The sequence below is a fragment of the Uranotaenia lowii genome, chromosome 1 (genome assembly GCF_029784155.1).
Source record: "Uranotaenia lowii strain MFRU-FL chromosome 1, ASM2978415v1, whole genome shotgun sequence".
NCBI classification, from domain to species: Eukaryota; Metazoa; Arthropoda; class Insecta; order Diptera; family Culicidae; genus Uranotaenia; species Uranotaenia lowii.
Window position 1 is genome coordinate 45,174,756 of NC_073691.1, and position 282,156 is coordinate 45,456,911.

Below are 282,156 nucleotides of genomic sequence, written 5' to 3' on the forward strand. Positions count from 1 at the left end.
CATCGTATTATTGTCTAGAAGAAGCAAAGTCGATAGGCTGACTTTGCATTGATCTATACAATGATACATGGATGGATCGAAGCACGTGTTTTTCGTACCCCGATCGGACAATAGTACGATGTGGGACAAATGGTCTTGTGCGGCAAGAAGTTTTCTCAAATCACGCTCTTGGCTCATTTTCAACACCTTTCATGCTTCCTAATCTAATCTATCCGTCTATAATTTTCATTACTTTCATTTGAAATTCTTCCTATTAGAATGTATAATTCACCGAAATGCCATTAATCATTAAATTAAAAATCATAAACCAGCGGTGATAAACTGTTAACACACAAATCTCGTTTTCATCTCTTCGCAGCGTGTGCCCAATCCATCTCCACTTACGTTCCCGAATCTCGATTTCTAGCGCCTTTTGATGACACCGGCGATGAAGTTCAACGTTTGAGATCCAGTTGCCAGGCCACCAAGCGCGGATGATGTTCCGCAGGCAGCGATTCACAAAAACTTGCAGTTTTCGCGTCGTCACCGCATATGTGCACCAAGTTTCACACTCATACAGCAATACGGATTTGACGTTTGAGTTGAAGATTCGGATCTTAGTTCGTAGAGAGATCTGGCGTGAGCACCAGATGTTTCCGAGACTCGCAAACGCAAATCGGGCTTTTCTGATCCGGGTTTCGATGTCCTTCTTGGTACCACCATCAGGCGTTATCTGGCAACCAAGATACTGGAAGCATTTCACTGTCTCAACCTGTTGTCCAGCTACCACGAAATTGGAACGATTTTCTGTGTTGGTTTCCATCGAAAAAAATGTTGTACTGTTTGTAATTTTTTTAAAAAATATTTCAAATTTTCATAATTTACAAAATTTTTGTCTTACTACCATTTTTCCATTTTGGTAATCTTTATTTATTGTTATATATTTTGTAATTTTTATTACTATTGTCATGAGGCTACCTTTTGGATCAAAACTAGCTCCAGCATTTTTCCAGTGGGTGATGAATGACTTTCGGGATGGATAAGTAAGAATAACTACAGATGAAAATAGCTGGTATGTGAAATGGCTTTTTCGTATTCCGAAACCGATAAGAAATTCATTGTCAATTGGTTTTTTAATTTTTTATAATTTATGCCACTTTTAATATTTTCGTTATTTTCGTGATCTTTTGTATATATTTTTTCGTTAAGATTATAGTCGTTTTAACATTTTTATGTCATTCGCGCCTATAGTTTTAATAATTTAAGTCATTTTAGCTGTATTTTTGTCCTTTGAAAGTTTTACGATTTCAATGAAGAATCCAGTTCAAAGTGCCTAGAAAATATTGTAAATGGTTACATTTATGTGATTTGAAGCGAGTTGTCGTTTAAGACGCTTATTCTAAAAAAATTCATGTAGATAACAAAGTTTTGGGTTGACTAAAAACTGCTTAGTTCTAGAAAGATGAATTTTGACTAGTTAAGTTCCAGATTATCAACGTTTTATTCCCCTCTTAAATTACTTAAATATTTAAAATCAACGAACGAAATGTACACGATCGAGTTTTGAAAATTGGCATGAAATCGTCATTGCCAAACATTTAGTCAAGTTGGACTATTGGAAGCATTTCTTTCACAAACTTAACTCAACTAAACTAGTTAAAATATACATTTTATTCCAATCTACTAGAAACGGTTGATTGTGCATCCACATTACGATTAAAAGTTAGGAATCAGCTAACGTCATGCAGTTATTTCAGGTTTCTTCTTTTAGAAAAGTTTCGTCTAACAAATTCCTACTTTGTTTTGGATATATTACCATAGGATTCCACAGTTATGAATAAGTGATCTATAACCACTTTCCGTCCACCAAAAGTTCCAAATTAGTTCTAGAGGATATCAAAAATATATGATCTGTTGCTGTTGCTGCTGCTGCCGATCAGCAGTGTTGTCGGTCGGCTTCGGAAGTTTGATGGTAATACTTTTGAACTTGCAGTCGCAAGACTCGGAAAGGGTGCTGATCGAACACTCGGACAAACTTTCCTCGCTGATCATCGTTTTGGCGTATTTGTTGAACATCGTTGTTGATTGTTTGGCACAGGTTCCGGCATTGTTACCACCAATGAGATAGACAGATCCCCCGGTGTTGTTGGTCAGCGGCAGGTCTTGTTGATGGCTGATGTTGGACATCGTCGTTGTCGTCGTCAGATCGTCGATGAGATCGTACCGATAGCGTACCGAATCTAGCTGAGAGCAGTGATAGCAGGTCTCTCGTATGGTGGTGGTTTTCTCGATCAGGTCTGTCGAGCCTTTTCTTTGAAAATCGGACGTCTGGAGACCATTTTCGATGATGAATGTGTTATTGTTGTTGAGTAGATCACCTTCCGGAACTAGCAGGTGCTTGTCGATGTTGGTGTTGCGCTTCATAGCTGACTTCATGGGTGACAGACTGTAGCGGACTTGTTTGAGCGTAGCGGAGATGTTCCTCTGGCGTGGCTTCGGAGTCGATGCTTCCGAAGATTTTGTCTCTTCGTAGAGATGAATCTCTAGCAGTTTGTTCAGGAGCTCCAACGAAGTTTGACAAGAAGCCGATCGGATGATGGGTTTCGGGGCATCGAAGCTGTAGTCCCCACCAAGTTCTTCCAGCGGAGGACCCGGTCCGCTCGAGTAGGATGATGAGGTTTTGTGGGAAATGGCCGAAGCCACTCTTGATCCAATGTGACACCGGATGGATTTGGAGGTGGTGAACAGGGCACGAATATTTTTCTCTGGCCTGATTAGGATAATATACAACTTGGGAAGAAATAGAAACACCAGGGTCACCATGGCCGACAGAGAGATGCAGATACACATGGTGATGATCTTCGACTCCGACCCGAAGTAGATTGGCACGAAGGCTACCCAGATGACGCATGTCGTGTACATGGCGAAGCCGATGAATTTCGCCTCGTTGAAGTTCTCCGGAACGTTTCTGTTGAGGAAAGGTCATTGAAACCCTTTATCAAACCCATATCAAACATTTCTTACCTCGTTTTCCAGGCGTAGAGAGTGCAAAGAATGATCAGCAGAAATATAAACGCTAAGGGGACCAAAATTCCTTGCCGGGTGGTGTTGCAGGCCAGCACCGTACGCTGTCGAATCGGATACTGATGTTCGGTATTGGGAGCCTCCAAAATGAGCATGAAAACGGAAATGGTAATTTCTACCGAAATGAGCAATCCGGTGATAACAAGCTGGGCAGCGGCCGACATGAACTTGGGCTTCTTGGTTGGAAAGCGCTTCTTGGAACCGGCCAGAATCCGCGCTATCCGATTCGTCTTCACTAGCAACGAGGCATAGATCATGGCAAACGATATCCCCGGGAGAGCTCGACTTAACAGGCAGGAAATGGCCGACGGTTTCGCCAAGATGGCGAAGATTGAGCTGTGCGATATGATCATTCCCACGAGGATCAGGTAGCAGAGCTCCCGGGTTGATGATTTTACAACCGGAGTATCGTTGTGTCTAAGGAAGACTCCAAACACCAGTCCTGTGGTGATGAACCCGAGTACGGAGAAAGATATGGCGACAATGGACTCGGTGTCACCCCATTGCATGTACTCGATGGGTATCTGTAAGCATTCTGGAATGAATAGAAAAAAAAGGAATGCTTGAGATTTTTTATACAGCAAAATTGAAAAATATCAATTGAAATGAGGAACTTATGGTATTATAAAAATACCACAATAATAATGAAGTTACATTTCAAGTGAGGAAAACACTTCTCTTGAAACGGGCTTGTGATATAGCTCAGTTGGCAAGTCTGTTGTCTCCTGAGCCGATGTCCGCGAGTTCGAGCCCAAGAGTAAACATCGAACACAGTTGTACCGGATAGTTTTTCAATAACGATCCGCCAACTGTAACGTTGATAAAGTCGCGAATGCCATAAAGATGGTAAAACGACTATAATCGAAACAAAAAAAAAAAAAACTCTCTTGAAACCATCGTTCTTTGAAAACTATCATGGACCATTTCCAAACCCAAAAGGTAGTCGTTAAAATTAATAGCGTCGTATAGAGACGAAAAAATAGTGAACCTACATGTAAGAAAAGTGACGTCTGAAATTCCAATCGATACAAAAGAGCTGTTAAAATCGATTTCAATCGATTCGAGCTTTTGTCGTAATCTTTTTAGCTTTCCAATTGAAAACTCATCCAAGGTGAGTATTGTGGCCCTGGTGGTTCGTGTTGGTTGTTAGAAAACTATCTGAATGTTTACAAAATTAAAGTCATTTAGGCCGTTTATCGAGATCCATAAAATTCAGTATTGTATTGTTGAATTTACTGAGCGTTCGCTTTAGAGCTTAAACATTGAGCCAGAAAATAGTGCTGAGGAGTTTTTTGTCCAAACTTGTGGCCAGATATTTTATTTTAAAAGGAATCAGACGTCGCTTCTCTTACCTGAGTTTTATGGTCATTTCAACTAAATTTATGAGTCGGATACAGGTAACCATTTTTCTGACTGTATCCACGCGAAGCACAATTACGAATTACAAATTTTAAATTATGTTTGCATATATCTTTCTCAGAGAAACGCCATCGTATAGAGTATAGACTGAGAGAAAATATATTTCTTTTTTAAAATGTTGATAGTTGGAACACGTTGAAATTTCATTGGCTTTTTGTTGACATTTTCGTTTTAGGAAACGAGATATGACGTAGTTATGTTTATGAATTCCACTCAAAAATGTGATTCCTAAGTGTTAACAAAATATGTGATTTTTAAGACAAACCTGCCCAGATGTTTTAATCAAAATTTGGGAAAGATCCGGTCCAAATTTCTACGCCTTGTAGTTTGAAAATAATTTTAAAATATAGAAAAGTCATTCTACTAAAAAGCTTTCCCTATGTTCCGATACAAAGTTCAAAATTGAAATTGAGTTGAAGTCCAAAATGAATTCAAACAAAATTTTATGAGAATTTTATATACGTTTTCATTAACAAATTTGAAGCAAAAAAGACAACTCAACCTAATTTAAGTTCATATTTTTGCAAAATGTACATCAATTAATCTGAATATTTCTAGACTATAATAAAATTAACAAATTTTCCACTAGCACAGTGGCCGGCAATTTTTTGAGTCAGCTGAGCCAAAAACTAATAGTTTTCAAAATTTCAAAGTTGTTTGTTTTGTTGTTTTTTTTTGACAAAACTAACTGTTTCCTGGCTTGATCATAGGTATACCCTTGAATATTTTTTTATTTAAATTTGTTCATTTTTTTGCATGAAGAAACATGCATAAATTCCTGAATCCTTAACATTTCTAATTTGGTTTGGTCTAACATAAATTTCAAATACTTGAATCAAAACATCGAATCAAGAAAGTTCAAATTAAATCTCAAACCCAAATTAATGCCCTGCATCATTTTAAAGTGAACGATATAAACATATTAACATAAGTAGAACTATAGAAAAGAAAACTTCTTTTAAAATTACATAAACTTGATGAAATTCAAATGAGATTTTTAAAACAGTGAAGACTAAATAAAACCATTTTTTTCTATGATGGTACTTAAGAAACGTTTACGAATGCTAATTGTTTTCAAATTTTAAGCAGTTTTTTCCCTAACGATGTACCTGTTTAAAGTGATTAACATATAATATCTCTCAGTTTCAATAAATTGTTTGATTTGATTTTTCAAAAAATGATGATCTAGACCTAAACAAACAATTGTAAATGTACGAGTTTGGCTTGATAATGTCTCAAGTTAAAATGAGCCGTTTCAACTAAAAAAATCATAAATTTTTTTTATATGTATGGCTTCAAGCAAACGTGCTTTTAAAATTTTATGCATTTCAAAATTTAAAGATCTAATTTTATGTCATCAATTTATGCATCCAATTTAATAAAGAATGAAATTAAATACATTGTAGACTGTTCCTTCATTATTGCTAAAGCTAAGATTACTGGAAAATAATCTGGGGTATAACATGTATAAATCTGTAATTCTAAGATTCCGTAGACCACTTTGAAAATTTGGTAATAAAGAACCAGTGCATTTTAGGATTTTTTAAATATCATTATAAGGATATTTTTATAAATTAAGATTCAAGATAAAAGTAAAAGAAAAGGTTCAAAATAGACTCACAACAAAAAGGTGAAAAAATAGTAAATAGTTTGTTATCTCTGTAACTGAAGCTTTGTTCAAAATTTTCAAAGCACAAAAATCCATCCAGAAAGCCGCAGGTTGCCGACCACTGTACTAGTACAATATTTCTGAGCATTGGACGATTTGCTCCTAGCAATCTGTCAGTATTGATAGATGTTTTTTTCATCTCTACTTTTCCATTTTTTTTTTAAATTTCTACTTTTCCAGTCCATATATCTTGTTTTTTTTTCTATTACAAGATAAGAATATATTTTGAAAAAACTAATAAAACAACTTTTGAAATTTTTTTTGTCTTTTCCATATAAATCTTCAAATAAACAAACCGGGTACCTTAACCTGATTTAAAAAATCTGCAATAATTTTATCTGTCGAACAAAAATGAAATATTTTTGACTACACAATGTGAAGGTTTGATAAAACCTACCCAACATTTTTGTTGGTATATTTCGCAACAAACTTTGTTATACGTTTCATATACATTATAGAATCATCGTATAAAACTCGAAAAAACAGCATTTATTTACCAAAGTGGAGGCAATATACATACATATTTATAACTTCTGGCTTAAGCGATAAGAATTATACAAATTGGATGAATGCATGCAAACTGCTGCCAGCAACGACATTTGCTGCTTCTCTCATTGAACAATTTTTCCAAATGAACTATCTGATTTTTAGCAATCTGGTTGCACTGCTTATCGTAGAGAGAAAAACAAGGTTGTTTTCTCACTTGTATTCCGCGCGGGAAGATAAATTAGCAAACATGGCGGATTTTTTATCATATCCGATTTATACCTACTTTGAGTAACGTTTTTTACGATCGTTCACTCATTTGGTAGGAAATGCGATTCGAATTAACATTGTTAACGATTTGAGCTATCATTTCTAATGCGATTTTATGTTTGCTGGGAACTTGTCATAAGACACACCCTGCTGGTCATTATCCCCTGGAAGCTTTCAAGGCTTATTTTTAACCCAAATGGTAGTCTAAAAAGTTTAGAGTTGTCTCTCAGACTGAGATAAAATATACGTCAACTAGAGTGTCAATTTCCCGAACATTTTAGCGTTTCCGGGAATCGGGATATCTGACGATCCTTTTCCCGGGAATTCTCGGGATCCCGGGAAAAATTTAAAATGAAGATTTTAACACTCTACTGCATACAAAACCTTATATATATATATATCGCTTTTTTTTTTAATTTTTGCTAGTATGTATTGCAAACATTTCACACTTTTTTAATGCCTCAAAAATTCAATTAGCAATTATTAAACCCAAGACCCAAAACTAAGAACACCAATAAACAAGACTGATTTTTGCTGTGAAAAGTTAAAATAAATGAGAAAGATTTTTAACTATCGATAGAATTTGGTTAGACTTCCTGTTATTCACCAAATCTCGTAAATTTTCAGATAACTATCATTTCATTTCAAAATATGTCTTTTTTCCGATGGAAATGCTAAATGATGAGTGTTGCAACTTGCAAATGGAACATTAAGAATCTTTTCGTAGCGTTCCTTTTTTGGAATTGTATGGTTTTAAAGAATCTTTGTCGTTTTTCCTATTTTTTTCACTGAGTTTTCGAACGAAAAACATTTTTTATTGAATTCAATGTATCAATCAGTTTCTAGAATTTTTGTTTTGAAGTCTTAGCCATACATCAAGGTAAAACTATCATTTTCTTTGCTCAATGAACAAACCTAACATCTACTCCACAAAAGATATTCGATGTTATAGAATTTTCAAAATAGATTTTTTAAACTTTAGCGATTTTGACTGCTTATTTGAAAGCTGTGTAACTGTTGGGTGAGAGTAAAAAATCTTTAAAAAACTGCTTTTTATAGCCAGAATAATACATTCCATGAAATTATTAAAAGCTCTTGTAAGCAAAGACAGCCATTTTTAAATGCTTTTGAATGGATTCAGATTTTTTATTCTGAAATGGTTATAACTTGTATCATGAAATGCTGCTTGACATTTTAGCAAAAAAAAAAGAAGCTTATGAATAGTCAAAACCAAAAATCAAAGACCAACTTAATTTCGAGCTTATTTGAATTTTCTGGATGATTTAATGTGCAAAAATATCTTCTATACAATTTTTCATACAAAATTGAAACGCGTTGCGCTAACTCAGAAATCAACCAAATCATTTAAAATTTTACACTGTGCTTGGTGAACCAAAAGGCATCGAAAATCATATGGGAGCAAAAAGTCATTTTTTGAAGCGGTCTAATGTACATTCAGCCCGCCCGGTTTTGGAATGCGGGTAAAATACTTTTATTATAAAATCATTTTCTCAAAACTGTGAGAGATTTTCAAAAAAATTTAAAAAATTTATCAGAAAAATTTGTCTAATGTATATAAAACAGAGTCTGCTCATGTACACGTATAGTTTTCAGAGTCCTATTTATTGCAATATGGGAGAAACTGAGTATTCCCCTTAATATGCGCATTTAGCCCGCCTTTCCCTTACGATTGCTAGAAAATTGATAAAGGCGACATTTCAAATATGTTTGATTCAAAGAATCGATTACTTACTTGTGTTTGAGTTTGAGCTTGCTACTTGTCTAGATTGTAATGATTTTCTTACACGAAGAAAACAGACGAAAGTTGTTCCAATTATTTTCGCTAATTATACCAATCATCAAGGTATTGTTGATTCAACCATAAATATAATAGATTTAACTACAAACTGCTGATTGTTCTTACGCAATCAGCTATGAATAAAGTAGATTCAACTGTAAAGGTATAATTGGTTCAATTGTAAATGTGATAGATAGAGAGGTTTTAGACATTCAACTAAAAATATTATAGATTCAACAATACATTTCTGATTAACCTCTCACATTGATGTACATTGATCTTTAAATATGATAGATTTTACTTTAAATTTCTGATTGTTTCATCTGTAAATATGATTCATTCAACTACAATTTTATGATTGATTCTAGACATTCTTCTATAAGAATAGTAAATTCTATTATGTTGTTATGGTTGGTTGTGTAAAACTTGAATAAATACATACACATACAAGATTTAACCAACATTTGAGCACAGACAAACAGACGGGACACTCTGTTTTCATTCTTCGTAAAACTGCATCAAATTTGATGAAGCTATAGGCAATGTCGACACCAAAGGCGATGGTATCATTAAAATGAAAAATCCCAATTTTTCATCATGGTAGCTGTGTATTTTTGCATCTCCGTGGTGCTTATATTATGGTTATCGTTTGTTTTGATTCAGTTCTAATTCGGGAAGCTTTGTATTCATGATTTTGGTCAATAGTTCCAAAGATCTGGCCCTATTGGAAAACAAACTAACCGAAACAAGCAACAGGAGCTGTTCGAACCAGTGTATGTAAGGCATTCCTTTGAATCTTTCCGTTATTTCCGGACAATGTACTGACAATGTTCAGAGGTAGCAAGCTAGACCAATGATCCTATTTTAATTGTACACCCGCCACATGGCATCTTAAAAACCGACCGACATCATTGTCCTTCTGTTTTGTTACTCGACAAGGCTTCAGACGACCAAATAGACGCAGCTCACACTCATGGACAGAACTTAGGCTTCGTGCACTGTGATATCGATCGTGTGGCAGAACTGTTGACGGAAACACACTGGCCTTCAGCATTTGAAAATTCGTCAATCCACGATGCACTTTTTGTTATCTATGACCATCTTTGGGGAATATTACATCAGCACACTCCTCCTAGACGATTACACCTTCACCAGTCGTTCAAACTCCTTTGGTGCTTGGTCCTGTGAGCTACGTAGAAGTCGTAATGCAGTACAAAAAGCCCGAAAACGTTACTTCAAAGAGAAATCTGATGAGAAAAAATCTATTTTATCTAGATTGGAGATCGAGTACGCTGCTTTACGAGACTCTGCATTTAAACGATATATCTCGAACATTCAGCGAGAAGCTAAACAAAATCCATCGAAGTTTTGGAAATATATCCACAGCCGACGCCATTCGAATACTATTCCATCGTCTGTATCATTCCAAAGACGCACGTCAAGTTGTGTCAAAGAATCAGCCGATTTATTTGCCGAATTCTTCAGCAGTGCATATAGACTGCTCCGATTCCTATTTTGGAACTCTGCCCAAATATGACAAGTGTTCTGGGTACTCTCGATCCATCAAAAGGTCCAGGGCCGGATGGTATTCCTCCGTCATTGATCTCGAGATGTGCAGTTTCCCTCACCAAGCCGCTTTGTCTGTTATTTAACCAATCAATCTCAGAAGGAGCTTTTCCGAGCCTTTGGAAAACCGCGTCAATTGCATCGATCCATAAGTCTGGAAATGCACATCGGGTGGAGATCTACCGACCGATTTCAATTCTCTGCTGTTTTTCCAAAGTGCTAGAAGTCCTAATGTACGAAAGGTTTTATGAGGTAGCTACTCCGTTGCTAACCTAGGTACAGCACGGTATTAGGAAAAGATCAACTTGATGTGCTATGCCAGTGATTTACATGCCGCAATTAGTAAAAAAATGCAAGTGGATTCTATAAACATCGACTTTGCCAAAGCCTTCGACAAAGTTCCCCACATTCTCGTGCAAGAAAAATTGAGGCGCTTTGGATTTCCAGAGTGGGCAACTAAATGGTTATTTTCGTATCTATTAAATCGTCAAGGCTATATAAATATTCGTGGCACACACTCCACTGTGTTCGAAATACCGTCCGGAGTTCCACAAGGCAGTCATTTAGGACCTCTAATCTTCGTGCTCTTCATAAACGACCTGACTACTTTCCTTCAATCCCCTATGCTTATGTTTGTAGACGACCTTAAAATCTATCGAACCATCGACTCCAGAGTGGATTGCGTAGCGCTTCAAGAAGACATGAATAGAGTAATCGCATGGTGTGAGAAACACGGAATGGAAGTTAACGCTGAAAAATGCAAATGTATCAGCTTCTTCAAAACCAGAACCACAGTCTTTTTTTTTCAAACGAACACAAACACGAACAGGATCTCAATGAAACTTAATGTTTCCTCGAAGAGATTCCTTTCACTTAACTCTAAGCGTACATCTTTCGAGGATATGATGGCTACCATCTTACAAATGCTAAAACTACCAACCTACAGAAAGTGTACTATGTATGCCGTGACCGGGATTTGATCTCATGACCGTTGGCTTAGAAGACTGGAAGACTATCCTCTACGCCACGTGCTGCGGCGTCAGTTGTCTTTGACTACGCTCTAGATGATACTCCACTTGAAAGAGTAACTAGCATAAAAGACCTGGGAGTAACCTTCGACCAAAAGCTCTGGTTTACCCAGCATATCGCCACTACAACCAGTGATGTCAACTGTTTTTCAGAAATGTCTGGAAGATTTTGAAAAAAAGTCTGAAAAAGTGTGGAAAAGTCTGGATGGCAAACTTTGTAGGTGATGACCTTTTTTTTTGTTCGCCAGCTAGCAATATTGCAGTCTAGGGAATACCACTTATTACTTCATCATATTCATACTATTCTATTCTATTTTGTTTATTTATAGAGGATTTTAACCACCTTGGTCATTCTTCCTCTTAAGAAAGTGTGTACATTTGGTCTTAATACTACAGTTTATCTAACAATTTTGCACTTTTCAGGAATACCATTAGTTTGTTCTCGTTCGTAATGTTTAAAGCTGCCGATGATCATATTCATACATTCTACACTATCAATGCCTGAGACTATTATGGTGATGTCGGCGGTACTACGTTTTATGCTTTACTTCCTGTTTTACTACCATCTTCGAGGCATCCTCACTCTTCAATTACAAGTCTAGAAGTCTGGAAACCTAAAAAAATGTCTGGCAATAGACCCAAAAGTCTGGAAGATACAGAAAAAATCTGGAAGGTTGACATCACTGACTACAACAGCAAAAGCTTTTGCTTTGCTTGGATTTCTCCGACGAAACACTTTGAGCTTTGAGGACCCGTACACAGTAAAAGAAAATTACCGAGTTCGGTAATTTTTTTACCGAAATCCTAACATGTGTAAATCGTTAAACTGTTCGGTAATTTTTTCGGTAAAAAATAAACGAACATCGGTAAATCGATTCTTCATTTACCGATGTTCGTTTATTTTTTACCGAAAAAATTACCGAACAGTTTAACGATTTACACATGTTAGGATTTCGGTAAAAAAATAATGAAATCGGTAATTTTCGTTTACTGTGTAAATCTATGAACTGTTCGGTAATTTTTTCGGTAAAAAATAAACGAACATCGGTAAATGAAGAATCGATTTACCGATGTTCGTTTATTTTTTACCGCCTAAATTACCGAACAGTTTAACGATTTACACAGTAAACGAAAATTACCGATTTCATTATTTTTTTACCGAAATCCTAACATGTGTAAATCGTTAAACTGTTCGGTAATTTTTTCGGTAAAAAATAAACGAACTCGGTAATTTTCGTTTACAGTGTACGCTTTTAGTCCGCAGTGTCTTGGAGTATGCGTCACCAGTTTGGGCGCCTTACCACTCCGTTCATGTTGAAAGAGTTGAAAAAGTTTCTTCGCTATGCGTTGCGCCGACTGCCGTGACCCGTAAGGCAGGCATCGTTGAGTCAAAGAAGAGTGTTCATACAAAGAATGTTTGTCTACGATATCCTGTCAAATAATATAGACTGCCCACAACTGCTTCAAAGTCTAAGTTTAAGCGCTCCAGCTCGCTGACTGCGTCACTAAACCGCCACGGTGCGCCTCTGGACCGTTATTATAAAAAAAAAATTGTCCATCAAATCCAAGTACGGGGCTCGATTCCTTAGGTCATTCTGCACCTCTGGGTAAATTTAAAAAAAAAATCCCTAGCAGAAAATCCGAGAAATCTTGATTTTAAGGTTTTTGTTGAGAAATTTCAAAATAATTCATATTCAAATTATTCAATATCATCAAAAAACCTCCAAAAACGTCAAAAAAGTGGTCCAAGTCATTTCCAACCAGTATGTATTTGTTGCCGTTGATAAAATTATGATTATTTACAACTGACTTAACTCTCCAAACATGGCTTAAGTGTATTATAAGTATGGTTTATTAGGGGTTTAAGTTTAGTTTAAATTATTGTTTCCGTGAAGTTATGGGGGAAAATGAATTTCAAATCAGTGGTGCTTTTATTGGTTAGTAGGAAAAGGAAACAGTGAAATAGTAAAAAGTAAAAGTAAACTATAAAACAGCAATACAACTAAAAATAATGAATGGAACATATTAAAAACTCAAAACTAACACATATGGTTGCTGTTGTAATCAATCAAAGAGTTTAACAAACGGTCGTTATAAACCTTTGATGATTTGGGAGCTTTATATCGCTGCCAAATCACATCAAAATCAGCATGTAAGGATTCGGAGGCTTGCTCATTGTGAAGCCCAAGTCCTCTTCCGGCTTCTCGACAGAAATCCGCCACATGGTACTTTGTAATGTGATATTTAGATGTGAATGGAAGATTCAGCTTCTCCCAGCTGCTGGCAAAATCTGCAATAGCCTCCTCAAACCCATGCTCGAGTTTAAAGGAAAAGCATTTTGCATACACGATTTTGAAGTTATTCAGAACCTGAAAATCGTAATATTTATTAAAAACTTGGTAAAGTTTATTTAGTAGAACAACCAACCGTAACGTAATCTGAAAGTTCAGGGTTGTCTGCCAAACAATTGGTAGCATCCAATAGCGCGTGGCAAACTCTTCCGGTGAAACCGTACGTCATCTGTTGGTGTCTCACCTGTGCTTGTTCCACCCATAAGTCTACCCAGTCTGGTGCTTTCTTCTCAAGTGACTTAAAAATTGTATTAATAATTCCAAGCGTTATATGTAACGGTGGAGGCGGGCAAAGGTTCACGATTTTGTCTTCATCACTACCCGAGACCAACGGGGCATTCACGCAGCTTGCGAAGTTCTTTCCATTCAATTTCTTTTTTCTTGTGCAATTTTCGTTTATACTTCCTTTGGTTCTCGCGGTTCCGTTTGCTACACCGAGCTCGCTCTTTAAAGCCTCACAGTATGGACATGGATTCTTCGAAGAGTGGGCCATTATGCCAATTATAATATTTATAATCTTGAGGTCCCCAGCAACCAAGTATTCGAGCTCGTGTAATTTGAGAAGTTTCGTCCAAACGGGGGAAATATTGTCATACTTTTCAGCGAGATTTGATGAAAGTGCAATGATGAAAAGCTTCTTCACGCCGCCATCCTTGAAGCCAGCCAGATGTTCCATTTGCGGAGAGATCACAGATAACGTTATCTTGAAGAAGCTCCTACCCCCATCAATTCCTATTTTCACCACAAAATCATCAACAGGTGGTCTTGAACGTTTGATACGGTTAATGAGTTCCGGTACATCAGTGCAATATGCAACAACATGATCTGACGAAGGTGCTACATTTCCTGTGATGCTGGACAACTGAACTACATCAAACAAGTCTTTAAGCTGCCGGTTCATTTCAATCAATTTCAACCGCACTCCAGATTCTATATCGACTCCAGAAGCTCGAATACTTTTAATCACACCTAGATAATAGATAGATTATATAAAACAACCATTGTTATGAATAAAATACTAATTACCCATTGTTTTCCTCATGCTTAGATTGTTTTCGCCTTTAACCTTAAACAAATCATCTGCACGTAGTTTTTTGGGAGGTTCTGGACAAGTTGAAACTTTCTCGAATACAGACGGTCTTCCACGAAGATTTCGCAGAACACATTTTCCATCTTGATGGATAAAATATTTTTTTTTTTTTTGATTTTTTAAATCAGGTGATCAGTGATGGTTTGAATCATTTGACTTAATTTTGAATCATTTGCTTATAACTTCTTTTGAAAACATTTTTCCCAGAAATGATGTTCTAAACTTTAGTAGAACTAGATCTTAGCTGCAACTTTTGTGACCAACACAAACCTGTATCTCTTATGCCTTATGAATGAGAAATCGAAAAGTTTAAATTTTTGAGCAATGATCGTAATCACAATCATTTGGATTAGCGGGTTGGATTAAATCCTACAATTCATACCACATTGAAGATACATATTTATGACATACAAGAAAGTTGTAGCTTAGATCTGTATCTACTAAAGTTTAGAACATCATTTCATGGAAAAATGTTTTCAAAAGAAGTTATAACCAAATGATTCAAAAATAAGTCAAATGATTCAAACCATCACTGCAGGTGATTATTTTAAAATATAGTTTTACCTGGTGAATCTGGCTTTGAACGCATATAGTCAGCTACTGCCGCATCCGCTGAGCTTGACGAGGGCTCTCCATTATTCAAAATTAAAATGATTTTCAAATTCGACGCTCGGGTGGATTGAGTGCAATGGTGCCTTTTTCCTCTTCCGTATTCACTGTAGCAAGTTTTACAAATTACCACCGCTTTACACCCATCAATGTCTTCTGTGTCTGGACTGGACCTGGGTCTTCCGCGCTTGAGTTTCTTGGGTTCAAAACCAGGCAGGTTGCTTCTGCCCTCATGTATACCGGCAGCAACACAAATCTCACATTTGCACATTCCTTGAGATCGCGTGATGATTGAATTTTCGAGCTTGTAACTTCGAATCCTGGGGACCCTTGTACCTCCCTTGCTGAACTCTCCACACGACGCGCGACATGTTCCGCAAATGACCGAAGGATACAAATTTTCTCTGGATTCAAAATCTTGGAGAAATTTTCGAATAACAACTCTTATACCTGCACTTATCGGTCGAAGCGACGATGTCTTAGAAAGGCAGAGTACGCAAACCAAATTTCTGTTCTTTTCGTGAACATCCATTTTGAGGACAAAAATTGACGTTGAGAATTTGAAGTTGAATCCTTTTGATTTTTCAAAGCCCACTTGTGTCCCCGCTTTTGTGCCGGTCGACTGTTTCGCTGGTCATTCGCTTGTAGGTAGTTTCAAGCCAATGATGATTACAAGATTTATTTAACCTTAAACCACTAATAAACCATACTTATAATACACTTAAGCCATGTTTGGAGAGTTAAGTCAGTTGTAAATAATCATAATTTTATCAACGGCAACAAATACATACTGGTTGGAAATGACTTGGACCACTTTTTTGACGTTTTTGGAGGTTTTTTGATGATATTGAATAATTTGAATATGAATTATTTTGAAATTTCTCAACAAAAACCTTAAAATCAAGATTTCTCGGATTTTCTGCTAGGGATTTTTTTTAAAATTTACCCAGAGGTGCAGAATGACCTAAGGAATCGAGCCCCGTACTTGGATTTGATGGACAATTTTTTTTTAATAATAACGGTCCAGAGGCGCACCGTGCCGCCTTTTGGATACCAAGAAGCAGAACAGTATTTGGTTAAAATCAACCGCTGAATCGATGCTGTCAAGTTTTCAACGAGGTATCGCACTTGTTCGACTTTAATGTTTCAAAATCTGTGTTCAAATGTGCAATCTGTGACGTTACCTAGTTTTATTTATTTTGTTATCTAATTTTAATATTGGGTCTGTATGACAGCAGTCAAAGACTTCAAAAAAAAATCAGGAATTACTACACGCGATGGTTATGATGCGGATAAGTTGGTCACATCTCGTTTTAAAAGGATGGAGATTTGGAAATAATGGGAAAGTTTGAAGGACAAAATTAAAGGTAAATAGTGCGAGGGCCTAGAAGATTAAATGAACAGCGGTGTTTAAACTCGCCTCGGAAAGAATCATTCGGCTGATTTTTTCCGAGTTTAACTTGTTGTGTGCAGATTGATTTTATCTTCGTTCCAATCATGACGTGATTGCACACAAAACGAAGAGAACAGTTCCGAGTTGATGTTTTCCCCTCCTCGCAGGAATAAAATCACACCAATGAAACAACAGAACGAAGCTTACCGTACACGAATGCTCACGAGCGATCGTTGCCCGACGGACCGAGTTAACATTCCTCGCACCCTTCTCTCGCTCGTTTCCCGTTCCCTTGTATCTATCACTTTTAGCCACGCCCCCATGCGTTGTCCGATTGATGTGTTCGGCTGCCTAACGAAAACGATTTTTTCTTTAATTCGCTGAACTGTTCGTTTGCTTCGCTGATGTTTCTCCCCCGATTGCTGTTTACTCCTGCCGAGTTTACCCGAAGCTTACTTCCTGATGCTTTCCGAGTTGAACTTTAGATAGCATCATTGCAGATTGAGTTTAACGAAATAAAATCGTTCTGCAAAGAAGGGCAAAGTGCGAGTATGTAGACTCGCGATTTTAACATCTCTGTAAATGAAGGCAAAATTTCATTTTGTTTGTTGTGGAAATTTTATAAGTAATGTTATGAAATTAAGCCCCTTAATTTATGCAGCATCATTGTTCATCGTTCGATTTTGATTGTTGTTCGCCCTTGACACACGAACTGTCTTAGTTTATCAATTACTAGCATTTGTAAATATTATGAAGGTGTTTTGTATTCTTTATGATCAAGAAAATTCGTTAAAACTTTCAAAATAGAGACTGATCAATGTTACCCCAAAGCATCAAATTCTAAACAAAGAAGGAATCGTTTCTTCAATCTATTTTGCAATAGTCTAATAAATTTCTGCAACCATTGTTTACGTTCATAGAAGTGACTGGTTTTAAAAATATGAAACATGCCACATTCCCCTTAACAAAAAAAAATAATCGAAAAATATTAAAAAAAAATTGATTAATCTTACCCGTTTTACGGTATATAGAATAACTCTGGGTCTCACGGAGTGTATTAAAATGGCCTCATGCTGGTGCTAGTCGTCTAGATAGAAAACGACAGTACTCTTCTATGGAACGTAGTATGGCTAATCTAAAACCAACGCACAACCAGTTCAAAACTCATTTGACAAAGTTTTGACGGTCGCCATGGACGAAAAAATGTATTTTGTACAGCGTCGGAACGATCATTATTACACTTTCAAACGCTTTTGAAATAGGCTTTGAACCCACTAAATCTTAAGTTTTGAAATCAATTAAAGTTCACGTGTACAAATTTCAGATCATTTTCTTTTGCTGCTGTATCACCCCAATTCAATGTCGCGACAAACCAAATTCAACTCACCCGTCTTGGAGGAGTCCGGCCAAAAGCCGAGGTCACAGTTTTGGCAGTGTGTTTCGTTGTACAGGAACTGGTGCCGCTCACAGGGCACACAAACCCAACAGCATTGCTTCTCCTGGCCACCGGTTTGCAGATTCTATAAAGAGAAGACAAGAGGAAGAAGACACAATAAAATAGAAAGTACTCTTAAATTACCCAGGCTCAACTCGACAAAGCTCTGGCTGCTTCCGGTCGCTTCTTGGTTTACAATTCTTATTGCAAACAGGATCTGTTAATTAAAGAAAGTAAAAAAAATGCTTGCCAAGACTTGGTCCAGCTAACTAAATAAGGGCCATTGTACCTAGTAAGATATCTTCGTTACACTTTATCAGTCACCGCATGAATAAGTGTTGTAGGACTACCTCCTAGCATTTCAGCGAATGTTCTCAACTAACAACTGAGCCCAGGATGGACGTCTCTCATGTCTCATTAATTATATGTGCGACATTCTCGTGTACCTACCACCGGCTGTTGCTTTTCAGAAGTGGTGGTGACAGGAAAAGTGAAATAAAATCAGAAACACCATAATTCTGTTCATGTAACTGTAACGGTCGTTCCTTAAACTAGGAGCAAAAGTGAATTGTCATTTGAAGCGATCCCCGGGGAAATAGGAGGGAGGGAAAAATTTCGTTTCTTTTCCGATTTTCGTTCACCGTAAATCTTAACATAAAAAAAAACAGAATAAGAATTGAAAATTCTGAATACTGAAATCTAAAGTCTGATTTTTTTATTTGAAATACAAAATCTGCGATTTAATTTTGGATCTGAATTCCGAATTCGGAATGAAGATTTCAGACTTTAGAACAGTATGCAGTTCCTGATTCCGCTTTTTTGGCCAGAAAGAAGGCTAAAGTCGACCCAAATCAGTGTATATGAAGTTGAGGATTACAACTTTTAGTGTCGGTAATCCTCTGTTCCCTGGGCTCAGTTGAAAATGTCCTCCGCGGTGCCGTCTTCCTCATTAAATTATTTTTATCAGTCAGTTCCGATGGGATGCGAGAAGCTAGGAAAAGTAGGACAGGAAAATACAGTCAATCCACAATTTTCATGTGAAAAATGCGTCATACAACTGTTAGAATATACTTCTGACATATACATATTATGTGTGAATTAACAAATTTCTTAGTCCATTAGTAGTATTGACAAAATTCCGATTACCTATTGCTTTCCACATTGCCTAAATTTGATTTGTGCTACCAGGTCTATTTTTTTTCTTTTACTTTCTAAATTCCGTTTATTTTGATTTTGATTATTTCTACCTTTTCTGAACCTTTTTTTATGTTTTAGAAATTCGAAAAGTCAGATTAAACCAAAAAAATTGACTCTCAAATTTCTCTGGTTGTTTATCGTTAGCGTTTTTATTTTCAGGAGAGTTTTACCCCTGGATTTATGCAACACCTAGAAGCTTACTTTAAGCGTGGATGACTTGAAATGAATTCACTTTTTTTCTAACCTGGTGAACAACTTGGATATTTTAAAATTGTTAATACAAAACTCCTCTTATGCATAATTGAAATGATTGATTTTCGAATTCGTCGTACCAGAGCTGTTTTTCTGACTTTGGTACCCTAAAATGTTTTACCTGGAATATTTAGCTTCGAACATTTGTATAAGTTAAGAAGAATTTTAAAACATATTTCAAAATTTTATTTTTATTTGGTCCAAATTACAGATTTTGAATTGAAATTTTCATGTTTTTGTGATTGAATCCAATCTGAAACTATTTCTAAAAAACATGAAGAAAAATTGAGCACCCCTAGAAACTTTTAAAAACAAATATGATTATGATAATTTTGATTCATACCTTTTTCAGCATTTGAAAAATACATGTAAAAAAATGAAGAGAAATCTTCAGTTTTAAATCTTAAACTTTAAAGGATTTAAATTTTTTTTTATCAGGGATGATTTTTAAAATTTGTGTGTTTTGGCTGATTTTAAAGTATATTACTTGCTCTCTCGGAAGGAGGTCGCCAATAGCCCCTAGTTGCTGGTCAAGCCACGGCAACCGTCTGGGGTGGGCTACATACGCCTCTTTTGCTGGGCCAGCTAGAGTTTGGGAACACTGAGCTCAAGGTCGGCTCTCGCTATAAGGGAACTGGTCGGATATCCAAGAAGAACACACAAATGATTTTAAAAAGCAAAATGTTGTCATGTATTATAAACTTACTTTTTTTGTGTAGTGTGGGTGTGTAAGGTGTGCTCTGCTTCTGCTGCTGCTGCTGGTACCGGCCGGCCGTAACGGGTCTACTTCGCTGCGCTTCTAATCTTGGTCATCAACTGATCATTCGAAGCAATGAAACCGGAGGGTAGTTGAATGAATTTTTACGAACCCGTTTGAAGGGATCAAACAACACCCTCTGGAACCAGTTCGTGCTGCGTCGGTTTGGCGGTTATTGTTGTCCTTGTGGTGGATGCCAAATCCCAGCTGGTGCTCTGGATGGTGCCCGCAGCGCTTACGCTCCGCAGGCTCCTCGACAGAACAACGAAACCCAATCGATTACTGTAGGCTCTGGGTTGCTGGGGATTTTCCGCTGTAGTTGCCCACTGTTTTCGTTGGATCCTTTGCCTCTTGGGACGGCAACTTGGTGGACCCAACTAGCGGATGGACAAGGGATGGTCGGGACCTTCTGGCCAGTGTTTCTGCTCACCTGCCCAGTTGCCACGTGTAACGGGAGTTGGTTGAGTCGCCTTGGTAGGATTCGTTGCCTGGAATCCTCCTGACTCAGGATGACAATGGCAGAGTAGCGGATTGAAGAGAGGCAATTCACTGGCCCGTTCGCCTCGTGCGAACGGAAGCTCTGTGGAACCCACTTGGCGGGATTCTATGGTCAGATTCCTTAGCCAGAATCTTAAGGCCAAATCTTAAAGAAGAATCTTAAGGGTCCTGGATGGGAATATGGGATAATATAGGGAGGGTTTCTTGACAAATTGTTGCTCAACTCACTTGACTCGATTTCTTACTCGATTTCTTACAGCTCACTATTTTTTCTTTTGTACTTTCCACTTAGTTATTTATAACTGATAACTACTGTTACTAACTATTAGTATTCGCTCTGTAACGGTGTTTTCGCTTGCGTGGCTACAGGTGGAAAGGAAGTTTTAATTTTCTTTTGTCAATGAGTTGGCAACCCCCTGACCCAACATCCGTTCCATTTTCCACTGACGTTTAGTTTGCTGTCATTCCCGTTTCGTTGAGTTTGAGCTTTGTGTGTGTTTTTGTATTTTAAATTTAAATCTGCTGAATGTTTTCCCTCGTATCATTTTAATTTGGAGTGTCTAATTTATTTATATTTTTAACTAACTGAACCTTTCTAATCTAACCTTTTACAAATTTTGTCCCTGTGAAGCTGAGTTCCATCGGAAAATTGTCGATTAACAGCTTGAACGCTTTGAGTGATCGGAAGGACCACTCTAAAATGGCTTGCTCTGTGGGGGTTTAACGGGGCAAGACAACCTAAAGGTTAATAGTATGATTTTTGAAAAATTTGGTTTTCTGTTCTCAGAATTCAAATTCTCGTTTGTCTTAGTTTTCGTTCAAAACGTTCAAATAAAATCATTAAATTATCATTTATTTATGAGAATTTAGCACAGCAATTTGAAAAGCAATATTTTAATCCAAAATTTGATTAGTGTATACTTCGCTTTCTCAAAACTCCCAAACACTTATTCACATTTCATTTATTTATGTTTGTAAATCTTCATTCAAGATCATTTTTAATTTGATGAAATTTGATATTCTGGACTTAATTCACCATTAATAAATTTCATTTCAAACTAACCTCAATGAAATTTTAAGTTTAAGCTTCAATTGTTTCCTGTTTATTTTGTTGTTTATTTTAGTTATCACTTTAAAACCCTCGTCAATTTCAGCTTGAAATTCAAGTTGAAAAAACTCTGGAAGTGACTTGAAAATGCTTTTCACTGAAAATACTTTAATTTCATTTCTTTTGTTACAGTTTAACATATTTATACTTTAAAAGGCATAGGATACCCTTTCCAATTTGGATGATTGAAATTTTTAAGCTAGGATTTGTAATTTCCTGGTCTTATCAGATTTAGCAAGAATTTATCACATTCGTGAAGTGAAAAAAACCTCTGGAGGTTCTCAATTCTTATTTAAGACACTGCTGGCATTGAAGAATATCGAATTCAATCCAGAAAAACTGAAAAGCTTAAACTCAAGAAACTGATATTTTATCTAGACTAAAATCTAAAAACTAGAATTGAAACCCCACTTTTTTGTTTACCTATGAATATCTCTTTTTATTTTGATTTTATTGTTTCAAATTCGGACGTTTCTCCTCTTCAATTCGAACTTTTGAAAAATTGAAAACCATTTTTGTAAAAAAAAAAAAAGTCTGAAGTTTGTTCACCATTTCGTGTTCATTTCTTGTGATTGGATTTTTTTCCAGAGACTTTGATATCAGTGATAATTTAAAAAGTACTGATACAATTAACAAAATCCTGATTTCTTTTTTTTCCTTTTTTTATGAAATAAAATTTAAAGTAGTTTTGGATTTTGAGAAATTTTTTTTTTGTGAAAAGGTAGAGAAATAAATCCTTGAATACTAAAGATTTAAACGAAAGATTTACTAAAGATTACTACAGATTTTATTAAATTAATATTCAAATAGTTGTGGATTTTGGAAGTTCTTTTTTGCGAAAGAAATTTTTTGAAATTCCTTGAAAACTTAAGATTCAGAAAAGAGCGTAACTGTCATGGCAGAAAAATCATTTGCATTTTAATAAACCTGAAGAATTATGTTTCCTCAATCAATTTTATCTCTAAAACAAGAAATTCAACGTAAAATGTGGAGTCTGAATTAAATTCATAATATGTAATTTTTTGTTCTTATAAGTAAGAAAGTCAGTTAGAAAGTCAGTTAGAAAGTCAGTTAGAAAGTCAGTTAGAAAGTCAGTTAGAAAGTCAGTAAGTCAGTAAATCAGTAAGTCAGTAAGTCAGTAAGTCAGTAAATCAGTAAGTTAGTAAGTCAGTAGGTCAGTAAGTCAGTAAGTCAGTAAGTCAGTAAGTCAGTAAGTCACTAAGTCAGTAAGTCAGTAAGTCAGTAAGTCAGTAAGTCAGTAAGTCAGTAAGTCAGTAAGTCAGTAAGTCAGTAAGTCCGTAAGTCCGTTAGTCCGTAAATCAGTAAGTCCGTAAGTCCGTAAATCAGTAAGTCAGTAAATCAGTAAGTCAGTTAGTCAGTAAGTCAGTAAATCAGTAAGTTAGTAAGTCAGTAAGTCAGTAAGTCAGTAAGTAAGTAAGTAAGTAAGTAAGTAAGTAAGTAAGTAAGTAAGTAAGTAAGTAAGTAAGTAAGTAAGTAAGTAAGTAAGTAAGTAAGTAAGTAAGTAAGTAAGTAAGTAAGTAAGTAAGTAAGTAAGTAAGAAAGTAAGTAAGTAAGTAAGTAAGTAAGTAAGTAAGTAAGTAAGTAAGTAAGTAAGTAAGTAAGTAAGTAAGTAAGTAAGTAAGTAAGTAAGTAAGTAAGTAAGTAAGTAAGTAAGTAAGTAAGTAAGTAAGTAAGTAAGTAAGTAAGTAAGTAAGTAAGTAAGTAAGTAAGTAAGTAAGTAAGTAAGTAAGTAAGTAAGTAAGTAAGTAAGTAAGTAAGTAAGTAAGTAAGTAAGTAAGTAAGTAAGTAAGTAAGTAAGTAAGTAAGTAAGTAAGTAAGTAAGTAAGTAAGTAAGTAAGTAAGTAAGTAAGTAAGTAAGTAAGTAAGTAAGTAAGTAAGTAAGTAAGTAAGTAAGTAAGTAAGTAAGTAAGTAAGTAAGTAAGTAAGTAAGTAAGTAAGTAAGTAAGTAAGTAAGTAAGTAAGTAAGTAAGTAAGTAAGTAAGTAAGTAAGTAAGTAAGTAAGTAAGTAAGTAAGTAAGTAAGTAAGTAAGTCCGGCCCGGTTGCCCGAATTTTGATGAGAAATGCTCGGATTTTGTCCGGATTTATTCACTTTATTTTTAAAATCTATAAAAAAAAAACTCAAATTGGGTTAATATAAGTTTTCATTTTTACGTTCAAAAAAGATTTTTTTATGACAAATAATCATCACCGTCGTTTTGGAAGCCTAAAACACGATTTATAATCTGCTGATGTGTTCTGATGAAACAAAAAAAAAATATCTCAAGTGTTTACTTTATGATTTTTACTGATTAATTCCGTGATTTAGATTAAATTTGCTCAGATATTGCTCGACCCGGATACATGCGAGAAAAAATCTGTCAACCTTAAATTAGGCATTTTCAACTGATCCGTTGTATAAAATTTATGAATATCAATAAAACACTTATTTTGAGTTTTTTCAAACAATTTCGGTACTTCACAGAAACCCAAAAGGTGGAACGACTGTAAAATTGTGCCATTGCCGCAAGCCGGATGCTGTTGGGATGGCGTGGAGGAAAAACTGTCAGCTTATTCACGCCCGCAGAAAGTTAAACATTGCAAATCACGGGGAGGAAATTGAATCAATGGAATAAGTAAATCGCAACAGTTGGAAACGGGCAGATACATAGATAAGTTGGTGGCTTTCAAAAGCCTCTTTGGTTGGAGCCCCCCTGGAAATTTCTTTGGCCGTTTTGAGAGCTTCTTGAGTAGCGGAAATCAATCGAGAGCTATTGAACTCTGGGTAGATGTATTATTTAACACGTGAACTTTCGAAATCTGATTGTTATTCGAGGAAAAGGCAACAGTCGAGAAAAACAGAGCACGGGAAAGGCTCTACAGAGAAGTGAAAATGTTAATAAATGATGTCTCCATATTGTCGGGACATTTTCGTCGAACATTTTGAAACAAATAAAATTAGTACATAATTTCTTTAATTTTATTTTTCTTTTTTTAATTTTTTTAAAGTATGACTTCTTTGGAGAAATAAAAACTTTTGTCTATCAGTGACAAAGTAAAATAACGCCGGAATAAATTTGACTGAATGACACCTTCGGATAAATCTCCAACTAAAAAAGTGAATGAATAGAAAGAAACATAATTAAAACGGAGCAAGTAGATAACATCCAGCTACCCCACATCACCATACACAACAACGACAAAAAAACGGGGATACACGTTATAAGTCGCTTTTAAAAATTACTTCCCCCCTCTCCCACGATGCGACTTCATCATTAACGATCCTGTTGCTTTCGCCCATTATTCTTTTGATAGTGACGATGATGAATAACCCAGGTAGGTAGGAAGATATTCATATTATAAGACCTGAACAACACACGGGCGTATGCTGATGATTTAATTATCTATGCACGTTACTTTCGCACCTGAGCAGCTGGCTGCCATAGAAAATATTCTTTTGAGGAAGGGACCACATTCGGGTGAATACTGTTTTTGTGAACTGAATAGTTTCGGTGGTGTTAATAGAATTTTTAACTGCCTCTACTGAATTGAATTATCTTTTTTGTCCATTATTTGACGAGGGTTAACGACATACCTTGTCAATAGAAAAAAAAATGTCAATAGAGTAAATTTCCTATCTTGCAGATAGTATTAGCTTTTTCGATAATTTTGAGGATTATTTTCCAATTAAACGTGAGAATCTTGCCTAATGGCGTGTTCTCCGATACATTTATTATGTTTTGGGTGAGTAAATTGTCTAAGAAAACATATCGGTGCAGTCCAAAATAACACTTTGGATAGCTGCATAGATGTCGACCTATTGAATCGTCAAGCGGCTTAATCCTTTTAGGTTCGTACAATATTTGGAGGCCACTCTGAGACCCTAATGGACCACAACTTGCTGGATATGACCCTCTTGCTTCTTCGCTGCATAGCTGACTGACGCTCATGATCAGGGAGGGATACGCAGGTCTTGTAATGATAAACCCCGCCCTCATAAGTAAACAACCTTATAATTCCCTGAGTATAGAATTGTTATTGCAATTTTTTTCATGCCAATATTCGTAAACGGATCCATCTTCCATATCGGCTACACCAGTGGTCGGCAACCTTTTGAGGCAGAAGAGCCAAAAATTGCAAATTATGGAAATGTCCAAGTTCCAAAGAGCCGCAATTTATTTTATCCTTACTAAAAATAATGGTGATCGCTAAGATACATTGCATCCTGATGTTAACTCAGTTTTATTATCCTTTTTCACAACGCCACAGATTTTCGTTGTTTTATTGGCAAACGGAATCAATTTTCTTTCTTCTGAATCAATACATTTTCATAACGGGTACAGCTTAGTAACATTGAAATGTTGACGATTTACATTTCTGACCTGATAAAATTAATCATTTTAAACTTTGGTGCAATTCTTTTCTAACACCTATTCCCAAATAAAAAAGACTTTCGATGTGTTCTGTTGAAATATTAAAAAGAAGCTTTAAAAACTTTATATCATAAAAATGCATACTAAATGATGTAAATGATTATAAAAAAAAACTATACGAGGGTTTGTCACCATTGTTTTTTCTTCAAATTCTACAAATAAGCCTTAAATTTATTTTGGTTTTGAACATCCGTTAAAATCCTTTGAGGTTCATTTGTTTGTTATGCGCGTAAAACTATCATTTTAAATGGGTAAATATTTTCCGGGTCTTAGAATAAATAAACCAACAAATTTTAATTCATAAATGCTCATTTTACGGATTGAAAACAATTAGTCAAAATTTGACAAAATTGACCAATTGGTCGCGAGATGTGGTCTATAAAATTTGGTTATAAAATTTCTTTTAATTTTTTGCATTACAAGCATTCCGATTCAGCTCTCTAGTTCTCATTTTAATTTCTGATAAAATTTAAAAAAATATATATTTTTCGATAACGAAAATTTAAGTTTAAATTCTAAATTCTGTTCAAAATCGTAACCCTTCCAAGTTGTTTCTTCACCATACTAATGAAATCTTAAAAATAATGTCTAAACCTCTGAGTCTCAAATATATCATAGATTCAAATTGATCCTTCTGTCAAAGTTTCTATGAATTTTTAAGCCCAAATTTATATTTTAAATTTTTATACAAATAGTGATTCGGAATTGAATCTATATGATTTTTTAAAAAAAGATATTTTTATTTTTTGAATGAATTCTCCGTTTTCACTAGCAAATTTGTAATGTTAAACATTATAGTAGTTTGTTGGCGGTTCCCTGGTCGAAAATGTTAACCAATTTTAATGATATAAGATTCGTTGTGTGACTAATTTATTCTTATTTTTCAATATTTCAAAACAAAACAATTTCAAATATTTCAAACAGTCAAAAAATATTTTTAAAATACTTGTAATTCTTGACAGATTTGCTGTATTTCAGTGTATCTTGGATTTTTGAAATCGTCAAGAATAGATCCAACCGACGATGTTGAAATATGCTGGGGTCCAATGTGAGTTTTGATAGCTATCTCGGATCTTCCATAACAATTATAAATCTTACATAATAATAGACATCTAACTTTGGCTTTGCTTCGCTGTATTTAATTTTTCTTCGAACCGATTTTTAAGCTCAAATTTTAGTTTTTTGACGTTATTTTGATAATCACTTCATAGAACAAACCAAAACCAAAATTCTGATAAAGACTAAGAAATCAAAATTAACTTTTAGAACAGCCATGACGTTTTAAAAATAACTGCAGAATTAGGAATTAGGTTTAGAATTTAAAAAAACAGATGTAAAAGTTGTTCGAAGATATATTTAAGTTTATGGAAGAAAATTACCAAATAAAGTTTCTCCTTCGAATTAATACCTGAAAATATTCATATTATACATGAAATTCTTAAATTCGACCAGCACTCAGCTCCCGGTTTAAAAAAAATATTTTTTAACAAACTTGAAAATTTTGTTTACTTGAACTCATGTTCAAAATAAGAACGAAGGATTTGATTTTTTTCATTTATTTGGAAAGGAACACTGAGAGATGGAGTTCAATATTTGAAAAATTTGATAACAAAATGTTTTAAGAAGGAAATTTAAATGCAAAAAACAATTATTATCAGTATTCAAAGCATTATTAAAATCATCATCAGATGTGCTCATATTTGATCAGAACGGTGGTAAAGCAAATTTATTTTTTAGATATTCAATTCAAGAAAAAAAACTCAATTCCATAATCTTAACAGTGAGGACTTTATTTAACGATTAAAAAATGCTCGGTTTTTATCCGATTAAATCAGAAAATCAAAATCAACGGAAAACCCCCCTTGCCAGCGAAAAAATTCTTCAGGCTTCCAAATGCTATATCAGACTTTTACGAAGGACATTAACTACTAAATCTCAACTTGATTGCAAACTGACAAGATGCTGTTAATTTGTTCTTTAGTAGTTTTTGGTTTCTTTTTGAATCCTGGGAAATATTATCTGAACTGAAGGAACATTTGTTACGTCCGTTAACTCTAGAAAATTTCGAGGATTTTCAAAATTTTCACACATTGAGCCAAAGAGCCGCAGTTATTCATCCAAAGAGCCGCATGCAGCTCGCGAGACGCAGGTTGCCGACCTATGGGCTACACTAGTAATTTTTAACGCCACACAACTCTCTTGTTTCCCGCCCAAAACTTCTTACGAATGGGATACTTACGTGTTGCATGCAATATCCCTGGATAAACTGAACTAAGGCTGAGCTCAACGCATATTGTTAAGTCTTATTTTAGACTGCACCGATAAGTTTACTTTGACAATTTAACTTTAATACAATCGGCAAGGTGGGAAACTTCCTCTGTAATCGGTTGGTTACAAATCGTTTGATTTTTGTTTTCATTTTGTATTTTTGTATGTTTAGAGCATCAGTACCGGTAAGTGCTATCTCAGGTGTTAACCCAGGACACATTCTAGGTCTTGTTTTAGCTTTAGCAGCTCATTTGCGCACCGATAAGTTCTAAACTAGTTTCCATTTTTGCCACTGGTGGTGCACCGATAGGTTTTGTTGTTGTTTGTTGCTATTTTCTTTTGTAAATTTTCCCTAGACACTTTAGCACCTGTCAAATCAGGAGCTGTTCGGTATTCATATTTGACTCCTGGCTCGCTTTTTTAACAACCAGGAGCTAGATAACACCTGGTTTGAAACCTTGCGGTGCGCCGTCGAAGTGTCAAAATGGAGTGTTATTATAGCTTTAGCACCTGACCGCTGCTGATACTCTTAGCTTCAGAAAATTCATGTTCCTTGTCTAGTCTCACAACAAGATAGCACCACAGTAGCCTACATTTTAATGCTGGTTGCTGTCAATTCACAGAGGAGAAAAAGGAGGAAATAAAAGAGAAACTGGAAAGCGAAAAGGAAGCTTGCTTCCGGAAAATTTGCTCTCTTGTATATCAAGCGTCTGTGTGCGAAGTCTAGTCCTCGTTTAGTGTTCGTGAAGTTCCAAGGCCCGCAAACGCTGCTTGGCTTCCTCACGGCTCGGCCCGCAGATCCTTGTGATCTCGCGCCTAATCGTAATAGGATCATCATCTTCGTCCTCGGGTTCTGCGGATCCTTAATTATCAAGAAGGACTTCTCTTCTCGGCCTGTTCGAATACGGGGCACTCTCGTGGGCAGGCTGATTAAAAGCCAAAGAAGGAAGACGCCTGCAACGACCGAGTCCAGCCACACCCGCTGGCGCCGATGGTTTTGGCACCCTGTCAATACGCCCTTACATCGACGGCACTCCTGCTTCCGGAACTAGATTTCCGGAACTGCGATGTCGTGAAGCAACAGCAGCAGCACACGGTTAGTGAGCTCTTTTACACGCCACATTACAGACAGAATATTGTTTTATACACACAGACAACACGCCACACAAAAACATCAATAAAATCACAATAAACATGAAATTTCCGTTTTCTCTGTTTTATCCGTAAAGTCCTTGGTTACCCAGTTGCTAGTCGGCTCTGAGGTTCCGTACTCTTGGCCTTGGCTGGTCTAGCCGCTGCTTTTCTATATGTAGGTAACAACTCTATTGATATTTTTTTTTCTTCGGCTCTGCGAAGTAGTGGAAACGAGTCTGCAGACTCGTCACCTGTAGGCGTACGGCCAAGAGAACTTCACGTCACACTTGGTGCAGGGGATTTTTTTTATTATCTGACAATTTGCGCCGGGGGTCTTCAGATTTGCCCCAAAATTGAAAATTTGGTTCATTTTTGCGACCTAAAAACACATGTATTTTTTCAGATTTCTAACATTTTTATTTTTTGAGTTAGCTTCGGTTAGATTTTTTTGTAAATAAAAAATAACCATTTTTCAAAGCTACATAACTCTGTTGTTTCTCAACGGAAATTATAAAATAGCACATCAAAATGCATTGAAATTTTATCAGCTTTCCAAATAGAATAGTTGAAAAAAATTAAATAATGACCTTCAACTTGAAAAGTTGTAAATAAACTTTAAATGGCGTCTAAAAGTACCGTCTGCACCACCAAATATTTTGCAAAAAATACCATTGTGTAGCTCAATTCATGATGCAACTTTCATCTGAAGACACCAAAGTAGGTCATTAACACCTTGAAGAGTTATGAAATAAATAATGACAATAAATCTCTTTTTTTGCATAGAAAACAAAAAATGGTCGAACAACTGCACTCACTTATGGAGATAGCAAGCACTTCTAACAACATGGAAACAAAAGAACTTACCAAAGCAGGTAAAAAACACTACTTTTTCGTGCTTTGTAGAGTGTTTGCAGCATAACTGACTTTAAATATAACCAAATATCTGAGTATCGTATTGTTTAAGTGATATAACTAATAATGGGAAAGTTGCTTTTACAACCTGGTCATATACTATATAACTTATTAATTTTTCGATCAAAGATCATTGTGAAGCATAATCAATGCCAATAGTAGAAGGTTCAGTCCCTGTGTTTGGGATCACAAAAATGTGATTAAAAATATGACGTAATTTACATAGTTTTTATATCGGGAGCTATGCACTGGACACCAAAATCCTTTCCCATTGATCAAAAAAGTATGAGAAAGTGGCACAAATGTTGTAGAAATAATCAAAGAGCTCAGTATGGCCAGCCCAGGCTGTAAAATGATGAAAATATGATGCTTTTACCGCATTCGTTTTCTACATTCGCCCAGTTTTGAGGTTTACCACACTAGAACGAACATAATTCGTCGTCAGTGTTTTGCTACCTCGATCGCTCACACACGAATCTTCAGTGTTTCACCGTCCATTTTAAATCAAATCTGGGGAATTACGGATGCAAACTTAGCGCATAAACTTCTAAAAATGACAGTAAAATGTGCATAACTTGTTGTGACCTGTTGCAAAACTAGGTATAAACGAACACGTTATTAGATTTTTGGATATAACATGAAGTCAGTTAAGCTGCAACAATCTACCGCCCCTTCTTTCATAACAGTCCCATATACAAAAATAAGCAAGCGAGACAATCAGCTTTTTCTGTTTTGGAATATATTTTTAAATTGTGACCACCACTTTCAGCATAAACGAAAATCATTTCTAGGTTGTCATAATAAATCGTTAGGCCTGAAATTTTCGAAATTGGGTTATTGGTAAGGTCGAGAGCACCATTTTTATTCATTATGGGACTGTTAATCGACCATATTTGAAACCTTTTTCGAATCTACTAGCATAACAGTCCCATACAAAATATATTGTTCTCACCAAACTACTTTCTAAGACTTAAATTTGATCATTTTTAAACTTCTAAATGCAATTGTCAAAAAAAGAAACATACTTTTGCAAAAAAAATATCATGAATTCCACATTGTAAGTTGAATCTTTTTACAATTTATATTGCATCCGATAGTTTTTCGCTCAGGAAGTCATTCCTAAGAAAGTCAGACCTGCCTTCGAAAACTAGTGTGCATCATTCGACATCAAGTGAGTTAAAAAAATGTTTAAATGATTCAAAGCAATAAACCAAAGACTATTTCGCCGAAAGAAACATTGAAAAGTAACCAAATCCGTGGTATTTCACATATGGGACTGTTATCCAGGAATGTTTCATATAGGACAGCCACGAATTGATATTTTTTTTCGAAATTTCTAGAACAAAACCTCTTTTTTTAGTCCTTTATGTCAAAGCCTTATGTTGACCTAAAATGACGAAAATTCATATGGGACTGTTATGCGAGTGAGGGCAGTCTGAAAAGGACGACAAAATAATGTTTTTTACCAGCTTTGATAAGTTCTTTTGTTTCCATGTTGTTAGAAGTGCTTGCTATCTCCATATGTGAGTGCAGTTGTTCGACCATTGTTTGTTTTCGATGCAAAAAAAGAGATTTATTGTCATTATTTATTTCATAACTCTTCAAGGTGTTAATGGCCCACTTTGGTGTCTTCAGATGAAAGTTGCATCATGAATTGAGCTACACAATGGTACTTTTTGCAAAATATTCGGTGGTGCAGACGGTACTTTTAGACGCCATTTAAAGTTTATTTACAATTTTTCATGTTGAAGGTCATTATTTAATTTTTTTCAACTATTCTATTTGGAAAGCTGATAAAATTTCAATGCATTTTGATGTGCTATTTTATAATTTCCGTTGAGAAACAACAGAGTTATGTAGCTTTGAAAAATGGTTATTTTTTATTTACAAAAAAATCTAACCGAAGCTAACTCAAAAAATAAAAATGTTAGAAATCTGAAAAAATACATGTGTTTTTAGGTCGCAAAAATGAACCAAATTTTCAATTTTGGGGAAAATCTGAAGACCCCCGGCGCAAACCCGTCAGATAATAAAAAAAAATCCCCTGCAGCCAACCTGCCGACAGCTGGGTGCCGAGTGTGGCACAAACGTGGTGCGACTGGGTGCTTCGGTACCAGTGCTCAGTCGCTAGAGGGAGGGGCGCCACGCGACCAAGTGTTCAAGCGGGTGTTGATCGAATTCGCACTTCGGGAGGCGTTAGCCCCGATTCGCGGATATGATTGACTCACCACGGACAGGATGGCCTTGTTCCGTAAACATGTGGCGCCCAGTGGTTGGGCCTCAGACTGAGTCTCGAAGAGTCGAGACGGAGAAAATTTTAGGCGAGGTGGGTACCTCCAGACTCGAGAAAAGGCGAGTTGCTGCTCGCCTCGAATTTGGTCAGGAGATGGAATGAAAGAGGGCCTCTAAGACACGAGGAGAGACGAGTTGTTCTCGTCTCGAATTGGGTCAAGAGGGCGGAGCGTAAGAGAGTCTCGAGTCACGAATGGAGGTGCCGGCCCTTGTGCCTTAAATTGTAACAAGAGGCCGAATGTGGGCCTCGAGTCACGAGTAGCGGTGAACGGATTGTCTACCCGTGAGTCGCGAATCGTGACAGTAGAGGGGGACAACTTTGCTGGAGTAGTACGAATAAATGGGTATTGCCGTGGAGCGCTTTGCGGGCCTTGGAGTGCAATCCGTAAGAAGTTTTTACCACCTGGGTGATCAACTAATAAAAAAAAATGGTCGAAGATGCTCGCTGGCATTTTTTCCGAATGTGTGGTTAGTCCCTACCAAGGCCATTTTTAGGTCATCTCCGGTACTATGCCATAAAGATGAGAGTTTTTTCTCAACAAGATGGATTACTTGGGATGTGCCTTTAGGTATTGACCTGTGAGTTTGGTAGGCTAGTATTCTTAACCCTAGAGCTCCAAAAGCAAAAAAAAACCGTTTTTTACAATGACATTTTGGGTCGATTTTGAGAAATTCATCAATCTCCAAGCCTACTGAATCTGTGAGTCCATCTAAATCACAGCGCTGAGTTGTACACGGCTTCAGCACATTACAGAGGATCCGTGCAGCATTGTTCTTAACGTTACGCTTAAAAAACAACACAGGGGTCCTTCCAGGGACACAGGTCTGATCTTTTCCACGGAATATGGCGGAAAATTATTGAAAATTTTTTCGTCTGTAGAATGCTTCTACTGATTCCCCTTGAGCAATTGGTGATAGTGAAGTGGCTCAGTTGTGAAAATTTTGTCGTTGGTGAAGAAAACACTGCGAAGAGTTGTAGTAGCGAGCAGCGTCGAGGGCATTTTCACTATAACTGAAAAAACGCATGGAAATCTACAGAAGGGTATTCTGAGCTATTCTTGTATTTTTTTCGGTTCAACCTGATAGCCAATATTCCAAATGTTACTGTTGTTTAGTTGATTCCATTTGATTGTATTTAAAAACAACTTTGAAATAACGATTCATTGCTAATATTAATACTTCGTAACATTTCGCGACATATTTATAGCCTAAAATCAAGTTTGTTGAGAAAATAATTTGGCCATATGTTTCTATTATGGACCAACTTGGGGCATATTTTGGACCACCCGTGAACTATAAAAGTTTTCTTCAGATTTTGCTGTAGTTTCGACTTTGGCAACTCGAGTTTGGTTCACGTTTGTTGGTTTTAATCAAGTCAGTCGATGAAATATTTGCCATCATTAAACGTTTTTGAAAAGCATTTTGTACGACTGCTTTAAATCTAAAGTTATTTTTGAATTTCAGAAATCATTCTGTGGATTTACCACTGGGTTTACAGGCTGTCTAGCTATAACTATCTATACGGGAAAAAGCAACACTACAGAATATTATTGTTGTGTTTAGGTACTGAAGTATTTCAGTTTAACAATTTCAAATCAATATTCATTGGTTCGTTGTGTCTTGGGATACAATCCGTAAGCCAGGATTTACCACCTGTGGTTACCAACTGAAAAAGACTGAGTCGGTTTGGGGTCATTTTCGAATATCTCAAACTACTACATACATCTAAGTAGCTTCATTTTAGTTAAAAACTCATCTATAATTTTGTGCAGAATTTTGAAGTAACGTTGATATGAGTAAACTTTCAGGTTTGTATAAATTCTCCAAAGAAAGTTTTCTGCTGAACAACATTGAGAACAGTTCAATCAAACCTTCAACGAAAAGAAATGCCTTCATCCACATCCAACAGGATATGTGTAGCTCGGTTATCTGAAGAAATAATACGGTCTTAGACAAAGTTGTTCAGCAGAATATGTCCTATGGAGAATTTATATATTGGTACCCAACAAAAATATCGAAAGGCACGATTTGCGTTTGCAAATCTCCGAAACATCTGGTGGTTACGCCAGATCTATCTTCGAACCAAAATACGAAACTTTAAGCGTCAAATTCGTGCAAAAAAAACGTATTGTAAAATGTATTGTTGTACACGTGTAAAATTTGGTGCGCATATGCAGTGTTGACCCGAATTTTTTTTGTGAATCGCTGCTCGCAAAACATTATCCGCCCTTTGTTGCTTGACAACTGGATCTCAAATGTGGAACTTCATCGCCGATGTCATCAATGGCGCTGGAAATCAAGATTCGGAAAACATAAGTGGAAATGAGAACGAGATTTGAAGAGAGGCTCAGAAGCTCGTGGTGGCGTAGTCTAGCCGCTGAAATAAGCACAGTTGAACCTTGGCTGGCAGCAAGAAGACGCTGGCTCCAGATCGCCAGTAGTCTTGCAAAGCGTAGGACAATCGGTGTCCTTAGGTAGGAAGGTAGATACAAAAACAATCAGATGACTCGGTTCCGGTGTTCCCCAGGGCAGCCACATAGGACCACTAATCTTTATCCTTTTTGTTAACGATCTTGCTTATTCATTGCAATCCTCTAAATTGATGTACGCAGATGACCTTAAGATTTACCGGAAAATCGAATCACCAGTGGACTGTGCAGCACTTCAAGCCGACATCTCGACACTTTTGGACTGGTGCAAGTCTCATGGGATGGAAGCTAATGCCAGTAAATACCGATATATAACTTTCTGCAGAGTTAGAACTTCACTCCGTTTTGCCTACAAAATGGACACAGGAGAAATGGAACGAGTAGTTTCGATTAAAGATCTCGGAGTTATTTTTGATAAGAAACTAAGTTTTTCAGAACACATAGCCGCCACAACCGCAAAAGTCTTTGCAATTTTTGGCTTTATTCGTAGAAACACTGTTGAGTTTGAGGATGTATATTGTCTTAAAATGGTTTACTGCGCCTTGGTGCGCAGCGTTCTGGAATACGCCGTGGTAGTTTGGACGCCGCATCAAACAGTACACACTGAAAGACTAGAAGGGGTAAATTCGTATAATATTCGTGGTCTTACAACTTAACTAATGTATAGTTTAAGATATGTCTGTACGGTTTATATCAAAGACATTAAATAAAAATTAAAAATAGATCATAAAAGTAAAATATTGTTGGTCTTTCTGAAAAAAAATTGCATTTTTCCAATACAAACCTAGAAGTTAAAATTTAATCAATCAACGTTGTTTGAATATGCTGCAAAAAATCATTAATAAATTTTGAACTAAAACGTTTTAGACCTGAGGGTGTGAGAAATACGAAAATGACCCCAAATCGTCTTAGTCTAAAGTATCTACATGTTTTTGAACACTTTCGAACTGAATCACTAAAGCGTTTTTTTTTAATTTGGCTATAATCAATTTATACCTTATAGTATCCCGGTAGGCACGGCTTGGAGCAGACCGATTCGACCGGTCCCGTGTCCGGTTCCTGGAGTTCTCGGAAAAAGTTCAACGATCCGTTGTTCCACTCGCCGACCTGCACATAATCGTACGTCCCGTTCGGCATCTGCTGATAGTTCATAATGTCGTATCTGAAAGAGAAAAGAGACATCGAAGTGCATTAAGGTTGGTTTTAAACTTTCCAATCAAGAGCTTTTCATTTAGAGACGAGAATTGTGTTTTTACTTTTTATTTTGAGAGCATTCAAAGATAACCACAATTGTAATCAAGCGATTCGTGACAGGGGAACAATGAAAAGTCGGACCTTCTAATAAGAACAGGTCAATCTCACAAAGTTTAATTTTTGATTTTTTTTAAGAACATCGTTTTCTAGAGCCAGCATTTTAAATTCACATGCAGTATAAAAATTCAAATTTAAAAATTTAGGAAAGAGCCTGTGAGGTTTGGGTTTTTTAAAGAAAATCACAAATGTTGGTCCTTCGAGCCGGATTGTTCAATAAATTTCGAATCAGACACGTCCTCATCCACCGGAAAGATACAAATTATTCCAATAACCGGATCGGAATCGATTTCGTCTGATTGTGATGGCCATTCCGTGGTATCCTCCGATCATTCGTTTGTTTGTTTTCATCAATCGGCGGAAGCCCCCGAAAAACCCTTAAACCGTCACAATGATTGGAAAGCGATCACAGGAGGATGTCGGCAATTTTCAACCCCGCCAAAATCAGAAAACGATAAAACGAGTAAGAAGCTTTGATGGGATTGCAATGCTCATCATTCATATGTCGATGAATATGACTGCTTTCGAACTCTGTGTAACCGAATGGCATAATGCTCCGGTAGTCGTCATCACACAAAGAGAAACGATTGCATCCGACCAGAAGTGGTTCTAGCTTCCTTTTTTTCCATTCTTCTCTTCCGATAAACAAAACGTGAACAACACGTTGAGATTCAATTCATCCGAATCCTCCTCCCACAACAAATCCAGAGGAAAAAAATATCGTGGGATTAGGTTGGAAGCTTTGTAAAAAAGGGGTAAAGATATTTACGTGCACCCAACGAAAGAACGAACGAATGAACGGTGTAAACTCATTGAAACAGCTCCGGTCGAAGGAAGAGCGTTATGAATGTTGTTCGTTCCTCTTTCCGCCGCAATTCAACTCTACTTCCGGGGGGAATGCCAGGTTGGAGCATATGTCTTGTTTTGAACCACTTCTCCTTTTTGCATTGCGCATTACGTTACGATGGGTTTAGCGAGGATGGGGTAAGAGTAGTCGATGGTAAGGCACTCTTAAGAATCCAGTTACCTATTCGATACATTCAAATCGTTTGTTTGCACTGCTTTTTGGTAAAGATTTTTCGGAATAATCATTGTCAGAGGTGGAATGAGTGTTGAGTTTAGAAGCTTAGAATCCGAATTGAAGGTAAGAATCATGAATTGAGGATGGAGATTCTGCCATCAAATGTTCACTTTCCTCCAGCACCAAAAGGAAAGGTAGGTTTCTCATTCCTGTAATTTTGGATATTTATAATACCAAAAACTGAAGCAATTTTAATTATGCCAAAATATGCTATTTGGCACATACACATTTCTTTCTTCAACGTATTTGATTTAACTACAACACATATTGAAAGCATCCGTATGTTTAAGAATCTGAATTTAAATTTGATAAATTTTTTGACAGGGTATTATTGAAAGCAGAATGAGAAGCGTATGTTTTTAAACATAAAAGGATCTGTTGTTATTATTACAAAAAATGCATCATAGTAGTTTTTCAATAATACTTAAATTAAAACCACGTTGAAGCATTTCGGACTCAATGATTAAAGGTGGATGTGAGTAGTCAATTAAGCTAAGCTAAGCTAAGCTAATAGTCAAAATGAAACTACATTCCTTGTTCATGAGTTTTGATAATTTGGTCTCCAATTGTTGTTCAATACAGACACGACAATCGAAAACGAAATTGTTTTACGCACATGATGAAAATATGTTTTTTTTTCATACAAAAAGTTAAGGAAAAAGTTTATCTCACCAGATGTTGAAGAATCTACTATGTTGAATATATGAAATAATGTTACCCAATGAGTTAACGTATTCTATATAAAACTTTTTTAGGGGTTTTTTTTTGTAAAACAAGAGCTGACTGTAGCAGTCAATTTTTTTATCAAAATCATTGGAGAAATTTTGACAATGCAGTATATAATTCAGTCTTAAATCTTAACGATATGGTTTTGTTGAAAAAAAAAAAATACAAAGTTTTTGTTATGTTTTGTTATAATATTAATGTTAAAAGAAGAAACCTCTTCAATTTTGTTTACAAAAGTATGAATGTGCTCAATTAATTTTTAGAAAAGAGGACTGGAACATATGAAGCAATAAATTATGAATAATATCGCTTCATTAGAAGATTTCTACAGACTTAGTGTATTATTTAAACGTTCCTAGCCTTTGAGGAACGTCACTCATTCAAGGCATATCTAATATATCTCGCGTGAGCTTTTATTACGTCGTATGAAAAATCTTTAGAATTAACAGAAAACTGCTGCAAAAGCTATCAAAACAACTTTAAAGTTTGTTTTTCACATATATTTTGTCCCGGCTAAAAATATTCTAAATGGAAAGAAGTTGCGGCTAGTTTAGATCAGTTTTTGTATTTTTTTCGTAATAAAACTCTTTGATTACATTTTATTTCATACGACATAATGAAAGCTCACGCGAGATATAAAGATGATTTAGACTATGTGGTAACCACACACGTTGAATTTCTCAAACCGACCATATACATTTTTTAGATTGGCCCAAAAAACGGACTTGTGCAAAATTTCAGCTTGAAGCGCTCGAAGTTTCGGTTTTTTACCCACAAAAATCACTGAAAAGGGGACCGAAGGAAATCGAAAAATTCAATTATTGACCAAAACATTTTTTTCTATTTGAAAGTCATTTTTTATTAAAATTAAAATTTCGATTTTTCAGATTTCCCTTTGTTCCTCTCTGATGTGATTTTTTAAATTTTACAGTCAATTTTTGACAAAATTTTTTTTCCGAGGTAACACCAGATTTCTACGTTTTATACATTTTTAAGTCATCCGCCATCCATATTAAAATTTCGATTGTCCCGATTTCTCTTGATTTCCCCTTTTGTGATTTTTGAGGATAAAAAAAATCCAAAACTTTAGGCGCTTTGAGACATCCCTAAATCAAGCCCGATTTAGCTAAAATTTCGTACAGCTAAGTTTTTTGGGCCAATCTATAAAAAAAGATCGGTTTTCAAAATTCGACTATGAAAATTTTCTCATACAACCATTGTCACCCTATTACATGTCTGTATGTTTGTCGGTTTGTTTGTATGCACTTTATACAAATCCATCTCTTAAACGATCAGCATGAAATTTGGTGCGATGATGTTTTTGGACCTGATTAAGCTTTCAGTAATAGATTTGAGCCTCTGTCACCTAAGAAAAGAGATTCTCCCATACAACTTTCGTTTTTATTCCCACTTTGGTTTTTATTTCCACGAACCGAAAGTCATGGCACCCATTTTCCAACCGATATTTTTCCCCTTGGCGGGGTTGTTTTCACCATCACCATGGGACTGGAAATCAAATCAAAGCCTGCTAATCATTGAAAATTTGATAGCGAACATTTTCGGCGGGCTTTTTTTTTCTAAGTAAAAAATAAATACAACTTAAGGTGATTTTAGAATAAGAAAATAAGCAGAGAACAGATGTCTTATTTTAGAAAATCTGATTTATAACTTCAAAAATGACGTTCAATGTCCAAAAGTATTAAAGAAAGATGCCAATTTTAGTGTCAAGTGTGTTAAATCAGTTTTTAAGTTTGGTCGTTGAAACATATAATTTTCCGCAATAGTACTGACATCAGGAAAGATCAGGCTTATTTCAAAATATCGAGGGAAAAAGAAGATCTATTGAATAAATCATACTAAGAAGAGAGATCATCCATCTTGAAAAGTGGAATTGTCTTCAAAAGAGGTCGTGCGCATATGTTTGCAAGCTTATGGTACCACAGAGAATTGTTAAAAAAATATGACACTTATAGGGGAAAAGTTCATATAACGCCCCATGTGGCTAATACGCGCCACCTTTGTTTTGAATAATCTGAAACATTTGAAGCCTGCAAAATATTACCAATTTGTTCTAAATGCTGTGATTGGTCATGGCAAGTATGAATTTTTCCTTAAAATGCCCCTGTGTCGTGATAATTTCACAATTTAAGTTTTTCGTTATTTTGATCTAAATTTTAAAACACTTTCAATAAGGTGTCACCAAGCAGAGAAAAACGAATAAGACAATATTTTCTGACACATCGATAGAGGAGATTCAAAACTATGATTTTATGCTCAAAAATCACACTGAACTCGCAAAGGTATGCTTTTTATGGGTATGTTCTATCACGGCCCATGTGCTCGTTATAACGCGCCAATCGTAGTAGGCTGAAAATAGCATTAATTTTTCAAAAAGGCAAATTTTCATTAAAAATGAACAAAAGTCTATTTTGATTTTCTTTTCAGTCAAAGTGTCTGTAAGTATTGGTGTGTTTTTGGTCTTCGGCTGCTTTCGGGTGTGTTCGGCTGCTAGGCGCGCATTGAATACACAGCGGCGCGTATTTGCAGCACAGTTTTGTTCTGTGGCTTTGAATATGGTTTTTAAAAATCAAGTTTTTGAAGCAACTATAGCAATTTGAGTAATAAAATATCATATGCATTTGTAGAAAACACTTTTCTTCGACGATTGCACCCATTTTCAACACAATTTGTACGTGGAATACATAGAAAATCAGCGATTCGCTTAGGTGGCGCATAATAGGGCATGTTACCCTACCGTGTTTTTTAACCTGGTGGCAAACCAGAGGCAACCTAGGTTCGCTCTAACTGGAGTCGCCCTGAGAAGAAAGTCAGTTTTGGGAGAAGTTCACCAATACTCTCAATGTTGTTATCAAAACAATATACAGCTGTTTGTGGCTGAATGCAAATGAGAGGGAAAATGATCATTGCCGCGATTTTGAATCTCTCACCAGGTTTCTATTTTGGACCACACTTTGGACCTATTTTGGACCACCCTTAAACTAAATAAGTGTTTATTTTAAATTTTGCTTTATTTATGACAACAATTGAGGCGCAACTATGAGAATAATTCAGTTAATCTTTTCCTTTCTTATCCTTCCCATGCCGTTCGCAAAATATCTGTTAAAATTTTTTCGGGTCTATTCAACCTGCAGTTTGTTATCGTTCCCCTGGCCATGAATAATAACCGATTTTGATGATATTTTATTCGTTGTTTAGGTAATTTAATCTAGTTTCTCAACATTATGAAATAAAGTCAATATGTTCTAGGAAATTACCAGCGGTCGTTTCCGAATGAAAAAAGTCAAAAAAAAGAGCTCTTTTTGAAATGCTTATAACTTCTGAATGATCTATTGTTTTGCTCTAACTTAACGATTTTCGAAATTGTTAAGAATTTACCTTTCTATAGATGTACAAATATGTAGGGGTCCAGTGGAAGGTTTGGTCGCTATCCCGGAACTTCCGGTAGAAAAAATTCTTACTTGAAAAAAGTCACCCAATTTTGGCTTTGCATTGCTGTATCTCGCTTACCAATGGATCGATTCTCTAATTTCAAATTTTAGTTTTTTTTCGATACTTTTTTAATTATATTCATAGGACAAACTTTGTTTCTAGAACAATTTAGTTTTTCAGTATCTCTGAATGAAACTAACAACTTTTTTGCCATTTTTCAACTCTCCCTTGGGTTGATGGGTTCTCGGGGTTTTGTCATCGTGATTTCTCGGATATTTTCACTAAAACTGTCCACTTTTTATATACCCAGAGATTCATTGAAATCTGCCCTTCCGATTGGTATACTTTTTGTGAAGTTTTTCAAAAATTTGTAGCAACGTTTTTCCAATATACTGAAAGCTGTCAGATTTCAACCAGTCCAGCACACATTTTCAGACGGTTGGCGTACTAAATTAGCACCCCTCCGTGTAGTCCCAAGAGAAACAAAATCCTTTAGCTCTCCTGTCGCTCACCAAACCTACCTCCCAGCAGCAAACAGGAGAAATCGCCGTGCCGCGTGGTTGGTAGATTGAATTTTGTTTGATTTTGCTCATGCTGATACTTATGTAATGAATGTTTTATTGTTGGAAGGTCAATGATTTGCTAATAAATATTTATCATAACTAATGTAGTTCTTTAATCTTTCTTTCAGTTGTATCATCTACTTGTCTTATTTGAATATATTTGAAAAGTTTCATTTATTTCACTCAATTCCTCTAGAATCTAAAATACAAGTGGTACTTGAAAATTAGGGAAGATCATATCTTATACCTATTATATATATTTTTTTAGAATTTAGAACTCTGAACTCATAATTCAAAGTCCAGAATACATAACCCTTGCTTCACAAGACAGTATTCAGAACTGAAAATTTCGTATTATATTATACATTCATATGTTTCTGAATTCTGTATCAGAAATCAAAATGCAGAATTCAGCATTCCGAATCCCAAAATTCAGAATCTGAAATCTCAATCAAAATGAATTGAGATTAATAATTCAGAATCTTGAATTTAGAATTTAGAACTCAAATTTTAAAATTTAAAATCTGGAATTAATAATTGAAAATTTTTAGTTCATAATAAAGAATTTAATTGAGGGATTAGGCGCTTAGAACAAAAAATTATGAAGAAAAAAAATGAAATTTTTAAGATTTTCGACAATTTTTGTAAAAGTTCTGTATTTTCATTCAAAAATTTCTAAATTTCACGTTTTAAATTCTTAATTTGACATTTCAAAATCTCATTTCTGTATTCTAAATTTTTAACTCAAAGTTCTAAATACGAATTCTAAATTCTAAACCTTAATCAGAAACCCTAAACAAAAATCTGAGTCTGAAATCTGAATCTAAAATCTGAATCTGAAATCAAAAATCTGAAATCTGAATCTGAAATTTTATACTGAAATCTGAATTTGAAATCTGAATAGGAAGTCTGAATCTGAAACCTGAATCTGGAATCTGAATCTGAAATATGAATCTGAAATCTGAAATCTGAATCTGAAATCTGAATCTAAAATCTGAATCTGAAATCTGAATCTGAAATCTCAATGTGAATCCTGAATCTGAAATTTGAATCTGGAATCTGAAATCTGAAATTTGAATCTGAAATCTGAACCTGGAATCTGAATCTGAAATCTGAAATCTTAAATCCGTGAGTTTGAGCTCAAGAGTAAACATCGAGCCCAGTTGTACCTGATAAGTTTTTCCATGACTGTTTGCAAACTGCATCGTTTATATAAGTCGCGAATCACATAAAGATGTTAAAACGACTTTAATCGAAACAATTTTTATTTATAAAAATAAAAGATTTCACAGTTGCAGAAAATTGTGCTTGAATATAATGGAATAATGTATAATACCATCCGTAAACATATAGGTACATATACAATATAAAATATCAAAAAAGATTCAAACAATACCTACAATAATATAACATACATTACGTTATCAGCATCCTCCTCCAGCTGGGTTGGGTGGTAGATTTGGTGAGCGACAAAAAGAGAGCTAAAGGATTTGTTTCTCCCGCGGCTACGTGAGGGGTGCGAGATTTGTACATCAACCTGCTGAAAACGTGGGCCAAACTGGTTGAAATCTGGCAGCTTTCAGTAAATTCGAAAAACGTTGCTACAAATTTTCAAAACACCATATAAAAAGTATGTCAATCGAAAGAGGAGATTCTCATGAATCTTTTGGTATATAAAAAGTGACCACTTTGAGTTCAAATTTTAGAGAAATCACGCTGAAAAAATACCGTTAACCCACCGACACGAGGGGGATTTTGAAAAATGACAAAAAAGATGTCAGTTTCATTACCATATACTGAACAACTGAGATTTTTGAGGAACCAAATTTGAATTTAGAGAATCGATCCATTGGTAAGCAAGATACAGCAATGCAAAGCCAAAATTGGGTGACTTTTTTCAAGTGAGAATTTTTTCTACCGGAAGTTCCGGGATAGCGGCCAAACCTTCCACTGGACCCCTACATATTTGTACATCTATAGAAAGGTAAATTCTTAACAATTTCGAAAATCGTTAAGTTAGATCAAAACAATAGATCATTCAGAAGTTATAAGCATTTCAAAAAGAGCTCTTTTTCTGGACTTTTTTCATTCGGAATCGATTACCGGTAAAATCCTAAAACATATTGACTTTATTTCATAATGTTGAGAAACTAGACTAAATTACCTAAACAACGAATATAATATCATCAAAATCGGATATTATTTGTGGCCAGGGGAACAAGCGCAAGAGCTCGGGTCAATATGACCCGAACGGCATATTATCGGTTTTTTTCATGGGGCCATTTCCGGTGATCACCGGAAGTTATCTGGTACTACAGATTGTGTCTTCGGCGGCTTTGCATAATTGTTTCAAATTTCAGATTTTTCCGATTTTTTTGTTACGAGTTATGATGAATTGAATGTACGCTTTGGGTCATATTGACCCGAACGGCGCGGGAAGGTTAAACTTGTAGACAAGTTTTGGTTGTTCACATTAATAAATTCTTGGACTAACTTTCTTTAATTTTCCCCCAATTTCTATTTAGGTACCTTTGTTTATTAAATATTCCCTACTTCAACCATCTGTTTTTCTACTACTTCTTGTGCTTTAAAACAGTAATTTTCGATAAGAATATAGTAAGAACAGAAAAACTCCTCCGTTTTATAATGTGTTTTAAATGTTTTGAAAATTCCGACAGCACACTGAATTCTCGACGAAATTCGTTTTTTGAATCTTTAGGACCAATTTTTGGAACGCAAATCTCCTTCAGGCGACCCAACGATACGTTAGTAATGTCTGACATCAACAACTCCGCGACATCAATTGATGCATTTTGACTTCCAAAACCTTAGTGGATTTGGTTTGGCTTCAGTTCTGTAGAATACATAGATTCAAAAATGATAAAAATATGCGAGAACTATCTTTTTAACCATCTTCAACCAGATTTTGGTTGTGGAAAAATTCGCAAAAGTTCAGTTTTATCTTTGAAAAACCTTTGGTCCAACGAATATAAATAATTGTTGGAGTAAATTCTTCAACAGTTTTTTTTTTCATGGATTGCATAACCACAGGGGCTGAAAAATAGCTATTCTCGTGTTCTTAAGCTGTAGCTTTCGACAACTGCTTATCAAACAGTTGCCATTAATGTAGATTGTAAGATTAACTTGGTTTGAAGAAAAGTGCACAAAAAGTAAGTAAAAACAATGATTGACTTGGTTTTATGCCAATTGGGATTGGACCTGCTAAAAAGAATAAAGCCTGCTCTTTACTCCTACACAGATTTCCATAAGAATGACAGCTAATCGGAGTGAAATTGGAGTGAAGGCTATTTCTCTCTCTGTTTAACACACGAGAAATCGTATACCGGGACTGCGAGCGCGCCCATCGCCCATTGAAGTGAACCCCTTCTAAAGGCGGGTTTGGGCTTTAGCGAGTTGATTAAATAATATAATGCCAAAAAGACCAAATTTTATTTAAAATAAGCGATTATAATAGTGTGCATAATTCTTTTCATATCACCGTACAACGTTTTATTACGTTCATGAACATTTAACAGCGAGTTAAATACTCAGGTTATGTTGGGTGGTCCAAAATAATTCCCTAAGGAATTAAGTTGGACCTATTTTAGACATGAGTCAAATTGCGATAAAAACAAGTATTTCTGGTTTTTCAAGCTTGCTAACTAGTTTTCATGTGTTTTATCATAGCTGTGAACATGTTTTTAGTTGTTAAATTCATCACAGCTAGATAGAAAACTTCTTCAAAGTTGACTCCAATAATGGCACGTCCTCTTGAAACGGGCTTGATTTGGTCCAACTTTCAGGAATCAAAACTTTGTTTTCAATTTTCTATCACTTATCAGTTTATTTAAATGGAAACTTAGATGTGATTGGAATCATAAGAAATAGCTTTAACTATATTTGTTCAAAATTTTCATGATAAGCATGATTTATGAGAGTGTTCCAGCGTATACCAATACGCTTGAAGAATACTCCAGAAGATTCTATGTTCAGCAAGCTTAGTTACTAGCATGTTCCATTATAAAAAGTTCCAGAATATTCCATTACTATTTAGCATGTTCTACCATAGAAGATTCCAGAATGTTCCATTCCTATATCATTGTATTTCCGATGTTTCTATACGTAATATTCTATACGTAATTTATTGGTATAATTCCGTCGTTTCCAGAACATTCCATTAGCATATAAATACAGAGTCGAGTAATTTGTGAGTAAGTATTATTCTGCATTTGAGTGAGTATAGTTCCAACTTTCAGTTACTACAAGTGCATCCTCAAGTTTGTGTCCTAAGTAAAAATAAAGTGCTCCCAAATACAAAAAGTGGTTTTGTGAATCCAAGTACCAAGAAAGTTATCCCTATCGACGTCAGTGAAGTTATCGAAACTTTGGACTGTTGTCGATGTTAGAGTTACCAGTACTCTAATCAAGATTTCATATCAACGTTCGAGCTTTCCGTTTCCTGCAACGGAACAGAGAGAAAGATTGGAAAAAAGCTGCACGGTGGTCCAAAATATGTACCCGGTCCAAAATAAGTCCGTTAAGTCCGAACCGAGTGCAGAAATCTAGAAGGGAAAACAAAATCACAGCTGCATGTAAACATTGCGCTCGTTGTCACGCACACCTACTTATGGAATAGCTCGAAAACCGAAATTCATTTTTTTATTCGGACGGATCCAGAGGCAAATCCGGAATAAAAAAAAACACGCCATAGATCAATTCAAGCTTTCTAACAAAATGGTGGGTTTAAAATGTGTTTCGTGATAGGATGAATAAACATTTACTTTAAAACGGGTGGTCAGACTGTCGTGAAATTTGCTTCCTACTCGTAGGTTTTTTTTTTTACCAAGGTTTGATTTTTAGTTTCAAGATCCTCACATTTCATAGAAGAGGGGACTCCTTTACAAATTCAGCTTAAAATATGACATAACTAAAAATATGACATAATTGGTGTTTTTCAGGAGCAAATTTGACAGGAGAAGTTGGTTAGTTCGTAGATAAATCGATATAACTTATATAATTATCATGCGCTATTCTCGAAATCTTGTACTCATGCAATTTCTGACATGACCGGATGATTCATCGTATTGAGTGACCTTTCCCACTTTCAAAACCGTGCGATCCCATACAAAATCAACATCAAAGTCAATGCGTATAGATTTGAGCGATTTTCATAGATTTTCAAACAAGTTTTAACAAAAAATGACGAATAATTGTACCAAGTTTTAAAAAAAAAGCAAGATTCAGTTCATCTGAACGACCAATAGTATCAGAAAAACACTTCCATATAAAATATTATTTATTTTGTATCACTATCAGTTGATAACGGGTGATCCGTTTGACATGAATTTTTGTATCAAGCCTTATCGGGGCTAGAAATGGTTCGTATAGTAGATAACAGCCCAGCAAACATTTATGTAGCTATATTCTTACCCGAGCAGACTTTTATGGCAAAATTATACCTAATTTTGCTATCATGCCTTGAAAGTAAAATGAGGTATCATTTTGCCCGAATAAAGGTGGTACAATGCCAAAATTTGGGTCTCACTTTTCATATGCGGATACCTCGATTATACCAAGTGTAGGTTTCATTGAAACCTCAATGATGCCTCTTTGAGCCAACATTTTAAAATGAGTTTTGAGGGCATAATGATGCCACTTTAAGGTATAATGTAATGCCAAAATGTGGCATCGTCATGCTTTCAATATTTTATGAATAGAGGATGGCTTAACGAGGTATTAAAATACATTCAGTGAAACCAAAATTAGGTATAATCGTGCTATCCCGAGCCATGGCAAAATCCCATTTTTTGGCATCGAGTTCATCCAAAATTAGGCTTCGTTGTGTTTTCAAATTTCCTTTCAAAAAGCTGGCAAAACGAGATGTCAATCAGCTTTCAATACAATAATTTAGGGTTTCATTGAAAACTTATTTAGTTGTTATCTCCTGAATTATTTCCCTATATGTGTTTCCTTTCATAAAACTAGTTAGTTTGCGTTTGTGCGATTATTCTGGATTCGATCCCCAAGATTTCATGATGGATCCCACTGTGCAAGCGCTGAACCATAGGGCAATCGGAAGCAGGTACCAATGACAACATGGTAAAGGCGGTAAAGGTGGTGCCGACTGACATTTTGGAAAAAAAACCTTAAACATAAGAAATAAGTTTGAAATTGTATTACAACACTTTTAAAAATCCCTAATGATGGGAGAAAAACAACAACTATTTGTACACCCCTTCAAGAAGGAATTGGTTCGGTCTTAGGGACTTTCCCTTAAAAGGATGTATAATCGTCACTCGGCTCTTTAGGCCGAGTCGAGCCTTTAAATGAAAAACAAATATAGTTTATTAAAAAAAATGATACCTTGTTTTGTAACCGTCTAAAAATTGTTTTTGATAGCAAAAGGAATTCGTAGGCATCTCTTAGAGTCAAGTCCACAAAAGGCGATGGATTAAGAATTTCTATAGTTGCAACCCCTTTTTTTGAATCTTTGAATGAATAAAATCATGTAATAATGTTCGATGGTATTCTAATAAGAAGTTTTTAAGAAGAAATATTTAACTAATAATATAGAATCCTGGTACACAGAACCCACAACGTGTGATGTAAACTTTCAAAGACGAACACCTATCGGCATTTTTCGAGATTCAAAATTTTAATTTCGTTTTTTTTGTACAGTACAATGCAGATATAAAACAACATTTGAAATTATTGATAAATGGGCTTGCTTCTAAAATAGATCTAATACTGAACTCGTTTTAACTTGGTGGCTAAACACATTAAGGATCGCTAACAAATCTAATTGGCAAAATACCGAAATTCGAAATTTTTCACTGAATTAAATTCTACAAATTTCTTGTCTTCTATATTTGTTGAACATAGTTTCATGACTAATTTACACCTTAAGAGTAATTCTACTAAGTGAATAGGACCCTCACAAAACGCGAGCTATGAGATATCTCGTTTTTAGTCCGCAATTTATTGATAATAATAAATAAATTTGGTTCGTGGTGCGGTGCATAATCGAATCAAAAAATTATAATAAATTATTCGAAAACTAATTAATCTAAACATGTATATAGTTTTTTACTAGGCTCTATAATAAATATTGTTTCCTTGCATTATTTAACATTTTTCTTTTTTGATCTATATTCATTTACGTTTCCAAATAGTGCCGAAGCAAATGATTTCATTGAATTTGCGCCAATCGGTTTGTTTTATCCAGTAGACGAATCTGGAAGTAAAATAAAAAGAATCAACATAAATAATTTTTAACTTTGTTAAAGGTGACAACATTTGAAACCAATGCATCACAGTTTGGATAATCGTTATTGTAAAAAATAAATAAACAGAATAAATAATCCAATCCATAATAGATTCTTCTCAACTGACGATTTGAAAATACGCTCCTCTTTGGCGAAGGGTCAAAACAGTAGAAACGTCTATAACACGGGCGCGTTGTAGCTTATAGTTTGTCATATATTCTCCCCTGAGAGCTTATCTAACTATAGAATGGTGAATAATCTAGGGTTGCTAATAACTAATGTAATTTACTTTGAGTTAAAAATAAAGAGAAAAAATTGTTTGAGTGTTTAGAGGCCCTAATTGTGATGCTTGTTATTTACCTAAGGCTAATGTCGTTTTCAAAATAATCGTGTGACTCGGCACCAAGAAAAATATTTAGTTAAAGGTCTATTTCAACTATTTCTTAAAATAAGGGTTTCACAAATAATTGCGGTTCACAATCGGGGTTCCTAAATAATTGTTTCGGAAAGAACGGTTAAATAGAATCGAGTTACCATATCTGAATTAAAATGTCAAACGACACTAACTCATCCGCCTTCCCAGGAACATCTGCGTTAACGCCTGATAAAAAACAAACACAGAATCAAATTAATACCACTACTCACGTTGGTGATGACTTTGAGCTGGATGCAAACGATGACATAGATCTAGCGGACTTCTTGTTGAATAATTGACTTGGATCTCCCATGTTATCTACTTTCTTGTTTGGTTTCTGAGATTGAGCAGACAAGTACCGGAACGTGGATTTCACAAGCAGAAGTTGTGAATAGGCAGTCCCAAAGACGAAAAAACGTACTCTCACTACTAAGGTGGATGTTGCCTAAATATTGTAACTTGGTATGTTTTGAAATCCTCCTGTATAGTTCGTTCAGCTGGATTGATAAAAGATATCTATAATGATGAGAGCAAACGTGGCAAAGAGATCTTACCTGTAAGTACACTCCAGTTGGTGGTACTGGATGGCATCTTCTTCTTCTGCTCGCAACGAACGCAACGAATCGGAATCCCTTTCCTCTGGTACATTGAGAAAGAAATATCTACCCATCTTACGAACAGCCAGCTTATGGTGTAGGTTAATTCCGGCCGACGACGATAGGTTGTTGTTCGACTGCGAATGGTTCTCGGACGAGAATTTTATGTTGTTCAATTCCGCCTCGGTCGGTTGCTGGATGTAGTTGGCGTTGATGTACTCGGCATCAAGGAGCGAGCTGTCCATGCCTTTCAGCTCCACCCGGGTGTGATCAAATGACTATACATTCTTGTACCGGTTTTCGTTCCACTGCTTTCCTGACTTAGGCATCGATTCCGGTCGCGATTATGCGCATTGCCAGATGCAGCACCGTCCCGACTTCGACTATCGGATCCTGTTTGTAGTGCTTTCCGATAGGTAGCAAATTGCTGTTCTCCACCGAAATGGCACTAATTTTCCAGCAACCGGATCATCACATGCGTCACTTTGTAGTCAGTCCGTACCGAGAGCACATAGTCTTCCGGTTTGCTCTGGGATTGGCGGACAAATTCTGGTTGGTTCGAAGAAACACTATAAAACTGCGCGACACACGTACACACAAAATAAACAAGAAAAATGTTTATTTACTTTTTCGTTCTCTCCACGGGTGGATCAGTAACCTTGTGTATGTGTCCAGTAGTATTTTTGTTTAATTCGAAATTATGATGGTAAAAAAATATTTTATTTCTTTTTTTTATTCTTTCCTCTTCAGTATGGTGTTCGAAATTGTTAATTCTTATACATAGAGAAGAGTGGGGTAACGTGGGCCACTCTAAATATCTCAGCTGCGTGTTGAGATAAAAATCTCAATCCAACTGTCATCGTCGTCGCTTTGCGTAAGCATGTTTTTCTAAAGGTTGTTGAGTTATGTACGTATCATATGCTTAATTTGCCTAGAAAAATGTACTTACACAATTAAAAAAGTAACCGCAAATTTCATCCGTCAGAGACCTTAAGTACATAACAAAAAATATGCTCATACGCGTATGATCTTATTTATGTCATGTTCTTTAACATTCGAAAGGAATTTTTGATAAAACATCAATAAGTCACACAAACGCAACCAATATGTAAATTATAGCTCGTGGGGAATCGTGGGTCACGTTTTGCGGGGTTTCTTGGGCCACCTATATTTTGGTATTTTTTACTTACACATTATGAACTTAAAATACGTTTTTCCTATCTGCAAAGTTTGCTTATGCAAAATAAAGAGTTGTGAAAAATATTTTGTCCATTTTTTCCAATGCGATAGACACGAACAAAAATCCTGTATAAGGAATTTTTCAGAAACGTTCACGAGCCAGGAATTGGAAACTTTTTGATGATACACAACTCTCTTTTTCATTTCCTCTTCTGAAATTGCTTTAAAATAACTAAATGAATTATGAAATTTCAGTTTTGGCTCAATTCATAGACTTTATACGTTATCTTGTCAATTTGGATTTGGTTGCCCACGTTTCCCCACGGTTTTTCAAAATTGAAAAAAAAAATCTTTTTTAAAAATATTCAAAGATCGGGAAATATTCAAAAAAATGTAAAGTTTGTAAAATGTATTCAAAAAAATAAACAAAAATGCCTAATGATACATTAAAAATGTAGAAATGCTCCAATTATTTTTTACTTTTCATCTTTTAAATTAAAAAACAAAAAATACCCCACTCTCCCCTTTTAAAACCAATGAAATTTTAAAATCTTATTTAAGGAATAAATCAGTTTGGAAATGTCCGTTTCAACGTATCAACATTTTTTGGGATATTCAACACTTATTTTTGTATCAAATAATATTGAAATGTAAAGTTGAACCAGTTATTTAATTTACTTTAATCTGAATTTTAATAAAAATTAATTTATTTGTAATTCATAATTTTTTATTCATTCTAACCACTATGTCAAATAAGTTTTTTTTTTGCCATCGGAACCAAATCGTACCTTATTTTGCCATTGGAAAATTTGATACTAAATTCTGCTATCATTTTGGAATAGATAGCTTATTTTGGTATGCTATCGATTCAGGCATCAAAGTCTGCTCAGGGGCCGTAACAGTTCCAACGACTCAACTGTTAGAAATATTTTTAAAGAAGCAAGGTGGTTTCTCTATTTAAATTAATGATACTTTAATGATGCCTATTTTTGCCATTACTGAAAAATCAACATTTGCAATGCGTACACTATGCCGGTAACGAACAAATTGGATGTTTGTGTCCAGTTCTATTTAATTTTGAACACCTAAATAAATCTGATTTTTCATCACAAAAATTGTATACCAAATCATGCTATTTTTTTTATCTCACTTTTCTGCTCTATAGTAATAGATGAAACCTTAATGATGCCTCGTTTTGTTATCTTAGAAAAAAACACTACCAAATAGTGCTTTCATTTTGGTATCAATACCTTATTTAGGTATTGATTTGGTAGCACATTTCAACATATTGATGCTTCAATGAGACCTAATTTTGCAATCGGGAAAAATGCGATACTAAATTATGCTATCATTATGGCATTGACAGCTCATTTTGGTTTCTGTTTGCTATCGATTTAGGCATCAAAGTCTGCTCGGGTAGGCTTATTCTTATGGAACGTATATCAAGTTCCATATAGCTCCATTAAAAATAGATCGTTTATTTTATTTATTTATTTTAATTACATAGTATTCCGTCTCACGACATAACTTGACGAACATAATTCCTAAAATTCACTCGGTCCATGGCAGCCGTTCTCCAATTTCTCGGGCACCCACATTCGCCAGATCACGCTCCACTTGGTCTATCCACCTCGCTAGTTGCACCCCCGCTCGTCTTGTTCCTACTGGATTCGTAGCGAAGATTTTGCTCTTTGCGACTATATTTTCAAGATCTCTCATTAGTCAATATTACTTTATTCCCATCTGATTTTTAGCCATCTGGATGCACTGCTGGTTGCAGAGAAAACATGGCGCTCACTTGTAGCCAGCGCGAGAGCAAAATTTTTTTAAAATTTACAAACATGGCGGACTTTCTATCATATTCGATTTCAACTGACTTCAGGCAACATTTATTCGATCTTTTCACTATGTAGTTGAAATTGCGATTCGTAACAGCATTGTAAACGACTTAACTTATCATTTCTGATACGGCTTTATGTTTGCTGGGAGATCCTCCCAGTGAGGGTGGGGAGGGTTCCCATATAAAATCGACGTACAACAGGAGACAACTTGAACAGTTATGAACTGATTTGGTTGAATATAGCCTCAAAAATCGGGGTTTCGTTCAGCAATAATTTGGAACCAGAATAATGTTCGCATAATAAAAGAATCGATGCAAACATCGATCTACTTTTTAACGGAAGTGCCTCTTGTACGAAATGAAATAGACTGCCATACATTATCAATGTGAAACACAACACAAATCAAACATTTTTCATCATTTCCCATCTACTTCACAAAAAACCTTTAACTTTTTTCGTAAAATTTTCATAAAATTCCTAACAAAAGCCCTTGAACTTCGATGTGATCCAATATACTCCATAGATATTTTTAATGAACTTTTTTCTTATGTTGATCTTCTAAAATGAAATCAAAGCAATTGACACCATATTTACAATAAATTTAACTTTAATTTGTTGGTTTCAATGAAAAAAAATCTTCTGGAAATCAGATTTGGTTTAGTGACACAGAAGTATGATAACAATTCTTCGAGGCAAGGGGATACATTTAAATGCTGCCCTTCAGAATATAAATACATAGTGTAATTAAAGTAGATATGAATAAAATAACATATGATGTTTAGAGGTCAAGGATTCGTTTTGTTTTTTTTAAATTTTGTCATTTATACCCCTTTGTATCCAAGGGCCTGATATTAACAATTTCTTGAAATCAATGTAAAATACGACACAATGCTAACAATGTTCAGGATACTTTGATGAAAATTTCAATTTTCTAATATGTCAAAATTGTAAATTGTAAAAAAAACTTCCTGGATGTTGCTAAAGTTAATGAAAATTTTCTCAGCCTTGTGATTCTGTGCCGATGCTTTCCTGGTAAAACTTGTTCTTTTTCGACGAAAACTTAAATGTGACGGCTCTGGTTTTTCAAACATCCACCTGGGGAAAGCAGTAACCAAAGATTGACAAAAATTGCCCGCAAAAATTCTAAGAAATTATTTTTTCCCCTATTCTTTACCAGCCTTCCCACGTGCATTCGCCGGTGCCCTTTTTCAATCTTCGGAAAATGTTTCTGTTATGATTCAAAACTTTAACACTATCGAAAGTCAATCCCGTTGGAAAAAAGTTGCCTTTTTCGCTACAAAGAACGATAAACTTTGTGCCGGAACTTATAACACGACGGCAAAATAAACCCGTCACAATCTTTTGTACTGTTTTAAATGTAAATTTTTTCTTAAATGTTGAGAAAAAAAAAGAAAAATCGTTTCAATTGGTACGTACCTCCCAGGGGGATCGCCTCGGCTGTCAAACTCCACCGTATCGCCCGGCTCGTAGGTGAAGGAAACGTTCATTAGGTAGTTCTGTAACGGAAGATGGAAGATGGGTAAAGATTGGTTATTCACAGAACACAAACTCAAAAGCGAAACTTGGTCAGGCGAATTATCCAACATCTATTGGCCAGACAGGGGAAAGAACATTTGTAAGCTTGACAAGTTGTTCTTATTCAAGTCGGGGCTAAGTTACATGATTGTCACTTTCATGTAGCCAATTGTAGTTTCTGATGAAGTTTTAGTTTTTTTTGTGTGACAAAGCAGGCAAGAGAAAATTAAAGGAACACATTCAAGGGTAACTAGATTGGTGCACAGTTATTCTGATTATATAAAAACGTTTGTAGAAATTTCAAACTTACAAAAAACTGGGTCCCATTGAAGGGGAACATGGCCGCACAGATCCCGGGCCAGTTACGGCCACAAGCGTCCTGCTGCAGGGCATGCAAAGCGTACGCCATCGTGTAGATTGCCTTGATGACGAAACTCATTTTCGGTTCCTGCTTGTAGCGCTCCGACAGTTGCTCCTTACCTGTAAATTTTGAAATGAAACGATTTACACCACATACAAACAAGCATAAGTAGATTATATAGTTTAAGGTAAGTTTGTAGAATTTCTTGATTTCGTATCATTATTAATATCTACAATATTCTGATATCTCATAAAAGCATACCAAGTTACAATACAGAGGAAAATCTTTTAGGTTTAGAAAAGGCATTTTCTGGATGATTGACACACTTTTATAACTACCTGGATGACCATGCTTGTTTACCTTAGAAAACCTTTGATTCAACAGTTGTAAAGCATGTAGGTAGTTCATTTATCTCAATATCAATTAAATGGCCCTTGGCTAAACAAGATGGTAAGAAAAACTACCGGTAATGGTGAACTATGGTAGTATCATTAATTTGTGATCCTTTAGTTCAGATTTCAAGTCGGAACAAACTAACACTTTTTATGTTTAAAATCTTTTGAAATTTTATCCATTACAGTAATTTACTTAAAAATATATTTCACTAGCTGATTCGGTGTGCTTTGCTACACCTTCTTAAAAAAATTTTGTGAAAATAATTTTATTATAAATAAATTTTCGATATAATTACAATGAAAGCTTTCAAATCAAATTTGATTGGAATACAAAAATTAGTAGAATCTCTGAAATGGTTTTTTATAAAACTTGTTCTGAAATTGTTTTTTCATAATTGTTTCAAATTGGATATTAAGAACTCGTTTTTATTTGCCTTTCTCTCCTGCAAAGTGAGAAAGGTACACGAACTGCCGCGATAAAACCTCCCCCTTTCCCGGCTCTGTACTGTATGGAATCTTTCTAAAAAAAATAGAATTATTTTTTGTACTCGAACACTTTTTCTTTCAATTTTGCTCTATTTATTGGATAAGTTCTCAAGTTAAACAAAAATTGTGCGGATTTGATTTTCCCCTCACTTATCCTGGAAGGTGAAAATGTTTTTTTTTTATTAACCATAGAATCATTTTTCGTACCCTTGTACTCTCCCTGTAAAATTTGTTTAAATTTATTTGATGAGCTCTTGAATTTATCAAAACAAACGTATGGCACCTCCTTCCTCTTTCGTATGCCGTGAGGGGAATAAAGTCATCTTAGCAATATTTCTAGTATTCAAATACTCTTCCCAATTTGTTACCATCTGATAGATTAACAAAAAAAATGTATAGGTGCGAAAGGAAGAAGAAGTCTTAAACAATCATAGAATTTTTTTTACTGAAATACCCTCTTCTGTTAAATTTCAATAATACGTTCTCGAGTGATCCAAAAATATTTTATGAAAACTTCCCTCCTCCTTCCCCTCGTTCCGTTGGAGAGAGAGAAGGGTCTCAAAACATAAAAAAAAACGTTTCTGGTACTCGAATACACTTCCATGATAAATTTGGTTTTTTGTTCGATTAGTTCTCGAGAAATGCTAAAAACTGATTAGGAAACCCCCTCCCCCTTTCTTCTCCCCCCAAAAATAGTAAAAACTTGATCCGTAGCATTTTACCTTCCTACGTGAAATTTGGATTCATTTGCATGATTAGTCATCAAATTGTAAGTAAGACCCCCTCCCCCCCTTTATATCTCCCCAATCGAAGAGGGTGAAATCCCAAATAATCATAGACACATTTCTCGTACCCAAATAATCACCTATGTCAAATAAGGTTCCATTCGCTTGATTAGCTCTCGAATTTGCAAAAAAAATGTATGGGAGCACCCTTCCCCCCCCTCGTTTCTATCTTCACACTGGAAGGAGGAAAGAGTCATCTTTAAAATATTATCCCTACCCATGTACCCTCGCTTGCCAAATTTGGTTCCATTTCTTGATTTATTCTAGAAGTGTGCGAAAAATTGTATGGGAGCCCCCCTTCTTGCTTCCTATTTCCCCATTGGAAGAAGGAAGGGGTAAGAAACCATTTCAGAAACCAACATCTCTCGTAACCAAATACACTCCCATTCCAAATTTGATTCCATTTGCATGATCGGTTCTCAAGTTATTCAAACATGTTTCTATTGTTTAAGAGGCCCCCTCTCCGCTTCCAGGGATAGGGAGGGTTCTCAAACCATAATAGGAACCTTCCCCGGCCTCCAATACCCCTACATGTCAAGTTTCACACAAATCGGTTAAGTAGTTTCCAATTCTATAGGGAACCGACAGACAGACAGACAGAAATTCATTTCTATATATCTGTATATATAAAAATGGATTTCTGTCTGTCTGTCTTTCTGTCTGTTCTCTATAGACTCGAAAACTACTGAACTGATTTGCTTGAAATTTGGTAGATGGGGGTATTGGAGACCGGGAAAGGTTTCTATAATGGTTTGAGACACCTCCCTATCCCTGGAAGGGGGGAGGGGGTTTCTTATACAAAAGTAATAAGTCTTCATAACTCGAGAACTGATTAACCAAATCGAATCAAACTTGGCATGGATGGGTACTTAGGTACGAGAAATATTTCTAAGAACATTTGGTACTCCTCCCTCCTTTCAGTGGGGAGATAGGAAAGGTGCCTTCCTTACAATTTTTTACATAACTGGAGAACTAATCAAGCAAATGGATCCAAATTTGGCATGAGCAGTTATTTGGTTACGAGAATTGTGTTTATGATATTTTGAGAACCCTTTGTTCTTCCAGTCAGAAAATCTTAAGGGAGGAGGATGCTCCCACACAATTTTTTACATCACTCGGGAACTTACCCAGCAAATGGAACGAAATTTAGCTAGGTATTTGAGCACAAGGAGTGTTTTTGTGAATATTTCGTACTACTGCCTCCTTCCAGTGGGGTAATAGGAAGGAGAGAGGGGGGCTTCTTTACAATTTTTCACAAAATTCGAGAACTTTTAAAGCAAATGGATACAATTTTGTCATGGGAAACCATTTGGGAAACCACCAATGGTTATTTGCTTATTGGAAACTTCTTTTTCCTTCAATTGGGGATACAGTTAAGGAAGACGGCAGCTCACATACAATTGTTTTGTATAAAACAAGTACTTATCTAACAATTGAAACCAAATATTACATGGGAACAATCATACAATCGAGCAAATGGAGCAGAATTTGGCATGGGAGTCTATATCAATTCACGGAATGCTTGATCTTGATCCCCTCCTTCCAGGTAGGGGATAGGTAGGAAGAGGGGTTCCGATATATAGCATAACTGGACAACTTATAAAGCAAACGAAACCAAATTTGGCATGAGAGGGTATTCGAGCTCAAGAACACTGGTTTTCGAAAGATGCTAAAAAATTCAATTTAATTTAAAAAACCATGCCAAGCAAAAATTTTAAAAATCGTAGCAAGAAGGCAAATACAACACAAAAAGATCTCAAAGAAAAAATGGCTCGAACAAATATCAATTTCCTCTTTTGTCACCCGGGGGGGGGGGGGGGCTCCCCCTCTCTCTACGAAATTTCCAAAACGCCGATGGAGGAATAAATTTTGAAGTATTTTATGTAAATTTCGAAAAAAAAAAATAAACCGAAAGATTTCAAGATCAAAAAACAAATTGTGGAAGATGGGGGTTGTTTCACCTTTTGTATTTTCATTTTATTCAATTTTGTAATAGAAAAAAAAACTTGATTTTCTAGGTATTGTGCAAATGAAATTTAGTTGAATACAAGCTCTCGAGCAATTAATTACAATTTATTTGTTTTTCGCATTATTTTTTTCTACCCGCCCCCCCTTCGTGATGTTTCAACTCCGAGCGACAAAAGAAGGATATGGAATTTGTTCTGGCCTAAGAGATTCAATATAAAACTGTCGATCGCTATTGACAACAATCCCGATTAAATTGTCAGCCTCACAATAAAATTTCAGTTGAGAAAGTGAATGCCAAAACTGACAATCAAAATTCATTATAAGAAGTTTACTTTTGAGCCACTTTTCAGAAATCAAATTTCAAATCATCGTAATGACTTAAAATTTTGAAATTCGAAATTTGTATTAGAAAAGCCAAAAATTCCAAAAACGAATAAAAAAATAAGTTCTAATAAGATTTAATTTGAAATAAATTCTTGAAATAGTATCAATATCCCTTGGAAAAATTCAGAATCTGAAAGCAGAATCACAATTAAGATATGAAAGAATTTTTTTAATTGCAAATTTATGTATGGTTTGTTGACTTGAAATGTACTGCAAGAATCAAGGAATTGACAATCCTTCACCCGATAAAAGTATCGAAATGAGATATGTTTAAATATCGCCTAAATTTATAGCTCTCTGGAGCCACCTCGTATACATGGAATGGTTATTGCTATCCGAAAATTTCAGGGCGAAACGAACAAGTAAATGAGAACATTAATATCTAATGTTCATCAAATTGAATTTTATATACTTTTACGTTTACTTTCGAAAATAATCTAAAAATATATTGTTTGTTTGTTCATTTTTGAAAATAGTACAAATCAAGCAAAATAAATACACATTCCCAACATTTCAAATTGTTATCTTTTTAAGTTGATATTTTTCGGTGATTGTCGAATCAAATAATAACAATTCTTTTACGTTTCGGCCTACTGGATAATTTCAGCCATCTTCAGAAAAACGGTATTTAGATAAAAATATAAAAACTTTAAATTAACACACTTTATGACTTGAAATTTATTCCACTTTTTCGCATTTACAAATTGTGTCGCCGCGTGCTCCATCAACTTTTCAAAGCAATAATAAAAACCTTCACGCCAGCACGTCACAGCAAAAATTAACTTACGAAATATCAGATGTATTTTTCAAAACATTTTCCGTTATATCGCGAAGTATTTCTCAAATAAAACCTAAATACATATGCGTTCCTTTTAGACCAGCGCGATCGGTTTGAATCGTAAATGAATCGTTAATTCAAAACGTTGATTTTGTTTGAAATATTTTATCAACAATTTGAAAACAAAAGCATTAATTTTAATTTTCTGGTTTGTTTAGGAGATAAAGGGCCATTGACATCCAAAGTAACTTATACTTAACCCATACAAATAGAGATACTGCAAAGACATTTTGCGCTTGTTCTATCACAAATATATTGTTTAGCGCAATCGAGTTAATAGACTTAAAATTTTCATTAAGTTTTCGATTATGTTAGGCATTGGAGACGCAATCGATAAAAAATTGATTAGTTTGGGAGAAGAAAATTCAAATGTACGAATTTTCACTCTCTGGAGCCACCACATATCCAAACAAATTGGTATTTCTTCTTTAGAGGCCCTATTTATGTAGTTTTTAATCATAGATTTTGTATTTTTTTTACATTTCACTCTCACTTTCGAGGTGCGTGAACAGTAAAAATATTTTTTCAATTTAAGAAGAAACAACCGTTAAAACTCATGTTCGGTAACGGTCAGCAAAGTTTGATGTTTGTTGGGAAGCTTTTGTCCTACAAATATGCAAACAAGTGTGCGTGAGAACTGTCTTAACTCTAAACCAAGCAGGAAACTTTGTGGAAATTTACGAAAAACTGTGATCACATTTTCAATATCCTTTTTTATTTCGATTAAAAATAAATTTTACCAAATATAAATATAATATGAAAACCCCAACAATAAAATACCCTAAGCATAAAAGTTTTTGGGTAAAAAAAATCAGAATAAAACCCATCACCCTAAAACAGACAATTTATCTCCGTTTGTCGGATGAATGGAAGCCATAGTTCATTCTACTCTTCTCTCTGTGTACTAGCTATGATAGCAGGTTGCATTTTTCGTTGTGATTTTTCATACCTACTCCACGACTGATGTTTGAGAGTCCTACAAAAGTGAACCTGTTAGCCTAGAAGCCGGAAGCTAGAGAAGCTAATGGAATGTTGACATATTTTCATTCACACTGTGGATCCGGTGTAAAGTCCACGGCGATTCTCAAAACCCGGAAATCCCTTGGTAGTAAATTCTAGCGATTATATTTTAAACCAGTCTTAAGTTCAAATGGTTTTAAATATTCCAAGTGCGCTTTGAACTGCGTGCAAGTTATGTCTTCACACAGCAGTTTACACGGAAATTCAAAAGACACAGCTTTTACGGAAAATCGCCCAAACACCCAACATCTCCTGACCACCACCGTTTCGTCCGGAATTCAATCCTCATAAAATCTGTAAAATTGTGGCCACAACCTTGCCCATCCATCCTCAACCAACCAACAACTTCGGCGGCTTGAATTTGATAGGTATTCCCGCACTCTCCAATATGAATGTTTCTGCCTATAGACGGCAGCATCGTAATCATGAATGAATGGCTCTGACCCCGAAATTCCAACATTCCCGAGCAGGCAGGCAGGCAAAGCAAAAGAAGAAAACACCTTCTACACAACAACCAGCACCAGCAGCAGTTGGTTGTAAAAATCCGAAAGTGGCCCCGGGATGTTTGTGGCCGTTTTATTCCGTCCTAGAGAGTCTGTTTTGTAACCGGCGACCGTCAAATGTTTCCATGGTTGTCCGGCGAATGGATGGGAGGGAGGGGATTTTTCCACCCGAGAGTGTGAGGGCTGACAGTGTCCAGCCGTTAATGTGCAAATATTAATGGCGATTTGATAATTTGACGCTTTATGTCTCTTTTCAAATGGGGCCAAACAACATACATGTACGACATTGATAGGTGCAGTTAATTTTATTTTGACGAGCAATATCCGAGGATGTCTGCTGGTTTTATGTGTTATTGTTTGATGGATTTGATCTTTTATGGCAAGGGGCATTTAATTTTGTAATATTTTCAAATAATTATGTGAAGTTTTGAGCGATTTAGTTGAACACGACAAATTTTCTGAAGATTACAAGCAATGGGAAGAGTGTCAATATGACACTATTGGAAGTCTGGTGACTTCAATTTGGTAACTTTATTCGGGTGCATTCAAATAAAAAAAAATTCTCGAGAGACCCTCAATGGATTCTTGAAATCATTAATTTTGCATCATAACTTTTTAAGCACGCACTCTGAAAGCCCAAGAAAAAAAACTCCCTAATCAGACCTTGAGTGTGAATTTGACACTCCTCGCTTAAATGCGCTATAGCTCTCTTGTTTCTAAACCGATTTTTACAAAACTTATAGTTTTGGCAACCTTGTAGTGTAACTCAAATCTCGCTTGAGCTTTCATTACGTCGTATGAAACAAAATGTAAAAAACAGTTTTATTTCCAAAAAAAAAAAAAATACAAAATCTGACATAAACTAGTCGTAACTTCTTTCAATTTAGAATATTTATAGCCTGGAAAACATATTCTATATGTGAAATACAAATTTTAAAGTTGTTTGATAACTTTTGCAGCAGTTTTCTGTGAATTCTTAAGATATTTCATACGACGTAATGAAAGCTCACACAAGAAATATGTTTCTCAGGCATTATTCCCCTACAATACTTCAGCTTTCCGTTATTCAAAGTCTAAGAAAAAAATCTGAATAAAATTCGTCATAAAAAAAAGACTGTAGATCAGCTACGGAATGAACGAAAAAAATCACTTAGTGTCCAAGAAAACTGAAATCAAAAGCTATACGTTGCACACAATGATATATCTTTTTTGATTTCTTTTAAGATCATGACCACATTTAAAAAAAAAAAGTGTTGTAAAACCGTGGATTGGAAAGTTGACGTGATTGGGTAGATTTTTTCCTCTTTAGATTTTCACAAAACGCTGTTTTTTGAAAATTTTTGTCAATTTAAAATTTCTCTGACTTTCTTGAACTTAAATTAAAAAACCCGATTTAATACACTTATCAGTGGATTGGAGGCTTTCTTACAGAGTGTCAATTATCTTTGGAAATAAATGACACAATAATGGATTCCTTATTTCTGAATTATTTATTATTAATCTATAAAAAAGATTATGATTAAAGAAAATCGATAGCAAAAATTACTAAACTCAATATAAAAAAAAGGTGCCCAGTACGTTTTTTGGAGGATAAACGAACTTATATTCAACGAGTTCATTTATAATCCAAATAATTCAAACTGTTAAAGTTTGAGAGCCACATATCTCGACGCTCACTAGTGGTCAAGGGGTTAACCTCCTAAACTCTCATGCTAGATGGCTTGGGATCGATTCTCTGCTGTTTTATGAAATTTTTGTCAAAATTTTTGATCGCCTTTGTAATTAATTTAGCGATTGCTGGCTACTGCTGCTGAGCAAATGGCTACCTTTTTTGGAGCCAACGTAAGTATGATATGTTCTATGGAATAGAAAATTTTTAAACAATTTTGTTTTTTTTTGGTTTTGAAATAAGTCCTACAGGAAAAAAAATGCAATTTTTTGATACTAAATTCATCAAAATCGTGAAACCTAGAATAGGAGTTAATGTGTTAAGAACGTTTTTATGAAACATACAAATTCCCGGACATCATCGTAACTCGTCGAGCTGAGTCGATTGGTACCTATAAAGTGGGGTCTTGGACCCTTAATTAATGATATCCCCAACTGACCGTTCCCTATGCCTTTCTGTAAGAAAGCCAAAAACACGCTGGTGAATGTTGCCTTTCGTCGTACCCACCTTTGCAAGGGAATCTGCCCTCTCATTGCTTAATATCGAGCAATTTGAGGGGACCCAGACAATGAATGGACAATGATGGAAAAGCAACGTCTTGATAAAGTGGTCAATATATCTCGTATTTTTTGGGGATATTTAGTACATTTACGGTGTTGTATAATAGAACTTCTTGTTTTCTAAGGATTATACGGAGGAAAAGGAATTAAAAATTTGAGATTTTATTTGATTTAGCAAAAAATTTGAATAAAGCCGAGCGTCCCGGCCATATTTGACTTATTTAGAATTCTTTATTGGATTTATGAGCAAGGAAATCTGAGAAAATCTGGAATAAACAATAACCAAAATTTAAAGCGATACTTGTCAGCATTCTCCTGTACGATCTACAGTGAAAGATACACGGACACGCCTATAATGTTCACCCAGGGCCGGATTATGCCGTCGAGGGGCCCGGGGCAATGTTTCAAGGGGGGGCCCTAATTATTTTAATCATTTTAATTAAAAATGTATCTAGTTAATTTATTCTTAAAACATGCTTAATCAAATGAAGAATAAATATGCAAATCGTTTATTTAAACTCGAGTGATCAACTTGCTTAAATATTCATCCTCACAATTAGAGATGTACCGAATATTTGGTCGGCCGAATACCGCCCAAAAACCGTTAGGCCGAATATTCGGCTCACTTAATAGTTGAGCTAGGTATTCAACTGAATAGGCCGTATATTTATTTTCAAAATTTTTGCAATTATATTATTGTAAAATTTTTCAAATAATTTTGTATAATTTATAAAATATCTAAAAATAATATAGGAAAAGCTACACAATCATCAAAAACTTATGGTTTCCAGTATAATATCGACGAAATCATTTTATCACGAGATCACGACAACGAAAAAATCATTAGATCACGAAGTTCTCGTGTAAGATTTTTCATAATTCCGCGTCATCATACCGAGTCATATGGACGTACCATATTTGTCAAGGGTTTAGGTATTTAGATTAAGCTTCCAAATAACCTACGAAACTGTAATTCTCTTTCAAGTTTTAGGCGAGACTATAGAAACTTCCTTAATGTAAGAAACCAGTATTTTTTTGTTGATTTTTGAGATTTGATAATGTTTTAGAATTGTTAGTTGACCAGAACACAAATCAGAGAATTATACTAAGAGTAATTCATAAGGAATTCAATTACCTTAAATTACATGCTGATCAATAAAATAAATAAATAAACATTTTAGCCTTAGATTCTTGGGTGTATCCATGCATCTTTCACTGTAGATAGCTTTAAGTATACTTGGATTATAGTTCATGGATGTCCAGATATTATTCAAATCTTCTCGGCTTTTGCCCGGGTACCGTAATCCGGGGTAATATTGATCTTTTTCTTTCAATATATTTTCAATTCGATTATTTTTTCTGTTAAGGGGAATGTGGCATGTTTTATATTTGTAATGAACCGGTCTAGCGATATTCTAACTGACAGCTTTTTTTAACCAAAGCGCCACCTGTTGCACAATAGCGTACTTATTCTTGTCTTGGGAGAAAAAAACTTACAGCACGCACTCAGCTAATTATTCAAGTGTTAGTCGTTAGATGCCAGTATAAGTTCTACCCACCGATAAATTCCTGGATACCTATGACCGCGAAAAAAAGTTGAAGAGGTTGTAATCATGCTTCAACCGTGTAGTGAGCGTAGAATTACGATAACTCTCTATGGTTAACTTATTTCTGTATTGATTACATAAACAAAAAAATTGCAGTATAATGAAATGCTTAGAACTAATGTCAAAATGACATCATCATTGCATGTCATTTCAAACCGTGATGGCAGCAAGCATGAATGTCATTTCAAAATGTCACGAAAACATGTCCTTTCAAAATTTCATGACATGTTCTGTCAAAATTTCATGACAAAATGTTATGTCAAATTGTCTTGCCAAAATGTCATGTCAAATTTCAATGTCATGTCTACATTTAATGTCATGTCGACATGCAATGCCATGTCAAAATTGTATGTCATAATATCATGTCAACATGTCATTTAAACTTGGCATGTCATGTGAAGATCTCATGAAGATATCATGCCAACATCTCATATCAAAATGTTATGTCAAAATGTCATGTCAAAATGTCATGTCAAAATGTCATGTCAAAATGTCATGTCAAAATGTCATGTCAAAATGTCATGTCAAAATGTCATGTCAAAATGTCATGCCAACATGTCATGCCAACATGTCATGCCAACATGTCATGTCAAAATGTCATGTCAAAATATCATGTCAAAATGTCATGTCAAAATGTCATGTCAAAATGTCATGTCATACCCATCTCATATCAAAATGTTATGTCAAAATGTCATGTCAAAATGTCATGTCAAAATGTCATGTCAAAATGTCATGTCAAAATGTCATGTCAAAATGTCATGTCAAAATGTTATGTCAAAATGTCATGTCAAAATGTCATGTCAAAATGTCATGCCAACATGTCATGTCAAAATGTCATATCAAAATGTCATGTCAAAATGTCATGTCATACCCATCTCATATCAAAATGTTATGTCAAAATGTCATGTCAAAATGTCATGTCAAAATGTCATGTTAAAATGTCATGTTAAAATGTCATGTTAAAATGTCATGTCAAAATGTCATGTCAAAATGTTATGTCAAAATGTCATGTCAAAATGTCATGTCAAAATGTCATGTCAAAATGTCATGTCAAAATGTCATGTCAAAATGTCATGTCAAAATGTCATGTCAAAATGTCATGTCAAAATGTCATGTCAAAATGTCATGTCAAAATGTCATGTCATACCCATCTCATATCAAAATGTTATGTCAAAATGTCATGTCAAAATGTCATGTCAAAATGTCATGTCAAAATATCATGTCAAAATGTCATGTCAAAATATCATGTCAAAATGTCATGTCAAAATGTCATGTCAAAATGTCATGTCAAAATGTCATGTCAAAATGTCATGTCAAAATGTCATGTCGAAATGTCATGTTAAAATGTCATGTCAAAATGTCATGTTAAAATGTCATGTCAAAATGTCATGTCAAAATGTCATGTCAAAATGTCATATCAAAATGTCATGTCAAAATGTCATGTTAAAATGTCATGTTAAAATGTCATGTCAAAATGTCATGTCATGTCAAAATGTCATGTCAAAATGCCATGTCATACCCATCTCATATCAAAATGTTATGTCAAAATGTCATGTCAAAATGTCATGTCAAAATGTCATGTCATACCCATCTCATATCAAAATGTTATGTCAAAATGTCATGTCAAAATGTCATGTCAAAATGTCATGTCAAAATGTCATGTCAAAATGTCATGTCAAAATGTCATGTCAAAATGTCATGTCAAAATGTCATGTCAAAATGTCATGTCATACCCATCTCATATCAAAATGTTATGTCAAAATGTCATGTCAAAATGTCATGACAAAATGTCAAAATGTCATGTCAAAATGTCATGTCAAAATGTCGTGTCAAAATGTCATGCCAACATGTCATGTCAAAATGTCATGTTAAAATGTCATGTTAAAATGTCATGTTAAAATGTCATGTCAAAATGTCATGTCCTGTCAAAATGTCATATCAAAATGTCATATCAAAATGTCATGTCAAAATGCCATGTCATACCCATCTCATATCAAAATGTTATGTCAAAATGTCATGTCAAAATGTCATGTCAAAATGTCATGTCAAAATGTCGTGTCATACCCATCTCATATCAAAATGTTATGTCAAAATGTCATGTCAAAATGTCATGTCAAAATGTCATGTCAAAATGTCATGTCAAAATGTCATGTCAAAATGTCATGTCAAAATGTCATGTCAAAATGTCATGTCAAAATGTCATGTCAAAATGTCATGTCAAAATGTCATGTCATACCCATCTCATATCAAAATGTCATGTCAAAATGTCATGTCAAAATGTCATGTCAAAATGTCATGTCAAAATGTCATGCCAAAATGTCATGTCAAAATGTCATGTCAAAATGTCATGTCAAAATGTCATGTCAAAATGTCATGTCAAAATGTCATGTCAAAATGTCATGTCATACCCATCTCATATCAAAATGTCATGTCAAAATGTCATGTCAAAATGTCATGTCAAAATGTCATGTCAAAATGTCATGTCAAAATGTCATGTCAAAATGTCATGTCAAAATGTCATGCCAACATGTCATTAACTCCGCTGGTTATCCTCCGCTGCTAGTCGCCACCACCGCTGCTAGTCGCCAGCACCGCTAAATCGTCATGTCTGCTGCTGAACCATCCTTCTGCTTCGCTGGCTTCCACTAAACTAACTGCAAAACGATATCTGCGTTGGATTACCACTGGTGGGGTCCAAACGCAGATCGAATTGCAGGAGAACTGTACACGACGACGAGCAAAAAGAAACTGAAACCGAGCCGCTGGCGCCCCGTTGTTTTTATACTTTTCGTATACATGGAAAATCAAAACTCATCAAGAGGCGGGGCATCCGTGTTTTCTTTCTTTTTCTCTTTTTTTGTGTTGGCTTGGTGATGACGTCATAATCCTTTAGATAGGATGTCTTTGAAAGAGGCGTTTTTCGTGACGCGAGATTCGATCGCAAATTTCAATTTGCCCCCCTATAGTGTTGCCGTAAGACGTAATTCTACGTCAAAACAGATTCTTTTGTCCTCGGGAGCTTTTAGTGCCACCGTGGCTTGGCTTGGCCTCTGAAACAATGAGGTTTTCACTTCTAAAGGGAACACCGAGTAGTTCAGGCGGGTTGTATCGCCAGTGTCCTCGATTGAAAACGTGCTCACGATAGTGTTCACGAATAGTGACATCACTCGGTGCGATCGTTGCTAGTGCGTTTTGGCACGATCACTAAACGTGAGTTTATCAAAAGCTATAAGTTAGGTAGATAGATTTTAATGTTATATTCTCTCGTTTGTTACATATAGTGGTTGGCTAGGACTTAACAGCTAAAAATCAAAGTCCCCAACGTGAGGATAGAACTTTTCAGTTGAGGTAAGACGTTTTGAAGCTCAATATAAGACCTATTTGATAAAAAAAACCACCACGTTGTCCAGGTTCTAAAACCCACACAATCGTGGGTCCAAGTGTGGGCCCAGCCGAGACGAGGTGCACTTGGCCTAAGCATTTCCGGCCGCCACGTGCCTCGTGGATCGCTTGCAGATCGGTAAGGTCGTCCGTAGCAGACAACTGGTGAGCTCAGAAGAAACCAAAAAAATTAACCATCTACCTGAAACATTGTAAAGTCATTATGGGGCCCCTAAGAAGAAGAAGACGCAATAACATGTACATGACCACTAAGATGTGACTTCGTCTTTTTCTATGAGGTGTTCTCATTCGAAGTTATCGCGATAGTTTTTCCTTCTCGTTATGTTGTTTTCTTAGCAGGTCTTGTTCCTATCCTTTACCTTATTTCCCTGAACTTTAACTTGGCAAACGACAGTTGGGTTGGCAAGATTGGCGAAGTGATTGAGCCACTATTTGAAACCCGCCGTGGGAGGGAGTCTTTAGCCGGTCAGTGACCTTGTGTCAGCAGCCTTCCATTTTGGGAGTGGCGACTTTAAGTTGTTGACATTGCTGGAACAACTACTTCCGTTACATATTTTTAAAACCAGTACTGGACTCCTATGAACGTAAAACATGGATGCAAAAATTTACTAGACCCCTTTTAATATGATTTAAAAATCGTTTTCGTCTCTGTTCAGAATTTGATGCTTTGGGGTGACATCAATCAGTCTCTATTCTGACGAGTTTTCTTGATCATCAAGGATACAAAAACCTTCATAAAAATATTTATAATCGAAAAAAGAACTTTTATGCTGCCTAAATACATTTAAGGACAAAAATATTTTGATAAATAGTTTGAACTTCAAAATACAAATGAAATTTTACCTTCATACATTCCCCTAGGCCCTCCCACTATTTCCACTTTCATTTATTCTTCAATGTTAACGATTTGATTGGAACTATTCATTTGTCCAATACGGGCTTACTAAATGTCCTTATTTTTTAAATATCAAAAATTTATCATTAAATGCCTATAAAAATAGCATTATTATTCATATACAAAGAAAAAAAAGTTATTCTTTCACATTAAATTTGTTTTGTTCAAATGTTCTTTCGCATAAAAACATTAAATAACCCGTTTGCTTCTAAATGCTTTTTGGTATCATCAGGAGAGCTGTATGTTTGCAAGCCTAGGAAAAATAGATTTTTTATTATCAGAAAAAAAATTCAAATACAAACCAAACTTTGCCTATTTGATACTCAATTAATAGGCTTTCAAACATAGAAAACAGTTTTCAAAAATTTAAACTATAGACTGAGTTATTGATGATAATGTGGAAAAGTTTTTTTTTGGTTAAATTTACCCCGGTGATCAAAGTTACCCCGTTTTAGGGTACATTCAGTTGCTGAATCAAATAAAAAAACTGAATAATTTTAGGAAAAATATCAGATTTTTTATTTCAAAATAAACATTATCATTCTTTATAACAACTATTTTGTCACCTGTTTTGACGTATTTTATCCCAGATTCTACAGGAACCCATTATCTTTGATGATAAATGCCCTAGCAGCGACAAGTCACCTAATATCCTTCTATTATTGGTGATATTCTGAAAATCAGAGACCCCTGCTTGTAAAGGATCATCTGATAATATCATCTGATTGTAAATAATTGACTCAAAAACATGAGGAGCATTAAGATGGAAGAAATAGAAGAAAATTGAAATAATAGCTTTTGTATTTTTATTAAAAACCACTATTCGGTTCATCTCTACTCACAATAAAGTCTCAGTTGAAAAATTATTGTGCTGAGTAAAAATTTAGATGAGGAAGTGGCTTCAGCATTTAAAATTCAAAATTTTAATCAGAAAATGTCAGTTATAATTCCGAAATCGAATTAAAAATTTGTTCTGATAAAAATTCAAAAAGCTAAAAGAATACCATAAATTGATTTAAGTTTTATTAAACAAAAATTAGTATTGAAGAGAAAAATCTCAACTCAAAGTACAAATTAATTCTAAAGAATTTGAACAATCGACAAAATTATAGAGCAATGCATTTTTTTACTCCTCGAAATCAAATAAGGATAAAGAACATGATTCTTATATAAGAATTCAAATCAATTTCAGTTAAACGATAAAATAGGAATGTAAATAAAACAGAATTCAACAATAAAGAATTTCAAATAAAATCCAGTGCCAGAACTTGATTTAGTCAGTCATATCCAGATAAGGACTCAAATTCAGTCTATTATTAAAAAAACTTAAATCAAAACTCACTTTGAAAAATGAATGAATAGTTTGAATAAAGAGCAGTTTTCGTTTTCTATTGGAAACGGCTCAAACTTAAGGAAAAATAATGAGCATTGTAATATTCAATCAAATCATTGATTGTATCGCTGAAAAAAACAAGCAGAACCATACTTGAAAATTCAGATATCGAATATTTTACAGATATGAATTTAAAAATTGAAGAATAAAAGACCGTATTCGTTGTTTTTTTTTTATCAGATTTTAAAAATTTCTGTATCAAGCTCCATACTTGATTTTTAACAAAAATATGAATTAAGATTATTTTTAAAATGCAGTATTCAATTATGAAATTTGAAATTAATCACTTAATAGTGAAAAAATTTCTTTTCAAAATCAAAGGATTTTTTATAAGTGCCTCATAAAAATTATGATTTGTTAATATTTGTCGAAAGTTTGAAGGTATCAAACGATACTTTACCATTTTACCGTTTGATAAACCTATATGAGGCCTTCAGAACCAAAGGGATAAAAGTGCAAAATTATCTGTTTTGAGTTGCGTAACGATTTTTCATGTTCCATATTATTTCCGGTGATATTTTCAGATTTATAAAAATTTCATTCTAACATTTCCGATCGAACGAACGTTACAACTTTTTGAAAAATGTATGAAAACCGAGAACGAGAAGAACGAGCGTACTATCTAATGTGAATTTAATTGTTATTCTCGTTGTTTTCTCGCTTAATATTTTAGAACTTTTGAAAATTTGCATATGTTTCTTCAGCAAGGCATCTGAGGAAAATGTTATTGAAAATTGATGTTATATCATCGAGTCTAGGACCATACGATGAATTACAAATCCTGGATACGTTCACATTTTTGGGGGCCTCCCGTTCTAGTTGAAGGTTTCATAAACTTTAACCTTTTAATATAGTTTTCTAGTTTTGATAACTGTCTAGAGAGCAAAACTTTAAGATTTTTTCTCCTCGGGTGCCTTTGCCTCATCCGCGCTTGGTGTCCTGGCAACTGGATCTCAAATGAGGAACTACATCGCCGGTGTCATCAAAGAGCGCTAGAAATCGAGATTCGGGAACGTAAGTGGAGATGGATTGGGCACACGCTGCGGAAAGCTGAAAACGAGATTTGCAGAGACGCGAGATTGGAATCCAGAAGGTCATCGAAGAAGAGGCAGGCCCAGAAACTCGTGGCGGCGAACCCAAGCCGCTGAAATCCGAACTGTCGACGAGAATCTTGACTGGGACCAAGTGAAGACGCTGGCTCCGGATCGTCAACAGTGGAGGTTTTTACCACGGCCCTATGCACCGGAGGATCGGCGCGGGATCATTAAGTAAGTTAAGGGTGCCTTTGAGTCGGGTGGAGGCGGGGCAATTGCCCCCATCAAACCCTCCCCTAATCCGGCCTTGTGTTCAACTGAAACCATAAGTTTTTGATGATTATGTTTAGCGTTTTCAACATCACTTTTAGATATTTTATAAATTATCAAAAAAAAAAAAAAAAATAGTCGGCAGATCATCTGCGGCGGTAAAGGAGATCTAGCGCAAACTGAAACGCGAAGCAGGAAGGATTGGGTTATGTTAGTAGCGCCACGAAATCAGCAAGCCCCATTTCTCCTACATCGGTCTGTCAAAGTATCGACATCTATCTATACATAAGCGGGAAAATAAGAAGAGACAACGAAAATGAACTCGGTTGAGGAAAGCGATCTAGGTTGAAGTTTATTTATTCTCCTTCAAATTTAGGTGGCATCTGCAACCCTATAATATAGTCCAGGAACACAACGAATGTTTATCCCGATCAACTAGAGTATGTCACAAAGTAAAGCATAATTTAGCTACAGTTTGCTAATCCAGTATTTTATAGATCTTTCATCCTAGTTATATATTTACCGTTTGTTGGCCATCGCTCCCGAGAACTAAAACCATCGATATCTCAGGTGAGCCGCTTAGAAGAAATTTCATAGTCACTGTACTTACCTAACCTTAAAAACTAAACATTTTAGGTTTGGGTATCATACTACCAGCCTATCTATAAAGTAATTTGTGTAAGGCTGGAAATCACTAAAAGTAAGATGTATGTAGATATTTCTTCCAAATTCTTACGTTTAATAACCTTACTCTATTGTATGAGCTTTGTAATAAACAAACATGTGGTTTATTCACAAACTCGTCGATTTTTTACTTCCTCGCAACAGGTTAATTAATAATACGTCCAAAATTAAGTAGCCCGCTTGTCCAGTAATAACAAGGTCACGATCGACGGCGACGAACTGGACATAGTCTAAGATTTTGTCTATCTCAGCTCACTGGTGATCGCAGACAATGACACCAGCCGTGAGATCCGACACCAAATGATCGGCTGAAATCGTGCCTACTATGGACTCCTCAAGCATCTGCGGTCGAGAAGACTTAGCCCTCGCACGAAGTGTAACCTGTATATGACGCTCAGTTTACCGGTTGTTCTCTACGGGCACGAGACATGGACATTGCTCGAGGAGGACCTGCGTACACTGGGAGTTTTCGAGCGACGAGTGTTAAGAACCTTCTTTGGCGGCGTGCAGGAGAACGGAATGAGGAAACGAGGGATGAACCACGAGCTCGCGCGACTCTACGGAGAACCCAGTATCCAGAAAGTGGATACGCTGGGCAGGACAAGTTGCGAGAATGCCGGACGAGCAGGGGCGCAACGAGCAAGGTGGTTAGACCAAGTGGAACGTGATCTGGCGAATGTGGGATCTCCGAAAAGTTGGAGAACGGTTGCCATGAATCGAGTGAATTGGAGGAATATTGTTCATCAGGTTATGTCGTGAGACGGAACACCAAACAAATAAATAAATTCAGGTCAATAATCTGCAGATACCTTCATTCCATGATTGGAGGTGATTCTATCAGATCATCTAAAAATATCAAGCAATATAATTTTCAACATTTTTCAATAGAACACTCGAACAAGCTAAGATTTTTTTTAAGAATTTTCATCCGTTTATGATGATTCTCCCTCCCTAAACAAGAACTAGCTAAGAAAATTTAAATTGAGAGGGGCCTTTGCATTAAATCCAGGATCGCACCTCATCGCTTTTTGTTCTTTTATGCGTACGTTTCAACAATTAAACCTTAGAATGTTTCAATTGATTATGACACCAAATGATCAAATTGAGGACTGTAAAACATATTTTAGGAAGAGAAAACTGCATATTTACAAATTACCGGTCAAATGGCTCACTTGTTCTTCCGTAGAATCATGTCGACGCCGTTTAGCAATACATCTTCTGCTTCTCAACGAGCAAACCTCTTGAAAAGAAAAAGATTTTTTTTTTTTCCAATTCATGGCAGCTTCCTGTAGGGCATAAATTCTCGGCCTCCCTGCTTGCTTTTTGCAACGGCAGCGGCATGTTGATATTCATTTGAAAAGAAGAAAACTTTTCAACCAGTTTTCAAGCCCAGTTCACCAGAAGCGGAAGCGTCCTGAGAGAGCATCACTATAGTGTGGTACAAGCTGGTAGGTGTATGGAGGTTATTTGAGGGCTTCTGGTTTCGAGGGATCGGATCAAAAATCCAAGAGGCGAGGCCCATCAGCACACACAAATGCGGTGGTAATTTTACAGGTTTTCTGGAAACAAGTAATGATTCCGTTCGTGTTCTGGAGTTATCTTGAAGCCGGAACTACTAGTTTTCCAGTGGGCCAGAAGTTGGTAAACAACAATACGGGCTCGTTTATGTTATTCTCCAAGAATGTCTACTGTGAGATGTACTCACAAAAGTCATCAACAATTATTGAGGTAAAGAGATAGTTCATGTTATTACTATTGTTGTAATTTTTGGGAAAATTTTCATTCCATCTAAATTTGTTGATTTGATTTTATGTAGCGTACTTCCTATAGCATTTGAGTTTTTTTTTTGAAAACCGGATGAATTAGTTAAAAAACATTACCATTGAAATTATCATTGATTTTTTTAAGTAAATGTATAGATTTATTTTTCTTACCTGTGCATAAAGGTTTTCGGTCTGAAAGCAACGAGAATTTCCTTTCTTCGATGGTTGGCAAGCTGCAGTTGAATTTCATCTGTAGGAAAAAAACGTATAAAAAATTAAATCTTATTATTTATGACCTGATTGAAAACTGAAATCTGAATATGAAATCTAAATCTGAAATCTGAATCTGAAATCTGAATCTGAAATCTGAATCTGAAATCTGAATCTGAAATCTGAAATCTGAATCTGAAATCTGAATCTGAAATCTGAATCTGAAATCTGAATCTGAAATCTGAATCTGAAATCTGAATCTGAAATCTGTATCTGAAATCTGAATCTGAAATCTGAATCTGAAATCTGAATCTGAAATCTGAATCTGAAATCTGAAATCTGAATCTGAAATCTGAATCTGAAATCTGAATCTGAAATCTGAATCTGAAATCTGAATCTGAAATCTGAATCTGAAATCTGAATCTGAAATCTGAATCTGAAATCTGAATCTGAAATCTGAATCTGAAATCTGAATCTGAAATCTGAATCTGAAATCTGAATCTGAAATCTGAATCTGAAATCTGAATCTGAAATCTGAATCTGAAATCTGAATCTGAAATCTGAATCTGAAATCTGAATCTGAAATCTGAATCTGAAATCTGAATCTGAAATCTGAATCTGAAATCTGAATCTGAAATCTGAATCTGAAATCTGAATCTGAAATCTGAATCTGAAATCTGAATCTAAAATCTGAATCTGAAATCTGAATCTGAAATCTTGAATCTGAAATCTTGAATCTGAAATCTGAATCTGAAATCTGAATCTGAAATCTGAATCTGAAATCTGAATCTGAAATCTGAATCTGAAATCTGAATCTGAAATCTGAATCTGAAATCTGAATCTGAAATCTGAATCTGAAATCTGAATCTGAAATTTCGTAAAAAAAATACGAAAAATAAAAAAAAAACTTTACAAAAAATTACAAAAAATCCAAAAAATAACAAAACATAACAAAAAATTGCAAAAAATAACAAAAAAAATTACAAAATACACAAAAAATTACAAAAAATACCAAAAGAATACAAAAAAAAAGAATTAATAAAATATTACAAAAAATGACCAAAAATGGTCAAAAATTACAAAAAACGACATGAAATAAAAAAAAAAGACGAAAAATGAAAAAGGCAATTACAAAAAAATTCAAAAAAAAAATAAAAATTGACAAAATATGACCAAACATTACAAAAAAATGGAAAAAAATGACACAAATGACAAAAAATACAGAAAAAAATGACAAAATTTGACAAAAACTTACAAAAAATTACTTATAATAATCAAAAAAACAAAAAAAAATTGCAGAATTTACAAAAAAACAAAAAAGAATTGCAAAAAAATTACAAAAAATTAGAAAAATATCAAAAAATAACAAAAAAACGAAAAAATAACATAAACGACAAAAAAATAACCAAAAATTACAAAAAATAACAATGAACTACAAAAATAAACCAAAAACAACCCAAAACGACAACAAAGACAAAAAATTACCAAAACATTACGTAAAATGACAAAAAGTTACAAAAAATTATAAAAAATGTCAAAAAATTTACAAAAAATTACAAAAATTAACAAAAAAACGACAAAAAATAAACAAAAAAATAATCAAAATCTGAAAGAAATAAACAAAAAATTACATAAAAATACCAAAAAAATCATTACATCTCACAACAAACTGATAAAAATAATCACAAATAATGTCAAAGAAAAGACAAACAAAGTGTTCTAAAATATGTGGACAAAAGGACAGAAAATGAAAAAAAAAATACAAAAATGACAAAAAACGATAAAAACTAAATAAAGACCAAAACGACTAAAATTTGAAAAACTATGACAAAAAATTACAAAAAAAAAACAAACGAAAAAATGACGTACGATGAAATGATTAAAAATGACAGGATAAAGAACAAAAACTGACAAAAAAAGGACAAAAAAATGACAAAAAATATCAAAAAATGCCAAAAAAAAAGACAAAAAATTACAAAAAATGATAAAAAAAAAAGACAAAAAATTACAAAAAATGACAAAAAAAGATGACAGAAAAAGACAAAAATTACCAAAAATGACAAAACATAAAAAAAGGAAAACAAAGACAAAAAATGAAAAATTAAAAAAAAGTACAAAAATTTTAAACGACAAAATACAAAAGAAATAAAAAGTTACAAAAAAAACTTAAAATTACAAAAAATAACAAAAAATTATAGAATATTACAAAAAACAACAATATTACAACAAATTGCAAAAAAATACAAAAATAACAAAAAATTATAAAAAAATGACATAACGTTACAAAAAATCTCAAAATATTTTAAAAAACTTCAAAAAAAAAACAAAATTAAAATCCAAAATAAATAACAAAAATTTCAAAAACTTTCAAAGAATTTCAAAGTGTTACAAAAAATTACAAAAAAAGATAAAAAATTAAACAAAAATCCCAAAAACTTGCAAAATATTTCCGAAAAATACAAAAAATTACAAAAAATTATAAAATATAACGAAAAATACAAAAAATATGAAAAACAAAAAATTACAAAAACTTAAATAAAATGACATAAAAATACATAAATTGACCAAAAACATTACAAAATATGGAAAAAAATTTAAACGACAAAATACAAAAAAAAATAAAAAGTTACAAAAACAAATTCCAAAAAATAACAAAAAATACAAAAATTACAAAATATAACAAAAAAAAATACAACAAATTGCAAAAAATACAAATATTAAAAAAAATTATTAAAAAAATAGACAACGTAACAAAATATTTCAAAAATTTTTAGAAAACTTCAAAAAATTTCAATTTTTTTTTTAATCCAAAATGAATTACAAAAATAACAAAAAAATTCAAAGAATTTCAAAGTGTTACAAAAAATTACAAAAAGAGACAAAAAATTGCAAAAAAAAATCACAAAAACTTGCAAAATATTTCAAAAAATTCAAAAAGTTACAATAAATTACAAAAAATTATAAAAAAAACGAAAAATACAAAAAAAATATAAAAACAAAAAATTTAAAAAAATTTCAAAAAAATACACAAAATGACCAAAACATGACAAAATAAGAAAAAATACAATAAAAATGATAAAAAAATACCAGAAACGCAATAGATAATTGAAAATAAAACATAAAATAAAACAAAAAAAAATGTGAAATAACAAAAAGCTTCTTGAAAGACAAAAAAACGTCAAAAGTTAAAAAAAACAAAAGTACAAAATATTTCTAAACATCATAAAAAATTACAAAATTACAAAATTATTGTTAAAACTACAATAGATACCAAAAATTACGAAATATGACAAAAAATTACTAAAAAAACATAATTAAAAAAAATTAAAAAATTATAAGCCAATAACAAAAATTGACAAATTAAAAATCAAAAAAGGTAAATAAAAAAGACAATAAATAACAAATAATTATAAAATTGACAATAAATGAGAATTTTTAAAAAAAAAATACAAGAAATCTCAATAAATAATCCATTACAAAAAAATACATAATATGACAAAAATGACAATGAATGACAGCAAAAAATTGAATCCAGAATCAGGTATCAGAAAAGGGTTAGTGAAATCAAAAATTAAATCTGATTTGATATGAAGAGCTTCCATTATTGGCCATGTTTATTGCCTGCTCTTCAGAAGACTATACACCAAATAAAGTACATCGTTATCTATTTTGAGTCATAAATTATTTCCTATGGATAAAAGAGATGAACGGCTTTTTTTGGTAAGCCAACCACTAATCATTAGACCTAGAGTAAGCTAAGCTTTCTTTGTCAGGCAGGCAGTTTTCAGACTTTAAGGTTAGGTTTCCTCAAACTGAGCTTTATGTGGAAGTTGGTCCTCTTCACAGGAATGTTTGGTTCAAAAGTTTAGCACGCTAAAATTCAGTGCCATTCTTTGTTTGAGGTATCGTTTCTCAACCGAAAGCCCATATTGTTATTAGCTCCTCAATACCCTTCTCTTAATCCCGACAAGCACAAAGAACACTTTCCCAAACCAAGCCATTCATTGTTCCGACGAGGATTTTCGCTCAACTGAGCAACAAGTATTTTCGGACCACTTTTTTCCCGCCAGCGCTAAAGTAAGTCTCGTGCCAGAGTCGGGAAAAATTGATGATGGAAGAAGGAAAAACCACGCGACCCGGTTTGTGGTTTTCCCTATATCAAAAAGACAGGCCACTGCCGACCAGATTAATGTCTCACCGGACCGATTAAAATAATCGCCTTTCTATTCATCCGGTTGTTCCTATGAAGAAGGGAAGGCTCTTGAATGGATTTCGCTGCTTCTGATGAGTCGTCCCCCCGGGGCCCAAGATGGCTTTCGTCATCCATAAATAGGTAATGAGCTCGGTGTGTTTTGGTCCTCCAAATGATGGGAGCCGAAGATTTTTGGCCGCACAAAAGAATTGTGCTAGTTGGAGAACTTTTCTCGTTTTTAAAGAGGAGAAAAAATTACTCCGGAGATGGGAAAACATCCATTCATTATGGGCACAATACAATCGCGACCCCGAACACAATGATGTTCGTGAAAAGTGGAAGTGTATTTTCCTTTCTTTTCCTGGTCTTTGGAAAAACCAATACACTACAATACCTACTCATTCAACTTTCAGCCTGACGTAACACGACACGACAGATGTAATTGGCCTTCATTGACCGAATTCTACTCACCTCCCAAAACTCCCGAAACCATGGGTTTCGTTTATTAGTGAAGGGGCTCAACCCGAAGTAGTAATCGTCGAAAGATTTCACGTACGGGCTGTGGATGCGGATCGAGATCGATCCGAGGGCGGCACGTTCGTAGTTCTGGACGACGTCGGCTCGATCGGCCCAGCCATCGCTCCCAATCAGCAGGAACCGATCGGACATGTTCAGGCGCTGGATGGCCCTCAGAAGTCCCCGAACGGTCATTCCCTCGCAGAAGCAGACCACCACGTTGGCGTTCGGGTCCTGTTCGATGTTGCGCAGCACATCGGCGAACGATTCGTCGTCAGCGTTGCTAAGGACCTGCGGGAGAAGAGGTTTTTGGAAATGACCCAAATCGTTTAGGAATGATTATTTCCAAAAACATGCGTATACTTACAGAATCTTCTCTTGCAATGCAAACTCCATACTTTTCCGCTAACTCCCTGAATGCCTGGATGCCGGATTGACCATAGTTTTCTGTTAAAATAGTGGAAGAAAGAAATCAGAACGCTTTTTGATGACGACGAGTGGCGATTTTCACCCGATACCGTTGCCCACAGAAGTTAAAGAAAGTCTTACAACTGGATACTAAGATAAGTATATTTTTTTTTTTTTTTTTTCATTTCAAATCGAACCATATTATTAATTAATTGCTTAAAATGTGTGAATCTGGCAGATTAAATTTTCTTGCTACGATTTTGAGAGATATTAAGTTCGGCAGTTAGTTGTTAGAAGTGAATTGTTAGGTACGTAGGACGCCTACCCGCCGTGAAATCAAAGGCTTGTACAGCGTTCGATGATGGATAATTTTTCCGCGTTTTATTTCGTACGTACATTGCAAAGCCGCGTTTGGACATGTTTTCTCGTGGTTTACAGCGCGCGATAAAAGTGTTTTGTACGTGTATGATGATTTCAATATAAAAAATTTCCAATGCGGTTAAATTCCGTTCGTTTTTTTATTTCTCTTCTTCTCCCCGTTTGCATAATGCGTTAGAACGTTTTTACTCGTGATAAAATTCGGTGTTCATCGGTGCTAAATGTGTATGCCAATGCCACGTTAGGATGTTTTGCTCTTCTCGTTATAAGCGCGGTAAAATTCGGTGAGTTGCACCGGTGCTAAGAACATTGTACGGGTATGACAATGCCACGTTAGGACGTAATTGCTCTAAAAAAACGCGATGTACTCGATAGTGTGCGACGCGACGATTTTTAACTTTGCTTTGATCACATCCCTTCCCAAAGGGAATCCAGATCTTATTTACCCTCCCCACTAACAAACCACCCTCCCTGTGACGACCGTGGAGATTTAGAGGTGTATTCGGTCTCTAGTAGCAACGGAAGTCGAACTAACAATCCTTCCCTTTCCCCGATGAACCGTAAGGACGTGGCCGGCGCCGTTATTGACCATATAAGATAAGGAACCTTCGAAACGTGCACACAGAAAATGGTAAGCTAATCCCAAGCCCCATTTATTTGGATCTATGTGCAATTTTGATGGTTCTCGTCAATCACGGAGTAGCAACTACTGAAATGTACGGTTTATCCAAGCTCAAGCTCAAGCTCAAGCTGGAAGAAAGAAATCAGAACGCGTTTGGTTTAATATTCCTCTTCGATTAAAATTTGTTGAGTAAATGGGGTAAAGAATAATCGTGCTGTTACAGAAATATAATGTTCTGAGTAATAAACTTATCAATTTAAAACTTCAGTATATGTACCAGGATTAGATTTTACCAGGAAAATTGCTACTTCTTTAACGCATTACAAAATATAAATACTGTGGCCATAAGTAGTCATCCGACTGCACTGGGCAGGACAGAAGTGGCATATGCTGGCGCTGCAGCGGAACCGGCCACAAGTCAGCTATCTGCAAGAAGCTTGCTAAACGCCCTGTCTGCGCTGGACACCACGTTGCTGGCAACCCTAGGTGCGCAGGTGGAACCACCCCGGGCGCCAAGAGCATAGAGGTTGTCCAACTTAACCTCAACCACAGCTATACTGCACACCAGCTGTTGCGGCCGATGACAGTTAAGGAAAGGTTGGACTTCGCGCTATGGACAGACCCATATCGTAGAGCTTCAAATGGCATTACATAATCGGGTTACAGATGATGCCAAACTGGCCGCGATATGGGTAACATACATACAAGAGGTGGTGGTGACTGACGAAGGCATGGTGATAGCCAAAGTTATCGGAATCTACTTCTGTAGCTGCTATGCTCTCCAAGAAGGTCCTTGGAGAGGTTCGGCACTATGGTTGACAAGATTGTAGAGTGTAGAGGTGCTTACGGGAAGAAGCCCCATCGTTATAGCTGGCGACTTTAACGCGTGGGTCGATGAATAGAGTAGCCGTCTCACAAATGGACCTGGCAAACTTAAGTAACACCAGAACCTACCACAGGAACGGGAGCGAGTTAACCATAGATGTCACCTACGGTAGCCCGGGGTTGGTGTGCGATTGGATGGTGAGCGAGGCCTACAAAAATAGCGATCACTTCGCGATCCGCTATCGGTTAGGCTCAAGTACGCGGACAGGCTGACGTGAGTCTAGGACAGATGAACGCCTCTGGAAGACAACACATTTCAACCAAAACGCCTTTGTCGAAGTGTTGCACAGAGGACAGAGAGAGAGAGCCTCTCGCGGGTCTGCGTACCGACTGCCATGGGGTAAGGCGCAAGATGTAGAACACAAGGACCCAAGAAGGGAGAGCGGAGCTTAGGCTACTCTTCACAAGCGCGAGATCGGCCCTCTGCTGGGCCATCAACGCAAGCAAAAGGGCACGTTTCAAACAACTATGCCGTGACGCCAATGACTGTCCAAGGGGCGATGCCTATCGGATAGCCATGACCAAAACTAAAAGTGGGGGTGCGCCACCTGAAACGTGCCCAGAAAAATTGAGAGTCATCATCAACGAGCTGTTCCCACAGCACGATGTTACCCGCTGGCCATTTGTTCGGTACGACTGAGACACCAGCATAGAAGAGAGGATTACGGTGGAAGAACTTCGCGAAATCTCTAAGTCTCTCCAACCAAGGAAGGTCCCCGTACCGGACGGCATTCCGAACATCGCAGTGAAGGCTGCGACCAGGAAGTGCCCCGAAATGTTCCCGACATCGTTGCAACGATATGTGACGGAACAAGTGTTCCCCGCCCGACACGTGGAAGCGGCAGAAACTCGTCCTTCTGCCTAAACCGGGTTAGCCTCCAGGGGACCCATCAGCATACCGGCCGATCTATCTACTGTACACAGCGGGTAAGGTCCTCGAGAAGGTGATACAGAACCGACTCCAGAGGTACACTGAAAGTGAGGGCGGATTCTCGGAGAAACAATTTCGTTTCCGTAGAGGACGCAGCTCCGTAGATGCCATCCGTTCTGTCATTGAGGTAGCGGACAGAGCCAGGCTAACAAAGGGTAGAGGGCTCTGCTTTTGGGCGGTGGTCACTCTGGACTTGAAAAACGCCTTCAACAGCGTCAGTTGGACAGCGATTGTGTCCTCGCTCATCCAAACGAGGGTGCCGGCATAACTGTACAGGCTTGTTAAAAGTTAATTCCACAAACGCCAACTACAGTATATGACCGGTGAGGGCTTACGAACACAAGAGGTTTCGGCGGGTGTTCCACAGGGGTCAATACTCGGCCCGGTCCTGTGGAACATCACGTACGACGAGCTCCTACGAATGAGACTCCAACCTGATCTCACCCCAAACAGTTGGACTGTGCAACATCATGTCCAATGTGCAATTAAGTAAAGTGGATGATGATAGACGGCATACTCAGTTTTACGTCAGTCATGTTGACTACGTGTGTAAGAGAGCGTCAATGGCCACGGTCGCACACACACGGATGATGTCGAACTCCTTGGCAATCCGCAATATTAAGAGGAGGATACTGGTAAGCGTGATCACATCAATCTTGCGGTACGGAACAGCGGCCTGGAGGCAGCCCCTGTGAAGACAATGTAACCTGCAGACACTTAGCAGCGTGGCGTGCTAAAGTCGACGAAATCTCGCAAATCATGCGCGATCTAATAAGAATCAGGAAAGATGATGAACGGAGAGAGCGAGATAGTCAACCAAATTTGACAAGCTAACGGAAGGTCTTGGGCCTCGTATGACACTACAATTCAAAAGCAGAGCGATCTTAGGGGTCGGTATAACCCTAATCTGGACTCATACGTGTGGTGGGACTTAAAAAGTCTCACGTACTCAGCTACGATCTTTCCTGCAGCAAAGGGAAGTGGAGATACCATTCGGGGTGGTCGTGACGGGATTCTAGCTTGGTAGTTTCTCAAACGGCCATGCCTTGGTGGTAAGAAATCCTGCGGAAGTGGATGCTGTGACGGGCGTGAGTTACTCTGAAAGCGTTACCTAACCGGCACACGTCTCGGGGTCTTCCGTACCAGTCGCGATAGAGGAAAAGAAAAAGGAGGAAAAAGGAGAAAGACGAAAATTGAGAAAGAGGAAAACGGTGAGATATCCTACCCCTTGATGTAGTATCATAGAGTGAAACCAAGGGGCACATCTGGCATACGAAGCCCAAGATGGTTTTAGTGGGAGAAACCCACTCACGGCAGCAAACACCCGGCTGTTATGGTTTGATTTCCATCTTGTAAAAAAAAGAACCTGCGAGTTATACCGGACCATATCGTCCGAAGCCGCCTGCGTAGTGGCGGGCGTCATGCCCATCTCGGTTTTTCTAGAGGACGATGTCTGTTGCTGGAATTCCATATGACGCAATTCCTGACTGGTCATGGATGCTTCATGAAGTACCACTACCGGTTTTGACGTGTGTTTTTGCCTGTCCGAGGATTGGGACGGTACGTACCACCATACTTGCCGTCTGCGGGCCCGACACGACAGCAGACAACGTGGTGCAGAGGATGTGTACGGATTCCAACACTTAGCATGCGGTTAGCGATGCGTTCACTCGGATCATGACTGCCCTGCAGAGGAGCTGGAGTCAACGCAGTAGGATAACTCCTTCAATGGGGAGCATCTGAGTAGTGTGCGTCCGATCTCTTGATCGAATCTACAAAGATAAGGCATCATCTTCTGCGTAGCGGAAGTCATGGGTGCTCCGGAAGAGGGTTAACTACTTCGCGGGATACCCACGGATAGAGAGGCTCTGAATGCTGGGCGAGCCTCTCGAGTCGGTGTAGGATGTCGCCCTTGTCGGGAAACATTCGAGTCGTAGCGTTTAAATCCCAAGGCAACATCTTCTGCTTAGCGAATACCGTGGGTACGCCGCGTTCATGCGTAGGATGGTCCTCCTTCGGGAAGTATCTGAGTAGTGCGGTTCCCATCGATCGAAACTTAACTTTCTTCACAGTGGAAATCGCTGGGAAAGGGTTATTCCACGATCGAGAAATACCCACAGGTAAAGCGGCCTTCGACCTGGTGTAGGATCATGTCTGCATCGAGAATCATCCGAGTAGTTGCATTAAGTCCCGCGCGTGTGCTATGACAGGCACGAGTCTAGGATAAACTGCTCTCGTTCGGCACACGACGGGCATAAAGGTGGCGAACCTTGAATCCTGGGGATAAGAGGTACGGCATCAAGTCGTTAGAGGAGAGGTCAGGCATCAATTCTTCAGGAGGAGAGGTTTGTGTGGTCAATCTCAAGTCTCTACGATAAGAGGACGGATCTCGAGTCGCAAGAGGAGAGATCAGGCCTTTAATCAACAAGAGGAGAGGTAAGGAGTGTTTTTTTATTTTTTTTTTTTATTTTTTTTTTAAATATGTCTTTATTTGTATCAAATCATGATTACACTTATATTACATTATTGCATTAAACTAGGTGTTCAGCTCAATAATGAACTGTTCATAGCCCTATAAGTAACTAGATTATAAAAATTTATTTATAAGATTTAAATTTGCTGAGCGCAATCAAGTTTTTAATGTAGGAGAACATCCTGTAATAGCAAAAATATTTTATACTTAAAACTAAACACTATCTTAAAATTAAACTAAACATAAAGAGAACGAATCTCTGCGATGGAAGACTGCATCGATTTGCCTCTGAAGTTGGAGATGATTTTGTTGGCCATCTCTTCGATAGATTCAATGCCTGCAATCCGATGAAGATCTTCGGTGCTGTGCCAAGGTGGAAGCCGCAAAATCATTTTCAGAACTTTGTTCTGAATCCTCTGGATGACTTTCTTCCTCGTCGCGCAGCAGCTAGACCAAATCGGAACTGCATACATGATCGCTGGTCGGAAAACTTGTTTGTAGATGAGCATCTTATTTCGCAGACACAACCGGGATTTCCTGTTGATGAGAGAATAAAGAGATTTAGTGTATTTATTACATTTAGATTGAATATCTTCAATGTGATTTTTAAAAGTAAGATTCCGATCAAGTGTAAGTCCCAAGTACTTCACGTGATCAGACCATTCTAATGAAACCCCATTAAAAGTTATGGAATGATTTTCATTAGGTTTTAAAAAATTTGCTCTTGGCTTATGGGGAAATAAAATAAGTTGAGTTTTGGAAGCGTTAGGAGAAATTTTCCACATTTTCAAGTAATTCAAAAAGGAATTTAAATTTTGTTGCAATCTACTGCGTACCACCCGTAAATTTCGACCTTTTGCTGAAAGCAAAGTATCATCAGCAAATAATCTTCTATCTTTTCCTTCTGGTACATCAGGAAGATCAGAAGTAAAAATATTGTATAAAATTGGCCCAAGTATACTGCCTTGAGGGACACCAGCTCTAATGGGTGTCCTTTCAGAGCATGAATTTTGATAGCTTACTTGTAAGGTTCGGCTAGTCAAATAATTTTGAATAATTTTGGTGAGATATACAGGAAAATCAAATCGAGCTAATTTAGCTACTAAACCTTTGTGCCAAACACTGTCAAAAGCTTTTTCAATATCAAGAAGAGCAACACCAGTTGAATAACCTTCAGATTTGCTAGCGTTAATCATATTAGTTACACTCAAAAGTTGATGTGTAATAGAATGTCCATGACGAAAACCAAATTGTTCATCAGGGAAAATGGAATTCTGATTAATGTGAATCATCATTCTATTCAAAATAACTCTCTCAAATAGTTTACTTAAAGATGGAAGCAAACTAATTGGTCGATAACTTGAAGGCTCTGAAGCACTTTTTCCAGGTTTCAAAATTGGAGTTACTTTGGCATTTTTCCATTTATTGGGAAAATAGGCCAAGTGAAAACATTTGTTGAAAATTTTAACTAAAAAATTTAAAGTGCTTTCAGGCAACTTTTTAAGAAGAATATAGAAAATCCCATCTTCCCCTGGAGCTTTCATATTTTTAAATTTTTTGAAAATCAATTTAAGTTCATCAATATTTGTCTCACAAGAACTTTCAAACACATTTTGCTTAGAAAGAATATCATCAAATTCTAGGGAAATTTGAGCATCAATTGGACTTACAACGTTTAAATTAAAATCATGAGCAGACTCAAATTGTTGGGCTAATTTTTGAGCCTTTTCTGAATTAGTTAAAAGAAGTTTATCCCCATCTTTCAAAGTAGGAATTGGCTTCTGGGGCTTTTTCAAAATTTTAGTTAATTTCCAAAATGGCTTTGAGTAGGGTTTTATGTCCTCTACTGCTTTAGCAAAATTTTCATTACGAATGAAATTTAAACGACGTTTGATCTCTTTTTGAAGGTCGCAATAAATTAATTTCAAATAAGGATCTCTAGTACGTTGATATTGGCGTCGACGAATGTTTTTCAGTCGTATCAAAAACTGAAGATCATCATCAATTAAAGGTTGATTGAATTTATGTTTAACTTTAGGTATTGAAGCGGCTTTAGCATTGACTATTGCAGTTGTCAAATTTTCTACAGCCAAATCAATATCTTCTATTGAATTCAATGGAACGTTTACATCTAAATTACGTTCAATAAAATTCATATATCGCTCCCAGTTAGCCTTTTGAAAGTTAAAAGTTGATTTTAAAGGGTTTTCAATGGGACTTTGGGATAAAGAAAATGTTACTGGAAGGTGGTCTGAATCGAGGTCCGCATGAGTAACTAATTGACTACAATGCTCGCCTAAATCCGTTAGAACCAAATCAATTGTGGAGGGATTTCTAATTGAAGAAAAACAAGTATGCCCATTAGGGTATTCAACAGTATAATAACCTGCAGAGCAGTCATTAAACAAAATATTCCCATTTGAATTTGATGAAATATTATTCCAAGATCGGTGTTTTGCATTAAAGTCACCAATAATAAAAAATTTAGATTTATTTCTGGTGAGTTTTTGTAAATCTCCCTTCAAAAAATTTTTCTGTTCACCGCTGCATTGAAAAGGCAAGTATGCGGCAACAATTATAATTTTCCCCATAGAAGTTTCTAATTCAATTCCAATTGTTTCTAAGACTTTTGTATTGAAAGAAGGAAGAAGTCTAAATTTGAGACGACTATTGATGACAATAGCTACACCCCCACCTTGTCGATCAAGTCGATCATTTCGTAAAATTTTAAAGAAAGCATTGCTTTTCAAGTTATTGTCTGGCTTTAAAAAAGTTTCAGTGATGGCAGCAATATGTATGTTTTGAGTTTTCAAAAATAAAAAGAATTCATCTTGGTTAGCCAGCAAAGATCTAGCGTTCCAATTCATAATATTTAAACATCTATTTGGATCCATGAGGGAATCGCAAAGTCATAATAATTTTGTTAGCATAATTAAAAGAAGTTTGGAAAGCTTCAAACATTGAATTTGCTTTCAACATAAGTTGCATCATTTCCATTAAATTTTGATGCAAAAATTTTAATTTTTCCTCAGTAATCTCACCCAAATCAACAAAATTGTTAGAATCAGAAAATGAAGGAGAAGAAAAAGTATTTGAATTTCGGGGATTTTCCCAAGCCTTCGCATGAACGTTGAGACTTGGTTTTTTCCCATTTTTATTAGTTAAACCTGAAGAGGGCAACCCATTTTCAACCACCTCTGAGAACGATAAACAACGAGTCTGGGGCGCAGAATCAGCCCAGGTAACACTAAAATCACTTCGGGTATTACCCAGCCGTGATTCCAATGTAGACCGAGGCTGAATGCGAACAGGCAGGTTGTTTGCCGGCCCGACGTGTGAAGACGAAAAAGAGGAAGGAGGAGAGGAAACTTTTCTGGAAACTTTGGGATTTTTCTTAGAAGCAATAATTTTTGCCCTGATGGGACAGTCTAGCGAATTCGAGGAATGATTACCTGCGCAATTTGCACACTTAAAAAATTCTGTTTTTGGCTTATCACCACCAAAAAGGCATTTAGATTTTTCATGATCGAATGAGCCGCAAAACATGCATCTGGCATTCATTCTACAATTTTTAGTGCCATGACAAAAAGCTTGACAACGACGACATTGCGTAATATTTTGAAGAAAATTGGTAGAAGATTTACGAAAAGGTTCGAATTTGACTCGACAATGAAACATAAGACGAGCCTTTTCAAGAATTTGCAAATTATTAACCTGATCCTTTTTAAAATGGATCAAATAAAGTTCAGGAGCAAAACCAACACTACTGATATTCACCCTTATTCTCGTTTTCGATCGAATGACATACGTTCGGAAGTTTTGCAATTTTGAATTCTTGTTTTCGTTCGAACGAATGAGAACAGTTCGATCTTTCGAACATCGTTCGAACGAACGAAACATTGCATTCCCGTTTTCGTTCGAACGTATTTCTTCTATGGGCCGACAAACGCGACTCTGATACTGCGAATCATGACCGTTTAAAGCAATCAATGAAATTTATTTCCGATTGGGGTGTTCCTAATAACGAAACTTTTGCGAGTTTAAACCACGAAACTGAAAGTTCTTTAAAATAACAAAATTTTAAAGACCAAAGAAATTTTTATTCCAAGTTTTAAATTTCTTTTTAATCTAAATCCTCGGTTGTCATTCTTTCACTGGACTGTCAAATGCGAATCTGATGCTGCAAATCCTGGGCATTTGAGGTAAAAGTTTGTGAAATTGGACGGTTATGGAATTGATGTGGTTCGAAATAGTTGTTTTTTAAAGTTAGGTGAATAAATATTTTTTTTATTAAACAATTTGAAGCACACTTTTATTTGAAAGTTCATTATCGTCCAAATCTTCTCTCTTCCTCTCGGCGGGTGAGATTTCAAACCGCAGCAGCATTTGGTATCACAACCATCACCGGCGGGCATTTCGAACAGCTTCTTGCGTCCAGATTCAACCAGCTTCTGGAAGGGCATCTAGGAAATAGCATTGTTGTCCACTGCACCTGGAGATTGAAATGTTTTTAGGATCCAGCTTGCTGCTGTTAACGATGATGAAAACGAATCAGCTACATCGGCTCCTCTTTTCTGACACCCTCCACCCTGACACTCGTGGATCTCGACATAAAAAAAACCGCGCACATAGGAAAATTACAAAAAACACACGAAAATTCTGTTTTCCGTTACGACCGATTAAGATCGATAACATTTTACAATAACCAAAACAATTGTTTACAATATATTTTCTGACGAGAAACGTCATTTTGTCCAATCCGGGTGCTTCGATTTTTCGAACATGATCTGGTAACACCAACTCAAAACGTATCGCGTTCGAACGAAAACAAGAATAGCTATTTCGAATTCGATCGGAAGTATCCGTTCGAACGAAAGTCAGATACGCCGTAAACCAGAATAAGGGTGATTATTCGTGTTGGTTCTTTTCCTCATTTGAATTACTTGAATTGGAGAAAAACCTAACAAAGAATTTAATTCAGCTGTGATCTCATCCGGTGTCTGATCGCCAGTGAGACCACGAAGTACAACTTTAAATGGACGATCACTTCTAGTGTCGTACGTAAAAAATTGGTGTTTTTTATTATTCAAATAATTTAAAACCTTTTGAAAATCATTAAAAGATTCCGCCAATATACGAGCAGTTCCCCTTCGACCGATCTGAAAAGAAATCTTCACATCCTTGACGGAAGTGACGAAGCAAAACCAACACTACTGATATTATTCGTGTTGGTTCTTTTCCTCATTTGAATTACTTGAATTGGAGAAAAACCTAACAAAGAATTTAATTCAGCTGTGATCTCATCCGGTGTCTGATCGCCAGTGAGACCACGAAGTACAACTTTAAATGGACGATCACTTCTAGTGTCGTACGTAAAAAATTGGTGTTTTTTATTATTCAAATAATTTAAAACCTTTTGAAAATCATTAAAAGATTCCGCCAATATACGAGCAGTTCCCCTTCGACCGATCTGAAAAGAAATCTTCAAATCCTTGACGGAAGTGACGAATTCTTTTAGAAAGGCATTGAAGTCAGGAATCGTGACCGTTATTGATGGAATCTTTTCGTTTTTAACCCTTTCCTTCCCATGGTAGCACAGGTGATCCACAACTTCGCATAGCTCACATTTGAACTGGGCGCTTTGGATCAACACCATTTTCTCATCGAATGTGCAGGTATGAATGAAGAATCATTGCACAAAATTTGAAGAAAATCGATTCACTAGTTTTTGCTCGGCAGATCAAAAGCTGCGCAAAAGTTGGATATTTTTTAAATTTAAATCAAGTCATCATTTGATGTTCAATAATTTCACAAGTTTTCATAATTATCCTCAAATAAAAATACTGACGTTCAGAAAATTGCTTGTGTAAGCAAAATCAAATGATGGTTTGCTTAGATTCCTACTAAAACATGTAAATTTTCGAATAAGTAAAGTGGAGCACAGGTGATACAATGGGAACAAAAGGTACTTTTCATCTTGCTAAGTTTTTTATCAATACTCATGAAATCCTTCCGTCAAAAGTTTTTTCCCTTCAGGAGAGGTATTTCATTCACTAAAATGACCACATGTTTCAAAATATTTGCAAAAGCTCATGATTTTTTCGAAAAAACGGCATGTTTTGTTTCTCTGGCGAAAAGTGTCATGGCCGCCATTGTTCAAGGCAAACTGAAAATTTCGAAAATTTCAATAGTTTGACTTTTGAGGGCTGGATATACCCAAGAAATATTTCACAAAATAGGATCGTTTTAGTTTGTGATCAATGAGGTGATGAAATTTCAAGTATTTTTTCCGTTATTTCTTATTTTTCATTTGCACCCTCTGTGTTGTTATCTTCCCAATGGAGCATATATGATCCACCTCAAAACCCAAATTTATCAACAGGATCATGAAAATAGACTAAAATAATGCATCTTTTGTTCTAGAACTTCAGTTGAAAATCAATATTTCTATTTTTAAAACGTGAAAAACCTCGTGGGAAGGAAAGGGTTAAGAGTATAAGAAGAAGAAGAAGGTTTCTTAGTACTCTTATCAGAATTAAATATGAATATTTCCTCATCACCGATGTTATGAAGGACATCGAATGAATTGGAAATTTCAACTTTTTTGGCAGATGGCCCTGGATTAGGTTCAGCAATCCGTTTTCTTCCGGCCCTTGAGCCGGCCGAAGACTTCCCCATGCTGGAAAGAAAAGAGAAAATATGAATAAAAGAAAATGAAAATAATTTTAGCACTGAAAAGTGCTGATTGAAATACAGGTAAGGAAAAAATAAATAATGTAAAATGTTCCTGCAGGTACACAGCAACGATACGATGCTCCGGCGTACGTGTTGACGGCTCAACGGTACAGATGGAAGTGAGGTAAGGAGTGTTCGTTTATTTTATAAAACGGACACTTTGTTTTAACGATATCTTATTCATTTATTGACCAAATTACGTAGAGTTTTCTGTACAACATTACAAAACTAATCCAGAACAAGAAGAAAGTGAGAAATTTAACCAAAAGTTTTCAACAATAAAATTGGTGCACTTTTCCTCGAACTCCCCTCATAAGCCACTTTACAGTTTCCGGCTTGATTTTTGGCTGGCTTTTGTCCACATTTTCTTGAACTCGTTGATGGACTGTGCTTCTCTATCATCCTCCCGAAGATTGCGCTTTTTGATTGTCCAGTAACGCTCTACCGGGCGCAGCTCAGGACATTTGGCGGATTGTCCTCTTTCTCAACAAAACATATCTTGAAGGATTTCAGTAGTTTGAGAGTACCTGAAGCGTAGTAAGCGGGAGCAAAGTCAGGCCAGAACAATGGTGGGCTTGTATGATGACGATAAAGAGGAACAAGGCGTTTTTCGATGCATCCTTTATGATAATTTTTACCATTGATGGTACCTGTTGTGGAATATGGCGAACTTCTTTCTCCGCAAGAGCAGATGCCAAACATTTTCATCGTCCATCAAAATGCAACGGTTACTTTGCTTCTTCAAAATCGTATCCAGTCTCCGACATCTCTGCTTCGCTCGTTCGTGCTGTTCCGCGCTCCGTTTGGGATGTCTCTGCTTCCTGTAGGTCTTAATGTGGTTCTTTCGTTTTTTGTTTTCGACGGAACGGAAATTTTCAGTTTCTTGGCAATTCTTCGAACAGGGTTGTGTTCATGTCACAACAAAAGCTCAACACATTTCTTCTCGATTTGTGGATTCACTGTGCCTCTTCTGGTTTCGGATCTTGGCAAATTTTCAAGAGTAAAGTGCTCTCGAAACTTCCAGATGATTTGATAAACCATAGACTTCGATCGTTTCACAAGCTTTGCAATATTTATACACAATAGTCCATCTGAGCAGTACTTTTGAATTATAAAAACATGGGTTTATTTATAAATTCGACCCATTTTACGAAATCCAGTCGCTTTCTCACAAAAAAAAATATGTCAGTGCTTTGTCAACTAACTTTTATACACGATGAAACCAGTTTCATCAAATTTGAGTTAAACGTCAACTTTTTATCGTAACATCTAGGTGTCCGTTTTATGAAATGAACACTCTTTAGGGGAACATGCACTATTATGCGCCACCTAAGCGAATCGCTGATTTTCTATGTATTCCACGTACAAATTTTGTTAAAAATGGGTGTAATCGTTGGAGAACATTTTTTTCTACAAATGCCTATGATTTTTTATTACTCAAATTGCTATTAGGATATATTGACAGTTCTACACGAACACCACCTTAGCAGGAGGCCTCAGCCCTAACCTCAAACCATGAGAGAACAGAATCGATTTTTGAGAAGGGCGCACGATAAACGCGATTTCCAGGTGCTAATATCGACAAATTCGCCCTGTGGAAAAGCGATACACAGATGTTCGTGTTCTGATTTTTTAAGTGTTCAGGGGTGCCAAGTGCATTGATATTTGGAAAATGATTTTATTTTTTCAATTGCATTGTTATTGCTTTTCATGAGTACTGAGAATTTGGAACTTTCACGTAGATTTCTATTCGAATGTGAAATTAAACGCATCATTTATCTTAACGAACTGTATCGCACACTTAAATTATGTAGCGAGTTATGTGGATATGTTTAAAATAATCAGAGCATGTAGGCGATTATTTCCAAAGTCAATATAAACAGGGCTTTCCTAAATTTACTTGTTTGCAACACTGAATGATTTTGCATTCGTTTAGAAGTTATTAACAACTTTTTTTCAATCTTCCAAGCAGTACATGTAAATATATTTCAGATGTTTTGAATTTCCCTTAAAAATTCATTAGCAAAAGATGGCTTATCTTCATCCCTTTAGGGACGCTTCGTAATGAATTTTACGTTTAGCTTTCGAAAGTTAAACAAATTGAATCAATTCTCAAATATTATAATTAGTTTAAAACAAGCAAATGCTGATTTTAGTAACGCACCTAGCATCACTTGTGAGGCCAATTTTTCGCCAATACTATCTTCCGTATATACCCTTATAGTTGCTTCAAAAATTTATTTTTATAAACCATATTCAAAACCAAAGAACAAAACTGTGTTGCAAATACGCGCCGCTGTCTATTCAATAAGCGCCTAGCAGCCGAATACACCCGAGAGCAGCCGAAGACCGAAAACACACCAATACTTACAGACACTTTGACTGAAATGAAAATCGAAATGGACTAATCAAAATTTAAAAAAAATGGAAAATAGATTTTTTGGGCTGAATTAACGCTCAAAATATGGTTTTAGACTTTTCGTTCATTACAATGAAAATTGGCCTTATTGAAAAATTAATGCTATTTTCAGCCTACTACGATTGGAGCGTTATAACGAGCGCATGGGCCGTGATAGAACATAACCATACAAAGCATACCTTAGTGAGTTCAGTATGATTTTTTAGCATAAAATCATAGTTTAGATTCTCCTCTATCGATGTGTTAGAAAATATTGTCTTATTCGTTTTTCTCTGCTTAGTGACACCTTATTGAAAGTGTTTTAAAATTTAGATCGAAATAAAGAAAAACCTAAATTGCGAAATTAGCACGACACAGGGGCTTTTTAAGGAAAAATTTATACTTGCCATGACCAATCACAGCATTTAAAACAAATTGGTAATATTTTGCAGGCAAAAAATGTTTCAGATTCTTCAAAACAAGGGTGGCGCGTATTAGCCACATGGGGCGTTATATGAAATTTTCCCCTATAAGTGGTAAGCTCGAGTCATTATGAGGAGAGGTCAGATCTCGAGTAGCCAGAGCAAAGATCGGGCATTGGGTCGTGCAGAGGAGAGTTCAGACTTCGAATTGTAATGATGAGAAGTACCGTGAAAGCACCAATGGCCGCGCAGTACCAATGGCCGCGCACTTTCAACTTTAATCTTTATTTTCTCCAAAACTCAACAACGAAAATTTCTATGTTTCGCATTTTCGGATACCTCCGCTAGATATCTTTCACTTGCCATACTAGAAATAAATTTATTCTGCTTTTTGAGGTCAGGAAAAAATAAAAACAAACATCGTTTTTGTCGGATGCCATTTTTTCTGTTGTCCTTAGCAAGTGAGCTAAACGGGTCCCTTTTTGAAATTCAGTTTTTTGTGTTTAGTTCGAGCACCTTGGCAAAAATTTTCGAACGTAAGTTATTTGTGGCTGTATAACGAATCAATTGTGAAGAAAAGTGAACAGTTTGAAGGTTCTGTTGCGGAAAAAATGACAATATTGTTGTGCACGGCCATTGGTACACTTGATTTTTGAATGTTTCTATTGCCGCGCACGGAAAGTATTCTAGTATTTATAAAGTCTGCTTCATTTAATATTGGAACACAAACAATTGCGTGTAGTTCAGTCATTTATTAACGAATTCATAATTTGTTTTTCATACAAATGTAGCATTTTCTTTACTCTTTCATAAAAAAAATTAAAAAAATTATTCATTGCTGTTTCGAAGAAATTCTCGTACTTTTCCCGTAATACGGCACATTAGGCGGCGCACACCCTTTTCGTCCACCGTTTTGGCGATTTGATTCCACCAGTTCTTCATTTGAGTCATGTTCCTAACAAGTTTTCCCTTTGCCTTAAGCCTCCGCTTCGTGATTGCCCAGTATTTCTCTATCGGCCGGAACTGGGGGCAGTTTGGGGGGTTGAGGTCCTTCGGTATTACGCTGACCCCGTTCTTTGCGTACCATTCCATAACCGTTTTGCTGTAATGGCAGCTTGCGAGGTCCGGCCAAAACATTACTGGACGGTCGTGGGCACGAATAAACGGCAGAATCCGTTTCTGTAGGCACTCTTTTTTGTAGACTTCTGATGTCATTGTCTTGTCAGTGAGAAAGACTTTGGTTTTCTGTCCACAACTGCATATCCCCTGCCAAATCATGTACTTACGGGCGAATTTATCCGCAAACACGAACTTAAATTTTGCAGGTACATCCCCCCGAGCCGTCGCCAAATAAAATTTTTGACCTGGGATTTGCCCAAAGTCCGCCTTCACGTAGGTCTCATCGTCCATCAGAATACATCCGTCGAACTTGGTCAGCACTTGGTCGTACAGCTTTCGAGCACGGATTCTGGCCACATTGTTCTGCTTCAGCGTCCGATTTGGCTGTTTGCTGGCTCGGAATGACCTTATTCCTTCCCGGAGACGAATTCGTCGCACCGTACTGTGAGCGGCCTGGAACTTATTGGCCAAATCGCGGTCTGAAAGATTGGGATTCCTCTTGACGGCCTTGATGACTTTCCCACGCAGTTTCCGGTCGACAGTTCCACACCGACGCTTCGAATGCGGCTTCCGAGCCGTCGTCAATGTTTCCTTGTACTGCTTGATTACACGCCATACGGTATTTTTGGGCATTTAAAGCTGTTTAGCTAGCTTCGATGCCGACAACAATGGATTTTCAAGAAAACTGTGCACAATTTGATCTCTCCGTTCGGCTTCCATGACGGTTGTTTACAAAATGCTATCGTTTGGTGTTATGACATAAATACATGGTGAAAGGTAATGAATTTCCCGACACGTGGGTGAAAAAAGTTTCCAAATCCGTCCACTAGGAGCGCCACAATGAGCAAAAGAATTTGTTCCAATATTAAATGAAGCAGACTTTAAGCAGTAATCTTAGAGAACTTCTTCGGAAATTCGCATAGGTTATATAAGATTCACAGGCATGTTTTCTAATCAATGTTTTTCTTCATAAAACCGGCTGAAAAAACACATTTTTTTGAAACAGTGTCAGAAGAAACGATTATTCAATAAAAATTGCTACAAAGTGTTGGAAATTTGAGGTTAGATAGCAATTCGGATCTGTTTACGTTTTAGTTGGTCAGTTTCCTCGTGGATTTTCAGACAGTTAGCCGAATTTGTGATGATTCACCGAAATCGGGACCAAAAACATTGTTCCAATATATCTTCCGGCAAAATAATGCTTAGTAAAAATGGCGCCTCATTCTAATTTTGCACTAGACTTGTATCACAAAACAATGACGACAAATCAGTATTTGATGTGTGAATCTTGAAAATCCTTACCTGAGAATAATCGCAATGAGCCTGAGCCTGAACTGCCAATAGGCTCATGAAGAACTAAGCTCACAATATATGTATGCATGGATCCAAACCAGTTTACCGTTGCTCTTTCAGAATGGATTGAATGATTTTCGACCAAATGAAATGGTGTGTAAAGATGCGAAACCTAGAAATCAATAACAAAGTGTTTGCAGAAAAATAAGAATTTATGGGCCAATTCAAACCAACTTAAACCGAATCTGCATAGAATCTGACCTTTACTGCGTGCGAACGCTCATTGGGTCGCAACTTTAGAATTCTCGACTTTTGAGAAAAAAATAAACTGAATAAATTTCTTATTTCCGGTAAAATAAAGTTATTTTCACTGATAAAAATTGTCATAACTCATTAAAATTCATAATTTATGTTTGAATTGAGAATTTGAACCATTGCAGTATGAATGGATTAAAAAAAATTAATGAAGGGACAATCTTCTTACCATCCGTATTGATGGCCGACACGTAGGTCCAGTTGAACTGCCGCACGATGTCCACCATGACCTGGGCCTGGTAGTAGTCGGACGGCACCACCCTCATGAAGGTACTATATCGGGCCTTATCCGAGAGATCCTTCGAAGTGGTTGAGTAACCGATCTGCGGTATGGCGAACAGTTGCAGCAGATTTTGTACCTGTCGAATGTAATCGTATAGGAAAATTATATAAATTTATGTGTTTCCTTTTTTAAGGGTAATATCCAGGATTTACCTGTAACGCAACCGAACTGGACCCTGGCCCAATAACACCAATTAAAGTTTGGCGGTATTTGCTGGGTCGACTCGATACTCCATATTTGGCTGATGCGTTTTGGTACGAAATCTAACAAAGTTTTGAAAAATTGAAGAAATATAATAGTTAAGAACAGGACAGACGAAAAAGCCGTTTGAGGAGTTACTGGACAGTTTTCCTCCGGTGGGAACCCATTTCCGGGCTCTGATTTTCGGGAGTTCCCGGAGTGACCCGTATTGGTGGTTGGAGGCGATATGGAGTCACGAATGAGTTCGATGCTCTGTTGCAGCGCTACAGGAGCGTACCAACAGGAGTCCCGGATTTCCACTCCCAGAGTGATGTTTGGAAGCAGCGATGGATTGTTGTTGATTTCGTCGATCGTTTTGAAAGTGACCTCCGACCGTTGGATGCCATAGTGCTCTCGAACCTGTAGAAAAGAAAGGGGAATGTAAAAACCTGCTCGTATTTGTGGAAAAATAATCATGAAAAGTTTTTTGAAAGCTGAAAATACGATTTAGCAACTGCTGATGAAAAATAAAAATGTTCAAGTTTTTTTTTATTTGTGTAGAGTAATTTCTGGGTTTTGACCAAATTTGGCCGGATATTGCCCAGATTTTTAGTCAAAATTTTGTAATCAAATGCCCGGGTTTAGCCAGATTTTAGAAAAAATAGCCTGGATTTGTCGGGCCCGTCTACGTGCTGGAAAAATTCTGGCAACCTTACTATAAGATATAAACAACTTAACGTTTAATTGTCTTTTGATATAGGTACTTAGATAATACTTCGAAGTTATCGACGTTTTTCGGTGAGTTTTAAGGATAATCAAAACAAATTACCAGTTTTCCATACGTTTCGAGCTACTATGGCATTCGTTCCTCTTCAGTGGACACTAAAATTATATTTTACGTTTTAAATTTACACTTTAAATCTAAATTTCAATTTAAACTTACAATTGACTGGCCATAGTCTAAACTATTTTGGTTTTGGACGGTTTGTTTTGTTTTGCGTTTACACTTGTTTGTCAATATCTTTGTTAACTTGGATATTATTGGGTCATCCAAGTTATCCAAGTTAACACAGAGACTGGCAAACAAGTGTAAACGCAAAACAAAACAAACTGTCCAAAACCAAAATAGTTTAGACGATGGCCAGTCAATTGTAAGTTTAAATTAAAATTTAGATTTAAAGTGTAATTTTAAAACGTAAAATATAATTTTAGTGTCCACTGAAGAGGAGCGAATGCCATAGTAGCTCGAAACGTATGGACAGCTGGTAATTTGTTTTGATTATTTTTAGAACTCACCGAAAAACGTCGATAACTTCGAAGCATAAACAATCGCGGTGATAAAATCAAAAATCCAACTATACTTGGATTAGTATGCTCATATAATATTTATAATATCTAAATGTATTACATAACTTTATTTGAACGTATTGATGGGCTTTTCTCCGCCAAATAGAACCTATTGACTCGAAAACCATAAATCAGCACCTACGGAAACAGGGAAAAAATACAGGAAGTCAAAAAGCGTGAAAATCCTTTCTCCGAAGTCAAACGCTAACGAAACTGACGAATTCAATTTGTCATCATTTTACGAATAATAATTGAATCTAGCCCACCACACATTCATACTCGCTCAGACTCAGCCACACACCCATTGACTAAAAGAGCAAAAATAAACGGCTGCTAAGCGATTGTATTCTGCGTTCACCTGCGTCCGGTATCCCGACATCCGAACGTGCCCCAGGAGAGGTTCAGTTTTTTTTTTCATTCATTCATCTTTTCCGAATCTAGGTTGGGGGTGTGCCGAAAAAAAAGGCTGCTCACGATTTTTTTTTCAATTTTCCTCACCGAAAGGAACCCCACTTAGTTTGAGAACCAGGTTCGAAGTTTTGCTTTCGGGGCACGGAAACAATCATAAGACGCGACTGGAGAAGAAACGCTTTGATGTCTTCTGACTACCTATTCGGTAGATGTGAAAAGTGAGAACACATATTATAGCAGGGATATAATGGAAAAACGTATCATCGCACAAGGAACCGATACGGCAAATTTAAACCAAAAATTGCCAGCTTCAGCTGGTTGAGGGGAAGGAAGAATTCAGCTGCCTTTAAAATAAATGTTGGGGAACGGGTTTGAGAAACGATACAATTTTCCGGAGAAGGTAGATTTATGATTGTAATGGGGAATATAAAATTATGATAGAACTTAGATTTTATTCAGATGAAATTAAATAACCCAGAGGCTATTGGAAACAAATTTAGCTTTTCAGAACAAGATAGTTTCCAACATTCAAAGATTGTCAAAGTTCTTCAAATTGTGTAACAAACATATTTCAAGACAAAAAACTTAAATAAAAGTAGAAACTTGTCAAAATCCACATCGGACAGAATGAACTATATTTTGTAACATGTATTGTATTGTGTATTGCAAGTCTATACATATATAGTGAAGGTTGCCAGATTGCCCGGTTTTATCCGGGTTTGCCCGGATATTTAATACTTAACTTGAGAAAAGTCCGGCCCGGCCCGGTTGCCCGAATTCCATTGAGAAATGCCCGGATTTTGCCCGGATTTATTTACTTTATTTGGCAAATTTAACAAAAAAAAAACAACAATCTCCTCCAAAACGAAATATTTTCAGCAAGTTTCATAAAAATAACCACGAAAGGTTTTTTTTGGATGCATGAAATACGGCTCGATAAAATTTGATGAAAAAAAAATTTGTTTTTATTTTTTTTTTCTTGATTTTTGTTGAGGAATTTCTAAGGTCTAAGGTCTAAGATGTCAACTAGAGAGAAAAAATCCAAATGGCTAATAAAAAATAACAATCTTTATGTTGCTCAAAATAAAAGTTGATAGTATTACGTTTTTTTCATTTAAAAAACAGCAACTTTACTTTTAAACGTTTTCTGTAAATTCTTGCTATTCAACATATCATAAGATACCTACAAGTACAAAAGTAAAAAAACAATATTATCATTCATTCCGGAAACTTTTCGAATATTCAAGTATCTGTATCAAGTAACCATGATAAGGTAAACGGTTAAGTTTAGATCAGGTAACAACTAAATCAATAATTGAATTACTATGCGCACAAATAGTTCAAGAATAGAATAACCTTATTATCAGTAGCGTTATAAAATTTTTGCTTAATTAAACGGATTCTAAAGCATATCCCTTTGAGACTGTTTTAAGATTTATTTACATTTTGTCATATTTATAATCACGCAAAATATGATTAGGTCAAATATAAAAAGCAATAATTTAGTAGCCCTATTGGCATATGATAGAAACTGATTAGATAAGATTTAATCTTATAATACCTTAACTTTTCCGGGTAAAATTGATTGAAATGAATAATTTTGTATTGTTAATATTCTTCGATGTTTGATATAAGTATCTTCAATCTAAAGGATCGTTTTTGAAGCATATTAGTTTATCAGGAAAAAGAATTAAAAAAACAAGTTAGTTAAAAGAAAATTGAAACACATTTTTGAATTACTTTTAAACTTTTATCACTGCATCAAATATAGAGTTAGGAGATAGGAGTTTCCTTTAAAAAAATCTAGAAGTATAGGAGGTGTAGGAAACTTGATCGCACCATTCACCAAAATGGATCCTGATCTATATCCCTTCCCCTACTAACACAACCCTTTCCTTGGATATTGAAATATAGATTCGCAGACGTATAGACGGTTTCTATAGTTGGAGATATTGACGAAACTTTGTTTCTGAATTTTTCAAAACTAATCTTTGGAATATAATAGGACAAAAGGTTGTTAATTGATCCTATGAAGTATCCTACTAACAATCCTTCCTTCATTCCTCATTGACTGCTAGGACGTGGCCGGCGCCGTTATTGATCATTTTCAAAGGGAGAGCATGAGTTTTGTGCATTGTGAATGAACTGCTAGTCCCAAGCACCATTCTTTTGGACCTTGCACAAAATTGATGGCCTCGATCAATCACGGAGTAGCAACCATTGGCGAGGTAGAACTTGTTCTGTTTAGCCACGCCAGCGATCATGGAATTTGAAGTGCGTAAGTTGAACAAAGTCTAATCAAATATGTTATCTGAAACTTTAAATGAATGGTCATATCTAAGCACTTCAAGTTCAATGATTTAAGGTGGATATGAGTAGTCAACTAAGCTAAGCTAAGCTAAGCTTTTTGTTGAGGAATTTCTAAGATTTGAGAAAATTTGCCCGGATTTGTGGTCGTCAATTTGAAATCGAATGCCCGGATTTTGCAAGCTTTTTATAAAACGAGTGCCCGGTTTGTTCGGCCCGAATACGTGCTGAAAAAATACTGGGAACCTTATATAATAAAAGTAAAATAATCTTAAATAGCAAAGATCGTTAAATATCAAGATAGTTGGGCTGTTTTGCTCTCGAACAAACTGTTGGCGACGGCAGCACAATTTTTATGGTGCTGTCTCTCTGTGAGATGAGATCTAAGCTTTGAAGCTTTCCATTCAAGCTCTGAGTAAAAGAATATCATCGCAATAAAACATTGAAAATCAAACTTCACTTCACTCACACAATGATTTTGTTTATATTGTTTACGATAATGTAAATTGCACGAGTATGTCTGAAATGTGTTTAAACTAGAGTTTTAACCAAATCCCGTAATCTCATAAAAAATTCCTTTAAAAAATATAAAAAATAGTTTTGTTTAATGGGAAAGGGGGATATTTTTTATTATCTGACAATTTGCACTGGGGGTCTTCAGATCTTCTCTAAAATTGAAAATTTGGTTAATTTTTACGACTTAAAATTTCATGTATTTTTTTCAGATTTCTAACATTTTTATTTTTCGAGTTAGCCTCGGTTAGATTTTTTTGTAAATAAAAAAAACAGATTTCAAAGCTTCATAACTGTATTATTTTTTACGGAAATTTTAAAATAGCACATCAGAAAAATAACAGAGCTATGTAGCTTTGAAATATGGTTATTTTTTATTTACAAAAAAAAATCTAACCGAGGCTAACTCGAAAAATAAAAATGATAGAAATCTGAAAAAATACATGTGTTTCTAAGTCGTAAAAATGAACCAAATTTTCATTTTTGGGGAAAATCTGAATACCCCCGGCGCAAACCTGTCAGATAATAAAGAAAAATTCTCAGAGGCAACCTAGTTCTTCACGAGCACTCCCCTGCAATGCTACAGAATCCGTGTGGGGCACATCTATCAGATTTAAGGTTTTTTCCTCAGATTTGAGCTTCTTTTCTCAAATTTGAGCTTTCGTCTCCTTTGCTCTCAAGGCAAAAAAAAGCTTAAATCTGTGCTTAAACTAGATTCACTAACACTAAGCAATAATATGTTGGTCACACGATACATATTTAGACAAATCCTATATCATTGTAGGGGTATGATGATAACAAATAGGACTAGATTTTATGTATGTATGTTTGCATGTAGTTAAACCACTGCACTTGGCTACAATTCTCTATTTGCTATTTAAGTGTTAGTGAATCTCGTTTTTAAGCTTTTTTTTTGCTCAGATTTAAGCTTTTTTTTGCCTTGAGAGCATTAGAGATCGAAAGCTCGAATGTAAGCATAAATCTGAGGAAATAAGCTTAAATCCGAGGGATGTGCTCCACTTGGATTGAATAGAACTACATTCCTCTGGTTTTATCAACTATTATTAATATATTTGCTGTTTTCCTGCAATATTTATTATAATTTGGGACTCCATTTTTGTTGACTTTTGTTTTAAGCAAAAGACCTTCATTTACCAAGGTATTACAAGATTGACAAGAGTGAATACTTTTTTCACAACTTTCAGGGTGTACTGAAAATTAATCATAAATTTTCTGCTTTCACTTGAATATCCGTCCCAAACAAGCACCTTTCAGCGAAAAAGTGGATTTGAATGCCCTTTTTTGAAGCCAAAATATGCAAAAAGAAAATACACTTTTCATGTCTAAATAGTACGTACTTGAGTTCTTGTGTAATCAAACAGTGCAGTGTTTTTATATTGAAGAAAGTTAAGGTTTATCTATGTATGTCAGATTGTTTGTTTGGGCCTAAAAAACAATTTCTAGAAGAAGAAATATTTTTTTAAATGTTTTGCAACAGAGAAAAAGTTGAATGTTTGCACTTGCCCTGGTGTACCTTATGAGAAAAAAATAAGTTCTTGATTGTCATAGGAGGCTTTGGAAATAAAATATCAGATTTAAGACGTTTGTTGCCACGAAAGGATGTGTTTTAAGAAATCGGAAGAAAACTCTTGAATTCATGGTTTAAAAGTTTGAAGCAAACTCACCACACCCGGGTGACAAATTTATATGTAAGTTTGTTGGAGAAAACGAAAACGCTATTAGTCGGCGCTAGTGTTCCGTCGCACAAATTTCGTGGAAGCCGATAGGACCTGAGAAAACATAAAAACGGATTCTTGCTCCTCAGATTACAAAAATATATTTATTTTGATTAACCTGGTGAATGGAAAAAAGAATAAAAACGCCTAAACTATAAAAAATGAATAACCAAACAAAAAAGCGGATCAAAAATGATTTATATGTAGCCAAAATATATAAAACAAAAAACACACTTTTTATGTTAATTACGTACTTGAATTGTGTGCAAACACACAGTACAGTGTTTTTCAGAGAATGATTTAAAAATAAATGTTGAGTTTATTTAGTCAGATTATTTTTTAGGCAAAACAATTTATAAACATGGACAATGAAGAAATAATTTATATATTTTTTGTAAATATTGAACGTTTGCACTTTTTCTAGTGCATCTTCTTAACAGAAAGTTCTTCCGAAAAGGAATATCCTCACCATTTGTTATGAAAAAGTGGTTTATTTCATTGATATAATTTTCACTTATTCTTGTAAAAAATCAAAAAGTCCTCTGCGTTCGGTCTTTAAAAACATGAAAAGTTTTTCTGGGCTTCATTCTAACATTTTCTATTCTTGTCAAGATCTTTCGAACCGTATATCACAAAACCGTGTACATTAGGGGGTGTCCCTTAGCTACGTATATGGTAGTTTTTAAAATCCACTGCTCTCACCCCTTAATATTGATTCTTTTATCAATAGAACAAACTGTGCAAAATATCACTTTGATTGAATAACTCTATATAGTGACTCTCAAACGCTTTGAAGTTGAAGAATTTATGAAAAAAAGATAAAAAATTCCGTTGAAAAAGTCATAATTAATTCTGGCATCACTATAAAAATCTTAAAACTCGATTTAAGTAAAGTAATTTTAAGCTTAGGAAGAACTTTTTAGAGAACAAAACTTTTTTTCGCATAGGTTTAACTTCGGAAAAAAGTTCTTAAAATATTGAAAATTCTGAATATGTCGGGTATGTGTTAATTTGCATTGAAGATTCGTCAAACTTATAATCTAAAGAATGCAATTTAGCGCATACTTTGGCGAAACTGCGGTGAATCCGTGCACCCATGGTGGATTATCTACATACATACATACATAATATTCATTTATGACAGAATTGAACATTCTTCACTATCTCTTCCATCATTTTTAGACTTTTAATCATAATTGGGCCTCTCATTCCAACTGTGATTGTGCTTGCAACATTTTCGTCCAATGCAAGTTCTAGAACAGCGAGGAACCAAATAACAGATGTGGTTTGAAAATGCTTAAAGAGCAGCTACATTGATTATTTTTTGCGGTATACCCTTATAAGTTTCTCATATCGTAAACCAAGTCTTGCCAAGGTTTTCAGTTTTCAATTTATTTATAGTAATTCGAGGTACCACATTTTATGGGGACTAATTTAAGTTATGACACTGTAACATTGCGAAAGAAATTCATGTTATAATTTAAATCATAACTTTTTGAATAAAACTTGAACAGTAACCTTTAATATTTGGCAGCACTGTAGAACTGTAATTTTTAATTTAAAAAGGTTTACCAATACTATAAAATAAACAAAAAAAGACGAGACCCTCGACCAGAAAAAATCGAAAAAAATGATTTTTTGCCAAAAAATTGTTGAATAGTTCCAAGGATTCTGATTTTGCAGTTAGCTTTCCATTGGTTTTACACGAAAATGTATAAAAAGTGAAAGCAATCATAAAATTACATTAACTTTTTTTTAACGTGCGTCAAAACTCACCGAAACGTTCTTCAAAGTTGTTATTCAACTTAAAAACTTGATGTACAAAAGTTTGTGTGGTGCTGCAGTGTTGCCAGAATTAATTACGATTTTTTTTTTTTTTTTTTTGAAAATATTCACTTTTTTCCAGGGAAAGTTCCATACAAATTGGAAAGTCTTTGAGGGTCGACTTAGAGTCATCCGAATGAGCTCAAACTTTGTCAGTATCCTTTTATCATTGATTGGATCAAGTTTGGGGGGTAGGTTTCAAGAAAGTTGGGAAAAGAGGGCCAACCTAGTACACATACAAAAACTAAGTCTTTTGATTTATTTTCTCGTTCCGGGATTTCCGTAAAAATCGAAAGGGGGTGACAAAACCAGAATTTGATACTTTTTCCGGCCTTGTTGACTATGAAAATTTCATGGTGTGATCTGTCATTGTGATTTCCAGCGATAATTTAATTTATTTTGACTTGAATTAGCAGACCAAACAACAAATTAGCAACGACATCCTCGTCGTGACGGCAAACTCGTCTCTGGCACTGATCGAATGCCAAACAATCGTGTCGAGCGAATAACATTTGTAGCACTCAGATAGAAACACACACACGTGCACATATACAAACATGGATTCATATGAAAAACAGACGCAGCATGGACGCCAGCAGCACGCCTTTCCGATTCCATTCATTGCATTTGACGACGGCAAAGAAGAGGGCAGACAGACAATTTTACACTCTCACGGTACTTATCCTACATTCATGACCTGATGATGGAGATAGTTTTTCCTATGCTCTGGTAAAAGTGTAAGTGGGTTACGATTCTTGTGTTTTTTTTCTATTGTAGCAATTTTTTAGATAATAAATTTCATTTCCCTCCGACCTTATTCGCTCGATGATTTGATATGTAGTGATGTGATGAGAAGAGAAAAAAACCTTGGATATGTTCTGGTCATAAACTTGGTGTGTGACTTTTTATTGCTACGAGAGTTGTATCTGCTTTGTATCACTCAATGACGGTGGAAGTTGGAAAAATCGAAAGTGACATGACCGATAAAAATTAATCTAACGACTTGAAGTTACTTAAAAATAAACCTAAATCGTTTGAACGATTTAAATTCATCGGTGATCGACTAAAGGAAAAACAGAAAATAAACGATCAAATGACACGTGTTCTGAAGATGGGCTCGGATTGACAGAAAGCATCTTGTCGCTCGCTGGAATGTGTGTTGCTATTGAGATTTTGTGAAATAAAAATAAACTGGAAGTGGATTTTGGTTGGCTTTCTCTTACTTACCACAACCGATTCGATTGTGGCCGACGAGGCGAGATGATTCGATCTCTAGCAACGGCGAATCACCGGGTAGAAGATGGAAAAATAAAAAACAAACGCGAACAACCCTAAACTCGTTTGCAATTTGTACAAACACTTTGAATTCTTTCGCGAGTAAGCAGTGGAGAAAATCGTAACGATAATACGATTTCTTCATTTCGTTTTTTTCTTGGAGGTGCGGTTATTTTCATTCGAATAATTCCGTCTTGTGGCGACAAACCGGGACATCTTGATAAAATTTATCAATTTCTCATAATTGGCTGCTGTTTCATTGATTTGCAATTTTCAATTGGATAGTTAGTAAACAAATATTTCTGAAATCAAAATCTGTAAAAACACTATTTATTAATTTGAAGAAATTTTATGCCCTAAATTTGAATCTGTGTCAACCTTCAAATTTGTCGAGATAAGTTAATTGAATATTGTAGTTAACGACCGACAACATTGCAAATAATTCAAACGGCGGGTATTGTGTGTTCTTAAATAACAAACTAACTCAACTTACCTCTCCACAGGACAGGAAGTGATTCGGTCCGGTTCGCTTCTGCCGAGGCTGATGATGCACCGAAAACAGCACCCCAATGATAAAATCCCCCGATATGTGGGCCGATGCTCTCTTAGATGTGTCCGATTGACCCGATGCTGGTGAATGCTGATGAGGATGACCGCTTGATGGACTACTGGCCAGAACCGAACTGGCCCCAGCTACATCTTCCGGCTGGGGGACGTCACTACTACCAGCAGCATTCGATGATATTTCCGCCAAAGTGGTCACAATTATCAACAACAGAAGCAAGCTCATGACCAGCATCAGAATCCGGGTTAACCCGATTATTTGCCTTTCGAACCCAAACTATTCTGAATGACAAGCTTTAGTGTTGATGGTCATTTTGGTTTTCACTTTTTGTGGATCACTTTTCTGATAGCACTCCCATTCATTTTTCCTTCATTTAAAAAAAGAATTAATTTTTTAATAATGTGGATTTGCTTTTCTCAAATTCTCTTTGAAATTTGCATCTTTCAATACAGTTTTCATACGCAGGGATGTCTTTTTCATTTGGAAACCTCGATCCTTATTGAAACTTTGTCCAGCCAAAGATAAATACAACATTTAAATCCGAAACTTTTGTGGTGGGCTATTCTAACCCAAGCATACGCCATGCCATCGTATGCAAAGTTTCAGTGCAAAGAGCTCTCTAAGCGTAATGTTGATGGAGATTGCATTTTTGGAGCGGAAAAGTTTTCTTGCCATCTGAATTACCCGGCAGCTAGATACTCCTTCTTCCCTACCCTTGGCTGCTAAATGGTTTTTCAACGGCTCCCGAAAAGTTCATGAGAGGCAGCAGAAATTAAAATTAGGAAACAGAAATGCGTGCATTCAACACCTCGATACGATGCACTATTTATACGAAGAGGCATCAATTTGACCATTTAAGATAAATGCCTATCCTCAGTTTGTACCCTACATTTAAAATATTTGATTCCCTTTATTGTTTTTTCATGCAACCTAATCATTTGAAAATATTCTGAAATCGTAAAGTGTTAGTGGTGGCTCCAGAGAGTGGTGAATGTTGATTCATAAACGAGTAGATATGTTTCGTCTGTTTTCTACCCATTATTTCGGCAGGTTGGAAATTTAAATGATTTATTGTGTGTTTTCCATCGAAATGATCGTGTTTTCGTTTTAGCTGAATGGGTGCGTGAAATGATTTCGGATGCAGGCTTTCGCTCGATAGAGAACGGGGCAGCGCGTGTGTACTATAAAACTTAAACGATCGTGTTTATTTTCCAAATAGCTTAGTTCTCAAAAATAGCTAATTTATCTTAAGGGTTAGGCAAGATAGTTCAGGCTAGTATTTTTTTAACAAATAGATTTTTTTTAGTATCTATACACTAAGACAATGTTCACTGATTGAGTTTTGGAATAAAATATTACTTTAAGAATTAAAACTGAAGATTTTTTACTTTATTGTAATTTAGAAGAAAACCAGCTTTAGTACGACGAATTCGAAAATCACTTATTTCAGTTATGGATTAGCGAAGTTTTATATTAACAATTGAAAAACATCCAAGTTGTTCACCAGGTTAGGAAAAGAAAAAGAGAATTCATTTCAAGTCATTCACATTTGAAGTAAGCTACAAGGTGTTGCATAAACCTAGAGGTAAAACCATCCTGAAAACAACAACGGTGGTCGGAAACTCTACGCCAAACTTCTGACCAAGAAATAGGGTTGTGTTATCAGGGATGATGAAACCTACATTAAACTCGACTATAAAACTCTGCCTGGACCACAAATTTATTACTGATTTAAGGGACAGGTTGCTCCTGCATCAGTGAAAGCCATTTACACTGAAAAAATTGTAAAGAAGATTATGGTGTGGCAAGGCATATGTGAATGCGGTAAAATGTCTCCAATTGATATGGCATACAGTGATTGGAATTAAGTGAAAGAACACCTTACACGAATAATTTTAAAAAATATCCCGAAAAAAATATATATATATTTAAGTTTCTTTCCCGTATCAACAAGATAAAAACACCTGGATGAGAAAATTTGTTGGTGGCAAAGGGGTATAAGTGAATTTATTTGGAGCCAAAGGGGTATAAATGCCAAAATAAGATATGTGTCTTCTCACATAACGTCAAATAAACGTTGTTTTTTGGGAAAATGTTGTAAAAGGCTTTGTTTTCATTTAAAAGATCATTCTCATGACAAAAGTTTTTAAAATATACATGGAATTTACTGGAACACAACGAAGATCAAGTGCTTTTTTCTCGAAATCAGCGTTTATGGCTGTATGTGTATGTGTATGTTATGCAAGCAGGCGGATAGCAATGTCCACGAAACTTGGTGGCTTGGACTACCCGGTATATAAAAAGGCAAAGGTAAGCCAGTAAAACTGGAAATAAACCAGCTAAATCTCGACCATAGCGAGGTTGCACAGCTTCTGCTGGAGCAAACGGTAGGCGAAAAAAAAGTGTGATATGACGCTTTTATCGGAACCACTTTTGAACCATATAGAATTACGGTAATTGGACAGCGGACAGGTCGGGCTTAGCTTCTGCCTACGCCACGGGACGTTTTCCTGGACGATCGGGGAGTTCAACACGATGTTGGATGAACTCACTCACGAGCTGTCAGGAAAGGCCCCTGTAGTAATAGGAGGAGACTTCAACGCCTGGGCGGTTAACTGGGGTAGTAGGTGCAACAATCCTAGGGGCCACAGTCTACTAGAGTCCTTCGCGAGACTGGAGGTTGAGCTGTGCGACACTGGATCTATCAGCACCTATCGCAAGCATGGAATGCCAGACAGAACGTCAGTGATTGATATCACCTTTGCAAGCCTATCATTTAAAAATGACATGAATTGGAGAGTGTGTGACGATGAATAAGGTATTTCCCGACTTGTCAACAGAACAGCTGATTTCTCATGTTTACAATTTTCGGCAGCTGGTGGTAGGGTAAAAATAACAACAACACTACGCATGTTCAATGGTCGGATAGTAACGAAACCAAATTGGCGGTGCAAAAGTAATGGTTATGCAAAATTCTTAATTTTTTAAACTACCTTAAACTAAATAATTGTAGACATGAAATACTTTGAAGGTAATGTTGATGTTATGTAATGTTAATTTGAAAAAATAATTTCTTTTGAAGAAATAATTGAACAGTGCTAGCCTCCCAAGTTCAAAATGGCGACCAGTAGGTGTTTACATTTTTCAAAACAAAAACAAAAAGCTACCCTACCACTATCTGTCTCAGGAAATGCTCTATTGGAGAGTGATGTGACAGCGATCTCCAGGCGATACCTGATAGCGTAGAACAGGCATGTCAAACTCGTTTAGGTGTGCGGGCCGCATTAAAAATTTTCTATGACGTAGAGGGCCGCAGCCAAAATCAGCTTTAGTTTTTTTGCAGTAATATTTTACATAAAAATCAGTGGAGTTTTTTTTGTGACAATTTAAGACGGGGCTACGCGGGCCGCATTGACCTAGGCCTAGTTTGACATGCCTGGCGTAGAAGATCGAAATCCGGTGGCAGTAAGGCAATTGCCAGTCCAAGAGCGGAGATGGAAGACCGAAGTTTTCGATAAGGGAGTGTGCACCGAAGCAATATTTGAAGGAAGCATCGCAGGTCCATAATGCTAAGCGGCTTACGAAAATGTTGGTAGCGGTGTGCGACATGACCATGCCTAGAAGCTTACAGTTTACTGGTGGACCTCATAAATTGCTGAGCTTCGCACTAGCTGCTTAAAAGCCAGGCGACAAGCTCAACGGGCGAGAAACGAAGCCGATAGAGAAACGAGAGGTGCCGTTTACCAAGCAGCCAGGGTATCACTTAAGTGAGCTATTAAAACAAGCAAAGAGAACTGTTACAGAGCGTTGTGCCTGAGCGTAGATGATAATCCATGGGGTCAAGCCTCTAGAGTTGAACTGGCGAGATTAGGTGTCCCAAGGTTGGCGACAGAAAAGTGTCCGGAAAAACTGAAAGAGATCGTTGCACATCTTTTCCCGCAGCATGGTCCGGCGCAGTGACCACTTTCCCCGTAGGATGCGGTAGCCCACGACATCTAGCCATTAACGAACGAGGAACTTGTGGCTATCGCTAAGAAGCTTGCGGTGAATAAGGCCCCTGGCACTGACGGAATCCCAAATGCATTGCTGAAGGTGGCGTTACAGACGATTCCAGACACCTTCTGAGTGGTGCTACAAAAGTGTCTCGACGAGGGATGTTTTCCCAATTTGTGGAAAATGGCGAAGTTGGTGCTACTTCCAAAACCTGGGAAATCCCCAGGGCATCCATCCTCGTACAGACCCATTTGTCTGCTGGACACCCTTGGTTAGGTTCTGGAGAGGAAAATATTCAACAGACTTATTATCTTAACAGAAGGCGAAAGTGGACTGTCGCACAGACAGTTCGGTGTTCGAAAAGGAAGATCTGGTGACAGAGTTCGCGAAGCGCGCATTTAAAAAGAAGGTGCTCATCACGGCGCCATTGTGACGATCGACGTTAAGAATGCTTTCAACAATGCCAAAGCGCTTCACAACATGCGTGTTCCCAGTACCCTCTGCAGGAAAAAAGGAAGCTTCTTCGAGCCCTGACGTACGAAACCGAAACTGGGTTGAGATCTACTGCCCTAACAACGGGTGATCCATAGGGTTCCATACTAGGACCTGTGCTTTGGAGTGCCATGTATAACGAGGTGTTAACGCTGAATCTACCAGCAGGCGTGCAGATAGTTGGATTTGCTGACGATATCGTGCTCATGATCACCGGCAAAACAATCGATGAGTTAGAGGACCTTTCAACGGTGTCCGTAGAAAGGGTTGGTATCTGGATGGAGGGAGATAGCTTCAGACAGCTCACCATAAACCTAAGTTCTGATCGTAACCAACAAAAGAGTTGTGCCGCACATGGAGATTACTGCTGGAGGACACACGACATCTTCGAAACAGTAGCTGAAATACGGTTAAGTTTTGGTGCGCATGTCAAATACTCTTTTTGTCAAGTTTTATATTTCGTTTCAATCATAGTAATCCATGCATTCGTTCGTATGTTGTTCATTGTTTGTATTCAGTCGCATACTTCAATTCTTCTACAACCAGTGACCAGTCTAGATGTTTTTAGTGTGCGAGCGTAGCACTGTCGATACTACGATACGGAGGAGCAGCCTGGACCTCCACCATAGAGGTTGAGCGTAACAGATCCAAATTACGGAGAACACATCGGCTGATAGCCATGCGAGTTTCCTGTGCATACAAGACCATATCATCAGATGCAGCTTTTCTCATCGCGGGCATGATTCCCATCGACATCACTATGGCGGAGGTTATGGAGTGTTACGAAGCAAGAGCTGTTAAAGGAGTGCGTGAAGTTCAACGAGCAGCGTCAATGCTCAAGTGGCAGGAGCAATGGGACGCATCGAACAACGCTTTATAGACGCATAGGCTAATCCCGCAACCTTCAGACTGGGTAAATCGGAAGTATGGAGAGGTCAACTTCTACCTGGCGCAGTTCCTTTGGGGCCATGGGTGCTTCAAGCAATACCTTCATCGGTTTAAGCTAATCAGCTCGCCTTTTTGCCTGGAATGCATAGATACGGAGGAATCGGCAGAACATGCTATTTTTCTCTGCCCCAGATTCATTTCACTGCGTCAAAAACTTCGAAATTGGGACGCTTAAAATTTTGTTAGTGAAATGTGTCGCGACGAACAATTGTGGAGTGCTATAGTCGATGAAATCTCGCAAATCATGCGCGATCTAACTCGAATCAGGAAAGATAATGAACGGAGAGAGCGAGACGGTCAACCAAACTTGACAAGCTAATGGAAGGTCTTGGGCCTCGTATGACACCACAATTCAAAAGCAACGCGATCTTAGGGCGCGGTATAACTCTAATCTGGACTCATACGTGTGGTGGGGCTTGAAAGATCTCACGTACCCAGCTACGATCTTTCCTGAAACAAAAGGAAGCGGAGATACCATTCGGAGTGGTCGTGACGGGATTCTAGCTTGGTAGTTTCTCAATCGGCCATGCCTTGGTGGTTAGAAATGCTACGGGAGTGGATGCTGTGACGGGCGCGGGTCACTTTGAAAGCGTTACTTAACCGGGGTTTTCTGTACCAGTCTGAAGTTGGCGAAAGAGGAAAAGGAGAAAGAGTAAAAGAAGAAGGAGGAAAAGGAGAAAGAGGATAAAGGTGAAAGATCAAAAATGAGAAAGAGGAAAAGGAAACGTGTGAGACGTATAAGTGCATGAGCACAGCCTACCCCTCGAATTCCTTTTATCTATAAATAAAAAAAAAACAATATTTTGCAGTATGCTGAGAATAAAATGGTTTAAAAAAATTATTGTTTCTTTTATTTGAGAAAGAAAGTGTATTTATAGATTTCGGAACAGTCTATAAAGTAATATGCCTATTAAAGTTTGTGGTTTCCCCCGAAACTAATGGTCCTGAAATGTACAAAAACTTCTTCCGGGAAGCCTCCCGGAGGAGCAAGGGATGTGATAAAAAATCAGAACCAACTCGTCTGACGGGAGAAACTGAATTGAATTTTATTTTCCAAATTTTACATAAGTCCACTTGAACGATGATGACGGTTGATGATGCGTCCGTCATCGATGTTCCGTTGATGATGCCTCCGTTGGCATAAAATGTGCACTTTTCTGGAGTGGCGTGCCACCAGCACCTTCGATGGTGTCCAGTTGGGTTGGTGTCTGTCATTTTGGTGCTGCTGACCTCAGCACCAAATATGCTGCCCGTGTCAGCATCAAATGTGCACGGCTTCTACACTTGAGCGATGCCAAGCTTCGCTCGCTTGGCATGCTCTTCCAGTTGGCGCAGCCTGCGTTGGCTGCGCCGCCAATGAAATACGAGCGCGGCTATCAACAGAGCCACGATGAAGGCCCCGTCCACTGAATACGATGCCACATCGTGCATCGTGATGGAATTGGAAACGTTCGAGTCTCCTTCAAATGGCCACATAGTTTTCTTTGTAACAAATAACTGATCGATAAATCGAATTATCAATTCGATTTATTCGATCAGTTTGCTGATGTAGCACTTGAATCTGTTGCTTGTCGCTGGTGTTTCCATCGGCGGGGATGTTTTCATAGGGTGGTCACCCACTCTGAATTTGAGTGCTTCCATTTTCTCCCCCCTTTGGGACGAGGGCGTAGCCTACCGTCCCAAATCATTTGTGGTGCTTGCGGCGGGGGGTCATCTTCAAGTTCGATTATTTCGGGTGGAGGTGGTCGTTCATCAGAGGCCACACCTTCTGGTTGTTGAGTTGTTGATGCAATTTCGGGATCTTCGTCTTCTTCTATTGGTAAAGGGGCTAGCGTTCTTACGTTACGCTTGTAGATCCCGGAGGAGGTTCGCACGACTGCCACTCGGACTATTCCATCCTCGCCTGGATACACTTGAGTAATGATTCCCATAGGCCATCTTGCTACAGGAATGTTGTCGTCTCCGACCAGTACTACTTGACCAATTTTGACGTTAGCTTTTTGTTTGGTCCATTTTGCATAATCTCGCAGTTGATGAAGATATTCGTCTCTCCACCTTCTCCAGAATTGTTCGATTTGTGATTGTATTCGTTTCCATCTAGTCGTTAGGTTGTTTGCGCTTTCATTTTGTGTTGGAATAGGTACAGTCAGCATTGGCCGACCTATCAAAAAATGTCCAGGCGTGAGTGCGGTTGGTGCATCAGGCGTCGTGTAGATCGGTGTTAGCGGCCGCGAGTTCATTACTGCGGCTACTTGATAAAATAGTGTTTGAAGTTCCATTATATTCAGCTGAACTCCTCTGGCGGCTGCGCTGAATAGACGTTTGGCTACTTTTATGTTCGATTCCCAGAGTCCCCCGAAGTTCGGACTTCGAGGCGGGATAAACGAAAATCGTATTCCATGACTGGCTGCTGAGTCAACTAGTTTGTTCTGAAATACTTCGTTGTTGTATGTTTTTCGTAGGCGATTTAGTTCTCTGCTAGCTCCTACGAAGTTGCGTCCGTTGTCGGAGTAAATAATATCTGGAACTCCTCTTACAGCTGTGAATCGAAGCAGCGCTGATATGAAGGCTGCTGCCGTCTGGTCCTCGACGACTTCTAGGTGTACGGCTTTTGTGGCGAAACATACAAAAATACATGCATAAGCCGTTGTCTTGCATTTTGATTTTTGGTTTATCAGCACCTCAAATGGACCGCATAAATCCACTCCAGTATGAGTGAATGCTGATGATTCTGTTACTCTTGGTGTTGGTAATTGTCCCATCTGCTGCTGTAGGCGTTTGGGGCGTGCTCTTGTACACAATATGCATTGTTGGATGACTCCCTGAACTGTTCTTCTCAGGTCCTTCATCCAGAACTTTTGTCTGAATTCGTTTATTATTATGTTCATTCCTGCGTGAAAGTTACTTTCATGGATATGTCGAAGTATGACTCTTGAAAATGGGTGCGATTTAGGAATGAGCACGGGATTCTTTTGAGATGCAGGCATTTCTGCATTATTTAATCTTCCTGAGACGTGTATTACGCCATTTTTCACGTTTGCGTTCAAGTGTTGGAATGGTCCCTTTGAAGTTACCTCTCCCTTTTTCCTTAATTCTGCCACTTCATTTGGGTAGATAGTGGCTTGCATGATTTTGGATATTAGCAATAATCCTTCTTCTAATTCATTCGCGGTGAGTGGCCCGGACCGTTTCTCATATGTGATGTCCGAATAACCTTTGCTTCTTTGCATGTTGTGGATTGCTCGATTGATCCACGCGAAATGTCTTACTGTTTTGCTGAATGAGTTGTGATGAGGGAATTCTGATATGTAGTCTTTACACTCCTTTCCCTTGGCTGCTACAAGCAGAACAGCAGGTCTTTTGATTTTCTCTTGTTCAGCTGTCACATCGTATTGGTATCCTGGTAGGGGATATCTCTCTCTTTTTTGGATGGATTCTGGTCCGTGTGACCAGAAGTTCAACTTTGATTCTATCAATTTCTTGACTGGTACTCCTCTGGAGACCATATCTGCAGGGTTTTCTTTGGTCGAGACGTACTTCCAACGGTCTGGGTCCGTCCATGCATGTATTTTTTCTACTCTGTTTCTGATGAATGTCCCCCAGCGTGTACTAGAAGATTTTATCCAACTCAGTGTCACCTGGGAGTCGCTGTAGTAATATTCCGATGTGATTCGTTGCCCTAGTATTCCTTTTATTCTGGAGGCGAGTTCTGCTAGCAATACTGCTGCTAGCAGTTCTAGACGTGGAAGAGTAACCTTTTTTAGAGGTGCTACCCGTTAATACCCGAAGTGATATTAATGTTACCTGGACTGATTCTGCGCCACAGACTCGTTGTTTATCGTTCTCAGAGGTGGTTGAAAATGGGTTTCCCTCTTCAGGTTTATCTAATAAAAATGGGAAAAAACCAAGTCTCAACGTTCATGCGAAGGCTTGGGAAAATCCCCGAAATTCAAATACTTGTTCTTCTCCTTCATTTTCTGATCCTAACAATTTTGTTGATTTGGGTGAGATTACTGAGGAAAAGTTAAAATTTTTGCATCAAAATTTAATGAAAATGATGCAACTTATGCTGAAAGCAAATTCAATGTTTGAAGCTTTCCAAACTTCTTTTAATTATGCTAACAAAATTATTATGACTTTACGATTCCCTCATGGATCCAAATAGATGTTTAAATATTATGAATTGGAACGCTAGATCTTTGCTGGCTAACCAAGATGAATTCTTTTTATTTTTGAAAACTCAAAACATACATATTGCTGCCATCACTGAAACTTTTTTAAAGCCAGACAATAACTTGAAAAGCAATGCTTTCTTTAAAATTTTACGAAATGATCGACTTGATCGACAAGGTGGGGGTGTAGCTATTGTCATCAATAGTCGTCTCAAATTTAGACTTCTTCCTTCTTTCAATACAAAAGTCTTAGAAACAATTGGAATTGAATTAGAAACTTCTATGGGGAAAATAATAATTGTTGCCGCATACTTGCCTTTTCAATGCAGCGGTGAACAGAAAAATTTTTTGAAGGGAGATTTACAAAAACTCACCAGAAATAAATCTAAATTTTTTATTATTGGTGACTTTAATGCAAAACACCGATCTTGGAATAATATTTCATCAAATTCTAATGGGAATATTTTGTTTAATGACTGCTCTGCAGGTTATTATACTGTTGAATATCCTAATGGGCATACTTGTTTTTCTTCAATTAGAAATCCCTCCACAATTGATTTGGTTCTAACTGATTTAGGCGAGCATTGTAGTCAATTAGTTACTCATGCGGACCTCGATTCAGACCACCTTCCAGTAACATTTTCTTTATCCCAAAGTCCCATTGAAAACCCTTTAAAATCAACTTTTAACTTTCAAAAGGCTAACTGGGAGCGATATATGAATTTTATTGAACGTAATTTAGATGTAAACGTTCCACTGAATTCAATTGAAGATATTGATTTGGCTGTAGAAAATTTGACAACTTCAATAGTCAATGCTAAAGCCGCTTCAATACCTAAAGTTAAACATAAATTTAATCAACCTTTAATTGATGATGATCTTCAGTTTTTGATACGACTGAAAAACATTCGTCGACGCCAATATCAACGTACTAGGGATCCTTATTTAAAATTTATTTATTGCGACCTTCAAAAAGAGATCAAACGTCGTTTAAATTTCATTCGTAATGAAAATTTTGCTAAAGCAGTAGAGGACATAAAACCCTACTCAAAGCCATTTTGGAAATTAACAAAAATTCTGAAAAAGCCCCAGAAGCCAATTCCTACTTTGAAAGATGGGGATAAACTTCTTTTAACTAATTCAGAAAAAGCTCAAAAATTAGCCCAACAATTTGAGTCTGCTCATGATTTTAATTTAAACGTTGTTAGTCCTATTGACGCTCAAATTTCCCTAGAATTTGATGATATTCTTTCAAAGCAAAATGTGTTTGAAAGTTCTTGTGAGACAAATATTGATGAACTTAAATTGATTTTCAAAAAATTTAAAAATATGAAAGCTCCGGGGGAAGATGGGATTTTCTATATTCTTATTAAAAAGTTGCCTGAAAGTACTTTAAATTTTTTAGTTAAAATCTTCAACAAATGTTTTCACTTGGCTCATTTTCCCAATAAATGGAAAAATGCCAAAGTAACTCCAATTTTGAAACCTGGAAAAAGTGCTTCAGAGCCTTCAAGTTATCGACCAATTAGTTTGCTTCCTTCTTTAAGTAAACTATTTGAGAGAGTTATTTTGAATAGAATGATGATTCACATTAATCAGAATTCTATTTTCCCTGATGAACAATTTGGTTTTCGTCATGGGCATTCTACTACACATCAACTTTTGAGTGTAACTAATATGATTAACGCTAGCAAATCTGAAGGTTACTCAACTGGTGTTGCTCTTCTTGATATTGAAAAAGCTTTTGACAGTGTTTGGCACAAAGGTTTAGTAGCTAAATTAGCTCGATTTGATTTTCCTGTATATCTCACCAAAATTATTCAAAATTATTTGACTAGCCGAACCTTACAAGTAAGTTATCAAAATTCATGCTCTGAAAGGACACCCATTAGAGCTGGTGTCCCTCAGGGTAGTATACTTGGGCCAATTTTATATAATATTTTTACTTCTGATCTTCCTGATGTACCAGAAGGAAAAGGTAGAAGATTATTTGCTGACGATACTTTGCTTTCAGCCAAAGGTCGGAATTTACGGGTGGTACGCAGTAGATTGCAACAAAATTTAAATTCCTTTTTGAATTACTTGAAAATGTGGAAAATTTCTCCTAACGCTTCCAAAACTCAACTTATTTTATTTCCCCATAAGCCAAGAGCTAAATTTTTAAAACCTAATGAAAATCATTCCATAACTTTTAATGGGGTTTCATTAGAATGGTCTGATCACGTGAAGTACTTGGGACTTACACTTGATCGGAATCTTACTTTTAAAAATCACATTGAAGATATTCAATCTAAATGTAATAAATACACTAAATCTCTTTATTCTCTCATCAACAGGAAATCCAAGTTGTGTCTGCGAAATAAGTTACTTATCTACAAACAAGTGTTTCGACCAGCGATAATGTATGCAGTTCCGATTTGGTCTAGCTGCTGCGCGACGAGGAAGAAAGCCATCCAGAGGATTCAGAACAAGGTTCTGAAAATGATTTTGCGGCTTCCACCTTGGCACAGCACCGAAGATCTTCATCGGATTGCAGGCATTGAATCGATCGAAGAGATGGCCAACAACATCATCTCCAACTTCAGAGGCAAATCGATGCAGTCTTCCATCGCAGAGATTCGTTCTCTTTACAATTAAGTTAGTTTTTAGGATTTAGGATTAAGTTTATACATTTTTTTTTTGCTCAACAGGATATTCTCCTATAAATCAAATTATTTATTGCTTAAGCAAATTTAAATCAAATAAACAATGTTTAAAATTAACTGTATCAAAGAGTTGAACTGATCATAATTGATCTGAACACTTTAATTTAACTTTAATAATGTAACTTAAATGTAATGATTAAAAGACTAATAAAGACATATTTAAAAAAAAAAAAATAAAAAAAAAAGAGGTGCTACCCGTGACTTGGCGCATAACAGGTTTGTGCGTTCTTCGCCTTGCAAATCGATCGAATGCATGTAGATGACGCATCCGTAAGCTTTCTCCGATGCGTCACTGAATCCGTGCAAGTCAAGGACAATGGTTTGGCTTGGGATTGTCATCCTTTGAATCTCGATAGATTTCAATTCTGTTAAAGATGCTTCAAAGATTCTCCACTGCTGAAGAGAACGGTCTGGAACTTCGTCGTCCCAGCTAATGTTGTGAGTCCATAAATCCTGCATTAGGATCTTGGCCGTGATGATTACTGGTTGGATTAGACCAATGGGGTCGTACAACCTCAGTATCTTCGAGACCATTTGTCTTTTCGTTAGTGATCTGATTACTTCGTTCGAATTCTTTACATTGATGAACTGGAACACATCATTCATGGGGTTCCAGCCCACTCCTAGAGTTTTAATAACTTCCTGGTCTCCTACTTGAATCAGGGGTTCCAGATCTTTCTCCGGAATGCCCTCCAGTACACTGTTATCATTTGAAGCCCACTTTCGTAGTGGAAATCCGTGGAGTGATAGGGCATGTTCGATGCCTTCCTTTAATTCAATAAGTTCGGAGGTGGAGGAGGCTCCGATCATGAGATTATCAACGTAGAATGAGTTTTGAATTGCATCTGCTACTTTTGCGTTTACTTCACGATAGTCTTCTGCAGCTTCATGTAGAGCTCGACAGGCTAAAAACGAGGAAGACGCTTCACCGTATGTGACAGTCGTCAATCTGTATGCTCTCATAGGCTCGTTGGGGTTGTTGCGCCACAATATGCATTGTAGCCAAGTGTCTTCGTATGCGACAAGTGTTTGTCTGTACATTTTGGCGACGTCTGCCACTAATACCTTGTTGTGAGTTCTGAACTCAATCAGTAGATCGAAGAGTTCCTTTTGGATGGTGGGTCCCACCATTTGAATATCGTTGAGGGATATTCCGTTCGATGTTTTCGCGCTGGCATCAAACACTACCCTTAATTTGGTAGAGATTGATTCAGGCTTTACTACACATGAGTGAGGTATAAAGTATTTAACTTTATGAAAATCGTCAGCTGTGATGGGTGCCATGTGTCCCATATGTTCATATTCGTTCATAAATGTGCGATATTCTTCGTAGAGATCTTGGTTGTTTTGAAGTCTTCGCTCCAGTGAGAGAAATCTTCTGTGAGCTTGTTGATACGAGTCCCCCAATGATGATGGATCTCCGCATAATGGTATGCGGGTGATATATCTGCCATCAGCAGCTATTTGCAACGTTTGTTTAAAGTGTAATTCGGCTTCACTTTCATTTGTTTGTTTTGGTTCCCACTAGTGGGGACTACATTCTTCGAGACGCCAAAACTTCTCGATAAGTTTGGCTAATTCATCTTGGGGGAAATTTGATTCATTTTTGGCAACATAAACTATTGCTGTGTCAATTGTTGTGGAACTCCCTTGTTGAAGTACTCCACATGCTACCCAACCTAGGATCGTTTCCTGAAAGTTGGGGCCATTCATAGTGTTGAGTCGACCGGGCCCTAATATTTTGAAGAACACTCTCGCTCCTATGAGAATGTCTATTTCGCCGGATTTGTAGAACGTCGGATCTGCGAGTTCTAGTTCGTTCGGGATGGTCAGCTCATTTTCATCTAATGTTGTGCAGGGTTGGTTTTCCAAGATCTTGGGCACTATCATCAATTCCAGTGCCTCTTCGAAATTATTGTATTTGGAGGTCATTATTGTGCTAATGCCTCTTCTCACAGTTAATTGTCCACCAATTCCATTTATGGTAATATTGGTGGGGTGCGTGGGGATTCCTAGCGTACGAGCAGCCTTTTCTGTGATCGTTTCTATCTGGCTGCCTGAATCTAATAAGCATCGAAGAGAATGCCACTCATTCTCTCCTGAAACGTTTACGATCGCCGTGCCTAGGAAGACATATTCTTCTCGTTCTAGTCACTTTTGTGATGACGATGTGGACGCCTGAGCGACGTCTTTTCCTGGAGTGGTGCGAGATTCGGATTCCCCTTTGTATACGGTGTCCCTGTGCAGCAAAGTGTGATGCTTGCCGTTACAGGTTTGACATTTTTTGTTTGATTTGCATGTTTTAGTAGAGTGTCCTTGTAGGAGGCAATTGAAACAGTGCCTCCCGTATTTTACGGATTCCCATCTTTCCGAGATGTCCATCTTCGTGAATTTTGGACACATAAATACCGTGTGTCCGTCATTGGAGCAGAAGAAACATCGCAGGGTGACTCCTTTCTCATTGTTTGCAGGGGCCTTGACGCTGACTACAGCAGCGCTTCTAAACTGAGGCCGATGATTAACATGGGCAGCTTCGGCAGCTGCCTTGCACGTAAGTTGATTTGCGAGTTTTTCCAATTCTGATTTAAAATCAGCCCACGAATAAATCTTCTGCAAGTCCATTTTCTCTTCAATCTTCAGTAAGGTGGATTCATCCAATCGCTCTTTAACGATGCAGACAAGTAAACCGCTGGCAATGCAGCCTAGATTGCCGACCTGTTCATTGGCTATCTGCTTTGTGGCAGATAGCAATGTGTCGACGGCATCGATCAGTGTTAGAATCGCTCGTTGCGATGGTTTAGTCATCTTTTTTAATTTTAGTAGGTTGAAGAAGTAGCCTTCGAATGCTACTCTCTTTTTGTAAAATCTTTCCTCCAGCTTAGCCCATGCCTCGTGGAAGGGTAGGCCAGAGTTCTCGAGTGCCTCACAAGTGTTTCTGGCAGGCTCGTACTCGAGACATTTTGCGAGAAATGCGTATTTGTTTGCATCCTCTGTGAGAGTGGAGACTCGTTTATCAAACCGAGCCTTAAAGGATATCCACTCTGTAGCTGCTCCGTGGAATTTGGGCAGCTCCAATCGAGGTAAATGATCCGTGCGAGCATTTACTGTTGCCATCGTCTGGTCGAGCAGATTGGCCGTACCTCCCGGGGAGGCATCTCGTCTTTCTGCTTTTTCTTGTTTGCGGATCCACCCAAGCAGATCCGTTTTGGTGTCGCAATACATGGTCATCAACGGGCCCCGTCGGTGGCTGCCCGATCCGTTGCCTTCCAGCTTAAGCATTACGCTAGAAGCCTGTTGGAACAAGGATTCCAACAGGTCATGTTTCGATTGTAAGTATATTACCGATGGCAGCGCATCGGCAGTAATACCTTTTGCATAATTGTTTAGACTTTTTATTGCCCCTTCAAGGGCGGCGAGTTGCGCCGAATAAACGGCAAGAGTGGCTTCGTCAGCCATTTTTGTGTTCTACTTACGATTTCGTAGTTAATTTATGCTGTGAGTGCCGTCGGCGCCTTCTAACTTTCTTGGTGTTACCTCATGGCCCCCTGGACCGTGTGTGGGGCCACTGTGTACCTTGCCGAAAAACGTCAAATATTCGTCTGCAGGTACCTTTCTGTATTTTCTCCCCTTCTTTGGGGGTTTCACTTTTTGTTCCGAATTACCCGGTTTATCCGGGGTGTTCATAGTTCAGTTTTCACTTTAGTATCGACGGGAAACACTTTTTTTTTTTACACTACGATTGAATTTTCCGGCATTTACGCCAGTCCACGTATGCAATAAACTGTGTGCACATTGTATTTTCCCATCTTGCACTCACTCACTTGGTTATATTGGTGGGTTCAGAATTTTTGGTTTGATTTGACATTTTGGCAAACGTGATTGTTGGGAAGACTGCTCCCCCACCGGGGGAGTTTGAGCACTTAACAATCTACAGGTTACATGGCTTCCAGCGGCACTTCTTGCTTTAGTCACTTCACTATTCTTAAATTGTCATCAGGGCAGCGCCCGAACTGTTCTTTGCCGCGTAATCGGCTCGTTCACTTTTCACTCGCGCGCGTCGATTTATTACTCAAAGACCTCGATGGCCTGTTCAATTTTGTGATTGCATTTCTGCAATCACGTCGGGGTCACCAGAAATGGTTTCCCCCGAAACTAATGGTCCTGAAATGTACAAAAACTTCTTCCGGGAAGCCTCCCGGAGGAGCAAGGGATGTGATAAAAAATCAGAACCAACTCGTCTGACGGGAGAAACTGAATTGAATTTTATTTTCCAAATTTTACATAAGTCCACTTGAACGATGATGACGGTTGATGATGCGTCCGTCATCGATGTTCCGTTGATGATGCCTCCGTTGGCATAAAATGTGCACTTTTCTGGAGTGGCGTGCCACCAGCACCTTCGATGGTGTCCAGTTGGGTTGGTGTCTGTCATTTTGGTGCTGCTGACCTCAGCACCAAATATGCTGCCCGTGTCAGCATCAAATGTGCACGGCTTCTACACTTGAGCGATGCCAAGCTTCGCTCGCTTGGCATGCTCTTCCAGTTGGCGCAGCCTGCGTTGGCTGCGCCGCCAATGAAATACGAGCGCGGCTATCAACAGAGCCACGATGAAGGCCCCGTCCACTGAATACGATGCCACATCGTGCATCGTGATGGAATTGGAAACGTTCGAGTCTCCTTCAAATGGCCACATAGTTTTCTTTGTAACAAATAACTGATCGATAAATCGAATTATCAATTCGATTTATTCGATCAGTTTGCTGATGTAGCACTTGAATCTGTTGCTTGTCGCTGGTGTTTCCATCGGCGGGGATGTTTTCATAGGGTGGTCACCCACTCTGAATTTGAGTGCTTCCAGTTTGGTTGTTTAACGGAAAACAAATCTTGTATTGTTTCTTCAAAATCGGAGCCTTAAATTTTGAATTCTGAATCTCAATTTAATCAACTGTGACATTAGGTAAATTAGAAAGAAAAGGAATTCCCTAAGGCAAATCGTATGAATTTTCAGCTACACAATGCAGCCTTAACAAAATAATATGAAATTTAAATTGAAAAGGCAGCACGATTTCATGCACGATTTCATATTTTCCATACTGATTTCCATACAAATTTTGAGTTTTTGCAACAGTCCATGTCATGTGTAATCCTGCACACATGTTATTGGAACCAAAAGGAACCCAAAACTTTTTGGTACTTATTTTGGTCCAATTTTGTCTAATCGAATGGATGTGCAAAAGAATTGGTTGTCTTTTATTTCAGGTAAGACTTCCAGATTATTTCAACCAACCTGTAATGAGGGCTTTTTAAACAAAAATCAACCGTTTGTTTTTACTTGTTTTTTGGCTTTCTTACAGAAAGGCATAGGGAACGGTCAGTTGGGGATATCATTAATTAAGGGTCCAAGACCCCACTTTATAGGTACCAATCGACTCAGCTCGACGAGTTACGATGATGTCCGGGAATTTGTATGTTCCATAAAAACGTTCTTTACACATTAACTCCTATTCTAGGTTTCACGATTTTGATGAATTTAGTATCAAAAAATTGCATTTTTTTTCCTGTAGGACTTATTTCAAAACCAAAAAAAAACAAAATTGTTTAAAAATTTTCTATTCCATAGAACATATCATGCTTACGTTGGCTCCAAAAAAGGTAGCCATTTGCTCAGCAGCAGTAGCCAGCAATCGCTAAATTAATTACAAAGGCGATCAAAAATTTGACAAAAATTTCATAAAACAGCAGAGAATCGATCCCACGCCATCTAGCATGAGAGTTTAGGAGGTTAACCCCTTGACCATTAGTGAGCGTCGAGATATGTGGCTCTCAAACTTTAACAGTTTGAATTATTTGGATTATAAATGAACTCGTTGAATATAAGTTCGTTTATCCTCCAAAAAACGTACTGGGCACCTTTTTGCCTTTCTTACAGAAAGGTATAGTTATCGGTCGATTTGGGAGATCCTTAATTATGGGTCTTAGATATACCTTTATAGGTACCTATCGAATCAGCTCGACGAGTTCTGTCGATGTCAGTGTATTTGTATGTATTGGTGTGATTTTTTTATAAACTTTGTCACTACGTTTTTGCGAAACTGGGAAGTACAGTAAAAATGATTTTTGTCTTAAAAAATTTGATTTTTTTCCCTCTTCAATGTATAAAAGAAAGAAAAAAAAACAAAATAGTTTGAAAAATAAATTTTCATAGTAATTATCATCAAATCATCACTCCAAAAAACGTGTCAATATGGCTGGCTAGCCACAACCAGCAATCACTAAAATCAAGATTATCGTATGTATGACGTCAAATTATACGTAACGTCATAGATACGCGCTTGCTATCAGTATGGACCTGTCGATGTGTGGAAGGGAGAACAGATAGAATTCACTCCCTCTAAGGTCTTGATGTCATCCTGACAGAAACCGTATGGGAGGAAAATAACAGTTAAAATTTTCCCGACCAATGGTTATTTTTTTTTTCATTTTTATGGATCAGTTTGAAACCGATCCATTTCAAAAATTTCGGAACCGAAGCCCCGAATTATGAAACTTAAAAATGGTTTTCACCAAGGGGTACGACCCCAAAATTGATGAAGTCGTTGATGAGTACGTCATGCCCACACTGCATGGTACGGAAGCGATAGTAACTTCGCCCAACATTATATTCAGGCACAGATTGCTCTGAGAAGGGGAAAACAACACGGGTACGCGGACGATGTATGTCCTCTCATCTTCTCACATGCCGTTCGTGCTTACGAAGCTTTTTCTTAAGCAGCAACGACAGGAGAGTATTTCGCCCGTGGAAGCAAATTGAATCCAATAAGACAAATGCTCTCGAGCTTTAAGCTCTCGGGCTTGTTTTTTTGTTCCCTTTTCTCTTCCTCTCTTCAGATCTAACGTTGCGTTGTTGTTGTTGGGGTTGGTGTCTAGAGAAAAACGATGACGGCTTGGAGGTCAATCTGAACTTTCACTTGCTGAAGCCAATGGAAGATGACAACCAAACAGTAGCGCCACCAAGCCCTCCATAGTAGAGTTTGAAGCATTTGGGATTTTTTTTGGAACATGCATATAAAGCTAAAAAGCTAATTATCATTATTGACAAAGTTGAAGAAACAGAAAAAAAACCTTTTCGCCAGGTTGACCAAATACAAAAATGACAAAATCGACAAAATTGAAAAAAAAAATGACTAAATAGACCAATTTGACAAAATTGACGAAATTGACAAACTTGACATAATTCATTGATTTGACCAAATTCACTTAGTTGAAAAAATCATAGAATTGATGAAATATATAAAATTGACAAAATCGAGAAATTGGCAGATAAAATTCACTGAATTGACAAGATTGATAAGACTGACAAAATTAACAAAATTGAAAAAATTGACAAAATTGACAAAATTGAAAAAATTGACAAAATTGACAAAATTGACAAAATTAACAAAACTGACAAAATTGACAAAATTGACAAAATTGAAAAAAGTTAACAAAATCAACAAAATTGACAAAAGAGATGACAAAATCGACAAAATTCACTAAATTGACAAAATTGACAAGATTGATAAAACTGACAAAATTGAAAAAAAATGACTAAATTAACGATGACAAAGTCGAAAAAATTCACTAAATTGACAAAATTGACAAGATTGATAAAACTGACAAAAATCGACAAAATTGACAAAATTGACCAAATTGACCAAGTCGACCAAATTGACAAACTTGGCTTAATTCATTGATTTGGCAAAATTCACTTAGCTGAAAAAATCATAACAATTGATAATATTTATAAAATTGACAAAATCGAGAAAATTGGCAGAGTTGACAAAATTGACGATGAAAAAATCGACAAAATTCACTGAATTGACAAAATTGACAAGATTGATAAAACTGACATAAATCGACAAAATTGACCAAAACGACCAAATTGTCAAAATTCACAAAATTGACACAGACAAAATCGACAAAATTCACTTTATTCAAAAAATTGACAAAATTGACTGGCGAAATTTACAAAATTGACCCAATTGACCAAATTGACAAAATTGACAAGATTGACAAATTGACAAAATTGACCAACTTGACAAAATCGAAGAAAATTGAGAAAATTGGCCAAATTGACAATGACAAAATCGACAAAATGCACTTAATTGACAAAGCTGACAAAATTGACAAGATTGACAAATTTGAAAAAATTGACATAATTTTCAAATTAGAAAAAGTTGACAAAATCATAAAAATTGTTAAAATCGACAAAATTGACAAAATCTAGAAAATTGGTTAAATTGACAAAATTTACTAACTAACAATGCTGACAAAATCATGAAAATTGATAAAATTGACATTATTGATAAAATGGAAAAAATGACCAAATTAACAAAATTAACGAAATAGACAAAATCAACAAAACAGAATAAAAATCTCAAAATAACAAAATTCAAAATACTACGCTTTCAAAATTTTCAATATTATTAATTTTCAAAATTTATTCTACCGATTTTCTACATTTTGGTATCGTATTTTACTCTAGCAATTGAAATTTTATCCAATAGTTTTATCTATGTATTTGTTTCCTCTACTTGAGAGGTTGAATTATTTGAAATACATGGTCAGGTATCTTTTTGCCTTTCTTACAGAAAGGTATAGTTATCGGTCGATTTGGGAGATCCTTAATTATGGGTCTTAGATATACCTTTATAGGTACCTATCGAATCAGCTCGACGAGTTCTGTCGATGTCAGTGTATTTGTATGTATTGGTGTGATTTTTTTATAAACTTTGTCACTACGTTTTTGCGAAACTGGGAAGTACAGTAAAAATGATTCTTGTCTTAAAAAATTTGATTTTTTTCCCTCTTCAATGTATAAAAGAAAGAAAAAAAAACAAAATAGTTTGAAAAATAAATTTTCATAGTAATTATCATCAAATCATCACTCCAAAAAACGTGTCAATATGGCTGGCTAGCCACAACCAGCAATCACTAAAATCAAGATTATCGTATGTATGACGTCAAATTATACGTAACGTCATAGATACGCGCTTGCTATCAGTATGGACCTGTCGATGTGTGGAAGGGAGAACAGATAGAATTCACTCCCTCTAAGGTCTTGATGTCATCCTGACAGAAACCGTATGGGAGGAAAATAACAGTTAAAATTTTCCCGACCAATGGTTATTTTTTTTTTCATTTTTATGGATCAGTTTGAAACCGATCCATTTCAAAAATTTCGGAACCGAAGCCCCGAATTATGAAACTTAAAAATGGTTTTCACCAAGGGGTACGACCCCAAAATTGATGAAGTCGTTGATGAGTACGTCATGCCCACACTGCATGGTACGGAAGCGATAGTAACTTCGCCCAACATTATATTCAGGCACAGATTGCTCTGAGAAGGGGAAAACAACACGGGTACGCGGACGATGTATGTCCTCTCATCTTCTCACATGCCGTTCGTGCTTACGAAGCTTTTTCTTAAGCAGCAACGACAGGAGAGTATTTCGCCCGTGGAAGCAAATTGAATCCAATAAGACAAATGCTCTCGAGCTTTAAGCTCTCGGGCTTGTTTTTTTGTTCCCTTTTCTCTTCCTCTCTTCAGATCTAACGTTGCGTTGTTGTTGTTGGGGTTGGTGTCTAGAGAAAAACGATGACGGCTTGGAGGTCAATCTGAACTTTCACTTGCTGAAGCCAATGGAAGATGACAACCAAACAGTAGCGCCACCAAGCCCTCCATAGTAGAGTTTGAAGCATTTGGGATTTTTTTTGGAACATGCATATAAAGCTAAAAAGCTAATTATCATTATTGACAAAGTTGAAGAAACAGAAAAAAAACCTTTTCGCCAGGTTGACCAAATACAAAAATGACAAAATCGACAAAATTGAAAAAAAAAATGACTAAATAGACCAATTTGACAAAATTGACGAAATTGACAAACTTGACATAATTCATTGATTTGACCAAATTCACTTAGTTGAAAAAATCATAGAATTGATGAAATATATAAAATTGACAAAATCGAGAAATTGGCAGATAAAATTCACTGAATTGACAAGATTGATAAGACTGACAAAATTAACAAAATTGAAAAAATTGACAAAATTGACAAAATTGAAAAAATTGACAAAATTGACAAAATTGACAAAATTAACAAAACTGACAAAATTGACAAAATTGACAAAATTGAAAAAAGTTAACAAAATCAACAAAATTGACAAAAGAGATGACAAAATCGACAAAATTCACTAAATTGACAAAATTGACAAGATTGATAAAACTGACAAAATTGAAAAAAAATGACTAAATTAACGATGACAAAGTCGAAAAAATTCACTAAATTGACAAAATTGACAAGATTGATAAAACTGACAAAAATCGACAAAATTGACAAAATTGACCAAATTGACCAAGTCGACCAAATTGACAAACTTGGCTTAATTCATTGATTTGGCAAAATTCACTTAGCTGAAAAAATCATAACAATTGATAATATTTATAAAATTGACAAAATCGAGAAAATTGGCAGAGTTGACAAAATTGACGATGAAAAAATCGACAAAATTCACTGAATTGACAAAATTGACAAGATTGATAAAACTGACATAAATCGACAAAATTGACCAAAACGACCAAATTGTCAAAATTCACAAAATTGACACAGACAAAATCGACAAAATTCACTTTATTCAAAAAATTGACAAAATTGACTGGCGAAATTTACAAAATTGACCCAATTGACCAAATTGACAAAATTGACAAGATTGACAAATTGACAAAATTGACCAACTTGACAAAATCGAAGAAAATTGAGAAAATTGGCCAAATTGACAATGACAAAATCGACAAAATGCACTTAATTGACAAAGCTGACAAAATTGACAAGATTGACAAATTTGAAAAAATTGACATAATTTTCAAATTAGAAAAAGTTGACAAAATCATAAAAATTGTTAAAATCGACAAAATTGACAAAATCTAGAAAATTGGTTAAATTGACAAAATTTACTAACTAACAATGCTGACAAAATCATGAAAATTGATAAAATTGACATTATTGATAAAATGGAAAAAATGACCAAATTAACAAAATTAACGAAATAGACAAAATCAACAAAACAGAATAAAAATCTCAAAATAACAAAATTCAAAATACTACGCTTTCAAAATTTTCAATATTATTAATTTTCAAAATTTATTCTACCGATTTTCTACATTTTGGTATCGTATTTTACTCTAGCAATTGAAATTTTATCCAATAGTTTTATCTATGTATTTGTTTCCTCTACTTGAGAGGTTGAATTATTTGAAATACATGGTCAGGTATCTTTTTTTAAATTGTATTCTTAATTTTTATACCCCTTCCATTTTGAAGATATCATATGCTGTAACTCCAAAAGGAGTAAATCGAGTTAGGTTATAATGTCTTAGAAACGGAATCATACATGATATTCCAGAATCTAGTTATTCAAAAATCTCCAATTAGTTGCAAATAAGGTTATTTATATGAAATTTATGATTATATTAAAAATACTTTTATCCTAATAAAAACTTTGAATCTTTATTTCCTAAATTCATTTTGGATTTATTGCGTATGAAATTCATTAATCATAATTCATAATTCATTTTGTTTTATATGTACCCAAATATAATTTACAGACTGTAAGAAAGGCTACAATCCACTGTCAAGTGTATTAAATCGGGTTTTTTATATTGAGTTTAGTAATTTTTGCTATCGATTTTCTTTAATCATAATCTTTTTTATAGATTAATAATAAATAATTCAGAAATAAGGAATCCATTATTGTGTCATTTATTTCCAAAGATAATTGACACTCTGTAAGAAAGCCTCCAATCCACTGATAAGTGTATTAAATCGGGTTTTTTTAATGAAACTGAACTGAACAGTATACTTAAAGGTACAGAAAAACCAGACTCTGAAGCTGAAGTTTCTGCCACAGACACATAGACTGAACTTGGTTTGAAAAAGTCCTCCCATACCTCTAAAAAACTGCAATCGTACAACCTCGATTCACAGATCCATTTATCCTGCAGCCACGAGAGCTGTCTGTCAAAGGGATCGGTTGCACACTTGGCACCCGACAAGCCAACCAGCCATTTCGTTCGGACCATAAAAACTCGAAAAATAACCAAGCCACCAAGTGCAGCTCAATGTTTTCCGGGCTATAATGGCCTAAATAAATGGGGTAGGAGCTGCTGCCGGAAGCCAACGGAAGCTACCGGAAGTACATTTTTATGTACGATACGAACCTACATGTTTTGCATATGTCGTATGGTATAACTGGTAACATATGGATGGATGCGCCTCATGTTTCTAATTTGCAGTTGGTGTTTGAAATTCGGCGGCACGACAATCGAATTTGTCGTTTTGATTGGGATTTATGTGTAGATAAAATTTGGGTTTGTTTTAAGAGACTGATGATTGAACAGCTGATGTTTTTGTTATGTTTTCTCAACAAACTCTTAAACTTTAATATCAATCAACTCAAGAGTATTGACCACAAATTAGAACACGGAAGCACTAGAACCTGTCTTATTTTCAAAAACACGACATAGCAAGAGATGGTAGAAAAAACTACGATCTCTCGACACCTGTTTTGACCAAAATTGTTAGTTGCAAAATTGTCGTCATCGTTTGTCGATCGATGAGATAGCAAAAAAAACACATTTCTGTTAACGCCCCCTTCCAAAATGGCCACACCTTCGGTTAATTTTCTGGTCACGCTTTTCCGGTGAGATTTTTACGACCACTTTGCATGTTTTCTTGTCCGGGCGATTGCTCTCACGCGCTACGGGGTCACGCACCGGGTCCGGGCAGTCGGTCAGTCAGTCAGTCACTCGTCAAAAAACGCGCCAAAATTCGGTTAATTAGATGGACTTGTCCTTGTATTTAGATCGGAAAATTTCCCGTATCACTTGGGAGTTCCGGTTGTTCATAAAGCTACCGGAGTCAATCGTATTAAATACCTACGCAATTATTTTTGTTTGTATTAACCGGAAAAAGGGCGAAAAAATCTTATAAAAGCTTTGGTTCAGGGATGATATTTTTCCTCCAGACTGAAGCACAAAGCCATGTGCTTCGAAAACCAATATTGAGGAGAAAAAATCTATTTGTTTGCAGGAATGTCAGTTATTAATGATGCTTACCTGTACCTAAAGGGATAAAAACAAACAGATAAAAGGCATCAATGAAGCCGCCCTTCACTTTATGACATCATTACAACGAGGTAGTTACTTTGTCACAAAATATCGGTGGGACATCGCGGTGATATCTGCATCGGGAGTCTTTCTGGAAAAAAAAGTCCCAATAGAGACTAATGAATATTATTTTGGTTTAGAAACAAAACGGAAGCTACAGGTTTGACTATAAACTTTTTGAAGAGAGAGAGGAACTTCCTTTTTTTTTCTTATCAAATCTCGGAAAAGGAGACGTAACCTGAAGGATGAAATTTGGCAATACTGCGTTCGCCTACCATAGATGACGGAAATATTCCGCAATAATTTGTTCATCGTATATCGAACTGAGCTGGTGATAAGATACCTGTTTGCTTTATCAGCAATAACAATTTTTTTTGGTATGCACATAAGTAAGTCAAATAAAAATAATCAAAAATTTTGGGTTCATTAAGCAAGATGAAAATTCTTTAAATTATTAAATTTCATCTATTTGAATTATGAAACCTGAAACAAATTTTATTCCTAATTTAACAACTAAAATGCGGGGCGCTGTTAAATTTTCGCCTTATTTAAACTAACATTTTCTGTGCCAATTTAACGATTCAGCACGCGCTCCTCCGTATTTTGTTCCCTCAAAACGTCCAGGCGCAAGCTTGTGATCGAAACTAATTCATGCGCGGCTTCAGCTAAAACCGAAACATGGATGTTTAGCTCCCGAAAACAGGCAAACGTAATAAATCAATAGTGCGGTAAGTCTCACACGTTCTTGAATCAGATTAATGGCTGAAAAATTTGGGAAAGTGCAGTGGTCAAAACAAAGACTACATTGTTCCACCTATTGGCTTGATTATGGTAATTTTTCCACGTACCACTCTCTGGAGCCACCTTTTACTAGAACGAAACCAGATTTAGTCAATAAAAATGCGATTCAATTTGCGGAATTACTAATCAGACAAAAAACATTCGTCACTCAGCTTTAAACTTTAAGTGCTCTTAAGTATTCGAAAATTCTCCAAATTAAAATAAAAAATTCGTTCAATCACGTGCAAAACTTTCGATTCCACTCTTAATGCATAGCATTTTTGATTTCGTAAAATCGAAGATAGAATGAAAAGTTGATCTCATTGATACAGACTCATTCAGCTGTCGTTGAGTATTCAGCTGATCGAGTTTTTTTTTGTGTGTTCGTTGGTATTTATTGCGAACACGTGCTGCTGCCCCACACTTTTCTTCGTGCGCAAACCATTAGTCAAAACAAGCTCACGCACCGGAACGGAAACAAGATCGATCCAAGATACACGATAAATCTTCTATACGGCCATTCTGAAGCGTTGTTGAACAAAAAAAACTTAAGGAAAATATTTCCAGATATCTTTAAATCAGAGAAGCTTTTCAAAAGCAAAATTAAAATTAAAAAAAAATTCTATCATTTGTGTTTAAAATTCAATGTTTTGCAAAAATATATCGAAAAACAGACGAATCAGAAGGGGAGAATGAGGATACTTGATATCTGGGGATACTTGATTCCTTAGCTATATCTCGAAACTGGAATGACTTACAAGGATCATATGTTCTAGAAAAATGTGCTAAATAGAGCAAAACAATTATGCTAAAAGATCATAGAATTTGAACAAAATAATTTTTACAGTCATTGAACTTTGTTTGAAAAATTTCTCAAAATACGACTTGAAGAGCTTTTTTTATCAATTCAAAATGTTTCAGACATGAAATTATAACAAAAATATATATTACAATACCTAAATCGTTAGAGTGTAATATGTTCATATTACCCTATTTTCAAAACAATGGTAAACTCTTAACATTTTTCAGATAAAGTTTTCTATAGAGTTCATTATAGGTTCAATTGATCTCTAGAGTCCAAAAAGGTTTTTTTTCTTCTTCTAAATAGATCTTGACCGTTGCTGATTACAAGATTGTGATTATTTATCCAATAACTGATATTTATTTAATAGTTGTCTGGCAAAAAGTACTAAGAAAATTGAATTTCTGTTAAATTCAGAAAATAGCGCCATAAAGTATGCAATACCACTATGGTTGAGACATAGTTCTGGAATTATCTTATTTTGACATTTATAAATTGTGAAATGAGAAAAAACATGACCAAAATAGGTTATTGACATTCTTTTTTGTAATTTTGTTTGATTTTTTTCAAGGACTTGGGCCTCAAGTCTACCTTAACTTCAAAAATATCGCTTTTTTTACTTCCACGAAAATGCTTCTAGTTCATCTACGGGTTCATGTATCGTTCCAACTTTTGTAGCATATAAACTTGAAATTGCACGCTGTCAGGAAATGCAAAAGACATCGAGTTGCTAAATGTTTTTAAAAATATATGATAAAAATAAGAAAAGGGGATCAAGTACCTATTCCAGTTCTCTTCAATTTTATTTTCACATCTGATTTTAGAAAAACATCAAATTCAAATTCAATATTAAACAAATAGATAATGATTAACTCCGAATCAAGGCCATGTGAGGTTTTTTTCAAGTAAAATGTTTAGTTCATGTTATAAAACTACCAATGGGTTATTGGATCTCGAAAGGTATTTAAAAATAAGTGTTAACAAGAGGCATGCCAGAAAATTCGATAGCGTCCGGCGGAATTATAAATTTTATAACTTTTTATAGGCTAAGATGTCGGTTTGACTGGTTTTATCCGAGTTTGTCCAGATATTTAACTTAAAATTTAGGACAAGTCCGGTTCGGCCCGGTTTCCTGGGTTTCTTCTCCTTCTCATTCTCAAATCAAACTAGAAAAACAGATTTATTTTGTTTTTTTTTTTTTATTGAACCATACAAAACGAAATTTTTTCAGCAAATTTTACAAAAAAAAAATCATGAAAAGTTTTTTGAAAGCCTTAAATACAAATTAGAATTTGCTAATAAATTTTGATGAAAAGAAATGCTTTTTCAAGTTTTTATCTTGATTTTTGATGAGTACTGTCAACTGAGGCATCATGCAACACTTTTCAACTTCAATGGCTTCTTAAAACTTAATGTCCACGAAAATGGAACCGCTTGTACTTCAAAAGTTTTAAGGATGATGGGACATCAAACTGACGTAGTCCGAAAAATTAATCCACCCTGCAAAGAAAAAGGGGTAAGTTGCAACAAACTTTGTTTTAATGAAAAATCAAATGAAAGCGTTCGAGAAATTATAGTTTTTTATATATTTGTGATGTTATGACACATGAACACCAATTTCAGAAGTTTTTGGTTTTGTTCAAATTAAATTTTACATTTTTTCTGGCAAAAATGTTTTCAAAGAAAAAGCATTAGGGTATTGCATACATTTAGGGGTAAAAATACTACGAAAAAAATCTACTAACTGAAATCTTTAAAATTAATGTTTGGATGGATGAAATTTTAAAATTATCAAATGCGTGATGCAAAACAATCATTTTCCAGCATATGGAAACGAGTTATAAAAGGCTAAACAAAAATCTATCGACTGGTTGGGTAATGAATAAATGGATTTTCTACGATTTCAGGTTAAAAAACATCTTAAAAATTTTTTTTGCTACTTCATTGGACGTTTTCAACATTTATTATGGCTTTTTCAAGAAGACTACTTATATGACATAATTAAATAAGGAGTTTCAAAAAGGTGTAACAATATATGGTGTACATTACTGACTGAAATTTCTCGTGTTAAAAAAAGTTTTTTGAATCTGCTTAACTATTTAATAAAGAAATTTAGGTCCAGTTTTTTGCGTTGAATAATAAAAATATTCAAAACTTTAAATTTTTTTTTTTTAGTTTAATGCGAGGATATGTGGCGATATAAGTTAAACTAATTTATACTTTGAATCTCAATGGAAAGAGATTTCCTTTAAAGAGATTCATTTTTAAGAAAATTTTAAATCTATATATATAAAAACTAGCAGACCCGGTAAACTTCGTCTTACCATGTTCAACTTGGCGTCCATTTTCCATTTGTTCTAGTTTTCTTTACATTTCCCTTCTTTCCCTTTACTCGAATCGTCCAGCTTAATTCTATCAAAATTAAACCAAAGAATTTAAACTCAACGGGTCTTTTAAAATCCAATTTTTGTAACTTGTTCCGTAATTAACTATATGTTGAAAATATGTATGTTTCATTTGCTTTATTCCATGTAGTAGATTTATTCCGTTTTGTTCAAGTTCACATAAAGGATTAAACCGAAATAAAAAGTTTCTCATTTATTGGAATATATTGCATATGAATCTTTTTAAAAATAGAATTTATCGGGATTTTCGGGAAAATTTTTGGAGTATTTGTCAAATATTTTGCCCCCGCTTTCAGCTCCCAATTAGCTTTGGAAAGTGTATTTTTCAGAGCTGTAGAAATGAAACACATAAGAAAAGATTATTTACCAACCATTTTCAAACAGCTTTTTATTCACCATTCTCATGCTTCGGAGCAGTTTGAATTAAAATCCATATTTTTACCAAAATCATATTCAAACAGTTTCGCATGATACTTAAGTTATAGACTTTACACATTTCAACTTAAAATGTTCCCAAACAGCACTTGTCATGGCATTAAATCTGACGATTCTGGATACTGCAAATTCCTTTTTTTATTTAAGCAAATTAATTTCTTTGAACTTTAACCCATTTTTTTAATTTAATAGATAGAAATGAAATAATCTGTTCAGGCTTCGATGGTTTCATGAGTTCGTTTCAAAAATTAAACACCGGGGCAAATGCAAACGAATATCACCACAGTTCAACTTTTATATTTTCTGAAAGAAATAATATTTTCAAAAAAAATATTAGTTATGTTGACAAAAAGAAATATCGAAGTATAAATTTGTCCTATTTATTGGGGCAAGTGAAAACACATAGGTCTTTTCAGATGCGTCAGTGAAAAGACTTAAAAATGAATTTAATACTTGTTCCTGTTTGTCTGTTTTATCAACTTTCATTGATATATCCTAAGTTTTTCTCCGGAGTAAATTAATGCTTGGTACTTCAATTTCACTGGATGCTGTTCAACCAAAAGACCTTGATTTACAAAGACCTTTATAATAATTTTGAATATCCGCTTCAGATTCAACACTCAGGATATCCTTTCAGGCCATTTTGAAGATAAAATTCTTGAATTGTAGATGTTTCATTGGTAAATGGCCCATTTTCACTTATTCCACCTAAGAAATTACAGGAATTAATATTACTTTTAACACTTTCAGGTCATATTAAAAGTTCATCATAAAAATCTGCTGCCCCTGGAATATCAATCACAAAAAAACTTTTCAACAAAAAAGTGAATCAAAAGTCTCTTCTATGTAGCCAAAATATGTAAAACAAAAACATACTTTTCATGTTAAGTTCGTTCTTAAATTGTGTGTTAACAAACAGTCATCGTGTAAACAGTTTTTTTTATGAATGATTAAAAAAAAAATGATTTGATTATTTTGTTTAATCCGATTAAATCAGATTGTTTTTTTGGGCTCAATAATTTTTAGATGAAGAAATAATGTATACATTTTTTATAAAAGCTGAAAGTTTGCACTTGCTCTAGTTTACTTTTTTAATTGAAAATTCTTCCGGAAAATGCATATCCTCACTTTTTGTTATTAAAAAGTAGATTAATTTATTGATAACTTCAACTTACGTTTGCAAAAAATCAAAAAGTTCATTCGGCCTTTAAAAACTGCAATCCTATCTAATCTTTTTCAAAGAACAAACTCTTGTTCAGTTAATGTGTCTAGCGTTCTAGGCGTATTGGATTATACGAAATTGAATGTAAAGCTTCCCAATTTCTTATTTTCAAACGTCCGCAAAGTGTCATTATTTAATATTTATCGTTACCAAATTCATATTTTTTGGACAACAATTGACTACTTAAATTAACACGAATTTAAAATGGTTTTAATATTTGAAATCGTTTATATGGTTTTGATTCGATCGACAATATAAATATCACTCCGTGTCACATCTAGGCGTCATTTAACACCATGTGCTGTGTACAAATAAGCAAGAAAAAAAAACACATCTAGGTTGCATATCGCCCCCACGTGCATAAGAAACAGGCGCCTTATTTTTTTTGAATTTTTCCAGCGATCAATGAACAGTATGCTTTGGTTACTATTATCTTGCAACGACGCGACGTTTGCAAACGACGCCTCGCCCATGGAAACGAAAAACAAACCCCTCAAAGAAAAGAAAATTTCTAGAAATGGGTGCCTGGCTTTTCAATTTCAGATTTCGGCAAAACAATATTTATTTGTTTTATTCGATCGGCAAAATGTCAATCTGAGTCACATCGAGGCGTCATTCATGACCATGTGCTGTAGAAATGAGCCAGGAATGAAGAAGAAGAAAAAATCACATCAAGGTATCATATCGCCACCACATGCATTGGAAATATGCTTGGTTGAGAAATACGCGCCAAAATATTCTCACTGATCAGTATGCTGTGCCATGGTTACTATCCTCTCGCGACGTTGATTCGCGACGCCTCGATCTTGGAGACGAAAAACAAACCGCCCAAAGAAAAAAAAAATCTCGAAAAAATGGATGCCATGACTTTAATTTCATTCAAATTTTTACAAATTTAATTATTACGGATAATTAATGCGACTTTTTGTTATTTTTATTCGATATAAACCGATTCGCATGCCTACAGAATATTCTAAAAATAATTTCATTTGAATCGTTTGGGTAGTTTCGGAGGAGTAGTACTACAAACACCGTTACAAGAGAATTTTATATAGGGTAAATGATCTTGAGCGGAACCAATTGGCTCAATCCGACGCAACTCGGAACAGTTGACCAAGCGGTATGGATAGGGGTTACATCCGAACGAAATTTTTATTAGTTCAGCGGATAGATCTTGGTTTCTGCTTCCTTATGATGATTTTTAGAATATTTTAGAGTAAACCCTGATAAATCTAGAGCTGTTTCACTGGAGAAAGAATTCTGATCTTGAGCGGAACCATGCTGATCTTGAGCGGAACCATTTTGTACTGTCAACACATCTTTAATAGCTATCATTACAAATCTTTGTGTAACTGTGAAAACTTCAATTAAATTTCATCTTCAGAGATATTTAAGTTAAAAAATTGATGTTTTTACGTAAATGACAAAAAATTAGCCTTTCAAAGTTGTTTTCAAAATATCCGTTCAAATTTATTTCTTACTTTAAAAAATCAATTTTCACTTTGATTCACTGTATCTTATTTTGAAAGAATAGATTCTCTTGACTCAAATTTATGTTATTTTATCTCAAAAATTAGGTTCGTTAGTATATTTGAATGATTATTTAAATGTACGTGTTTAGGGTAATATTGCCCCGAACAACTTTTGAAGGTTACGACAAAGTCAGTAGTACAAAAGAAGATGCATTAAATTACAGATTTTGCAAACAAAACTGTAAAAAAATCTGATTTTTTGTACTTTTATCCCAAAATTCAATGATGAATTTCTGTGATGCTAATTCCTGTGAAATCTGTGAATATTTCAAATTTCTGTGTTCAGTGGCACAGATTTTGTGATAAAAATTTGCTCATAATTCTGTGAAATTACAGATTTTTTTTTGATTTCAGCATTCTTGCTCTAAAGAACTTATTCATAGAATAAAGTTTATAATAAATTCCAGTTTCTTGTGAATCACGATAAAATTTATTTATATTTAAAAAATATGGAAACATTACGCATTTAGCTCAATAGATAAAACACTTATTTCCCAAACCGATTTCCATGAATTCCAGCTCAAGTCTAAACATAAAAAAGTAGGGAATCGGATAGGTTTTCAATTCCAGGCCACCAACTGAATCGTTAAGTATTATAAAATATCTAACCAGGTGTGCTTTGCAACACATTTTAGAACTGAAGGAATATGTGTTAAAAATAATTTGAATTTCTGTCTATTGGTGTATCGTTTTCAATTGGAATTTCAACGACAAGAACAACCTCATTGAACGAAAGCTGCTTTCTTAAGATCGAAAAGTAATGGCAATGAAGATTGATTCTTATTCTGGAATAATGACTTTACTTTATTGGCTTCATAAGTTCTCAAACTATGCCAAAAAATATGTATGAAAGCCTTCCTCCACCTGACCGTCGTCCCTCTGAAAGAAAGAATCGAAAAACATTTATTGTACCCCAAAAAATTAAACATTTTGAGTGCCTGGTTTTTACGCTGTGACACCAATTAAAGTAATCTTTAGTTTTATTCGAACTTAATTTCATATCTTTTCTGTTCCTAAAGCTGATTTTATAAGAAAAATAAAAAGGTGTTGCTTACATTCAGGGGTAAAACTTGCGTGTGAGATATAAGGCATAAGGCAGCGCACCTAGCGGTTTATTTTGGAAGCTAGTAGTTCCGCTCAAGATCAGAGATGGTTCCACTCAAGATCATATTTTACTTTTAAAAACTAAGCGATTAATTGATATTTTGATGGAAAACTTGTTACAAAAACCCGGATAATGCTTTTTTAAGAATTTTTCTACCATTTTAGTCATTAAGAATCAATTTATAACGGCCAAGGGTTACAAAAAATGACGTTCAAAGTCAGTACAGAAATGTGAAAATTGCACCAGAAATGAGTATTTTTTAAAAGCTTTTAATAACATTATTTCATTTGATTAATTTTAGCAAAAATGACAAAGTTTGTATGAAAAGATCTTGAAAAAGTGTTTTTTCAACATTTCGGTAAGATTCATAAATAATCATTGCCTATATCTTAGGAAAAGTAAATGGTTCCGCTCAAGATCAGATTTCGACTAGTTCCGCTCAAGATCATTTACCCTAATAGATGAATTTCTGTCTGTCTGTCTGTCTGTCTGTTCCCTATAGACTCGGAAACTACTGAACCGATTTGCGTGAAACTTGGCAGGTGGGGGTATTGGAGGCAGGGGAAGGTTCCTATTATGGTTTGAGACCCCTCCCTCTCTCATGAAGGGAGGGAGGGGCCTCCCAAACAAAAGACAATTTTTTGCATAAGTCGAGAACCCATCAAGCAAATGGTATCAAATTTGGCATGGGGTGATATTTGGGAACGAGGAATATTTCTATGAATATTTGGTACCCCTCCCTCTTCTCAGTGGGATGATAGGAAGGGGGGAGGGGGGCTACCTTACAATTTTTAATATAACTCGAAAACTAATCAAGCTAATGGAACAAAATTTGGCATAGGAGGGTAGTGGAATACGAAAAATGGTTCTATGACTATTTCAAACCCCTCCCTCCTTCCATTGGAGATACAGGAAGAAGGGAGGGGGCCTTTAACCACTTTTTTATTGCATAGCTTGAAAACTATTCGAGCAAATGAAACCAAATTTTGCCAGGAAGGGTATATGGGTACGATAAACAGTTCTATGAATATTTGGTACCCCTCCCTCCTTCCAGTGAGGATATAGAAAGGGGGGGAGGGTGCTCCTTTACAATTTTTAGCATAACTGGATAAATAATCGAGCAAATGGCACCCAATTTGACGTGGGAAGGTATATGATTACGATAAATGTTTTTATGATATTTTGAGAACCTTTCGTCCTTCAAGTCGGAAAATCTTAAGGGGATGAGGGTCCTCCCATATAATTTTTACATCCCTCGGGAACTTACTAAGCATATGGAATGAAATTTGGGTTGAGAGGGTATTTGAGCACAGGGAAGGTTTATGTGAATATTTGGTACTACTGCCTCCTTCCAGTGGGGTGATATGAAGGAGAGGGGGAGGGGGGGGGGGCTCCTTTACAATTATTCGCATTACTCGAGAACTAATCAAGCAAATGGAAACAACTTTGGCATGGGAAAGCTTTGGCATGAATACGTAAAATGGTTATTAGCTTATTTGAGACTTCTTTCTCCTTCAATTGAGAATGCAGTTAGGGAAGACGGAAGCTCATATATGTATGATTGTTTTGCATAAACCAAAAACTTATCTAACAAATGGAACAATCATTCAATTTAGCAACTGGGGAAGAATTTGGCATAGGAGTGTATTTGAATACACGGAATGTTCAATCTTGATCCTGTTCTTCCAGGTAGGGGATAGGTAGGAAGAGCGGCTCCGATACAAATTTTTTTAGCATAACTCGACAACTTATAAATCAATCGAAACCAAATTTGGCATGAGAGGGTATTCGAGCTCAAGATATGTTTTTTTTCCGGTAGTTTAGCATCACTACCACAAATCAGTGGAACGATATAGAGGGAAAAGAGGGCATTGATAAAATTTGTTTAATATTTCTAAAACTTATCGAGAAAATAGAATTAAATTATCATGGGAGCAAATTTGAGTACAAGCAATGTTTCTTCGATGGTTTGAAAACCCCTTCTTTTGCCAGAGGGGAGATATACAGTAGGGAGAGGGACACCAATTTTTTGAATAACTCGAGAACTTATCGAGAATGGGGCCATATATGACGTGGGATCGTATTTGTATACAAGAAGTGTTTTTCTGATGTTATGAGACCCACCTTCTTTCGATTAGGGATATAGGAATGGGGGCAATTCGTATGATAATTCGAGAACGAATAGGTAAAATAAATGTCCCATGATGTTATTTTGTTACTGAAAATGCTCACATGATAGTTTGACAAAGTTTCATATTTATAAAAAAAATATTTTTTCATAAGTTATAAGCTTTTTAAGCAAAGAAATTCAGAGTCATAAAAAGGATTAAAACACGGATTTAAAAAAAATAATTAAGATTTCAAAATAAAAAATTTGCAAATTCATTTTGAAAAAAGAATGTAATGATATTGAAATTGAACTTAAAATTTTGTGCAAATAAATAACAAGTTAAATAACTAGGTACCACAAGTTTCAAAATTTTTTGAAGGTGTAGCAAAGCACACCGGGTCAGCTAGTATTTATATAAAAAGTAATACTAAAATTAAGAGATTTAAATTAAAAGATTAAGTTATAACTATAATTTTACAATAATTAACGCTACAAAATTACAAAAATTATAAAGGCTAGCTTTGTTCGGCTTGTTTTACGGACTTAATTTATCTTCAAATATTTGAAGCAATTTGACTTTGAAAATGGAACGTGAACTGATTTCTTTTAATTCATTAGGTAGGGAATTATATTTTGTTGGTCCAATAAACGATATCCTTTTTTGTCCTAGGGAGGTTGAGGATCGACAGCGTTGAAGATGATTTAAGTGACGAGTATTATGTGTTCGTATTCCCGTTGTGAAACGTAGGTTTTGAATAGAAGTTGACGAATGCAGGTTATCAAAGACATACAATATAGTTTGGAGATCACAAAGATCTGATAAGGGTAAGATATTATGGACTCTGGATGAATAAATAAGCCTAGTTGGATGCAGCAAAGGAAGATTGTAAATATTTTTCAAGCATCTATTTTGCAAAGTTTGAAGTTTATGTAAGTGTGAAAGAGATACTCGTCCCCAGACTGTTATAAGATAATGAAATAAAGAGTGAATGAAAGCATAATAGAATTTTAAAAGAACATGTTGTGGCACAAAGTTCTTCAATCTCCACAGTACACCACAGAGGGGAGAAATTCTTTTTTCTAAATGTTGTATATGACAACTCCAGGAAAGAGTACTATCTAAATGAATACCTAGGTATTTGAAGGTTTTCACCTCTTGTATGGCAAACTGATTCATATGTGGATCCCTGTGTTGTGATATTACTTTCCTGGATGAATGGAATAACATGTATTTAGTTTTTTCGTAGTTTAAAGAGAGTAGATTGCTATTGAAAAATGTAGATAGCAATCTCAAATCATGTTCCAGGTTTTCGATTATTGTATTTGGAGACTTTCCTGTGTAAAATAAAGCAGTATCATCCGCAAAAAGCCGTGCTGTACCAATAAGAGGAAGATTACAAATGTCGTTAATGTAAATAAGAAATAGTAAAGGACCTATGTTACTGCCCTGTGGAACCCCTATATTGATATTTCTGAATTCGCTTGCTATTCCTTCAACCACAACAAATTGTTTCCTGTTGTTCAAATAACTTCGAATTATGTCATTTGCTTTTCCCCTTATTCCGTATCTGTTTAATTTTTCTAATAATATTTCATGATTCAGTGTGTCGAACGCTTTTTTCAGGTCCAAAAATAAAGCTCCGACAATATTTTTAGAATCAACCTCTGTTATAATTGAGTCAACTAGTTCAGAAATAGCTATAAGAGTGCTTGAGCCTGCTCTGAAACCGTATTGCATTTTGTATAAAATATTATTACAATTGGACTCCACAAGCAACTGCGGTCGAGAAGACTTTGCCCTCGCACGAAGTGTAACCTGTATATGACGCTTATTAGACCGGTTGTTCTCTACGGGCACGAGACATGGATATTGCTCGAGGAGGACCTGCGTACACTCGGGGTATTCGAGCGACGAGTGTTAAGAACCATCTTTGGCGGCGTACAGGAGAACGAAGTGTGGAGGCGAAGGATGATCCACGAGCTCGCGCGACTCTACGGCGAACCCAGTATCCAGAAGGTGTTCGTTTTAAGAAGGTGGTTAAGGCTGGCCGGATACGCTGGGCGGGACATGTTGTGAGAATGCCGGACGACTGTCCTGCAAAACAGGTGTTCGCTACGAATCCGGTAGAAACAAGACGAGCGGGGGCGCAACGAGCGAGGTGGTTAGACCAAGTGGAGCGTGATCTGGCGAACGTGGGGTGCCCGAGGAATTGGAGAACGGTTGCCATGGACCGAGTGAATTTTAGGAATTATGTTCGTCAAGTTATGTCGTGAGACGGAATACTATGTAAATAAAATAAAATAATTATTACAATTAAGAAAACTCATGATTCTGTTTACTAGTAATTTTTCGAACACTTTGCTGAAGACACTGAGCGTAGAAATTGGTCGATAGTTGTTGACATCTTCTGAATCACCTGATTTGAATATTGGAGTTACTTTCGCTACTTTAAGGCAATCTGGAAAACATCCTGTTTCAATTATTGAGTTGAAAAACTTTGCAAGAATATGTGAAAAAAGCTGGTTGTTATTTTTAATAACACTTGTTGGGAAACAATCCGGTCCACAACTTTTTTTGTTTTTGAGGCCCAGTATTACTAATTTTACTTCATTTTCATCTGTTGGTTGAAGGAAGATTGAATTCCTTACCTCGTTTATATTGGACAAAGCATCAAACTCAGGTTCAGTTGGTATTTCCTTGGCAAGGTCCAATCCAACTGAAGAGAAAAAACTGTTGAATTTGTTACCAAGCATTTTTTTGTCAGTTATAAGGTTTGGACCTTCGGTAAGTTTTATTGATGGAGAATTGTTAGATCTCCCCAAAAGTTGGTTTATATTTTTCCAAAGTTTAGAGTGTGTTGTATTATTGAGTAGTCTTTCATAGTACAAGCGTTTACACGTTCTCTTTTTAAGATATAGTTTTTTATTTATATGTTGAAGGATTTCTTTAAGGTAAATATCATTGGGATGTTTTTTAACACGTTTCAAATAGTTGTTTTTCATGTTTATTAAAATCCATAGGTCATACGACATCCATGGACAGTAACTACCTTTTATGTTTATTTTTTTCGATATTGTTTTAGTACACCGTTTGAATAAGTTATTGTATGTGGTTGAGATTTCTTCGATGCCGCTGTTCACGTTGCCTGGGACAAAGGTTCTAAGATAGTTCGAGAATAATTCATTTAGTTTAGCGTGATCCGTAATTTCTTTTGTCAAGACCGTTTTTTGTCTTTTTTGTAACATTTCAAAAGACGTGAGAATCTGCAAATGATCACTTACGTCTGAAAAGATGGTATCATTTTTTATTCGTTCTAAATCTTTTACTTTGCAAATAACATGGTCTAAAATGTTTTGACTTTTGGGCCTTGTTGGGAAACAATTTGTACAGGCAAAGCTAAAAGATTCCAACAAGGTTTTATATTTACATACAGTATTTGTATTAACGAGATTTACAGGGACATTTAAGTCGCCAACAATAAGACACGAGTGTTTATCAGGCACAGATGAAAGAAGAGATTCAACTTGTTCACACAACGAACTAAACGGATACGCAGGTGGTCTGTAAATTCCATGAACTTCGACAATTTGACCACAATGAGATATTTCGACACTTATTCTATGAAAACCATCACAGGTAACATTTAACTTCGTTTTGAAATCTAAGTCGTTCCTAACAAACATAGCTAATCCCCCATACGGCTGATCTCGGCACGAAAAGATTGATGTGAAGCCTGGTATAGTGTAAAGAAGACAGTTATCTACAGTGAGCCAAGTTTCACTTATTACTATTACATCAATAGTTATATTTAAATGTTCAATTGACTGTAAAATATGGTCGAATTTTTCTAAGTTATTCATGCTGCATATATTCCATTGTAAAATCCTAATTGTTTTTTTATAATTACAGTTATTATTATTATTATTTTTATTGTTATTATTTATATTATTATTATTATTATAATTATAATTATTATTATTATTATTACTATTATCATTATTCATATTATAACCATCATTATTTATATTATTACCATCGTTATTATTATCAATAACATTGTTATTATAATTATTATCGTTATTATTATTATTATCATTATTGTTATTATTATTTATATTATTATTATTATTGTAACTATTGTTATTATCATTATTCCGATTAAAGTCTTCGATGTTATCGTGAAATTTGTTTATTTCGTTATACATTTTTATTGATTTTTTTTTTTCAATTATTCATAGAGAAGAAGCATAAATGTTTAGTTTTTCTTACGTTTAGGAGAAGGTGTGTCCTTCTGAGCAAGTGGGGTATTAATGTCAAGGTTTGTCAGATGTTTACTAAGAAAGTTTTTGAGTTCTATTTTGCATTTGATTGATATGGGTTTGGAGTCTTCAGATTTTTTCACTAATATGGCCCCACCCCTCCCGGGCCAAATATATTTCATATTCAATAGATCTTGGGACTCCCGCAGTTCGGTTAATATTTCCATAGCTAACGGGGTTAACTCATCACGGATTGAAATGTATGTTGCTTTCCCATTAACTACCAGTGAAGGATCCACTGATGTAGAGATAAGTTTTCCATAACTACGTTTTTTGTTGAAAATTTCTTCCCTGATTGCGATGTTTTTAAGTGAAATTTTAATTGGTCATTTGGTTTTTTTTGAAGAATACAGTGTGACTGCATATTCAACATTTTCGGTATTCAATTCATAACCAATAGAACGGCACATTTTACCAACTTTTTCTAGAGTATTCTCACTTTTTTCGACAGGTAGACCAAAAATCATACAGTTCTTTGAGACGGCATCTCTATTCACTTTATCTAAGTTTTTTTCTAGTTTATATACTTGAGAATTAAGGTTTGAATGCTTTTGTTGAAGATCAGTAACCTCTGCTTCTAGAGCTTCGTTCCGGGTTTTTAGGTCTTTGAAGTCGGTTTGAATAATTTGAGCATTCTACCTGCATTCAATCTTCCTTGGAATTTGTTCAACTTATTATTGATCTGGTTGAGATGGATAGAACACTTTAAAAAGTTTCAAAAAGTTTCAAAAAGTGAAAACTGAAGTAAATTATGAATTACAGTACTTAGGATTTTTTTAAAGATTAGATGATATGAAAGGGTTTGCTTAGGATTGTTCCTTTTTATTGACCGTGTTGCCATTCCTCGCGATGTGACACATTTCTAAAGTTCGTAGACCGGAAGTAAATTATGATGATTAATTATTCTCGTGCTTTTTATTCGATTTGTGTCCTCCAATTCTCTCCTTAAGTGTGTTTGTTGCCATCCCAATATATTGTAAATCGCAGTCATTGCGAGTAAACGACGTTCGAAAGATCGTCCTTGTGTAGCGATTCTTTTACTTTCGTAAAAATTTGCGATATCTAAAATCGTTTTCGTGGCTTACTTCAAAGATTAATAGAGTAACGGACTTATTTTGGATTAGGGGCCCTTTTTTGGACCACCTTGTCTAGCTGTCTTATAAAGCAACAAATTATGAAAAAATTAGTGCATTACATTAAGTGCCCCAGCTTCAAGTAAGTTTGTTAAAAAAAAATTTCACGATTAGTTGCTTTATAAGACAGCTAGTCAAGGTGGTCCAAAACAGGTCCTTCGGTCCAAAATAAGTCCGTTACACTAGTCTGTTTTTAGAAATTTTCCGATTTTGTCGGTTAATCGAGGAATGGATTTGTATTTGTATTGCTCAGTTTCAATCAAATCCTCTGTTTTTTTTTCTAACATTTTCGACTGTTCATAAGCCTATGTTGCAGAGAAACAGGATAATTGTTTATTTTGAGATGAGAATCCATTCATTCAATTTTAGTTTTCTCATCTACTTACGGAGATCGTCGATCAACTCGACTAATGAAGTTTTTGGCGATGTTGATTCATCCACATCACCAGAACGTGACGGTGACGATTTTGTTTGTTTATGAAGTAAAAGTGTGCCAGTAGAAATAACGAAAAAGCTATTAAAACAGTGTGAGATGTGTTTCAGATTAGTAAACTGTGGGAAAGAGATCCCGTCAAAATACGATCCAAATTTGAATCTTGGAAACTGAAGAAATGAAATTTTGTTGAAAATACGTATAAATATCCAAAAAGCCGTAGATATCAGGGATCGATCAGTAGATCCGTGGGTTTAATGAAAATCCGTAAATCTGGCCACGCTGGTCATAAGTATTTTCTACTTAGGTTTTGGAATCAACTCTCTTATTCACTGTGCATTTTTGGTAGCATTATTATTTCTCGGTAAATTTCAATTTTTAAACCAATGGACAGTTCCACCGCATCGAACCTACTCCGAATATGATTTTTTCTTCGAAAATATAAGATCAATGATAACTACAAGGTGTAAAAAAACAATTGAATAGAAATTTTAAAAATAAGAATCCTACAAAAGGTTAAAAATTCAGAATTAAAAAAACAGACATACAAACATAACTTGTAAGTCCCAATCAATTTAATTCGAAATTTTTAATTCAGTAGAAACATTAGTTCTTCTAATACAGGTAAGTCTAAAACTTATTCACATTAATTTTAACCTAAGAGACTCAGAAATGATGATCAAAATAAAAGCTAGCAAATGATTGAAAATGTAATTTTTTTTATAGTTTTATGTATACAGAGATTAAAACCGAATATGAAGAAAAATTTGAGCCAAAATTAAAATTTCGAACTGGTATCTCTCTTTTTGGGGCGACTGTTTAGTTTACTTTTAATGGGTTGATTCTCGGCTTTCAGTCTCAAGTTTTTTAGTAAAAACGACTTTATTTTTACATATCCAACGTTTCGATCCTTATAGGATCTTCATCAGGGACTAAAATTTATTACAAAATTAAGTTTACGTCTACAGAATCTAAGTGATTCTTACCGAAAAAGTTGTCGTTTTTTTGTCCGGTTTGATACGGCGTATCGTTTACTGCTGTCTGTTTCTGTTTCAAACTATTGTAAAATATGTTGGATTTTTTGTGTATGTTATAATTTTATGTGTGACTTACGGTTAAAAATTCTTTTCCAGGGCTATTGCTGATTTTTTGTAGGTTTTTGTAGCACTTTTTATGAACAAGGTACTTGCACTGTGTGTTTTATTCTATGTTGTTTTTTAATTTATGATGGCGGTGTACTTAAAGTGTCTGGTTGTTGGTTTGTGTTTTTTTGTTTTGGTTTCTTATTTCGTATTTTTTCGAGACACTGAAATATGTTGTTGTATGAAATGTGTATGATGTCTGTGTCTTTTTTAATATTGATGGAAGAATTTGTAGTTTTTATGTGACAACTTTCTAACATATTTAGTTTGTCTTGATTGTCACCTCTGTCGATAATTTTCACTTTGTCTATATCGAACAGATGATGCATAGCTGCTTCGTGTTCTATTAATGCTGTCTGTTGTCGTAGTTGGATGATTGCGTAGTCCTCGTTTGTGTATCCTTTTTCCCATAGTCGTTTCAGCTCGTTGGTTTGCGTTTTATGCTGTGACATTCGTTGTTTTAATTTAACGATTGTGCATCCTATGTAGCAGGCGTTGCATTTATGTTCGTTGTTTTCTTCTTCGCTCGTGTCTGGATTCCCGTTGCATTCGATTTTGTATACTACGTTTGTGTGATCTTCATGTGGGGTTTTATCCTTTACCATAGGGAATAGTGATCCAATGGTTTTTTTCTGTTTAGTTGCTGTTTTAATATGAGTGTAATCCTTTTTTAGTGTTTTATTTATTTTTGATGTTAATCCATCGATGTTCGTGAGAGATTTGAAAATTTTATTTTCGTTCTCTACCATAGCTGTTTGTTCAATTATTTTTTCTGTTGTTCTGTTGATCACTCTTTTAATTAATGAGGTGGGGTAATCGTTCAATTTAAGTTGTTTCATTATAATGTTTCGTGTGGTGGTTTTGTCTGACTTGGATGTGAAAGTTGCTACTCTGTTCGCAAACGTTATTGCTACATTCATTTTTTGGTGTAACGGTTGGAATGAGTGGAAATTGAGAAATCTCCCAGAGGCAATTGGTTTCATGTACCAATCAGACAAAATCTTACCCTCTTCGTTCCTATGGAGCAACATATCCAGAAAAGGTAGAGATTCGTTCTCTTCCATTTCGACGGTAAACTGGACATTTTCATGCTGCGCATTGAATACGTTTTTTATCTCGTTCACTTGTGTTGGCGGCAGGACAAGGAAGAGATCGTCGACGTATTTTTTTAAATACGAAATAAGAAACCAAAACAAAAAAACACAAACCAACAACCAGACACTTTAAGTACACCGCCATCATAAATTAAAAAACAACATAGAATAAAACACACAGTGCAAGTACCTTGTTCATAAAAAGTGCTACAAAAACCTACAAAAAATCAGCAATAGCCCTGGAAAAGAATTTTTAACCGTAAGTCACACATAAAATTATAACATACACAAAAAATCCAACATATTTTACAATAGTTTGAAACAGAAACAGACAGCAGTAAACGATACGCCGTATCAAACCGGACAAAAAAACGACAACTTTTTCGGTAAGAATCACTTAGATTCTGTAGACGTAAACTTAATTTTGTAATAAATTTTAGTCCCTGATGAAGATCCTATAAGGATCGAAACGTTGGATATGTAAAAATAAAGTCGTTTTTACTAAAAAACTTGAGACTGAAAGCCGAGAATCAACCCATTAAAAGAACTGGTATCTCGGAATAAAGGGCTCTTCAATTAAGGGTAATTTTCCTCTCAAGGATCTTTTCTTAAAACCATTGAAATGAAAAATCCCAGCCACCATGAAATCTTAAAAGAAATGATAATCCAAATCGACTTTTAAGACATTTTCAATAATCATCGTAAACACGTTGGTATTTAGTGATTTTTCATCATTAATTTACGACAAGCTCTGCCCAGAAAAAATTGAATCGGATAGCAGTTAAGTCAATTCGCAAATTTGTCTCCAAAAAGTTGAGAATATGCTTATTCGACATTAACGATTTGAGCTATCTAAAAGTGAACTGATTTACGATAAATATTTCAAAAATCAAACATATGAATTAAGAGAAGGATCTCAAGTCATTTTATTCACTTATTTTACAATCCATATGCCTTGATACCTAGAAGTTTTGAATTTAGTTTGCTCATTGATTTCAAACTTCTTGGAAAAAATCGATTCTTTACTTTTTTAATCATTTTTTTGTAAAAAATTAACTCTTTTACAACTATAGACATTGATATATGAATTAAAGAACGTTAAACTTATGCAACCTAAGAATAATTTTTCCGCAACAATTTGAAAAAAAAAATGTAAAACTTAATGAAATTGCACATTTATTGCACGGGGTTAGAATGGATAGAAAACCGCACCACAAAAGCCGACGTTAATCATCTCTTCATATTTTGACCTCAGAAGTTCGATGGTTATTTTTTAATTTCTTATATCTGTAAGCTCAATTGGAATTCACTCTCTGGTGCCACTTATTTTTCGTTTAACTTAAATATGACAACAAAAATACGTCGGATAGTCTCATAATTTTTCTAGTGTTTTTAAAAAATTCCAATTTATAGTGAAAATTAAGTCGAAATCTGAAGTTTTGATTTTTTTTTTTTGTTTTTTGATTTTGTTTTTTGAATGTGTTTTACATTGTGTAAAATCAAACGAATCAATGAAATTCCGTGAACATATTTATTCGATATGCATAATTTTATTTTAAAGATTGGTAAAATTTCACATTTGTGATGAGATTGTTTATTGGCTTCAAATTCCTTTGTTTTTTTTTTGTATTTATACTACCTGGCCAATGATTTCTTGAAAAAAAAAAATTACGAGGTGTGAAGAAAAATTAACTTTAATATAAAACACGCTTGAAATGTTTTTATTTGTATGATCTCTGGAGCCACTAAATAGAAGTTATAGATTAAGGATATCGCTTTTATTTTCTTCTAACTCTCAATCGTCTAAAATCTAAATTGTTTTCATCACTCATCAATCATCATTAAAAAACATTCCAAGCTTTTTTTTCCAGGAATTTGCCACTTAGGGCATTCTTCCCTATTTATGATTTATACCAGAGGTTTACAGGGTTGGAAAAATTCTCTAATCTTTTTTTGCGGTCAATTTTTGGGTGTTTTTTTTAAATCAATGTATATGTGAACATTGAGTAAAAGACATATGATTTTTTTCAGTAAAACATCCTTTAAGTTTACTGTTAGCTTCTCTGGAGCCACCGTCAAAATGTAATCCTATTCCCTCAATTTCTAATACAAATTTTTTACTTAATGGTGTTCTTTGAATAAGCTAAATCCTGCGAAAAATAGTCTTCATTTTCTAAATTTATTTGTATAACTAATACATTTTTGAAATATATCTTTTCTTCATTTGAAGGCAGAAACAAACATTCAAATTATCTAAAAATATGTTCCACGTTCATCAAGGCTCTGTTTACAAAACCATATCGAAGCACGTTTCAAGAATCCCCTCTTCTAATGGTGCTCGTAATAGATTTCCCCGAATGATGCTTGTGGTACCGAATGCTAATAATCGAAACAAAAATTCACATGTGTTGAGCTCCAGAAATCTCTTCCGGAATATTAATATTATCCACTTCACTAGGCATTTCGGCGCTGCGTTGTTTGTTTTGCACTTCTGCTGTGATCTGATGTGTTTTGGGACAAAAACAGCAACAGCTCTAAAAAAAAAAGGAAACAATCATTTTCACTCACATTCGTCGCACAAATATTTCCCTAAGCTCAAACAAAAAAAGGAAGGATGGGTTAAAAGTGACACACAATCGCACAAATCCCCCGGAAATGGTTCTAATCACTTCTTCTTTATTTCCCACTTGACTCGTTCCGCCTTCGCAATATTTTTTCCGCCGGTTTCATTGGAGGCGTAAGTGTGGCGAGCATAAAAGTCAGGCCTCATCACCATGAACCCAACTGAGAGGCCGTGGCTCGAAAAGTGAAGGATGGTCGTCCTGCCCACAAAAAAAAATAAACACCGGAATAACCGACACGCGGAAGCTAACTGCTGTTTTGGACACGAAAGAGACGCACACTTCAGGCCACTTCCTGGGTTAATCCATTTGTCATCTGCCAAGCAGCTTAAAACACTTTCAATTTTCACCTCATTCAACAGGCTCCGGTTATCCTGATTTGTGAGGGTCACCCCTTGAACTTCCGTTAAAACTTCCGGTTTCCAGAAAGGCGTCCGCACCGGATCGAGTCTCGCGGCAGACTGAATTCACGGCAACCGCGTGGCAAAGGATTAACCGCCGTTTTTGGATCGGGGTGGTTGTCGTGTTTTTTTTCTTCTGTCTTTCGGTAGGTCGTTTCCGTTTTTTTTTGTTCTTCCTTGGGGAGCAGCTGACAACAATTTTACACCGGATTCCCCCTTGCACCCAAACCGAAAGGTGAAAGTTAGTCAGTCGGTCTCCTACCAGCTGATGGATGGCAATGGAAAGGGCATAGCCACTGACTTTGCCGGTAGTGAGCTGTGTGAGTAGTGTGAATGAAACCATATCGGTTGAGGTAAAGCATTAGGCAAGTTTGAAATCGAGATAAAAAAAATCAAAAGTGGAAAGAAATATGACTTTTCATTTTTTTTATCTCAAAATCTGAATCAAGAATCCGATTTTTTCCTAATTCTAGAGATTAAAAATTGAAAAAGCTCATACAGGTCAAAAAGGTTTGGAAACTCTAGTTTAAGTCAATAAAATACTATTTAACAGAATGCTTTACTCTCTGGAGCCACCTTTAGAAATTAAGAAAAATCAACCTTTAAACACAAAATAAAGCAGAAAATTTATGATTTTTAACAACTAAGAGTATAAGTGCATAAAAATGAATATCAATACAACAAGCTTTTAAGTTGATGTGTTTGGCGATTTCCATACATGTTTCCGAAAATGTATATGTTTCTTAATTTATATGCTTGTAATTATCATTGGCAAATCCGAAAAAATCACCCCCCCCCCCATTAAGGGTCCAAAAATTGATCAAATTTTAATGTACATCTATATTTAGTCAAGAGTAACAATCTCGATTCAGAACTTAGTCCAAAACCTCGAAATCTCATCCCAAGGCCACAATTTTACGACAGTTTTCCAAAACCATCCTCACTTATTTGAATTTAGTCTGTAGAATCCTCCGAAAAAAAAATTAACGTGAACGATTTTTGGAAGCCTAAAATATGATTCTAAATCGGCTGATGTGTTGCAATAAGAATTAGGATTCAGATTTTGAATTTAGATTTTGAATTTAGGTTCTAAATACAAAATTTAGACTCGTAAATAAAATTCAAAATTCGTATTACGATTTAGTTCGAGTTTAAATTTTATAATCAAGTTTAAATATCAATTTCAAAATTTCATCAAAGATTCAAATTGAAGGAGATCATAGATTCATAACTTTGATCCTTGGTTCAAAATTAAATTTCTAAATACAATCAGAGTCATTAGAGAAACACAAGCCTGGTGATAATCAAAAATATTTGATTGGATCTGGATTTATTTCAAATATTTTTGTTTTGAAAAATCTTGATTTCATTTTTAAAAACTTTATTCACTTGGTTTTAATTGTGAAATATAAGTTTTTATTCATAATTTTTGTTGACTGACTGACTGTTGAGTAAACTTGCATCAGATGAAATTCAGCTGGAAATTAAAGACCAAAGGTATGAGCCTGTGAATAAAGAATTTACAAAAAAAAAACATCATTTTATTGCAGATTCTTAAAAATAAATGTTTCACACAAAAAGCTTTAATTTTATTCGAGCTAAAAAGAATGAGCTTGCTGATTTAAGTAAACACAAAAGTTTCTCTTTTAAATGAAGTCCTTTAAAATCACTCATTAACATTTTTTAAATTTATTTTTCGATTATAATCGTTTTAACATCTCTGGTGTCATTCGCGTATTTTATCAACAATGTATTTGGTGGACAGTCATAAAACAGTTTAACCGGTACAATTTTGTTCGATGTTGACTCTTGAGCTCGAACTCACGGACAGAAGCTCAGAAGGAAACTGACTTGTGAACTGAACTATTTTTGAAGTCTCCATGATTGTCAAAACTTCATGTTTTTTCATTGGCATTTTTTTCACAATTCTTTCAAGCAAAAAATTTATAGGAAAAAAATGTCATTAAAAACACCCTCCTTCCCCCTCCCCATGAGTCATTTCTTCCTACGGCCCTGAACCATGCCCTTTTTCACCGATGATGATCGATATCATAGTCAGAAAGTTGAATTTAAAGAAAAATTACTTATTGAGTTGAGTTTTCAGCTAGATAATGTCAAAACATCCGACAAAATTAGACTTTAAATGAGAAAAACTATAAAATAAGCTTATAATCTTTGAATATAAAGAAGTTTAAGTTTACTTAGAATAGGATTATTCGAAGTAATATTAAACTTCAGACCAACGACTTAAATGGATTTTTTTTCTGGATATCAAAACCTGTTATATTTATTCTTTGATCGGATAAAAGCGTGTTTTCAAACTAAGATTGATTCACAAGGTCTTGAAAGATTTTTTTTCTAATTTTAATGGTTTTATGACTCTTTTGGCTGAATGCCAATTTTTCGCATCAATAAGTTTGAAAATCGTTGACTTCAGAAACAAGTCAACAATAACAGTTTTTTTAAGAGAATGCTTTTGATAGAGAATTTCATTAATTAATTAATCTTATCGATAAAAGTTTTGTTCTTTTAGTGAGAACATTTCAAGGTATTGAAAATTATCTATAGACGGAAAGACCAGGAAATCTGGAATGAAATAAAAAAAAATTGCCAATTGTCAACATTTGCCAGCACGATCTATGAAAAGTATATTTCAAATGATAGAATGAAATCCTGAGTTGTTTATGACGGTGTAGCTTTTCCAACATTTTAAAAACTATTCAGAATTTTTTGAAAAATCTTATAAATCTTTTATTTTGTAAGTTTGACCGAATACTTAGTTTAACTATTTGCTGAGCCGAAAATTCGGCTTAGCGGAAATCTAGCTGATATTCGACTGGCCTGATATTCGTTATATCTGTACTTGAAATAAAGTTTTTTTTCAGGTGACTAAAAATAGAAAAAAAACTGAGTAGCTTTGTTTATAATTATCCCGCATGAGCCTAGTCTTTCCCCATTTGACTGCTAAATCGTTTTTCAACGGCTAAGTTCATGATTAGCGGTAGAAATTAAAATTTGGGATAAAATGCTTGCATTCTACACATCAAAACGATGGAATTTGCGAAGGCACCAATATGACCATTTATCGTCGTTTTTGTTTGTATCTCTCTCAATAAAATTGGAAATCTATACATTTTTTGTATCTGCATTTGAAAACATATTAAATTGAGAAAGTGTTAATGGTGGCTCCAGAGAATGTAGCGAGCAATTACAGCATCGTTCATAATTGTTTATAAATAGAAAGCAGTCTAAAAAGTCTAAAGTCTAAATTTTAAAAGTATAAAAAGTATAAAAACAATCGTAGAATAACTGCGTCTAAGTAAAAAAATGACGTTTTTTAACAAAGATTGTGACCATCCCGGTTGAATTTATGACATTTCACAATGTTAGTTTCATATAAGCTGATTTAAAGATTCATTTAAAGTTTAAAATAATGGTTTCAAATGTCGTACGTCATAAATAGAAATAAAAGATAAATTAAAATCATTGATTTTCTTCCTGAAAATCTTTTTTTTTTCAACTGAATGAGAAGCTTATATTTATAAAACTGGGCTGATAAAATATTTAATGTTAAAATATGAATCTAATTAAATATTAATTTTATTGTGATATTTTCATCACATAAAACGCGGAAAACATACAACAAGAGATTTCAGAAATTCGTTGAGGCATATTTTAATATAAAATGGATTAAATGTGCAGATATCAAATTCTTGAATTAATTGAAGTGTCGGACTTGATTCTTTATAATATTATTTAAACAGTAGTTGATCTCAGAGTGAAGACAACCTTAAGTTAAAGTCGACATACCATAGATTTGATCTCCAATATGTTGAAATTCTATGATTTTACTCTTGAATTGTCCACCCTATCAGTATCTTTAATATTTATTCACCACTATCGGTTGGAATGGAATGTAATTAAACAGAGGGGCAATTTTTTCATAAAAATTCCTTGAACCTCATGAAATATTGTTGTAAAATCATTGGTGAATTATTTTTTTCTATGCCATTTACGCTCAAACAATGTATGAATAAAATAAATATTCTTTTAAACACTCTTGGTTATTTATTTCTAAGCACTTTTACAAAAATAGTTTTTCGTGTTAAATAGACACTTTGAAAATCCATCCTAAAATATTTGCAATGATGATCAGGATTTGTATAAAGATTTTTTCAGTAACAAAATTGAAAACTTACTTTCATCGACAGTTGAAATCTTAAAATTTGCATCATAATCTGGTGAACTTAGCTTAAGATTGCCAAAAGTTCTTCCGCACGTATCCGGGACGGGCAAGTCTGGGCTATTTTATTTAAAACCTGGCAAAATTCGGGCATTTTATTTCCAAATTTTCAAACCAGGCACAAGATTTTAAATCATATTTTAGGCTCCCAAAAAATCGTTTTTGTTTATTTTATTAAATTTAGCTTGAAAATTTTATTTTTGGGCGACAAATTTAAAATTATAATGATGCAATTTGAATGTTTTGTTTGATTTGCCGTAAAAAAAATGTAAATGAATCCGGACAAAATTGTTCAACGAAATTTGGGCAACCGGACTAAACCGAACCTTACATATTTTTTTAATCAAATATCCGGGCAAGTCCAGGTAAAACCGGGTAATCTATCCAGCTTACTTTTGCTTATTTGATTTGAGCTTACAATGAGTTTTTTAAGAAAGCCTTCAATTTCGTAAAATTTCTAAAACAAATCCAATTTTCCAAATTAAAAGTAAAAGATTTAAATTTTGCGGTTCAAATCGAATTCATGCATACTCGATCCTTGTTAAAAAACTTAGTTTGAAATTTAGTTCTTGAAAAAACTGCAAAATTAATAATGTTAAACAATATACCAAAATTTTTGTCATTTTCGGCTGAATTGTGCAAACGAACTGACTTTGGTTAAATTTCAAAATTGAACCAACAATCAGAACTATAAGTCAGCGATATCTAGCAATTTAAATTCCTTAACGAAGTAGTCAGTTGGAACTCATTTACGAGCTGAATCTTTTTTTTTATACTTTTTATTTTAAGAGGGATTAACCTTTAGCTTTCACCCTCTGCGTGTTAAAAAATTACATGATACTTATCTTAGATTTCATCGTACAATGCACATCTTTTTAGGTATGTCACTAGTTTGTCTTCACTTTGTTTTTCGTTTTTAAGTATGGTTGCTAGTTCCTCTGATGGTAGTAAATCCTCTCTCTGTAGCGAGTATTTTCTGCAGTCTATCAGTAAATGCTTCACCACACGTGGAGCATATTGGTGTTTCTTTTCTTTCCAGGATGTATTGATGTGTGATTCTCGTGTGTCCGCTCCTCAGCCTAGTGAGAATTTTCTGCTCTTTCCTTATAACTCGATCACTCCATTTTCCTGTCGTTGCTTTGATTTCCCTCAGTTTCATGTCCCGTTCAAGCTGCCAGTTCCGATCGTGTGTTTTCCATAGTTTATGTCTGACCCATTTAAGCGCGTCCGCTTTGGGTGTATTGATATTGTGAATTTCTGCGTCTCTTCCCAAATTTGCTAATCTGTCTGCCTTCTCATTTCCAACAATACCCACGTGACTCGGTACCCAAACCATCGTAACATTATCTCTGTTTTTATGTTTCAATATCTTTTGTATAATTGGATGTTTTAAACATGTTTCCAGACTTGCCAGTACACTAGCCGAGTCTGTGTATATAACAGTAGGAACGTTTGCCAGATGCATTGCTTGCTGAATAGCAGTTGCTTCAGCTGAAAATATCGAAAAAGTTGATGGTAAGCCGCTTGCGACATTTTCTTCGGTAGGACTGTATATTCCATAGCCTATTTTTCCGTTAGACAGTGACCCATCTGTAGATATTTCTTTTCTATTACAGTAGGAGGTGTTTTTCAGGTTAGAGTATAACGAGATAGCTACTCTTTTGTTGCTGCCAGTTTTGAAGTGTCTTTTAATGGACCAGTCTATTTTCAAATTATTTTCGAACCAATTATTTAGATTTTCTGACGTTAATTTCAATACACGAGGTATTGGGCATATCTATCTGACAATATGTTTGCTCTATTAAGTAGATAATTTTCGCTGTGGTTAACCCTTTCTTCAATCCAGATGGCTTTTCTGGCCCAGCTTTCGGCAACAAGTGCCTCAAAAGGCAGCACACCATTTTCAACGTAAAGAGCATTAACTGGTGTCGTATAGAAAGCGCCTGACGCTGTTCTTAACATATTATGATACGTTGTTTGTACCTTGAAAATTTCTTGTGGCTCGAAGATTTCTCACCCGTAGAACAGTTTGGACATTATTGTACACCCAAAATTCAGCCTCTGTGCCAATGGCGTGTAGTCAATTTCATAGCATCATTGGTACAAGAAGATAACGCGACCGGCACTGATTCGATTTGCGCCCACCGGCATTAACCTCCCAGCGTAACCGAATTGCGTATGTCTGAATGAAACAAAATAAAAACGTTTTCGCGTCCCTCCCTATCGCATCACAAGCCGAAGAAGGATGGAAATAAATACCGGCCAACACCAGGCAGCCAGCGAACCGAGCACTGTGCGTGTGAATGTAGCAAAAGCAACAACCAAAACATCCTTCTAATTCAATCAACCGGCAAACACGGCTAAGCTGTGCGTGTGTATGTAGCAAAAGCAACAACAAAAACATTCCTTCAATTTACCGGCAAACAACACCGGCCAAGCTGCCCGGCTTTAGCAGCTGTGTATATGTAGCGTGTGTATGTAATAGCAGGCAGTAAGCAAAGCACAGTTCTCATTCAATGGGTTTCCCGTTCCTTCACTCCCGTTCCCTTTCCCGTTTCCATCTTAAGACAAAGGAATGCATTGAAAGGAGGCCAAACGCCGGGAAGCCGCCGTTGTACGTTTTTTGTGATTGATCGGTAACAGAAAGCCTATGACAAATATACCTCGTCCTGCATGAAGCTCGAATAGTACACTGGTTAGAATGTCGGACTGGCAAGACGCTACAATTGGTGATGTGAGTTCGATTCTCAGTACAGCGCTGTGGTTTTAATTTTTATTTTCTTGTTTCTGGGATGAATTATCCAATAGGAAGGAAATCCCATAAAATGTTTTTCTTGTTTCGCTTGAATGTAGTGGTCATCATTTTGATTGGGAGCCGAGTCCTTATGCCAGTTACGGTTTTTCAAACATACCGTCTTCGGCACAGTGCACATTTCAGAGCATTATCGGCACAGAGATGTGCTAAAAAGGCATTGGATTTTTGCAACCTCTTCTATGGGTGTAGCAAAACCAATTTGAAGAAGAGTATCCCTGCTTCCAAGGCTACTGATAGTTTTAAGAAACCGAACTCTGATTTCGCAATCTTTTTTAAGGTTTTGTATATGGTTATTAGCATTACCTTTTTTATTGATCGTGACACCCAAAATACGAATGTTTCTTTTTCGTTCTATTTAGTTTCCATCTGCTTCGAGTTTTTTATGTTGAAAAAACGGTGTCTGCCTTTTGTACCAGAGCATGTGTGGAGAAGTGTGCTTTTTTTGGCGTTTATGGTGAATCCATTTTTATCAGCCCACCTGATAACTGCATTCACACCTTTTTGCAAGTTTTTTCGACAAATGGCTGTGAATTTACTACCAAAGATCAATAAGATATCGTCCGGATATATCAAAACTGTTATTCCTTTAGGGATGGACTCCACTCCATCACACTCCATTTACCACAAGTATAAACAAAGTGGGTGAAATGACTGATCCTTGTGGTACACCTGTTTCTTGTGGCCGAGCAGAGGAAAGCGCTCCACTTACTCCCACACGAAATGTTCTTTCTTTTAAAAAAGTACTAATTATTTTATAAGTTCTGTTTCCAACTTTAGCTTTCTCTAAAGCTTGCAATATTCCAGGACGCCATGTTCGATCGAATGCTTTGGATAAATCAAGAGATACCAGTTCCGAATGTTTATTTTCGAGGCGATGTTCTGTCAGGATATCTTTCAGATTACTAAAGTAACTGGTGGTGCTTTTTCCGCTTCGAAAAGCATGTTGATTTTGATTAAAGATGTTGTTTTGTTCCAAATAGTATTGCAATCTATAATTAACCATGCGCTCGAATATTTTAGCCATACAAGAAGTCAGAGATATTGGTCTGAAGCTTGAGGGGTCATCGAGTTTGGGGTATGATGATGCTTTCTCTCCACTCTATCGGGTAATCTCCAGTTTGCCATATTTCATTGAATAAATTAAGAATGACCTTTTTTGCTATTTGGGGCATATTAATAACCATGCTGTATGTTATTTCGTCTGGTCCAGTAGCTTTTCCTCTACATTTTCGCAGAGCGATATTCAGTTCTGCCAAAGTGAAGTCTGTATCCATAGTATCGTTAGTAGCAACAAAAGGTGGTGGCAAATATGGATTTAGTTTGAGGGCTTCAGGGTAGTTTTCTTCGGAAAAATTTTCCTGAAAATTGTCTGCTAGATGATTGGCAATTTCCAATGGATCTTCTGTAAATTTTCCACAAATTGTCATTCGTACTTGTTTACGTGTTTTCCTGCCTGTGATTTGACTAAATCTTTGCCATATAATGGATGCTGGGGTATGTGCGTTAAAGGAGCTGGCGAATTCTTCCCAAGATTTCTTTTTGCTTTTCCTAAATGCTTCTTTCGCTTCCGCTCTTGCTTTTCTGAATGCTTCGTTTTTGTCATTCCAAAAATGGTCTGTTTTAGAGGTTTTTCTTAAGTCTGCCCATGTTTTTTTTCGAATTTGAATTAGTTGACTTATCTGTTCAGTCCACCAAGGAGTGTATCTTGGTGCTGTATTTCCAGTTGTGCGTGGTATAGTTTTTTTTGCGGTTTCAAAAATAGCTGCAGTAATGTTGCTGATGTTTGGTTGCGATATCGAACGAAGTTTATCGCCAATCTCTTCATTAAATTTTTCCCAGTTTGCTTCTTTTATTTTCCATTTTTTTATAACAGGCAAGAATGGGCAAGCACCGTCTAGTATGACTGAAATTGGAATATGATCACTATTTACAGGATCAGAATAGGTTGACCATTTGAGCTTTCTGGTAATGGAAGAAGAAGCGAAAGTTATGTCGATGGATGTGTCTTGGAAATCTTGAATGGGACTGAAACGCGTTATTGAGCCGTCATTTAATGGTACCATTTCGTAATCAGCTGCCCACAGAGAGATAGCATATTATTTGAACAGTTGTCCCATGTGAAATGGCGGCCATTAAAATCACCACCAATAAGGAAAGGGGGGCTTAAGTTTTCCATAAGAGCTCGGAGTGCTCTTGCTGCTCTGCTATGATATCCTGATTTAAAGTGATTGTAAATGCAAATCAGTGTTACTTTTATGGGGGAAAGTAACCTAACTGCAACCGCTGGGATAAGAGGATCTATCTCGATAACTTCATGTGGTGTTTGTTTCAAGATACCTAGCACTGCATGTCCTTTTTTCGAGTTGGGGCAAAAATTTGATGTATAGGTATGATAATTGCTTTCCCAGAAAGAGTTATATGAGTCAGTAAGGGTTTCCTGAAACATTATACTTATCGGTAAGTTGTTCGATATCATTCTCGTCAACTCTGTTTCGTTTCTCCAGAATCCTCGGATGTTCCATTGGAGAACCAGTGGTCGACCTCGAGGCGTTACAGATCGAGATGAGGCGGTGGTTTGTGTGGGTGGATTGAATGTTTGGTCGGTTCGAATAGGTCCTCTGCTCGTACCTTCACCGGGGTCAAATTGCGACGCGTTGTGGTTCATTGATCTGTGAAGGTGGATCGAGTTTGAGACTGATCTGTGGGAATTTGTTAAGGAACTTGTGTCCCGGGTGCCCCCGTACGGCACGCTCCCGACGAACATCTGGCGTCCCAGGATCATGCCAGGCAGCCGACGGGGGGCGTTGGCTTTGGGACAATGTTGCACTCATCTGGGCTGTGGGAGGAGGTTTACCTTCGACGGGTACACCCATAGAAGAGGTTGCAAAAATCCAATGCCTATTTAGCAAATCTCTGTGCCGATAATGCGCTGAAATGTGCACTGTGCCGAAGACGGTATGTTTGAAAAACCGTAACTGGCATAAGGACTCGGCTCCCAACCAAAATGATGACCACTACATTCAAGCGAAACAAGAAAAACATTTTATGGGATTTCCCTTCCTATTGGATAATTCATCCCAGAAACAAGAAAATAAGAATAATAACCACAGCGCTGTAGTGAGAATCGAACTCACATCACCAGTTGTATCGTCTTGCCAGTCCGACATTCTAACCAGTGTACTATTCGAGCTTCATGCAGGACGAGGTATATTTGTCATAGGCTTTCTGTTACCGATCAATCACAAAAAAAACGTACAACGGCGGCTTCCCGGCGTTTGGCCTCCTTTCAATGCATTCCTTTGTCTTAAGATGGAAACGGGAAAGGGAACGGGAGTGAAGGAACGGGAAACCCATTGAATGAGAACTGTGCTTTGCTTACTGCCTGCTATTACATACACACGCTACATATACACAGCTGCTAAAGCCGGGCAGCTTGGCCGGTGTTGTTTGCCAATGAATTGAAGGAATGTTTTTGTTGTTGCTTTTGCTACATACACACGCACAGCTTAGCCGTGTTTGCCGGTAGATTGAATTAGAAGGATGTTTTTGTTGTTGCTTTTGCTACATTCACACGCACAGTGCTCGGTTCGCTGGCTGCCTGGTGTTGGCCGGTATTTATTTCCATCCTTCTTCGGCTTGTGATGCGATGGGGAGGGACGCGAAAACGTTTTTATTTTGTTTCATTCAGACATACGCAATTCGGTTACGCTGGGAGGTTAATGCCGGTGGGCGCAAATCGAATCAGTGCCGGTCGCGTTATCTTCTTGTACCAATGATGCTATGAAATTGACTACACGCCATTGGCACAGAGGCTGAATTTTGGGTGTATGAGGATTGCGTTCCGGAGGTTTCCCCTGCCATCCCACATATTACCCGGGATTCGTACTACACTTTCGGAGATCCCGTGCCACAGATGGTCTGGAAGCTTCTTAAACTGGTAGTGTGGTTGTTGTGATGGTAAGTATCTGGTAGATGTTTCTGGATCTGGATCTGAATTTTGAACCTGAATTAAAAATTTGAATTTTCAATCTATTTCGGAATTTTAATACGTTTTCTGTAATGTAAAATGAAAAACGATTTCTGAATCAAGAAATATCAGCTGAGAATTGAAATAAGTTTCAAAGCCCTCAATCATGAATCCATAATAATAATTTGGATGTAGTGGGTTTCATTGATTATTCGTTATGTTTGAATAAATGTAAAAAATGCGTATGAGTTTCGAAAATAACACAGCTTTTTATTTCAATTTATAATGAAGATTCAAACAGAAAATCAAGAATCCTTTTATTATTCAAAATATGAAAACACAAAAACAATTTCGATATTGATTATAAAAGGAACCAAAATCTCTGAACTGAGTTGAATCTTATTTAAAATTTGGTATTCAGAAATGAATAACTATCAATAAGTGAGAATATTTTGAAAAACTTAGCTGGATTCTGAACCTGGGATTAGTTTCCGAGGTTTTGACATCAGTTCTGAGTCAAGATTGTTACCATCAAATAACCTTATTCCATCATCAAAATTTGATTGAGAATAGAAAAAAATGAAGTGTAAAGCAGAATACCTCGTTGTTTTCTGATGGTCTTTCATGGTGGGTTTTTTTTCTATTTCGATTGAACTGATTTTAGTAATACAGAAGATTCCAAAAACAATATATTTTACTTTCCAATGCTTGTTATGTAGATGATTATTCGCAAAAATTACCAAGTTTTTTCTTTTGCCTCAGAGGTTATCGAATTTTAAAAAGATCTGCTAACCGGCATCAACAACAACGTGGCCGAAAAGCCGGTACCGGAAAACCGAATTCACAATGTGCCATCGAGCTACCAAGCGAACGAAATTGTGAACCATATCATTCGGCTCGGTTTCGGATGACGCATGATCCGTGGGTCCCCCGGCAAGGGCACGTGGATTTTCCCCTCCCCTCGAGTCCAATCAGCTGACGTGAAAACTTTCCTCGTTCTTCCGTTGCTGCAGTTAAAGGTCCTACACGGTATATCGTGTTGTTTACAAACAATGAATGAATGAATCGGCTCTTGTCCGCTCAATAGAGTGGAATGGGGTTACGAATTTCGCCTCTAACGTAATGATACTCGCTGCAGCTGCAGAAACTTTAGGGTGGTTTTGAACTGGAGAAATTGAGCTTTTGATAATTTGAAGAAAATTGCGCCTGTTGTTATGCAATTGCACAAATTTTCATTTCAAAAATTCAACGTCAGATGCATAAAAAGTTTTCGATCTTGGACCACCCTAAAAGCTTGTAAGAAGATGTTTTTTCTTTTTGGTAGACAGTGCAATTCCGATGCATCGAGGCACACCTAATGAAGCTGGGATGCAATTGATGGAATATCGCTCAAACTAATGAGATAAACCGCCAGCCTAGGGATTGACATATTGACAGAACTGGTTTCGTTTCGTTCACAAATTCGTTCAAAGATTTAAGGCAGTTTAATCATCTGCAGCCGTTCTTGACATTGCTTGCCAAGTCCTACAATTATCCTAGAAAAATTAAACTAATTATTTCTTCTCCATTCTCCAAAAACATTCAATTGATAAATGTCGCCAGCTCATTTCCACCAGATGCTGTAGGCAGACGGAATGGGCCAATTGTTGGAGTTATCCACTGAAGGATACTAGAATAACTAAGTAGAGCCAGCAAATCCTCAGTGTATGTGTATGTGTCTGGCTCCTGGAAACATGAATTATTACCTTCAAGCGCGTCTTGCACTTTCCCGACCGACCGGAAGCAAGTTTTGCAACCCGTCGCCGTTCGTTGCAACCCGGACATTTTCCAATCCATTAGAAAAATTAATTTGCCTACGCCAAGGCAGACGAACGCAAACAAGGGAAATTGCCACACTGCAGCTGTAAGAATGTGGAAGGTAGAAGGAAGACAAGTGTTATTTTGCCACATGAACCTTGCTTGTCTGCCTGCCTGTTTGTGGGTCGATCAAATCCCATCGATTGTCGGCGGATATTGGTTTCTCACAATGGCACCTGTTCCAAAGTGTAGGAAAGCAGGTTTTCTGTGGCTTAAGAACTAGTAGAGCAATGCTCAAGGCTGTTCAGAAACTTAAAAAGGCACACCCATAAGTTAGACTCTACTCCAATAATGAACTTCCTTGAAGGGGGAAGTATCGGTATAAGAGTTTATGCCGGACCAGCATTCAAAAGGTTTCTAATAACTGGCAATGTCCTCAAAGCGCAACTGTAAGGATGAATAACTCGAGAGAGTTAAAATCCTAGAAAAGAAAAAAAAAATCAAAGCGCAACCGTATTGCGTATGTTTAAAGGGAAACAAATAAAACGTATCCCATATCCCATCACAAGACAAAGCAGGATGGAAACAATCTAGTAGTATCAAGTAGTAAAAGCACAGAGAACAGACGTACAAGCTCGAACAAAAAATCTTCAAAAAAGTGTATAAAATTCAAATGCTATCACCAGACAAATTCGTTAAAAATTGATTGGAAACAGTGCCACCTATTGCGCCATTCAAAAGTTATAAATCAACTTTTAAAGGGCTCTGTATTCGAAACGGCGTAATCGTCTATGAACTCATGAATAAATTAACTAGTATCTCAGTAAAAACGAATGGCTTCAATTTATTGTTTGATAAATGCAATTAGAATAACTTTTAACTTGGCAACATTTTACTTTTTTATTTTAGTAGGACTACTGTGGCAGTAAAAATAATTGACAACTTTGGATTAAGCTTTCTCACTTCTTGAATGGTTATCGAAGTCAGAGGAAGCATCGGCTATGTCCAGTCAAATAATAACATTCTTGACGATCATTCTTATCCAGCAGTACTGATTCTAGGCATCTCAAAACGGGTTTCATTCACGTATCACATTTACATTTGCATCCTATTGTTCCAAATTTTTTACTTTTGATAAATTTGAAGAAAATAGTGGATAAATTTTAGAATACATTCTACACAATATGTCGAATGTGCTACGAAACTCCAACAGCGAATTTTTTAAACATGCCAAGTAGCTTAAATACGACCTGTTCCAAGCTGACTTAAATTTTGTGATTTTTTTCTCAGTTTTGTTTTGACAGTTTTCTTTGTTGTGTTTGGAGACATCTGGTGTCCCAACCAAAAAACAAAAATGAGTTCAAATAGGGAGTTTGAATTTTTACACAAGTCTCATGGGCTAGCTTGTAAGTCTGTTCTCTGTGGTAAAAGTACATTTACTATTCAGCTTTACTAGAACATGCCCAATGCGCAGTATTAGACGCAAAGACAACTGGAACACAGGGAGGAAGAAACGTGAACAATAGTACCATACATTCACATGATTTAATACTTTACGTTGGGAGCACAAATGCTAAAAAGTATTGTGCCCCTGGACTCCTATCCTAATTTTCTGAAACTTGATCTCTGGATTAGTTAACCAAGATCTAGAATTTTGGTCTGTTTTGATTAGCTGCATAATTCTTTAATTCTGCTATAATGTATGTTTTCCTGGTATGGATTCATCACTCTTCCCCCTTTCTATGCGGAAAGACTCAAGAACTACTAAGTACAGATATATTTTAATATCTAAATAACGCCACATTTCGCTCGATTTGTCTGATAAGTATTCGAGGTTAAGGAGAGGCTCTCAAATTACAACCACTTTCACGTAAAATGGTCTGTAGACCGCTGCAAAAAATGACTTTTTGCTCCCATATGTTTTTTCGATGCCTTTTGGGTCACCAAGCATCAGTGTAAAATTTGAGATGATTTGGTTGATTCCTGAGTTAGCGCAATGCGTTTCAATTTTGTATGGAAATTTGAATGGAACAAGAAATTTTTGCACATTAAATCATCTAGAAAATTCAAATAAGCTTGAAATGAAGTCGGTCTTTGATTGTTGGTTTTTCTTTTCTATTCTTAAGCTTTATTTTTTGCTAACATGACAAGCAGCTTAGAAATTCATGAAAAAAGTTATATCCTTTTCAAAATAAAAAATCTGAATCCATTAAAAAATATTTAAAAATTGCGGATTTTGCTTGCTGGAGCTGATAATGAGAGCAAAAAATATTTTTGAAAAGGTAATATAAATGAATAAATTCTCTGGTAATGCAAAGCAGTTTTTTAAAATTTTTTATTTTCACCCTACGGTTACACAGCTTGCAAATAAGCAGAAAAAAGAGCAAAAATTAAAAAAAATGTATTTTGAAATTTTTTTTCATAACATCGAATAACTTTTCTGGGGTATAAGTTAAGTTTTAGCTTTGTTCACATGAATAGTACTGCAAGAATCAAGGAAAATTTTTCATCCAAAGTTAATTTTTTTGGAACTCTGAGTACATCTTTGGCTATTTTTGAATGAAAAATTTTGTTTTCCCATACTAATTTCCATACAAAATTAAAAATCGTTGCGCTAATTCAGGACTGAATGGATCGCTTCCAAAATTTTTATTGCTATTTCTGGCAGAAAAACAACCAAAAAAGTTATGGGAGGTGTAAAAATTTAAAAATTTGAAATTTTCATACAAAGCTTGCAACGGTCTAATGGTCTGCTTTATAAGTACTCGATTTCTGCTGAAGAAATCGTACGGAAGCCCCTCCTTTCTCCTTCTCATCCGCAACTGCTAAAAGGAGGTAGGGATCCCATTTTTTCGCAATCAAAAATTCTCTCATACCAGAATAGGTTCCATTAGATGATAAGTTTTTAAGTAATACAACAACATTTATATGAAACCCCCTCCGTCCCTCCTCCTCTCCTCACTGCAAGGCAGATGAGTCAGTAGCATTCATTAAAACGTATCTCGTACCTAAAATATTGTATGGGAGCTCCCCTCTTCTCTAACTGTGTCTCCAATTGAAGGAGAAAGGTGTCTCAAATAAGCATATAACCATTTCTCGTATCCAAAAGCCCTTCCATGCCACATTTGGTTCAAAATACTCGATTAGTTCTCGAGTTATACGAAAAATCATAAAGCAGCCCCCCCCCCCTTTTCTCTTTTTCTCCTTCCTATCACTCCACTGGAAGGAGGGGTAGTACGAAAAATTCGTGGAAACATTCCTTGTACTCAAATACTCTCCCGTTCCAAATTAGATTCATTGGCTGGATAAGTTCCAGAGTAATATAAAAAATTGTATGGGAGCATCCTCCCTCCTTAAAGTTTTCCCACAAAAAAATCTCAAAATACCATATAGAAAAAATCAGAGAAACATGCCTCGTATTCCAATACCTTCCCATGTCAAGTTTGGTGCCATTTACTTAATAAGTTTTCCATTTTTGCTGAAAATTGTAAAGGAGCCCCCTCCCCCTTTCTATCTCTACTGAAAGAAGGGAGGGATACCAAATATTCATAGAATCATTTCTCGTACCCAAATACCCTTACAAGCCCAATTTGGTTCCATTTGATCGAATAGTTCTGAAGTTATGAAATAAAAAGGTATGGAAGCCCCCCTCCTCTCCTTCTATATCCCCACTTAAAATGGGAAGGGTCTGAAATAAGCATAGAAACATTTCTCGTATTCCAATGCCCTACCATGTCAAATATTGTTTTATTAGCTTGATTAGTTCTCGAGTTATGACAAAAATTGTAAGGTAGTCCCCCTTTCCCCTTTTTATCTCCTCACTAGGAAGAGGGAGGGGTACAAAATATTCATAGAAACATTCCTCGTAATCAAATACCCTCCCATGCCATATTTGGTTTAATTTGTTTCATCGGTTTTCGGGTTATGCAAACGTTTGTCTTTTCTTTGAGAGACCCTCTCCCCCCTTCCAGTGAGAGAGAAGGGTCTCAAACCACAATATGAACATTTCCAGGCCTCGAAAGCACCCATATGCCAAGTTTTAAGTAAATTGGTTCAGTAGTTTCCGAGTTTATAGGGAACAGACAGACAGACAAACATTCATTTTTATATATATAGATGTGGGTGGAATGGGGTTAGATAACAAAGAAATTCCAAGTTTTAGAACATATTAATTTTGATTTTTTTTTTTTGCTCCCGATCCCTAGTCATCGACCATGGATAGAGCGCCATTTCTCAATCTTTGAAAAAAAAAAATTGAAAAGAAAGAATGAAATGAATGAATGAATTTATAAAACTAACTTTTGTACTTAAGAAAAAGGAACCAAAAATTCTTCGAAAGCTTACTTCCCTTCTTCAATCTTACTAATATTAGTATTAGATGCGTTTGCCCTACTATCGCAGATGTTTTTCTAATCGCAGCACTCTGAAAGATAAACATAAAATAAACGAAAAGCCACCAGAAAAAGTAAATAGACATTAAAACACCAAAAAAATTGAAAACCATTTAAAATCAATTCATTAAAAGAACTTTGTTATGAAAAAAAATTGCTGAGTTAGATAATGCTGGAACGTGCAACCTTTTTCCAGCTAACAATTCTTGAAAATCCGAGATACTCAAATGTCTTGAATATTTAGGGATTTCCATGTAAAATTTCCAGGAAACATTCATTCTTTTGAATTTTGGTATAATAACACTAGTTTACAAAATTTAAAAAAAATCGTGAAGTTGATTAACTGACCAACATTTTTAATGTAAAATCGGGCGCTGAATCCGAAAATGAAATTCAAAAAAATCTCAGTAGAACCGTTTTTGAGTTTTGCTCCAAATATGAAATTTTGAAAAAATTAAAAAAGTTCTTGTACTTAGATTAAAATATCTCGGACGGCATAACAGTAATTTGAAATCCCTCTTTTGCATATTGAAGGTGAATAAGTTTTCTATTGATAATATCAACACTGTTTTTGCGTTTGAACAACAGTATTGTTGATATTAGTGACTTTATGAGAAAAAAAATTATAAAAAACGCATTTTTTTAGAGAAAATTTTGTTTCAACGAAAGTTTCAGACTCGATGGTAGCATTTAAAAATCTGATTTTCTTTTGCGCTTGAATGTTAATTTAAAACAAAGATTTCAAGTGATTATTTATCAAAATCGGTTGAAAATTGAAGAAGTTATGGCTACTTTGCCATAACTGATATTTTTGGAGTTTTTAATAATGTAACGAACTCCTGTACACTTATCATAGTATAGGAAGAATGAAACATGATAAATCTAACTCGCTCCAAGTCAAAATTATTTATTAGCTTACCAGAAGGTCACATGCCAAGTTTCAGGAAGATCAGACCATAGGGAGGGTTTGCTTAATTCTCAAACGTTAATAAAATTTTGAGGTATTTTGCCCGGAAGGAACGAAAAATACTGGTTTTTCATCAATAACTTTGTTCATCACTAGCTGATTGTTTTTTATGGTTGATTTTCTCAAAGCCTAAGTTGAGACAAATATTTCCCCCGAAGACTGTAACTCGATTGGATTTGAAACAGGAAAGTTATTGCGGTTCAAAGGCCGCAAAATTTTGTCCAACACGCAATGAGTACTTTTTTACGCATTGCGTTTTATACGACAATTTTCGACCAAAATACAATCTTTGAACCGCAATAACTTTTCTGTTTCAAATCCAATCGAGTTACAGTCTTCGGATGAAATATTTGTCTCAACTCAGGCTTTGAGAAAATCAACCATAAAAAACAATCAGCTAGTGATGAAAAAAGTTATTGATGAAAAACCAGTATTTTTCGTTCCTTCCGGGCAAAATATCTCAAAATTTTATTCACGTTTAAGACTTTAGCAACCCCTCCCTATAGTCAGATCTTCCTGAAACTTGGCATGTGACTTTCTGGTAAGCTAATAAATAATTTTGACTTGGAGCGAGTTAGATTTATCATGTTTCATTCTTCCTATACTATGATAAGTGTACTGCGGTTCGTTAAATTATTAAAAACTCCAAAAATTTCAGTTATGGCAAAGTAGCCATAACTTCTTCAATTTTCAACCGATTTTGATAAATAATCACTTGAAATCTTTGTTTTAAATTAACATTCAAGCGCAAAAGAAAATCAGATTTTTTAAATGCTACCATCGAGTCTGAAACTTTCGCTGAAACAAAATTTTCTCTAAAAAATGCGTTTTTTTCTCATAAAGTCACTAATATCAACAATACTGTTGGTCAAACGCAAAAACAGTGTTGAGATGATCGATAGAAAACTTATTCACCTTCAATATGCAAAAGAGGGATTTCAAATTACTGTTATGCCGTCCGAGATATTTTAATCTAAGTACAAGAACTTTTTTAATTTTTTCGAAATTTCATATTTGGAGCAAAACTCAAAAACGGTTCTACTGAGATTTTTTTGAATTTCGTTTTCGGATTTAGCGCCCGATTTTACATTGGAAATAACCTTCAGTTTATTGAGTTCAAAAATGCTGTAAACTAGGGTAATTATTATGGAATGAACTCACCAAATAATCTTTGAGCCCTCCCGATCAGGAGAGCATATCAAAATAATAACTCAAACGTATCTCACCAAGATATTTACATCTGATTCAGTTATAATTAAGTACTGAAAAATTTAGATTTTAAGTTTCTCCCATCTGAATTATATCTTATTCTGATTGACAGACTTGAACGGGGTTGAGATTATTTTCAATGATAAAGAATTTTTTCGGGTTGTCCCAAAATGAAATGATTATATCTTATTTTGATATATGTACAACTTTTTCTAAAACACGGACATCGAAGTCAACGGCCCAAACCGTACGTTAATGAGTTTCGCTCAACAGATCCTTCAAATTGGATCCAATTTTTGGGAAACCATAAATGGAACATGGTTTTAGCAAATAATATGGTTTATTGACATTCCACTAGTAATTTTCCTCGAAGCACTTATATCTTGATAAGTTATAATTTTGATAGGTTTTGTTCTGCCCAATATCAAACTATGCTATCTGAACGAGATATAGTCTTGAAAGAAGCATATCTAAAATTGATATAATTTAGCTATGATCGCATAGTTTTTTTGATATAATTTGAGATATTTTAACATCCTACGAGTACAAAATAATAACTCATTTAGATAGGAAAAAATTAGTATCAAAATATCTCATCTTAATATGATTAATTTTTTTCCTCCTGATCGGGCTGATAGCCGTGGATCGATTCTACTTTCCAGTCAGCTCTAGACGGATTCCCGCTGTACACAGCGCCTAAGAAAAACGATGCTCAAAATCTTTACTTCGCCGAGGGATACTTCACAGACGATTGCTTTTAACAATTGACACATTTGGAAGTACGGTATTCCCTTTATTTTTTTCAAGTTTTAAATCAATTTCACTACTAAAATATTAAAAAATAAAATTCTCTCCGACGGAGTGAAAATAAAACGCGTCCGTTGCCAACCAATCATGGCCTCCTTATGAAAGGCGATTTTATTCCATAAATTATTTATATGACACACTAAAAACTGAAGGAAAGAACCGTTAAATGGATTCAGTCACATCAGCGGCGGTGAAGCTTTCAGAATCGTATTGAAATGTTTTGATCACAAACTGGAAATATATCTGGGCATTCCACCTTCAGCCTCGTATGGGAAGCACTGATTCGTCCGTACTATCTAGAAGTTTGGAAGGGTACAACTTCTATATATTTAGGCACAGGACTAGCTCAGCATTGTCTAGAAACTGACCACATTTTTTATTTTGAAAATACTAACATATTACAGAAAGTTATTGGATATAACGCTTGGATAACTGCCGAAACGTTCTATATATGTAAAGTTGAGAGGTGACGACAATGTCGTCGATAGGCAGAGAGATTCCAAGGATAGTGTTACGATATTACATCAAAAAACGTGCACATAATTTGAGTCGCAAATGATACCTAATATTACATTCTTTTGATGTATTTATCAGCTACTCCATAAATGTAACGTAGTAGACAAATCAGAGTATGAAAATAATGTTCTAGACGCAATTATTTAAGCTTTTCCTTAGACTTTGTGATACATTAATTGATTCAGAATTCAGATTAGGGATTTTTATCAAGTCAAAAAGGGATATTTATGTCATTAAGTTATGCCTATCATGCTTTTATGTCTAAATTGTATTGGTTCTGTTCTAGCGAAAATTATAAGGTAATGTTGTTTCTGTTATTTTCAGTCACTTGCAGCATTTCAGAGTAAAGCGAAAAGAGAAATTCGACTTCTACTCGTTTAGCCCTTTCACCCAACATGCATATTTTGAGGGGTTTCATGCTATTTTCAATCATTTACAGCATTTTAAAGTTCAACTGAAGCCGCCATCTTGGATTCCAAGATGGCGTCGGAAAGGAATAATTCGAATTCTCCATGTTTAGCCCTTTCACCCTACATCCATGTAGTGGCGGTTTAGTGCGATTTTTGTCATTTACAGCATTCAAAGTTAAGCGAAAGCTGCCATCTTGGATTTCAAGATGGCTTCAAATATTGAAATTCGACTTCTCTTCGTTTAGCCATTTCACCCAATACCAATATTGTTGGGGTTTCATACAGTTTTAAGTCATTTACAACATTTTAAAGTTCAGCGGAAGCCGCCATCTTGGATTTTAAGATGGCGTCAGATATCGAAATTCGACTTCTACTGGTTCATCTCTTTCAAATAATACCCATATTGAAAGGGTTTTATGCGATTTTCCGTCATTTACAGTATTTTCAAGTTTAGTGGGAGCCGCCATTTTGGAATTTAAAATAGCGACGGAAAACGAAATTCGACTTCTACTCATTTATCTCTTTCAGCTAACAACCATATTGTGAAGGTTTCATGATATTTTCAGTAATTTAAAACTTTGAAAAACGGAAGCCGCCATCTTGGGTTAATGATGGCGTCGAGCAACAATATTGTTTCGTACTATTTGGGCCCGTTCACTCGATACTCATATTGTACAACATACCGATGGAGAGCCATGATTCCGAACTAGAAAAGCAAAAAATCTTGCAGGCTGGTGAATTAAACGGATACGATCAAGAATTCGTCAGCAAAATCCTCCAAAAACACGAAAGAAAAAAGCTCCGTAGCAACGCAACCACATTCAAACCAGAAAGAGATGAATCCCAAAGAGTCAGCCTGCCGTACCACCCACCACTGACAAATAGTATCTGTAAGATTCTCTCTAAACATGGTCTGAAAGTGGCTTACAAAAGTTCAAATACTTTGAAAGATCGACTGGTTTCTCTAAAAGACAAAGTGCCACCGGAAGAGAGATCTGGAATTTATGAGATTCCATGTCAAAACTGCCCGGCCGTCTATATTGGGCAAACCAGACGGAAATTCAGAACCAGAATCAAAGAGCACAAAAACGCAGTAGATAACAGCAGGAGCAACGAATCAAGTGTAGCAGCCCACGCGTCAGAACTTAATCATCACATAGATTGGGGAAAGGTTAAGTTCAAAAAATGTGTACGCAAAGCGTCACATTTAAACGCATGGGAATCCATGTATATCACTACATCGGAAAGGCCACTTATGAACGAGGATGACGCTCCAATCATATCACAGCTTTTCAACCTGCTCAAACCAAGTTTTCAACAACCCGACCACCCTTCGACGAATACTATTGGATAGTATGAACATGTATTAGTGTTTTTCCTTCATCTAGTCAGTCGGACATCGTCCTGTAGATGGGCAACATCGAGCCCGAAACCGGTCGACAAAAAAAGGTAAATTTAATTCCTTTTTCCGTTAGTAAAAACGTTAAGTGTCGTGTCCTGTAATACGTCGTGTGTTATTTGTGTAGCATAAGTTTTTACGTTTAGCACAACCAGTAAAATGAGTTCTATATTTGTGTTTTATTATAGTTTAAACAGAGCATTCACAACTCTTTCAAACCAACTAAAACCACAGAAAAGCAGCATGGTTATTTAATAAAAGCTTTATTTGCGAACTAAAAAATGCTATAATTAAATCATAATAAAACTTCCTAATGCTAGTTGGTTGAATCTGTGTTACTTGTGTTTTCAAATAAAATTAAGGCACACGTTTCTACTCCAGATAACATCACGATAAGCGTTATCATAAAAAAGTTATTGCGGTTCCTAGTGTTTACGGATTTTCTTAATCATTTAGCCTTTTTTAATAAAATTCCCGCCAGTGTTTCCACAATCAGAAAATCTAAAGACAATGGATTCAAATGAATTCACATTATTCTAGATAACTCTAATTTTTTTTTTTTAATAATTTGACCATCTCAGACTGCTGTTAGGATTTACCAGCCAATTTTTAAATTTTAGGATTGTAAAATGTATCTTACAATCCTAAAATTTAAAAATTGGCTGGTAAATCCTAACAACAGTCTTAGATGGTCAAATTAAGCACTTTTTAGGTTTAAACAGCTCAGTAACTAGTTTAAAAAAAAATAAAAAAAAATTCAAAGATTTTGATGACGTTATCGAGTTACCAATTCAATTAAAAGGTATGTGAGTTTTTTAATCGACTTTTTTCGGCGAGTTTTTGAATGATTTAAAACCATTTTTACCAGTTGTCCATACGTTTCGAGCTACTATGGCATTCGCTCTTCTTCAGTGGACACAAAAATATATAAACGATAAACGATAAATTTTAACTTAACTAACAATTTTGAAAATCTTTCAATTTACTGGCCTCCGTCTATTCTTATTTGTTTTCGGTCAGTTTGTTTTGTGTTGCGTTTACATTTGTTTGTCAGTGTCTGTTTCAATTTTGAGATTACAGGGTCGTAAGCAGTTTTAAAGTTACACGAGTCCCTCTGTCTATTTACTACATTATCATCACCTTTAATTTTAATGCCAGTAAATTGTAAGATTTCACATTCGTCTCGCATCACTTACCACAGCCAGACGTGTTTTTTTTTCCTCTATCTCTCGCGGTGTGATAAAAGTGCAATAGTGCAAAATAGTTTTACCATCAGTGCCTCTTGCATCATCCGTTGGGGATGCTATCAATCCGGACTTAAGTGCCGTAATCGATAGCGAAACCCCAGAACAGGAGTGAATCACCGGTTGTTCGGCTGAAGGCATTCGGCCTTGCTGCTGTGTGTCGTCTTCAACAAAATAAAGTTGAAACAAAGGGACCACGTTTTTTGGATCCACAGCAGACTGGTACACACACGGTGTGCCTAAATAAGTATTTTTTTCCAAAAAAAAAAAGTTTTTTTTGGTTTTTTTTTTCTTTTCTTTTACCTTTTTCTTGGTTTTACGGTTTCCTTTCTTTACCACTTCGTTGTTTATAGTTGAATAATTATTATTTATATTATTAATTTTATATTTTGTATATATAATTTTTTTTTTCTTTTTTCTATATATATTTTTATATATATATATATATATATATATATATATATATATATATATATATATATATATATATATATATATATATATATATATATATATATATATATATATATATATATATATATATATATATATATATATATATATATATATATATATATATATATATATATATATATATATATATATATATATATATATATATATTTTGGTTTTTACATATTATCTTAATAAGGTTTTGTTCTCCTCTTGCCCATTAGCTCGGAAGTCACCGACTAATGGATGACGACGGCGAGGGAGGAAAAGATCCTCCCATCCAAGAGGAAGCTGTATCCGAGGAAAACTCTTCAGATAGTGATGAGATAGACCTCGATATCCAACCGAATGTTCCCATGTACATTTCGGATACTGAAAATAACCCTTCTCCTTCCCCTTCCCCTCATCCATGTGGCTTATCGATTTCACCGGTTGCCTTTACATTCGGTAACCATTCCTCAACCTCAAGTGTTTCGCCTCCAATATCAAACTCACCTCAAACAAACGCTCCCCTTTTAGAGTTGCCTGAACCGCCCCCTCGTCGTCGGGTTTACCAACCTGAATCGACGGGACCTTGGGTGGTTTACATCCGGTCCAAACCGAATGGGAAATCACCCAATGTGATTTCAATTGCACGGGACCTTGATCGATCTTACCCTTCCGTAATAAGCTACCAGCCTATGAGACCGCACAAGATGCGCATTGTTGTTGGTAGCTTGAAGGAAGCAAATGCCATTGCTTGTGACCCGAAGTTTACGATCGAGTATCGCGTTTACGTTCCCGCTCGTGACGTGGAAATCGACGGAGTGGTAACGGAAGAGGGTTTGACCGTCGATGATCTGGTGAAGTCCGGGGTTGGCCGATTCAAAGACCCTGGCCTTCCCACGGTCAAGGTGCTGGACGCGCGTCAGCTAAAATCGGCACAAGGCGAGGGGGAAGAAAGAACTTTTTCCCTGTCGAACTCTTTTCGAGTTACCTTTTCCGGCACTGCACTTCCTGACTACGTTGCGATCGGGAAGGTTCGTCTACCTGTGAGACTTTATGTGCCTTCGGTCATGTTCTGCCAGAAGTGCAAGCAGTTGGATCATACGGCCGCCTACTGCTGCAATCAGGCACGCTGCTCTAAGTGCGGGGAGAAGCATGAGGAAGCTTCATGTACAACACCAGCAGCAAACAGGTGTTTGTATTGCACTGGTGAAGCATCTCATGCTCTCTCAGCGTGTCCAAAGTACATATCGCGCCGGGAAAAAATCAAGGCTTCTTTGAAAACTCGCTCTCAAAAATCATATAGAGACATGCTGATGAAGTCTTTGCCAATCGTCTCAGAAAACCAGTTTGGCCTTCTAAGTGACTATGAGTCCGAAGGGGAGGATCCATGTGAAGGAACATCAACTGGGCCATTTGTTAAAAATAATGTTTCACAGGCTACAAAAAGGAAACGCACAACTAACACACAACCCCTATTAGCTGCCAGCAAAATTAAAACTAAAAGAAATCCTCAAAGTGGAAATAGTAATTCTTCCCCTCCTATTCAGAATCCTCCGGGTTTTAATCCATCCCCGAAGGACTTCCCTCCACTTTCTGGGAAGTCAAAACCCCAGGCTTCCCTTCAGAATTCAGGCCCATCAGTAGCTAACAGGAATGCAACAATTTCCAGAGAAACTGCATCTGATCCATCGTCGAATAGTTTTCCCAGCTTTTCGGCTGATGGTAAGATGAAATTCTCGGAAATTGTTGCGTTCATCCTGGACTTTTTCAGTGTACCAGCAGGATGGAGAACTATGATTAGTATGTTTGTACCCCTTTTGAGAGAAATTTTAAAAAAGAAAGCTCTCACCATGACCCTCATTTCAGAAACAATTTCTTTTGATGGCTAATTCATTCAATGAGGGAAGAGAAATTGTTTCTGTATTACAATGGAACTGCAGAAGTATTCTACCAAAATTAGACTCTTTTCAAGCTTTGGTACACAATTTGAATTGTGATGTATTCGCCTTATGCGAAACTTGGCTTTCTCCTAACGTAGATTTCAACTTCCACAGCCACAACATTGTTCGCCTGGACCGTGATGGGCAAAGAGGGGGTGGTGTTCTTTTGGGGATCAAGAAATGCCACTCTTTCTATCGTATTCCAATACAACCATCTCCAGGTATTGAAGTCGTTAGTTGCCAAGCTAGAATAAAAGGTCAAGACCTTTGTCTAGCCTCGGTTTACATTCCGCCAACTTCAAGCGTGAGCCGGAACCAATTGGCGAATATTATTTCACTTCTCCCAGAACCCCGGCTAGTTCTGGGAGACTTCAACTCCCATGGCGTGGGCTGGGGTAGCTCACGTGATGATGATCGTGCTAACATTATTTATGAGCTGTGCGACGACTTCAACATGACTGTCTTAAACAATGGGGAAGTGACTCGAATTAATGGATCCCAATCACAGCATAGTATTTTAGACCTTTCTTTAGCTTCTTCCTCTCTGAGTTTGGATTGTACGTGGAAGGTAATCCAAGACCCTCAGGGAAGCGATCATTTGCCTATCAATATTTCTGTCATCAATGGTCGTAGTCCACCCGAAGAAATCAATATTCCTTATGACCTCACAAGGAATATAGATTGGAAAAAGTATGCATCGGACGTCATTGAAGCCATTGACTCAACAGAAGAACTGCCTCCGGAGGCAGAGTACAGTTTTATTTCCGGGACAATTGTGGACTGTGCAATCGGGGCACAGGTCAGACGGAATGAAAGCTCGACGATACAGAAACGGCCTCCCACTCCGTGGTGGGATGGAGATTGCTCGCGCGCGCGAACTGAAAAGTGCAAGGCGTTTGTTGAATTTCGCAGAACCGGATTGCCAGAGAAGTTCCAACGTTACTTGGCCTTGGAACGCAAGTTCAAGAACTTGATCAGGGGCAAAAAACGGGGGTACTGGCGGCGATTCGTGGATGGGTTATCTCGAGAAACGTCTTTGCACACGCTTTGGAGAACGGCACGAAACATGCGAAATCACACACCTTCGAACGAAACTGAAGAAAGTTCAAGTCGATGGCTGATACAGTTCGCGAAAAAGGTCTGCCCGGACGCAGCACCAGCTCAGAGACACTATCGGGATACAGAGAATAGTTCCGAAACGGAGGATCAATTCTCGATGGTGGAACTTTCACTTGCGCTCTGGTCTTGCAACAATTCAGCTCCCGGACTGGACAGAATCAAATTCAACTTGTTGAAGAATCTGCCAGATACCGCTAAGAAACGCTTGTTGAATTTATTCAATAAGTGTTTGGAGCTGAACATTGTTCCGCATGACTGGAGACAAGTGAAAGTCATCGCCATCCAAAAACCGGGAAAACCAGTTTCTGATTACAACTCGTATAGGCCGATTGCAATGCTCTCGTGTCTCCGGAAATTGCTCGAAAAAATGATTCTCTTTCGGCTGGATAAATGGGTTGAATCAAACAATCTGTTGTCAAGTACACAATTTGGATTCCGTAGAGGCAAGGGTACGAACGACTGTCTAGCATTACTTTCATCAGACATTCGTTTTGGGCGTTTGCCCAAAAAGAGCAGATGGGGGCAGTATTTCTGGACATCAAAGGGGCATTCGATTCGGTGTCCATAGAAGTGCTATTTAGTAATCTTAACTCTTGCGGACTTTCACCAATTTTGAACAATTTTCTATACAACCTGTTGTCTGAAAAAATCATGCATTTTAGCCATGGAGAAACCAAAGTTGAACGAATTAGTTACATGGGTCTACCCCAAGGCTCATGTTTAAGCCCCCTGCTATACAACTTTTATGTCCGAGAAATCGATGCTTGTATGGCACAAAATTGTACGCTAAGACAGCTTGCGGATGACTGTGTTGTTCATATCACAGGTAAAACAGACACTCAAATAAAACCTCCGTTACAAGAAACTCTTAATAATCTATCACATTGGGCCAGGAATCTAGGCATCGAGTTTTCGCCTAGTAAAACCGAGTTAGTAGTTTTTTCAAGGAAGCATTCCCCTCCTCAAATAGAGCTCCTTATGATGGGTAGAACTATAACTCAATCTCTTAGTTTTAAATATTTGGGTGTCTGGTTCGACTCTAAATGCCTCTGGGGAAAACATATTAGATACTTGACACAAAAATGCCAAAAGAGAATCAATTTTCTTCGAACGATTACTGGAACCTGGTGGGGTGCTCATCCACAGGACCTCATCAGGTTATACCAACCCGAGCAGACATTGATGCCAAAATCGATAGCAAATTGATACTAAAATGAGGTGTTGACAGCAAAATGAGAGCATCATTTGCTGTTGAATTTAACTAGATACCAAAATAAGGCATAATTAAGGTTTCAAAAATACCAGATTGATAGCAAGCTGAGACCAAAATATGGTATCAACAGCAAACTGGAAGCAAAATGTGATGTAGCATTCATTTTGAGAGCTTAACTAGGCATCATTCAGGTATTTAAAATTATATTCAATTTTGACAAAATAAATACATTTGACAACAGAATAAAAAAATGATAGTAAACTGAGACCAAATTGAGCTATTGATAACACAATGATAGCATAATTTGGTGTTGTGTTTTTCATTATTGAAAGATTACGTTTGACGCTTAACTACAACCGACAACAAATGCAAAATTGGACATAATTGAGGTAATATTTCTTGGAATTGAAAACTAAATATGGTTTTTACCAAAATTATTTTCTTAATTGTTACAAAATATCAATGAACATTAAGTACAAAATGCACGGAATTATAGATTGTAGAGAGAGAATTAAGCCACGACTCATTTTTTTTATGTGCGGTGTTTTCTAGATTTAGAAGTTGTTATTTACTAAGCATTTGAATTACCATTATACCAAAATGATTTTTAATATAAAATATGCTTCAAATTGAAGTGGATATTAAAAATCCTTTATAGTTCCAAAAATATGATATATTGAAATTTTTGTTTAGTATTAAACATGTTTTATATATAAGTGATTTTTGTCCATAATCCGAACTCCAAACTAAAACAAAAATAGAATGATTTAGTAACGCATTTTCCCCGATGGAAAAATAAGGTTTATGACATTTTCGGTAAAACGCATTTTTAAGTTGTAAAAGTGCTGGTTTTTTCATATATTTTTTCCAAAATTCGAGCTGTTTTAAATTATTCGAAAAAGTGTTAAAAAAAACTGAGTTTTTCTCCAGATGTAGATTAAGATAAGAAGAATCGAAATGTGCTGTCTTGAAAATATAATACATAGAAAAATAGAAAACTTATTTCAAGGTTTTGTTCCATTTCACTTGGAAAAAATATCAATATAATATATTTTAATTAGATAAGAAGTACATTTATGTGAAGTTTTATAATATTATGGCCATCTTTTGGTCATGGGTAAAAAAATTAAATTCGTTTAACATCCACCTTCAAGGAATAAAAAGGTTAATATTTTTTAAATAGGTACGCATTTTCTGTGCTTGAAATATGTACCAACTTTTTTGAGTTGTATTGGCTATTTCTTAATTTGCGAATAAAGTTCGCGTGGTATTATTTAAAAATTAGTCCTGTATTTATGCAATTCTGTAATTGAGTCATTATTTTTCAATTTATCAAAACAAATACCGTTACATTCACTGAAATAGTTAAGCTACAAAAACGATTAATTGTGGGAAAAAAATAGATTTTTTGTTTTATTAATGTTTTGTACGAACTATGAAACATTTTATTTTACACATGAAACTGATCATTGAACGAACGAATTCGATATCTATTACTGAAAGCAGCAACAAAAATAGCTAGTTGTGCACTGGGCTTTAATGAGCACTTTTTGCCATCAATAAACGTCAAATTTCAAGTAAACATTACATCGTATACCAAACAGCTAAACAAACGCATTGGACATTCATACTATGTCACTGGTCCACCCATAAATGCGCATCGCACAAAAACAGAAGAATGTAAACAATATTTTTGTTTACAGCAAAGCGTTGGAATGGAAGGTTTTGTAGGAAGGAATAATAATGTCGTAAGAAGTCAAAACCATCCGGATGTCTATTGTGGTAAGTCAAATTCAATATTTTTTTTATGAATCAAAAAGTTAATGCCTTTTTTCGTCGTTTTAGATTGCTGTGATGTTAAAATTTTACGATGACCACCAATGTTCGAGGAATTTCTACCGGTGGAATGGACAAATACGCTACCCACATTATGCTAGTTTCAATTTGTTTTTGTGAACCTGCAGCTGAAGCGACTTGGTCATTTGGTGACATAATGGATTTAAATATGTGATTTTTTTTCCGGGATTTCATCGTTTAGGATGATCCGTCTCTCCCCTCATAAGTATGAAATGGAGAAGTACAGAAATGGTAAACGCTTGAAGAACATTCTAAAATAATGATTTTTAAAGTTTGTTTCTAGATCGTCCTTGAAAAAAAAGTAGTGGGCAATCCTGCTTGCTCTGCCTCATTCCGTGGATTAGCCTGCAACGGAGCAGTTGGTTTAAAAATTCGGCCACCAATATGTGCAATTGCATCTTTCCGACGATGTTCGTAACTATACAGGAGTCGGGGTAAGTATTTAATTTCTTATTTCTAGGTGACCCGATACTACTAAATAGATTTGAGACAAATCTTAGCAAGCGATGACGTAGTGAACTACAAAACATTGTTTTTTCATATTAAATATATTTAAAGTCGCTTTACCACGGTTGTGGCTTTTGTGTCTCAACAACAGATTAAGAAATCTACTATAATTACGATGTTTGAATATTTCTATGTCGATAAATATCAAAATCCAAATATGGTTAAACCTTATCTAAATTCAGGCGTAATAAATAAACCGAATTCAATGGATGGCATTTTTGGATACAGATAGAAGGTATAAGAAAACTAAACTTGTTGGCAGATTACAGAATTCAAATTGATCAAAACTTTTGAAAGAACAAGCGAATTTAATTTGCCTTTTCAAATGCTACATTGTTGTAGATATAAGACATCCAGTCTAATATCTACAACAATCTAGCATTTGAAAAGGCAAATTGAATTCGCTATTTCTTTCAAATTTCGTTTTATTATTCCTTCTATTTGTATCCAAAATTGCCATCCCTTGAATTTCGTTTATTTATTACGCCTGAATTAAGATAACGTTTAACCATATTTGGATTTCGATATTTATCAACATGAAAATATCAAAACATCGTAATTATAGTAGATTTCTTAATCTGTTGTTGAGACACAAAAGCCACAACCGTGGTAAAGCGACTTTAAATACATTTAATATGAAAAAAACAATGTTTTGTAGTTAACTAAGTCATCGCTTGCTAGGATTTATCTCAAGTCTCTTTTGTTGTTAGGAAGACATGATACTGTCTAGCGTTTTCCGGGATTTTCATCCTCTGGAGTGATCCATTCCTTTTAATTGTTTAGATAAATGGGACTAGTACTATGTATTCACAGAAACTATCTCAATTACCAAAATCGAGTAATCTGTTCTGTAGTGTGCCTTAAAGTTATGGCATCAGTGCTATAATGTACTTTATATAGATTCGTTGAAAAGTCATTCAGTTTTTTTTATCTTCTTTATGTTGTTTATAGGTGCAGTAGGTATTTTAGATGATGAGTAATATCAATTTCCAACGAAGCTAACACTAATTTTCTCATCCAAAATTTAAACGTTGTCTATATTAAGGCGGTTTCACTTATCGATTTTATATCGAAAATATTTTCTTATACAAAATGTATAGAGTATATCATCAGGCGTTTACTAGTCAGTGGTATAGATTAGATTCTTTTTTTACTCAGGGATTTTAAACCAGGTAGGTTTATTCATCCCGAAGTTTGTGTAGATTAGTGAAAATTAGTTCACATCCAATATTTAGAACAACCTCTTGTTCTTGCATTAGCTGATATAAACCATTCGATGGTTCAACTTATCGTTACATAAGTGAAGGCGATTTCCGTGATGAACTGGTTGGTATTGCCCAACATCGCACATTTGAACGCCTTTATAAAATTCATAGCAATATTCTACATTTGTGAATCTGCCGTTAAGCTTTTTACTTAAAACTATTTTCGAACTAACCTACACAGTGAAATGACCTGTGTGATATATCATAAGATGGCATAATTAATACAACTTGATTGAAACGGAGTATAATTTGAATCGGTTCATGAAATAAGTCGCTAGTACAAACAGAAGCATTTAATTGAAAACAACACCGTTCAAAATTTGGCAAAAAAATCACAAACATTGTACTTTCATTTGAATACACGAGTAGAATTCAGTTGTTTTTAATGTGAACACTGTTTCGTTTATTGATCGCTTCTCTCTATGTTTCGCAGCATTATTTGCCTACATTGAGGCGTTTTAATCTCGTTGCATTTCAACCATTCATTCGAGAAGCGTTTGTGAAAAATCATAATTAAGCGACAAAAAATCTTTTTTTGTTAAAATACAGTTAGCATTCCAAGCATACTTTTATGGCAAAACTATAGTAAATTTTGCTATCACGCCTTGAGTTTCAAATTTTTTGTCATTTTGTTTGATATAAGGTGTTACACAGTAAAAAGGACAGCCAAATTTTTATTCATGAGTAGCAACGATATCTCGTTTTTTTTTTCATAAATATTGAGAGCATATTGATGCTAAATTTTGCTGTAAAAGAAATTTGTTTGATACCTTATATTGACATCATTGTGCTCTCCAAGCTCTCAGAAAACGAGGTGTAGTTAGGGTCTCAGTTTTAGCAAAATAAGGTCTCACTTTGCTAACCGAGTATGAAAATTTGTGCTCTCATTTTTGCTGTGTACCACCTTATGTCAAGCAAAATGAGAGCACATTAGGCTCTCAGGGCGTGATAGCAAAATTTGCTATAATTTTGCCATAAAAGTCTGCTCGGGAAACAACGATACTGTCGGTCATAGAATATGGAAGCTTTTGCTTTGGGTCAGCCGCGGATACCCACTTGATTAAACTAGAACGAATACAGTATCGTTGTTTGCGTATTGCCATGGGTTGTATGCAGTCGACACATACGATGGGTCTCGAAGTACTGGCGGGAGTAATGCCGTTGAAAAACCGGTTCTTCGATTTATCGCTACGTTTCCTAATTCGAAGTGAAATTATGAATCCTTTGGTGATAGAAAATTTGGAAAGGCTTATGAATATTAATCCGCAAGTAACATATGTAAATAATTATAAATCTTTTAGTCAATTAGAAATAAATCCTTCTTTATTAAATTCGGACACGAGTCACTTTTACCCGATTAGCAGTTCCTTGATAAGATTCGATCTGTCCATGACCGCTGACATCCGTGGAATACCAGATCACGTCCGACCCAACATTATTCCTTCAATCTTTGCTTCAAAAGTACGTGAAATTGATCCTATAAAAATGTTCTTTACTGATGGTTCTAGAATCGACAACGCGACTGGCTTCGCAGTGTATAATGAGGGCTTTGAAGCTTCGTTCAAGCTTCGAGAGCCATGCTCCGTATACACTGCTGAGCTAGCCGCTATTTACTGCACCTTGGAACACATTCGCACACTGCCCGCAGACCACTATTTCATCTATTCGGATAGTCTCAGCTCCGTTGAGGCAATTCGATCGATGAAACTGATGAAGCGCTCTTCCCATTTTTTGCAGGAAATTTCAGGGATATTGGGCGCTCTGATCGAAAATTCGTATAGGATTACCTTAGCTTGGATCCCGTCTCATTGTCTTATTCAAGGCAATGAGAATGCGGACTCATTGGCTAAGGTGGGCGCGTTACAAGGTGAAATCTTTGAGAGGATAATAACTTACAATGAATATTTTTCAATACCTCGCACTTTAGCGATTAACGCTTGGCAGTCTAGCTGGGACAATGGCACAAAGGGACGTTGGCTCCATACGATTATCCCTAAGGTTCCGACGAAGGCATGGTTTAAGCATTTTAACATGAGTCGCGATTTCATTCGCGTGGTTTCTCGGCTCATGTCAAATCACTGTCGGCTTGACGCGCATTTGTTTCGTATACAACTAGCTACAAGCAATGTTTGTGTTTGTGGGGATGGCTACCACGACATTGATCATGTTGTGTGGACGTGTGAACGGTTTGATCGATCGAGGGCTTGGCTACTGGATACCCTTAGGGCCCGACGTAAACCACCTGGTGTTCCAATTCGAGACATCTTGGCAAAACTTGATCTTGAATATTTGTACCCTATCTACAAATATCTTAAAATGTCTGACTTGGTCGTTTAGTCTTCCTTCCTTCGTGGCTTTTCACCTGTATATGTACCCTATTAATGTTCATTTCATCTATTCAATAGAGTAACCTACCGTCCAATGGGTTCCACAAACTCCATCAGAAGTCTGGCCAGGAAGACGACAATCTGAAGTAGCTCATGCATCCACAGCTACAGGAAGCCACCACCGAGCCCAGATGGAGAAATGTTTCCGATAGTGAATCCTAAACGCTCCCGAATACAACTAACAGTTGAGTCGCCGCGATTAATAAAGTGATACACTCGGCAAAACGAAACTTTATAAAAAGTAAAATGCCTTAATAAACAAACCTATGATTAAAAAAAAAAATTGTAAGATTTTTAAAATTGTTAGTTAAGTTAAAATTTATCGTTTAAAATATATTTTTAGTGTCCACTGAAGAAGAGCGAATGCCATAGTAGCTCGAAACGTATGGACAACTGGTAAAAAAGGTTTTAAATCATTCAAAAACTCGCCGAAAAAAGTCGATTAAAAAACTCACAATTTATCGCGGCAATAAACAAAACAATTCCATTAAAAAGTATTGAAAGTTAAAACTAAGATAATTAGCACCTATGAAATTATAAAATACTAAGAATATATTTATTTTTGAAAGAATTTAAATAAAAAAATTTCAAAAAAATATTTTGTATGGGGAGTCACTTACAAAATATTTTAATTTTTACTGAAAATGAACGACCCAAAATCCGGGCAATACCCGAGCGAACTAGGTCAAAAACCAGAAATTACTCAACAAAAATCAAGATAAAAAATTGCAAAAAAAAATTATATCAAAACTCATCGAAAGGTTTTAATTTGTATTAATTTGTAAACCTTTCATAATTTTTTATATAAAACTTGTTTGAAAAATTTCGTTTCGGAGGAATAAATAGTTTTTTTTTTTCAACCCAATTTGTTTTTTTTGTTTGACTTGCCAATAAAAGTGAATAAATCTGGGCATTTTAAATTAAATCCGATTAACCGGGCCGGGCCGGACTGCTCCCAAATTTTGTATTAAATATCCGGGCAAACCCGGGTAAATCCGGGCATTCTTGCAACCTTATTCTAACACCACTTATATAATAATGAGTCTATAAAAAAAAGGACGATATGTGATCTCGGGAACGAATAAGAAGAATTTTAGAGGAACGAAAATACTTCATGCTGGAGCCCTTACTTTGCATTTGTCCAAAATCAAGAAAGCATAGTAAACATTTATATAACATAGTAAAAAACTTGTTTTAAAAATTATAGAGTTAACCATTGCTCTGAAAATAAAGCCTTTTTAAGTTCATGTAGTTTTCGGTGGAGTGATATATTGAAATAACAAAAAAAAACTAAACTAACAAATTGTTAGTAACAACACACAGTTAGCAATTGTTTTCTTAAATCTGAACCTATCTACCGTTCGCGAAAAATAGCACTCCACTGGAGGTATCGTAATCTAGCGACTGATTAGGATCAACAAATTTATGACCACGCTTGCTGGCTGCGATATCCGATAAGGAATGGGTATTTGTTTTGAATTTTGTTTGTGGCTGCGATAATTATTCAGATATTCGCGGGTCTTATACCGGTTGACTTCCTTCCACAATGTACCTGGCTTCTTACGTTTTGATTTTGTTCACCTTTACCGTAGTGCAGTTACAAACTGTCAGTGCTTTGGAAATCTCTCACTCTGTTATAATTCACAAGTTGGAAAAACTACCATTCTCCTTGGCAAATTGGCTGGGGGATTATCGTTTTCGGAATGGAGAAATTCCCAAGGAAAATATTTGTTTGCAGCAGCTGGAAACTTTTAAAAAGAGACTGAACGAGAATGTTTTCTGGGCTTTAAGAGGTAAGAATCAAAAATAGGTACTCAGGAATTCAAACCATAAATTTTATCATGTCTTTCAATTGCAGTGTACGATCAGTGGGGAAAAATTCCACCGAACGTTCTTCACGGGGAATTTTTTGCTCCCGGCATTTTTGACGAATGTATCAGATTATCAGTTGGACTTGATGACGGATTCTTCGAAGGACTTCACTGCATGATTCCGTTTTATCTTAAAGTGGCTCCCATACCAGTTATATCTATACGACTTGGAATTTGTGTACCAAAAAGTTGTGACACTGAACTTCTGAATCAACTTCTTCGTGAATTTACTTTTGAAAAAGGATTCAGCCTCCAGGAAGATGGAATGTATTGCGATAGTCGACAACCGAATGATCTTAATAACGGTACAACAATCAGTGCTATGTATGTATTTTCATAATAAGTTCCCACCTACAAGGATAATTTTGATTTGATTTTATTTTAGCGTAATTTTCTCTCTTATAGGCCTCACAGCAGTTGTGTGCACTGCATTCCACGTCATCATGATCCTGTTGAACGGAAACCCCCCGATGTTTGTCCACAAAGTCTCACTTTACACCAACATTATCAGTCTCCTAAAAACAGTGCCAAAAGCCACCGAAAAATCGGATACCATCGATGCTGTTTACGGACTGCGATCTGTGATAATGTTGCAGCTGATTATTCACTACATTCACGAATCCTTACTAATCATACCGGTAGCCAATCCCGAAAGTCGCCAGGAATACTTCGAATCCGTATTGGGGATTTTTAACCACCGTCTGTCTGCTTTGGCTTTCGATGTTTTTCTCGGCTTGAGTGCCATTGCATTGACGTATAAGGTGTTGCTGCAACTGCATCAGACGCAATCGCTGAATTTGCTATCAATTTGGATCGATCGAATCCTAAGGATCCTACCAGCATATGGACTGTTGATCTACTTTTGGGTCGCTTTCGGGCGGTTTTTTGGCCAGGGGCCACTCTACCGGGAGTTTGTCCTACCGGAAATTGACGCATGCGAGACAAACTGGTGGTCAGCGATTTTGTTTGTTCAAAATTATGTTAATCCGGAAAATATGGTAAGTAAAATTCTTTTTATCTCAAAGGATGTAAAGATCTATTCTTTTTTTATGCCAAAAGTGCTATCAAATCTCCGTTATACCTAAACCTTGTCACTTAAAAGCCACAGTTGACCTAAATATTTCAATTCAGATATAACTTAGGATTTTCTTTCTCATAATACTCATTTGGCTCAAAATTTCCAAGTCCGCACATGCTTATTTTGAACTATTTGAAAAAAAATATATATAGGGGAAATGAAACAACTTGATTTGCTGAGGCGTGCGGCTTTTAAAGCCTTCATTCGATTTCTTGACAAAAATTACACAAGATAAGTCTCAATTGGTTCAATTTTTTAAGTCCAAACATGCTTTTTCAGTATCTTTTTATGAAAAATTTAGGAAAAGTAAGGGAAATCAGTCATATCTCGATTTTTCGAAGTGTGCGGTGGTGTAGACAACCTATATTCGATTCTTCGGAAAAAGAATTACACAAGATTCATCCCTTTAGATTCAAAATTTTCAAATCCGAACATGCTTTTTCTACATAAATAAAGAAAAATATAGGTGAATTGAGTGTAGAAAAAAACAGAGATAACTCCATTTTTCGAAGCGTGCGTTCCTTAAAACAGATTTCATTTGATTCCTCGAAATAAAAACTCACGATCTTAACATAATTTTCTGAACTTTTTGAAAATGTAGGAGAATTGAAGGTAAGAACAGCCACAACTCCATTTTACAAAGCATACGGTGACTTAAACAGCTTTCATTCGATATCTCGGGAAAAAACACCCCAGATAAGATTCATTTGGTTCAAAATTTTCTAGTAAGATTATATTTTTTTCTGAACTATTTGAAAAAATTTGAAGGTTTGGGGGTCAAGAAGGTTTCATATCTCTGTTGCTGAGCTTGTGTGGCGTTTGATACACATTCCCCTTAACAGAAAACATAATCGAGAAATATTTAAAAAAGTGATCAATCTTACCCCGTTTTATGGTACTTGCAGGAAAAAAAAATCCAATTTTTTTTAAACTAATTTCACCAAAATTGTAAAAACCAGAATACAAGAAAGGGTGGTAAACTCATTTCAATTGGGACATACAAATCAACGGACACCTTCGTAACTCATCCACAGAGAACAGAGGTCGGGCTGGAGCTAAAATCTTGTGTAAAAATGCCAACCGTTATTTTAAAGAAAAAATAACTCAGCATCTAGCCGCTAGATGTCGTTAAAAACAAACTTTACGAAGATTTCTTTATTTTCGTTGAATATGCACGCTTAGGTAAAAATCACTTTCAAGCATTAATATACAACCTGTCTGAATGTTTTTGAATGGTTATTTGGTATTTAACATCCATCGCATGAACTTATGAAATTAAATTAAATAATAGAAAAGTTTCATATGCATACAAACGGCAAAGTTTTAGATGGTTAACTTACTAACTCGATCAGCAGTTGAAAAGCTATGGATCAAACGTTTTAAAGGAATGGCTGTAAATCTTCATCTTTTGTTTGCATTTTACTGTGCAAGCCTTATCCAACTTGTTGATAATAATAATCATCAAGAAAAACACTTAATATCCCCATACATTTTAAAGAGGTAGGGGAGAATGAGGATACTTGATCCCTGGGGATACTTGATTCCTTAGCTATATCTCGAAACTGGAATGTCTTACAATGATCAAATGTTCTTGCAAAATGTGCCAAAATGAGCAAAATAACAATGCTTGTAGTTTAAATTTTTTTTAACAAAATAATTGTTTGAGTAATTGAACATTGTTTGAAAAATTTCACAAAATGTAACTTGAAGATCTTTTTTCATCACTTTAAAATGTTCCTTACGTGGGATAATTATGAAAAAAATGTTTGTTCCAATGTATCAATCGTTCGAGCGTAAAATGAAATTCATTATGCCATATTTTCAAAGTAATGGAAAACTCTCCACTTTTTTTAGAAAAAGTTTTCTAAAATGTTGATTATGGGTACAATTGATCCCATAGAGTTGGGTACAAATGATCCCCCTTCCAAACGGCATATTCTTCTTCTGAATTGATCGTTATGATTGCTGATTACGAAATTACTAATATTTATCCAGAAACTAATATTTATCAAACAATTTTCTGAAGAAAAGTGCAAAAATAATTAATTTCCTCTTAATTATAAAAAATAGCGCCTTAAAGTATGCAATGTTATTAGCGTTGAGACAAAGTTATAGAATTTTCTTCTTATGTCTGCTATAAATTGTGAAATGAGTACAAACATGACCAAAATAGTCTTATTTATAATTCTACCTTGGAGTTTTGTTTGATTTTTATACAAGGATTAGGGCTTCCTGAATAAAAGATCAAGTCTCCTTCAATAGGGGATCAAGTCTCCCCTAACTTCAGAAAAATCGTAATTTTTTTACTCCCACGAAAATGCTTCTAGTTCATCAACGGGTTCAAGTATCGTTCTAATTTTTGGAGCATAGAAACTTGAAGTTACAAGCTGTCAGAAAATGTCAAAGACGGCGAGTTGCTAAATTTTTCCAAAAAGATATGGTGAAAATAAGAAAAGGGGATCAAGTATCCCCACTCTCCCCTATTGATAACACAAGTCTACCAAATTTACTTTTTCCGTGATGCACATAGTTCAAGACCTTGTCATGACTAATTTGGAGGCGTCTTTGGTTTTTTGTTCTATGGGCTCTCGTTTTCCAGATGAAAGTTTTAACCTTTGAAGCAAAATAGAAAAAAACTTGAAAAAAATTTGTAAACTTAAATGCCACGCAACGTTAAATTTTTTAATAAATTGTCTGAAATTTGGAGAATTATAATCCTTTGAACTACAACACTTAGGAAAAATTTATTTAAACCATTCAAACTCTAGCCAAGTATTTTCTATGAATGATTCCTACAATTTTAGACACGAATGCCACAAGGTGGTAAAGTGTCATAAATAAACCTAAAAAAAAAAAAAAAAAAATAAAAAAAAATAAAAAAAATAAAAAAAAATTAAAAAAAATAAAAAAAAATAAAAAAAAATTCCTACAATACCATTTTATGTAAGTAAAATGTAAAACTAGTTAATAAATTAAAATAAGTGAGAAAATTGTACCGTGCGAAACGCAAGTTTTAATGTAAACCTAAGTGATGAAGACTGATATTCGCTGTATCTTTTTTTACTGTTCGGCAAAAAGCCAGCAATTTTCGAAAAGATTTGAAATCGTTCAAGTTTTAACTTTAGATGATTAGTTTGAAACAAATAGTTTCGTGTAGCGAGTCATGTTATTCAGTTGTTCAGGTGCTAAATTTAAGTCTTCTGAGTTAATTGCAGCAGATTTAAAAGCAAACATCGAAATCGAATACCCCAACTAGATTATCCAATGCCAGTCCCTCAACTCAATTTTAAACTTAATAAATATGTGTTGGAACTACCAAAAATCTACTAATGTTATTCAAGCTTTTTTTGGAACAACCATTAATCAAACAATTATTATTTATCAGCTTCAAAAAAATAAAATGCTTTTCAGCATCAAAAAAGTTTTACAAAAAATCACTAAACAAGAAAGTAGATTTTGAACCTTCGCACTGGTCGGTAGATTGATGAGAGAAATTTGACGTGTGAACGATTTTTTTTCTTTTTTTATTCAGTCTTCCTGCCCCAGATGTAACAACAATTTTCGACCACGTGGCGACGAAATTTCAAAACATTATCAGAGATGCTGATTTTATGAAAATTCCTATTTCCTTAAAAATCTTGGGCCACAATTCGATTTACATTCGTTGGGATTATCAATTCCTCTAAAGAAATGGTGTCTAGTGTAATGATACCAGATTGGTTGGATTTATTTACGAGCTTACGTGGATTTCCAATGAAAATTTTTTAGGAAAGCGAGGTTTGGGGGTAGTCTGGATTTCGATGAAAAAAGCTCGGTTTTTACCCGGATATATCCACAATTTTGGCGAAATCAAAACCAAAAGCTCCAATAAAGCTAACGATATATGATTTTTGCGTCAAATAACAATTTTTGTTTCATCAAATTGAACTTATAACCATTGTTTTCAATTATAAATAAGATTAATGCCACTGAGGTGTCTCGAGAAAAAATATTTTTCATGTTTAAATTTTGCAACTCTTGAAATTTTGTAAAAATACCGGGATTTGGGCGGATTACCCAGCTAACATTTTGGTAGGTATATTAAAATATATACGTACATCAATGTCGTCAATAATCATTGTATATGTTTTGATGATTTTCTGATTTACGACTTCGGCAATATCATCTACGATGATATAACCACTGACCATACTGACTGGACAGTCGATTTCGTTTTCTGGATAATTTTTCCAACAGTACGCCATATCGATTCCAGAGTGCGCATCAATCGATTTGAAGAAATGCTATCCCAGTTAGAAAGTGCCACCCAACTTTAAAAAAAACAGGCAATTTCTACGATAAATTCGGGCTAAATAGGTACATTTTTCCTACAGGGCATTTTTTGTCAAATTTTTTCAGGTTCGCCACCTGCCGTCGGTATTGCGAACCTGCAAAATCTGACAACAAAAATTAGACAGAAAATGGTTGATTTTTTGTTCTAAGTGTCATGTCAGTGTGATCAGTGATATAACGATGATTGATTTACTTTGGTACGTTATGTTGCATTGGTGGTATGTTGTACGTTACATTAAACAATTCGATTGATGGTAAGAAGAGAATTTATTTCTAATTTTGACAGTACCACATTCGCTCTCATAGCACTGTTCAATTGGAATAAAAACTTAATAAAATAATGCTTAATCGTCGAAAATCGCTTATTATTTTATATAACTAAAACAACAACTGGTAACTGTTAAGAATTCTTACCGTTGATGTGTTATGCGTATGGCTGATTTGGACTGTTGCTGCCCTGGAGGCTTTGACTGGCCATTTGTCCAGAATGTCCTCGAATATTTACTCCCCAGGTCAGCCGATGGCTAATCAATTAATATTTCATTGTCTGACGTGGATTCTGTTAATTTGAACCCAGCTGGGTCCCTAGGGAGCAGAAAGGTGTTAAGAAATCATTTCGGTTAACTTTATTTTTCATAATCTTACCGTTTCCATTTTATCCGATGTTCATTCTAGTCGTTAGTTCAGACAGTTCCATTCGAGCGGCAAAATTGCAGAGAACTCTTAATGTGGCATTCTATACAATATACTGAGTGATACGATAGACGATGCTTACGTGATGTTCTTTACGAATCTGTCTGAAGTCATTTACGATTTCGAAACAGAAGTTATTCATGTACGGATAAAACGCGTTATAAGAAATCTTATACGATTGTTAAAAGAATTCATTTTGTTTCGGTCGCACTAAATACGACTTCACCTAACACATCGTAACTAAATCGTATTTCATTAGGTTTCAACATCTTCTACGATGGATATACAATATTGTCGAATTTTAAGTATACATATTTACGATTCCGATTTGAATTGCACCCGTATACGAGTTAAACAATGATTTCTTTTACGATTTTATGTTGGCTGGGTAGCCCGGTTTTTTATTTGATAATTTTTAATTTCAATGCGTGGATTTGGCAAAGATTTCTGGTAAAAATGACCGGGTTTATTCGGCCTGAATACGTTCTGGAAAGGTTAATCATGTGATATTTTGGATTTCGACACTGTCTTAAATATATTCAAAAACTCTCTTTGATTTGAAATCCAATCGAATTCCATTTCCAATTGAAAATATAAAACTCTCTAAAAATTAAGTTAATTATGATTTTGGTTGCGTCTTAGGAAATTGAGGATTAGTTGCGTAAAGCCTAGTCCACACTAGGAGTCGGTTCGTCTCGAGACGGTCTCAGCGTCTCCCATTTTCTTCGGGAGACACTGAGACCGTCTCAGATTTCTAACAACAACAACAGACAACAAAGTTCGGCTCATAACAAAAATCGCAGTTCATGTCGCCTAGTGTGGACTAGACTTAAGACTGAAAGCAGTTTTTCAAAAAACAAATGGCACCCCTGTTGAGTAACGGGGCAGTTCGTTTAGTTTTCGTTCACTTACCAATCCGTACCATCTAGTGGCTATATGCTAAGTAATATTTGGACGAAATACTAACGTATTTGAATTCAAATTCATATACACGTTTTCGGCTCATTTTGTTCTGGGTCAAACCTCTGTTCTCTGTGACTCATCAAGCTGAGTCGATTTGTATATATAAAGTGGAGCCTTGAACCCTTTTTTAATGACCGTTCGCTATACCTTTCTGTAAGAAAGGCAAAAAAACCATACCAGTTCGGCCGCTGGCAGGGTGCAACAATAGCAATAACAAACTGAAAACGGGCTTGGTGACAGGAGAAACAATAATAATAAATTCGTTTCTTGTTCGTCTTCGGTCGATTGAATGCGATTGGTGGATGCTTGACTTTGAAATTCTTTTAGCTTCACACGACTGGGCGATGAGTAACCGATTGAGGAACAGTCAATTGAGTTTGACGGACCAAAAGACTTCACAGTCACAGCTTCACGCCCAGGCTTCGGAAAAGTACTGCCGAACGATAGTATTCTTGCGAACGTCGCACATCCACCTCGGTGAAAGCTTTCCGAATATTTCTTCCCCGACAGTTTTAAAAGGCGCGGTCGTGTGATGTACAACGACGCCTTGGTTTACCGCGTGCGAAAGTTTGCTCGTGGATACGATAGCCTTTAAAGCTCCGTGACAGTTTTGGGAAAATCTTCGTGACAGTTTTCAATGCGTTAAACTTCGCATGACAGTACTGCTAATTACGTCCGACTGTAGCCGAGATTCGCATTGGATCATCATCGGCTCACGCTCGGGTCGATTTAATTTAGAATTAACGAACTTCTGCTTGAAGCTCAACCTAGCTACTGCGGCTGGCTATCCTTACGTTATTAGTTGGTCGACACGCAATGATGCGTGTTGTTTTCCAGCCTGAAATTGGATGTCGTTTATGAATAATAAAGTTCAAGATTTCAGATTTCAAATTGAAATATGAGATTTCAGATTTCAGATACAAATTCGGATTTCAGATTCATACTTCAGATCGAGATTTTAGATTCCAATTCGGATTTCAGATTCAGGTTTAGGATTTAAATTTCGGATTCAACTTTCAAACTCAGATTGCAGACTCAGATTTCAGATTTAAATTTAGGGATCAAATATGAGATTCAGATTTTAGATTCAGATTTAAGACTCAGATTTCAGAATCAGAAACAAATTCAGATTTCAAATTTAGATTTTAGATTGAAACTTTAGATTCAGATTTTAGATTCAGATTTCAGATTCAGATTTCAGATTCAGATTTCAGATTCAGATTTCAGATTTCAGATTCAGATTTCAGATTCAGATTTCAGATTCAGATTTCAGATTCCGATTTCAGATTCAGATTTCAGATTCAGATTTCAGATTCAGATTTCAGATTCAGATTTCAGATTCAGATTTCAGATTCAGATTTCAGATTCAGATTTCAGATTCAGATTTCATATTCAGATTTCAGATTCAGATTTCAGATTCAGATTTCAGATTCAGATTTCAGATTCAGATTTCAGATTCAGATTTCGTATTTAGATGTAAGATTCGAATTTCAGATTCAGAATTCATGTTCCAATTTCAGATTCGGATTTACGATTCAGATTTCAAATTCTGATTTCAGATTCAAATTTCAGTTTCAAATTTGATATTCATATTTCAGATTCCTATTTAAGATTGAGATTTCAGATTCTTATTCAAATTTAATAATGAGATTCCAGGTTCAAATTCTGAGATCAGGTTTCAGATTCAGATTTCAGAGAAGGGTTTTATATTCAGATTCAGATTAAAATTCTACATTCAAATTTCTAGTTGAAGATATCAGGCTTAGATTTATGTTTCAGGTTCAAATTCCTGATTGAGATTTAATACAAGATCTCATTTCGAGATTTTCACCCCAACATGATTATTTCTACGAGTATTTATTTTATGTTTCATGGTTCCCATCCAGGCCCGTGCGAAGGACTCGTCCATGGGGGGGGTTTTCGAATTCCAAATTTAGTTGGAAATAATAACAACCCAAAAATGCACAATAAATCCGATAAGTAATTGAAAAAATATTCAAAATTATGCAGTTCCATGTTGTTTTGTAAATATTAAAAAAATAAAACACTTCAAAAAAATAAAAATTTTGCTGTAAAATTGCTACTTGTAGTCACTTTTGAAACTTTTCATAGATTAACTAAAAAATCATGATCGACTCAAAAAAGATGATTGAAAACAATAAAAATAAGTGAAACGTTTATAAACCTTAAAATGCCTATCAGATAGTTTAGAATTTCAAGCTCTGGATTTTTTTTTCGCTACCAATTAAAATACTGTGTCGTGACAAAGTCTTATTTTTCGAAACAGTGTGAGTCGAAATTGTGTTTTTCTTAAATTTTGAATATTCTGTTTTCAGAAAACAAAAATTCAGAATTTAAAAAAAAACAAAGAAAAACTTATTATTAAAAATCTCAAAAAAATTAAAGTTGTTCTTTAACAATTTATTGAAAAATTTAAAAAAAAACTATACAATAAAATTCGGTGAAGTTGTTTAGAAAATACAAACGAGATATGAAATTCAAACACATAAGCTTTTAAGAAGATCTTTTTTTTTTCAATAAAAACTTCTAACGATTTCAAAAATTATTTCATAGAATTCAATTGATAGCTAAAGAAAACAGCATTTTATGCCTTTGTTAATTTGGTAGATTTCGTGTTTGGTAGATTTCGAGTTTGGTAGATTTCGAATATTCATTACACAGATTTAATCAACCGCTTCTAGTATTGGTGATATATAGTTTATAAGTGTTTAGTTGAATCAATCATTGATAACTGATAATCTATGAAATCTACATGAAACAACAAAAACTGACTCTTAATTTGTTTATTTTATTTCACTAGGAAGCAAAAATATTCTGATCATGATGATGACGAATAATCTAAAATTATTAAATTCGCCAGTTTTTTAAAATTGGATAAATTTCATAACAATACATAGGTTTCATTTAATCAAACCTATTTGTTAAGCCTGCAAAATTATCTATTTTTGCTTATATCTAAAATTTAATTTTCGTAGAAATTTTTAATTTTTTTTTTAAATTCTCTTATCAAACAGAAAACTTGTCTAACTTTTTTCGCAGAAGTCAAAATAACTTTCGGCCTTAGAAAAAATTTAAAATTCAATTTAAACCTTTACTGAATTTTTTCTTGAAGTTTTAAAATTTCTCGAAAAAAACCCGATTTCTCTTAAATGATTTTTACAAATTTAAAAGTTATATTAAAAAGGAAAGATGTAAATTTTGTGGCCTTGTGTAATTCATAATATACCTTTTGAATGTGGAGTTGAGTATTAGAAAACCAAAAAAACACAAAACAAAATTGAAGCTCAAATTTGTTTCTTGTAGAATGTTTAAAAAATGAAATGCCCGTTTTTTTAGAAATCAACCTGATTAATAATAATAAAATTGAAGTTAAAGTTTTTTTTTGGCTAATTCTGATGACTATCATAAATATTAAACGCCTGTCACATTACTACCAATTTGTCGAAATGTAATGTAAGTATTCGATGAATGAATTTAGCTTCAAACTCTGAATTAAGTTGGTTACACTTCTTAACAAACCCATTCTAAATAAAATCCAGTTTTTGTGTCAATCTTTGAGTTTTAATACAGATTATCTATTGAATAACAAACTGAAACTTACAATTTGACATTAGTATCAATTTGGAAACGTCTTAAATGAATGTCTTAGGCCTTGAGTGATTTAGCATTAAATTCCGCCGGAGGCGAGAAAATTTTCTAATATATACGGTAAATTCCTTTCTTGAACTGAAAATTTTACTTGGAAAAAATCTCCATGGGGGGGGGGGGGGTTAAACCCCTAAAACCTCCCCGTTCGCACGGCCTTGTTCCCATTACTTGCCTTTTATATTAGTATTTTTCAATTCGTTTTCTCAATTTTTTTTCATTTTTTCTAATACTCAAACAAATTGTAGAGAAAAATTATAACGACCAAGTTTCCCTTCGAATCGACACAAAAAATGTGTTCCATCCCAACCCACTTCTCCCGTGAGTGAATAATTTCTAAGGCTATGATTCTTAATAAAAAATAAAAATAAAATAATAAAAAAGTATTAAATTGTACGATTAAATTCATGTCTTTTTAAGGTTTTTTTTTATCGAAGGTAATTATTATAACAATTTTCGCACAACCTTCACCGACACCACACATCGCGTTACGCCTCGGTTGTATGCTGCTGCTCGGTTGGAAAAGATTGCTCGTTCGATCTATTCGAACCGAGCAGCAGCATCAGCAGCATACGACCGGGCATGGATACGGTATGGGCATGACAGTCGCCCGTGACAGTCCTGCGCAAAACTGTCACGCCCTATAGCCGACAGTTAGGATGAAATTATTTGCGAAACAGGAGGCATGAAAGAATGAAAATCGAACTGTCGGTTCGGTTCGCTACAGCTTAAAGCACAACATTTTCGGCAGCGCAAGCTTTGAGCCGATTGTTCAGATACAGTCTTCGTTCCCGAACGTGTGCGACGTAGCCGAAGCGTTTTGATTCGTCACCGACGGTACAGCAGCGAACCGAGTGGCAAGGAAAACCGAGACAGTTTGATCGGCGAAGAAAAAGCTGTCATCGCAATGCAGTACTTTTCGGAAGCCTGTTACGCCTCATAACGATGAAATTTCTCAAGTCTGCTTCCAAGCTTCAAGACAAATTTGAAAAAAATCTTGAAATTCTACTGCTTACAAATTCTCATTTTGTTTTCTCAAACATTCAATGTCCTGTTGTAGCTATCTATTTATCAGGATGCAGAACAGCTGCTCTTCTTCTACATATAGAGACTTATCAATGACCACACGTAATCTTTCAAAACAAGTTAGCCATTATCGCACAGTCTAAAAGGAATCCCTCAAATTGACTTATTACTGATAACCACCATAAAACGGTTCACCTTATTTCGGCGTGATACTTAATCCTATGGTTTTAAGATCAAAACAATGATTCATATTTGTTAACTTTATCTATGTGGGGTGTCCCCTGATGAAGAATCACCAAGTTTATATTAGATGTTGTATTAGGAGATATTCTTGAACCTTCAAGAGTTGTTTTGCTCTCTCAGTCTTATGTCTCATCTTCAAGTTTTAAAGATGACAGTGGATAGAAATCAAAGAGTCTGATTATTAAATGTAAATTAAGGGTGAGAATCAAAGAATTATCAACATTTTCTTTTTTACAGTGCCTACCCCATACATGGTACCTCTCGGTGGACATGCAACTCTATCTGATCACCCCTTTGCTGGTATGGGCGTTGTGGAAATTTGGCAAAAAAGTCCTGTGGCTTATCGCTGCCTTGGCCATTGGATCCGTGGTCTACGTGTTGCTAATGTTCATCTTGAACGACTTTTCGCTGAATTCCGAGAACCTGCAAATGACCCGGCATACCTATTACGCGACACATGCCCGTGCCGCCGTTTGGCTTTGCGGGATCGCCTTCGGTTACTTCCTGTTCAGCACCCGAACCTACCAGGTCAAGTGGCCAGTATGGGTCCTGGTCCTGGGATCAATAATAGCAACAGCTATTTCCGCCTTTGTCATGTTTGCCACCTACGAAATCTTCCGGCCAAGATTAACGATGGATCCCGTTCTGGACGGATTCTACGAAGCATTCCATCGAGTCGCATTCGTCCTAGGGCTAATGTGGTTGATCTTCATGTGCGCCAATGGCTACGGAAGTCTGCTGAATGACATCCTGAGCTGGTCATTCTGGCAACCGGTAGCCAGACTTTCCTACGCCATGTACCTGCTCCATTATCCGATACTGCTGGTAACGTTCACAGGTGCTCTGCGGCAGCCGTTCCATTTCGGTGAGATTAGTTTGCAGTACGTCTCGGTTGGCGTAATCGCGATTACGGCAGCCGGTTCTGTCGTTTGGACATTGTTCATCGAGCGACACTTTTTGGCAATCAAATCGAGCACACGTGCTGCCTGGTTCGGTGAACAGATGCAAATAAAACGTGCGTTTTCCTAGAATCGGTATAATGGGCTGTAATCTGACTCTCTCTCTATCTTCGAAAGCCCTTTATCAAAACAAACTTCATCAAAATGACTGTTATCAAAGTCAGTTTTAGAATTCAGTGTTGGGGAAAGGGGCTTCTAGTTTCGGTATTCATTGTGTTTATTTTTATTTGAACAAAATTTTTATGGTGAATTTAATGCATGTTGACAATGCATGAGCACTTCCGAAGTTCATCACAATTTTATAGAAAAAAAATCTTCGTACGGTAGAGGACCAATTTGAGTTTAGTGAATGTTCAACTCAAAGTACAATTATATTTTAATCTATTTATCTGTGGAGTTTTAATTATCGAACACGTACATTAATGTTTGCAAGCTGCACAATTTAGATAAAGGCAAAATATTATGAGATGTATCTTTGGGCAAATTTCAGGATAAAACAAAGCAGTGTCATCTGCAAACAGTCTGGGAATGCCGTGTAAAGGTAGATTGCCTAAATCGTTGATGTATAATAAGAATAACAATGGCCCAATATTACTGCCGTGTGGTACACCCGCATCAAGGGGTTCCAAAGACAAGAGGCATCTTCAATCCATTCGAGGCAACCGCTAAAATACCAGGACCGCGGTGGGATGTTTGGTAGTAAACTTGAATTTTAATATTCTCTGGGACATCCTTAGCCTGCAGGGGTGAAATATACCGATCCGTGCTGGTATTCAAGAAACTTGGGAAGATAGTTGTCCGGATCTAATGATTTTTAATAGACTTAATTCGATCTTGGGTTTTTTGCAGTTCAGGGGCGTAAACGAGGGTCGGAACGGACACATATATTTGGTAGAGCAATAGAATATAGTTGTTGCAGAGAGTCTCTAGTCCTAACCACCATAGGTGCGTGCGTCGCTGAGTCGGTTGTATGGATAACATCGGATTGCTTTTGCCGTAAGAGCTTGGGTTATGACATTTTCAAAAGGCTGTAATCCACTTTCTGCCATCAGGGAGATGATAGGGCTAGATTGGTGGAAGTATGGTACGAACTCCATGATTGTAAGCAAGTTCAAGAATTGGATCACCTTATCTCCGCCTCGGATGAATAATCCAACTCCATACTATTTAAATTGATGGAAGCAACCAAGTGCGTAGAAATCTTTGAAGGTTGGGACGAGATTCGGAACCACAGTTTTGGATATGGACTTTTAGTATGTTGAGCTTGTTCTTGCAGTTCTATCGCGTGTCCAATGAAGTTAAGTTTGTCGTCAACAACAATTCCAAGGATTATTGCTGAGTGAATAAATTCAATGTTGTTTCTGTCCAGTAATAGTGGGGGTAGACGACTCAATCTCTTGCGGTTTGGCCAAAAGTTTAGTAGTTCGGTGGAAAAGGATAATCCTACTTCCGGTGCCCATTTCCATGGAGCTTGTTGCATCTAAAATTATTGTTACTTCATGTCTCAAAATTGACACGATTAAAGCGATTGGCAACCCGCATACTCGAAAACCGTACAGGCAATAATCAGTATTATTCTGTTCCGATAACATTAATCGTAGTGTCCATAGCTTCACATTTTGTGCGTCTTCACTGTTTGTGTATTCGCTAAAAATGATTCAACATTATTTTTCGAAGATACGATTAATCGTCTTTAACTAAATTTGAGTGTCTTTGCATCTTAGTGTAGGCTTGAGTGTCTTGACTGCCACGTTTGGAGGAGACTACGTTCATCCAAAGGAGATCCGGATCTGCAGGATTACACCGAAGGCATCAGCTAAGATGGCAAAAAAGCTTCCGAAGCGTCCATCAGTTTTGTACACCTTGTAAGTTCCAAAATTCCCCCTAATTTGTTTGTGTTTATATTGTTTTTTATTCTAGTTTACCGCCTAGTGTGGCAGGATCAGCGGCACCGGAATGAAGCATTTCCCCTACGGGAGACTTGAATCCCCGTTAAGTATACCAACGAATGCCACTTGATCGTGATGGCCCATGATGTTAATCTGGGATTAACCCGGAAAAATCCGGTTTGAGGTAAGTCGGCTTTTGTTGAATTTAGACTAATTCGTTCGTGATAATATTACCGCACTCATCGTAGATGATTCCACTATGTTCAACTCCAAGGATTTAGAGTGGCTTACTTGGCTGACAAACTTATAATCAGGATCACGTCAAAGGAATCGGCTGAGATGGCACCAGGTGTCCCAGGATAAGCGAAACTGGAATAAAATCAGTTCCGGAGTTCGGCATAAACGATTATTATTCTGATTCATCGGGGAAGATCTGATTGGAGGTATGTAAGTTAACATAAATGGTTCTGGTAATTCGGTTCTGGTAATAATTCTAAATTCATCGTAGGTAAAAATTTGATCCTGTTCACTCTAAGCCTGAACTTCCTACATCTCAAGATACCAATAATGTGGGAGTTCTGGAAAACGAGGCAATCAGTAATCGTGGAGTCGAATGGAGAATTCTAGATATTCATCAAACAACCTCAGCCTCAGACTTATTGTTGTAAATGAGAAACGAAACTCACAAGATGCATCGGAAATCATTGGTTCATTTGGTTGTTTAATGAGGCCAGAACTTCCTTCAGAACCTGAATGTTGCCGCTGGTTAAATATCATAATTCTGCACCAGATTATGAAGAACATATACCACTACTACTACTAAAGAAATGAAAAAGAGGTTAGTAGTCGTTTTTAAATCATAACGTTTTAATGGAATACTCAAATTAATCTGATCATAAAAGGATTGTACATCGATAGATTGAAAATCAAAATAGAAATTTTTAAAGACCGGTATGTCAGTCTATGTTTCAGTCCTAATCAGAAATCAAATTTATTCGAATTAGTATAAATTCAAAATAACATTTTTTTTTGTTTTTTTACGGGATTTTCATGCTCTGGGATGATTCATCCTTATTCAAAATAACATCAAGGTTTGAAATATTAATGCATACATAATTCAAAACTCGTATACGAAATTCAAAACAGCCATCAGAATTCTGATTCATATAGTTATCACAAGAAATCAAAATGTTTACTATCATGAGAATAAGATATTCATTTTTATATAGACACAGAATTTGGATACACTAACATAATTTTTAAAATCAGAATACAAGTTTGAAACAGTTTAAAGACATTCAGATTTCAAATCGGAACTCTTTTATTTTTATAATTTATCTTTTAGAATTGAAAAAAAGAATTTTTACTTGTTTTCAGAAATCATATCAAAAATATTAAATACGGCTATACTGCCGTTGGACGCATAATTGTCACATGTGACATTTCGACGTTTTTCACTTTTTAATGCCAATCGTCATAATTTGATACGTATTATTGAAATTCTTTGTCGAAACATAAAGTTTATTCTAGAAATTTCAAGAAAAATTCAAAGTCAATTTGTCACACTGGGACAAATGGACGCATAACTGTCACACTGAGACGATTGGACGCATATTTGTCACACTCTAGAAATGAACGTGTTATAACTTCGGAACATCTAAATAGAATTTCACCAAACTTGGCATACGTGTCCTTGATAGTCGGGAAGGGATCACGGAGATATAAAGAGGGGGAGGGCCACTGCTTTCGCGACATCCCAGCATGTGCAAGAAAAACTCTGCAAACTGCTTCGGGTTCGTTGCTGGCGCTTGGAAGAGTGCATGTAAACGTACCCGCTTCACTGCATTAGTCAAATTATTACGATTATTACTCTACGTGGAACTGTAATCCACAATTGTCCAGGATGGCCATATGTGGTTGTCGGTGGTTTTGGCAGACCAGTTTTTTGGTTTTGCTTTGAGTTTTTGATTTTGACGCACTTCGAAAAATACCGGATATCGAATCACGAGTTTTTAATGTTTACGAACTATTCCCCCAGAGTTACTTCATCCGGAACTTGTCCCAGGACCGTATTCACTTCAAACGGATTGATTGTCCTCTTCTGGTATCGCTTCTCTCGTGGTTGCGACATTTTCAGCACGGCAGCTGACATCTAGTTAAAGAAATGTTGCTTCCTGTTAAGTGAGTGAGCTGCCGCAAATTGCTCCTCCGTGCCGTTTTATTGATCGAACCCGTTAAAGACTTCATGTTTGTCACCAGATAATGTACGCTTTCAAATAATCCAATTCAGACATGATTTTTTCAATATAAGCTTCCATTCGCTAATAAAACACAAGAGCCACACACGAAATACCAAACCAAACAACTACCGGGAAAATGTTCGTGGTGTGACAAATATGCGTCCATTTTTCGACTATTCATAGAATTTCGCGGCATAAATGTCACACTAGGATTTTCATTGAAAAAACAATTCATTTTCGAAAAATTTGATCGAGGCTCATATGATAGGAGTATACTTTAGAGATCTACGGCATTGGAGTCAAAAAAAATGCGAAACTGTGCGATAGCAGCGAAGTGTTTTTGTGAAACTTTGATTGCGTTTTTCTCGCTTTGCCTTTTTGTAACATGTGACAATTATGCTTCCAACGGCAGTATAGCTAAGCTTAATTTTCTATTCACATTTCAATATACTACAATCTACTTGTTATTTAAAATTCACTGAAACTAAGATTATTAACTTTCTGATGGCTGGGGAAAATTGGCACAGTTTTTGTTACTAAAACGAACATTAAACCCAAATCTGAATTGGAATAGAATTTTATATCATTATATTTGGTAAACTAGTTTCTATAACGGTTCTTTTCATTTCACAACCACATACAGTATTTTAAATATTTTCGTTTAAATTATTTTGTTTCATTGTTTTGCAGGCAAAGTAATCTAAATATGATCCCCGATATTGATCGTTCCGGAAGATGCTCGATGAAAAATGGTGCTAATTTTGGTAATTCGAATGATGGTTTTTTTTAAATAAAATTTATAAATTTATTTATATTACCTATCATCGTGGAATAACTTTCTTTTAATAAATAATGTAAACTATAACATGAATCATCTCCTTTTTCATTCTTGATCGTTAAAAGATTTTCTAAAGATAAGCTGTAGCATCAGCAGTATTTGAAAAACATTATTTAAGAACGATTACATATATCTTTCAAGTGCTCTCGGCTTAATTTTTGATCTAGAAAAAAGCAAAAAAATGAATCGTTTATTTACTTAACAACCCGTTCCCTGTATCGTTATTTGTGTCTAAACGATTCCAATTCATGAAAAAACGATTAATATAATCGTTCATTTATAATCTAAAACTATAAAGGGAATCTTTTGGGTGTCTTGGGAAGAAGATAATGGGGATCGTTGTCGTATGATACTGCTCCATGCGGGAACATAACTCATCCAAAAAACCCAACCCCATGTTAAGCAGCATTAGCGTGTACAAAGAACAAACGCAAAAATAAAGGAAGGATCCTGAGCGTGCAAAAAATGTGTCAACGATATGGGCGATGGGCGCGCTCGCAGTCCCGGTATACAATTTCTCGTGTGTTAAACAGAGAGAGAAATAGCCTTCACTCCAATTTCACTCCGATTAGCTGTCATTCTTATGGAAATCTGTGTAAGAGTAAAGAGCAGGCTTTATTCTTTTTAGCAGGCCCAATCCCAATGGAGCGTGCAGAAAAATGAGTAAGCGATACTGAGCGTGTAGAATTGGAGGGCAACGTCAGAATCGTTTCCGGTGCGCGAGGTGAAAGCTCGCATACGCAAAAAAATTCGTCGCGAGTGAACATTCTGCTGCCCCGGGGGGAAAAGTCTCGAAAGAGAGGCACGGAAGTGTGCCAAAAGCTACGGAAAGGAAAGGTACGTGACACCACTTTTTGTTTTGGCGCAGTCCGCTAACCTTTGCCGCAACAATTTGCAGCCAAAACTTGGAAACAGCCAGACCACACCACGTGCATCTTTGCACCAGACCATCCGACAGCAAATTCGGCTCTGTGTCGGCAAAAGGTAGTTAAGGCACAAGCATCATTCGGTCACTTCTCATTAGGGAAGAATGACATCAAAATGTTAAATTCCCCTTTTTTTTCTTTTATTTACACCCTCATCTCGCTGGTATCGTCGGAGACTTTCCCCAGGGCCGACAAGAAACAGATCAACTCGTCCAATCGGCTCCAGTCTGCGTTCCATCGCCGCACTGGTAGCGAAGTAATCCCGGCGAACCAGGGCCGAATCCGTTCGCTCTTCGTCGCCGCACCAGTGGCGTAAGAATTCCGGTGGTACCGCTGCCGATCCGGACAGGATTGCATCGCCGCAGCAAGGAGCAAACATCCGGTGGAACCTCCGCCGAAGCAAAAGGCCTCAGACCGCCGCAGCAGGCGAATATCGGGTGAAGCAGCCGCCGAAATTCCTTGCCTCATCAGTGGCGTAACATTCGGTGGAACCTCTGCCGAAACAAGGGGCCTCAGATCGCCGCACCAGTGGCGAAAGAATCCCGGTGGTACCGCTGCCGAACCAAAGCGAATTTAATCGCCACAGCAGGGGCCAACATCCGAAGGAAACTCCAACGAATCCAGAGCGAATCTCGTCGCCGCACCAGTGGCGTACAATCCCGGGGACGATCGTCGAAGCTGCTTGCATTCCATCGCCGCACTGGTGGCGAAGAAAACCCGGCAAGCCGTGGCGAACAGGTTTGCTTTCCATCGCCGTACCAGTGGCGAACAACGTCTGGTGGCACAGCCGCCGAAAAGGTTCGTTTTCGTCGCCGCACCAGTGGCGAAAGAATTCCGGGGCACCGCTGCCGATCCGGACCGAAGTTCATCGCCGCGACAGGGGCGAACATCCGCTGAATCAGAGGACGTTCAATCGCCGCACCCGCGGAGAAATCCAGGTGGTGCAGCTGCTGAATTCGTTCGCATCTCGTCGCCGCATCGGTGGCGAACATCCGAAAGAGCAGCCGCCAATCCGGACCGATGTCCAGTGGATCAGCCGCCAATTCCGACGCATCCAAGGAGGGAGGAAGCATGTTGCAAACTTGTGAAAGCCTGTAAGTACACGCAATCTGGGGAAAGATGGGAGGTTTGAGTTTCCAAAATGTTGCTCAATACACGCAAAGTTAAGCATATCTTGATTTTTTTTATTTGTGGCACCGACCACGATCAGCCACCATAACAAGCTTCGACTGCATTTTGAAGTTTTTTTCGCGTACGTTTTGCGAAAGAGAACTTGGTTATGAGAATGATGTCATTCGCAAAGATGAATGTTTGAGTGTTTTCTGGGATGATATGAAAAATGTTCTGCATCATAACTAGGAAGAGAGTCGGAGCGATGACGGATCCTTGAGGAATCCCTTCGTGAATCATTTTCATTGTTGAAAACTGACCGTCAATGAGAACTTTAATCTTTCGGTTTTCTAAAAAACTCTTAATATTTGTTCCTATATTTCCCACAATACCCGATCCCCAATTAACTTTATCAAGGGCTTTTGATAGGTCCAACAGTAAGCATTCAGCGTGCATATTTTTGTCTAATGCATCGTTTATTATACATTCCAGAGTCACCAAGGGATCATCCGTAAATAACCAGGCCTGAAGGCAAATTCACGAGTGTCGAGTGACGAGTGTACATTTTTTGTTTCCAGAACTGTACGTAATAACTATTTTTTCTAAAACCTTGCCTATGCAAGCTAAATAATAATGTGATCAGGTGCTAGCTATTTAGAATCGGTATTAAATTGCTTTTCTGGTAAATATAACTTCATTGCGAAAATCATACACTAATACAACATTTGTATACCACAACACTCATTCCATTTTTCTTTCAAGATTCTGTAATAAAGTTATCATTGAAGTTATATTCTTATAAGCAACGTGTAGTTTCTAACTTCAGCTTTCTTGGACACTAGGTAAAATTATTTTTTGAGCATTCCGTAGCTGATCTACTGTTGTTTTTCCGATGTATGGTTTTTTGTATCTTTTCCTCAGACTTTGTATGACGGATAATTTCGGTGTTGTATCCTGAACTTTCAGGGTGCGTCCATAAAAAAGTAATGATGCAAAATTGAAGATTTCAAGAGTTCATTGAGGGTCTCTGTAGTGAGATATAAAATGTGAAACGTGAGAAGTGGGACGCGAAAAGTGAGACTTGAAAAGTGAGATGTGAGATGTGAGAAGAAGGGCGAGAGAAGTGAGACGTAAACCTAAGACGTGAGACGTGATAGATGAGAATTGAGGTGAAAGACGTAAGACATGAGATGTGAGACTAGAGATGAGACGAGAGAAATTAGATGAGATGTGAGACATGAGAAGTGAGCGATGAGATGTTTCACATTTAACGTGAAACGTGAAACGTGAAACGTGATACATTAAACGGCTAACATGAAACATGGAACTTTAGTTATGAGATGTGAGAAGTAAGACGTAAGACGTGATAGATGAAAAGTGAGAAGAAAGACGTGAAACATGAGATGTAAGAAGAGACGTTAGCCGCGTGACATGAAAGATAAGAAGTGAGATGTAAGACGTGAGACCGGCCTCATTTCTTACTTTTCTAGTTTCATATCACAGGTCTCAGGCCCAAAATTCTCATGTCTTATGAATCACGACTAAAGTCTTAGATCTCATGTATTATCTTTCCTATTTAATTTTTTGAGAATTCGTTTTGCAATTGTAGAATATCAATTTAAACCTCTTTATTCATGTAGTAGCAAAAAATACACAGAAAAAAGGGAAAAAGTTAAAACAAATAGATGTTTATGCTCGACGTACACGTTGTTTTTTACTATTCAGAGTGATTTTAAAGAAATAAAAACCATGCAAAAAAGAGTTAATAATTCGTGTATTTTATTTTAGGAAGATAAAGTTCATGCCACTTGAACGGAAATTTTATTAGATGTTTCCGAATTCTTTAGAATATACCATCATGTCACCATCTACCGCCCAGACACCATTTACCGCCCAAAATCACCCTTTTGTTTGTATTTTGAAAAAACTGGGATGTTTTCTCCAAAAATAAGACCTGTGTTCTGTGTCGGCATCATTGTTCGACCATTTCACTGAAAAAACATCACTTAATTATGCCAACTATAGCCAGAAATTAAATGTTTAGTTTTTGGTTTCCGGTCAAATTGTTGAATTCGACGCCTGTTAGCGAACTAAGCATTACTGTACTCCTAGGGCAAAAAGGGTTTTTGTTTTCAAGATAGTACCTATTTGACCTAAAATCGACTTGAAACGATAGTTTTATTTTCGTAGAATAGATTTGCATCGAAAAATTTCCGATTTTTTCAATAGTTGTTGTTTTTTGAAGCGTTTAGTGATGGGCGGTAATTGGTGTTTAAAAAAAAGTGTGGGTTCCTAATGACCGGTCACGCACAATTTCTTTGTTTTTAACGCATGTATTGTGTCAAATGTGTAAATTATAAGAAGAATTTAGTTCGATTATGTTAGAAAATGATGTTTTATCGCTGAAAGTAACCGGTTACTTGAGGCTGTTCGCCTGGAATCATCATTTTGTCAGTCAACGCACTTTGTTACAATTTGTCAAAAATTTGCGGGAACAATTTCACAAAATGTATTCTCTCAAGTTCCTCAAAATGCTTTTGACAGCTCGTTACATGTATAACTGTCTGGACCAGAGGGGGCCAAACCTAAGCCCTCGAGTCCCTGGTCGTTCCTCTGGAGACTCAGTGGAGGGTGGGCACACAAGGCCTTCTTTTCTGGCTAGCTCGATCTTGAGCAGGAACGGAGCTCCTCAAGGTCGGCTTTCACAAAATTGCTGATCAAGGACCCGTCGGATATAGTTAAACACACTACCGCTGTAAAAATTAGATTTAATGTTTTTTATTTGGATACCTGTGTGTTGTGTGTAGTGTGTGATCGTTGGGCCGGCCTTTGCTGCTGCTGCTGCTGCTCCCCGGAACGCTCTGGGATGTGGATTTGTTGTGGCTAGGCTGTCGACGAGAATTGGCGATCACGATGCCAATCCCTCATCAACTCCTCAGGCCGGAACGGAGAAAGGGCTCCGTTCAGCCTACCAACCAGTGAACTCCTATTGGGAGGTCTCCTTCTACCCGGGCGGATCTTGGCTAACCAATCTGGTCCGAAGAGCAGACGCGTGGTACCAGATTGGAACTTGGTCGAAGCGAACTAGTCCTCGATGGCATGAGACTTATGCCATGAACTTTTGGGTCCTGATTCGTCTATCGTTTTCGTCACTTGTATATTTTTCCGTTGATTTTTATAATGACCGATACACTTGTTAACGACTAAGTATATCACTTTTTGATGACTTTTTTGTAACGTTCGATCGAGGTATGGTGATCTCCGGTCTTAACGTGTCAGCGATTCAAGCGGAAAGAACCCTATTTTTTTAGTATTTCTGGTAGCTTACCTCCCAAAGTTCTGCATTATACCAGATTTTTAGCGACTGGACTAATTAGCTTTTTTAATTTGTGCGTTCTCAGTTATCCCGTTCTAGTACAGCATTTTGTGTATTTGTTTCAGTGTCCCTGTGTTAACATGTTGTGTTCTTGTGAGTCCTGTATTATATTTTAACTAATCCTACCTTGCTCTGATGAAATAATATATTGAATAATTAACATACATTGAAAACAATTAATTAAAGCAAATAAACAAATAACGACTTACTTTATGAAAGCTTTACCGAGTTAAATATCGCAACGGTAACACATGGAAAATACTAAAAAGAACAGTTTCCGTGTTGTTAGATAGTTTTTCCTTAAGAAAACCTTATTGATACCCAAAAAAGTCGAGTGGGCGGTAATAGAGCCAGTTGAACTCCTCAAAATTTAGTTAATTATTTTGAAAAGCGCACATTTTTCGCATTCCACTAAATTTTTAATTGAAAGTAGAGCAGTTTTGAGATGTATTGGAAAAGAAAGCGAATAAAAATCTGCCGTCGTTTTTTTATTACACATGTTTGAAGTTGAAAAACCGCTTAACTGGGCGGTAGATGGTGACATGATGGTATTTGTTTTTTTTTCGGTCAGTTTATTTTTTTTTCATATCAAATTTCATGCACTCTTAAATCCTAGATTTTCTGAAACAACTTCCAGATAATAGGACGGAACCAAAAAAAAATTGTAAATTGAGGAAATTTGTAGACACAAGATTTATCTTCGTGTAAATACTTACTACAACTCTGCTCAATTATTAGAATGTTTTTCGCCATATCGTTCCCGACTTTTTCAAAAAGGAGTGATACATATTTCTGAAATTTTGCATAAGTAAGTTTTACTCTTCATTTCATGATTTTTATTTTTTTCCTTAAAATAATTTTAAATAGGTGGATTTTTGGGATTCCTACCTATATGAAATTATACAAAAATATTTTAAAAAAGTATTTGAGATGATCGTTACAGTTTTACCAACGTTCAGTGCCAAAGGCCCGGTTAGGGTTAATCGATGGCTCATTATCGGCGCCAAATAAATGACTCCCATCGCAGTCGAATCAATTCAGTTGATTTTGGTCTTCCGAGTAATCATGAACTCGTTTAATCTGTTGGGTCTGCTATTGGCTTCGATAATTGTCGTCGCCGTCGATGCCGATGGTGACTCATCGCTAGTTCAGCTACAGAGTCTTTCCCGAGACTTTTTAACGTTCCTCGGACAGCAAGCTTTAAGCTGGAATTTGACGGACCCTAGCTATGCCTCCCAAGACCTAACCTGTTTGAACCAACTCGCTCAGTTGGACGTTGATTTACGGAATTCCGACCTTTGGGCTGTTAATAGTAAGTATAGTAAAATTAGTTTTTTTTTATGTATTAAAACGTTTTAAATTTGAATATTTTCCAGTGTACGACTCATGGGGCAAAGCGCCATCTGGACTTTTGTTTGGAAACGTATTCGAGCTCGGAAGCTTCGATCAGTGTCGAAGAGTTAGCTACGCTAACTACTTCGGCTCAATCGAAGGTCAACACTGTACGCTTATCATCGATTTACGGTCGTTGCAACTGCCGGTGGGATCTTTGTGGTACGGCATTTGTGTTCCAGCAGTTTGTAGACCGGCTCTAGTTGGTGCACTTTCCAACGCATTTCTAGGAGGACGAGGTAGTGGTTTATGGAACGATCTGAATTCTTTTTGTTACGGCAACGAGGAGAAACCTTTTTCCGCTTTAAGCATTGTTGCCATGTAAGTAGAGTGGTCCTGTTTATGACTCTTGCGGGTTACTGTTAACAATATCTTCGCTTCCAGTGTGCTTTTCTCCTGTTACGGGTTTGTGTTGATTGCGGCAACAGCGTTAGAATATTTATTCACCGTTCGAAAATCGACAGTACCGAGCTACGTGCAACGTTTTTCCATTTATACCAATACGGTGAAGATCTTCCACTTGACACCACCTTCGAAGTCCAAATCTGAGGTTATGGATTGTGTTAACGGCATTCGTGCCCTGGCTATGCTCGGGATAATTGTACACCATGTCGTAGGACTTACCTACTTGCTACCGAACGTCAACTTTGTTCTAAGGATGGAGTACGAGAAAAACTACCTCTGGGCTGCATTTCACAGGTTGGGAGGAATCGCCGTTGACATATTTTTACTGCTCAGTGGAATGTTACTTACGATGAAGGTACTTCGGGAGCTGGATAGCTCCGGCAAGTTGAACGTCATTCAACTGTATCTGCAGCGATTCCTACGCATCACACCGGCCTTCGCAGCTGCAATACTATTTGCGATGGCCTTCATCGATCACCTAGGAGAAGGTTTTCTGTACAAAAACATCGCAGCGCAACACTCAGGTGCTTGCAGCCAAAGCTGGTGGTCTGCATTATTCTACGTTCAGAATTACGTTCACTACGACTCCTTGTGCTTACCTCATACTTGGTACCTAGCAGTCGATATGCAACTCTACATATTATCTCCACTGATCCTGATCCCACTCTGGAAATACGGTAAACGATTCATCCCAGTTATCAGTATGCTTGCTCTTCTATCGATTTCATGCGTATTCGCGACATTTCTCTACAACGACTTTCGACTCAACATCGCCTTCTCGAGGAACGAAATGGAAAAGAAAACCTACCACCCAACCCATGCCCGGATGTCCGTCTGGCTGTTCGGAGTCATGTTCGGCTACCTGTTGCACAAAACAAAATCGTCCACTATTCGTCTACCGAAACCAATTCTAACCCTAGGATGGTCACTAGCTCTAGGGATTCTGATTCTCGTTGCCTACACAGTTCGTCAAGTCTACGTCGGTGACTTCAACGCAATCCCGGTTGTCGTAGATGCCTTCTACGAGTCGCTTCATCGTTCTCTGATAGCCCTATCCGTCGCCTGGATCATCTTCGTATCTATAAACGGTCAAGGTGGTATCGTGAACCGGTTTCTGAGTTCAGCTTTGTGGCAACCGTTGGCCAGACTGTCCTACAGCATGTATCTGCTGCACATGTTAATCCTTACACCGATATCGATGAACATAAAGGTGCCGCTCTACTTCAGCGCCATCGATGTGGTCTTCGGTTGCTTCGGGCTGACCGGCCTGAGTGCCCTGGTGAGTATCGTGTGGAGTGCCGCTTTTGAGTACCCATTCTTTGGGTTGGAAAAGAAACTGATTAAAAGTAAATAATACTTTACCCGATTGTTTTATTTGATTGAGTGAACGGCACTCGAACCCCAAACGAGCTTTAACAGGTTTTATAAAACTGTGTCACATCACAAATATAAATTCCTATGCACATTTTGTTGGTGCAGATATAGGTTGACTCATCCGCTCCAAAAAATCACCAGAATTCGTGGTTGAGTGATAGAGTATCCATCTCAAACTCAATGGACTTCAGTTTCCTAGGTTACAAGCAGAGTAAGTAGAGGACTTTTTTGGTAGTTTAACCCCTCCCTACAAACCTACAGACATACAAATAAAAAAAAACAAAAATGCAATAAATGCAGTCTTTCAAAACCCCTACTTTGCCCCTGAAAGGTGTTTATCTTAAGAAGTATACAATTTCAGAATTAAAAACCAACTGTTTAAACTCTACAATTCATTAGTGAAATCCTAATTTAACGTAACAACAACGTTCTACTCATGTGACAGATATTTAATACTCGAAACAATCATTGTAATTCGGAAACTAAAATATCTAGAAAATATCTTCATTGATTTTGATAAATTTGTCGGGATATTGCCCGGTATTTGGTCGACAATTTTGAAATCAAATGCCCGAGTTTTGCCAGATAAAATAGCCCGAATCAGTCCGGCCCGGATACGTGCTGAAAAAAATCTGGCAAACTTAGTGTAAAACCATGCATGAAGCTAAATAAAACGATCCGGACTAGCGACTTATAAGAAGGTAGTGACTCCAAATCTCAACGATAAGCTAAAGCCTTACGGAAAAACAAGATCCCGGAAGCTGTATACGATATTGTTGACAAAATTTGATTGCATGGTGATGGACGACAAAACCTACGCCAAGGCAGATCTCAAACAGCTTCCTGGACAAGAGTGTTATAAAGGGTGATACGGTCAAAATTTGGCCAAGGGAAAACGCGTGTAAATCGGTGAAATCGTTTATTTAAAAAATCAAATTAAAGTCTGCTTCATTTAGTATTGGAACAAATTCTTTTGCTCATTGTGGCGCCCCTAGTGGACGGATTTGGAAACTTTTTTCACCCACGTGTCGGGAAATTCATTACCTTTCACCATGTATTTATGTCATAACACCAAACGATAGCATTTTGTAAACAACCGCCATAGAAGCCGAACGGAGAGATCAAATTGTGCACAGTTTTCTTACGAGTACGAGTACGAGGATTTCTTCGAAACAGCAATGAATAATTTTTTTATTTTTTTTTTATGAAAGAGTAAAGAAAATGCTACATTTGTATGAAAAACAAATTATGAATTCGTTAATAAATGACTGAACTACACGCAATTGTTTGTGTTCCAATATTAAATGAAGCAGACTTTACATCCGTCGAACTTGGTCAGCACTTGGTCGTACAGCTTTCGAGCACGGATTCTGGCCACATTGTTCTGCTTCAGCGTCCGATTTGGCTGTTTGCTGGCTCGGAATGACCTTATTCCTTCCCGGAGACGAATTCGTCGCACCGTACTGTGAGCGGCCTGGAACTTATTGGCCAAATCGCGGTCTGAAAGATTGGGATTCCTCTTGACGGCCTTGATGACTTTCCCACGCAGTTTCCGGTCGACAGTTCCACTCCGACGCTTCGAATGCGGCTTCCGAGCCGTCGTCAATGTTTCCTTGTACTGCTTGATAACACGCCATACGGTATTTCTGGGCATTTTAAGCTGTTTAGCTAGCTTCGATGCCGACAACAATGGATTTTCAAGAAAACTGTGCACAATTTGATCTCTCCGTTCGGCTTCCATGGCGGTTGTTTACAAAATGCTATCGTTTGGTGTTATGACATAAATACATGGTGAAAGGTAATGAATTTCCCGACACGTGGGTGAAAAAAGTTTCCAAATCCGTCCACTAGGAGCGCCATAATGTGCAAAAGAATTTGTTTCAATATTAAATGAAGCAGACTTTAAATATCTTTTTCAAGTTTAATTAGTATAAAATTCAGGAAAAATATTCAGTTAGGCTTCCGCTTTTCCAAATCCGAATTGCCGGGTCTTACGCTTAACCCCTGCCATCAGATTTTGTACCGCCAACTTGTCCACCTTCTTCGCCGCAGAAAGCCAGTTTGCCTAAAACTACTGCTCGTTCTTACCAGTTTTTTTAGTCTTCTTTAGTTTCCGCTTGACAATAGCCCAGTATTTCTCAATTGGGCGGAGCTCTGGCGTGTTGGGAGGGTTCTTGTCCTTGGGAACCACCTGCACGTTGTTGGCGACGTACCACTCCATGGCCTTTTTACCATAATGGCAAGATGCCAAATCCGGCCAAAACAGTAGGGAACAACCATGTTTCTTCAGGAAAGGCAGCAGACGTTTATTCAAACACTCTTTCACGTAAATTTCTTGGTTGACAGTCCCGGAAGCTATGAAAATGCTGCTTTTTAAGCCACAGGTACAGATGGCTTGCCAAACCAGATATTTCTTCGCAAACTTTGACAGTTTCATGTGCTTGAAAATATCTGCTACCTTTCCCCTTCCTTTTGCCTTATAAAACTCCTGTCCCGGAAGCTGCTTGTAGTCGGCTTTGACGTAGGTTTCGTCGTCAAACTTCGTCAGCATCGTCGTGTACAGCCTCCGGGATCGCGCTTTGGCCGTCGTATTTTGTTTATCATCGCGATTTGGAATCACTACCTTCTTGTAAGTCGATAGTCCGGCTCGTTTTTTGGCTCGATGTACGGTTGTAGACGATACAGCCAGCTTATTTGCGGCATCTCGGAGAGAGAGGTTAGGGTTTCGCTTGAAACTACCGGCAACTCTCTTTGTCGTCTCAGCGGCTTCCGGTTTTCGATTTCCCCCCGATCCGGACTTCCTGGCTGTCGACAAACGTTCCCCAAACACTTTAATTACATTTGTAACGGTTGATTTGGCAACTTTTAGCGATTTTGCCAGCTTTGCGTGCGAGTTGCTCGGATTGTCGCGATGCGCGAGCTAAATTTTGATACGCTGCTTTTCTTCCTTGGACGACATTTCGGCTTCTGAAGAGGGAATTCCAAAATCAAAATAGGAGCAACACACACACACCTTCAAAATGAGGGGTGTTCAGGTTTTTTAAATGCAAAATTGAAAGAAATACGTCAAGTTGATATTGACCAAATTTTAACCGATCACCCTTTAATCTTTTAGCGTACGCACTGACCATACTGACTGGACACTCGATTTCGTTTTCTGGATAATTTTTCCAACAGTACGCAATATCGAATTCAGAGCGCGCATCGATCGATTTGAAGAAATGCTATCCCAGCTAGGAAACGCCACCCAACTTTAAAAAAACAGGCAATTTCTAGGATAAAATCGGGCTTAGCAGGTACATTTTTCCTACAGGGCATTTTTTGTCACATTTTTCAGGTTGGCCGCCTGCCGTCGATATTGCGAACCTAAAAAATCTGACAAAATAAATTAGACAGAAAATGGTTGTATTTTTGTTCTAAGTGGCATGTCAGTGTGATCAGTGACGTACGGTTGGTTATCATTTTTATTCTTGACAAAAAAATGTGTAGTGAAACGGACATGAAAAAAGAAAAGTCACGACAGCAAGCTATATGTACGGTTCTATGTTCATTTATGACGTTTCGAGAAAAACGCGTTTGAAATTTTTTTCAATCGCCAACTAAAATTTACGTGGAATCTGGAGATCTAAGTAGCCGGTGAAACTGAAAAGGCGTGGTTGACAGAAGCTCCGAAAATCCTTTTTTTTATAATTTTGTGCGAGTTTTTGTTTTTGAAATACCATCGTTTGAAGAACAAATTAAATATTCCCCGATGAGCAACTTGCCGAAACAGATGATTTACCTACCAGCTAAGTTGATGTTTCACCGTGGATAACGAAATCGGGTGGACATTGGCCCGGGCTCATTAAGCTTAGCAAGATGTAGGAACCAGTTAAACGATTCCTGAGAGGAGTGTCAGCTCTTTATCAGAGAGAAGTGGTGAGCTCTTTCCATTTTTAATTATCTGTGTATATGTGTAAATTTGGTTCTTCGGTTTGTTAATTAAATAAAATAAAAAAAAAATCACCCATTAATCCATAACTTTTTTGTTTTAAGTCCAATCGAGTTGCAGTCTTCAGGTGAAAAGTTAGTCCTAAATGAAATTTTAATAAAATTTTCATAATCAAGCAATCGATTGGTAAAGAAAAAAAAATGTATGATGAAAACCAATTTTTTATGCTTCTTTAAAACAATATGTCTCAGAATCTCTTTCACACTTGAGATTCAGTGCAACCCTTTCCGTTTCCGCTCAAATTTGGCATATGGCCTTCTGATGACTCGCATAAACCACCAAAGTCTTTTTTTTGCAAGTATTTTGATTTCAAACTACGTATTTATTAAGACAAATTAAATAAATTAAATAAAAAATATTCTAAATTGTGATTTTTATTAAGCATTAAACCGTGAATAGCTCATCACACAATGATACAAACAACATGTTTTGTTCAGCAAAATTTAAGTGTACAAAAATCCGCATCTTTTGATGGCATTGGTATCAAAAATATTTTACGCTTGGTACACATTTTGGTCAGTCGAATACAAAATTTTTTGACTAAAAAAATTTTTTTTCTTGAAAATAGCTTGCTTGTTTTACATTTTGATACAAATTTGGTTCATTTTTTAATTTTTACGTGTAGTATTTAACTCAAAGAAAATTAAAAAATATAAAGTATATAAATTTTATGAAAATTTTTGGATCCAAAATTTATTTAAAATCAAATCTTTTGAAAGTGGACTTTTTTCAAAGATCGCGCTTGCGGAACCACTAAACATGATATTTTTTAGTCGGCCCCATACAAAAGTTTGTTCTGCACATCCTAATCTACCATTTGGAGGGTGAGCCCCCAGATTCCCAGAAGTTATGCAATTTTGGGACACCCTAGTGTGTAGTCACCAATGCTATGCTCTATGCTATGCTAACTAAAATTCACGTGGAATCTCTCAAGTCTATGTTACCCAAACGGTGCGTAGGAGGATCATTCTTAATATGTTTTTTATCGATAAAGGGTATTTTTATGGGAAAATAGCTCGCAATTGTTCATAGAACCTAGCTGAAATATGAATTCACGGAGAAAAAAGTATAGTACCTATTGTCAACAATTTTCCACTCACATTCAATCATATTTCTGATTAATTCTCGACCAACTATAAATATTAAACTTTCAACTTTATGATGTGAGCGTTGCTAGTCTCTCCAAAGAGGTCTCAGCGATTTTGTGTGTAGATTGTAGTTTATTGTATGCAGTGGGATTTCTGGGGGTTGAACTATTCCTCTGGAAGGCGAGACCATTAACCAGAAGGCGAAAAGTACGCAGCCATCACTTCCGGTTCCACTACTCACCACCAGAGACCGTAAGCTACCTGAGCGAAGCGAAGAGGCAAAACGGCGAACAACCAAATTAGACGAGGCAAGAAAAGGCGCGAGGCGAGAGCAACGACCGGCTAGAGTTCAAAGCCTGCCGAGAATCCATCGGCATTTTGGATTCAAACTCTGGCGAAACAACACAGAACCAAATATAAAGTGTTACAATACCAGAAGCCGAAATATTTGGACATCAGGTACAACCCGCCATTTTGCTCTCGCCGACAAACCCCAATAATTAATCCTTGGATCCTATATTTAGGACCCCGCTATTTTTGGATACAATTCCAACCCTGATTCGTCGCCGTCAATTGAATTTGAATCCGCCGGTACACCGGCCTGTACGCCGCTGTTGGAGGTTATATCTGACGCTACACAACGATAAACCCCTCGGCGGCCTTGGAGGTTCAAATCTTCCGACATCGGATTTGAATCAGCCGTTGACTTGCCGCATCGCATCCGTCGCTGGTTTGGGTTGAATTCCCACCGGCGAACTTCGGATCAGGCCAACAACAACTTCGTGCCTGGTTCAGCACCCAAGGTGGGGCCAGGTACGCCACAATCTACCGTGCGACTGTTCGCTTCTGCAACAACTCTGTGCCTGGTTCAGCACCCCAGGTGGGGCCAGGTACACTAACTCACCGTAAGATCGCTACGCCTCTCGATAATCGTTCACCGAGGACGCCATCAACAAATCGCCGCGTCGGTGCAAGGCTCCGACCTCTTCGAACCCGAGGTTGAACCGCAACGAGGATTGGATCCAGGTGGTAGCAGCAACAGGTCAGACAAAACTTATTTTTATATTGTGAAGTGGTGGGCAAATAAAACCAAGCTTGGATTGTAACCAATAAATTAATGTGTTAAGCTAGAAGGTGGAGTTGTTTCTTCCTCCGGAAATTCTCTGCATTTTGTATTTTATTCAGTAAGCTTGCCGACCCTAGGGATTGTTTAGGGAATCTCTGGGACGCCTGCCGACTGACTAGTGGCTAGTCTTACAATGATATTGTGCATCCAATGATACATACAATAGATTCAGCAATATGTGTATGATTGATTTTACGCACTCAACCATAAATATAATAGATTCAACTTTAGTCCTATGGTAGATTCTATGCACTCAACTATAAATGTAATAGATTCAACTATAATTGTATGATTGTTGTTGTTCATTCAACAATAAATATAGTAAATTCAAATATACTGGTTTATTGTTGATTTAACTGTAAATATAATAGATTCAATTATATTTCTATGATTGATTTTATGAGATCAACTATATTGTAGATTCAACAAATGTTTATTTTAGAAGTCATCATGTTTATTGTTGCTTTCTAGTCAGTTCTTGCTTTTATTTCAATTATTATTCATTTTTGTATTTATTTGTATTTGTTATCGATTTGATTTCACACTTAAACACAACACAAAATACAAAAAAAAATCTAATTTTTCTTCTGGCTCGTTCAGCCTCCGAACAGAAATACAATTACTTAGAACTACGGAGAACTGCTTCGATCCGAAAATAGTTCTTCCCGCTTGCAATCTGCTGATGTCTGCCTAGCCGGAAAGTCCACCGATCTCAGCGGCAGGATCAGAAAGCTACCACTCATGATGGCCTAGACTTTGCGCAAGGTTTTGAGGGGGAAAAAAACTCGATTAGAATTCGCTGAAAACAAAACAAAAACTGTAAATTTCAAAAGATTACCCGTCGCCTTTGTTGATGGGTAGGCAAGCAACACTTTTCGATGTTCGACGAGCCGCATTTCGTTTCCTCCGGGCAACAGAAAAATTTCTCGATGAGGCCTTTTCGTGTTGGGAATGATAAGGAAGGAGGTGGCCTCTGCCGTCTTACCACGAGTAGAACCAACGTTTTCTTTTCCATTAGGGTCACCGGCCGTTTGCTGTGGCCCATTTTCTTGTAAGGTTACATCTCGATTTTGGGTACTTCAGAAATCTCGAATTCACCTATCGAAACGGTTTTGCGGGCAGCCGGAGAGTGGAACACACACCGGAATAACGTCCCTTGGTCGGTTCCGCTTATGGACACAGTTGTGACGGCCTCGGATAACTTGTTCCCGCACGCTGGTATCACGATTTACGATCACGATTGCTTTTTAAGAAATTTGCCGCGAATTTTTTTCTGCCGAGGGCACACCTACTGCACTTACGACGTACATTCATCAAGCATCACCCAATTAACTATATTTATAGTTCCATGCCTAAGATCAATCATAAAATTGCAGTTGAATGAATCATATTTTTAGTTGCAACAATCAGAAATTTATAGTTGAATCTATCATATTTATAGTTGAATGGGAGAGGTCAATCAGAAATGTATAGTTGAATCGATAATATTTATAGTTGATTGCTTAAAATCAATTATACAATTGTAGTTGAATCTATCATATTTTCAGTTGAATCAATTATACCACTACAGTTGAATCTATAATATTAATAGTTGATTGTGTAAAGTCAATCAGCAGTTTGTAGTTGAATCTAGTATATTTATAGTTGAAAGGGAAAGAATCAACAACACTTTGATGAGTGGTATAACTGGCTGGAATAATTGTAACAACAGTCTTCTTTTTTCATCATGTTTCGTCTAAATTGTTTATACAAGAGGGGGCTTTGTACTGAAGTCTCATGCGTGTGAGTGAGATGGAGATAAAATTTCCCCTATTTTTTGACAAACACTTATGGTTCTCTCTTTAGAAGTGGGTGAATAGCTCTTTGCATTTTTTCCCCTTTATATGTGTTGCATCTAGACCGTTAGCTTTGTTGTGTAGTAAAGGGTGTATGAACTATATTTTAAGGGGATGATGTCATGTTATGGCAATATATCTTTTAGATCCTTTCCTCAAATTGTATTTAAAATGTAATGGTCTAAGGTTGCACCTTTGATGTCTCATATCTCAGGTTTTACCTCTAATAGTGTTGCAGCGAATTAGGGAATTCAGCTCTTTATTAACACGATTTTTCGCAAATAATTGCACGGTACGTATACCTGTGTTCCAAAAAAAACTTGGTGAATACCGAAATCAATCATCAATGTGAAATGAATTACCCTCGGTTTTACCAACAGTAGTACGCTTCACGTAGACTTTGGAATTTGCTCGAAATGTAGGTAATCAACAAAGTTCATTCATGTTCATTCGCCGAATTTTGTCACTCATCATATTCGCCACTGCGGCGAATCATTACGCTGAACATATAGAAAAGAAGTATCTATGAAAAACATAATTCATGAATCATCCAATCAAAACGATACTCGAATCAAACTGCACTCTCCAAGATTAGTTCGAAGTTCTGTTTGCAACGTTAGAAGATAACCATTCCAAATGTTTAGAAGTCTCGCCCGGTTGTTATGTCTATACATCGCTGACCTATCTACTTCGGAAAAACTTGATAAGAACTTGTCACATGAATTCGGTTAACGAGCAATACGACTCCCGGGAGTCCTCGTGATTGCAGATTCTGAACGCGTCGACGTCGTCGTTCATCAAGAAGAAAAAAACCGATTTTCGGAGCTATTCAATGGTCGGTCACACCCCGACGCACAGTGGTTCAAAATCAAAAAGAGAGGGAAAAAATTAATAAAAAGCTATTTTGTTAAAGATAATAGGCGGAAAGTTGAAAAAATAATAAATTTGAGTTTTTTTTCAAACTTTGCTATTTTTTCAAAAATTGCTAAAACGGGGTTTGAGCTTTATATTGGGAAATTGAATATTTTTCAATTAATTATGAATATTTTTGTTAAAATGAAGTATGGGCTCCTAAATTCCTGTAGGTTAGTTGGATAAATATTAAAACTGATGTTTTAAGGTGAATTTGCATTTGTATCGAAGGAAACGATACTTGGTTAACTCTGTATAAATTCTTAAAAATTTGCATTTTTAAACCAAACAGCGTTCCACTCAATGACATCGTATTCAAAATATAGCAAAAACTAGCAGCTGATTTTAAGATATGTTTTTGATGAGGCTTTCACCTATCTAACGGTGTATAATTTACCACGGCGATCGACAGCGCAAGCTTTATTTTTGCTTCCGAAAAATAAATAGAGTAAATCGAAAAATTTTATCATCTAATTTTGGGTTTCCAATTAAGCGAAACTTTAGTAGTTAATGATATTATGGACGTTTTTTATCTCTAAACTGTGAATAAGATTATAATACATCACTTATGTATAAACATGTATAAATTTTTAAAGATTTATATGCTTTTTTAAGTTGTTTTGGGCTGAGAATAAAAAATCCTATTTTTAATTCTTGCGTTAAAGTTGTCGTTCATGTTTGTTTCATAGAAGGTGTGAAGAAGGTCCTAGAAAATATCTAAATGCATCATAACGTTCCCAGAATATTGGAGAATCAATCCCAACATAAAAAATTTGGTTGTCGCTGACTTGAAAAATGGACTTTTTTCCGGCTTTTTGGGGATTTGAACCACTGTGCGACGGCCGGATCGAATCGATTATCTTATCCCACAGCGGACGGGATCTTATCGAGGCGATATATATGTGAAGTGAGTGAGATTCGTTGACTTAGTTTACCTAAATCAATTGGAGCAATGAGGCTGTTGGAGGTATTTCTGCTAGCATCGGTGGCATTTTTTGGGTCCGTGAACGCTGAGGTCCCGCTGGTGCTGCTCCAAAGTTTGTCCAGAGATTTCGTGACGTTTCTGGGACAGCAAGGCGGTAGCTGGAATTTGACGGATTCTACGTTTCGATCCCAGGATTTGACCTGTTTGAATCAGCTCAATCATTTTGCCGAAAGTTTGACCAATGTAGAACCATGGGCAGTTCAGAGTGAGTAGAAACATTTGTTTAAGTCTGTAGAACTTTGACTAATAATTGAAAAACTTCAGTGTACGACTCATGGGGAAAGGTCCCTTCGGGATTGCTGTTCGGGAATACTTACGAGTTTGGAAACTTCGATCAGTGTCGAAGGATTGAGCATACGAACTACTTTGGATCGATCGATGGACAACATTGTACTCTCATAGTGGACGTAAGAGCTTTACAGCTTCCGATACCTCCGATTTGGTACGGGATTTGCATACCTGGCTCCTGTAGACCTCAGCTTCTACGTCAACTTTCGAACACGTTCTTCCTTACCCGCAATATGGGTGTGTTAAACGATCTGGACGCGTTTTGCTACCGGAATGAGGAGAAACAATACTCCGCAACGACTATCGCAGCTATGTGAGTATTCTGACCTTCGACAACGCAAGACTCTTATCAATATTTTCTATCGCTTAATTTCGCAGAGTTTTGTTTTCTTGCTACGGGGCTCTTCTCGTAGCTGCAACAATAGCTGATTTCGCATTCCTTTCAATGGAATCATCGGTGCCCGACTACGTGAAGCGTTTCTCGATCTACACTAATCTGTTGAAGATCTTCCACACGACTCCGCGATCTACGTCGAAATCGGAAACCATGGATTGTGTGAACGGCGTTCGAGCACTGTCTATGTCGTGGATCATTGTGAACCACATTCACGATACGGCTCTTGGAATTCCCGCTTTCAATCCTATTCCACGAATGGAATATAGGAATAGCTATTTCGGGATATTGTTCCATAGACTTGGAGGTAAAGCCGTGGATATATTCCTACTGTTGAGCGGGATGCTGGTAGCCATAAAGGTTCTACGAGAGCTAGACGCCACACGAAAGCTCAACGTACCTAAAATGTGGCTTCACCGTTATATTCGCATCACTCCGGCCTACGCAGCCCTAATTTTCTTTGCTATTGCATTCATTAATGAGTTTGGTGAAGGAATACTCTACAAGACGGTTTCAATCGAACCTGTTGAAGCTTGCCAAAAAAGCTGGTGGGCGGCTCTGTTGTACATCCAAAACTACTCTCACCACAAGGAGATGTGCTTCCCCTACACCTGGTACCTGTCCGTCGATATGCAGCTTTACTTCCTCTCGCCTCTTATACTGATCCCTCTGTGGAAATACGGCAGGAAATTTGCACCGGTAATCGGTCTGCTCGCGCTTCTTTCCATATCGTGTGTATTTGCAACGATGTTGGTGAACGAATACCGTCTAACCTTATTCCAACCGATGGGCGACGGATTTGCCAGAAAAACATACCACCCAACTCACACTCGGATGTCCGTTTGGCTGTTCGGAGTCCTTTTCGGTTACTATCTGCACAAAACCAAATCATCCACAATTCGACTTTCGAAGAGAACCCTACTAGTTGGATGGACCTTTACTCTCGTAATTCTCCTGCTAACCGGATACTCTCTGAAACAAGTCTACGTCGGAGATTACACACAGTTCTCCGGAGTCGTCGATGCCTTCTACGAAGCGCTGCATCGGTGCTTCTGGGCCTTCGCCGTCATGTGGACCATATTCGTGTGCATCAACGGGCAAGGAGGAGTGGTCAATCAATTTCTAGGATGGAGTTTCTGGCAGCCCCTAGCGAAACTTTCCTATTCCATGTACCTGTTGCACATTCTGGTCCAGCTTGCAACTGTTACTATGACGTTGAAGCAGCCTATCTACTTCAGCACGGTGAACATTTTCTACACGTTCTTCGGCCTAACGGGTCTTACTGCAGTGATGAGTACGGCTTGGTGCTTTGCCTTTGAGTATCCGTTCTTTGGGTTGGAAAACTATATTTTCAGGAAGAAATCAGCTGAATCGGCGAAACCTATTTTGCCTTCCAGTTAAAAATATAAGCTCTTGTAACGTGATACGTTTTTGTTATTTTTAAGGCAGTTTTTGGCAGAAAGTCCACAATGTAAGTATAAGAGTATGCGTCGTTAAATACCGTCAAACGGGGCATCATGCAAAAGCGGGGTTGGATGCAACATTTATATAACAATACACTGATTCAATTTTTAATTTAATGTAATGTGATTAAGTTATCTTCTAAAGATAACAAAATGATGATCACATTATTTCTCGCATCTTAAGATAGTTTTTATAAAGTTTTTGATCTTATATATAAAAATGGAGGCGTAACACCATCACGTATAAACGGTCGTACGGAATGAAGTAAAATTTGGTATCCGAGGGTTTTTCGGGTCAGAGATGGTTTGTATAATAGTTTCTGTTTGTCTGTCCCCTATAGACTCGAAAACTACTGAAGTGATTTGCGTTAAACTTGGCATATGAGGGTATTGAAGGCCGGATAGGATGCATTGGAGATACAGGAAGGAAGGAAGGAAGGTAGGAGGGAGGCTTTCATACCTTTTCTATTATATAACTTGAAAATTATTTGATCAAATGAAACCAAATTTGACTTAGATGGGTGTTTGGGTACGAAAAATAGTTCTATGAATGTGGCACCTCTCCCTCCTTCATATGAGAAGATAGAAAGTGGGAAGGGGGTTCCTTTACAATTTTCAGCATTACTGGAAAACTAATCAAGCAAATGGAATCTAATTTGGCGTGAAAAGTTATTTGGTGACGAGAAATGTTTCTATGATACATTTCCAGAACCCTCCGTTCTTGCAGTCGAAAAATCTCAAGGGAGGAGAGTGCTCCCATACAATTTTTTACATCCCTCGGCAACTTACCCAGCAAATTGAACGAAATGTAGCTTGGAAGTGTATTTCAGCACAAGGAATGTTTCTGTGAATATTTGGTACTACTGCCTCCTTCCAGTGGAGTGATTGGAAGGAGACTACCACCACACATTAGTAGGCCAAGCGTGGTCCGCCCCACAAGGGAAAACACGTCCGCACTGCAAGTTTTCCCTTGTGGGGCGGACCACGCTTGGCCTACTAATGTGTGGTGGTAGATGCAACTCTATCTGTATCTACCGCTTCATAGTAGTAGGCTCGTGAGGAACAAAAATTTGATATGTGATGGTAATGCTTCTAAACAAATTCTACCCGCTCATTTTCACCATCTTTCATTTCTTCTAACCTTCTATCCATCTATAAGGGTATATACGGACGATAGTATTGATGAAAAATTGGCCTCAGCCATAACCTCAAATTTTGATTTGCTGGCGGCCTCACCAGTGATGCTGGGTGCGTTACTAAAATCAATATTTGCTGAATTTAAAATTATTATAATATTTCTGAATTGATTAAATTTTTTAACTATCAACAGCTATTCGTTTGAATTCATTACGGGACGTTCCTAAATGGATGAAGATAAGCTATCTTTTGCTAATGAATTTTCAAGGTGTTTCAATTCGAATTATGATCACCATCTCAAATATATTTTCATGTCTTGCTCGGTAGATTAAAAAAGAGTTTTTTCTAACTTCTAAACGAATGCAAAATCACTCACTGTTACAAACAAATGAAAGCCCCGTCTATGTTAAATTTGAAAACAATCTCCTGCATGCTCTGACTATTTTAAACATATCCACATAATTTGCTTCTTCGTTTGAGTGTGCGATACAGTAAAGTTGTTCTTTCGTTCAGATAAATGATGCGTTTAATTTCACATTCGAATATAAATCTACGGGAAAGATGCAAATTCTCAGTACTCATGAAAAGGTTTTTCAATAACAATGCTTTTAATTGCATAATCATCGTTTTTCAAATATCAATGCACTTGGCAGCCCTGAACATTAAAAAAATCAAAACACAAACACCTGTGTATCGCTTTTGCACAGGGCGAATTTGTCGATATTAGTACCGAAAAATCGCGTTTAGCGTGCGCCCTTCTCAAAAATCGATTCTGTTCTCCCATGGTTTGAGGTTAGGGCTGAGGTCTCCTGTTAAGGTGGTGTTCGTGTAGAACTGTCAATATATCCTAATATAAAAAATTTCATAATCTTTAGATGTCCCTACTAAAAAGGACATCACTTTTCACCGCTAGGCCGATAAATCAAAGTAACAAACAAAAATTACGGTGATGAATCTCTTCATAAAGTTGTGTCAAATTTTCAAGTCAATTAAAGCAAAACTGTAGAAATTATAGGCCTTTATCTCCTCCTATCTAATACTGCAAGAGAGCAAGAGCAGAAACTTCAAACGCGTTTTTCTCGAAAGCACATTTTTGAAGTCCGTGGACATCGTCATTTTAAAACTACTTATCCGATTCTTTTCAAATTTGAAACATATTTTCTACATATAAAATACCAGACCCCAACGTTTTTCTTTTTTATTTTTTTTTACTTTGGGGAGATTTTACAGATAAAAAATGGCGGTTTTTTTCGTGAAAAAACGTAGTTTTTACTTCAAACAGCCACAAAAATTTCATAAAATTTTTTTAAGTTAAATAAAAACGTTGGGGTCCAGAAAAACATCTATTAAAAATATTTTGCTCTGATTCTGTGCTGAGATACAATGTCCACCGCAAATCCTGTTTTCTAAAAGGCATCCTCGAAAGTGCTCCGTCACCGGCTCATTTTTCAATATTTTTCTACGAAAAAATTACTAAATGTTTTTTTAACAATGTTTTGTATAATGCAGAAAATTTGAATACATTTGTTTGAACGATAGCTCTAGAAAAAAATCGTGAAAATGGTGTTTTTTTTACCCGTTAGACCCTACCCCCCCCTTAATTACTATTTGACTTTTTTCTCAAGATCACTTCCTTTTCTATTTTCATAAAATATTAACATAATTTTGAAAATGAATCTGGAATAAATATTTATTGTTACATCTTGCTGAACGTATTCTTTCTTTTATTCCATTTATATCAATAGCTCTGTCTTCCAATATATACGAAATACATTCTAATGTTAACCATAATCCTGCTTATAACTTATAATCCTTTTTCCTGCCATGTCCAAATTGTTTTTGATGCTACACAGTCTTTCATTCTATGTAAGGTAGTGTCATTAGGGGATTTTTTTTTATTATCTGACGGGTTTGCGCCGGGGGTCTTCAGATTTTCCCCAAAATTGCTTGTTTTCGATGCAAAAAAAGAGATTTATTGTCATTGTTTCTTTCATAACTCTTCAAGGTGTTAATGGCCCACTTTGGTGTCTTCAGATGAAAGTTGCATCATGAATTGAGCTATACAATGGTATTTTCTGCAAAATATTCGGTGGTGCAGACGGTACTTTTAGACGCCATTTAAAGTTTATTTACAACTTTTCATGTTGAAGGTCATTATTTAATTTTTTTCAACTATTCTATTTGGAAAGCTGATAAAATTTCAATGCATTTTGATGTGCTATTTTATAATTTCCGTTGAGAAACAACAGAGTTATGTAGCTTTGAAAAATGGTTATTTTTTATTTACAAAAAAGTCTAACCGAAGCTAACTCAAAAAATAAAAATGTTAGAAATCTGAAAAAATACATGTGTTTTTAAGTCGCAAAAATGAATCAAATTTTCAATTTTGGGGAAAATCTGAAGACCCCCGGCGCAAACCCGTCAGATAATAAAAAAAAAATCTCCATTATTATTGCATACATTACACTTAGAAGAAATTATACCTCTAACATTGTGCCTGAATATCTTTTAATTTGTTGGAATTATATCTCGTAAAAGGGTAAAAAAGGACGACTTTTGACTTGAACCATGGAAGTTTTTATTACAGTTTTGGTTAAATAAGCGTTTTCCTTAAGGTGGCCATTATGCCCTTATCTCCCCCAATGGTCTTAAAAGCATTGCAAATTTATCAAAAACTTTGAATTTTCATACGTGTTCATAAGGTTTTTCATTAAAAACTATGTTTGTAGCAAGTTACCTAATTTTCTAAGAAGGGTGAAAATCGCATGATTTAGAAAATTAAAAATAACAAAACAATATTTTTTCTGACTACGCCAATTTGATGTCCCATCAACCTTAAAACTGTTGATGCATAAGGGCAATGATTAACTGTGAACATAAGTTATTTTACAAGCCATTGAAATTGAAAAGTGTTGCATGTTGCCGCAGTTGACGGTACCTGTGTATCAGAAATGAATCTAGGATTACCATTTGGTCATCCAATAACGGAAGCACCCACGGAATAGAAATAATTGTAACTTCGATTTTCTTGAAAAGGTGTTTCTTAAAACATATTTTACTTCTTAGCAATTGGTTTAGTTAAACTTTGGTCTAAGCTCTGAAAAAGTGAGAACGCCCTATGCCACACCTTATAAGGACCACTTTCTTAAGTCGATAACTTTTTAAAGTCATTTGATGGAAATATCGATGAGTGGCTCAGTTTCCGGGATCTTTTCACATCGTTAATCCACTGGAAAACTGAGTTGCCTGAAATTCAAAATTTTCATTACCTTAAGGGCTGTCTTGAAGCTAAAGTGAAGCTAAAGCCTTGACAGATCTTATGATAATTACAAAGGCGAATTACCAAATAGCATGGGATACTTTGGTGAAGCGCTATCATAAAAATAAGGTCCTTAGAAAAAGGCAGGTTCAGGTTTTTTTCAAATTACCAACATTGGGCAGGCAATTTTTGGTGGAATTGAGGTCGTTATTGAAGGGTTTCGAGCGGATTTTCCAAACCTTGGACCAGGTGGTCCAAGTAGCAGACTACAAGGATTTGCTTCTCATCGATCTTCTCAGCTCACGTTTGGACCCAGGTTCTCGTCGCGCATGGGAAGAAGCTTCATCGAACAGGACACATTGAAGGATTTAGTAGAATTTGTTCAGCGTAGAATTAGGATTCTAGAAGCATTATCCATCAAATCAGTTGAAGCGAAATTGGATTCTTCGTCTGGATCGACGAGGAACCTAAAGTTCATAACAAAAATATGCTCATACGCTTATGATCCTAGTATTGTCATGTTCTTTCACGTGCGAAAGAATTTTTTTATATGAAACATCAATAAATCACACAAACGTACAAATCATAGCTTGTGGGGAATCGTGGGCCACATTTTATGGGGTATCTTGGGCCACCTATATTTTGATGTTTACACATTCAGAACTTAAAATACGTTTTTCCTATCTGTAAAGTTTTCTTATGCCAAATAAAGAGTTGTGAAAAATATTTTGTCATGTTTTCCAATGCGGTAGAGCCGAACATAAATCCTATATAAGAAAATTTGCCGAAACGTTCGCGAGCCAGGTTTTAGGAACTATTTAGTCATACACAACTTGCGTTTCTATTTCCTCATCTGAAATTGCTTAAAAATTACTACATGAATTGTAAAATTTCAGTTTTGGATAAACTCATAAACTTTGCACGTTATCTAGTCAATTTGGATTTGGTGGCCCACAATCCCCCACCATTTTTCAAAATCCAAAAAAAAATACTTTTTTAATAAAGTCAGATCTCGGGGAATTCAATTTATTTAACAAATAAGAAAAATGCCAAATGAAACCTTAAAAATGTAGAAAATCTTTCCATTTATTTTTCTCTTTTAAAAAAAAATAGTCATAACTTCTTTCTAAGCAAAGAAAAAATGTGGTTCATGATACCCCAACCTCCGCTACAAATTAGCAATCAAAAACTGAGAATTCATTCAACAAATTAAAATATTAAATATTTTCATTTGTTGAATGAATTTTCAGTTTCTGCTCGCAAATTCTGGTTTTAGGAAATCTAATAGATTAAATTCCATACCACAAATTGTATAAAAAAATATAATGTGAAGTTGTGATTAGAATTCATAGAAGCTTTGATAGAAGGATCAATCTGAATCCTTGATACATTTGACACTCAAAGGCTTAGATATAATTTTTAAGATTAAATTAGTATGCAGAAGAAACAACTTGAAAGATGTGGTCTCGATTTTTAAGAGAATTGAGAATTTAAACTCAAATTTTCATTATCGATAATTATATTTTTTTGTTTTACCAGAAATTGAAATGAGAACTAGAGACCCGAATCGGAATTCATGACAGAGCTTGTTATAAACATTTTTTAAATAATTTTTGTAACCGTATTATCTGATCACATCTGTTGACCGATCGTTGAGTTTTGTAAAAAAAAATCTCAATCCGTAACAAGAGCATTTATGAATTTAATTTTTGTTTGATTTATTTATTCTAAGGACCGGAAAATATTTATCTATTTCAAATGATAGTTTTATACGCAAAACACATGAACCTATATGGCTTTTAACGAATGTTCAAAACCAGAAAAATTATAGGTTTATTTGTAGAACTTGAAATAATAATAATGACTAAACGAAAATAAGCATAGGAGTTCTGGAGGTTCGAAATTCCAAATGTGAGGTGAGAATATAAGTGTGAAACTAAATTGTAAACATCAAGTTCTAAGTCAAAGTCTGAAGTTGTTGGCTCGAAAGTCTGCCCAGAACTTGAATTAAAACCCTTATCTCATTTTACAAGTTTTATTTGAAATCTAAGCCTGTGATCTGAGTTAAGGTTGGTTCTGGATATTACTTTTAGAGAACCGAATCTGGTCTGAAATCTGACTCTTCGAATTCATTACAAGATCGTAAAGTATGGTAACTATAGGATCGTAAGTTGAAAATAAAAATGGATACGTGATATGACTTTGAAGACTGTAACTTAGGTGTAAGGCCAGAAATACAGTACGAGACTTTACAATGTAATACGAAAACATGTTCTTTTTGGATTAATTTTATATTGAAGGGTTCATCCAAATTTAACATTTTACGCATCGCATTGAGTAATCACGTGCAATATGTATCTGACCTGAGGCTGAAATCTCATCATAATATCTTGATTTATGAATGCATTTGTACTTGGTGTTGAAAATTGAATTTAAGTACGAGATCGGAATTTTTTCCTCAAGCATCAATTTGAAAAAAAACACAACACTGCCGTTTAAGCACTGTTTAAGTATCTTTAATCATTCATCGATTTTGTCCGCAACGCGTTTCTCTACACCTGCTGGCTGCATCCGCTCAAACAAAGCTTTACAAAGTATCACAAAGGGAATCTCAAAAATGGCACTCCACAGCACCGCAACCGTTAGGGTCAGCCCAAGCGCTCCCCAAATCAAGTACAGCAAGTTCGCAACGCTAAAATAAACAATCGAGGCGATGAAAACCAGCAACGCGTGCAGCAGATACATGGTGAAGGACAGCTTGGCGATCGGCTGCCAAATATCGGCACTCAGGAACTCGTTGATGATTCCACCTTCCCCCTGAATACAAGCGTAGATGATCCACATGACGATGATCCCAAACGCTGGTCGACTGAGCGACTCGTAAAACGCGTCCAATACGTTGCTAAACTGTTCGTAGTCCGAGCGCTGAAATTCGTAGTTGGCGTACAGGAGAAAACCTAGCAGCAATAAGCAAACTGTCCATCCAATTGTAAAATATTTTTTCGGAAGCTTAGCGGAGTTTGGTTTGGTGTTGTGAAGGACGTAGCCGAAGACAATCCCAAGCATCCAGACACCCATGCGAGCGTGCGTTGGAAAATAGGTCATGATGTATCGCTCGCCTCCACCATTGGGAGCTCCCAAGTTCATACGGAAATCATTGGTAATGAAGGTAGTGAAAACACAGGCCGCAGCAAGTACCGCCAGGAGAACGATTCCCCAGAGTACTCGTTTCCCGTAACGCCACAGAGGATAAACCAAAGCCGGGGTAACGATGTACAGCTGCATGTCCACGGACAGGTACCAGGACCAAGAGAGACACTACGGTTATTGAAAAACATTGGTGTTAGATTAGAGTTGAGGTCGTTTTGAACGTTAACGTCTATTATGGTTACCATATTTCGTGTGTTAACGTAGTTCTGTACGTGCAGAAGAGCAGACCACCAATACTTCGAACATTCACTCTCGGCTGCTTCGATCGTAAGATTCCAGAACAATTCGTCTTTCAAGTACTTAGCGAACGATACGGTGAACAGTATCAGAGCAGCCAACGGGATGGTTATCCGTACGTATCGATTAACGTATAGCTTCAGCAAGTTTATCTTTCCATTTCGATCCAGTTCCTTCAGTAGACTCATAGTTGCTAGCATAGAACCGAGTACGAAAAACGTATCGACCGCAAAGTATCCAGCTATCCAGAGAACGGAGAAAGCGAAGCTCATCAAATAGTCCGCTCTAGCTGGGGGATTTTCAATCGGCAATGCTGGTAGACGCTCATGAACGTGAACCACCACTATCCAAATCATGGAGAGAGCTCGAATACCGTTTACACAGTCTATAGTTCTGGAGGATGTTTTCGATTTCGGAACTATATGGAAGATACTCCGGATGTTTTTGTCCAACGAGAAGCTACTCAACAGTGGGTTTACTACACGGTCCAAATACTTCATACATACTTCGTATGCTGTACTAGCAATTACCAAGGCCGCCATTATAGAGTACACCACACTGGAAAAATTTAAACAGTAAACAAAAGTAATTTTGAATAAACAATAATAGTTACGTTGCCACAGTAACAGCTCCATCAAATTCTACGACACTTTTCTGTTGACAAACATATCCGTACACTGCTAGTCCCGGAGCTTTCAATGATTCCAAATAAGACTGATACAATCGCCCGATAGTGTCAGCTTCACAAAACTGCGGCACACAAAGGCCAATAAACAACAGTGCCGGAATGTTCGAAGGAAATCCGACGTTCAGCACACAGTTTTGGCCATCGATATCTGCCCAGCGAAACTGCTGACATTGATCCCAATTCCCAAAAGCATTCCCATTGCCGTAGTACAGTCCAGCAGGAACTTTGCCCCACGAATCGAACCCTATTATGCAAAATTGCAGTTGGATTAGAAGTGTCTCCCCTACAATGCTCTCCAATACCTACACTCCAAAGCATGACGATCTCGTTCAGCGTATGCTGCAGCCAGCTCCCGAAGCGTACTTTCGCATCGCGATGAATCATCGTCTAGATTCAGTAGATAATCAACGAACCCTCTATTGAGCGCTGCCACTTCGTCGATACCGAACTCAAGCTCCGCAAACGCCGACAGATTTGCTTCACGTTGACGTTCATAGAAATTGAAAGGTAATACCGACTTCCCGAAACCGAGAACAAGCTCTGCCGGTGTCAAAAGCACCGCAAAAACGACCGTCAAACGACCAATACCGGCCATCATAATCGACTGAACGACCTCGGGATGGGCTGAACTGGTTTTCCGAGGAAATCGCTTCTAGTAATTGACACCCGCGCGATAAGATAAAAAGAAAAAATCTGGCAAAAAATATACTCTAATCGTTCAAGCTATCTGAATAAAGTCAAAGGGCATTTTTGGATTTTGGGATTTTTTTATTTAATTCCGGTGGATCCACTCATGGGGGATTTTTCCAATCCGCAGTAGTAAATATTTCACAGATGGTTTGTTCAACATTTAATTTAAAAAAAAAGGGGGAAGTTCATATATAAGTTTAACTTATGAAACATCTGTGATCTTTCTTGGATTGGCTATATTTTCATAATACAGAATCCACGAGGCTTTTTCGGTAAGTAACCGATTACATTTCCACTAAACTTCGTTTCTTGTTCATTTAATAACCGAAATTCAAAGGTTTTTAATCGAAAATATCCAAGCTTCAATGTTTGGTGATAAGCGCTGAGCAAACTGTAACGCCTTTCTATGGCGGTAACACGATATGGCGCAAAAATATGCATCACATTTTAGCCGCATGAAGCGATCATTAATTAGAGTGTTCTTACATAAATTGAAAACCAGTTCGGAATAAATAATGTGTTCATTAAAATTGCAAATAAATGCAGTCAAACCAAAAGCTGTTACAGTTTGCTCTCAGTGCAGCCAATTGGGCAAACAAAACAGAACAAGAATCCCACCCTGTTAGTGCCAACCAAAAAAAAAAAGGAAAAAGAAAAAACGACCAAACGAAAATTGACATTCGTGGTTCCGGCATCTTCAAAAGTGCCTCGCTCGTGCCAGCAGTCGTCGGGCAAATAAAACGGTGCTAAAGTCGCAGTAAGCCAGTGAAAAACGGCCAGCAGACAAATTCTGATCAGTGTTGAAGGTGACGAATCACAAAGGGAAGATTCCCATCAGAAATTAAAAATTCCGTGTTCTCGCATCACACCAGCTCACGACGCTTACGGCACAAGAAGGCGGAGCTAACCTAAACGAAAAACACGGAAAAAGGACAGCACAAATAATCCCCAAATAAATGGGTAGGCATTTGAACGAAAACGTGCAGAACTCATCCTAAAGGCATGCTGCCTTAGAACTTACCTTTTTAGTCTTTTTCGTTATTTTTTTCTTAAGGGAAATTGTTTATGGCACAGCAGCACGCGGAAGTGCAAGTTCAAATATTGCCTCAAGATCAACAGACCTTCCTATTCTCCTTTTAATGATCCAAGATAGAACTGCAACACCTGTAGGTTCCAGAAGAGCGGTGCCAGGGGCTCTACTAGGTCATATCTAACCTTTCTCGGCCGTCTTCCGACCAAATTGTATCTTAAGCTGCAACAGTAGTAGGTTCTTGTGTCATACAGGATCATTTCGTGGTCCCTGTCCCGTTTTGTGGCCAAGTCGTTGGTGAGCTACAGCACCAGTGGGTTCCAGGAGAGCGAAGCCTGGGGTTCTAATCGATCACATTCTGGACCATTCCCGGTCCTACCAAGGCCAGGTTTCCGGTGAACTACCACGCCAGCAGTATCCAGAAGAGCGAAAGGTCCAATTTGGTCTTATCCAAAGCCACTTGTCCTGTCAGCGGATGATGGAACACCGACACAATATCGACGAGGAATCAATGCACGGTGCCCGGAAGATCGTTCCGGATTCAAGAATTCAGCGATGGGAGAATACGAATGCCGTGAAGTTGGAATTCGAACGTACGATTTTAAGGGGATTCATCTACCAAGTCGGTCTCTTCATCAGAAAAGCGACATCTGGTGTCAGGATGACAAACTAGGACAATCAGGCCTTTCGAGCCGTTCAACAATTATGAGTGAGTAGACAACCATGAAACAGTGCCAAATTTAGCAACAAAATGGTTTGACGATACAAATTACAAAAATGAACACAAGAATTTTAATATTTGCTTATTGATTGAAAGCACTTGAAATTTTGCTTTGCTGGGTTCAACTGAGCTAGCTGGCAAAGTAGAAGAAAAAAATGTTTACTTCTTCTTCTTAAGCCAATCTAAAATCTACAATTTTAATCAATCTACACGCAATATATTCAAAAGGTAAAATTTACCTAGACAGCAAGGTAAACGCTCGGTGAAACCCAAAAAGGCAGCTTCTACCACTCCGATGGTCAACTCACCTCATAGCGAGGTATGAATTTTACCTGAATATGCCGAAAAAAAGTTACAATTCATCATAAAATGTTGCAATTTTTTAACAAAGATAAGCCTTAGAAATGCGAAATGCTAAACGAAGTGTGCGTGTAGCTTGCAATGACTTCAAAAAGCGTCTCTTTCTTACCACAGCGGTAAAAGATTTGAACTCAATTTGTAATTTTACCAATTTTATTTCTTGTAGATATTATGGGCGAAGGGCGCGCTCACAATCCCGTTATACGATTTCTCGTGTGTTGAACAGAAAGAGAAGTAGCCTTCACTCATTCTTATGGAAATCTGTGTAAGAGTGAAGAGTAGGCTTTATTCTTTTTAGCAAGCCCAAGCCCAATTGGAATAGATTCCGGAGACGTAGGCGATGATTTGTTGGTGTCGCACGTGTGTTTTCGCCTCGCGGTGAAAATTAAGTTTTAGAAATTGTACTCGTCTGTTATTGTGAAATTGTTAATTTCCATTGAATAAGTGGATAAAGCGTAGTGATAAACCATTGTATGTTTCTTTGTTTGTGACCGGCCTGATTCTCCGTTGTTTTCATCAAACTCCAGTGACATCCTTGAATGATGATCCGTTATAAGAGGAAACAGACTTCCTACTTGTACAATAGACTGGCCCATAACAAAAAAAAATATTTTCCACGTGGCCCCTCTAGGTTGGTGCCATTAGGTGAAAAAATGACTTTCTGAAGGTTTCAGGTCGTTTGGCAGAAGCACGAGCTGGCGCGAAGAACTTGAAATTTGTATGGAGATTTTCGGCAAAATATATGAAAAATCGACATACGTTCACTCTTGTATTCTAAAATATGTTTCCAGTATGCTAAAGAGCTCAGAATTTTAGGAACTGTAGTTCAAGCAATGACAAACAAGTTTGTAGAAGATTGTGACGCGATACGAGTTGACTGTGATGAGTTATCCGCCATCGAATGTGTGATTTTTTTTTGCATTTCTTTGATACATCGTAAGGTTGCCAGATTGCCCGGTTTTATCCGGGTTTGCCCGGATATGGATATGGAAGAAGTCCGGTCCGGACCGGTTGCCCGGATTTCATTGGAAAAGCCCGGATTTTGCCCGGGTTTATTCTCATTTTCATTCTCAAATCACACTTTAAAAAACAAATAGTGCTATATTTTTTTATTAATGCGCCCAAAATGAAATTTTCTGAGAAATTTCCATAAAATAATGATGAAAGGTTTTTTGAAAGCTTAAAATACGATTTTAAATCGGTTGATAAATTTTGATGAAAAAAAATTTTTTTCAACTACTTTTTCATGATTTTTGATTACTAATTTCTAGGTTTTGACCAAATTTGCCCGGATATTGCCAGGATTTTGGTCGATCATTTTGAAATCAAATGCCCGTATTTTCCCAGGTTTTTAGATAAAAATAGCCCGTTTTTTCCGGCCCGGATACTTGTTGAAAAAATTCTGGCAACCTTAATATATCGTGAACGGTGTATGAGCTAGTAATCGCACTAACCAAAACTCTTTTTTCTAATCACAAAACGATACAGCATAGTTTTTCAAACCTTTCTTTCAACTTTTTGCAAAGATATTTGTTATAAAATAAGCTACAACTTTGCCGAGGACACAAACATTCTATCTGTTATTCTTATTGTGTTCTGTTCGATCGAGTTAGTAATAATACACCTATACACCGTTCACGGTATATCGATGAAATGCAAAAAAAAGTATGTCGATTTTTCATACATTTTGCCGAAAATCTCCATACACATTTCAAGTCCTTCGCGCCAGTTCGTGCTTCTGCCGAATGACCTGAAACTTTCAGATAGTCATTTTCACCTAAAGGCACCAATCTAGGGGGTGCCGCGTTGAAAAAAATGTTGTAAAAATCATCCCATACAAATTTGGGCCAGTCTATTGTACAATTGGTGAGTCCGTTCCATGATATTTCTTATTCATTATTACTGAAATGATGTTTCAATCCGGGTTTTTCTACCCTAGTATTCTCATGTGGTTTGACTAAATAAACATTCAACACAAGATACATTTAAAATTTATAGATAGATTTAATTTAACCGCAATGTTTTGGATTTCTGTGCAGAAAAACTTCGTTTCCATCCACAGAAGGGCGAACTCACTATAGGGTCACCATAAAAAAACACAATAAATTTTAGCAACACTTTATTAACATGGAAACGTATGGTACTGTTGTCCACGTTTCTTCCTTCCTTGGTCCCAGTTGTCTCTGCGTCCAAAATCGATTTCAAGGAGAAATAAAAACGAGTTTCATGACTTGAGTGAAAGTCTATCACCCTGTAGAACATTAGGAAGTAAGCAAGGATTTATCGATAAACTAAACCCAGGAACTTAATAAAAACAGAAACCAGAATAGTCATATTTGCCGCTAGTAGTATTAGTGTCATAATTCAGAAATTGTCACTAATACTTTTCAATTTTGGGAACATTAACCTTAAAAACGACCGTGTTCATCGGCTGGCTGCCCAGTTTTTGCACTGAAATTTGTACCGAGAGTTTTTGAGGTTAATTGTCCCGACTCATCTGTACACGCTCAGCAAGTGTGCGTAAGAAATGTCAAAAACAACTCTATATTCGTAACCAACCGATAAAAGCTTCTCAGCTGCATGCATGATGAATGATTTTGAATTCAAAGGTCCAATTTGTTCATGGCGTATAGAATTCCCACAAGAAATTTATTTTTTACCGGTGTAGAAGTTTACACGTGTGTCCGTGTTGTTTTTTCCCAAAATTATAAATATCAAAGCATGTTCGAATACATGCGCCGTTCTATATTTGGTTTACTTTCAAATCTTTTGGATAGAAGATCTGATACCTGAGTACAAAAAAATGGATTTATTATATTCAACTTTTCAACAAAATTTTGTCCAGTGTCACAAATGGGACCTCGAATATTGCGCTCCAAAACACTGCTAACGTCGTTGTCAGTCCGATGGCACCCCATATCCGATACAACATATCAGCAAAGCTGAAATGCAGAACCGTCTTCACATTTGCCAAGGAAGCCAGCACCAGGACCGTGGTATGCATGAGATACATGACGTAGGACAGTTTGGCCAACGGTTGCCATATCCCAGCGCTCAAAATGTCATTCACGATCCCTCCTTGGCCGTTGATGCTGGCAAAGATAATCCACATCACACACATGGCAAACACCGACCTTCCCATGGACTCAAAAAATGCATCTGCTACTAGAGAGAACGTACTGAGGTCCGAACTAAAGAGCTCGAACGAGGCGTACCAAATCAGTCCCAGTAATGCTAAGCACGTCGCCCAACCGATTGCGTAGTATTTTTTTGGTAGAGTCACACCACTTTTCCTAGTTATGTGAAGGATGTATCCGAAGATCAGTCCCCACAGCCAGACTGACATCCGGGCATGGGTAGGATAGTACGTGAGGCGACTTCTTCCGAATCCTTCATTGGCGAAAAAGTTGAACCGAAACTCGTTCACGATGAACGTTGTGAATACACAGAAAATGGAAAGCAGTGCCAGGAATCCGATTCCCCAAAGAACTCGTTTGCCGTAACGCCAAAGAGGGTAGATCAAAGCCGGTGCAATGATGTAAAGCTGCATATCGACGGACAGGTACCAAGTATGACTTAGGCACTGAAATTGAAAAACAACCGAGTGTTAAAAAGGTGTATCGATCGAACAGAAATTGTTGTTACCAATTCTTCGGGGTTCACATAGTTTTGTATGTGCAACAATGTGGACCACCAATATTTAGAGCACGTGACCTGCATTTGATCTATCAGCCATTTCCACATGACTCCTTCACCCATGTACATAGTGAGGGATACAGTAATCAGTACCAGTGCTGCCAGAGGAGCCGTTATACGAATGTACCGATGAAGATACAGCCACAACGGGTTGAACTTCTGCTTCTTATCTAACTCCCTGAGCATACTGATCGCAACGAACATTCCACTGAGAGCCAGGAAAGTATCCACGGCCAGATATCCTACTATCCAAAACGTTGATGAAACGAAAGTATACATGTAGTTTGTTCTTGCTGGCGGATTGCCAACCGGTATGATCAACATAGTTTCGTGAACGTGCACAATGATGATCCAAATCATCGAGAGAGCTCGAATACCGTTGACACACTCGATCGTATCCCGTTGCTTTTGAACATCTTTCGACTTCGGTGCAATGTGAATTATGCTTCGGATGTTTCTGTACAGCGAAAAAGCACTCATCAAGGAGTTTACTTCCCGGTCCAGGAATACCATGGCGAACTCGTAGATTGTGCTTGCTAACACCAGGGTCGCAATGATGGAAAATATGACGCTGAAAGAAAAAGAGTCCAACGTTCATAAACTGTTACAGATCATTGAAGATGTTTAACGGATTAACTCACATAGCAGTGATCACTCCACCGTGATATTCGACGGATCGATCTCGATGGCAAAGTTGTTCAGCATCGAAAACGTCCAACAGCACTACTCCCTTGGTCATTAAATACTTCCCAAATGTATCGTGAACAGTTTGCGGGTCACAAAAGTGCGGTACACAGATGCTGGATTGTAGGACTGGCAGATCGTTTGGCAGGAACGAGTAAAAGGTACAGTGCTGCCCTTTGACATTTTCCCATCGATAGTTCCGGCACTGGTCGTAATTTCCAAAGGTCATACCATTTCCGTAGTAGAGTCCAGACGGTACCTTTCCCCAGGAATCGTACCCTAAAAAATAGTGGCATTGCATTCGGGTTCAAAAAAGCTTACTTCTCACTCACATTCTTGGGCATATTGATGCCGTTGCAGATAGCCCTGAGCAAGGTCACTTAAAGTTTTGACACATATTCTATCTCCTTCGTTTTCAACCAGCGGGACATCGAACTCCGCTAGGAAATCGACGAACCCACGACTCAGACCGGCTACTTCATCGACGCTGAATTCACCGCTCCTCGGTTGAGTTTGATTCTGCAGCAAAATCCTCCTCTGTCTATCGACTGCTTGAACAATCGGATCGATGGAACTTTGCTGAGCTCCGGAGCCTAGCAGGCAGCTCAGCGCTGCCATAAGCCAAAGCAAACGCATTCTACACACCTCTGACAATGAAACTTAACCACCGACTGGTTCGATCGAAACTGAAATCAATCGGCCTTGGGGTCGCATGCTTCAGGCGTGATCCAGATTGCCTGTTGGGATTTTTTCTTCTTGCGGCAGCGATAAGATATGGCGCGATTGTCTATTTTGGTTCAATTAATATCAGCTGAGTATTACTAAAATCAATTCAAGATAGATTAAGTATTTCTGAGGTTTTTTTTATCGATTTTGATAACAGTTTGGGAAATCGGTTGTTTTTTGTTGCTGATTTTCAATACCAATGCAGTCTAGTCTACGTTAAAGGTACGTATGTGATGTTGACTCATGTAAACATAAAATAAAATGCAATGTATTTTGAACTGACTCTGGCACTTTTTTGCATTGATCTTATTACTTTTTAACATGCGTCTGGCTATCACGGCCCACAGTTGGACAGAAAACAGATATTCATGAAATAGGATAAGTTTATTCAAATCCTAACTGCCAGCTTGAAGAGAAAATTATAACTAAATAAAGTCAAATAATAAAATTTATAGTCAAGCAACTTCGCCGAAGACACAGATGAGAAACAATCTATCTTCTGGGCTGCAGGCAATATTGACCAAAACTGTTTCTACTGGGCCACTGTGCGGTCAATCAAGTGTGTATAAGAGACAAATTCTCACCTAACATCAACGATGATAGTAATCGCTTACACAACTGACCATTCCATCAGTAAATATATAACTCTGGATGAGGTCGAACCTGAACTAAGGCAACTCAATAAATCCTAGAGTGCGCTTTTTGATGACGACACTCTAGTGCACTGGCTAATTAATTAGATACAGTCGTGGAGCCTGTTAGGAGATACGATGTAAGGGCAGCACTTCTGCTGCAACACTTCTGCTGCCTTGTTTGCGGATTGCATTCCAAGGCGGGCCTCCCGGGTTTGCTAGTCTGGGTCCATGGATGCAAAGGGACCACTCATGTTATACTACACATATATGTCCTAATCCTTATATTCCAACTGGGACCGCAGTTTTTGGTTCCTTCCCCGAACTAGTTGAACCTCTTAATAGTGGGAGGTCAAACTGAGCTGGTGCGCTCCACGGCAGTACTCGTTACGGATCCATATATCATCAACAACCTCAACTCAACACGACTCGCTGCACAGCCTCTCTTCTAACGAGTTAAGATCCGACATCTCATCTTGTTGACAAGAGATTCACATCTTTAGCGAAATTACCCAAACACCTTGGGCACCTCTGCCTTCGTCTGCCAACTCTTGTGTCTGACACCTTTTCATCCACGTTTTGACTTAAGTAACCGCAACTACTCGTTTTACGAATTGGATCTAGGAGGACCTTGAACGCAAATCGAGTAGTCGACCTCACTTCCTCCGGTCGCATCCACGATACCGGGCCATGTTCAGCCAGTTGATTCGCGACTCACTGGTAATTCGTTCTCTTGTCGCAATTCAAGAAGTTGACGAAACGCCTCTCCTCGTGGCTTTCGTCTTTTACTCGTCTTCTCGATCCAATCCGAGACGAGACTCTACCTCGCATTTCCTCGTGTCTTGAAAGTCCTCTTACACTCCACCTTTAGACCAAATTAGAGACGAAAGAATACTTCGCCTCTCCTCGTGACTTAAGGTTCACATTTCATCCCTGTTCTCTTGTTCTCCAACTGAGACCCGACCTCTCCTCCTAGGACTTGAGGTTTGGGCTCCACATATTTTTCCCGCCGTGTATCGTTCATTTGGTGAATCAGGGCTAAGCTTCCCGATACACGTGATGACCCCTCCTTGTTCTAGCAACTATGCATTGGTACCAAGGCATCCAGTAACACAACGCTTGTGCCACACTCGGTGCGCAGGCTGTCGCAACCTGTCTTTTTTTAATTGATCATCCATGTAATAAATCCTTTTTATGGGTTGCATTCCCAAGCACGACGGGCGACTGAGTCCCCCCAGTATACTACTCTGGGTCCATGGGTGCAATTGGTCGACTCTAGATGCTATGTGTTCCTACGCCACAAAGTCCACCTCTGGCCATAATTCCCGTCCAAAACTCTAGTATATATACCCTGCTTGCCTCTTGTTACGATTCAAGACTAAGGACCTCTCCTCTGATGACTTGAGGTCTGGCCTTTACTCGTAAATCGAGACTCGCTTGATTACCACGACTATCGTGCGATCCACCTCTGTTCGAGAGCACTGCAAGAGACCAATGACTTCTCCTCTAACGACTTGAGGTCTTGGCTAGAGGCCCTCTTCTCTTCACCCGCCCGTGTGCTGATCGAGCTTATACTGGACACGCACCTGTCACAGCACACGTCCGAGGCTTTACGAAACTACTCGGATGATTCCCGGCGAAGACGTCATCCTACACCAACTCGAGTGACTCACACGCCGACGATGTGAAATAACTCTATCCGAGAGTATTTTGCGGCATGAATACTTTTCTCCCTACTAGTTCGACTTCGGAGAAGGTAAAATCTAACCTTCGTAGCTTCCAGAAGGTAAAGTCTATCTTTGTATGCTTTACTGTTAGGTTCGAACGCACCATTCTCAGATGCTCATCGGCGAAGGAGCCACCCTACACCGGTCACGAACTGGTGCTGGTTCTAACTACTCTGCAGGGCCGTCATGATCCGGGTGAACCCATCGCTGACCACACGCCAATGGTAGAAACCTTAAATATCCTCCGCACGATGTTGTCGGCTGTCGTGTCTGGTTCGCAGACGGCAAGCATGTTAGTGCGTACCCCTTCGAACCTCGGACAGTTGAACACTACGCGCTCTGGTTTGTCAACTGTGTCACCGCAGGTTGGACAGAATGGCGAGGCCACATGTCAAAACCGAGATGAAGCATCCGTGACCAGTCAAGAACTGCGTCAGGCAGAAATCAACCTCTCCATGTTTCCAATCCAACCAATATGCAACGTTAGGACATGTTTGCTACTCTGGGTTCATGAATACAATGGAAAGACTCATGATATACTCCGTGTATACCTCCTTCTCCCCAAACTCCACCTGGGGCCGCAGACCAAGTTCCCACCTCGAACCGTTTTAACACACTATGCTTCAATAGTGGTTGGTCTATTCGCACTAGTGCACTTCAAGGCAATACTCATTAACGAGACCACTTTCAGCAAAACCTTCCATCCTTACGACTCAACGTCTGAACTCTCCTCTAACAACACATAAACCTCTCTTCTTCGCGACTCCAGGCTTGATCTCTCCTCTAACGACTCGAGATCCGACCCCTCCTCGCATCGACTCGAGGTTGACCTCTCCTCAGCACGATTCAAGACCCAATCTCAACTCTAGCGACTCGAGATTTGACCTCTCCTCCTTATACCCCCCCTCTTGTTGATTAAAGGCCTGATCTCTCCTTTTGCGACTCGAGACCCGACCTCTTGTCGTGTAAAGACTCAGAGTTGACCACACAAACCTCTCCTTCTGAGGACTCGAGGCCTGACCTCTCTTCTTACGACTCGAAGCTCGTCCTCTTATCTTCAGGATTCGAGGTGTGCCGTGTGCCGATCGAAAGCAGCTAACCCTAGACTCACGGCTGGCGCAGCTCATGCACGGGATTTAACGCAACGACTCGGATGATTCCCGACCAAGACGGCATCCTACTCAGACCCGAATGGTTTAGCCAGCGTAGCGTCGAGAGCCACTCTACCCGTGGGTATTCCTCAATCGTGGAGCAACCCTTTCCCAACGATTTCCACTGCGAAGAAGATCAAGTCTTATCCCCGCAGCTTCGGTCGTTGGGAACCGCACTACTCGGATACTCCCCGAAGGCGGAGCATCCGACGTGCGAACGCGGCGTACCCACGGCATCCGCTACGCAGAAGATGTTGCCTTATCTTTGTAGCTTCAAACCGTGGAATTGGACGCACACAACTCGATAGCCCCCCGCCGATAGGGTCAGTCTACTCCTACCGTTGTCGATTAGATTCTAGGCGACAATCGATGAAGAGATCCTCATTCGATTCAGGTACGTTTTAAGGGAACTTATCGGATGAGAGAGCGACGATGATGTACGAAATGAGCGACTTGCTTGTCAGGTGAAATCCGCTATATAAACGTTCAGGAAGTCAGAATTTCCTCGGCACGGAAAACCTAGAGCATGAATTTCGGAAAATACCCTTGGAGCAGAGTAAAAAGAGTTAGCCAGTTGAGCTGGTGCAGGAATCATCCGAGTCGTAGCGTAAAGTTCCGGTTCCGGCGAATTACATGATGGGCTGAAGTGTCTTCTTAAGTCTTTACGAGGAGAGGTCGGACCTTGAGTCGTTAGAGTTGAGGTAAGGTCTTGAGTCGCTGTTACGAGAGATCGTTGAATTGCTTGAACGAAGTGGCACCGAAGGTCAGAGCTAAGTGAGTAGTGGTATACCATAACATGTCGGTCGTTCGATTGTACAGATGGGCCCAGAGTAATTGAAGTGTAGGTCTTCCACGTATTCTTATTGTACGAGGGGTAATAAAATGTCCACACTGAGGGAACTTGTAAACATTTTATTGTTTACAGATCTCCTGTCAGTACATCAAATACTTTTGAATTTCGGACATTCTATATTATGAAATTCTATAAGTATAGTTTAAACTTTCAAACCTTGTCTTTTAATTAATTCTTAAGTAAATATTTGTCTAATGTCACAAATGGAATCTCGAAAATGGCACTCCAAAACACTGCAAACGTTGTTGTCAGACCGATGGCACCCCATATCCGGTACAATATGTCGGCAAAGCTGAAATGCAGAACCGTCTTCACGTTCGACACCGAGAACATGAAAAGAACTGTCACATGTATAAGATACATGACGTACGACAGTTTGGCCAACGGTTGCCACATCCCTGCACTCAAAATGTCATTCACGACACCTCCATGGCCATTGATGCTAGCAAAGATAATCCACATCACGCACATGGCAAACACCGACCTTCCCATGGACTCGAAAAATGCATCTGCCACAAATGAAAAAGTTGTATAATCTGTTCGAAGGAACTCGAACATGGAGTACAAAATTAGACCCAAAAATGTGAAACAAGCCGCCCAACCGAATGCGTAGTATTTCCGCGGTAGATTCACTCCACTTTTTCTGGTGCTGTGAAGAATGTATCCGAAGATCAGGCCCCAAAGCCAGACTGACATCCGGGCATGGGTAGGATAGTACGTCAAAATGGTTCTTCTCCCTCCCTCATTGGGAGCAAAAATGTTTAACCGAAACTCGTTCACGATGAACATCGTAAAGACACAGAAAATAGAAAGTAGTGCCAGGAATCCGATTACCCAAAGAACTCGTTTGCCGTAACGCCAAAGAGGGTAGATCAAGGCCGGTGCGATGATGTACAGCTGCATATCGACGGACAGGTACCAGGTATGACTGAGACACTGAAATGGTTAAAATCAACGGTTGAATTATATGTTATTGAGTCTTAGTTTTGATTTACCATATCATCCGGATTAACATAGTTCTGAACGTGTAGCAATGTAGACCACCAATATTTAAGGCAGGTGTCTTGAAGACGATCCATCACTGGCTTCCACAGTATTCCTTCACCCATATATGTGGTAAAAGATACCGTAATCAATACGAGAGCTGCTAAAGGAGCCGTTATACGAATGTACCGATGAAGATACAGCATCAACGGGTTGAACTTCTGCTTCTTATCCAACTCTCTGAGCATACTCATCGCTACGAGCATTCCACTGAGTGCCAAGAAAGTATCCACAGCCAAATATCCCGTCATCCATAGAGTTGACGATACGAAGCTAACCATGTAGTTCAGCCTGGCTGGCGAATTGTCCACCGGAATGCTTCCCATGCTTTCGTGAACATGCACCACGATGACCCAAATCATCGAGAGTGCTCGAATACCGTTGATGCACTCGATCGTATCCCGTTGCTTTTGAACATCTTTCGATTTCGGTGCAACGTGAATGATGCTTCGGATGTTCCTATACAGCGAAAAGGAACTTAGCAGAAGGTTCGCTTCCCGTTCGAGGAACACCATAACGAATTCGTAGACCGTGCTTGCTAACACTAGTAGAGCGATGATGGAAAATATTACACTGGAAGAGAATTATTGCTAGTTTTAAAATTCGGTTATGCTGATGCGAATAAACTTACGTAGCAGTGATCACTCCTCCGTGATATTCAACGGATCGATCGCTGACGCAAAGTTGATGGGGATCGAAAAGGTCCAACAGTAGGACACCTTTGGTCATCAAATAAGCCCCATATAAAACATGAACGGTTCGTGGATCGCAATGATCCGGTACACAAATGCTGCACTGAAAAACTGGCAAATCATTCGGAAGAAACGAGATAAAAGTACAGTGCTGCCCTCTGACATTTTGCCATCGGTAGTTCCGACACTGTTCAAAATTTCCAAAGGTCATACCGTTGTCGTAATACAATCCGGCCGGTACCTTCCCCCAAGAATCGTACCCTGAAAAAACGAAGTTCAATTTAGGTTTAAAAAAAATACGTTTTTAGTACTCACATTCTTGACCGTGTCGTTGTCGTTTAAGATAAGCTTGGGCAAGCTCGCTCATTGTATCGACGCATAGTCTATCGTCTTCATTTTCAACAACGGAAGCATCAAAATCTGCTAGAAAATCGACAAACCCTCGGGTAAGACCTGCTACCTCATCGACACTAAACTCTCCGTTTCTAGGTTGAGTAGTATTTCCTTGCACAATCCTCCTCTGTTTCTCGATTTCTTTTAAAATCGGACCACTCAAACTTAGCTGAGCGCCGGTAACCTCTAGGAGGCAGACCAATGCTACCAATAGCTTAAGCATTTTGAACACTTGAGGCGTTCAATCGTAACCAACCCGTAGTTCCGTTGAAACTGAAAGCGTCTACAGCTTCGGTCGATATGGCAGCTATCCGGAATGTCTAGAAGGGGATTTTTTTTCCGGCAACCGATAAGATACAGCGACGCACGACTGACTTATGCTACGGTATCATCAGACACCACCGAGGTGTTTCATTCAATCGCCTAATTTGAGATTAACTGTGGGAAACGTTTTTTTTCCTGTCTAGACTTTGTACGATTGATAAAATTTTTAAATGATCGAGCTTATCCGCACGCGCTTCTGGGAAGTCAGTTTACTTTTGTAACAGACAGGGTAATTTTTTTTTTAATTCCAATGAAGCATTCAATACTTATAGGAACAATATCAAATGAATGTAATGAAAAAAATTTCGGTTGAAGTTTTCAGACACTTGACCCACTACAAAAAAATAAATATACTAAGACTGACGCCTAGCTACATTTTGATATTATTGTTGTTGAAATTGTTTCACAAATAACTGAGATAGGGTGATTTTTCAATCGATGCACATCTAAGTACATGATTTGAGTTTTTATGCAGTATTTTAGTCATTTCAACCGGATTCCGTTGATTTGTTTTGTCGATTGTACTAATTTAGGAGTAATCAACTAGTTCTAAAAGTTCAAGTGTTCGAAAAAAAGGATATCAAAATTGTATGTATGTATGTATGTATGAGAACCCACCAGTGGCTGATAGGTCTTTCGACCCGAGGCGGTACGGGAAGTCTCGATCGCACATTCAAATATTGTTAATACTTAACTCATCAACAATAATTGAGGCACAACCAAGGGGTCCGTTACCACTGGCTTGGGACAGGTTTGACTCATCTCACTCCCTTCCAACTGTTCGAAACAAATAAAGAATCCTGAAAAGGTACCTATTTAAGTAACCTACTCATGATTCCCAATTTGCCGACATACTCCGGCTGGCTTGAACCCACAATCCATTGTATATCAGTCTTCCGATCGTTTGATGTCCTGTCCGATCCCCCCACTAAACCCCATAATAGAGTTAAGCTATTTTAATATACAATCAAAAAAATATTTACATGTTTCAACTCATGTTTTATCTCTTACCTTGTTACAATTTGCCATTCCCTTGCATCGTTGTACTTACCCCTGTACCCCTATAATGGAAGCATTCTTATTATTATATCAAAAAACAGTGCTTCAAAACTATTTATCGCAGCATGCCGAGTTTTCTGACACTGATTTGAGATCCGAGAAATTCACTTTGCCACCCCAGCACACCATAACATTGCTTTAAAAAATCATTTTAAATGCCGAATGCAGAGCCATGCTCTGCATCCCTACACATTTTCACACCATAATCTGCAGATTTCAGAATTCGCGGACCATTATTGAAACACACAACCTCCTCTTCCCCGGTAAAGCTTGTGAGATTGCACTACAGACGCGCAAAGAAAAAAAAACGACTCAAACCTCTTGCTCAAAGTAAATTGGAGTACATTTAGAAAAAATCCTCCCCAAGCCCGTTTAAATAAATTACTTCCGGTGATCAATGTTCCTGTTGACTTCCGGCTACACTTTTTCAAAAAATTCATTAAATAATCACTATTACAAAAATTAATTTAATAAAAACAAATTCACGACCGAAAAAAAAACACGTGCGGTGTCATCAAGACAACGCCTACTTCATCGAAAAAAAAGGATATCAAAATTTAAAAAAAAAATCCTTAAAACAGGTTGTCTGTGCCCATTAGTTCTACAGGCAAATTTCATGTCGTACCTAATGTTTCCCGATTTTTCCCAATGGTTGCACACCTTGAAAGCCTTCTAGAGGCTCACCAACGTATGTGGTCTTAGAAGTGGATATTCGATACGCCCACATCGAAGAAGGTCTTTCATAGATACCGTCCTATGCAGAAAAACCTTTCGTGATTATTTCTATGGAACTTGCTAAAAAAAATGTCGTTTTGGACCCATAAAAAAAAAAATTCAACACATTTTTTTTGGTTTGATTTGAGAACAAGAATGAGAATAAACCCGTTCAAATCTGGGCTTTTTCAATGAAATCCTAAAAACCGGGCCGGACCGGACTTTTCCCAAATTTTCCATTAAATATCCTGGAAAAGGATGAAACCGGGCAATCTGGTAACCTTACTCTAAGGGCATTAAGTACCAACAAATGCTTGCATTTATATCCTTTCGACTCTAACAGCCTCATTTAATCTTTTTAATTATGTTTTTTTTTACAATTGAAAGATGGGTTTTCTCTTTCCAAATGTGTCGCGATTTTTTAATTCATTTGACCGGGGTCAGGTTTTCGCCAATTTTCGACTTTATCTTATCGTGTCGTTGCAATTTTTGATGAAGGCATTGGAGCTATTTGCTGAACGATTATTATTCTGAGTCAATCAGTCTGATTGCAGCGTTCTCTCAGTACTTTCATGTTCAAATTATGAATGCTGTGGGCCTATTTGCGATATTAGCGATATTGAAAACAACGGTTGCATTCAATAGTTCCAGTGAAAATGGACAACATCAAAGCAGTTTCATACGGTGGAAAAATCACTCCCTGTTGGCGGAAAACTTTAATTTTGGTTTAGAAGAAGTATCGAGACTTAGTCGTGGTTTTGTCGATTTCCTTTCGACATTTGAAGACCCGATATTGGTTGGAGACGCTCAGGACTGTGTGGAAACTATACGACATCTTGCCTTAGCCTACCTTCAGGGAGATCAACATGCATTGGAATGTATGATGAAAATAAGTCTTCTACCCTTCTACCTAAAATCTATATTTGATACCTTTATTCGATCTCTTAGGGTACGATTCGTGGGGAAAGATTCCTTCAGGACTGCACTACGGCAATGGGGCAAGCTTCGGTAATTACGAACAGTGTCGGAACTACCGATGGCAGCATATTCGTGGTCAGCATTGCACTTTTGCAGCCTTGCTCCCAAACGATCTACCGGTTCTGCGGTCCAGCATTTGCGTTCCGGATATCTGCGCTCCCAAAACAACGGAGGATTTGTACGGTTCTTATTTACTTTCTCAAGGCTTGACGCTGTTGGAGACGAAGGATCCCGATAAGGTCTGTGTCCAGGATCGTTCCATTGAGTTCAACGCAGGAGTCGTTGTTGCTATGTAGGTGAAAAGATATGAAACACAAACACTGTTCAAACAGTGTTACATCAAATCTTATCCAAAATCATGTCAATTTATTCCTGTCTTTTAGAGCTTTGTTTTCGATAATAGGAACACTTGTTTTGATGAGTACAGGTTACGAGATATCAATGAAGTTGCTGTATCGTAAAGCGAACCCTGTTCTCGCTGCCTTTGCTATTCACAGCAACATTAGAAGCGTTCTGCAGATAGCTGCCCAACCAAAAAAGGAGTCAAAACAAAGAAACACCATCGAGTGTGTTTATGGTATTCGAGCTCTCTCGATGATTTGGATCATCGTTGTTCATGTACACGAAACCGGGCTGGAAATTCCAGTGGATAACGCTACGGCTAGAGTAATGCATATGGCTAGCTTTTTTTCCTCTGCAATCTGGTTAACGGGGTATTTTGCCGTGGATACATTTCTAGCTCTTGGTGGGATGCTTGCGGCAATGAGTATACTCAGGGAGCTGGACAAGAGGCGCACAATCAATCTACCGATGTTGTACTTGCACCGATACATACGTATTACAGCTCCTCTAGCAGCTTTGGTACTCATGAGCGTGTCTTTTATCAAATACATAGGGGAGGGAGTCATGTGGAAAGCAGTAATTGATCCAACACAAGAAGTTTGCTTGAAGTATTGGTGGTCCGTCCTTCTCCACATACAGAACTATGTCAACACGGAAAATATGGTATGTCTCATGAATTTGTTGTTTGAACCTCACAAACGATTTCTGCTAATTCATCTACAGTGTCACGTACATACCTGGTACCTATCAGCGGATATGCAGCTGTACCTCATTGCACCGGCCTTAGTCTATCCACTGTGGCGCTATGGTAAACGAATTATTTGGGGAATTGCATCCCTGGCATTGCTATCCATGGCCTGTGTACTAACAACGTTCCTCGTCAACGAGTTTCGCATGAGCGACTTCGCTGCCAGGGGAGTTCTGACGTATTATCCAACGCATGCTCGGATGTCCGTCTGGTTGTGGGGACTGATCTTTGGATACTTCCTGCACTACAATAAGAACAAGAAAGTCGACCTTCCATCACATTACCTTGGACTTGGATGGAGCCTCTGTTTCGCCATTTTAGCTCTGACCATCTTCTCCTTCCATAAGGTTTTCAACTCGGACCCAGCCACTTTTTCGTACATAGCGGATGCGTTTTTCGAGTCAATTAGTAGATCGGCTTTCGCCGCATGTGTTCTGTGGATTATCTTCGTCTGTTCCAACGGCAACGGTGGAATTGTAAACGAAATTCTCAGTGCTGCAATGTGGCAGCCCCTGGCGAAGCTGTCCTTCGTCATGTACCTTCTACATTTGCCGATACTGCAGATCGCCTCCCTGGTCACCGTCAACACTGTCCTGCACTTCAGCTTCGCTGATCTGCTGTACAGAATATGGGGCGCTATCGGATTGACCGCTACAGTTGCCCTGTTTTGGAGCGCATTGTTTGAGATTCCATTTGTGACTTTAGATAAACTTTTACTGAATCAATGAGTCACCGAAAATTTTAGCTTCATTTATGCTGAAAATGCATTTAGACTTAGTGCTCTATTTTTTTTTATACACAGGTTATATTATGTACATGGCATATCCAGCAAACATTTAAGAAAGTATATCACAGGAACAACATAATTATTCAAACAAATAAACCAGCTGGAAAGATTGTATTAAACTTACCAAAATAACATATAGTTTCAAAAGTGGAGGTGACATATCTACAATGACAAGAAACAAACGATTTAATTTACCCACAAATCGCGTAATATACGATTTTATGTAATTTGAGTAAAACGAAAAAAAAATTTCCTCGACCGAGAATTGAAATCCAGTCCTTCGGGTTCGCTGTTCGAGATCTTACCACAATGCCAACTCATTAGTTGTTGTGATCCACGCTAAAGGTCTATAGGTGAGATTTTCTTTTTACGAACCGGTCAAGGGAAGAAGGAGAGAGATCGGATACAGTGTCAATTGAAAGACCGCCCATTTATCGTAAATCAGTTCACTTTTAGATAGCTCAAATTGCTTATGTCGAATTTGCATATTCTCAACTTTTTGGAGACATAAATATTTAAGAACAGACCAAACTGCTGTCTGGTTCAGTTTTTTAGGCAAAGCTTGTCGTAAATGAATGCGATAAAATATCGCTCAAAACCAACGTTTTTACGATACTTATATAAAATGTCTTAATAGTCGATTTGGATTATCATTTCTTAATGATTTCATGTTAGCTTGAATACATTGTACATGAGACTGCCCCAAATTTGTATAGGAAATTGAAAACCTGTGAAATGTTGTGCTCTGAAGGCTAAAATTTATTCTATGCTTTTTTTAATCAAAACACAATAAAACGATGAATAAACCTTCATTTAAAAAGTGTATTCGGAAAAAAAACAACACTTTGTTTTGTGAATAACTTTTGAATGCAATGATGAAATTTTCAGCGAAGCTACCTGATAATATTGTGTTTATATGTGCAAATTTGTGTGATGTTTTGTTTAGTGGTTTTTGAGATAGCTCCCAATGCAGGGGCGGTCCTAGAGCTGGCCCTTGGGGGGGGGGGGGGGTGATTTTCCAAATTTTCGAAAATCAGTCAATAACGTAAATATAAAGTTTATTTGGAAAGAGCGAGTGGGGGAGAGGGGAAGTGTGCAGTTTCAAATGAGACTTAAATATTTGCTGCACACCGGACCCGTGCGAAGGACACGTCCATGGGTGAGGGGTTTCGAATTTCAAATTTTGTTTGAAATAATAACAATACCAAAAAAGACGACAATAAATAAGCAAATTGATTTCTAAAACAATATACAAACCCATAATCATCACACAAACTCGGAAAAAAATTACTGGTACGAATTATTAATTTTCACCGATAAGGTCAATAAATTCAATTAACGAACAAAATCATGGTGATTAAACTCTTCATAAACTGAAATATAATATAAAGATAAAAAGATTAGTTTTTAACATTTGGAAAAGATTTGTTTCTAATAAAAACGTCTTACCAAAATAATTCAAGAGATAGAATTTTGGTGTCTATGTTTTAATGATTGATTTAGTATATTTTGGTTTGCTGAACTCGAATCTTCAACTAGATTTGTTTATCACCTCTCGTTTTGGTGTTTATAAATTTTTAAATGAATCAGTTTTGAGTGAAGTCAATCATTGAAAACTAATGAACTTACAACGTTACATGAAAAAAGACTGATTCTGAAAAATCTAAAGTTTTTAATAATTCGGAAAGACAAGTATTTCTGACATTACTAAAGAACGTTTTTAAAAACAAAGATTTTATTCCATTTAAAAAAATTTGCCTAAGTCTGAAAAACGATTTGGTTTCTGCTTTGAGAAATATCTTAAATTCAAGGTAATCACTACTTCTTTCAACATTCTTTAAAAGTCTATTATTTTACATAATTGGGAACAGTAAACAAACAGAAAAATTGATTTTTTTCACAGAAGTCAAAATTACTTGCGTTCTTGTGGAAAGAAATGTGGTATGAACCCATATTCCGAACTTTAATTGTTTTGTTTAAAAGTTTTGTCAGAAAAGTGCAGAATTTACTATATAACTTTTAACCTATTTGAAAATAATCTCGGGCTCCTACAAAAATCGAAATTAGCTCTTAAATTCTTTTCATCTAAAAAAAAAATGTTAATTCTGTGGCCTTGTGAATTGATAAATACCCTTTTTAATGTGGAGTTGAATATTTAGATAGAAAATAGAGGCTGAAATTGGGTTTTTGAAAAATAATTTCATATCAGTATAAAATTTGTTATGATTCAAACAATTGTTTTTATCTAAATGATTAATCATCAAAGTAATGGATGAACTTGATAAGATACACTTATTTAAAAAAAAAAAAAAAACAATATTAAATACACGACCATATGCACACTGCTTCTCCTCTTCCCTTAAAATTTCATTGAACTAAATTAGAGGTTTGTATTAAAAAAAATGAAATTAGAGAAGTTTAACAAACTTTCTCTACATACATATTTTGATATCCTTTTAAACAACTTTTACATCCCTTTATAAAACAAATATAATATTTACTGCGAACAATTCTTGATAAAAAAGATCATTTACGTTATTTGTATATTCAGCAGTTTAAAAATTATCAGTTTTAAAACTCTTTAAAGAATCTTCCGATATAAATGTACTTTTACAAATGAAAAATACACACATTTTTATAGAATAAAATGTGAAAAAATTCTCAAGTTGTCTACAATATTTTTCTTGAGTATCTATATATCGCCGAAAAATTCTCACCAAAATTTTAGTGATTCTCGTTTAGCAACAATACCTTTGAAAATCCAAACATTTATTTGAGAAAGTGTAACCAATTGCTATGAATTTAAAACTGAATATTTTATTATTTTTCTGAAGTATATTGCTGAATCGTGATTCGAAAAACCGAATTAATATTAACTCTTGTTTCGATCCTTCAATTTCTAAATATAAGTTTAATTTTAAAACAAAATCATTTAAATCAAATTCTTGGGTATGCAGCTTTCGGTACTTTATTTTTACTGGTTTTCTCTTAAATTTCAAGCTCTCATAGATTTTAAAATTTATTGGAACTGAATTGAAAGAAATAGTTACAAATTTTATACGAATGATTTAGTAAAAAAGTGAAAAATCGTACTTTTGCTTCGTACTCTTAATATGTATATTATCATGTACTCAATATTTTCAAACTTATTTTACAATTTAAAATTTAAAAAAAATTAAGAAAGGGTTCATTTCTCAAAGCTTTTACTATTTTACAATGAAAAGTCTTAATCAATTTTAATTGAAATAACGGATTTTTCAGATTCAGGGTGGATTTGCAACTTAAATCATTAAGCTGGATTTCTACTTAAAATATTAATTATTATTGTGTTGATGAGCTGCAGTATCGACGATATAATTGATGTGAATTTGGAACTTCAGCCGTGTTGGTCAAAAAATTAGAAAAAATATCTTGAGCGATTACCTACCTTGTTCCCGAGAAAACAGTCCAGTGATGACGGGATATTAATATCAATGATTTGATCTCATCTGGGACAAATTAATACATACGCTTGTTTTTGGAGCCTATGTTTTAAAAACTATTTTCGGAGGTTTATTCTTGAACTCAATTTTAATCAGATTTTGTTCAAAAGTAGAGCTTTTGATATTTTTAGAAAATTGAATAGATACACGCAGAAAAATAGAAATTAGTTTCAAACGAAAGTGCCACGAAAACAAAGGATTTTTTCCTTTGATTTTGGGACAAATAAAAATTACTTAGATTCAAAAACATTTTCCTTTGTTTCGAAGAAATGTTTTCCTTTGAATCAAAGAATGTTTCTTGATTCAAAATCTGAAATACTTTGATTCAAAATCTTAAATCCCTTGAACCTATAGCATTTCCGTTTGATGCCATAACATTTTCCTTTATTTCCAAGTTATTTTGATTTTAATTCGAAAACATTTTTTCTTTGTTCTTATTATTTACTTTCGTTTCTACCACAGGTACCACAAATGTTTCATTTCGAAGAATAATAATACATTTTATTTTTCAAATAATTTATTTATTTAAAGTTTTGTTTCCGGAAGTTTACCTGTAAAGAAGAGAGGAAAATAGAAAAAATTCAAATTAATAAAACACAAATGAATGACAAAAATATGTTCCCTAAAAACATTGAATGAAATGTGAGGAAGGAAGTTAAGCACTAGCAATTTAAAGATTGTAGTTTGACAATATATAATATTGAAGGTACTCACATTTCAACATGCTAACATTGATCTGCAGCCGAATTTTTGGCAAACAAGCGGATCATGTTATAAACTGGGCAACTTGGAATTTAGCAGCTTTCAATTCGTTCCTTCTTCAGAACTAGTCTTCGTCAGCTGAATAGTTGACCTAAAACTAATTAAAAAATTTAATAATTCACTCCAGATATATTTAAAGAAAACTCACCAAAATTCCTCCACGGCATTGAGAACTTTACGCCACAATGTTTTCCATCGTTGTTGGTTTCGAAGAAAATTTAATCAAAATCAAAGAATTTTTTCATTGATTGTAGCACGAATTTATTGTCTTTTGATTTCAAGTACAGTACATCAATTCAAAATTCTTGTACACCAACTCAAAATAATTTTCTTTCCTTTTGATAGAAAAAAAATTAAATAAAAAAAAATAAGATTTAGATTCCAATAACACAAGAACTTTGATTCAAAAACGTATTTCTTTTGTTTTAATGGCACTAGTTTTCTCTGCGTGTATGAATGTATAAAAATGTATAAAACATATACGGTCAGCAAATTAAATTAAACACTGTAAGTGCCTTAACAAAAGTAATTTGGTGAAAATCGGTCTAGGGAATTGCAACTTACAGCGGACCCAATTTTTTCTAATTTTAAGAATTTAAGAAATTAGTAAATTCTTTTATTTAACAATCACACCCACGGAGTGGAAAATTTTGAAAATTCGAAAGAACACCCACTAGGAAAAGTTCGAAGTTTTTATAGAAATTCCAGCGTTTGCGAGTGTTTTGTAACGGATTTTTGCCGCTTGGGGGGGGGGTGATCACCCCGATCACCCCCCCCCCTCCCCCCATAGGACCGCGCCTGTCCCAATGAAGAAACTTTTGATTTTAGTATTTGGGCAACACGTGCGTCATCTAAAATGCATACTACAACCAAGGATGGTCTAAATCCACTCGTTCACTCAATCGCGACACACTCTTCAACGATTCACTCAAGCGCTCTTTCGGATCTCGCGAATCTTCGTCTGAACCGAACGCTGGGGGAAAATAAATAACGTTGATCGAATCTGTTTGTGAGTGCTGCTGGTTTTGAACGTTGGGCGCTTGCGTACGGGCAGGTTTGAATCATGCAATGATGCAATCGTCGACTTTCCTGGCTCCAGATGTTCGTTCGCTGATCCGATTCAACTGGTTCAGCTGAAAGAGGGAATCGGATCGGCAAATGATTGGCCCGTCGCTGGTTCAGATATCTTTCAATCGCCGCACACAGTATTTAACAAAAAAAATTCATTGCGGCCAAACGGTACACGGTAGACATTTGATTTCTTTGCAACATGTTCATATTTTTTTATGATCTTTCATATTTTCAAAGAAAAAACTGATTTTTTTGCCAAAGGATATGAAAAATAAGTTAAAACTTTGATGTAATCACAAAAATATAAGTCCAGTCTAGTTTGGCTATTATTTCGATGCTATTTTGAGTCAAGTAATTGATAGCACAAGGCTACAAAGGACTTGTGATATAGCTCAGTTGGAAAGTCCGTTGTCTCCTGAGCCGATGTCCGCGAGTTCGAGCCCAAGAGTAAATATCGAACAGAGGTGTACCAGATAAGTTTTTCAATAACAATCCGCCAACTGCAACGTTGATAAAGTCGCGAATGCCATAAAGATGGTAAAACGACTATAATCGAAACAATTAATTAATAACAAGGCTACAAAATTCACATTTTTCCTAGGTGCTAAAAATATAAGAGCTTATTTTGACTTATTTTGGAGGGCTGATTCCAAATAGTAACTTGGTTTATCAGCTCTTAATTTCGAGATAAAATTTGAAAGCAAGTAAAAATACATTAATCAAATTTGGGTACTTTTTTGGGCGGGTATTGAAAGTTGTTGAATGAGCTCAAATATTCATCGTCAAATATTTAATGACTTCCTTGAGTGATGTGAGGAATAGTTGTAATCAAATCTTTTGGTTTTTTTGCATAATTCAATTTTTTTAAGTGTTGTATCTCTGAAACAAGAACATTCAATGAGATATAAATAATTGATTAAAAAAATCTTTCCATGTGTTTCCAAGTACGCTTGTTTGTTTATCAGTTATCAAAAATCAATTTTACCCAAAACTGACCAATTTTAAAATTTATACACGCCATTTCAAAAAAAATAAAGGTGAGAGACAAAATAGGACAAATGTTTTGAATTTTAAGACGCAAAATTTTTCCAAAATCCGTTTTTGAAACAAAGGTACCAAAAATGCTGTTTCCCTGTGTTATTTATTAATATAACATTGAAGTTTAGTTCGGATTAAAATTTGTTCAAATTTGAAATTAAAAATGAGCTTTTTTTTCATCACAAAAGGCTAAATTTTGATTAAAAAATAACAACACTATGAAAAAAAATGGCAAATGTGGTAAATATATGAATAATTCATGATGAAAATATTATAAACTTATGATTAAACCATCGCAAAGTTTAGACAAAAAATTTCAAAAAAAAAAAATTACGAAAATATTGGAAATTCTATTAAAACTGTGAGTAGTTTCCAATTTGTTGATGCTTCACTTGATTTTTTCAATGAACTTCATAGAAATAGCGCCATAGAAAACCATCAAAGAAGTTTTGGTTAAAATCACAGAATTCGAGAATTTTTTTTCATCAAAAACACAGTTATTTTTTTTGGAAACCTTGGGCTTGAATAATCAACTGTTTCTTGTCTTAAATCATTCTTGATGGAACTTGAAACTTGCTAAAAGAATTGAAACAATTTTTTATAATTTTTCATGGATTTTTCAATACATGTTAACAAATACAGTCGAAAAACGGAAGAATACACAAAAAAGTTTTTGATAAAAGTAGTTTCTGAATTATCAATTTCATAATCCAAACAACAAATCAAATGTATTAATGATACTACTCATCATCAAAAAGGATCTACCTAATGCTGACGCTCGAGATACTTTCAAAAGCGCCCGAATGCAGGCAACCAAACTGTAGCAAAACCAACTTTGCAAGCAGAACGAATGATCGGATGCGGTCGAAAGAATTGCCATCATCAATCGCTGGCTGATTATTTTCGTCTGCGATTCTTCTGTGCAGAATCATCTTCCAAAGCAATCGCTTGATGATTGGATCATAGCATCGCAGACAGGCAACCCATTCGTCTCCTGATTGAACTAAAGAGGTTGGCCGGAAAGTCCGATTGGTTCGCTCACTGAGTGCCATCGTGTGTAATTTTTTCGAATGCGTTCGGGGAATGGGTTACCTCAGAGGGTGAGAGAATCATTTTATGTTCGTCGATTTATTCGCCAATCACCATCCTTGACTACAACCACCCGTTTTTTTTAATCAGGGTAGTTTTGGATTACGTTTTCTGTTTCCTATAACTGGACTTTCAGAACTACTCAAAGTTTTGAATTTGATCAAAGTTATAACAAATTAAGCCGATTGTTCTCGTTCAGCACAAAAACAATATATTCGACTTTTTATCACTTCACCACAGTTTTTGCGAAATGTCACGATTCCAGATCCAACTTAAACACCGTATATACTTTGTGGGAGCTGTTGAAGTGCCTTGCAGTTTTCAGACAGGGGACTGAGATAAACGGAGAATCATCGTCAATGATCAAACAAACTTTGCTGCCAATGATTGAATTTGTTATAATTTGTTGCAATTTGTTAGAGAGAATTAGAAGGTTTAGTTAGAATGAGAGAAACCGGTGCTCAGAGAGAGTGAAAATGTGCTAATTGTTGCAAATTGTTGCGATTTGTTAAGCGGTTGTTGAATTTTGATCATTACCATTCCAAATGCAAAGAATTCTCTCTTCACTGCAATCCCTTGATTCATCATGTCAATCGTTATGGAAGACTGAGTGATTTGCAGTTTCCACAAATCGTTAGCGTCCTCAAGTACTAGACATTAAATTTTTAAATTTTTTCACCTTGTTTATCTTCTGGAAACTTGTCAACGAAAAGTTTGTGGTTGGAAACCTGCCACATGACCGCTAAAGAGTTCGTTTTGCTGTCTATTACGATTTTCTTTAAAAAAATATCTCACCTCTAGCAGTCCAAATATTTTACGCACTATTTGACCACCGTTTTTTCTTTATTTTACCGGTGGGCGGCGTTTCTACCTTGTAGAAATGAAGTCAGGCCTGTTTATTAGTCAGCAAGACGAACCAGTCAGAAAAAAAAATCTTTTTTATCACTTCCTCTATTGATGTTTTCGGAGTGTGCTTGAAAAAACCTCTCACATTCCTCAACGTCATGGAATCAGTCATCTTCTCTTTTATTCAAGTTTTAGCTGACCATTGGATCCTCTAGGACTTCTTAAGCGTTTTACCATATGAACTTTGGTCAAATAGTTGATTTCCAGCTGTTTTTGGGTCTCCCAATGGGACTTTTCTGGATTTTTTTCGATCCTGCCCAAAACATTTTGTCAAAGAACTTCAGTATTGGACGCTATCTCAAAAATCACTTGACAGATTAGCATCATTTTATTTACACGTACACATTACATTACTAGGTAGCTTCACTGAAATGTCATCAATTTTCATCATGCATTCAAATGTTATTCACAAAACAAAGTGTTGCATTTTTATCGAATAGATTCCTTATGTAGAAATGTATCTATGATTCCAAATTTAAAGAAAAAATGATTGAAGTGTGAAGTGAAAGTCATGTTCCTTATCCCCTGTGGTTATGTGATTTTTAAAATTTGTCAAATTTGTTCCTCGACACGGTATTTCATTCAACAAAAGCTTTTGTGATTTTTTTTTTGAGAAAAAATTGAATTTAAAAGAATATTTTCCCATAAAGGATATAATGATTAATGAACACATGAAAACGGGATAAGAAATCCAACTCTCCCCAACAGTTTCGTCTGAACTACGCTCTGAACTAAAATCCACAATCAAATATTTGAAAAATCTAAAGATTTCGCTATCTAAAGCATCAAAAGTGGTTTAAATCGGTCATTATTTGACGAAATTGCATACATTTCAAATTGAGTGTTCCGGTCGGGGCGGTCGATCATATTGACGCGTCATTAACATCCCCAACTTAAGCCAACTTAATGTTTGTTTTTTTTTGTTCAGCTCGTTTTGTGGCGCTTTTATTATAGTCATGAAAAATGCTTATATTCTTGTTTAGACCATTTGTTTTCAGGTAGTTTTGAAAACGCTAATAAATCTTTTACTAAACGTACAGTAGTTTCTCGATTTTATCACGGTCAAAACAAATTTCACCGTGAATATGGCGAAACCGTGAATTTGGCAAAACTAAAAATTAAAGTGGAAAAAGGTATTTTTATTGTCTTTAAACAATAATTTATGCTGTTTTCAGTAGTGGAAAAGTTTTGTATCAATAAATTTAGAACATAGGATGTAATTGTCAAAGATTTCTAAACACAAAGTATCGATTTCAGTTCGAATTATTCTTCTCTATAGCAATTTTAAGATTTTTTCTTGAAATAAAACCATGTAGAATATCAATTTGATAGTCTACATCTAATTAAAGTGAATTATTTAGTTTTTATGGAAATTTAACAATCGTTATCTCTTATGTCGATTTTGAAAAAAGAATTTAAAGAAAAATTCACCAAAAAATTCTTCTGCATATTTCAAATTTCAATATTTTAATCTTCACACCTTTGATTAACTAATAAGTTCACCTTTTCAAAAAATATTTTGAAATTTGCTCAACTTGAACTTTTAAAGTGTGTTTCTCGAAATTTGCTTTATGGGCAGATAATCCTTTGTTTTTCCTATGTAGAAAAACAGAAATCTTAGTCTTTTTAACATATTTTAAGGCAAAGCTAGCAGAATTTCATTTTGATCTTCCAAAATTATCCATTCAGACATTACTTAAAGCTGTCCCATCAGGATTGCGCACGCCACCAACAAATTATAAAAAAGAAATCAGATACACTTATCTCTTGTCAAAAACGCGTAAATTCACCCACATGTTTATATGATTCGCATAACCAAAAAATTTTTCTGTTTTAGAGCTGCTAACCAAGCACAAATAAAAACACTAGCACAAGTGTGACGTTGAAATATTTATGACAATATTACAAGTGTTGGTAAAATTTAAATGATGATTTTTTAAACACTATACAGCTAAAGTAAGCTATATACAGCTAAAGTAAGCTATATCAGCTATATCTTAACATAAACCATAAAAAATATCATGAACAAAAACGCTATAGTCTTTTGAACGAAAATTAAGGTCCTAAAAATAATTTCTGAATGATTTCTAAAAAAGCGTGATAAAATCGAAACCATAACCGTGATAAAATCGAGCGTGAATTTGGCGAGTATTGATAAAATCGAATAGTGATAAAATCGAAAAACTACTGTACTGTTTTTGTTGTTTCGAAAGAGTTAAGAATGCTCTGTTAAAACTACAATAAAACACTAACTTAGAAGTTTGCTCCAAGCTTTCTTTTGCATGATTAATAATAGCACTCAGTGCTTAATTATAAAATCGCCATAAAACGTAGTGCCAGTTCTCGATCAAGGTGTCAAAATAGGGCACGCTCAGGTGAGGTTGAATTGGAATTCCCATTTTTACGCAAAGTTATTGCGGTTTAAGGTTTAAAATTATTTCCTCAATCTTTGAGCTTGTTTTATCAAAAATCTTTTCCATGTTTTCATAATCAAAAAATCTAAAGATAATGGATTCTGTTTAAGCTAGTTCATATAATTTAAGGTAATTCGTATCATTTCAGTTAATTTAACCCTCCCAGTTTGCCAGCTGATTTATAAACTTTAAGATTAGGCCAACCAATCCTGTGCAAAGGACCCGTTCATGGGGGCAAGTGGGTTTGAAGTTCAAATTAAGTTAAAAATAATAACAATAAAAAATTTCAAAACAAGTCATAATAATAGTTAATTATCAATGCTATTTCCTGTAAGTCATTGATTTTTCTTGTCATTTCTAGATCTTATGTTCAACTTACTTCAAAAAATCATAATCAAAATAGTCGTATTTTTGAAATGTCTTAAAAAATCGAAATTTTTGTAGGTTTGTGAAGAAATAAAGTCCTAGATTTCTTCATCTAAAAAGTTGTTGGATTGGTAAAGAAAAACATTGACGGCTGATGTTGTAAATAGGACTGAGTATTATTGAAAAAGGATGAAAATCAATGGAAACTTGTCTATTTTATAAAAATTTAAATCAATTTTACGAACTGTAGACAAGAATTTGTGACCTTGTTTGTCTTTGTTTTAATTACGCTTGTTGTCAAAAACAGTTTTGCCCTAGTTGCGAAAACTTATTTCATGACTTTGTTGAGATTTTAAGAATGAGGAAATTAAAATTTGAGCCCTGTTAGTTAGGATCAGTCTGAAATTCCTGGAACCACACTAATAAAATAAATTTTAAAGACTTGCGTCATCCTTTCTGGTCTAAGCAAGAACTTAAGAATTTTTTTCTGTTTCATTACGTAGGAATTATAGGAATTATGCTCATTCTGGACCATTATCCTTGACAAAATCCCAACACACGTTTTTATGAATGTTTATCAACTTGATAGCAATCTACCAATGAGATCACAGTAGACCGATGTAATTTCCGCGCTGCAACCGCTCGGTGTCAAATTCCAGTGCCAGTAGAAGATCTATCGAACCTTACCGAGAGGACCGAGAATGTCCTACGCAACGCAGCGGGACTTTTTCAACGTGACCTTCCACAATGAGGACCCGAAGCTGCCGGACCGGAAGCGGAGTGATGGGGCCCTCATGACATACGAATTTTGCTCGGACAACCGAGCCTGGGCCCTGGACAAGGAGAAGCGCTCCAACTACATCCTGGATGTGGTGCACAAGACACGCTACAAGAAGGCGATGTTGAATGTAGGTTTGTTTACGTTTCAAATAACTGAAAATTCATGATTTCTCTTCTTTTACAGCCCCAAGGTGATTACGCGCTCAGTAAGGAATACCTCATTCAACTTGACGTGCAAGATTTGGCAGAGTACGTCATTTGTCTTCAGGAGGAAATACAGAGGATGAACCAGCAACAAGGCTCACAATCTCAACAGCCTCCGTGTGCAAAATTCGGTTTCTATTCGACCAACTCGGACCAGCTAGAAAACCAAGCAAGACAATTGCAACAGGACCGGGATGAATTCGAACAGCAAATGGCCGACCTCGAAGAGGTGATAGTGGATCTGAAGGAACGAGCAGACCGTTACGAAAATCTGGCCCGGGAAAACGAACTGCTTCGCTGCCAGCTGCAATCCCGGTCCTCGGAGTGTACCGATAAAATGAAACTGATTAACGCCGAGGCACAGGCCAGCTTTAATCGGTTGAGGGCTGAGGATGCGGAAAAATTGGAGGCAGAACTCATTATTTTTAAAGCCGAATACGAGGAACTGCGACAGCAAAACTTGGAACTGCGAGAACACCTGCAGAGGGCGTACACTTGTCAGACCAAGCTGGCCGAACTGAAGCGGCAACTTACCCTGGAACAGGAACTACGCGAAAAGGTCGAAGATGATCTGGAGCATATGTTGGTAAGAGTCGGAACCCACAGTATTCCATTCGATTCGAAATTTTGTATTTGTAATTAGTATTGTTCTATGTATTTATTAAAACACGCTTATTTCTTGTTACAAATCTTACTCTCTGGAGCCACGATTTCATTTTATAGCCGTAATAAAGTATTGAGTTCGGAATTCTGAATCAGTATTCTAAATTCTGAATTCTGAATTATAAATTCTGAACTATGAATTCTGATTTCTAAACTTTGTATTCTGAATTCTGAATTCTGAATCTGAATTCTGAATCTAAATTCTGAATCTGAATTCTGAATCTGAATTCTGAATCTGAATTCTAAATCTGACTTCTGAATCTGAATTCTGAATCTGAATTCTGAATCTGAATTCTGAATCTGAATTCTGAATCTGAATTCTGAATCTGAATTCTGAATCTGAATTCTGAATCTGAATTCTGAATCTGAATTCTGAATCTGAATTCTGAATCTGAATTCTGAATCTAAATTCTGAATCTGAATTCTAAATCTGAATTCTGAATCTGAATTCTGAATCTGAATTCTGAATCTGAATTCTGAATCTGAATTCTGAATCTGAATTCTGAATCTGAATTCTGAATCTGAATTCTGAATCTGAATTCTGAATCTGAATCGGAATTCTGAAATCTGAATCTGAATTCTAAATTCTGAATCTGAATTTTGAACTTGATTTCTGAATCTGAATTCTGATTATGAAATTGCAAATCTGAATTCTGAATCAGAAAGCTTAATCTAAATTCTGAATCCGAATTCTGAATCTGAATTCTTAATCTGAATTGTAAATCTGAATTATGAATCTAAATTCTGAATCTGAATCGGAATTCTGAATTCTGAATCTGAATCGGAATTCTGAATTCTGAATCTGAATCGAAATTCTGAATTCTGAATCTGAATTCTGAACCTGATTTCTGAATCTGAATTCTGATTCTGAAATTGTAAATCTGAATTCTGAATCAGAAAGCTTAATCAGAATTCTTAATCCAAATTCTGAATCTGAATTCTTAATCTGAGTTCTGAATTCTGACTCTGCATTCTCTATTTTGAATCTGAATCTGATTTCTGAATCTAATTTTTGAATTCCGAATCTGAAATTAGAACTCATTTTCTGGTATTATTTCTTGAGTTTTATTATTTTACATTTGAATTTCAGATTGTTGTACCAAATTATAACTCGACTTGTTATTCTTCACTTTTAAAATGAATTTTTTTTTAAATCTGAAATTGTCTTCTGATGAATGTGTGTTAGGTTTACTTCAACAACATTTTTGATTTTATCATTCAAGAATCTATACGACAAACAATCTGCGGAGCTTCGCCTCAAGACAAACTATTTCGTCGGAGGTCAGGCGCTGCCAGCAATCGAAAGCATTGCTTACGATAAACCTTCAACTCCTCCTCCTCGGTCTCAGCCGACCTCCAAACAAGATGAAGCTTGCATGAATTGTGAAAACTTGCGGCAACAGCTAGCAAAAGTACAGGATGTTCATGCGGCCGAGTTGAAGCAGAAGGATCATCTGATACAGGAGCTGCAAAATAAATTAGATGTTAAAGTAGATACCCCCGTGAAGTTAGATGCTCCTGTAAAGGAAGATACCACTGGTCAAAACGATCAAGTGGGTATACAGCTAGGACAATGTGAAAAAGAATTGGCCGAATTAAAACAACAGCTATCAGCTGCCGCCGAACAGCAGAAGGCACTGGAGCAACAGCTGACAGCCGAGAAAGAATTTTCGGCGAATAAACAGAAACTTGTCGAAGAACTGCAAACGAAGGCTTCTGTACCGAGTCCGGTAGTGGTCATTGAAGAATCAGACGATCCTGCTACGCAGCAATTGATTGAACTCCAGAAACAGCTGAACGATGCCCGGCAACAACTGGAAGCACAAGCTAAAGAAAAGAACCAGTTGGCCGAACAGAACACAAAACTGCAATCCCAAATGACGCAGCTACAAGATAGTGTTCGTGTTTCTGAGGCAGCATTAAAACAAAAAGATGCTGAACTTGCGGATGTCAAGGCACAAACGACTCAGGCGGCAACACCACTGCCTGCGACAAGTTCGAAATCTGACACCGAACTACTTGAATGCACTAAGAAGACGGAAAGTTTACAAACAGAAGTAGACCGACTGCGTGGAGAGTTGGCAACGGCCAAAGGGCAGCAAAAACAGGGAGTCGATTCGGCAGATTTACAGAGCGAAATCGAAAATCTCAAGCAAAAACTACAGACGGCCAACGATGGCATAGCCGCGAAAGAAGCTGAACTCAAAAACTGTAATGCAGAGATTGCGAAAATGGTGAACGTACAGAAGGAAATGGAAAAACAGATTGCTTTAAGCGATTCGAAAGCTTTGGAGGCATCGAATGCTTTGGCAGCACAAATGGAAACCATAGCAAAGGAGGCAGAACGAAAAGCTTCTGATGAGGCGGAACGAAAAGCTTCTGCAGAGGCAGAACGGAAAGCTTCTGCTGAGGCAGAACGGAAAGCTTCTGCTGAGGCGGAAAGAAAAGCTTCTGCTGAGGCAGAACGAAAAGCTTCTGCAGAGGTAGAAAAAACAGCTTTAGAAGAGACCGAGGCAGAGGCTGAGACTGTAGAATCGGATATCCCACAGATGGAGGAGGTTGACGAATCTTCCACAGTCGAATCACTTCCAAAAGGTAGTATCGATGAAATCGCAGAGAAACTTCCATCAATGGAAGAACAAATAACCCCCGGAGTAGAAGTTCTTTTCGGTATTGATCAAATGGAAGAACTCGGTCTATCAGAGGCACCTGAAGTGACAGCTAGAAAACTTTCAACTCTTCAACGAGCTAGCGACGACGAAGACGAAGGAGTAATCGGTGAAGACATTTCAGCCGAATCGACCGAAACTCTGGTTCCTGAGGCGGAGCATTCAGGCGAAGAAGAGGTTTTTGCAGAGGAAGAAGAAGAAGTTGGAGAGGGCGAAAGCGCGAGGAAAAGCTCCGAAGAACTCGAAGCGGAAAAACTTGCAGAAGCCGAAGCCATATTCGATAGCGACATGATCACTCTCGGTCATTCCGACATGAATAAAACTAAGAAAATTGCTTTCAAAATTTATCGCTGTGGTATTCAGGTACGGAGAAAAAACTTTATAAAATTTAGAAAATAATGAATTCCGCTCTGCTAGGTACTGGTACTCGGGGAGCTGGATCACTTGCATCGGGAAATTTGTCGAGCTTTCTTCGAACGGTTCGGAATTTTGAATCAAAGCTTCAACGTGGTCGACCAAAGCATGTGCACCTGTACTCAGCTCCTGCAGAACCTTCGAACTATGGGGGATAACGAAATGATGGGACTACTCAACCCGGGTACCTCGATTCCGATTAGAAATCCGATGCTGTTGGAAGACGAAATTCCGGTCAAAATACCAGCTGAGCCCAAACCAAGAACTACTAGACCCAGCACTTCGGCAGGCGTGCCCAACGATGCGAACATTTTGTATTCATTGTTCACTGGAATGCCGCCCCCGGGGCCGAGCCAGACCAATGGGAATGGGAAGAAAACGACGGAACGAGTTGTGATGGACAACTTCCCGGAATCGTGTCGGTAAGAAATTTAAGTTCAAAACATTCGCCTCGATACTCTGTAGTCAGCTCAAACTTCCTTCAATTTCAGATCGAGACCTTGGAGAGCACCCAGAACTCCTACCGAAACAATAGTTGCCAGAACGCTAGCCGATGGTTCTCGACTCTATGCCCGGCAAAAGAGAAACACGTAAAGTAGCTCCCAATAAGTTTCAGAGTTTTTGGTTTTGTTCGCAATTTTCTCTGTGTGCTACTACTTTACTACAAACGAATTTAGCAGAAAGCCAACCTTTTATAAACCCTAAATTATCAGTAGCAATAGGATTTAAAAAAAATGAATAAAATTATTGAACTTTTATGAATTTGTGCCACTTCAAACATTGTTAGAAGAGTTTCAACAACGTTAAACGACCGTAAAATTATAAGATGATGACGACCATTAGCTTGAACTTGGATTGAGGTCACACCGTTTTGCTGTGGTGTATACACTGCAGTTGGCTCAACTTGGATCCCTTTGGACATGTAAAACTCCCGCTGATCTTTGGAGCAATAGTCTCTGCCTTGATTCACAGTTAGCTTGCTTCGAAATCAAATGTCCTAGAGCAACAGTTGCCATCGCTTCGTACTCTCGGAACCGTTGGAATACCTCGGACTTCTTCTTCAGGGGATACACTGGTAACCTGTAACCATGTCGTGCTTAACGAGTGCTTGCAAATTCTGGATGCCCAAATGGCCAAGTCGACGGTGCCATAGATTACAGCTCCACACAAGTTGGCCGCCACAGTATTGAGGACCAAATCAAGCTCGTAAAGGTCGCCACGCATGGGACATTTTCCGATCAACTTTTCGTCGTACCGCACAGTTGCTTCCGTTTTCTTGAAAGTACAGGGTGACAAAAAAGTCCGGTCACACAGGAAAACCTCAATATCTCAAAGAATAAGGAGAAAATCTGAATGTGGTTTTCGTAGCTTTATTCAGTATAACTCATAAAGTTACTTCACAGACGATATCTCGGAATTACACCACCTTTATCTGATCGAAACAGATTCTGACTTCTCAGAAAGTTGCGCAAGCGGCGCGCACCTGCTCCATCGGCATCTCGTCCCAGATTTTCGTGATAACTCGCATGAATTCCTCCAAATTGGCTTTTTTATAGTCGTTCAGCTTCGACATCATGTGTCCCCTCACGAAATAATCCAGTGGATTCAGATCCGGAGACGACGGAGACCATTCATTCTTCGAAATTAAATCGGTCAAGTTTTCCTCACACCCCGCCTGAACAACCTTTGCGGTGTGGGATGCTGCGCCATCTGTCAGAAAGCAAGACTGACGTCTTATTTTGGAACCGGGAAACGTTCAGCTTGTCCGCAGGAGCTTGCTGGAGGCTCACACTCCAAACCCGATCATTTTGGCGATTGACTGTTTGCTCCAAAATTAACAGCTTCTCGTCCGAAAAAATAAGCTCGTCATCTGCGCGCCAAACCGAGCAGCGATAACAGCTGCCCTTAACTCTGCCATGGCTCACAATTCAATGTAAACATACTGCACAGAAACGAAACTCTTCCACTTTGGGCAACAGAGTTAGACCTTTCATTTGCAAGGCACCAGAGAGATGCAACGTGTAGGCTACAGGCGACCCCAAAAAAGTGTGACCAGACTTTTTTGTCACCCTGTATTTCAGTCCATATTTGCTTTTGCCATCTTCTTCACAGAGAGAAAATTTTCTTGAAGATCAGAAACAAACAGCACATCCTTCAGGACCAATTTGACGCCTTCCTTAATGACGCCCGTAATTGTACCTCACTGTACCATGTGTACCGTAATTATGTCACATTGATGATCACCGGTGTCTTTAACTTCGTAAGGTCAGCAAAACAATGTTTCACGTTCACGAGGTGGTCCGTGGCCCCAGAATCAAATTTGAAGGCGCTCTCGAACAACATCCAGTTTCAGATTTTCCTCCCCAAGATTCTCCAAGGCAGTAACTTAGGGGTCAAACCGGTCAAACCATTCGGGAAGAGTGGCAAAAGCTGAGCAATTACGTCGTTTTCTTCGAGCTTAGCTCTGGCCAACTTCAGATGGCGAATAAGGTCTTCGAAGATCTTCAAATTGTCCTTCACTGACTATCCTTCAACCACCCGCGATGCCAGGTAGATGATTGACGTTTGGTAGTTAGGAAAAATGTATGGCCGTTTTCAAAAGCTTTCCTAACTAATCTAAACTTCCAAACTTCCCTAACTAATGGAGGACATGGTGTCGCTAGTGTTTGCTTAACAACTCCCATTTTCAGCTATGCAAGTTGCTTTGGGATGAAGGTCTGCGACAAAACAGATTTCTTGGCATAAACGTTCTTCAGGCTTGTCAAATTTTCTTTGACGTATCCTTATCCTGTACAAAGTCCAGCAGGTCACCGTGAATAAACGAAATCAGATCTCTACTCCGGAGACAGCGTCTTCACTTCCTGCCAGCCATGGGTTTCGTCAATTGTGCGGATTTCACTGGCTTGACTACGCAGCCACAAGCTCCGGCAGACGACATACTCATCATCGGCGACTTCAATCTACCTGGTTTGAAATGGTGTTCCTCCCCAAGCGGCTTTTTATTTCCGGATCCTGCTCGTTCTTCATTCTCAGCATCCTCTAATATCTTCCTTGACTCCTTGAGCACCGCGACTCTTCGACAGATCAACAAAATTGAAAATGAAAACGGCCGTATGCTTGATCTCTGCTTCGTGAACGAAGGGATCAAGAATCCGACGATCGAATCTGCTCCTGCTCCTCTGGTTAAAACTGTCCCGCATCATCCAGCCTTAGTGATTTCACTCGATATCACTAAAATACTTGGCTCAGAAGAGAAAACTGCGTATTTCTATCACGATTTTAAGAACGTTGACTTCGAAGCCACATCCCTCGTCCTGCAATCCATTGATTGGGAGGCTGAGCTCGATTTTTCTAATCCCAATGCAGCTGCCGAGACGTTTGCGAACATCCTGAACTATATCATCGATCGCCATGTGCCGAAACGTAGCACGGCTACCAATCTACGGACCCCCTGGGTTACTGGAAGTCTTCGGAGACTTAAGACGGCTAAGCAGCGCGCACTACGCAACTACAACAAACACATGTCCCTCTACACTAAGGACAAATATCGCAAATTGAATTCTGCCTATAAGAAAGTGTTCGGGCTCGGCCGATGGGGGGGTTCGGATTTCGAGGGATTTCTTCCCGTCTCCAGTCGACGGCATCCACCAGCAGCAGAAACTCAAGTAAGTCACCAATCAATTTCGCACAACAGCTCGTTCACCCGCTGGGGGAGTGATTTTGTTTCACTTTGGTGTACCTTGATTATGATTTCACCACTGCACAAGCCTTGCATTCGTTGCACCGAATGGTTATCCGCGAATTTCGGATGTATTACATAGATAAGTCGCTTGATTGGACTTTAACTAATTTATTGGAGAATAAGTAAAACCCGTGCTGTTCGTTTAACTCTAGATTCTATTCTAACAACTAAAATGGCTTACTAAACTATTGTATGTAGCTCTCTCTGGATTCATCGCTATGTTGCGAGAGAGTTGATTATACACTAGGGTACGATCACAAATATTGGTTTTACGAACAAATGAGTTACAGTGTCAAGTGAACATAAGACACATTACAACACAAACATAATCTAATTCCAGATCGGTGTAGTACCGATCAGAAAGCCATTAAGCGTTGCTACCAGAATTATATTAATCGGTTACAACAGAATTTCAAGAGCAGTCCGAAATCTTTTTGGAAGCACGTGAAAAATCAGCGGAGAGAATCAGGGCTTCCGTCTCACATGTTCCTGAACAGCGACACAGTGAACTCTGATCCCGAAATTTGTGATCTATTTGCCGAGAAGTTCTCTAGCATCTTTACAACTGGATCCATTTCTCCTGAGCAACTGGCTAGAGCTGTGAGAAATATATTTCCTACACCTTCTTCGTTTAACGGTATCACAATCGACGATGCATCCATATCGAAAGCGACAGTTAAGCTGAAAAAATCTACATCTTTGGGTCCGGATGGTATACCTGCTACTTTTTTGAAGCGTTTTATGCCACTTCTGCTGTTTCCTATCCGGCATATTTTCCAATCATCGCTGGATGTTGGAATCTTTCCCTCACTATGACAAGAGAGACGTTAACAACTACCGCGGAATTTCAGCTCTATGCGCGATGGCCAAATTGTTTGAATTGGTTCTCCTGGATCCCATTAATTCGTTCTTCAAGCACCAACTTTCCAATGATCAACATGAGTTCATGCCTAAACGATCCACGACTACCAACTTACTCACCTTCACATCTTTTGTGCAAGACAGCTTTGCTATGAAAACCCAAACTGATGCCATAAATACTGACCTTTCTGCTGCATTCGACAAGGTGAACCACGATATCGCTATCGCAAAGCTGGAATGTCTGGGTTTCTGTGGATCCCTTTTGCACTGGTTCCATAGTTACTTAACAGGTCGAAAGTTATCCGTTCGTATTGGTGACTCCTTCTCAAATCATTTTCTTGCCTGCTCCGGCGTGCCTCAAGGAAGTCATTTAGGACCACTTATTTTCGTGATATATTTTAACGACGTACTCTCGCTCCTTGACTGCAAAAAACTTGCATATGCTGACGACCTGAAACTCTTTCACACCATAAACGGCCAAGAGGACATCAATTTCCTGCAGCAGCAGTTCAATGTGTTTGCTCAATGGTGTGACCTGAATTGCCTGCCCCTGAATCGCAGTAAATGCTCCGTCGTATCATTTTCTCGTAAGCGACTCCCTCTTTATGCGGAGTACGTTCTTGGAGACGGAATCATTTCTCGATCCGGAGCCAGCGTCTTCACCTGGTCCCAGTCAAGATTCTCGTCGACAGTTCGGATTTCAGCTTCGCCGCCACGAGTTTCTGGGTCTGCCTCTTCATCGATGACCTTCTGGATTCCAATCTAGCGCCTCTCTGCAAATCTCGTTTTCATCTTTCCGCAGCGTGTGCCCAATCCATCTCCACTTACGTTCCCGAATCTCGATTTCTAGCGCCTTTTGATGACACCGGCGATGAAGTTCAACGTTTGAGATCCAGTTGCCAGGCCACCAAGCGCGGATGATGTTCCGCAGGCAGCGATTCACAAAAACTTGCAGTTTTCGCGTCGTCACCGCATATGTGCACCAAGTTTCACACCCATACAGCAATACGGATTTGACGTTTGAGTTGAAGATTTGGATTTTTGTTCGTAGAGAGATCTGGCGTGACCGCCAGATGTTTCGGAGACTCACAAACAAAAATCGGGCTTTTCTGATCTGGGTTTCGATGTCTTTCCTGGTACCACCATCAGGCGTTATGTGGCTACCAAGATACTGGAAGCACTCCACTTTCTTAACTTGTTGCCCAGCTACCATGAAACTGGAGGGATTTCCGACATTGACTTTGAGACCTGCTGCCTTGGAACTTTCGGTGAGGTCGTCGAGTTTGCTCTGCATATCCGGTTGTGTTTGGGCGAGCAAAACAATATCGTCAGCCAGGTCAAGGTCGTTCAGTTGCTCCATTGTTGAAGGATTCCACGGCAATCCTCGGTTCGGTGCACAGTCAATCGATCCAATCAGAATCTCATCCATTACGACGAGAAAAAGTAGCGGTGATAAGATACATCCTTGTCTCACTCCAGCAGTTACCGGCAGAGCTGCAAATTATCAGTGTCAGACAGCCAATGTCAGCCGACTTTGATACTGCTTTGCATGTCTATGTCATGCGATACTGATTTTTGGTCAGCGACATGTGCTCATAATGTCATGACCAAGTTGAATGAACGACATCATGCTTGCTACGACTTTTTTCTTCTTACGGCCAACAGCTACATTTTTTCAACTGTTGCGCAACTTATAACGTAAAATCCCTCCCATAACAGCCAGAAAATGAAATAGAAAGATGATCGTATGTGTGGTGCGAGTGGAGTTCAAAAATGTCATTCAATATTGACATCGCTGCCTGACTGACATTGTAGCTTGGTCATTCAACTCGTAGATGACTTTGATATTCTTTCGATAACATTGACTACTAGACGTTGGTCGGGTCAAACGAAATCGACTGAAATTTATCAGCCTTGGTTACCGGGATTGGTTCGGACAAGACACCATCGTGCAAGACCTTGCACGAAAATGCCTCGTATTGTGCTTCGATGAGATGGACTAGTTTCTCTGGGACCCCCTCGTCGCCTTAGAGCCGCCCAGATGTTTTCATGGTTAAGTCGGTCAAATGCTTTTTCGAAATCAACGAAACCCAGCAGAAGAGAGTCCTGGAATCCGTTGATTTGTTCCAGTATGATTCGTAGCGTTGTGATGTGGTCCACACATGATCGTCCGGATTGGAATCCAGCTTGTTGCCGTCGGAGTGTAGCGTCAATTTTCTCCTGGATCCTGTTCAGGATCACTTTGCAGAGTACTTTGAGGGTTGTACAGATCAACGTTATGCCTCGCCAGTTACCGCACTCTGTCAGGTCTCCTTTCTTCGGGAGCTTTACGAGGATACCCTGCATCCAGTCGGCCAGGAATGTTGCAGTATCCCAGATGTCAGCGAAAAGACGGTGCAACATTTGTGCTGACAGGGCAGGGTCGGCTTTCAGCATTTCAGCAGGAATGCAATCGATCCCAGGTGCTTTGTTGGATTTCATGTTTTTGATTGCCGCTTCTATTTCAGCCAGCGAAGGCGCTTCCGAGTTGACGCCATTTATGCGACTTACTGTTGGCGCTTCGAGCTGCGGATTCTGTTGGCCATCGCTATTCGTGACTCGGAAGAGTTGTTCGAAGTGCTCAGTCCATCGTTTGAGCTGATCTGTTCAATCGGTCAATAACTGACCTGCTCGGTCTTTCAGCGGCATTCTTGCATTAGTCCTTGCACCAATGAGGCGGCGAGAAATGTCATAAGAAAAGTCAAGCGCCTCTCTGCAAATCTGGTAACATCTCTTCGCAGCGTTTGTCCAATCCATCTCCACTTACGTTCCCGAATCTCGATTTCGCCTTTGGATGACACCGGCGATGTAGTTCCACGTTTGAGATCCAGTTGCCATACTGAAAGTTTTAAACCTACCACCCCGTCGGCGTTACAGGGACTCCCTTTATTAGGCCTCAGGGCGGATCGCTTATCACAAGGAAATCGCAGGGAGTTCGAACTCTAGGATCAGGAAAACACCAATTATGCACTTCTCTCTCTTTATTTGACATAAG

The 282,156-nt window shown here is 36.8% G+C and overlaps 12 protein-coding genes and 1 long non-coding RNA gene across 15 annotated transcripts; 7 read left to right on the forward strand and 6 right to left on the reverse strand.

The window, feature by feature from the left end:
* Nucleotides 1-1,665: 1,665 nt before the first annotated feature.
* LOC129749153 (metabotropic glutamate receptor 5-like) lies at nt 1,666-155,876 on the reverse strand. 3 transcript variants are annotated; one of them, XM_055744050.1, is made up of 14 exons: nt 155,772-155,876; nt 108,702-109,140; nt 98,955-99,215; nt 98,768-98,878; nt 98,502-98,691; nt 80,721-80,800; nt 80,309-80,644; nt 75,607-75,685; nt 55,729-55,898; nt 55,320-55,399; nt 36,452-36,617; nt 18,130-18,262; nt 3,004-3,598; nt 1,666-2,947 (listed from the first exon to the last, which is right to left on the reverse strand). In XM_055744050.1, exons 2-14 carry the CDS (start codon nt 109,005-109,007, stop codon nt 1,876-1,878), a joined length of 3,579 nt encoding a protein of 1,192 aa, XP_055600025.1. In that variant the 5' UTR covers nt 109,008-109,140; nt 155,772-155,876; the 3' UTR covers nt 1,666-1,875. The 3 variants fall into 3 exon arrangements, with proteins under 3 accessions (XP_055600025.1, XP_055600032.1, XP_055600043.1); XM_055744057.1 differs by lacking the exon at nt 155,772-155,876 and adding an exon at nt 155,369-155,751; XM_055744068.1 differs by lacking the exon at nt 155,772-155,876 and adding an exon at nt 155,204-155,334.
* LOC129749283 (uncharacterized) lies at nt 69,092-69,651 on the forward strand. Its single transcript, XR_008737993.1, has 3 exons — nt 69,092-69,204; nt 69,276-69,342; nt 69,405-69,651. It is a non-coding gene; the product is annotated as an uncharacterized LOC129749283 (long non-coding RNA).
* Nucleotides 115,263-118,142, reverse strand: LOC129749186 (uncharacterized). The gene is made up of 2 exons (XM_055744114.1): nt 118,011-118,142; nt 115,263-117,942 (listed from the first exon to the last, which is right to left on the reverse strand). Exon 2 carries the CDS (start codon nt 117,710-117,712, stop codon nt 115,808-115,810), a length of 1,905 nt encoding a protein of 634 aa, XP_055600089.1. The 5' UTR covers nt 117,713-117,942; nt 118,011-118,142; the 3' UTR covers nt 115,263-115,807.
* On the reverse strand, nt 117,816-123,015 carry LOC129759649 (uncharacterized). Its single transcript, XM_055757161.1, has 3 exons — nt 122,622-123,015; nt 121,279-122,543; nt 117,816-117,854 (listed from the first exon to the last, which is right to left on the reverse strand). Exons 1-3 carry the CDS (start codon nt 123,013-123,015, stop codon nt 117,816-117,818), a joined length of 1,698 nt encoding a protein of 565 aa, XP_055613136.1.
* A 35,986-nt stretch (nt 155,877-191,862) lies between the features above and the next one.
* LOC129759658 (O-acyltransferase like protein-like) lies at nt 191,863-205,217 on the forward strand. The gene is made up of 4 exons (XM_055757169.1): nt 191,863-192,109; nt 192,175-192,511; nt 192,573-193,185; nt 204,426-205,217. Exons 1-4 carry the CDS (start codon nt 191,863-191,865, stop codon nt 205,215-205,217), a joined length of 1,989 nt encoding a protein of 662 aa, XP_055613144.1.
* A 5,556-nt stretch (nt 205,218-210,773) lies between these two features.
* Nucleotides 210,774-211,527, forward strand: LOC129759667 (uncharacterized). The gene is made up of 4 exons (XM_055757179.1): nt 210,774-210,777; nt 210,839-210,951; nt 211,013-211,098; nt 211,227-211,527. Exons 1-4 carry the CDS (start codon nt 210,774-210,776, stop codon nt 211,354-211,356), a joined length of 333 nt encoding a protein of 110 aa, XP_055613154.1. The 3' UTR covers nt 211,357-211,527.
* Nucleotides 211,528-216,591: 5,064 nt separating this feature from the next.
* Nucleotides 216,592-218,677, forward strand: LOC129759675 (nose resistant to fluoxetine protein 6-like). The gene is made up of 3 exons (XM_055757191.1): nt 216,592-216,838; nt 216,903-217,239; nt 217,303-218,677. The coding sequence occupies exons 1-3, from the start codon at nt 216,592-216,594 to the stop codon at nt 218,675-218,677; spliced, it is 1,959 nt and encodes a 652-aa protein (XP_055613166.1).
* A 9,924-nt stretch (nt 218,678-228,601) lies between these two features.
* On the forward strand, nt 228,602-230,718 carry LOC129749179 (O-acyltransferase like protein-like). Its single transcript, XM_055744103.1, has 3 exons — nt 228,602-228,839; nt 228,899-229,235; nt 229,301-230,718. The coding sequence occupies exons 1-3, from the start codon at nt 228,602-228,604 to the stop codon at nt 230,715-230,717; spliced, it is 1,992 nt and encodes a 663-aa protein (XP_055600078.1). The 3' UTR covers nt 230,718.
* A 6,977-nt stretch (nt 230,719-237,695) lies between these two features.
* LOC129759683 (O-acyltransferase like protein-like) lies at nt 237,696-239,905 on the reverse strand. Its single transcript, XM_055757198.1, has 4 exons — nt 239,617-239,905; nt 239,236-239,554; nt 238,568-239,180; nt 237,696-238,493 (listed from the first exon to the last, which is right to left on the reverse strand). Exons 1-4 carry the CDS (start codon nt 239,903-239,905, stop codon nt 237,696-237,698), a joined length of 2,019 nt encoding a protein of 672 aa, XP_055613173.1.
* Nucleotides 239,906-244,929: 5,024 nt separating this feature from the next.
* LOC129759693 (nose resistant to fluoxetine protein 6-like) lies at nt 244,930-247,146 on the reverse strand. Its single transcript, XM_055757208.1, has 4 exons — nt 246,824-247,146; nt 246,449-246,770; nt 245,757-246,378; nt 244,930-245,694 (listed from the first exon to the last, which is right to left on the reverse strand). The coding sequence occupies exons 1-4, from the start codon at nt 247,125-247,127 to the stop codon at nt 244,930-244,932; spliced, it is 2,013 nt and encodes a 670-aa protein (XP_055613183.1). The 5' UTR covers nt 247,128-247,146.
* A 4,602-nt stretch (nt 247,147-251,748) lies between these two features.
* On the reverse strand, nt 251,749-253,947 carry LOC129749262 (nose resistant to fluoxetine protein 6-like). Its single transcript, XM_055744202.1, has 4 exons — nt 253,632-253,947; nt 253,256-253,577; nt 252,576-253,197; nt 251,749-252,516 (listed from the first exon to the last, which is right to left on the reverse strand). Exons 1-4 carry the CDS (start codon nt 253,930-253,932, stop codon nt 251,749-251,751), a joined length of 2,013 nt encoding a protein of 670 aa, XP_055600177.1. The 5' UTR covers nt 253,933-253,947.
* A 2,442-nt stretch (nt 253,948-256,389) lies between these two features.
* On the forward strand, nt 256,390-258,851 carry LOC129759703 (nose resistant to fluoxetine protein 6-like). The gene is made up of 4 exons (XM_055757218.1): nt 256,390-256,684; nt 256,755-257,076; nt 257,168-257,789; nt 257,850-258,851. The coding sequence occupies exons 1-4, from the start codon at nt 256,390-256,392 to the stop codon at nt 258,600-258,602; spliced, it is 1,992 nt and encodes a 663-aa protein (XP_055613193.1). The 3' UTR covers nt 258,603-258,851.
* An 11,543-nt stretch (nt 258,852-270,394) lies between these two features.
* Nucleotides 270,395-275,276, forward strand: LOC129749165 (paramyosin-like). The gene is made up of 5 exons (XM_055744080.1): nt 270,395-270,697; nt 270,754-271,359; nt 272,660-274,468; nt 274,523-274,941; nt 275,011-275,276. The coding sequence occupies exons 1-5, from the start codon at nt 270,491-270,493 to the stop codon at nt 275,111-275,113; spliced, it is 3,144 nt and encodes a 1,047-aa protein (XP_055600055.1). The 5' UTR covers nt 270,395-270,490; the 3' UTR covers nt 275,114-275,276.
* The last annotated feature ends 6,880 nt before the right edge of the window (nt 275,277-282,156 follow it).

Excerpts from the sequence above, each read along its gene's own strand:
- LOC129749153 (XM_055744050.1), bottom strand. The coding sequence starts at position 109,007 with ATGCTGGTCATGAGCTTGCTTCTGTTGTTGATAATTGTGACCACTTTG. Across the intron at positions 80,801-98,501 it reads GTCGGCCATCAATACGGATG|AAAACTATGGTCAATCCGGC; the intron begins GTAAGAAGATTG and ends CTATTTTAACAG. Across the intron at positions 80,645-80,720 it reads GCATTGCAAGAGAAGATTCT|GTCCTTAGCAACGCTGACGA; the intron begins GTAAGTATACGC and ends CTTCTCCCGCAG.
- LOC129749186 (XM_055744114.1), bottom strand. The coding sequence starts at position 117,712 with ATGGTCTCCAGAGGAGTACCAGTCAAGAAATTGATAGAATCAAAGTTG.
- LOC129759649 (XM_055757161.1), bottom strand. The coding sequence starts at position 123,015 with ATGACCTCCAAATACAATAATTTCGAAGAGGCACTGGAATTGATGATA. Across the intron at positions 122,544-122,621 it reads GTTTTGGCGTCTCGAAGAAT|CTGCTGATGGCAGATATATC; the intron begins GTAGTCCCCACT and ends CGTTGCAAATAG. Across the intron at positions 117,855-121,278 it reads TGTTATGCGCCAAGTCACGG|CGACTCCCAGGTGACACTGA; the intron begins GTAGCACCTCTT and ends ATATTACTACAG.
- LOC129759658 (XM_055757169.1), top strand. The coding sequence starts at position 191,863 with ATGTACCTGGCTTCTTACGTTTTGATTTTGTTCACCTTTACCGTAGTG. Across the intron at positions 192,110-192,174 it reads TGTTTTCTGGGCTTTAAGAG|TGTACGATCAGTGGGGAAAA; the intron begins GTAAGAATCAAA and ends TTTCAATTGCAG. Across the intron at positions 193,186-204,425 it reads ATGTTAATCCGGAAAATATG|TGCCTACCCCATACATGGTA; the intron begins GTAAGTAAAATT and ends TCTTTTTTACAG.
- LOC129759667 (XM_055757179.1), top strand. Across the intron at positions 210,952-211,012 it reads AAAAGCTACGGAAAGGAAAG|CCAAAACTTGGAAACAGCCA; the intron begins GTACGTGACACC and ends AACAATTTGCAG. Across the intron at positions 211,099-211,226 it reads CGGCTCTGTGTCGGCAAAAG|GGCCGACAAGAAACAGATCA; the intron begins GTAGTTAAGGCA and ends GACTTTCCCCAG.
- LOC129759675 (XM_055757191.1), top strand. The coding sequence starts at position 216,592 with ATGAACTCGTTTAATCTGTTGGGTCTGCTATTGGCTTCGATAATTGTC. Across the intron at positions 216,839-216,902 it reads CGACCTTTGGGCTGTTAATA|TGTACGACTCATGGGGCAAA; the intron begins GTAAGTATAGTA and ends AATATTTTCCAG. Across the intron at positions 217,240-217,302 it reads GCTTTAAGCATTGTTGCCAT|TGTGCTTTTCTCCTGTTACG; the intron begins GTAAGTAGAGTG and ends CTTCGCTTCCAG.
- LOC129749179 (XM_055744103.1), top strand. The coding sequence starts at position 228,602 with ATGAGGCTGTTGGAGGTATTTCTGCTAGCATCGGTGGCATTTTTTGGG. Across the intron at positions 228,840-228,898 it reads AGAACCATGGGCAGTTCAGA|TGTACGACTCATGGGGAAAG; the intron begins GTGAGTAGAAAC and ends GAAAAACTTCAG. Across the intron at positions 229,236-229,300 it reads GCAACGACTATCGCAGCTAT|AGTTTTGTTTTCTTGCTACG; the intron begins GTGAGTATTCTG and ends TTAATTTCGCAG.
- LOC129759683 (XM_055757198.1), bottom strand. The coding sequence starts at position 239,905 with ATGGCCGGTATTGGTCGTTTGACGGTCGTTTTTGCGGTGCTTTTGACA. Across the intron at positions 239,555-239,616 it reads AGATCGTCATGCTTTGGAGT|GGTTCGATTCGTGGGGCAAA; the intron begins GTAGGTATTGGA and ends TTTGCATAATAG. Across the intron at positions 238,494-238,567 it reads ACGTTAACACACGAAATATG|TGTCTCTCTTGGTCCTGGTA; the intron begins GTAACCATAATA and ends CAATAACCGTAG.
- LOC129759693 (XM_055757208.1), bottom strand. The coding sequence starts at position 247,127 with ATGCGTTTGCTTTGGCTTATGGCAGCGCTGAGCTGCCTGCTAGGCTCC. Across the intron at positions 246,771-246,823 it reads GCATCAATATGCCCAAGAAT|GGTACGATTCCTGGGGAAAG; the intron begins GTGAGTGAGAAG and ends ACTATTTTTTAG. Across the intron at positions 245,695-245,756 it reads ATGTGAACCCCGAAGAATTG|TGCCTAAGTCATACTTGGTA; the intron begins GTAACAACAATT and ends TTTCAATTTCAG.
- LOC129749262 (XM_055744202.1), bottom strand. The coding sequence starts at position 253,932 with ATGCTTAAGCTATTGGTAGCATTGGTCTGCCTCCTAGAGGTTACCGGC. Across the intron at positions 253,578-253,631 it reads ACAACGACACGGTCAAGAAT|GGTACGATTCTTGGGGGAAG; the intron begins GTGAGTACTAAA and ends TCGTTTTTTCAG. Across the intron at positions 253,198-253,255 it reads GGAGGAGTGATCACTGCTAC|TGTAATATTTTCCATCATCG; the intron begins GTAAGTTTATTC and ends ATTCTCTTCCAG.
- LOC129759703 (XM_055757218.1), top strand. The coding sequence starts at position 256,390 with ATGAATGCTGTGGGCCTATTTGCGATATTAGCGATATTGAAAACAACG. Across the intron at positions 257,077-257,167 it reads GCAGGAGTCGTTGTTGCTAT|AGCTTTGTTTTCGATAATAG; the intron begins GTAGGTGAAAAG and ends CCTGTCTTTTAG. Across the intron at positions 257,790-257,849 it reads ATGTCAACACGGAAAATATG|TGTCACGTACATACCTGGTA; the intron begins GTATGTCTCATG and ends ATTCATCTACAG.
- LOC129749165 (XM_055744080.1), top strand. The coding sequence starts at position 270,491 with ATGTCCTACGCAACGCAGCGGGACTTTTTCAACGTGACCTTCCACAAT. Across the intron at positions 270,698-270,753 it reads ACAAGAAGGCGATGTTGAAT|CCCCAAGGTGATTACGCGCT; the intron begins GTAGGTTTGTTT and ends CTTCTTTTACAG. Across the intron at positions 274,942-275,010 it reads AACTTCCCGGAATCGTGTCG|ATCGAGACCTTGGAGAGCAC; the intron begins GTAAGAAATTTA and ends CTTCAATTTCAG.